We start from the raw sequence: 288358 nt of genomic DNA on the forward strand, positions 1-288358 counted from the left end.
TTCCAGAGAATTGCAAGGAGAGACAAGAAGGTCTTGTCAGGTTATCTGAAGGCCTGGTTATCTGAAGGATTGCCCCTTCCCATATGTGCCTGCTCGGACCTTAAGATCATCGTCAGTGGCCCTTCTCCATGAGCCCCTGCCAAAGGAAGTGAGGCAGGTGGCTACTAGGAGGAGGGCTTTTTCTGCTGTGGCACCCCGGCTCTAGAATGAGCTCCCTGGTGAGGTTCGTCTGGCACTTACATTGTATTCCTTTCGGCGCCAGGTGAAGACCTTTTTATTTTCCCAGGCATTTTAGCATTTTAGCTTTCTAAACTTTTAGCTTTGCTGTTTTAAATTTGTATTTTAAACTCCTGCACTGCTGCTAGGTTTTAGTGTGGTTTTATTGTTATATTGTGGTTTTAATGTTCTATATATTTTAAATTCTTTTATTGTATCCTGTTTGGTTTTAATTTTTGTGAACCGCCCAGAAAGCTTGGGCTATTGGGTGGTATAGAAATGAAATAAATAAATAAAGGCCTTCTTAAATGAACAATGCAAAGAAATCGAAGGAAACAATAGAATGGGAAAGACTAGAGATCTTTTCAAGAAAATCAGAGATATCAAGGGAACGTTTTGTGCAAAGATGGACATGATAAAGGACAAAGAAGGCAGGGACCTAATAGAAGCAGATGAGATTAAGAAGAGGTGGAAAGAATACACAGAAGAACTATACAGGAAAGATCTTAATGTCCCTGATAGCCATGATAGTGCGGCCACTGAACTTGAGCCGGACATCCTAGAGAGTGAAGTCAAGTGGGCCTTAGGAAGCATTACTAACAACAAAGCTAGCAGATATGACAGTATTCCAGCTGAGCTATTTAAAATCCTAAAAGATGATGCTGTTAAAGTGCTGCATTCAATATGCCAACAAATTTGGAACACTCAACAATGGCCACAAGACTGGAAAAGGTCAGTTTATATTCCAATTCCAAAGAAGGGCAATGCCAAAGAGTGCTCAAACTACCGTACAATTGCGCTCATTTCACATGCCAGCAAGGTGATGCTCAAAGTCCTACAAGCTAGGCTTCAGCAGTATGTCAACCGAGAACTACCGGAAGTACAAGCTGGGTTTCGACGAGGCAGAGGAACTAGAGATCAAATCGCCAACATTCGCTGGATCACGGAGAAAGCAAGAGAATTCCAGAAAAACGTCTATTTCTGCTTCACTGACTATGCTAAAGCCTTTGATTGTGTGGATCACAACAAACTGTGGCAAATTCTTAAAGAGATAGGAATACCAGACCACCTTACCTGTCTCCTGAGAAACCTGTACGAGGGTCAAGAAGCAACAGTAAGAACCGGACATGGAACAACTGATTGGTTCAAAATTGGGAAAGGAGTACAACAAGGCTGCATATTGTTGCCCTGCTTATTTAATTTATATGCAGAGTACATCATGAGAAACGCCAGGTTGGATGAATCACAGGTTGGAATTAAGATTGCCAGGAGAATTATCAACAACCTCAGATCGCAGATGATACCACCCTAATGGCAGAATGCAAAGACGATCTAAAGAGCCTCTTGTTGAGGGTGAAAGTGGAGAGTGCAAAAGCTGGTTTGAAAGTCAACATTAAAAAAAATAAAATCATGGCATCTGGCCCCATCACTTCCTGGCATATAGAAGGGGAAGAACTGGAAGCAGTGACAGATTTTACATTCTTGGGCTCCAAGATCACCGCAGACGGTGACTGTAGCCATGAAATTAAAAGACGCTTGCTCCTTGGGAGAAAAGCTACGGCAAACCTAGACAGCATAATAAGAAGCAGAGACATCACCTTGCTGACAAAGGTCCATATAATCAAAGCTATGGTTTTCCCAGTAGCAACGTATGGCTGTGAGAGCTGGACTACAAGGAAGGCTGAGCGCCAAAGAATCGATGCTTTCGAACTGTGGTGCTGGAGAAGACTCTTATGAGTCCCCTGGACTGCAAGGAGGTCAAATCAGTCCATCCTAAAGGAAATCAACCCTGACTGCTCATTGGAAGGACAGATCCTGAAGCTGAAGCTCAAATATTTTGGCCACCTAATGCCAAGAGAAAACTCCCTGGAAAAGACCCTGATGCTGGGAAAGATTGAAGGCAAAAGGAGAAGGGGACAGCAGAGGATGAGATGGCTAGATAGCATCACTGATGCAATGAATATGGACTTGAGCACACTCCGGGAGAGAGCGCAGGACAGGAAGGCCTGGCATGCTATGGTCCATGGGGTCACGAAGAGTCAGACACGACTGAACAACAACAAATGTTTTTATGAGCTAGAGCTCACTTCATTAGATGTAAATATTTGTGCAGAAATATTTTCTTACAATACTAGTGTGACCTCCTTGCAATGCAAACATGTCACAAATCAATATAAATCAATTTCTTGGGGGGGGGGAATTAATTAAATGCTAAACATGTCACCAAAATGGTGGTACAAATAAAATCTCCAGAAACATTTAAAAAACTAACAAGTCACTTACAGCTTAATCACATTCATATTTATTTGGAAGTGATTTTAGTGAAGCTTGTCCCCAAGTAAATGCATGGAGGATTACCATCTTAGCTTTTAAAGTCAATTGCTAAATTAAGAATTCAGACTTTGACTGAATTTTAAATGTTCACATGCAAATTGAAAATAAGCATTTTAAGCAAAAATTGTACATGCAAAATTTAAAAAGTTGTACATGTGAAATTTAAAAAGTGATTTTCTCTCCTCCAAATTAATTTCAACTCATCTAAGAAGAAATATCAATGCTATATTTATTTCAAGGGATTAATAACTTACGTTTGCATGAAAACTGTGATCACTGTAAAAGAAAAAATTACAATGTGTCGTTTCTATAAAAATAAACATCTTCCTAAGTATTATTGAACAATTTAAATCAACTATTACTCTTGCAAACCTACAGCCTAGTGGAAGTTGCTTCCAAGTAAAAAATACTTACATCGCAATTCTATACATGTCTATTCAGAAATAAGTTCCACTGAGTTCAATGGAACTTACTCCCAGGTAAAAGTGTATAAGATTGCAGCCTCTGAATCACAGCCCTAGATCTCTTACCATAGTGTTAAACTACTAGGAAAAATTCTCCAATATTTCTTCCAACAAGGGAATCAGATCTCACTGCAGTTTATTTGGGTTTTTTTAATCATCACTGACAAATTGATGGCATAGATACTTCCCTTGAAAAACATCTGCCAGAAATGCTACAGTCTGTTGGTAGGCTGCTCTAGGAATTTCTTAAGGCAGGAACTGAACTAGACAATGCTGTTGCAGCTATCTACACCAAATACCGATAATTATTTTTATGCAATAATTTAAGCTGACTCTTATAGTTAAAATAAAAATTGAGACTATGGAGTGACCAAGGATTTCCAGAAATTAGCATTTTGTTCTGTCACACATAGTCTAAAGCATTTAGACTGCAATCATAAATACACTTACTGGAAATAAGGAACAACGAGACTTATTTCTGAGTACGTATGTATAGGATTGCACTATCAATCATTTAGAACTCTTGGGTTATGCACATATTTCCAAGCCCACACAACACATGTATCTAACACAATATCAACTATACAGCATGAGTAAGGTTTGCAAGGATCCTGTCAACATCACACAGTACCATCATTGTACTGCCTATTTAGGCAAGTAAGATAGGTGGGCCTGCAATACAGTTCAGAGACAACATCAAACAGTAACATTAGAATTTTTCAATATGAAAAAAAAAATTACCAGCCCAGTGAAAGTAATGAAATATTGTTATGTCATATTATGATATGTCCACTAAAAAGGTTTAGTTTACTTCCTGTCATCACCTTAGCATAAAAGAGATTATTGGCACATGCGCTCTCTCTCTCTCTCATTTTTACAAATTTCAGAAATCATTTGCCCTAGGAATCTTAACAGGTCTTCATTAATAAACCTTTCAGAAATTTTAAACTGGTCAGTGTTCTTCAATCTTAACTGAAAAAGCTGCAATTTGTAAGAGCCAATATTAAATACTCCTAAAATAAAACTACATAAGATCTCAGAAGTTAAGCTCACTACTATAAAATGATCCTCACAGAAGTCAAGGAAAGTGACAGAAATAAAAGTACTGGAAACTCCTAAACACTGATTCCAGGAATTACTGGAATTGCTCTGCATTCATCACAAGTTCGTCAAAACCAGAGCCATATTTGTGGAAAAATATAAAACATACAAGAGAAAATCAGGGGCATGTAAATCATTACCTGTATCTCTCTATGAAATAATATTTTTTTAAAGGCACGTAAATACATACAAGTGTACTGGGACCAATATAGGAATGAAAAACTTTAAAAGTCATGGACTGAGAATGACCATTTTGTATAAAAGGAGACTTTTCACTGTAATGTTAAACCATGCTTTAGTGTTACAAGCTGCAGCAAACTCATAGGGGCTGATCACATAATCAAAGGTTGTGAGTGTGATGTGTGAACCCAAATCAATGGGTTGTTTAGGGGCTAGCCAACCTAGCAGTTAACCTGACAATAAACCATGGGTTAACTGCTGGGTTGCTTAGCCCCTAAACAACCCATTGGTGCGGGTTCACATGTCACACTCACAATCTCTTATGGAGCTATTTTCAGAAACTGGGGCCCCATTTACATGACCCATTTACTCCGTGGCAGCTGTGATTTGTGGTTATTCAGGACGCAGTTGCCACTTCACAGCCAAACCGTGGTTTTCACCCGGAAAATGCAGATTTTCAAAGAGTTTTGCTACAATGTTTTTGGTTTGCTGTGGGGTTCCCGCAGTTGCGAGCTGTCTGTCCCTTCCCTGAATCAACTTAACATTTTGTGGTGGGCATGTGGTAGGCATGCCTAGTGCTTGTGTCACTCTGTGATGCCACTTCACTCCCCCCCATTCTTTCTCGGCTGTGCAGTTACAGAGACACGGAGAAGCGTGCTCATTTCTTCAACCACACCTTCACAGCTTTGTATCTTCGCAATGGCTGCTTTGGAGTCAGTGGCCAAGGGCCAGAGGGATGTCAGGGAAGCAGAAGGTCCAGGACCAACTTCGCTCCAGCCACCAATTCGGAACGATAGGTAGGCATGTACTATACTTTTCATGGGCACAAGCCTTGGCATGTGCAAACCAATGCAAGAGTCTCAGGCTGGAGAACTGCCAAACAGTTGGCATGGTAACGAAGGAGCAGACCACCCACATTTTACCTAATGAGGAATGGACAGGCACAAAAGAACCCCTAAAATACAAAACAGCCACTAAAGCACAAAGTGTCGCACCCCTACCCTCACATGCCTGCAAAGCTGCACATTTAAATACAATGGTTAAAAAAGAAGAGCAGCACAACTGCCGCAGTTTACTTTGCTTCAACGGCTATCTGTCAGGACACAGTGGATTTTCCCACTGGAGAAGTCTGCAGTAAACTGCGCGTGTACCACAGCAAAAGCTTTTTTTACAGCCTCAATGCTACGCAGTTACAACGGAGTGAAGGCTGAAAGCAGTGCTGTGTAGATGGCCCCCAGAAGTGTCTTGCAGGCAGCACGTGCGCCCACAACTTGTGGGTTAAATAGCCCACAATTTGCTGCATATGACGTGAGTACCAGGCCATACACTCCTCTCCTCCTTTGGCCCAGCCACAAGAAGATCAGGAGCTTCTGTTTCAATTTTAGATTAACCATAGTTTCAAGTTACGTCCAAATCCTAAACTGTTGTTAATCTTAACTTTAATTTGTTGAAACAAGTCAGCTTCTTAAACTTTGGTTTGACTTGGGCTTACTTCAATAAGCCATAGTTAAGATTAACCACAGTAACCGAGTCTGGACAATCATGAGGGGAAAAGAAGCCACCATGGCTTCTTCCCAAGCCCCCACGTGCCACACGTCGCCCCCATCAGCATAATTACCCACAATGTCGCACAGGTTGCTGTGTCATCCAAACTTGGTGCAGTGCACAGCAGGTGTGCTCTCTTACCCACCCTACTACCCATGGCTTGTAGTAGGAGTTTAGGGTGGGTAAGAAGCCACTCCCATCATGTACTGTGCCGGATTCGGACAACACAGCAATCCGAGTGGTATCACAGGTCATACGCAAAGCGTGTGTGAGGCAGGGAAAAGAAGCCATAGTGGCTTATTTTCCCCCTCTGGTTGTCCTAATGTGGCCAGTGTGCCAAGTTTAGAAGAATGGCAAGCTGCGGTTAATCTAAAATAGAAGTGAAAGCTTCAAAACTCCTCCTAGTGGAGGAGGGGGATGGGGAATGTGCCATCCTGAGGCTCAACCTTGTAAAGCGAAACTATGGTTTGAGCTTGTGTTTGAACCAGCCTAGTGGGTGCTTGAGACAAGTTACAACTATCATAAGCCAAAGTGCAGCTGGAAGTATTACTTACTGTAACATCTGTTATACCTGCATTTTGTCTCTCCTCAAAGGCATTTTAGCTCTCTGAAAGTGGTTAGGCTGCATGATAGTGACACCATCCAGAGAAATGGCTGAACAAGGATTTGAGCCTATGTTTTCCAAATCCAACTCTTTAGGCATTGTATCACACTGGCTCTGGTGTGCTGGCTCTGGGGATCTGGGTGGTCAAGTGTGTTAATCACTGTTAATTCACGAGTGTTTTGGGGGGGGAGGGTGCATAAAATATGTTTCCTCTTATATTGTGCTGAAACCCAATTCTTCATTCCTACACTGACATAATTAGACATTTTATATGTAAAATGAATACTGGAGACTTCATTAATAAAAGATGATGGATTACTAGTACTTAGTGAGATTTTAAATGGCTCTACAATCTTTATAGTGTTTACACTCACAACAGCACTGTGAGGAAGGTGACAATGGCTGCTACAATCCTAAACGTGTTTACTTGGAAATCACTCCCACCAAATTCAGTGGATCTTATTTCAAGGTATCCACATTTAGAATCAGGCTATATTCTTTTAAGAAGAAGAATTAAGAATGCCTGACTTGCTCAAGGCCACACAATGGCCCAGGACAGAGGAGAGACAGACATCACCACTCTGGGAAATTTTATTTGAAAAGCAGTAGCAGCAGAATGTCTCCAAGGTCCAAGTCGAGATTTTTTGGAAGTCAGTATAGTGTAGTGGCTAGACAAGCCTTCCCCAATCTGGTGCCCTCCGGCCATGGGGGTGATGAGAGTTGTAGTTCAGCACATCTGAAGGGCATCAAGCTGGGGGAGACTGGACCAGAGGGTGTGACTATGGCTTTCTTCACACAGAGCTTTTATCCTGCTATTGAGATGGCTCTCTCTCAGAAGTCTGTGGGCTCTTTAGATGACACCACAACCCTCCAGGGCATCTCTTGCACTAAATGTCCTTTGTTCGGTTTTTAAATGGATGGCAGATAATGAGCTATTAAATTACCCTGTTGTGTTCAGCTTGAGTTCTCTCCAAGAAAAGAGGAAAAGCAGCGAGATCAATGAAAGATATGGCAGACTCAGATAAGGTGGAGAAGGAGGGGGAAAGGGGAGGGGGGGAAAGAAGCATATGAAAAGGGAGTCATTGTGATCCTGCATTTATAATGGAAGCAGAAAGCCCTGTTTTAAATGCAGGGTTTTAGGCTGGTGTAGAGATGCTCCATGGTGTAGAGACTACAGGAAAAACTTTAAATCCCGCCTAAGCCATGGAGCTCACTTGGATCACCAATTCTCTTAGTCTAACCCACTTCATACAGTTGCCGAGAGAATATTGGGGGGGGGGGCACCACACCATCCTAAGCTCCTTGAAGAATAACAATGTAATAAATAAATACATGTCTCTACATGCTGGGTAACTTTTGCAAAAACAAAAAATCCAGAAAAAGCTATTGTAAGAGTGCAATCCTTAACACACTTATGAGGGTGGAAGCCTCATTGAACACAGTGGGATTTTAGGGCCAGAGTCAACACCTGCTGTCCTTGGGCAGCTGCCCGGGCCGTGCATCTCAAAAGGGTTCAGCACTGATCCCAGTCTTGCCTGCCCCCTTAAAATATTTTAAACCTATGTGCATCAAAATGTTTAAGGGTGCAATCCTATGCATGTGTAGACAGAAAAAAGCCCTACAGCTCCCAGCATGCCCTGACCCTACCATGCTGGCTGGGGCATGCCAGGAGTTGTAGGGCTTTTTTCTGTCTACACATGCATAGGATGCAATCCTTAAACTATATTCTGGGGATTTAGTGCTATTTTGAGTGTAAGCACAAGAACACCTGAGAAACAGAAACACCACAAAGCAGTAATAATTAGTAACAGTGCTTCCAAACATATCACAAAAAATGAAACATTCATACCCCTAAAATCATTTTTTCCAGTACACGAATGTGTAATATATTGTTGTTTTGTTCTTCAGTCAGTCATTTCATGATGTTGATAATCAAAATTCATGTAAGAGGACACAGATCTTTTCAAACATCAAAAGATGGTTTTATTTATTTAAAATTATTTTTAGGCCACCTTTAAGGATAAAACACACTCTGTATAACATTATCATTATATACTTCCTGAGTTCTTGCTCCATTGTATAGCTATTTAAATATCTCTTTTATAAATAGAATTTTATTTTCCTTTTTTCTCATAACTTGTATGTTTTAATCATATTTTAGAATTCTGATGGAGTCCTCATCTTTAAGGTTTTTATATTATGTTTCAGCATTACAGGGGCAGGCACATTTGTTTTCAATAAAAAAAAATATAAGCCAACTGGTTGGTGAAACTTGAGATATATACATCCTGTAGCTTTCTTTATTTATAGAACCATACATATGGATGTTTAGAAGTGTATTTATGAAATTTGTTGAATATCAAAACAACTGCATTTCCATTGTAAAGAGTCATTTCTAGGCATTCTACAGACTTTTTTTTCTCTTTTAAAGCAACAGCAGCTATTTCCATAGTTACAAGATTCAGACTTATTCATCCTAGAAGTTTGCTTTGTGGAAATACATATCCCTCAAGCACAAAACCCAGAAAACCCACACCTTGCTATAACTAAGTCCTGAAAAAACCCAGTCATTTGAATCAAAAGGGAAACAGGCAATACTACCCCAGTTTTAAAATCTGGATACACCTCATATGCACCTGTAGTCAAATTCTAGGCAAGCTACCTTGGAAGGATGTCCCATTTTGTTCATTAGGACTTCCTTCCCAAAAAGCATGCATATTGCAGCCTCATTTCTTGGGGTGGGAATAGACTACAATTAATCTACTTCTGGTATTCAAACAAATCTGCACTGAAATCGCACAGCCCCTTCAGAACGCAGCGCTTGTGATCATACCCCCAAATGTTAGGCGCCAAGCTCTTCCGCCTGTTTGGTACCCATCTCCTACTGTGACACCTCAGAGAAGCTTTTAATTACCCAGTGCATCTTCACAAGTATATAATTTAGAATTAGTACGCTCCTAACAGTGGCTCAGAATTTATTTATTTATTTATTTATTTTTGTCAGCTATGGAGCTTTCCAAGAATAAATCCAGATGCCTTGTTTAAAAATAATGGTGTGATGATAGCCCAGCTCAGGTAATACAGGGAAGGGGGGATAAGAGAGAGGTGGAGTGAGACCCGGCAAAAATGCATCCTACTACCTCCCCGCCCTTAAGCAGAACTGTCAGCATTCAGAAGCAACGCAAAACTAGTTGAACTGCTCCTCTCTCCCAGCAGCAGCATCCTAAGCGAGGCGGAAGAGCCCTGGGCGTGACGCCGGGAGACTGACCGAGGGCCGGACTTCTGCGAGCCCCAGCCCGGGCAAGGCTCGCAGAGAGACCGGCCGCGCTCGGCAGGAGTTGGGAAGGAGCGCGCGCGTCCTTCCCGCTGCTGGAGCGAAAAGGCAGCGCCGCTGAGCCGTGCCCACGTCCAGCCTCCTCGGGGAGGTGGCTCTGCGGCCCCCACCCGCCTCGCAGGGCAACAGGGGAAGAGTTGGGGCGGCCGGGCGCGGGGAGTGGCCGGGGTCGGTCGCCGGTGCCGCGCTCACCTTCGCAGAGGCCGCGGCTGTCTGCCTGCTTTATCTCTTCTTCGCTCCGGGGCTGTGACTCGCAGCCCTGCCCCGAACTGCCATCTTCCGAAGGAGCGCCGAAGGACGGGGAGGCGGGGAAGGGGCGGAAAAGTTGCCTCGGCGGCGGCGGCGGCGGCCCCTGTCGTTGTGGATGGGGCTTACATGAGCGTTGCCCCGGCAGGCGGCAGCGCGAGCGTTGGACGGGGACGAGCGAGCCCCGGAGGACGAGGCGGAGATGCGGAGGGAGGAACCCAGGGAAGAAGGCGCCGCCGCCGCCGCGAGGAGCTGCGCGTTGCGCTCGCAGCCCGCCGTGGCGACTCGAGGAGGATTTACTAAAAATAGCAGTCAATGGAGCGGGGGTGGGAGGGGAGAGGGGAGAGGACGCCGGCGCAGCCAACCCGGCCGCCGCCGCCCAGAGGCGAGAGCGCGGAGGAGGGCGGAGGGAAGCCCCGCGAGAGGGCAGGTGCGGCGGGGAGGCCAGGCTGCCTGCTCGCACGCAGCCGAAACGGAAGGGGGCCAGCAACCTTTATTTCCCTCGTTTGCATGCGCGCGCATTTGAAACGCGAACATGGGAAATATCGGGGTGTCCCCCTAATATATATATATATATTGCCATGAGGCAACTTTTAGAGGTGTGCGTATAGGCCTGTTGGCTGGCTTGCTGAAGTGATCCCCCCCCCCAGTTTAGGATGGTGTGCCCTTCTGGATGCCAGCAGCCTGCTGCTGGCCTCTGTTATCTGTGCCAGTCGTCCCCATCCTAGCGTTCTGCAGCTGTGTTGGACTACAGCTCCCATAATCCCCCAGCCAGCTGCTGAATGGGGGGTTATGAGAGTTTTAGCCCAACACATCTGGAGGGCACCAGGCTGGGGAAGGCTGATTTATGACTCAACAACAACAAACAGCCAGGTTATACTACTGTAATGCCTTGCAGGTGGGGCTGCCTTTGAAGACTGTTCGGAAATTTCTGTTGCTCGCAAATACCACCACTAGGTCTGACTTGGACAGGGCTCGGGGAACATATGCAGCCAGTGTTTAACCTGCACTGGATCCGAGTCTGTTTCCTGGCACGGGTTAAAGTGTTGGTGCTTGCCTTTCAAGCCCTAAATGGTTTGGGGCCTGGGTGCCTGGAGTTTAACCTTCTCCAACTTGAGTCTGCCCATAACCTAATCAGGGACCTAATAGCAGTGTCCCAATCCCTGGGTAACAGCTATCACAGAGAATGGAGGTCTCAGAAGGAGGGCGTCATGCTGAGGAAGACGGAAATGATCCCTTAGAAGGGACCCATTCCTTGGAAGGCCAACAAATATCCTCTCATGCTGAGGATGTTCTTTGGGGGGGCAGGGGGGTACAGTAGTGGGAGATTTGATCATTAGACACATAGTCAGCTGGGTTTGTGATGGGCTTGTAGACCACATAGTAAATTACCTGCTTGGTGTGAAGATATCATGCACTATCTACATTGCTTTGTAGATGGTTCTGGGGTGGAGTCTGTGGTCGTGGTCCATGTTAGTACCGGCAGTGTAGTCATGAGGTCCTGGAAGCCAAATTTAGGTTGCTAGGTAGGAGGTTGAAATCCAGGACCATGAAGGTGGCTTTTGCTAGATGCACCTATTTCACACGCAGGGCTGGCTAGACAGGCAAAGCTGAGGAGTCTAAATGTGTGGATTAGACAGTGGTGTAGGGAGGAGGGATTCAGATTTGTTAAACACTGGGGAACATCTTGGGACAAACCAGGCCTATACAAGAAGGCCAGTCTCCACTTGAACCAGAATGGAACCAGACTGCTAGCACTTAACTTAAATAAGGTGGCAGAGCAAAGGGCTAGATATGCCCGATCTCGTCTGATCTCAGAAGCTAAGCAGGGTCAGCCCTGGTTAATACTTGGATGGGAGACCGCCTGGGAATCAGGCTTCCTGCATTGTGCAGGGGGTTGGACTCGATGGCCTTGTAGGCCCCTTCCAGCTCTATGTTTCTATGTCTAGAGCAGCTTTTAAACTAAACCCTGGGGGAAAGCTGACAGGAGCTGGGAAGCATCTGGTTCAGGCTGAATCATCCCCAGGGGATAAAGGTGAAAATGTGTCCGATTTCCCAAATGGGGACAAGGAGGGAATAGGCCATGAGCATATGGTGAAATATGTGGCCAGTCAAAGAGGTCTAGGGGTCGTAGCAAAAGACACACACACCAGAGAAATCTGGGGAGGGATACCATGTATAGGTCATTCTAGTCTAATGCTAGAAGCCGCTGCACCAACATGGGAAAGTTGGAGTGCCTGGTTTTAAAAGAGAACTTGGATATAGTGGGCATAACAGAAACCTGGTGGAACAGAGATTGCCAGTGGGGTACAATCATCCCTGAATATAAACTCTGTAGGAAGGACAGGGAAGGGTGTACTGGAGGTGTCACTCTGTATATCAAAGAGGGCATAGTGTCAAGAGGTACCCTAACTGGCAGAAGAACTCTCAGAACCGCTGTCTATTCTGTTTGAGAAATCATGGAGGATGGGTGAAGTGCCTTCTCAATGGGACCTTCTCAAACTGGGGAGAGGTAACAAGTGGGGTACCGCAGGGCTCAGTCCTGGGCCCAGTGCTCTTAAACATTTTTATTAATGACTTGGAGGAGGAGATGCACGGAATGCTGATCAGATTTGCAGATGACACAAAATTGGGCAGGATAGCTAATACTTTGGAAGACAGAAACAACATTCAAAGTGATCTTGATAGACTGGAGTGCTGGGCAGAAAACAACAGAATGACATTTAATAGGGATAAATGCCAAGTTCTGCACTGAGGAAAAAGAAACCAAATGCACAGTTACAAGATGGGGGATATGTGGCTCAACAACACTAACAAGTGAGAAGGATCTTGGAATTGTTGTAGATCACAAGCTGCCAACAATGTGATGTGGCTGCAAAAAAAGGCAAATGCTCTTTTGGGCTGCATTAATAGAAGCATAGCTTCCAAATCCTGGGAAGTATTAGTTCCCCTCTATTCAGCACTGGATAGGCCTCATTGGGAGTACTGTGTCCAGTTCTGGGCACCTCACTTTAAGAAGGATGCAGACAAACTGGAGAGGGTTCAGAGGAGGGCAACAAAGATGATCAGGGGACTGGAAACAAAGCCCTATGAGGAGAGACTGAAAGAACTGGGTGTGTTTAGCCTTGAGAAGAGGGGAGATATGATAGCGCTCTTCAAGTACTTGAAAGGTTGACCCAGAGAGGAAGGCCAGGATCTCTTCTCAATCATCCCAGAGTGCAGGACACGGAATAATGGGCTCAAGTTACAGGAAGCCAGATTCCAGCTGAACATCAGGAGAAACGTCCTGACTGTTAGAGCAATATGACAATGGAACCAATTACCTAGGGAGGTGGTGGGCTCTCCCACACTGGAGGCGTTCAAGACGAGGCTGGACAGCCATCTGTTGGGAATGCTCTGACTTGGATTCCTGCATTGAGCAGGGGGTTGGACTCGATGGCCTTGTAGGCCCCTTCCAACCCTACTATTCTATGAGGCTAGAAATTCTTAAAGGGGACATACTGCAGCTACGTAGCACACACACACAAAAACCCTGAATTTGGGGGGTGGCAGGGGTGTGTATTGTCCAACCCTGATTTAAATGGAGATGCCAGAGATGCAAAGCATGTAGTCTACCATTAAACTATGGCCCATCTATTTAAGTGCCATGAGGAGTAGGCCAACACTAGTGGGTGGCATCTGTACCCCATCTCATTTTAGTAGACCAATTCCTGTTATTTGTGAAGATAATGCAATAAATATTATTTTGTTTTATGAACTCTAGCATTTGTCTGTGGCATGGAATAATACTTCTGAAATACATCAACACCAGTGCTGACATTTCAATAAGGATATGTAAATATTAGGATAAGGAGAAAAGGTTTTAAACAATTAATTGGTATGACCTTTTATGAGGGACACATTGAAATGGAAAAGCTTTGTAAAAGGTTATGTAGAATAAACATGACATGTGGGTTGACCTTACCTCCTGAAGACTTTTTTTGTCTTAGAAAGGCTGGAGTAATCCTATTGAAGATCATGAAAATAAACAAAATACCATCATTTTTCTTTATGTTATGTAGCAACTTCTTTTTAAAAAAAATCACAAGAGGACAAGATTAAATTCTCTTGTTACTTCATCATTAACAAGACTGTGTGTTTAAGACTGCAATCCTGAGCACACTTACTATGGAGTAAGTCCCATTGGACACAACAGAACTTAATTCTGAATGTACTGTAGGCTGCAATCCTGTGCACATCTACTTTAGGGTAAACCCCAGGGCACTTGGCAAGAATAGAGAGTTGATGTAGTGTAGCAGCTGACAGTGCAAAGCTATGCAAGTTTGCTCAAATGTAAGCCACATTCAGTTCAATGAGATTTACTCCTTAGCAAATCACCTTCATGCATTACTCATATGAAGATGGTCCACATGTAGAAAGGGAACGCAGGGCCACACTGCTGGCCCCAGCCCTGATATATGGCTTCTCCCAGTCTCACCCCTGACATACACATATTAGGCATGAGTTTCAGCTCCTTAACTCGGACAACCACACCTAACACGAGATAAGGGTAACCTTTATTTTTGTAAACTACCTTAAGAATATAATTGAAGGACGATGTAAAAAATACTTATAATACCTGGTTGGGGGAAACTGGGGGTGGGGGTGGGGGTGGGGGTGGGGGTGGGGGTGGAGACATGACACCACTGTCTCTTTTTCACACCACAACTGACTTCATATAAGTAATGTGAAGGGGGCTTGAGTGCACATAGGATTACAGTCTCACACAAACCCTTTTCACAATTTCCACTCCAGGGATTTCTGAACTGATGGCACCTGCTAGTCCCATCCCATCCCCAAGATTGTTGTCTCCCACTTCTATACCTTCAGTGGAAGGTCTGAAGGGGGAGCCTCGTACACGCTTTGGGTCATCTACCCAATCAGGAGAGGCGGGCTGTAGATCAGTGGTATTGCTCCTGCTTTGCATTCAGAAGGTCCCAGGTTTGATTCCTGGCACCTCCAGTTAGGGCTGGAAAACACCTGCCTAAAACCCTGAAGAGCTGCTGCCACTCAGTATTGACTATACTGGGTTAGATGGACCAATGGTCTGAGTCAGTATAAGGCACATATGTTCCTCTGTCACTCAGGTCTTCTGATTGCATGGGTGAGGCAGTGGCAATGCTGGGAACAGGGCCAAGGATCAATTCAGACAGTCATCTGTATCGCACAATATAACAACAACAACAAAAAAGGTTTGCTTCATAAAACATGGAACAACTGTCTGTTTATAGTTCAGAAACAGTGTAATGCCACCTGTGTACTTAGAGTGGAGGTGCAGAAATGTATATGGGTCATCTGGGCCTTCTGCAAGCTGGATGACATCAATGGGCATAATATGTCTCCCCGATCCCTAGACGTTGCCTTGCCCTGAAAGAACTGTTAGTCATATGTCAATATGTCATTGGTGTTTTGCAATGACTGCCAACAGATGTTATCTTTTGTTTTACAAAAAATATATATTTAGAGCTAATATTACAGCATACATATGTTCTCACTGTGTAAGTGTAATAGTTTAGCTTTCATATAGAGAGACTTGAAATTCACATTACTTGGCACTTCTCAAAAGACTGTGTTTGCAAAATATAAGGTCAACATTGTCTAAGGCACTTAACATCCATAAGACCCCAGTCAAATGAGAATTAAAGGGTTACTGCATTAAAACCTCAGATTTTAAAATGGCAGTTTGCTAGGAGCATACCAAATACCAATTTTTCCATTTGTAGAATTGCTTTTAAAGCATCTGCTGTTCCTTACCAGCATTCCCTTTGCTGCATTAATTTTTAATAGACAAAAATTGATCAGCTGAGAAAAACTCCTGTTAACCTGTAAACTGAGAGATAGAGGAAGTTAGTTACGCATCCACCATGTGCTGAATTCAAATAGGGACACTGTATTTAATTGACATAGTCTTTCATGGCAATCAGATCCACAGTATAGTGGTACTTACTTTGGAGTAAGCATGATGCAGAGGATCAGGCTGCATGTTTGACAGAATCAGAACTAGCATTACAAGAAAGAACCTGACAATAACTGACTTTAAAAAAAAAAAACCTTTAAAGAACATTCTGTAATTGGCACATGGTAGGAGGCCAAACAACAAATATTTTCACAAAAAGATCTACCTTAAAACCACGGACGGGGAACCTCTGGCCCACAAGCCACTTATAGCCTTCAGGGGTTCCCCCATCTGGCTGAGCAGTTGCTTCCCCAGGCCCCATCCCCTCTCCCACCTCAGAAATGTTCTTAACAGCAGCTGATTGGGGGAGAGGGGACAGGGAGGAAGCTGCAGAGTGGTTTAGTTCTGCTTTCTTCTGAAGCTTGTCCTGATTACTTATGAGTAGACACATTGTGCATGCTTTCTTCTGAGTAGACATGTATAGGCTGTCCTGCTTACTTGTAAGTAGACATGCTCATGTTTCTGAGGAAACATGCAAAGGCTTGGTTCTTGGGATGTTACTTCGAAGTACTGCTGTGTGATTCACTCCTGCTAACTTCTGAGCAGACATGCAGAAGCCTTGTCTTTCTTACTTCTAAATAGGCTTACATTGGTAATAATCACATTTTGGCCCTGCCCACCCTGTCTTTGACTCCACCCACAGATAGAATGCAGGTTTTCCACCCCACCCCCAGACCTTTCCCAAAGTGGAATTCAGCCCTCAGGCGGAAAATGCTCCTCTACTCTTTTACCAGTTGAAAGTCATGGTCTGGTGTCCATGGGAAAGGTTTGGATTCTTGGGCTGTGGTCTATGCTTCTGTGATGAAGGACATCTGGTGGGATATGGGTCGCCCCTCATGCTTGAGAGGAGAACATGCTTCAGGGTCATCTTGAACATTTCCATCAGGAAGGCTTTAAACTAGATCCTGTGGAGTAGAATGATGAAATCCCAGAAGACAGTGTGATACAAAGTCCTGGGGATAGGAGAAACTGGGATGGTGGTGCAGTAAGAGGGTGGGTTTTCACCATGTCTGTACGATGCAAAGAGTAATGGAAATAGGATGAACTTGAAATCTTGATACAGGAAGGCAAATATGATTTAATAGACATCACCGAAATCTGCTGGGATGAGACTTGTGATTTGTAGGGATTCAGAAGATATGTTCTGCAGAGCTGCTCTAGAGGCCAAATGACTGGTCCTGCAAGCCTAGAGGGAAAGCAGAATGAAGGCAAAGGACATGAAAAATAAATGTGACCAAACACAATTGCATATACTTAGTTTTTTAGTATGTGTAAAGACTACGGAGTTAAAGGTCGGGTTATGAAAGAGAGGGGGTAGCGCCATGTTCTGAGAGGGAGCTCCAGTGATAGGGCAGCAAGAGAGAAAGGGCAGAGTCATTTAAGAGAGGAGAAGACCATTGGGAACCTGAGGGTGGGAGTTAGAGGAGTAAAGGTTGTGGGCAGGGCTATAGAGGGATATGAGGTGAGGCCAGGGAAAAATGCAAAAGAAAGAACATGAAGATTGTGCTGAGGGGAGAAGGGCGGGGGGAAGCCAGCATAGAGATTCAAGTCAGTTTGTTATGTAATGTTATGTAATTATTAGTTGGCAGGCATTATTTAAAGCAGGTTTGGGGAACCTTTTTCAGCCCAAGGGCCATTTAGTTTTGGAACAGCTCCAGGGGACTGCATTAGAGTGGTTGCAGGGGCGATAGCAAAAGTGGGCATTTCAAATATGAAGCCTCTGAGTGTCTCCTCAGAAGTAATTACGTGCAGCATGTCTACTCACAAGCCTCTGCAGGACAAGGCTGAGAAGGAAGCAGGACTGAATGACTCAGCAGCTTCCTCCTCTGCCCTGCAAGTAAAAGCTCTTATCTTTGATCAGCAGCTGGTTGGAGATAAGAGCTAAGCACTGAGAAATGGAGCCTTTTCCAGTGCTAAGCAAGGGAAAACTCTCATCTCCTGTCAGCTGGTGATGAAACATAAGAGCTTTTCCCTCCCTGGCACTGGATGTGGGGCCAGGGGAAGAAGGTACCAGGCAGATGGGGAACCCCCCAAGAATCTTATTTGGCCTGTGGGCCAGAACTTCCCCAACCCTGACATGCAGCATGAATCTTTCCTTCTAGCAGAGGCAGAATAAAACAACTGGTAACTCAGATTTGAAAATATAAAGGGTGAGAACCCAAGGTCTCCTTAAAATGTACCTTTGTTTAAAAGGCCAGGCTGAGTAAGGAGGAATTCATCTGGTGCTGAAAAGACCATAAAGAAGGTGCCAGGGGAGCCTTTCTGGGGAGGCTACTCCATAGATGGGGTCCCACCACGAAGAAGGTCCTCACCTTAGTAGCTACCTGCCCCACTTCAGTTGGCAGGGGGCAAAGAATGGGCTTCTGAAGAAGATTTTAAGGTTCAGATAAGTATATATGGGAGAAAGTAAGCTTTCAGGTAATCTGGTTCCAAGCCATTAAGGGCTTTATAAGTTAATGCCAGCATTTTCAGTTGTGCCCAGAAATGGACTGGGAGGCAGTGTAGCTGGAAAATCACAACGTATAAAATACAGAGATCCACTTTGCAAATCTGTTCCATCAGGCCTCATTCCAGTTTTTGCCCTATCTTGGCCATTGCAAATGCAAATGGCGCTACCGGTCCTGTCACATTAGGGTTCTTAACCTTATATATTATTTTTTTCTAAGCTATAGGCAGCTGTGAGATGAGAGCCAGGGGTCAGAACCAGGGAATAATTTGACAGTCAGAATCAGAACACATCAAGAGTCCGCGCCAGGAAAGACTCATTGCCTTAAGGGGAAATAGCTTTATAACACTTCCCCTGGAGGAAGTGCCAACCAACAGTCTTGGTTGGCAGAACCACTCCAGTACCTGGGAACCCTTCACTACCCAGGGAGATGCTCCAGCTTGTAGGCCTGATGGTTCACCACACAGGCATCTGTGCCCAGAGGTGTGGATCCTCAGTTCCAGCCTTGCTACCTCCAAGCAATTATCCTGGTGGATAGTAAGATAGATAGGAAATGTAACATACTACAATGCTGCCAGTTGTGATCTCTTTTGTACTGGGTCAGCAGCTAGTCTTTTTATTTCATTTCTCTCTGAGCAGAACACGTGAAGTGACTTTTATAGGTAACTCAGAATAAATTATATCTTCTATCTGAGGTTGTTTTTCAGTTCATTGAATGTTCCAAGTCAAGGAGTTCCCATTCTGCTGTTAGTGATACGTAGCATATTCTTCTTCAGTAGCATGAATGGAGATGTTACATATACGTTTGAGTTAAGTGCCTACAGTTTGTACAAGATTTTCATTATTTTCTTTCTATGCTGCAGATAAAATGTATGCTGTATGCATCTGAATCAAAAATCCTCATTTTGATTGCTTATTTTATAGGCAGTAAAATTCTTTCATAATGTGTGTCAACCATGGGGTCAATATTACGCTACACCCTGAAGGTTAAGAAAACATCATATTATTTCATATAACTGTGTATTGGCTGCAATGCAACTTCACCAACTACCAGATCTAGGAAAAGGAAAAAAAACAACAGAGATTGGGGGGGGGGGAGAATACAGTCTCAGTCATAGTTTCTGAACCTTGAAAACCCATCAGGCTTTAAACTGTTTCCATTCCATTCAACTGCAATAGTAAAAATGTAAGAAAATATGAAACTGTTACTAGGTGAATTATTTTTGCAGTTAGTCATTCTCCTTCTAAGTCAGCCTGTTGCCTATTCTGGAGTAAATGGGATGTGAAATGCAATCAGATTCTGAAGGTTTTCAAAACAGTTTTAGGAAGAAAAGTGGCTCTCTTCTTCAGCCAATTCAGAACCCCTGTGGTAAAAGCAGGTTTTGTTTCTAGTGCTGCTATGATCATACTTTCCCACTATTTAAGTCTATGAAGCAGATCCCTCCTCCTCTTCATATCTGCACCAACCTCATAGCCAGTACACATAAGTTTACAACTATATTTCCCTGAAGCTCTGGCGTGGGCTGGTCCATGAAGTCACGAAGAGTCGGAAGCGACTGAACGAATACACCGCAACATGGTGTGACTACACTTGGAATACTGTGCACAGTTCTGGGCTGTGTTTCCACCAGCGATTTACTCCAACCTGGCTGCGCAGTGAAGTCTCTGTGTTTCCATGACGTCATGGCCATTCAGTACCAGCCCTGCATTTTAACACGGAAGAACCACTTCTTCCAAGACTGGTTATAGTCTGATTTTTCCAGCTTACTTCGGCTCCGTTACTGACCTGTTTCCACAACTGCACTGGGTTCGGTATCATAGTCCTGCCCATGGGGTGTGTAGCCCAGCCTTTGTGGGTGTATCGCTCTGACCTCAGTGACCCAACCCTTTCCCTCCCTGTTTTCCAGAAGTTTCATTGCTGTTTTGGAGTAAGATGCTGAGGGACCAACTTTTAAAACATAATTGAAAATAAGCACTAAAACACAACCCATGACCCTAGTCAAGGGGTGTTTTCTCCCATTGTGCTGAATGAAGCTTACTCTCTCACTGACCACAGAAATAACAGAGAAGCTCTTCAATTGACACAGCACATATCAAAGCTCTCAATTCCTTAAATGTGATTAAGCATCTCCAGGCTGTGGTCCATTGCTTTAGGATGTAACTCCTTCACAGCTTCCATATAGAGATCCTGTGGGTTAAAATGGAGGCTGTTTTCGGTTTCTTTCCCACAACAAACCCATTAGTGTCTCCTTGGAAATAACTCCCATTGTGGTCAATGAAGCTTGCCTTTGAATGCTCACATCACATAGAGATTCCTTCTCAATTGAAATGGCGCACTTTAAAGCCCAATTCCTTAAGTGTGATTAAGTGACCAAGCAGGATCTCGCAGCTCCAATGAATTGCCTTAGGAAGAAAGTACTTCACAGCTTCATTACAGAGATCCTGCCAGTTACAATGGGGGCTGGTTTCTGTCTTTGTGTTTACTGCCCTCTTTCCCACAACAAACCCATTACTGTCTCATCAGAAGTAACTCCCACTGTGGTCAATGAGGATCCCTGGGTTAAAGTGGGGGCTGGTTTCCCTCTTTGTGTTCCCCCCCTTTCCCAGCACAAGCATATGTGTGTCGACTCAGAAGTAACTCCCATTGTGCTCAGTGAGGCTTGCTCCTGAAATGCAGGTGCATCTGGACTTTCAGGGGAAAGGGGAGGGGGGGGGAAGCCTCTCTTCACAGCAAAGCTGATTCCTTTTAAAAATCCCATACTCCTCCATTAGCATTTCCTTCTGTTGTCCTGAAAACATCACTGAGGAGGCGGGAACACTGATGAGGTAATCAGACCCAACCCAGACTCCACCCAGCCACCAAGAAAATAATTCGATTAGAGTTCAGTGGAAACAGCACAGAGCCCCAGGCTACAATGATGATAAGCTGGGTCTTTAAGGGCTGTGGAAACAGGAAAAGGAGAAGATGAGATTGGGGAAACATCTCAACAAAGTTGCAAACAAAGTAAAGCCGATAGCATGGAAACATTCCCCCGGTCACCACATCTAAAAAAGGATATTGTAGAGCTGGAAAAGGTACAGAAAAAGACAACTCCTGGAGCATAAGGCTATCAGTGGCTACTAGTGATGATGATTATATGCTAGGGATGTTAGAGAATTCTGCCACGGATCCCAGGGGGGCCGAATTCCAGTGAATTCAGCCCCCCGGAATCTGTGGCGGAACAGAGCCCCCTGCCCCACCACCCCACGAAAGCCCCATGAAACGGAGCCTACCTGGCTGCGGCTCTGGCAGCGGCGGCAGCAGCAGCGGTGGCTCTGGCCGCTGCCAGGCTGCTGCAGCCACAAATGGTGACCGTCACAGTGGCCGTCATTTGCGTCCCTACGCCGGCCCATGATAGGCTATGTATATATTTACATAGCCTACACAGCTAAAGCAGGGATGCAAATGGCCTACGCCAGCCCATGATAGGCTACGTAAATATTTACGTAGCCTATCACGGCTAAAGCGGGAACACAAATGGCGTAGGGATGCAAATGGGGTCCCCTACACAGGACGCCATTTGCGTCCGCAGCAGCCCAGAAGCAGCTGGAGGCCCCACTATGGGTTGGCCCGGTCGGCGGCTCCGTGGCCTGGCAGGATTCGGGGGGGGAGGAACGGATCGCCTCCCCCCACCTGCACAACCCAGCGGAGCCAGGTAAGCGGGGTTTCGTACACCCCTATTATATGCTAGTTCCAGTATCAGTGGCAGTATGCCTTTCTATACCAGTTGTTGAGGAACATGAATGGGAGGCTATTATATCCTGCTTCTGGGTTCCCACCAGCAGCTGGTTAGCCACTACATGAACAGAATGCTGTACTAGATAGGCCAATTTTCTCCAATGCAGATGCCTATCAAGCTCTCCGCTACCTGCCCCTTCAAAAAAACGTTTTTAATAAAAACCTTGGGAAATGTTTTCTTTCTCTCCCTTTTTAGCCTCACTATTTCTACCCCCACACACACACCTCTCTTTAGCTCAGTTCCCCCCCAGCCTTTATCCTTGCTCTTCCTTTACCCTTTTGCCTTGCTATTTCTTCCTCCCTCCTAGGCTCTAGCTTTGCTATTTCTCTCTTTCCCCACCCCCCTTAGCTCACTTTTGACTAGCTAGGCCTCCATGGCAGCCAATATGTGACTAGCCACATCCTCTGTGGGAGCCATTCTGTGGTAGTGCCCATAGCAGTTTCTCAAATTCCTAAATGTGCCCACGGGTCCAAAAAGGTTGGGGGGCCCTGAGATAAGCCTTTGGTCTGATTTAACATGGCTCTCATGGGCATCAGCAGGAAGAGGCAAGGGGTGCAGCTTTCCCCTGTGGATGAGCCATAACCTCCAGATTCCCAGTTTTCAATTAAAAAAAAAAAGCAAGTCTCCAGCCCTTGTAGAACCCAAGATATGAGGCAAAACATACAGGCACTATTCTGCCCACTTGTTTTGTGAGAAACTAGCCTGCTCTCACCTTTCAGTGTTTTTAGCCAGTTAATGAGGTCATAACCATGGTTAACACTCACCTTATCTGGATGTGTTAACCCTTCTGGGTCTGTTAAGCCTTTGGGGGTCTTCCCTGTTAGGAAGTAATTCCAGGTTCATAAAAAGCTATTTAGAAACCCAGGAGTTTAGTGTTGCTGAGTTTGGACAATAGCTTGTCTACCAAAAAAAAAAAAAAAAAAAGGTAGCAGCAAAAACAGGAGTTTATTATTTTTCTAACTTAGGTATTGTTCATTTTTTTTCCTGAGTTTATAAACATTTAAAAATTATCCTGATAATCTGTGCAACATTCATCATTATTATACCCATATTGCAGGAGACAGGACAGTGGCTGAGAAAGGGGGTTAGAGTCATGTGAAGACAACTCCGCAGAGTAGTCCACTGTTGTTATCTAGTCTCTCCAGTGTTTTGTTGTTTTGTTGTTGTTTTAGAAATATAGATGGGGCTGTGAAGTTGATTGTAGGAACAGTGTAATTTAAGGGCTAATCTCTGTGTATATAGTTTTGAGAGAACCTGCCATTTTTAGCTTTTGCAGGAGGCCCAAGTGGAGCCATCTCTCTCTTAGTGCAGCCCTTGAAGCTGAGACAGTGTGCCACACAGCTCAGACGATAAGTGTTTTCTCATTTATTATTTTACTAAATAACCCTGTTGCGAAGGTTCCTGAATTTATTGCATGTTGCCTACAGAGCAGAGTCTAAGAGTGGACTGCAAACTGAGCAGGTCACCTCCCTGCTCCCCACCACCCAGTATGAACCACACCCTTCACCCCTGTAATGGTTGTTTGCTCAAGGGACATTACAGGGGTGAAAGGAGTCAGGGAAAGAATTAAGGGTTTCAGTTGCAGGTGAAAATACATTGTTTAGACACTAGGTATACTCATTGAGAAACAACAGACAAGTAGACCTGGTTTACACATTTTTCAGAGGACAGGTCTACTTGTCTTGGTAGACACGGTGCCCAGGCCTTGTCACTGCTCAGTCACCAGATCTACCAGAAATGGTGGACCTGTTCTCTGATGCTACCTGGGATTTTAAACAAATGTGCAACCATAACAAAATGTGCAATTCCAGGGGGGAAAATTCAATTCCAAAAGAACATTGCTGAAGTTCAGAATTCAAGCCATGCAAAAGTTGTATTGTTTGCTGGTGTTAAAAAGTGGCTGATAACAATATGAAAAGTAAAGTGAGTAGTCCAGGCTCTTCTAGAACCCTAAACCCTGATCAAGCATTCCCATTTCTCCTCCCACTGCTAAAGACTCTCCCCACAAACTCAACTGCTACTCCCTAGAGCTGCCTTCCCCAACCTGATACCCTCCAGATGTTTTGGACTTCAACTTCCATCATCCCCAGCTAGCATGGCTGATGGTCAGTAATGGTGGGGGTTGTAGTCCAAAACATATGGAAGGCACCAAGTGGGGGAAGACAGCTCTAGAAAGTGTTCACCAATGTTTCCAAGGTGAAGGAAATCATTCCAGGCAAGTTATGTGAAGTAGTCAATGTTATGATAAAGGTAGTGATGCCGTTAACTATCCAATGTGATATTCTTAAGACAGCTGTACTGCATTTGTGCATTTGAGTTTTTGTTGTTGTTGTTGTTGCTACATGTGTGTTTTTATCCCTCACTCCAAATACAGTTCTGTGGAGTTCATGATGCTTCTTGAATATAACACTCTTCTGCATTAGTGCTGTTCAGCTCCCAGGATCTTCTCCTACTCTGTGTAGGTTTCTAAATGTCATGTGATGCTAAGTAACAAAGCGCACACAGAAGGAAAGTGCACAGGTGTGTTGTAGTGGTGTGCACGAACCACAAACTGCTGTTCAGTTTTCCACCCTCACCCCCAGCTATGGAAAAATTCCTTCAGATGCCTATGATGGCTCTTCTTACATGTTTATACTTACAGACCATTTGGCTATGTCTGCAGATGTCTGCCTGGGTTGTCTATTTAGAAGCTCAGACAGGGTGTCTTCCCACCCAGAATTCACCCAGTATCTGAGGCTACTGTGCGTACACAAGAAATGGCCCCGGCTGGGCAGGGAGGGGCAGTTTGGTTATCCCTGGTGCCCATTTTCTCACAAGGCGTAACTAATTCTTCAGCCTACTGAGGTAGCACCTGGAGGGTCTGTCTGGGAGTCACTGCATGGAAGAGGCTCACAGAGGGACCTATTCAGTCCCTCTGTGTTTTGCCTTCACAGAGGTGGCTCACAGAGAGACTGGCTAATGCTGCAAGTCAGCTTGGCCCTGGGAAGTTTCTACTTTTTATTGATTTGGGACAGTGGCAGCAGTAAGTGCTGGGGACCTCTGTGAGTAGGGTGGCCACTTACACACTGCCAAAAAAAGAGAAAATGCATAACCAAGGGAGCACACTGATTTGCATAAAATGTGCATATATTAATTTATCTGTATAGGTGCAAATTCAGAAATTATTAGAATTTAAATAGAAATACAACAGCTTACCATAGTGGGATAGATTGTAACTAAGGGTACTGCCAGATGAGGCTTTTATCGCGCTATTGCCCTGCCTGATTTATTGAATTTTATGGTGACAGTGTCTTCCTCTTATAGACCTCCTGTGTTTTCCAACCGTTTCTTCTTTTTTACTTACTGTGGAAAATCCATTAAGGGGAAAAAGCTGGGATAGCTGCACGGTGCGTTCTAATTGTTAGTGCTAAGAGCCCGCCGCCTGTAATCACCCCAACTGAACTGTGTTCCTTCCTGCTCAGGCTACTGTCCAGGTGCAAAGGTGATGTTGATGGGCAACTTTAAGGCCCCTCGCACTCCCTTCTTGTGGCTCTTTATCTTGAAACTGAACTTCACTGGACAGCCTTCAAATAGAGGACCGTGCTCTGATAGCTCTTCAAATAAAAGACAGTCCTTTATTTGAAGGCCTGTCTAGCCCAAGTCCTCGTTTTCTGTAAAACAGGACAAATGGCCACCCTATCTTTGAGTCTTGTCTATGCAGGCTACTTACAGGAGGTTCTGCTGGGGAGACAGGTAGAAAGGATAGGAGCAAAGATGAGAATGGTGAGTATGTCTATGTCTATCCCATCACCCACCTGAAATTAACACAGATCCCCACTTTGCATTTTCTCATCTGGCTTTGCATTTTCCATACAAGTTCATTGGCCATCGTTCCCTCTTCTCCTTTACTCTTGCATATATGCATTTTGCTGTTTATCTCTTGTTCTGTACTGCCTGCTAGGGGTTACCTGCCAAAACCATACTCATACTTTTGCAGCAATGTTATAGTGTTGTTTGCAGGAGTTACTTGATACATTGGGCTGTACATCCCATGAGGAACTATGTGGAGATTTCTTTTTTGCTTCTAAACCTTAAATTTTTATTTGTGCAAATGAATAGGCAGTAGGGGATGGGGCCTATGTATTCCCATTCTCAGTGTTTTCATAGATATCACATCAAAGCAGGAAAATATCTAAGCAGAGTATTTAGCAGTGCTGGGCAACTTGTAGGAGTTGAATGGCCTCATTGCCCCATCCCCCATGGAACCCACTGGGTGTCTGCACCCCACCCCTGCCGAAATTGCTGTTGCCTCCCCTGCTGAAATTGTCACAGTGGCAAAGAAGCAACAATTTTGCAAGCAGACATGGGGCTGGAGTGTGAGCACCTTGTTGGCAAGCAGAATTCACTCCCGGGAGGCTTCCTGGAACATGATTCTACTTGTAAACAAGGTATGTACTCCATGCACTGCTTCTTTGCTTGAAAAATTGCTGCTTTTTGCCACCACCACAGCAAATTTAGCAGGGACACTGGGGGCAGGAGGCTGCAAAAACAGCCATGGGGCCACGTGTTATACCAGAGATGTTGCCCATCTGGTATAAGTAACCAATTAAAGTTTATGGTTTCCCAAATAACACAATAAATATGAACACCTCAACACATCGAAGGAGGATGTTTGTTTTCTCCATCTGTGAACTGGTCAAAAATGTTTTGCATATCTGTAGATTTTTTATTTATTTTTTAAATAACAACACCTTCCCTCAAAATGCAACGACTTGACAGGACTGAGGCAGAACTCAAAAATATTTCATGATCTCGTGAGCTCAGGGGAAATGCATCCCCTTGCTTGTTATATAACATGTTCAGTGCCAGGAAATTTAAAAATAACAAAAACTGTGTTCACTGTGCCGTACAATTCTAATTCATGTATTTGATTTTACCAAATGCTAAGTATTTTGCACCCAATATAGAAAGGAATTTAACTTTTGTCATGCCTTTGAACCATCAGACTGGTGGAAGGGATCTCATGTGACATCTAGTCCAACTTCCTACAAAGGCAACATCCCTAAGATGAAGGGCCAAACTAAAATATACATTAAAGCAGTGGAGGCTGGTGGCTCTGATGTCAGTGGGGCGGTGAATCCATTCTGGGTTTCAGTCAGAACCTGTCGGAACTCTAAAAGAGCATCCGCACCTTGGACAGCTCCTTTAGGGCTTTGACTGAAACCTGGAGCAGATTCACCACCTCACTGACTTCGGACATCCAAGCCTCCACTGCATGAAAGCATAGAATCGTGGAATTGGAGGGGGCCTTATAGGCCATGATACCAAACGCCCGTTCCATGCAGGGAATCCAGAGTTAGAACATGTCCAACAGAAAGTTGTCCAGCCTTTGCCAGAAGAGCACATTTTTTCCAATGGTGCATCTTATTTTCCAGGGCAAATAATAGCCTAGAGGGTGATATTTGTTAGTACTGTGGTGCAGAGGAAAGCTTAACCCCTGCAGTTCCAGTCCTGGTTCTCCACCCCTACCCACAGCAGCGATTTAAAAAACAAAAACAGGCATATTGAATGCATTCACATAGTTAGCTTATCATCTAGTTTGGCCCTTTAAATCTCCCTGATTTATATCATTTATCCTCCACCCTTTTCTTATCCAGACTCAAACTATTTCTTGATTGCCAAGATTACTAAACACCCACCCTACCCCCTGGCACCATTTCCCTAGTTTTTGTGTGCAAAATGTCCTCTATACAGGTCAGTAACTTTATGTATATTCTATATTTAGCTATGTTCTTAGCTCCACAAACATCTGGGTAGTTATATCCCAGGCTCCTGTGTTTATGAGCTTTGGATGTCCTTGGTACCTCCTTGAAGAATGCTTTGTCTACCTTTTCCCTCCTGGTAAGAAAGTCTAACAGAAATTCTCCACCTTTATTATTTTTTCCCATTGATTTTGGGCATACTGTACAGTTATCTGAAGACACTAATGGAGGAATTTTATTTATTATTAAGTATTTGTATCTCTCTCTTCTACCAACAAATATCCACAGCAGCTTACAAAAAAATAATTTAAAATAATGTTATATAAAGCAGGGGTATGGTCCTTACAGCCCCCCGCCATTGCTACACCACTGACATTTGAGGTGGCACCCCCCCCCCGCAGATTTGCCACTGAAAATTGGCAACAAACCAATTTTCAGGGGTGAACCTTACTGTGGACACATTTAGCTTGTTTTCAAAGGTGACAGGGACAGCAGGAGCTGTTAGAACTTGGAGAGCAGACTGAGCAGGAATAACATAGGTCACCTGGATACACTCTTCCCCACTATGATGAGAGGTATTGTATTGAATTTATAGTGATTATTTAGACATTTGCATCACTACATATATATATTAGCATATGCAAATTTTATGGAAATCAATGTCCCCTGTTGTCCTTTTTTGTGGGGGGTGAAGCATTTTCTTAGCAAACAGGATGACGTGGGAGCAGATGTTTTCTCATATATATCTAGGTCTTATGCCATATAGGGCTTTAAAAGAGAAACACCAGCCCTTTGAATTCTGTTCCAGGAACAGACAGGAAGTCAGTGGAGCTCTTTAAGCTCTAGTAAAAGGTATTCCCAACATCCACTCCCATGTAGTAGCCTAGCAACTGTGTTTTGAACTAACTTCAGCTTCCAGGCAGTCTTCAAAGGCAGCCCCACATACAATGCATTGCAGTAGTCTAACCTGGAGGTTACTGGAGTATGGATAACTGTAGCCAGGCTATGGCTATCCAGGAAGGATTATAGCTGCCACACCAGCTTTAGCTGGTGAAAGGGATTGCTTGCCAAGTGAAGCTGCTTGGGTCTCTAGTGACAGAGCTTAATCAGTTAGCACCCCGCGTTTGCAAATCTGATCCTTTTAGAGGGAGTCCAACTCCATTCAGAAATGGATGATCACCACCTCCCTATGAACTACCCACCAAGAGTACCTCTGTCTTCTTGAGATGGAGATTTAGTTTATGTGGCCTCATAAGCCCACTTTCCACACACCACACACCCAATCACATTATGAACATTTTGTGTAGGAAGCTGTCTTATACTGAGTCATACCCTTAGACCATCTAGCCCAGTATTGTCAACACTGATTGGCATTGGCTCGCTAGGTTTTCAGCCATAATTCTTTCCTAGCCCTACCTGGAAAAGCTGGGGATTGAACCTGGGATGTAAAGCATGCACTCTACCACAGTCCTTTCATTGAATGCAAAGAGAGTATTTAGAACTTCTGACTCTGACTGTTCACTTCCAGATATGTAAGAAAAAATATTTGGTGAAATGTACTAAGATTTCATTAGTTACTATTTTAATGTTTATTATTAAGTATAATTAGGGGTCTTAAACCATCTACAAGGCATAGTCTCATACCAGCTTTCAGATTCATCACAAAGCTTCTTCCCCTCTTTCACTGTAATGTCAAATACATGCATTTGCCTTCTTCTGATGTAACCATCCATATATAATTGGGCACATTAAAATAAATAAATAAATCTAAATATTTGAAAAAGGAAGAAAACATCCTGGAGTTTTAAGACTTTCACACATCCTAAGCTCACTGAATCAGGTTTAATGGAAATGTCAAATGTTAAAAATGTGATGCAGCAAATGTATGATTCAATTCGCATAAAGAAAACACTCTCATAATAAATAAGCAAAGATCTATCAGAAGGGAAGTTTTTCCCTGCACTTGAAATTTAACAGCCAGCCGTCTGCATCCTACACATAACTGTCATGAAGAACCCCTAAATCTGTCCTTGTTTATGGCATGTGTTATGACAAGATTTGACAGTTTCTGAAAGAGCTATAATTGCCACCTAAACATCCAGCATTTTGTCAACTGCAATCGTGTTTAAGGAAAGCATTACTTTTTTTTTTTCTTCCTGAAGGAGTTGACAGAACTTTTCTTTGCTCATTAGTGTTTGTAACTCATTTTTTTCCTTAGTTGTATTTTTCCAGCCAGGGACATAGGAACCTTTAAGGGTGAGACACGAATGCATAATGAAAGCAATATTAATTCAGTTACCGTAACACCAGTGTGTTTATATATTGATTATTGCAGGCAGTTCTCATTACCCAGGCTGTAAAATATGACCTCTGGATAGTATTTAATTTTTAATTATTTATTTTTTTACTATGCTGTCATGGGAGAACATGTAAGAATCAAGAAAATAACCCAGCAATAGTTGTTTCAATACACTGCACCTAGGTTTTTGCACTGAAACAATTATCCACACTCTGGTAACTGTCCCCTCACCGCAGAAGTCATTTGGGCCTCTAATGACAATCATGAATCAAGGAGCACCCCCAAACTACATAACTGTTCTTTCTGAGGGAGTGTAACCCCTTCTAGAACAGACAAACTCCCCAGTTTCCATTCCCAGAAACCACCCACCTATAGAGTATCTTTCTTGTCAGGATTCAGTCTCAGTTTGTTGGCCCTCATCACAGCACCCAGGCACTGGTTCAGAACATGCACGGCCTCTCCTGATTAGATGTCACAGAGAAATACAGCTGTATGTTAGCAAACTGATGACCCCATGCCCCAAATCTCCTAATTACTGCCCCTAGTAGACCAGATGGTTCCTTGTGGCACCCCACAGCATGATTGCCAGGGAGCTGAGCCACTGTCATTCAATGCTACTTTCTGGAATCATCCCAAGTAGGAGCAGAACTACTGTAGAACAGTGCCTCCCATTTCTTGCTTCGTTGCCCTCAGCTCAGATGTATACCAAGGAATTGCCTGGTCTCTTCTGAGAAGGTGAGGGCACTTGGGAGTGCTAGCTCCAGGTTTCTGAGGGCCCTTAGGCAATGGGCCCCCTCCCTCAGTGCGTCTATCTTCTCACTGCCATTGTCACCAGCTGCTACTGCTTCTCATCCTGTTTCTCATCACTGAGAACTTGTGTGCTTGACAAGCTGAGATCCAGTGAGCAAGTGGCAGTGGCATCTATTGCTCCTCCTTCTCACCACCACTGTTGTCTAGGTCAGAATGAGAGGCAGGTAGCATGTTGCCATGGTGAAGAGGAGGAGCAAGTCCAGGAGGCTATTGTCAGTAGGCCCCTGTTGGGGCACGGACCCTCAGCAGGTGCCTGACCATGCCTACCATCGATGCTGACCCCAGCACTTGGGCATGATGGTGTCAACTGCACGAATCAACTCTGCATTCCACAAAGTGATCAGTGCTTTGACAGGAACACCAGTCATACCAGCAGAAAAATGCCCCAGAATCCTCCAGAATCCACCAGAGCCTATTAGCCTCAAAGGGTGGGCCATTTTAATAGGTCCATGCAGAGGAGAAAGGCTACCAAGAAACTAAACCTCATTCATGGTTTAAATGTGATTGTGAGGACTGACCTGCTATGTATTACTGAGACCTGGGTGGGTAACTGGGAGAGGTTAGTCTCTCCGAGCTATGCCCTCCTGGTACAGCACCAAAATAGACTTGAGGGTTGGGGATTGGTGTGGTCTACAGGAATTCTATCTCCCTCTCTAGGCTTCTTGTCCATTTGAGTGCCAGTCTAGAGTGTTTGTATCATGTGTTGGGTATCTGAAACATATTAAGGATTCTGCTGTTGCACTGCCCAACCTACTGCCCATCACTCTCCCTACCTGAGCTGATGGAGGTGGTCTTGGATTTGGTGTTGAGGACCCCTAGGATGATGGTTCTAGGGGATCTCAACTTCCATGCCACTGGATGTGGGGCAGCTGCTGGTTCCAGGCAGCTCAGGACTGCATGACAACCATGGGGCTGTCCCAACATGTTACTGACCCAACACATGTAGGAGAACATGAGCTTGATTTGGTTTTCTTGACTGGATAGGAAGATAGTGATCTGAAAGTGGGAAAATGAACATCTATCCCCTTGTCATGCTAAGATAATTTCCTATTGAGGTTTTGAACCACCCTAGCCTACCTCTCACATTCCCAACAATGCACCTGAGCAGCTGGGAGAGGCAGGTCTTCAGCAGGAAGGGTTGGGCCTTCCCCCTTCATTGGTGTTTGGTCCTCTTCTCTCTCTGGGGCAGCAGGAATCAAGCTGCAGGCACAGAGTGACTTTAAGGCAGTTGGACTTGAACCTGTCATTTCCTCCCAATTGTAGTAAAGCAAGGAGAGAAGGCAAAGGGGAAATTCAGTCAAAGAAATAGAAAGAGATGGACATATTTTACAAAACTAGAAGTGGGTCCCATGTTACAGGTTGAGATTTAAGTTGGGTGGATCCCAAGACTGGAAAGCTGGAAGGCTATTGATTTAATATGTACTTCCATTCCCTAGGAAGATAAAAATACATTCTTTTTAAAAGGTTGGCCAGCAGCCAACGGATCCCACTCTTCTCCTTAAATTTCATTACACAAGCAAGTGTACTTTGGGGACAGAAAGCAAAACAGAGCTCACAGCTCACTTGTCAAACCATCTCCTTTTTAAAAAAAAATTGAGCCTGCAATTCACAGATGCTGCTTTTTGTCATCAGCAGGTGAGTAACTGAAATGCCATGTTGTATTGGCCCCAGGCCTGGAGTTTTAGAGGAGCTTAGAGATCCATAATACTCTCTGACTTTAGTTCATCAGCTGCAGTTTTCCTGCTAGTAGGCCTCTTGATTGGTAAGATGAGTCAAAGGTCGATAGCGTGGCCTCAGCACATTCCATGCTAACGAAGGCTAGTATCTTATCAGGGCCTAGGATGTGCCTGAGAAGTGAGGCTGTGTTTATGCCGAGCTACAGGTGCTGGGAAGGTTCTGATTGTTTTCTTTCTGACCAAGCAACTGTTTAGCCTATGCTGGGAATGAACACTAATTAACTCTTGCTGTTGTCATGCTGCCTCACTGCTAACATGTATGGTGTAAAACCGATTTTATCCCATGGCTCTGGTTTCAGAGAAGCTGTCTGATCCAACCACTGGGTACACCTGTGTGCAGTAAGCACTCAATAAAGTCTCCTTGTAAGCAAACCTGGATCTGGCTTATCATTATCTTGGCACCTCCAAACCTTAGCAGCCCACGGCCAGGGCATACACATGTGACTATTGCCAACCATCCCTATTTGCCAGGAACAATAATTTCTATGTTCTGGTGGTATTCCAGTAAATCACTCCCCATATTTTTTTAGTGTTTTGGAGATGCCTAGTTAAATGTCTTTTAGCATGAGAGGTCTTTCCTCAAAGTTCCCCCACCTCTCTCTCTCTCTCTCTCTCTCTCAGTCTCTCTCTCCAGGATCTCTAGAAGTCAAATCTTTGAATAGGTGGTGGTGATGATGGTGGATATGTCTTGTCTCTAATGCACACGCACATGCATGAACATGAAGGCGCTATGAGGCGCATAACTTGTTATGCCATCACAGGACGGTGAGGTTTATTTTCGAACTGTTCAAACCAGATGATTTGAACAAACAACTTCTTGGCTTTTTCAACACTGCAAGACAGACTACTGCAAAATAATTGAATACAGTTCAGCTGGGGAAGAGTAGTAGGGATGGGTGGATTCCCTACCTGTTGGTCCGGCTGGGAATCTGCCCTTGGCGGGAGGTGATCCATTCCTCCCCCCAGAATCCTCTTCGGCCAGCTCCACTCCGTGGCGATTCCATGGAGCCGCTGGCTGGCTCCGAAGCGCCAGCGATACAGCTGCCATGGCCATATTGCTGGCTGAGGGGGATTGACTGCGAACGCAAATGGCATCCAGGACGCCATTTGCGGCCGTAAAGGTCTTAGTTTAAGGTAAATGCAGCTGTAAATGGCTGCATTTTCCTTAAACTAAGACCTTTTCGGCTGCAAATGGCATCCTGGATGCCATTTGCATCCGCAGTCAATCCCCCTCAGCCAGCAACTAAAGGTCTTAGTTTAAGGTAAATGCAGCTGTAAATGGCTGCATTTTCCTTAAACTAAGACCTTTTCGGCTGCAAATGGCATCCTGGATGCCATTTGCATCCGCAGTCAATCCCCCTCAGCCAGCAATAAGGCATGGCGGCCGTATCACTGGTGCTCCGGAGCCAGACGATCCGCCTGAAGAGGATTCCGCAGGGAGGCGGAGGTAAGTGTTCCATTCCGCCATGGACTCCGGGGGATTCTTTAGAATCTGGGCTCATTGGGGTCCGTGGCGGAATTCTGTGCCATCCCTACACAGTAGAGGCTCGGGCAGTGATCCTTTCTAAGCAATTAGGGGCATTACAGGCATGTCCCTGTTTTCATATGTGCAGTGCTTGAAGTGTCAAGGGCTCCTTGGAGGGCTCTCAGTCTAATCCAGTAGCCAAGTCCAGACACAGACAAAGGGATTCTTTTCAAAGCTTTATTCTTCTTTTACAATTTAACAGCTCTACAGGTAGCAACTAGATCTGAGCAGCAGCATCCCTATGCCCTAAGTTAGAACAGTTGGTCCCCGTTTGAAAAGCAATTACTGGCAGACCCCTGAATATAAGGACTAGGGAGAATCCCTCCCCTTTTCCCCTGGATCCTCTGGGCGCAACTGTTCTTTGAGCGTCAACCGGGCGCTACGCCTCCTTTCCGCGCTCTCCATTTGGTGCCGCTCTCTGCGTCTGTGCCGCGCATCCAACCAGTCTGCTATCGGTGCTGGGTCACTCCCTGGACTGCTTTCTAATCTAGGAATGTGGGTGGGAGGAAACTCTGTCAGCTGCGGGCCCTGGGAAAAAGGGGCGCGCTCCTCTCCCAGGAGCGACTGCTCTTCCTCCGAATCAGAACTACTCTGGGATTCTATGGGCTCAGTGTCCACCCTGACATGAAGTGAGATGCAGTGCCATCCTGCGTCTTTTCAACGGATGTCATTGACTTGGTCGTGGCTTCTTTAACAGGGTGAAGGGGTCAGCGCCCCTCCCCCTCCTCAGTGAAAGCAATGCTCCTCATCTTTCTCTGGCTCTCTGAAGGTTGGCATGGCTGCACAATTGCACCCACTACTACCACACTCTGTGTGCTGGCTGCCAGGACATGTTCCATCCCCAGAAGACTCACTTGCCCAATTGCACATGTTCCCAGTATCATGCATGTGCAGCACATCCCCTCCCCAGAAAAGGCTGGAAAGCCTTTTCCAGAAGGGCAACTGAGGGAAGTTACTCCCCCAAAAGTTGTTTTGATGACCCGGCTATGCAAGCCACAAGCCAAAGGAAAGAAGGACTCCACCCCATCCTTTCATGGCCAAGAGGGGTGAGACCTGCCACTGTTCTGAGCAACTGCAGTAATGGCAGAGCAGCTGGCACAGACTCAGTTGCGACCGCTAGTGAAGAAGGAAGCAGCAGGTCCGAGCATCTGCCAGCTTTCTTTGAGAATTTGCTTGCAATGTTTTCCAAAAGAAGGGATGCGCAGAGAGAGAGAGAGAGAGTGAGCCAGTCAGCCAGTCAGCCCAACAGTTGCTACAGTCTTGAGCCAGCAATCTGATAGAACAGGTATGTTGGCATTTTTCTTATTTGTGGGGTGCCAAATTAATTTTTAAAAAATGAAAACCCATGTTTCTCTGTGGCCATCCAAATTCATTTGGGGGGGGGGAACCCCCAGTGGCCAAATGGATTTTTAAAGGATACTTTTATCACAGTGGCCACAAGAATTAATTAATTATTTAAAAGCATTTACTTGTGTGTACTTTTAAAAAAGCATTTCTGTGTGTCTTAGGGCACAATCCTATTCAGATAGGTGGCAGCCTCCGAACTCAGAGGCAACCACCTATCCAATGCAGGGCAGGAGAAGCATGGAGGGGATTGTTCCCTCCGCGCTTGTCCTGCCCTGCTTTTTCAGCTAGACAGCAGATTGCGGCTGTCTAGCTGCGGGAGGGCTGAGTGGGGGAGGAGGCTACTGGATGACACATTGGATGTGTTGTACAGGCATTTCCACCCTCACTGCCCAGGAACGCCCCCAGCCATGCCCCTTTTCGGCCGCTCTGCAGTCCTCTTGCGAGTGCGGAGAATGGGACTGCAGCACGGAAGTGGGGGGAGGTTGGTTCCTAGAAAACCAGATATCCTATGGCTGTCTAGCCACTGTCTAATGGCCATAGGATTGCTCCCTCTGTGTGTTGGGCAGCCATTCACATTAATTTATCTTTATTGTTTTATTGCCCTCTCTGTTGGGCAGCCACATTACTAACATCTTAAAAACAACTTTTGTGTCTTTTTCTGGACTGCATTAGTCTTTAAAAAAAAATTGTGTCTCTCTATCTGGACCACATTAATTTATCTTTTAAAAGGATTTGTGATTAATTTATGATCTGTCTTTTAAAAACCATTTTGGTCTCTATTTATGGCTGTGGTTTTCCAAATGCCATGTCTGTAAAAAAAACTGTAAAAAATCATTGTTGACTGTGTGTGTATGCACAAATGTTGTGTGTGACTTCAGTATTGGGGGCAGAGTATAGAGCCCAAAGTATGGAGATGGCTAGCCCAGGGCCCATCATAGCCTTGATCCAGGCCTGGCTGCGTGGTCTGAAGATATCATCACAGAACAGTGTTCCTCAAACTGTGTTCTAAGGAACCCTGGAGTTCCACACAATGTGAATAGGGGTTCTGTGAGAAAAAAATTAGATGTTGCAATATTTTTTCCTCTAAAATATGAAATATGAAATTATGTATGTATCAAAAATACTTAGTTGAGTAGTATTTAGATGGTAAAGGTTGCTATTGTGACATGGCATCATGAAGCCTAATTGGGTTCTGCAAGCTGGAGCCAGTGAAGAAGACAGAGCAACCTCCACCCCTTCTTTGGCCATTATGGGCAACCTTGAAAATGCATGGCCATATCAGAGCACAGCATCTGCATCACATGGCTGGTGTATGCAGCTACAGCCAGGTCTCAGGATATAGACTCACAGAGAGCAGAGTATGGAGCCAGGGCCAGCCCTCCTATGGGGGCGGGGGTGAAGCTTCCACCTCAGGTGGTGGAGTAGGAGGAGTGTCAAATTGTGCTGTTCCCCACACTGCCACCACCAGGTACTCTGGAGATCCCTGCCAGCCATTCTTTGATTGTGGCATTTGCCTCAATGGGAGAGTGGGGCTGACGGAGCTCTCTGGAGCAGTCACCTGCTCAGTGATGCTAGAGGGTGCTCTAGGGGGCCCTGCTGGTCCCACTGTAACAGACGACACAGTGAGAGAGCAGCTGGCAGGGCTCTCCAGAACAGCTGCTTGCCCACTGTTTTGCTCTGAATGAAACAGTGGACACACAGCTGCTCTAAGCCATCCGCCCTCTGGCTCACTCTGAGAATCTCTCAGTATGAGCTAGAGGGCAGTCAGGCGGGCTCCCTGGAGAGCTGCACTGGAGCTGTGCTGATTGTTTCCTCCAGCCATGTGGCTCTTCAGAGAGCAGATGTGGTGGCAGTGGTAAAGGGAGGGGGGCATAATGCAGGAAGGGGAAGGGTGTAGGGGTGCAATGCAGCAAAGGGAAGGAGAAAGGTTGGGGGCATAACACAGCAGCTGTAAGAGGAAGGAATGAGGGGAGACATGGCAGCACCAGCATGTGTGCTCTCCTGTTTCAGGTAGCAGGAGAGCTTTTGCTGGGCTTGTCTGGAGCCTAGCATTGGTCTATTCCACAAGTAGCAACAGACCCTAATTTTCCCCACAAACTCTCCCATATACCAGAGGGAGAGAAAATTTAAATTTACCTCCCTATACTGCACTGTACCACTCAGGGTGTGGACTAGATGAGCTCTTTCACACAAACCGAGACCCAAACTTCAGCAATAAGTTATTGGTCTTCAATTGGTGGGTTGGGATCTACAATGGGGTCATAGCCTAACCTAAGGTGGGTCTTAGAGCAGCATTGCCACCATACAAATATATGGCAGAATATGAATGTGGGCCTCCAATGCATGTTTAGGCTAAAGAAGTGTCCCAGGTCCCAAAAGGTTGAAGACTGCTTCTGTAGGCAACTGGACTGTATTAAAGTGCTGAGATTTAAGGTAGGTGCATATTAACCTACTAGTGTAGCCTCAGAGCTCAACAGCCTTATGTCGTTGCATCAGGGAAAAATCTGGACATTGTTTAACCTAGGTTACCCCCAAATTAGTAACCTAGCTTTCTTCAGCAAAATATTTTATGCAAGGAACATAAACAATACAAAACGGACTTCCTTATATCCTTTCCCATTCTGATGATGAATTAATTCTTTTATCTCCTAGAAAGATAGTGAATGACACACAATGGAGGGCAATGAAGGTGATATCTATCTAAATCCAATGTAGGAAAAAAGTGAAGGACTCCCATTGACAAGGCACCTAGGCCAGCTTGCTGCTGTTCCACACTTGGATAGTTTAGCAAACTTTCACTTACATGTGTGGACAATGCTTTTTCAAAAAGTTATGAACACATAATTTAGGACACTAATTAGTCATGCAATGCAGCACTGACCTTCAACAATTTATTTCCACCAGTATTATTAATCATAGCATAGCAGATGTCTTAGGGACAAGCCAAGGTTAAAGCAAATGATACAAAATAATGAACTAGTGCACAAGATGATAACCTGGATTGCTCCTTGTCTTGTGGGAGAATGTATAATGGACTGCTGCCTCATCTTCCTGCAAGCCTTTTTCATTTTTGCTACTACTTACTCATCATGGTGATATGTTCTTAGCAGTATCATTACCACTCATTAATAATGCAATATTGTTAATTTTGCACTATCAAGAAAGACAAGGAAGCATGAATACAAAAATAAACTAAAGTGTTTGTGTCACCAGGCTTTTACTGTACTGATTCGATGATGAACAGAGAATATGCAAGTTTATCTAGGGCAGCCTTTCCCAACCTCATGCCCTCCAAATGTTTTGCACTACGATTCCTAGCATTCCCATCAATTGGCCATGCTGGCTGGAGCTGATAGGAGTTGCAGTCCAAAACATCTGCAGGACACAAGGCTGGGGAAGAGTAATCAAAGGGAAAGGGTACTCAAGAGTAACAAAAAAAAATTGGCTGTGCCAGATGTTTAGGATGAGCACCGTGCTTTTAGGGTAGCCCTTGTTTTTACATCTTGTCTGTGGTGGTGCTGTTCACCACTGTCCAAGTTCACTATTTCCCAAGGCTGTTAATTCAGTACCATTATTTCCCCAATAAACCGAGTATGTTGATGTCACTAAGCCAAGCCAAATTATGACCAGAAATGGGCCAGAGGCCTGTGTGGTCCCAGCCCCTGATCCCGGTTAACAACTATCAGCACTTTCAGAACAGTCTTCAAAGGCAGCCCCACATACAATGCATTGGAATACTCTAATCTGGAGGTTACTAAAGCATGGAAAATAGTGGACAAACTATCTCTGTCCTGGAAGGCTCACAGCTGGCACACCAGCCTCCCTTGGGAATATGCATTCTAACAGACACTATTTCCAGTGGAGGCTGGTGGCTCCTATGTCGGTGGGGCAGTAAATCTGCTCTCGGCTTCAGTTAGAACTCTAAAGGAGCTACCCAAGCTGCTGAACCTATTTTGGAGATAGGGTTCAGCACTTTGGATAGCTCCTTTAGAGTTCTGGCTAGTTCTGACTAAAAAAAAAGAGCAGGTGTACTGCCCCACTGACATAGGAGCCACCAGCCTGCACTGGCTATTTCTGAGAGCATCTCCAAACTGTGGAACTGCTTCTTTATGGGAAATGCAACCCCATCAAGAACAGGCAGAACAGCCCCTCCCTGGGAAGACAAACCACCCTGGGTAGACAAACAATAATTCTGGGTTATTGATCCCAGATTCCAGTTCAACAGTTGCACTGATTCACCTGAACCAGATGCAAAGGAGAGATCGAACTAGAGTGATGTACTAATGTTGCATCTTTCCTACCATGCTTCCATTGTTATATGTGTGTTTGCTCATGTTTTCTTACAAAATGAATAACGTTTTTCACCTTTTCAGTACAAACATTATCGTCCTTGTGCTTCGGGAGCAGCCCCTTCCCTTGTGGACTGTGTGATGGAACAGTCTCTCTTTGCTCCTGGTTCTTGCTGCCTCTCACTGTCTTTGCTTCTCAGTGCCCTTCCCTCAACACCCTGCCATAAATAGCTGTCTGATTCAAGAGCGGGTGCGGATGAGGATTGTGCTGCAGTCGCTCTGCTTCTTGGAGGCCCAGAGCTTTTAGCTGAACAGCTTGGCCCATTTTTACAAAGCTCCCTGAAAAATCACCAAAACGGGACTGACTTTTCACACCCGATAAAAATATTCATGAAACTCACCCTCCCTTTGGCTTGATCCTTAAAAAGAACATACCAGAAGCCTAGGACATTGCCTAGTAATTTAAAGTGGAGTTTCCACAAGCTACATGATCTCTGCCTTGATTAGATTTCACATCCGTGACTGGTGACCAGGTGGGAACACCAGAAGATGAGCGTTGAACTCTTCAAGCCTTTTGCCAAGAATAACTGCAAGTAATTATCCATTGAGTGGAGAAGCACTTGCAGACAGAAAAACACTTGTAGGTGAGGAGCCTGTACAGCCCCTCAAAAATAAACAACAGCTGGATCACAGCATATATGTACATTTGTTTTAATTATACATAGCATTATTTCTTGCATGTTTATATTGTGACTGAGAAGCTCAGCCGTGACGACTTTTACATGTGTATTTTATTGGCATCACCCTAGTGCTATGTCTAATATGTCAGTTGTTCTGAAAGGCTTCATGGGCAAGATACTCATAGAAGCTAGGAGCAAAAGGATCCTGATGATAGCATGCTATCTACCCGCCTTTATTGTAATTAAAGTTCATGACCTCTACTGTAACCAAATCGAGAGGAGGCAGGAGAAGAAAAACAATGGGACTCCCAGATAAAGACAAATGCTTTCCTGACCTTAAAGTCACCACCTAGTCAAGCTGCCTAAATGAGGGTAGCCAATCTAAAGCCTTGGCAGGAAATGTGGTTCAAACCTGAAGGGTTCTCCTTTCCAGTTAGATCAGCAAGTTAAGGCACCACCAGGTGATCCCCCATGGCCTCTTCCCAGAACAATCTCTACCTCTTTGTCCCATGAAAGTCTTACTTTTGTCATGCTTAGTCAGCCACCCAATAATTAATCAAGAGGTCAGGAACTTGTAGAATACTCCATTCCCTAAAGCCAAGCTACTGAGTCCTTTGATTAACCCCATCCTGAGTATGCCTGAAGTTGTTTCCACCTTAGGATTCATCACCTGAATCTTAAAACTGCCCCTGAATCTAATTGCTTTCTGGGATATTTTTTTTTTTCTTCCACAGAATCCCACACACTCAGATACTCTGTTGTGTAAGATCCTCTTGGGGTTTGTCTGGCATGCTACCCATTCCTCATGATTCACTCCTTCCTCTCTCTCTCTCTCCCTCCCTCCCCCTCCCTCCTTCTGGGGCTGAACACACATATCCAGGCCCAAACTTTCATCCTCGCTTGGTCTACCTTGCTGTCTTGTATATCACCCCCCTGCTGCATTTAGATAGCATCCATATCAGTGGCATTGCCCTACCACAATGGGAGCTTGAATAATTGCTTGGATAACTCAAGGGACCTCCACATCGGGTGTGTAGCCACAAGGTTGGGACTGCAGACCTTTTGTGTGTCTCACAGAATTCAGGGAGCCAGTGCTTTGCAGTGGGAGTAAGGGCCCTAGAGTAAGCATAGGGGCTCTGATCTAGATCAGGACCCTAATATGGGGTGATGGGATGGTGGTTAAGATCTTGACTGGGGGCCCTGTGTCTACTCTAGAATAAAAATGAAAGAACATTGCTGCTAGACACACATTTAAAGTCATGTCTGTTTTGGTCCTATGCAGTGTGGCTATTAAAGATTCTTGGCTTTAAGCCTGCTTGCCTCCCTCCTCTAGTTCCTTTGCCTCTTTCCATGTTTGTTATTTTACTCAGGCTAGTTCAGGTTCAAGGAAAGGTACTGCTTCATGTCCTGAGCACACAGTTGGAGTTCAATGTGGTAGAGTTCTGCACTGGTAGGATGGATAATACCACTCCAGACTGCAAGTGTTGGCTCATGTTTTTGAATGCTCCCCAGAATAAACAAGTACTACTATCTCAGCAAGTAGAAAGTTAGAACAGCCAGCAGTGGGCTGGGCTTCAACCTTTCTCCTTGGCATGCAGAAGGTCTTTCTTTTTTTTACATGCAGGGAGGTTCTACGTAGGGGAGCATTCAAACATGGCAACCCCTCTCTTCAGCCTCAAGTGCTACAGTCCACTCTACCACCAGGCCTCAGAAGGACAAATATTTAATTGGTTGACAGCACTATTTTCTCCAGCTGTTGTCCTGCCCAGATGGTGGCTGGATTCTATCAGTTAAGTTGCAGGTAAACAAAGGTTTCATGGCTTCCCATATATAATGCATGAGCAACCTGTGGCCCTCCAGATGTTTTGGCTTGCAATTCCCATCATCCCTAGCCAGCATAGCCTATGGTGAGGGATGATAGGAACTGTAGGCCAAAACATCTGGAGAGCCACAAGTTGCCCACCCCTGCCCTGCACAGACTGCTCTAGATGAAGGATTTCTAGCTGATCCCCCAGGTTGGCAAGTAAAACAAAGGCCCAAGGGTGGGACAGCTGCTGATGACACCCAGCTCAATTTCTCCTTTTCCTCTGATCTGGGTATGGCAGTGGATTCAATGCCTGTACTCAGTAATGACCCGGATGAGGGTGAATATTTTTAGGCTTACTTTAGACAAGCTATTGATGGTATGTGGGGCAGTCAAGCTGGGACTGCTAGTTCTGGAGAACACACTCCTGAAGGTGCAGCTTCACAGCTTCTGAATTCAGCATTACATCTGGATGTCAATAAGGCATCCGCCTTCTCTTGACCCTGGGAGCCCATGGAATATGGAGGGTGGCTTTGGTTTGAGTTGCAGGACTTGGATAGCTCCAAGCAGACAATGTGCTCCACAAGGTCTGGTGCTCAACTGAGGCCTTGATCCCTTTTAGGTCACATTGCCTCCAGATCCACCTCCTTCCTGAGGAGCCTTACAGGAGTAGCCCTCCAACCTGGAGCCTGGCACTCAGTTGCCTCTTAGTCAGCTCCTGCCTTGTATGTTGGCTGTGCTGACATGCAGGCACCAGAGAGCAAGGGAGGCCCTTGGTATAGAAGGAGCCATGCCCTCAGGAGAATCTGTTTCAGGAGGTCTCCGAGAGTCCCTGTTCGAAGGTGTCTGGGTCAAGGGGCTCCTGGATGACAGGCTCCAAATCCCATTCAGTGTCAGGGCCTGGGTTCAGCACATCTGTGGTTTGTGCCACTGGTCTGCTTGATCCAACTGGCCCCTACTCCTTTGAGTCAGAATCCTGGCTGCTACTCAGGGTTGGGTCATGCCAGCATCTGTGGCCAGGGCTGCATTTTATCAGCTTCAGCTGATCTGCAAGCTGCATCCTTTCCTGGGGAAAGACAATCTGACAATTTAAGTGCATCATTAGCTGCCTTTTATTTAACGGCCCAAGGATGATCAGGGATGTCAGGACCTTTCTGTCAGATTCACAAGTAGAAAAGTGTGCATGTGGGAGTAGTTGGGGTGGTGGTGTGTTACTTCACATGGGTACTACCCAACAGATAGAGGATGGACTGGTTATACATGCTCCAGTATATTTGCATTTGGACTACTGTAACACACTCTTCATAGGGCTGCCCTTGGAGAAAGCTGCAGCTGCTACAAAATGTGGTAGCCTAGCTGTTGGGCAGGACCAGCAACTTGGAACTTATCACACCTGTATTAAAAGGACTTCATTGATTTGGTAGTTTGGGTGCAATTCAAGGTGGGTGCTGATGCTTACCTTTGATGTAATCATTGCTTCCAGTTGGTAGTAAACATGCACTGAATCAGGCTGCACAGTTCTTTTCCTTCAAAACTTGTTCAAGAAGTGTGTGTACAAGTTCCTTGAAGGTTTCAAGCCCCAGGGCTGTTGCTTTTGGTTAGTTCCTGCAATTAAGTTTAACCAGTTAATGGTTAAGCCATAGCATATACCTGTAGGAAAAATAGGTTATTTCTTGTGGACAAGAAAAAGGTCCCATGGTTATGGACTGAATAAATAGATTGGGCAAATCTATTGACTTTATAATGGACATTTGACTGTGGATTTAGCAATCTCTTAACTGGAAAACACCTTATGTCCTGCATGTGCTTTCGGGAAAGAACTGTGTGAATACTCCATCCAGATCCATAGGAAGTTTTATAATACTCCAGAGAAAAGAGGAAATACTAGCTGAATGACATGGGAATTGTGAAATAAATGTAGCTTTTTATAGGCGGCCTTCGTGTAAAGTTCCAGTGTGTCACATCCACTTCCTGTTATGCTTGTAAGCTTTGCCTCGCTTTTTCCTTGAGGTCTTTATCCTGTTTGTCCACCCTTTCTATGTTTGTCCCCAATGTTTAAGCTTATTGCACCATAGATGGTTTATTTTGAATTTGAACACTACTGAGGGGCTACTAATAAATAACGATGAAACCAGAGTAATATTAATGTTGCAATGACAAGTTCCAGGGACAGCACTACTCAAGCTTAGTTTATTTTGAATGAGAGGCCCCTGGATATGAATGGCATTTTTGTAACATTTGCTTTATGTACACATTGTATTTATTTAAGAGATATTTAGGCTGACTTTCAGCCAAAGGTTCCAAGGTGGTTAACAAAAGGATAAGAAAACAATTCAGAACAAATTAAAACAAAACATTACAATAAAGCAATTTATAATAGCAGCACTACAAATAGGAAAACAAAACAGCAAAGAGAGAAAGAGAGTGAGAGAGGAGAAATAAAACAATCCCTTAAAGGCCTGGGAAAATAAAAAAAATATCTTCACCTAATGCCCCAAAGGTAACAGTATTGGTACCAGCTGAGCATTCCTGGGGAGACTGTTTCATAACCAGGGCACCACCACTGCAGAGGCTCTACCACTGGGCACCACCAATCTCACTTCTGTAGGTGGTGGCACCCAGAGCAAGACCTCTGATACAGGTTCATATGGCAGTAGGTGGCCCTTCAGACACCTTGATCCTAAGTCCTATAGGACTGCAGGTCAGCTTTATCCAACTTGGTGCACTCCATATGATTTGGACCACAGCTCCCAGAATTCCTGATCACTGGCCATGCTGGTGGGGCTGGAGGGAGTTGAAGTTCAAAACATCTGGAAGGACACCAGGCTGAGGAAGGCTGCTTTGGTTCAACACCTTAAATTGTAACAGGAAACAAACTGGAAGCCAGTGAATATCTTTTAACATATAGAAGTAAGCCCTATGGAGTTCAATCTCAAGAAACGCCTCCAGCAACACCAGATAGGCTGCTCAACAAGATCAGCCTCAGATGGCCTTCTCTCTGTCCCATCAGCCAGGACAGCTAGGCTGGTGAGGATGAGGGAGAGGGCCTTCTCTGTGGTGGCCCCCACTCTGTGGAACTCCCTCCCTAGGGAACTCTGCCATGCCCCCTCTTTAATGAGTTTCCGCCACGCATTAAAAACATGGTTGTTCAGGCAGGCATTTGGGGTGGGCTAGGGTAATTTTAGAAATGTGATGTTTTTAATGTTGAATTTTATTGTATGAACTGTTTTATTGTTGTACATTGCCCAGAGTGGCTGGGTAACCAGCCAGAGGGGCGATTAAATGAATGAATGAATGAATGAATGAATGGGCTAACTCCCAAGAGACTTCACCCTTAGGGGCTAACAAGAGCCAGCCCAATCCACAATGAGGTAAGCTGGAGAATTCTGATTTCACATTGAATCCCACATAAGATAACTGGGTGACTTCCACTGTATTATCAGTAGTAATGGATCTTCACAACCCCCACTGAATACAGTGAGAAAAGGAGCAAGCTTTCCATTAGTGAAATCATAATCCTTTGTTTTTGGCATTCCAGCTGGGAGCAGTGGAAAAAGATTAAGATATTTGAAAAGCAAGGATTATGACCTCAAATGGGGAATAAGCACTAGCAACTAATGCCCTGAGCCTCATTCATAGGGCAGCAGAGAGCCAAGAGAAGGGAAAAGTTTGTTTTCGCAAAGTACTTCTACGAGGTATTTCAACATTATAGCTACTGTGTTCAGAAAAGCTGAAACTGAAGAATTGGAAAGGGAACTCTTGTAAATGCACATACTTCTATAAGCTTCTATCTGTCTGTTCGGCCTGCAAACAAGTAGATACAAGTGAGGACCCACTAATGCGTGTTGCAACATCCATACCTTACTACAGCTTGTCTCCCTTCTTCTCCTTCTCAGCCCTTGCCACATGATTTGCCCTCCTTTTTTCACCTCCACCTCCTCCTTCTCATCCTCTTCTCCTCCTCATCCAGTGAAGGCTGGTGGCTCTAGTTTTGGAGAGGTGGTGATTCCATTCTGGGTTTTAATTAGAATCAACCAGAGCTCTAAAAGTGCTATCCATGGTGCTGAACCCATTCTGGGGTTAGGGTGCAGCACCTTGGATAGCACCATTACAGTTCTGTCTGGTTCTAACTAAAACCCATAATGGAATCACCACCCCTCTGAAACTGGAGCCACCAGCCTCCACTGTGATCATCCTCTTTTTGGTTGCATCCCCCAATTTACCCCCCACCCTTTACCTCCCTGCCTGCCCTCTCTGCCTTATCCTCCTGATCCATCTCCTGCTTGCCCATCTGCTCTCCTTGCTCTTTTTCTGCTGCAGTCCATATCTTGGCCTCTTGGGAAGGCCTGGAGGAGAAAAGTGTTACAGTCCAATCTACCACCAGGCCTCAGAAGGAGAAATATCAAATTAGTTGACAGTGCCATTTTCTCCAGCTGTTGTTCTGCTCAAATGGTGACTGGATTCTATCAGTTCAGTTAAGCAGGTAGAAAAAGGTTTCATGGCTTCCCATATATAATGTCTGGGCAACCTGTGGCCCTCCAGATGTTTTGGCTTGCAATTCTCATCATCCCTAGCCAGAATAGCCTATGGTGAGGGATGATGGGAAATGTAGGCCAAAACATCTGGAGAGCCACAAGTTGCCCACCCCTGCCCTGCACAGACTGCTCCAGATGAAGGATTTCTAGCTGACCTCCCCCAGTTGGCAAGTAAAACAAAGGCCCAAGGGTGGGACAGCTGCTGATGACACCCAGCTCAATTTTCCTTTTCCTCTGATCTGGGTGTGGCAGTGGACTCTGTGATTCAATCCTGAGTAGTTAATGGTCCTGAAGAAGGTGAATATGTATAAGCTTAATCCAGACAAGCTGTTGATAGTTTCTGAGACAGTCTAGCGGGGAGTGCTAGTCCTGGAGGGGAACACACTCCAGAATAGCATTATAGAAAATCCAGGTGGCACCGTTTTAGGGTACTTTTCTCTCCTCCGCTCCCTTCTATCCAGAAGCTAGATTAAAGGGGATGGGGAGATGCTGACCCGATCACCTGTGATCCTTTTAGGACTCAATAGGCTTCAGAGGAAATAACTAATCAGTTTCACCCTCACTATTTTTCTTGAGTTTTGACTATTGGTGGAGGCCCTTTCCTGCACTACCCAGCCCCCAATTTGCATGTTCAGTCATCTGTACTGCAGACCAAGTCAGCAAGTAGTATTGTTGTGAGTTTAGGATATTTGGGCAGGAGAGGGTTAAATGGGCCACAAGCCCTAGCATGCTAGGCACATCTATTCTATCACACTGCAGCAGAGGGAGGGAAGGGCACAGGGGCTATTACTGTTTCCACCCCAGCTAGTTGTTACAGGAAGGCAGCCTTCCCTGACCTGGTGTGCTCCAGATTTTTGGGACACCACTCCCAGAATTTCTGACCATTGGCCATGCTGGCTGAGGCTGATGGGAGTTCAAAACACCTGGAGGGTACTAGGTTAGGGAAGGCTAACAAGTTATTGTTTGAATGATGTAACTTCTGGTCCCTTTCCCTAGATGAAAGGTGTAAACAATATTAGGTGCACAGAAAATATTTGTGGCAACAGATATTGCTGCTGTTCCTATTTTCACTAAAGCAGTGCTTGTTGTGATTTATTTCACCCATAATGTGTACAAATCAAAGTGATCTTTGTATGCCAATCTACTGCACAATTATCCATAGACTTAGTGCTAATAACAAGCACAAACTGAGAGTTTAAAATGCTTTCATTTTAGAAAAATGATGGAATAAGCTGCCACCTAGAGTTGAAAACCAGGTTGATATCTACGGCTATATTTTATGTGTTCCTCTGAGGTAGTGTTTCTTATTAAACAGCATCATCTTAAAGCACTGCTTTAGGAAGGACAACATCAATACTAATTACAAATAAGTCTGAGGACATACTATCCTGGTAAACTGTGTCCTATATGATGAGATTTTCTAGAGTCATATTGTGTATCATTGCAACAACTGCAATCATTGTGTATCATTGCATTACGTGCAATAACAAGGATTGCTTTCAGTAGGCCTGCAGCTTGTTTATGCATTCATCAGAACTGGACAAGTAATGGTGTGCGTGTGTGTGTGCACGTGCATGCGTGCGTGCGTGCGTGCAGTGCCAGCTCCAGGTTTCTGAGGGCAAGATATCCTCAATGGGCCCACTCCCTCAGTGAGTCTACTTTCTCACTCCCACTGTCACCAGTTGCTATTTCTTCTCCTCCTCTTTCTCATCATTGCTACCACTTGCTTGCTTGGCAGGCAGAATGCCAGTGAGCAAATAGGCGGTGGCATCTGCTGCGCCCCCTTCTCACCACTACCATTGTCTGGGCCAGAGTGAGGGGCAGGTGAACAAGAAAGTTGCAACGATGAAGAGGAACGACTCCAGGGGGCCCCTACTGGAGTGAGGGCCCTCGGCATGTGCCTGACCATACCTACCTTTGGTGCTGGTCCTGTGTATGTGTATCTCCCGTCTAAAAGGTTTGCTGCATATACAACCCTAGCGTATCATTGGGCATGCCTGACCATTGGGAAAGATTCAGCCTAGGCTTTTTTCTGGCATATGGACTTCTATATGCAGTTCCCTCCCTCTGAACGAAACATTCAAATGTGCTCACACTCCTACAGTCTGAAGTGGTACAGTCCAAGAAAAATGTTACTACTTGATTTATGTATGTATGTATGTATGTATGTATTAAATTTATTAATCGCCCATCTGGCTGGTCACCCAGCCACTCTGGGCGATGCACAAAGTATATAATAAAACAGTTTAAAACAATAAAATTCTACAGTAAAAACATTTTCTAAAATACCCTAACTCACCCCAAATGCCTCCCTGAACAGCTCATTAAAGAGGGGGCATGGCAGAGTTCCCTAGGGAGGGAGTTCCACAGAGTGGGGGCCACCACAGAAAAGGCCCTCTCCCTCGTCCCCACCAGTCTAGCTGTCCTGGCTGATGGGACAGAGAGAAGGCCATCCGAGGCTGATCTTGTTGAGCAACCTGTCTGGTGTTGCTGGAGGCGCTCCTTAAGATAGGATGGGCCGGAACCATATAGGGTTTTAAAGGTCAAAACCAACACCTTGAATTTGGCCCAGAAAACAACTGGTAACCAGTGCAGCTCCTTCAGCACTGGAGTGATGTGATCTCGCCGGCGGCTGCCATTAATCAGGTGAGCCGCCGCATTCTGTACCAGCTGCAGCTTCTGAACCATCTTCAAGGGTAACCCCACATAGAGCGCATTAAAAGGTAAAGGTGTCCCCAACCAGTTGTGTCTGACTCTAGGGTGTGGTGCTCATCTCCATTTCTAAGCCGAAGAGCCAGCGCTGTCCGAAGATGCTTCCGTGGTCATGTGGCCAGCATGACTGAACACCAAGGTGCACGGAACGCTGTTACCTTTCCCGCTGAAGCGGTACCTATTTATCTACTTGCCATTTCTTGCTTTCGAACTGCTAGGTTGGCAGGAGCTGGGACTGAAGACAGGAGCTCACTCCGTCATGCAGCACTCGGGTCTTGAACTGCTGTCCTGCGGACCTTCCGGTCTGCAGTTCAGCATCTTAACCACTAAGCCACCATGGCCCCATTACAGTAGTGCACTACAGTAATCTAAACAAGAGGAGACAAGGGCATGTACTACCGATGGGAGCAGATGGGAAGAAAGGGGCACAGTCGCTGTATCAGATGGAGTTGGTACAGCGCTGTCCGGCTCACAGCTGACACCTGAGCCTCCATGGACTGCTGGGAGTCCAAAATGACCACCAGGTTGTGGACCTGGTCTTTCAAGGGTAGCCGTACCCCATTCAACACCAGGTCAACATCCCCCAGCCTCCTCTTGTCTCCCACCAAAAGTACCTCGGTCTTGTCAGGGTTCAGCTTCAGCTTATTCCTCCCCATTCAGCCACTCACCATCTCCAGACATTTAGACAGGGATTCTACAGCCAACCTTGGTGAAGATCTGAACGAGAGGTAGAGCTGCGTGTCATCTGCATATTGATGACACCGCACCCCAAACCTCCTGATGATAGCCCCCAGCATTTCACATAGATGTTAAATAGCATCGGGAAAGAGGATGGAACCCTGTGGCACCCCACAAGTGAGCAACCATGGGTCCAAAACCTCCTCTCCCAGTGCTACCCTCTGGTACCTGCTGGAGAGGAAGGACCAGAACCACTGCAATATGCTGTCTCCAATGCCCAACCCCTCCAGGCAGTCCAGGAGGATACCGTGGTCAATGATATCAAAAGCTGCGGAGAGATCAAGGAGAACAAGGAAGGAGCATTCACCCCTATCCAGAGCCCTCCTCCTATCATCCACCAAGGTGACCAAGGCTGTTTCTGTCCCATAACCAGGCCTGAAGCCTGACTGAAATGGGTCTAGATAATTGGCTTCTTCCAAGTGTGCCCTCAACTTCATCGCCACCACCCGCTCAATCACCTTGCCCCAAAATGGCAGATTCGAGACTGGGCGAAAGTTGTTCAGAACTTGAGGATCCAAGGAGGGCTTCTTTAAGAGTGGTCTTATCACTGCCTCCTTGAGGGCTGATGGGATCACTCCCTCCTCAAGGGAGGCGTTCACCACCACCCCTCACCCAGTCTCTCTCTGCAGCCCATAATGAGCCAAGATGGGCAAGGATCAAGTAAAGGCGGTTGGCTTTACAGATGAAAGCACCTTGTTCACTTCATCAGAAGGAAGAAGCTGGAACCGATCCCACAAAACCGGTGCGCCACAGGCCGCCTCTTGCTCACTAACTGTATCCACAGCACATGGAATAACACTCCTAATCTGATCAATTTTATCTGCAAAGTGCCTTGCCAAGGCCTCACAGGAGGCCTTAGAATGCACCAGTGGTTCCAGAGCCACTGCACTGACCAGGCTCCAGACCACTTGGAACAAGAATCTGATGAATGTACACCAAGTGGCCCATAATGACTTTTTAAGAAATGTGTTGATTGGTTATTTCTGTTCTAGTTGCTTTCTACTTGTTCATATTATTTAAAGAGATGTGTGGGACTTAGTCATCTAGTCCCAAACACAATGTGTTTTATCCAGACTAAATTAATTGCAAATGCGGCTTAAGTTAAGTGAATGACTAGCTGTTCATGTGGGACCTAAGCATAACTGACTTCATCTGGATCAGCCCAACTATTCCATTGACTTCAAGGGGACTGTCAGCGGCGCTGGACCATGGGCAGCAGTCTCAGGTGAGCCAGGAACTAGGAGTTGTGGGACAAGCCAGTAGTCAGGCCTGAAACATAAGTCAGGACCGAAGGACAAATCAGGAGGCAGCATCAAGAAGCAAGACAGAAATCAGGACCAAAGAAAAGCCAAGGATACAGGAATACATTAGAACTCAGGATGGCCTTGTTGTTTAAGCAAGGCTCAACTAGAACAGGAAGTCCTTTTATACTCCTTCCTGTCCAGGAGGATACCTCCAAGGCTGTAGGTACTTCCTTGAGAAGTTGTCACCTACAATTCAGTGGTTCACCACATGGGGCAGAAGCACACACATCTCTTGGCATCTGCAGGGCTCTCTGCCTCTCCTGAATTTTTTTTAAAAGATTTTTTAAAAATAATTAAACTGGGAGGCTGGCATACTGCAAAATGAAGTGCTGCCCTCCAGCATCATCTTTATTTGGATTCAAAGGAATTTTGTGTTTTGGAGCTCAAACCTCACCTCTGCCTTTTATTTAGGTCCTTGGACAAGTTACTTTTCTTTTAGCCTTGTCAGTTTGCCTTCTGGGAAACGCATGTTTTGTGACCAGCCATTTTATGAATGGGCAAACCTCCCCATGGTGGCCATTTTGTGACAGCACCCATCACACTCTCTCAAAATTCCAAATGTACCCACTGACCCAAAAAAGGTTGGGGACCCTTGGTCAAAGGGAAAAGAAAATCTCTACTGGATCAGGCCAAAAGTCCACCAGATCCAACACTGTTTCCTACAGTAGCCAGTCAGATGCCTTTGAGAAGCCCACAAGCAGGGCATGAAGGAAATAGCTCTCTCCCTGTGTTGCTCCCCAGTAACTGGTATTCAGAGATATAGTGCCTCTGAACCTGGAAGTTCCATATGGCCATCATGATGAACAGCCAGTGATAGATCCATTCTCCATGAATTCTTCTAGTCCCCTTGCCAAGCTATCTATGCTAGGGGTCATCATTACATATAGTGGCAGCAAATTCCATAAATTAATTATGCGTTGTGTGGAGAAGGACACTCTGTTGAAGAAGGTGTACATAAGAACTGATATTTCTCAAGTATTTTAATCTTCATGGGATAGTGTCTACCTGACATTCCAAAAAGAGAATGCCATTGGACTTTAAAACAGGAGATCAGTCTGAGTTTTCAACCCTGTAAGTTGAAACTCGACAAGTGTGCATGTACAAACATCTTCAACAAGCAGCATCAGCATCTTTATTTAGTGGGAAATTGCAACATAAATGATTGAAATGCAAATCCAAATCAGGCATTCCCAGGTGTTCCCTATTTCGTTACAGAACACCTCTTTGTTATAGCATAGCCTCAGAAGCAATCTTTGGAGCAGTGGGTAGGATCCAACCCACTGCCGCTGACAGTGAACACCACTGGTTCCTGAAGTACGTGCAGCCAGCTTCAGCAGCGGCATGCGCAGCCCCTACCATTGGTAATGGTGATTTAGTGCTTGCCCAGGGGCAAGCCCCCAAACAACGGGAAATTCAAGTTTCAGGAAGGTGCAATCTGCCACTTCCAGAAATGTGCGTTTCTGGTCATTTGGGGACTTGCCCCCGGAAGTGCTACAATGCTGCCACCAGTGGTAGGGCACCAACGGATCCTACCCAATGCGTGCCCCCACTTGAAGTGGGAGAAGAGACTTAGGTGTTGTGCCATTCATTTTGGTTCCCTCTGCTGTGACTATGAAATGTTTTGATCGCTGCTCTTTATTGTAGCTGTAAGTAGCTTTGGCTTTCTCTGCCATGATTTGTAAGTTTTATGTCCTGCTTGTTCCTGTTTGTTAATATATGTTACTGTTTTATTCATTCTATTGCTGACTGCCTTGCACATATTTAGTGGAAAGAGAGGACGAAAGTGTTCATAATAAAAAAAGGATATATTATTATACAAGGAGGAGAAGAATTAGAATCACCATGCAGGATGGAAGGAATAGTTCATCTAACTAATCAGTGACCATCCGAGTGACCTAGGAAAGTTCACAACCAGGGCATGTCCATCTCCTTACCAACTAGGACAGCTTTCCCCAATGTGGCACCCTCTAGCTGTGATGAACTACAACTCCCACCATCCCCAAGCAGTGCTAGCTGAAGATGATGGGAGTTGTAATCCATCACATCTGGTGGGCGTCACATTGGAGAAAGCTGTTCTAGATGGTAAGGAGATGGACATCTGAAAGGCACCATGCTTGATCTAGGATAAAGGGATCCTATCTCTTTTCATAGATGTTACATCTCTGTGGCTAAAATAAACAAACAAAAGCTGTGAATGTAAGGAATGTTTTTCAAACGCTACTAATAGTAATGCATATGACCATAATACCTTGTGACTGCAAATTCAATAGCTTAACTTCGTGTTGTGTGCATGTTTTCTTTCCTTTTGACTTAAACCTCCTGCTGTATATTATACTGACATATGTAATACAATAAGCTAACCAGCAGGGGGCTTACAGGCTGTTAAAACGTCACTCAAGGGCTTTAAGTGAAACTTGAACACTAGTATTCCGTTTCACCCAAATTGCTTGTTTGAGAAGATTTATGTATTTATTTAACTAACTTGTATTCCATCTTTCCAATAAAAATGGTGCTCAAATATAGTGCTCAAAGCAGCTGTAGTAACTGATCATCACTAGGTAACATCAGGACCAAGAGCTAGGAATACTATTTAAGTTTTTTGAAAGAAAATACATTCTACATACCTCTGCTTTTTTAACATTTATTTTTATTTTTTGAAATATTCATCATCCACCTTTGTGGACCAAGCCTGCCCAAGGCAGCAAGCAAAATAGAAGTATAACAATACAATAATATTGTATTACATTACAACTTTTTTTTAAATCCCCTTCAGGACACCACACAATTTTAATTCACATTCCCTCTCCTTTTCTGTATGTTGTATTTATCTATTGCATTAATATCCCACCTTTCTTCCAAAGAGCTCAAGGTGGTGGATATGGTTCTTCCCCACTTTTTAACCTTCACAATAACTTTGCAAGGTCGGTCAGGTGGAGAGAGAATGACTGGCCTAGAGTCACTCATGATTTGAACCTGGGGCTGCTCAAGCGTAGTCCAACATGCTACATCACCCTGGCACTAGTATTTCTCAGAGCATCATAGGGGAAATCAGATCCTACATCAGAATAGGTACCATATGAATCCTCCCTGTTAAGATACCATGAGGCGTCCTTGCTTCAGCATCAGTGCATAAGGCAGGGATGGGAAAGCTCTTGCCCGTGAAGGAGATTCCACATCCAGCCCACAGAGGCTTGGACTCCCTCTGTGGGCCCCTCCTCCTCCCCCAGCTCCATCCTTAGGAAGCTACCAGGAGCTTGGAGAGGAGGCGGGAAGAGGAATCTCTCCTATTGTGGCCAATCAGTGCCTCTCAGAATGCTCCACCTCCCCCAACCAGGAGGGCAAGTAGAGCATAGGGGAAGACAAGTGGCACACAGGAGAATCCCTGCTGTTACTGCTGATGACAGGTCTTTCCTAGCCCTACCTGGAATGCCTGCCTGGTTAGAGGAGAGAAATAAGGTGTCATCTCTTCTGACCATCATCTAAGCTTCTTGTCTCCCATGGAGACACATCAATACACTTCTGCCATGTCTAAGACACTGGCCGGGTATGCCTCTGGGCAACCCATGCTGATGGCCTGCTCAAGGAAATCTGATAGTCCTACTCACCAGATACACTGTAAAAATGGCAGCTTATGTATTGTTTTTGGAGTCTCCTACTCTTCACAGGGCTTTCTCTTTAGCCAGATGGCGAGTACTCCCCTCAGTGGTGCTGGAGGGGAGATATACTAAGTGTCAGGAGCGCCCTAGCTGCCTCTTGCAGTCCCCACCAATAGCCAACTCAGGACACAGACGACGAGGAATTCTTTCCAAGACTTTATTCCGTTATGACTCTTACAGATACTAATCACTAGCGACTAAGCAAGGAACTGCACTGGGGTAGACAGCAGAGTAGCCTAAGCTCCAGGTAAGGCAGTTGGTCCCCATTTGAAGGAGAACCACGGGAAGACTCTGAACTTATGGGCTATGGAGAGATCCTCCCTCTTTCCCTTGGGTCCTCGGGATGTGACCTTGCTTGTGCGCCAAACGAGCGCTATGCCTCCTTTCAGCGCCCTCCATCTGTCGTCGCTCCCTGCGTCTGTGCTGAGCATCCAGCAAGCCCCCCTCCAGCGCTCTCTCACTGCCAGGGTCACTATCTATCCCAGGAATGCTGGCAGGAGGAATCTCTGCCAGCTGCTGTGCTTGTGAGAGATGAGCAAGCTCCTCTCCCACAGATTGCTGTTCCTCCTCAGAATCAGAACTGCTCTGGGGCTCTATGGGCTCAGTTTCCACCCTGACAGTAAGACTCCAATGGCAGAGAGGATTTGCCCTTGCAGTGCTGGAGTGGTTGAAACAATTGAACATGTTATTTTTTCTTGTCGTTTCTATCAAGAAATTTGTGTAAAGTTTATTTCTCCTCTGCTTAGAAGGTTTCCAGGCAGATCTGATGTTGAGGTTGCCAGGAAGCTTCTTTTAGGTGCTAATGTGCAGTTAACAGATCCTTGTGCAAGGTTTTTTGTAGCCGCCTGTAAGATTCGTGGGGATATTGTACATAATGTTTTAAAATCCTAATAATATTAATTTTAATCTGTAATAGGTAATTTTAAATAATGTTTTATTGTTTATTGCTTATATTGTTCATTTATCTATTGTTTGGGAATATTTTAGTTTATTGTGACATTTCTAGATTGTTTATACATATGAGCTGGTCGTAGACTCTACTAATAAATTTATTAAATGCAGCCACCACTCTGAACGTTCCCAAATTCTGTGCTGCAGCATGCAAAAATCACCAAGAACTGACCTCAGAGATTCTGTAACCCTCCTTGGGAGATTGAAATATGATCACAAACTTTATATTATCCTATTCCTCTCCCCATTTTCTGTCACCTTATGTTTTTATCTTATTTTATCTTATGTATTCTATGTGTAATTTTATGTGTTTTATGTGTTTTAATTTACTATGCTGGTCATTGACTGTAACAATAAATGAATGAGATAGTCCTACTCACAGAAAACTCAGAACATAACTTGATGTCCTAATTTGGTTTGCAAATAGTATTGTTAAGAAGGGAACACATGGAACTGACAGACGCCAAAAGGATAAACAAATTCTGGGATACCTGTGTATCTTTTCTAGAGCAAAAATAAATAGTTTCTAAATTATTAATTTGAACACTGTTTTCTATAGACTTATGTTCTCATTTTTATTAAATAAATCCATGAACAAAAAGTTCATCAAGGATTTCCACACACCCCACAGACCCAGGGGCATATTGAAAGTGGAACCAGAGGAGAAACACCCCATCTGGGAATTGGATGGGGGTAGCTGCCTGTCCCAGTTCAGTTAAAAATAATGTCCTAAAGTCCAGACTTTTGATCTGCAGAGCACCAGCTCTAAAGAATGGAACCACCACTGATAGGCCAGGATATGTGATCTGCCAGGGAATAAGAGGCTTCTGTAGTTATGTAAGACTGCCAGAAGTAGGGTCTGTCTGTGGTAGAAAGCAAAAAGTTCCTCCCGGACCTTGTTTCTTTTTAAAAAAGGCATAGGACAGATTAGGCCTGCAGAGCCTCCTTGGGTTCTTCTAGGCAATTTGGTCTGTCCACCCAAAAACACTTCTGCTCCCCTGCTGTAGTGACTGTACATTTGGTGTCAGTGTGAAAAGGGTCTATGCATATACAGATGTATATGCATAGGGGTCCTCCACACAAACAGGAACCCTGATTGGCTAGGCTTCCCATTCACACATACAAATTGGAATACACCTAGGCTCCCTTCACACCGATGCTGAACTTGCAGCCACCAGTGGAACATGGCCAGCATTGGCATCAAGAGACCGCACTTGATCCTGCTAGTCCCTTCATATGTTCAGTGTGTGTGTGTGTGTGTGTTTTCTGAACAATCTTACAGTGAAATGTCATTGGGGCAAACCAGGATAATGAATATAAGGGACAGAACCTTTTCCGTGCTTGCCCCATATTTATGAAACTCCCTCCTTCCTATTTTATTTTAGGTGTTTTTAATGCAGTCTGCTTTTAATAAGGAGGGAACTTTGATGGTTCTGCTGCTGTATATTGTTATACTGACTGTATATAAGGGTTTTAAAATCTTATGACAGGTTGACGGGCTCGAAATGAAATGGTTTTATATCTCAGTCTGTAATGTTACATTTGATTTTTGTTTTAATATGATTTTTGTATGCTGCTTTGGAAAAATATATTTTGAAAGGGAGCTTAGAAATCTCTAATTAATTAGTTGCTCTTTACATTTTCTCAGCCATCTCTCACCCACCCCACCCCACCCCACCCCATTTTACATAGTGGCTCTGTTAATGTAATCCCTGGTTGGGTCCTTGTGAACTCTCTTCTCCCTCTCCTTTTTCATGGGTGGGTTCCCTACTCACCTTCCTGTTGTTACTGTGTTTTGCCAACCATCATTTGCAGTGATGCTCTAACAGACAATACAGTTAGTGCCTTATTTCCAAAACATTGTCTGAAAAGACATTTTGAAGTGGTTGGTAAACCGTGGTTTGGAGGTTAGAGCTAACCATATTTTTCCAGTTTGGACCTCTTGGAAAGCTATGGTTAATGCGAACAGGGAAATAGAACATGGAACTCATAATGGAGGAAAGAATATGTGAGCCTACAGGGATGCTCCCAATTGCCAAACCATGATTTGGTGTTATGTCTCAACTGAACTAGTACAGTAAAATTCAGTCCATTTGTGCCACACAACTTAGATTCAAATCAGAGAAAATAATGACTGAAGAAATCTAGTCTTAAATTATATAGTAATTGTGTTATTTAGTCATTGTTGTCTGTTTTGACAAGTGGTAACTCTGTTTGGTATGGGGTTTGCTGCCTTGAAATAGTTTTAGAAATGCATTAGCCTACAACTAGATTCCTCATTTGATTGTGCAGGGTTTTTATTTTTAATGTGTAGTCACTTTTTAAACTAAACAGTGAAGGTAGGACTATAGCTCTGGAGGAAATAATACACCAAATTAGGTCTCCAAGCACTTACATGGAAAAACAAAAAGGGATAATGTGATTAATAAAGGAAATTCAGACAGATTACTGTACAAACTACAACCTCACCCTCTAAAAACATCTGGTGCTAAAACACGGAAAAAACAAAAAGGAACTACTTCACATCTGCAGTTGTAGTCTTTTATGGCGAAAATGGACCAATGCTGATTCTATATTACAAAGCCACAGGAGCATATCTGTCATTACGGCATGCTGCATTCTCTGTTAAAACTTTGAAAATTCTATTCTTTGTATGACTGAGATGAGTTGTCCAATCAACTTTGGTATGCCCCTTCAGTGAGGGGTACAAGCTGCCCATATTTCAGAGACTGGAGGTTAAAAATGGCTCAGGAGTTTAAGGGTGCAATCCTATGAATGCTCAGACGGAAAAAAGTCATACACCTCCAAGGATCCTCCAGCCAGCCATGCTGGTAGCAGGATGCTGGGAGTTGTAAGACTTTTTTTTCTGTTGAAACATGCTGTGAAGAAATGCCATGTATATAACTGTTGTTGTTCTGTAATGTTTAATTCGTAAGGCCTCTAAGAGGCTATAATGTATTTGAGTAGGCCTGAGGCTTTGCTTTGTTACTGTCAAAAGCCTGTGTATTAGATGCTCGGTGACATTCTGAAGGGGGAGAGAGAATTGCTTTGATATTTGTATATGGGGCCTGGATCAGGTAAATTAAATTTTGATTGGCTGGGGATTCTAGCTAAGAGAAAAAGTGCAGTTAGGAGTTGATGATTTAAAGGGATTCAAGAAGTCAGTCTCTGGGTAGTTAGAGAGGGAGAAGGTCTGCTGGTTGGTGGAAGGTGGTATAGAAGGACTAGGAGAAAGCTGTGGAGAAAGTGAATAGCTAACACCTGAATATTAAGCCATTCCTTCTCTGTGGGGTAACCTTACATGGCTGGTAAAGATCAGCAGTAGGGAGCAGGTGGTTTTGTTATGCCAGGAGGTTGCCCTAAGTTGTTGCCAGAAGAAGATTACATAAGCAGGCATTAAAACCCAGATAAATGGTCCAAGCAGCCAGAAATACAACAGGAGGAGCTTTGGGAGTCTGTAACCAAGAGCTTGAGAGTGTGGAGGTTTAGGGAATTTGGCTTGAGGTAAAATAAGTCGTTAAGGGCATAATTCTATGGCCGCTAGTCAGCAGCTAGACATTCATAGGATAGGTTGGTTCCCTGAGAACTGACCTCCACTCCCACCTGCACTGTTCTGAAGGCAGCACGGATTGGCTCTGCACCCTGAGCTTGTAAGAGGAGTGTGGAGTGACAAAAATGGGGCATTCCTGGGGGCGGGGAGGTTGGAAGGGCTGTTGTGTCGTCCGGCATCTGCCCACCCACCCCACTCCGAAATTGGCTGTCTATCTGCAAATGCAGGGTGGCTGAAGCACGGAGGGGATGATCCCCTCCGTGCTGCTCCTGCCTTCCATTGGATAGGCGGTCACCTCCAAGTTCGGAGGCGGCCCCCTATCCTGACAAGATTGTGCCCTAATAAGGCTTGTAGTAGTAAGAAGTGATAGCAAACAGTCTTTTGAAAACCCCAACGTAAATATTAATATTCCTTTATGTATAAAATATCCCTGTAATAAATTAACCTTTAATAGTTCATTTTGTCTGTAGTGGTAGTGCCCATCTTATGCCTAAACCTCTTATACTGAGCTTCTAAGAGTTTTTAAAGTATTCTAACAGAATTGGTGGCAGCGGAAAAGTGTCAGCTTGTCGAACTCTCAATTACAGCGGCAGAGAGTTCCTCAGGCTCTGAAATATAAGCATTTGCTAAAAATAAGAAACCCCATAGGTGGGATTGCCTAGTGAAGGAGCAGTTTCCCCTTAGGTGGTAGAAGTGCTGAAGAGAAATCCCCCATACGTGCATAGGACTGAATCCTAAAACACATAGGCAGAAGGTGTCCACAGCCCCCACCCCAGGTGTTTCCAACCAGGTTGATGTCAGAAAAGGCTAGGCCAAGTCTCATCTTTCTCTTTTATGAAAAGAGCTGTTACATAAAAAAAACTCGCATTTTTCTCTCATAGCTTTTACCAGGTATTGCAGCTAAGGGCCAAACTACACATCATCCACCTTGGAAATTTTAAAATGAAGGATGGTGCAGACATGTTTTAAATAAAGAAACAAATACATTAGGAGCATGTTTAAAGAATGTGCGTAGGATTGAGCATGCCTCTTTCTTAACAAAAAGCAGCCACAGGGCCTTTCCCCTGCAGTGCTGGGGGAAACCTTTCCCACAAATGCTGTTTTCACACCAAAAATCACCCCAAAATATTCTATTTTCCCCTGCCCCCAAAGTGCTATTTGCAACTCTGGTAACACTTCCCATTCCATTTCTGAGTTTGTGACAACTGTCACTGAGGAAACTGGTATGACTTCAAATTCACTTATCCAACTTGTGGTTTTTTTCCCTCATTTTATATCAGCTGGTACTAAATCTCAGGCTTGAAAATAAATGCAGGGTATAAGCGTGAGGAATTTTGAATCTCGATTCTGCCCAAGCTAAGTACGTGGCTATTTCTTTAATCTGTGCTGCTTCAGAATAAGATATCAACATTGTTTAGTAATGCTACTTTGATGTAGCTTCAATTCCCCTGATAATGTGAGCACACTAAATAATTGAGGATAGTGCTGAAGAACAGTTAGAGATATGAAAATACATTAAGGAATGCTGTAGATCCAATATTTTGACTTAATTTTGCCAGACAAATTCCCTTAGTCTGAATAAGCAATAAACTAGGGAGAAAAAACAAAGGCTAGCCCTATTTATCTATTCTGAACAAAACAAAACAATTATCCATTTTGGGCCTGCTGCTGCTGGGCCTGCTGCCGCTGCCACCACCACCAGGCCTTCCCTGGAGACTTCTGCCTGGCTCACCACCAGTCCCTGCAGGACCAGGCCCCCAGGTACCGAGCCAGCTGTGCTGCTCCACCTGCCCTCCCTGGAGGGGCTACATAAGCTGGCTGGCTGAGGTGGCCTGGGAGAGCCAGGGCCTGCAGGAGTGGCCACCACCATCACCGGGGAAGAGGCGCGCCTGCTGCTGCTGGGCCTGCGGCGGCGGCAGCTGCTGCCGCCACCACCACCACCTGGCCTTCCCTGTGGACTCCGGCCTGGCATTATTTTTAAGGGGATTTTTAATTGTTGTGTGTGTGTGTGTGTTCTTTTTTCTGGGGGATTTTGTTGTGGTTTTAGGGGTGGGTAGCCTGCCTGATAGGCGGGAGCGAGGGGGCATGTGTCCACCTGATGGAGGCAGTGGGGGGAGTGTTGGGGGCCAGAACATGCCGAGGCTGGGCGGCAGGCGTTGGCGGAGCACTAGGGGCAGGCCATGCCTGGTAAGGGGAACAAGGGAGAGATGTGTAGTATCTGTCCCCTGCTCCGGGCCTGTCCAGAGCCAAAGGATGGCTGGGGGAGGCGTGACCCCATCTTCTGGCCTTCGTCTGCTGCTCTGCAATGCCAGGTCTGTTACCCAGAAAACCTCCCTCATCCATGACATGATCCTGGATGAGGGTGCAGACCTGGCATGTATTACGGAGACCTGGCTGGCCGAGGCTGCTGCTCCAACCCTTGCAGCCATGTGTCCAGCTGGATTTTCGTATGCACAGCAGCCGAGGGCTGGGGATCGGGGAGGGGGAGTGGCTGTTATCTACCGAGAGTCCTTGGTCTTCACCAGACCCCCTCTCCGGGAGACCAAGGTTGCTGAGTGCATGTACTGGAGGTTGGGCCCGAAGGGCAGTCTGGGGATTCTGCTCGTGTACCGTCCACCCCGCTGCACAACTGAGTCCCTGGCCGAGGTGCTTGAGGTGGTCTCTGATGTGCGTGTACAGTCCCCTAACTTACTGGTGTTGGGGGACTTCAACGTACATTCAGAGGCCATCCTCACAGGAGCACCTCGGGACTTCATGGAGACCATGGCCTCCTGGGAGCTGCACCATATTCTAACTGGGCCCACCCATGTAGCCGGTCATGCACTAGACCTTGTGTTTGTTTCTGGAGAAGTGGGGAGTGATCTGGAAGTCGGGGGTATATCCACCACCCCCTTGTCATGGTCAGATCACTATCTGGTGATGTTGGACTTCTCGGTTCCACAACCCCTCTGCAGGGGTGGAGGACCCATTAAAATGGTCCGCCCCAGGTGTCTTATGGATCCAAATGGATTCCTGAACGCGCTTGGGGATTCTCTGGGGCATGCCAACGGCCACTCGGTCGAGACCCTGGTGGGTGGCTGGAATGCTGCAATCACTGGGGCATTAGATCAGGTGGCTCCGAAATGCCCTCTCCCCCTGAACAGGGCTCGGACTGCACCATGGTTCAATCCGCGGTTACGAGCTCTGAAACAGGAGGTGAGAGGGCTAGAGCGCCGGTGGCGGAAGTCTCGCTCCAAAGACGATCAGACACGGGCTAGAGCTGTATCTTCAGCCTATCACGTGGTGGTGAAGGCAGCAAAAAAGGAATATTATGCTGCCTCCGTCGCGTCTGTAGAGTGCTGTCCCAGGAGGCTGTTCCAAGTGGTCCGGAGCCTGGTCGGTCCTGTGGCTCCGGAACCACTGGAGCATTCTAAGGCCTCCTGTGAGGCCTTGGCAAGGCACTTTGCAGATAAAATTGATCAGATTAGGTGTGTTACTCTGCACGCTGTGGATACAGTTAGTGAGCAAGAGGCGACCTGTGGCAAACCGGGTTTGTGGGATCGGTTCCAGCTTCTTCCTCCTGATGAAGTGGACAAGGTGCTTTCATCTGTAAGGCCGACCACCTGCTTACTTGATCCTTGTCCATCTTGGCTCATTATGAGCTGCAGAGAGAGACTGGGTGAGGGGATCAAGGCGGTGGTGAACGCCTCCCTTGAGGAGGGAGTGATGCCATCAGCCCTCAAGAAGGCAGTGATAAGACCGCTCTTAAAGAAGCCCTCCTTGGATCCTCAAGTTTTGAACAACTTTCGCCCAGTCTCAAATCTGCCATTTTTGGGCAAGGTGATTGAGCGGGTGGTGGCGGTGCAGTTGAAGGCACACTTGGAAGAAACTGATTATCTAGACCCATTTCAGTTGGGCTTCAGGCCTGGGCATGGGACAGAAACGGCCTTGGTCACCTTGGTAGATGATATGAGGAGGGCTCTGGATAGGGGTGAATGCTCCTTCCTTGTTCTTCTCGACCTCTCAGCGGCTTTTGCTACTGTTGACCACGGTATCCTCCTGGACCGCCTGGAGGGGTTGGGCATTGGGGACACTGTATTGCGGTGGTTCTGGTCCTTCCTCTCCAGCAGGTACCAGAGGGTAGCACTGGGAGAGGAGGTTTTGGACCCTTGGCCACTTACTTGTGGGGTGCCACAGGGTTCCATCCTCTCCCCGATGCTATTTAACATCTATGTGAAGCCGCTGGGGGCTATCATCAGGAGGTTTGGGGTGCAGTGTCATCAATATGCGGATGACATGCAGCTCTACCTCTCGTTTAAATCTTCACCAAGGCTGGCCGTAGAATCCCTGTCCAAATGTCTGGAGACAGTGAGTGGCTGGATGGGGAGGAATAGGCTGAAGCTGAACCCTGACAAGACCGAGGTACTTTTGGTGGGAGACAAGAGGAGGCTGGGGGATGTTGACCTGGTGTTGAATGGGGTACAGCTACCCTTGAAAGACCAGGTCTGCAGCCTGGGGGTCATTTTGGACTCCCAGCTGTCCATGGAGGCTCAGGTGTCAGCTGTGAGCCGGACAGCGCTGTATCAACTCCATCTGATACAGCGGCTGCGCCCCTTCCTTCCCGACCATCTGCTCCCATCGGTAGTACATGCCCTGGTCTCCTCTCGTTTAGACTACTGTAATGCGCTCTATGTGGGGTTACCCTTGAAGATGGTGCGGAAGCTGCAGCTGGTACAGAACACGGCGGCTCACCTGATTAAAGGCAGCTGCCGGCGAGATCACATCACTCCAGTGCTGAAGGAGTTGCACTGGTTACCAGTTGTTTTCCGGGCCAAATTCAAGGTGTTGGTTTTGACCTTTAAAACCCTATATGGTTCCAGCCCAGCCTATCTTAAGGAGCGCCTCCAGCAGCACCAGACAGGCGGCTTAACAAGATCAGCCTCGGATGGCCTTCTCTCTGTCCCATCAGCCAGGACAGCTAGACTGGTGGGGATGAGGGAGAGGGCCTTTTCTGTGGTGGCCTCCACTCTGTGGAACTCCCTCCCTAGGGAACTCTGCCATGCCCCCTCTTTAATGAGCTTCCGTCGTGCATTAAAAACGTTGTTCAGGCAGGCATTTGGGGTGGGTTAGGGTATTTTAGAAAATGTTTTTATTGTAGAATTTTATTGTTTTAAACTGTTTTTATTGTATGTTGTATATCACCCAGAGTGGCTGGGTGACCAGCCAGATGGGCGATTAATAAATTTAATAATAAATAAAAAAATATAGAATATGACATTCATTTCTAAATATTTTATACTTTTAATATTTAATACTTGTTTTTCAGCAGTTATGCTGACTACATGTCACTTTATTTAACCCATTTCTGTCCCACCCTTCAGTCAAAAACTCCTAGAGCAGTTTACAAGAACCAATCATCAAATAATTATCAAAGTGCTATTTCTTATTAACAGCCATATGCCAAAAGGGAGGTTCTGTGGTCTAGTATGTGGGTATTTTGACTGAATCCTGAAATTACTAAGGCACACCTACTTCAGTGGAGGGCAGAGGAGAGAAACACTATTCTACCGTGGTTCTGGTCCTTCCTGGAGGGCAGATCCCAGAAGGTGGTGCTGGGAAACTGTGGCCATTGGCTGGTTACATTTTTAATAACTCAGCTGAGCTCCATCACTATGTTAACCCCAGAAATGCATTTTGCCTACGATGTAGTGTTTTCTTGCCAGCTCGTTCTCTGTTAATCTCAATTTCCTCTTTGTATTACCTAGCACTATCTATCATTTCTCCCTGCAACACCACAGATCTTTCTGGAATCCCAAAGGAGAGAGATTTCCCCCAATGTGTAGTTATTTAACTCAAAATGAAAGGGCATAATGAAAGCATGGGACTGGACCACTGGGAAATTGAGGCAATGGGGACTGGAGAGTAAAGTAACTTACGGTTATTTGAATAGTATAGACCATGCTATGAGAATGTATGGATTGGGTCTAGCATCTCCAAAAAAACAAGTTCTATAAGTACTCATATTTCCATGTATCCTTGCTCATCTAAAACAGCACGGTCATCACAGTGAACTTATATTCATATTTCCATATATCCTTGTTCATCTAAAATCAGCATGAGAATCACAGTGAACTTATATTTATCTTGCAGCAATTATTCTCATCAGAGCTTTTTAACACCTGCATGAAACCTCTCAGTGAGGTCATCTAGAGACATGAGCTAAGATGCCTTCAGTATGTCTATTATTTTGTCAGATCCTAGGGGGAAGTGCTGAACTGGTGTATGAAGCTGAAGGACTGTCTACACCAATATCAGCCTGCCTGCTCTTTAAGATCAGCAAGAGAGGCCCTCCTCTTTTGTCACCTGCTAGAGCAGTTAGATGGGTGTCCACACAAGAGAGGGCATTTTCTGCAGCGGCCCCACACCTCTGGAATAAGTTGCCATCAGTGGTCCGCCAGGCCCCAGCATTGCAGGCTATTAAGAAGGTCCCGAAAACATATTATTTTACTTTGGCCTTCCTTCAATATGTTTGCTGTTGTTGCTGTTTTTATTGTGCTTTTGCCATTTGTCATGGCATTTTAAGCATATCGATTTTTATTATGAGTTTTATTATTGCACACCAGCTTGGGAGGGCTTTTGCTCTGAAAGGTGGCCAAGAAATATTTTAAATTAATAAATACAGATAGTGATGGGCTGTGAAGAAACTGAGATTTAACATAAAACTGGAATTCTATTGGTTGGACATTTGGCTGAACTGGGTTTAAGGTTATGGATAGGGCTGCACCCTTTTATTTAATTTATTGAGAGTGCAAAAGCTGGTTTGAAACTCAAGATTAAAAAAACTAAGATCATGGCATCTGGCCCCATCACTTCCTGGCATATAGAAGAGGAAGAGATGGAAGCAGTGACAGATTTTATTTTCTTGGGCTCCAAGATCACTGCAGACGGTGACTGTAGCCATGAAATTAAAAGACGCTTGCTCCTTGGGAGGAAAGCTATGGCCAACCTAGACAGCATAGTAAGAAGCAGAGATATCACCTTGCAGACAAAGGTCCGTCTAATCAAAGCTATGGTTTTCCAAGTAGTAATGTATGGCTGTGAGAGTTGGACTATAAGGAAGGCTGAGCGCCAAAGAATTGAAGCTTTCGAACTGTGGTGCTGGAGAAGACTCTTACGCGTCCCCTGGACTGCAAGGAGGTCAAATCAGTCCATCCTAAAGGAAATCAACCCTGAGTGCTCATTGGAAGGACAGATACTGAAGCTGAAGCTCAAATATTTCGGCCACCTAATGCGAAGAGAAAACTCCCTGGAAAAGACCCTGATGCTGGGAAAGATTGAAGGCAAAAGGAGAAGGGGACGGCAGAGGATGAGATGGCTGGATAGCATCACCGATGCAATGAATATGAACTTGAGCACACTCCGGGAGAGAGCAGAGGCCAGCGAGGCCTGGCGTGCTATGGTCCATGGGGTCACGAAGAGTTGGACATGACTTAACGACTGAACAACAACAACTCTGCCTTTAAACCCACAAATGGGCCCTCAAGGCAGCTTACATAACCAGTTAAAAAAAAACATATAATATAATCAAAACACTACAATGAACAATATCTAGAAATCCATAGGAATCATGTTTGTAGTTTGTGGGTGCACCCAGATCCAGCACTCCTTCTGGAGTGGCAATGGCTCAGGGTGCTTTTTACCAGCTGCATCTGTTCCTGAACAAGATGGACATGGCCACTGTAACTCATGCCCTTGTAAGTGGTAACATCCACTTTAGCCTTGTATAATCCACTCTACCTGGAGCTGCACTGTTCAGAAACTTTGCTTGGTCAAAAATGTGTCTGCCAGAATGTTAACTGGAGCTTGTCATGTCCCCTCTGGAAGACTCCTCTTTAGATGATCTGGAGCCCCACCCGTCTACTAAGTCAAGCATCATAGAGGAGCTGCCTGTGTGGTGGATCAGGGAGATCCTGGGCCTGTGGAGGAGACAGATGTCAACCCTAGCCCTCAAGATATAGTAGGTCCCCTCTCAGACTTGGAAACAGATACTGAGTGGCCATCTAGTCCCAGGGAGCACAGGCATCTAAAGGTCAAGTCTCAGCCAGCTGCCAGATGCAGAAGTGCCCACCTGAGGAATAGGGACAGAAAAACCTGTGAGCAAAGCCCTGCTCACAAGTAGACTTTTCCTCAAGAGGCACTATTTGCTGGCAGCTGTGCTCTGTGGGTCTCTGAAGGCTCAGACTCAAAAGTTCGAGATAGAAGGTGCTGGATTTTAGGGTGTGGGTGAAACTATAGATCTTCTCTGGGACTGTCTGTTAAATAGTACAGAATGGTTCTTTCTTATTCATGAGCTCCAGAGGTTGCGGGTTTGAAGACTTTTCTTTGGAGTCTGTTCTCCAACTTACGAATCTGAGAAGCATGGTCCTCAAAACCCTATGGACAGTCATTAAAATTACACACATTTATGCTTGCGTATAAGAATTAGGGCGCAATCCTATGCATGTTTGGACAGAAGTTGTAGGACTTTCCTCTGTCTAAACATACATAGGATTGCACCCTTTTTTTCTGGTTTCCAGTAGGTGACAGTTATGGGGCCCTTTTGGCTTTGATCTGCCCTTAAGTCCTAGGAGGAGGAGGATATATCAAAGTACACACTGCCTAAGTACCAGCTCCTTGTCTTTCTCTACTATTCTAGTGCTTCTTTGGATTTACTTGGGATTGCTTACTGACCTTGCTTAGCTGCTCTGTCTGGATCTATGGACCTCTGTCCTAGCACCCCTGTAAGCAGAGCGGAGCTCTTCATATGGAGCATATAACTTTTAAAGCCAAATGGTCTGGTACCAGGATACTTTAAGGACTACCCCTTCCATATATACTTACTCAAACACTCATGTAAATATCAAATGCCTGCTCTACATCTCCTCTGGTAAGTACATGAGACAGGACCTTTTCAGTTGTGGTCCCTTGATTATGGAATACACTCTCAAGGGAGGGCTGGGTAGTTCTAAGTCAGCAGTGAAAACTTGGCTACTTCAGAAGACTTTGGGGAGGATAGCACAATTGACTGTATTTGCTGTTATGGCTTCTTTCTAGCTCTATAGGCTACTTGGTTTTGACGGATCTTTTTGTTTTATTTTGCATTTAATTATTTTGTGTTTGTATGAACTTTGTTAACTGCCTTGGGAGATGTTTTGTTTGACAGACAAGTGTGATAAAATTAATATAAATAAACTGCATGTGTGAAAAGGTAAGCAATGAGTCACCACAGGCCACTGTATCTCACCACCACAGCGAAATACACTCATCTCCCAATGGTAGCCAAGCTAGAAAGTGATAAGAGCTACAGATCTCTGGAGATGTCATGCCAATCTGAATACATAAATTAGTGCTCAGTTTAGTAATAAAAATGTTATCCAAAACACAGTGCTTGTGTTGATGCTTCAATACCTTGTGTAGCCTTGCATTCTCCCAAAATATTTTTCATTGCTAAGGTCTCAAAAGAGCTGCTTATTCCTTAAATAACTGTGTTGGTTTAACATCTATTATTACTTTAACCCAGGTACTAATGATAGGAATAATGCAGCAGAAATAATCAGGTACTACAGTGGGAATCCTGAAAATCTCAGGGGAGATCACAGGAACAGGCTAATGAAAGGAGCAATTCATCTTAAACTGTACAAAGGCAATGCAGGGATAATCCTTTCCTCCAAATAAAGGGGGCAAACAGGAAAGGAAAGGAAGAGGCAACTAACAAAATACCAAAATCTGTGGATTAGGGAAATGCTGATTTACCAGGAACAGCAGGTGCTGTTTCAGAAACAATGTACAACCCTATTTATCCATGAAGACATTTTGCTAGCCCTCACTGTTTAATAAGAATACAGTTTCCCCATCTGGTGCCCCAGGTAGACTACTCAGCAGTGGAGTCATCTTAGCATACAGTATAGCATTGGAAACAAGAGTGCAAGTGGTTATCACCGAGTACAAAGGTAATATGACATTGAGGAGGCATCAAATGCCTCATACCCCCTTCTTATCCTCCACTGAAGATGTTGCACACACTGTTCACTTACCAACATTTTCTCAATACTTTATTCAAATATTTTGTTACTAAGCATGACCACCATCGATGTTCACACTTCTATGTTTTGTTTTAGTTCAGAAACGGTGTTGACCAAGCAAACGTGAAGCTTTTGATTTAACAAGCAGACAGGTTGCTGATCCATTCAGCATCCTGCCTGCTTGTAATACAATAGTTCCCTTGAAAACTGAGATACCAGAGTGAAATTTAGTACACTTGTTTCGGACAATTCCACATTTTAGATTCAAATACCAGCTCTGCCTCTTCCCCCATTTTCAAAAGGAGGCAGAATAAAGTAAAATACATTGTAATGTAATATCTGCTTGTAAGGTTCAGATATTAGAATGAAAGCTGGCGTTTACCTACAGGCAGTGGTGTAGTAGATCAGGGGCTCACAGGGTCAAAGCCTCAAAACTTCTTGATTAGCAGAGATAACGTTATTTTTTATTTAAAACATTTGTATCCTGCCCTATATCATTAAGATCTCAGGGCAGCGTACTTTAAAATGTCATCTGCTGCCACCACCAACTTCCCTGTCCTGTCTGAGCTTAGCTGCAATCCTCACAGTAGCTGAAGGGAAGGCTGATTTCCCAGTAACAATATATTGTGGCGAGCCTTCCCTGTTATCCTTTGGGGTGGGGTGGTTATGAATGGGCAATTAAGACCCATTAGCATCACAAAAGACTTGCTCTTGAAGATGAAAACTGCTAGAAACTCCTGGAAAATTTTGAGCTGGTGGTCTTACTGTTTTGGACAACTTTTCCTTTCTCACACAATCTCATGTCTCTCCAGCCAAAGTCTAACATGCTAACCACTATACCCTTTGCCAACTCACTATCTTATGACTGTGAGCTGATCCCAATGAATTGGGTATTATGCTGTGTATTACTGGTCTTTAGGGGCGGGAGGTGCATCTGGCTTTGTATAGATACAGACATAACACACAAACACAGCTATGTGCATTTTTGGACTCTCCTTGGGGGCATGGCTATGGGGATTGTCACGATGAACACCTGCATCTCAAAATTTACCACTGTCTTCAGGACACCATTCTACGTTTAAGTTCAAATCCTAGCTTGTCTCTCTACACTACAATGTGATATCTTCTTTGAAGACTGAGTTTTTGGAATTAAATTTAGTAGAGTTTTTTTTTTAAGTTCTCTGTTTGAAGTTAGAACACCTTTTCCACCTCCACATTCATTTTCAAGAAGAAGTGAAAGATGGAAAATAGATTGCAATGCGATATCTGACGTGAACACTGGTCTTTACAAGTTCTGCTTTCTTAAATATTGCAAGCTACTTTGAGCTTTGGCTATGGGGCAGTATAGAAATAAATACATAAAATACAAATAAATAACAATACTGTGTCAGAAGAAACTGCAGTTTCAGCAAAGAGGCAAGTGTTCACATGAATATATGTCACCCATCTACAAATATTCATGCTATCTTATACTGTATAAGCAAGCTCATATGCACATGAAATGTAGTTCAAGAAGGGCTACGGCTCACTGGTGGACCTCCTGCTTTGCATGCAAACTGTCTCAAGCTCAATTCCTGGCATCTCCAGGCAGGGCTGGAGAAGACCCCTGTCTCAAACCCCAGAGAGCTGCTGTCAGTAGACTATACCAAACTGGATGGACTAGCGGTCCGACAGGGAATAAGGTAGTTTCCCATGTTTCTACACATGCAAGCACATACTAAATTAACAACAGATAATGGAACTTGTAATGGACACACACACACTATGCTAGAGTCTTGCAACAAATATGTGGCATATCCCCCATTTTTAAAATTAAGGGACATATAGTTTATTCCAGTCCATAACCTACAAATCCATACTAGATATTATTATTATATTGCCATGTCACCCACTCCAGCTGCTATCACACCAGTTTGTCTAGGCTGGAGATGTGGAAGTGGGAGGAGAGGGAACATGTTTTTCAGATTTTCCATCTGAAAAGTTGGAATTTGGGGAGAACTGGGGGAAGGCACAATTTTAATATATTGTTTTAGGGAGCAATCCTTTGGCCGCTAGACAGTGGCTAGATGACCACAGGATATGTTGTTTTCTGGGAACCGACCTGCCCACATTTCTGCGCCGCCTCAGAGGCAGCACAGAACAGCCCCATCCTCCACGCTCACAAGAGGAGCACGGAGTGGTTGGAAAAGGGCACGGGTTGGGGCGTTCTGGGGCAGGGACAGCGTCACTGCCTGTACGTCACATGTGTTGTACAGCAGCCTCCTTCCCCACTCTGTCCTCCCACGGCTAGACAGCCACAATCGGCTCTATAGCAGAAAATGCAGGGCAGAAGGAGCACGGAGGGAACAATCCCCTCCGTGCTTCTCCTGCCCTGTTTTGGATAGGTGGTCGCCTCTGAGTTCGGAGGCGGCTGCCTATCCAGATAGGATTGCTCCCTAAGTTGTCCTTTATTTCCCCAAAATGCTTTTGATAACTATGTAAGACAATTTACTATATTAGACAATTACAATTCTTATATATACGCAGACAACTGTCATCTTCTTGCTTCAGATTGCTCCATCTGCTGCAGGATGTGAAAGAAATTATGTTTGGAAATAAATCCAAGCAAAACCTCAGTTTCCTGAAGTTCATGGAGATAAAAATGAACATTTGGAATTAGAAATCACTGAACTTTCAGAAACTAATTCTGATTACAGAAACTTAAAACGGCAATATCTTGACGGATATGTTATTTATTGTTTAAATAATATTAGTTTCACATGGCAAATTTTATCCAGTTACTATGTCACTTTCATAGAATAGTAGGGTTGGAAGGGGCCTACAAGGCCATCAAGTCCAACTTTTGTGATGATGATACACTTTCAAAGTTATAGAGTTTAACTCAATATCCAGATGTATTTATTTATTTTAAGGATTTTATGTAACCCTTCAGCCATGTGTCCAGGGTGGACAGTCCTGATATTAAGGGCACAATCCTATGCATGTTTAGACAGAAAAAAGTCCTACAATTCCCAGCATGCTGGGATGCTTGGAGTCTAAACTCCAGACTAAGTCTGTCTAAACATGCATAGGATTGTGCCTTAAATGACAGTAATCCTATATATGTCTATTCATAAGTCCCACTGATTTCTTAATACTGTGATCTGTTAGGCTGGAAGCAGACACTAATGTTTTGTTTGTTTTTCTTCAGAGAATCGGAAGTAGTCTGAATGCAGGTTTTTGAATAGTTTCTTCTGTTTCTGGATAATACTGCAAGTAACGAAAGAAAACTATTTCTAAGTTCAGATATTAAAAACTTTTAAAATTATTATAATATTGGTTTCTATTGTCAACTCTTATTTTATTTTTCCCATTTTCCCCATGGTTACAAACTAAGTCATGCTGAGCTCCCTTTGAGTGCAGCAGCTTGCTGCTCCATCTTGAATACTAGGTATGTCTGTAAATATTGTTTGAATGAAACTGGGGCTACAATCCTATATACGCTTCCCTGGGAGGGATGGCCTTAGGCAGCAGATTTATTGGTTATTAATTTGTTATTATTGTTTTTACTGCCAGGGTGGGGCGAGGTGCTTGTTGGTTTTTCTGCCTCATGTGCCAAAATAACTTGGCTGGCTTTGGGCACGATGAACCTTGACTTGGGTGGGTCAGGGCACAATTTGCTGGTCTGCAGAAAAATGTCTTGGGCTGGCCCTGCCTGGGAGTAAGCCTCAAAGAACACAGTGAGATTTACTTCTGAGTAAACTTGCATCAGAATGGACTGTCTGACAATTGTACATTTAAGTGGTACAAATATATATCATAAGTTATGCATTTATGTTCTTAAAGGAGCAAAGGAAGTTAGATAAGAACATAACTATTGGATATGCTAATTGCAAGGTCAGTTCAAGTATGGATCCAAAATGGCACCATCTGTGTGCAAGAGGGAGGTGTTTTGTACTTTTGCAGAAGGACAAAAACTTTTTTTTGGGGGGGACCCTAATTTGTGTGTGTGTGTGTGTGTGTGTGTGTGGGGAATCCAAAACATTCAGTGGACACAGAGTGCTGACTGATTTTAGAGGGGAGAAACGTGTGTGGGGAGAGGGGATGGAATGGAGTATTCTGGAAGAGGGCATGGCTGGCTGGCATGCCAAGCAGGAACACTCCAAACTGCAACTTTTTCTTATAGTCCCCCTTGTTTCATATATAACTATTGGCCAGATAAATTATTGGCCAACAGTTGTTTTCTAGGCAAGGTCTTAAGAGTGAGCGAAGGTGACTCAACTCTAGGTTTTCTGGGATGAGGCTGATTATTTGGATCCTTTCCAATCAGTGTTCAGGCCTGGTTTGGGGACTGAAACAGCCTTGGCGGATTACCTATGCTGGAAATGAATCCTCTTAGTTCTTCTGGACCTCTCAGCAGCATTTGATACCATCAACCATGGTATCCTTCTGGGGCGTTTGGCCAGGTATGGGACTTGGAGGCACTTTGTTGCAGTAGTTCAGATCTTACCTGGCTGAGCGCTCTCAGAAGCTGGTGCTGGGAGATTACTGTTGAGACCCATGGTCTCTTTTATCCCCTGTCTGTTTAACATCTGCATGAAGCTGCTGAGAGAGGTCATCAGGATGTTGGGGGTTAGGTATCATTACTATGCTGATGATTCTCAGCTCTATCTCTCTTTGTCAACTGATACCAAGGAGGCTGTGAAAGTCCTGAATCATTGCCTGGATGCAGTGATGGATTGTATGAGGGTTAACAAAGTCATTCCAGACAAGACAGAGATACTTTTGGTCAGCAGAAAAGCTAATCTAGGACTGGAGGTGCAGCCTGTTCTGGATGGGGTGGCATCCCCTCTGAAAGATCAGTTTCACGGGTGGGGGTGCTTCTGGACCCAGCATTGCTCCTGGAGGGTCAAGTAGCTGCTGGAGCCAGGAGCGTCTTTGCCCAGCTTCAACTGGTATGCTAGTTACATCATTTCCTGGACAAAGCAGATCTGGCCACATTGATCCATGACTTAATTGCTTCCCATTTAGATTATTGTAACAAGTTCTACATGGGCTGCCCTTAAAGTGTTCAGAAACTGCAGCTAGCGCAAAATGCAACTGCCAAATTGCTTTCTGGTGCAAGCTTTGTTGACCATATCACACCCATCTTGTATCAAGTACACTACCTGCCAATCAGTTTCCAGGCATAATCTAAGTGCTTACCTATAAAGCCCTAAATCGCTTGGGGTCAGGCTATCTGAAAAACTACCTCTTCCCATATGAACCTGCCCATGGCTTAAGATCTTTTTCAGATGTCCTTTGTGTCCAGCCGCCAAGAAAAGCTAGGTTGGTGAGAACATGAGATAAAGCAGGGGTCCCCAAACTTTTTGGACCGATGGGCACATTTGGGAATTTGAGATACTACTGTGGCACCACCACAAAATCCCTAATCAGTGGATCGCCACTTTGGCATCTACCTTTCACATCTATGGGTCTTAGGCTGTGTCTGATTCACCAAAAACATTTGTTTCATGTTTATTGGACACCGCAACGTCTCTTTAAAAAGGGATTGTCTAATTCAGCTAATTGCAACACAGCTAATGCTTTTGGTTTGGCATATGTTTGGCAATGTCCAGTAGCTGCTTCTTTTTGTGGGGAGGTTATTATACAGAAAATGTTCGTACTGGAACAGTCTTTAATATTCATTGATGTACACACTCTTTTAAATTATTTACCTGCTTCATGGAAATTAACAAATGGTCAGCATAAATGGATTCTCTGCACCCTTTTGACAGCTAAAAGACTGATACTGCAACACCGGAAGGATAAACACTCACCTCCTATAATGCACTTCTGGAGGTCAGGCAGGCACCAACACTGGGTTGTTTTCAGCGCCTCCTGAAAACAGCTCTTTTCCAGGAAGCCTTCCTTGGTTTTATTGGCACTCTGTTTTTTAAGGAATAATTTTAATACCATGTTTCATTCTTTTTATCTTTTGCTCATTTTATCTCTTGTTGAGCACAGCTCTAGAATCTGTTTAGATGTGGAGTGTTATTCAAATGTTGTAAATAAAAAAAAAATCCACTTTTGTTGAAGCCCATGTATAATTGCTAGAAAGTTGTATGCATTTCATACACATCATGTATTTTTTAAATGAGAAAATGGAAAATAATAAAAAATGGGGTGTCTGCAGGTGCCACATTGGGGATCCCAAGGATAGGGTCTTCTCTGTGGCAGCACCCCAGATGTGAAACTCTATCCCAAAGGAAATTAGGCTGGCCCCAACCTTGTTCTTTTTTAGGTGGGCTGTTAAAACATTTTTGTTCCATGGCTTTTTAATATTTTAAATCTCTTTGCTCTGTACTCTGTTTTTAAGATTCTCTCCTGCTCTCACTTTCTGCTGTTGATGGTGTTTTTAAATGGTTTAACACGTTTTCAAATTGTTTAAACATTTTTTAAAAAGTGTTGCAGGTTTTAACTGTAAGTCACCTTGGGGTCCCTATTTGGGCTAAAAGGCAGGACTCATATATTTATAAATAAATAACGTAAATACTTAAGTTTCCCCCAAACTTCAGTTACCCCCCTTAAAGGGGGGCATCCACCCCTGCCCCCCATAGCTTCAACATATTTGGAAATTGTACATTTCTAATCTATATGCCATCAAGCCATTTCACATGTCAAGTATAGTGACTGAACTCTCGCATTCTTCTGTGAGCACTGTTATCCTATTATGAATCAGTTTGACTCTTCTGTTCAATGGTAATTTTAGTCCAGACATGTCTAGTTTGATCATTGCCTTTGTTACCCATAGTTACTTGTTTCCAATGCTAATTTGACCCCATTATCTCTTACAGTTACCCACAACCTTCATTCCTGACAAGCTGCTGCTCGCAAACACTGATCTCCTAAACTGGAATGCTCAAACCTGCTTCCTTTGCTACTCCAGTCCTCTCACCTCTGGTTCGTGCGCTGCCCTCCCACCTCCTCTCAACTCGTTTTTTCTGGTTCAAAAAGTCTGCTACTCTGCTATGCCATCCTTGCCCCACCCCAAACATAAAACGTGCCACACGGGTTGATTAATTTGGTAGAATTACCAGTTCCTCGTTCTAAACACAGTCAGTGAAGTGGATTAAAACACACCCTGGATGACATCATAAAAAAAGTGCTGAAAGGGCGTGCCGAGCTCTTTTGGTGGGTGTGACAATGTGGTTAAGGAACAGCTGAAATGCTTCACGTGAGCAGCAGCATCCTAAGCAGAAGTCCCATTATATTCTGTGGGACTCACTCCCTACCAGGTGTATTTAGGACCGCGCCCTAAGCGAGTAGGCGTGTGCCTCCCGCTCGTCCCACTGCCGTTCACTTCGTTCCCCTTTGATTAAGCAGCCTGACCCCGCTCTCCCACATTCAGGAGCCGAAGAACTCCTGCCTCCTTATTACCCTCCTTCATCCTCACGACAGCCTTGGGAAGTAGGTTAGGCAGAGAGTTGTGGCCGAGCGGGATTTTGAACCTGGATCTTTACTGTTGTTCTCCCATACTTCTTCCCACCTTCGCACGGGTTACACAGCCAGAGCCCTATACGCGGGAAGAAGGGCGGCCGGGCGGGCGGGCCCGTGTGAACTGCAGGAAGCTATGTAGGTGGGACCAAGCGGAGGGCAGGGGACGCAACAGGCGAAGAGCCGCGGCGGGAGAACGGCCGGGCCAGGAAGGCCTGCCCCGCGTCTCACCGCCCCAATGGGCGGCCGCGCCGGGGAGAGCAGGAGCGGCGGCGGCGGCGTCTCACGTAGCCTTTTCAAGATGGCCGCCTCTCCTGAGCGACCTGCGGAGGCGGCGGCGACGGCTGTTATGGGGCTGGCGGTACGGAGGGGCCGCTGAGGAGGCTGACAGCCGGCTGGCGCCGTTTCTCTTGCGGAGGGAGGCGAGAGCAGACGTTGCGGGCTGCAGCGGAGAACGAACGCACCATGCGGCGGGGCTAGCGCCGGAGGCTTCCACCGCGAGTAATGATGTTAGCTGAGGTAAGAGGCCGCCGGCGGAGGCGAAAACGGCCGGAAAGGGACCGGGGCGGGGGGCTTTGCCGTTCGTTTCTACGGGGCCCTCCCGCGGCCTTGCCTCCTGTGTGAGGCAGTGGCCAGCCGCCCTGGGCCCCCTTTCCCTGGTCCCAATCAAGGCTGTGGGTGCGGAGCCGCTCCAGCTGCGGTCGGTTGGCCCCTAGGCAGCCTGATCTTCAGGTGTGGTTGGTGTGGTGCTCTTGTGTTACTTCAGTGGCGAAACTGGTGAGGGCCCCCCCCGCCCTTTAGCTCGCTAGCCAGCCGGCCGGCCGGCGGCCGGCCGAGGATTGCTTTGCCTTTCGTCAAGACGCCAGTATGATTAGGCTAATGCCTGCTCAAGATTCCTATTCTCCACTACTAGGCCTCTTTTAGGAAGGAGTTTGCTTCAAAACGTAGGTCCTTCAGCTCTCTTTATACGTGCATTTCATGCTCCCTTGGAATAACATGGGTCATCGTCGTCCCCCCTCGCACCTCCTAACTGAGTATTGAAATAGCTTTGTTGTCATGAGCTGAGGCTGAGAGACGGGCACTCCTGGCTCTAGTTCCCAATGTTTCATTGTATGTCATTCAGCACTTTCCTTATCTGCCTCAGTTTCTCTCATGTGACTGTGCAGCTTATTTTAGAGAGGAAGGGCTGAGTTGTTGTTGTTTTACAGAGCTCTGTCAGTGCAAAAGGGAAATTATTTGGGGGAAGGGGATGTGCAACTGAACAAAAAAAAGAAAAAGTGAGCACAGTGTTGGCACTCTTGTTTTCTCAGGAGTCTGGTACTTTCTCTAAATGACTTTGATTTCATAGGCTTTGTTTTCTGTTTTCTTGGTTGAATGCCAATGATGTTTTTTTATTTTGGTAGGAAGAATGATTGCTGTGTTCCAATTTAAGAGGTGAACGTCCTTTTGTGGTATGTTTGCTGCAGAAGTGTTTGCAAGTTTTAAGGTACACAGAAATGTTTGTGAGGCAGCTAATTATTTGCTGTTGTATGTTTTGGCTCATTGAAGTAGTCTAACTGTTGGTTAGGATTATATGTACTGTTGTATAACACGTTGAATACATTGTGATTAGGCTGTTGTCCCCTGAAGTCAATCACTAGTGCCTTGGTGCTAAAGGAATATAGTAAACATCTGAAGCTGGCATATACCATTGCTGCTGCCTAGTCAGAGGTAGCAGCTTTGTGGAGTCCTGGGCAGGCATAGTCTTTCTCAGCCGAGCTACCTGAAATTATTTTAACTGGAGATGGTGGTGAGTGAACCTGGGACTTCCTGGTTGCAAAGCGTGTGATGAACTCTTGTAATTAAACATATGGTCCCTGCCCTAAGTAAGAGCTGATTCATAAGTTACCTTGCTGATGCTTCTATGTTCTTGTACCAGTAACGTGTGAATCTGGAAACTAGATGTGGAAAGCAAATTATATTGTTACTTCCTGCTAGCATGGGAAAATTCAGTGTAATTTGGAAGTTGTATGCTTTTTCATCAGCAAAACTGAAACAAATGAATTCTTTATAGCAGTGTAGAAGCAGCTGTGTAGCAATGTAGAAAAAGCTAGGAATAAATAATAATAAATAGTGTTTCTATAGCACTTTTGAGTGTTCAAAGCATTTCACTTACAGCATATTGACAATCCCTTAAAACAACCCTGTAAGGGAATTCAGTGTTACTAACTTCACATTGCAGGTGGGGTGGGGCTGAGAGATAAGACCACACCTGGTGAGTTTGTGGCAGAAACGTGTTCATAACCCACACTATAATTGTTAGTGTAACAGTGTACAGTATAACAAAGGGTTTCAATGTACGCTGTTATAAATTACTTAAAAGTTCACTTGCCCCAAGGGAAATTGGAGAATTTAGCAGTGTATTATGACAATTAATAAAATACTGTTTTGAGAAGTTATTTTTCTTTCAGTATATATGTACTTTTCAGATACCTGAAGAATCTGCTTTTATTGGTATATGAAGAGGTCAAATAGGCATTTTTTATGCCGATCTGCCCTTTTGGTCCTGTTCAGATATGAACATTTCGGAATGGGTGTGGCAGTGGTACTGGTGGATTTCTTTTCAACTAACATAAAAGTTGGAGACTAAGGGCGCAGTCCTATTCAGATAGGTGTCTGCCTCCGAACTCAGAGGCTACCGCCTATCCAATGCAGGGCAGGAGAAGCATGGAGGGGATCATTCCCTCCCCGCCTCTCCTGCCCTGCATTTTTGGCTAGACAGCTGATTGCAGCTGTGTAGCTGCAGGAGGGCTGAGCGGGGGAGGCAGCAGAGGTGGCTGTATGACACATTGGATGTGTCGTACAGGCATTTCCGCCCTTCCCACCCCAGAATGCCCCCTGGAATGCCCCTTTTCGGCTACTCCGCACTTCTCTTGCGATCGTGGAGGACGGTGCTGTTCAGTGCTGCCTCCAAGGCAGCGTGGAAGTGGGGGGAGGTTGGTTCTCCACTGGACAACCAGATATCCTATGGCCGTCTAGCCGCTGTCTAGCGGCCATACAATTGCTCCCTCTGATGCCTTGCACAGTGAGGACTTGGTTAATATTTGTGTATTGATATCTATGAGAAGAAAATGAGAAGAACTTAAAAGCAGCAGTCGTATACTGCCTCTGCATTAGCCTTGTAATTTATTACCTGGCATTTTGATTGAAAGTTGTAATCTAATTTTGTGTTAATTCGAAATATGCAAGTATGGGTATTTTTTCTTTGGTGGTGGACTATCATATATGTCGCCTTACAGTCTCTTATAGTGTGATTCTACACATGCTTATTTGGAAGTAAGTAGTACTGTGTTCAGTTAAGTTTACTCCCTAGTAAGTGTTTTAGTTTTAGTTTAACTTATATGCCAGTTTTTTCCAAGGTGGACCATGCCCAAAGCAGCTCACAATAAATATCAAAATACATCATAAAAAGTTCATTATAAAACATTTCAAACAGATTCAAATAGAATAGAATCAGCAAGTCACATTCAATATTACAATGAAATAATACAATCAGATACAGAAGTAAGGTTGAAATTAATAGCAAAATATAAATAGCTAATAAGAACATAAGAGCCATTCTGGATCAGACCAAGAGTCCAGCTAGTCCAGCATCTGTTCACACAGTGGCCAACCAGCTGTTGCCCAGTAACTCATAAGCAGGACACAAGTGCAACAGCACCCTACCACCCATGTTCCCTAGCATCTGGTGTATATAAGCATACTGCCTCTGATACTGGAGGTAGCACATAGCCATCAGGACTAGTAATTGAATCCCCAGTGCTAGTACTGGTCTTGATGAATTCTTAGTATTTCAGCTGGGCTGCTGTAACCCTATCAAGATCTTGGGGATGACTCATCACACTAGAAGGTTTGCAGCTGGTTCCCTCATCTGTGCTCCAAGGAGGCACTGGCAGCAGAAAAGTGAAATGCTGGAGAGTGGCTTTTCCCCAGCCTCCCTCGTGTTCTGGCTGCTAGTGTTTAGGTTTGTAGCCATGTAGTTTAACAATATCTTCTCAGTAGCTGGACGTGATTGCTACAGCCCAGAGATTTAGAAGTGCAGTAGCAGCTTGTGTATACAAACTTTTATACACCTTTGCCCCTCCCTAATTACTCTTGTCTATTTTATTATATTGTAAATGTACTAGAGGGTTTTAGTTAGAAGACAGGACATAAATACTAAAAAAAAAATATTGTACCATAGTTTTTACTGTTGCCTTTAAGTGATGGTAGTGTATGTGTGATTTTGAACTTACCTCATCAGTTTTAGGTTTCCTTCCTGATATTTTCAGTACAAAAAAACTATCAATAAAAGCATAACATTATCCTACCAAACTTTGCTTTAAAGTAGAATAATAGAGTTGGGAAGAATGCTTATGTTCTTCCACTTGTTTTTGAATACTGCCATTTCTGGTGTCAGATTTGTGTCCATTTATTCTTTTCTGTAGAAACTGGCCTGCTTGTCTTATATAGAATGCAGAGGGATGTTGCTGACAGAAAATGCATATATCACATTGGAAGATGAGCAAATGACTAACCTCTAATGTTGTGGGTGACATTACTAGGTCCTGTAATAGTGTTTCCAGAGTAGATATGGGGACAAGTGGCATCTGGTTTGTTGCAGGGTTTGTTCCTGTGTTTGTATCCTTGTTACTTGGCCCATTAAGTAGCTGTTTTAGGTTGTGGGTTTGTCTATAAGCAAGTAGAATCCTACTACACAAGGCCTATGAGAGGGAAGTCTCATTGTCCAGGTGAGACTCTAGCATACAGCGCATTCAGTGTTGGTGATTGAAACCTGGCTATTCAGAGTTCTCAGAGCACAGTGAATACCTGTCTGTTGGTTTCTGTCTTTGTTTTTTGTTTTTGCTTGTAGCTCGGTTAACAAAAAAGCAAAGCTTTTAAAATTGAATTATGTTTGTGTGAAGTGCATTAATAAAATACGAACTTATTGGCTAATATAGCAATTGAGGTTAAATGTGATTTTCTTCAGTGACCTGGTTACGTTTTTATAATGTTGCATATCTTGCTTTCTTGTTTCTGAAATCTACATCTAATAACTTCAAAGATTGCCAATTATTAATAACTAAAATGTTATTTTTGTTTGCCATTTGTGGTGTATAGAAATACCCATCTTTGTGTTGGGGCATATTGAGTAATGGATGCCATAATGTTTTTGTTGTTCTCAATGAGCAATTCATTTTATAATATTTTTGGTACTGGACAAAGGATGAACAACATTCTTGAGAGTATGATGCTACTTCAAGGTTTCTTTTTATAGATGCTACTTTGAAAACATACTTTGATCTGTGTTCCACTTTTTCCTTTTTTAATCAGATGGCATACTCTTAGTGAACAGAGAAGCGGTTTTATACAAATATAATGAGCTGGTGGGCTTGCTGATAATCATGTAGCATGAGCTGTTTTAGCTTTGGTGCCTCCCTTTAGTGTTCCAAGTCAACCAGAACTTCACTGGCACAATAGCATAATTGTGGCTGTTTGGTTGGAAAAAAATATCACTGCCAAATCATGCAAACAAGGTGATTATGACTCAACTGTGGGTCCCCTATAAGGCTTTGGCTCCTAGAGGTCACTGGTCCTGATTTTAACCAGGACTCCCCAAAACACCAGCTGCCACCACCTACTGATTTAGAGAGAGTGGTAGGTCCTCTTCAACATCCAGAACAAACAATAACTGATTATTAATATTAATAATAATAGTTCTAAAACACCACGTCTCTGCTTTCAGTAGCTTCTCATTCACAACCTGCCTCTGATTTTGCTCACTGACTAACTTAACTAACTCTGGTTCCTAATTCCTTTAACTATCTCCCTCCTAACTCCACTCCCTCCTTCCCTTACTTCTCACTAACTGTCCCTGTCCTCCTCCTAACTGACTTTCTCCAACTGCCACTGGCTCCACTCAACATTCCATTCTGGTCTCAGCTATCATTCTTTTCACTCTTGTCTGTTACAGTGAGAGAGAAACTCACTAATACATAGCAGATTCCTTACTGTCTCACATTTCACTTCCCAAAATATACATATATGTCATTAATGTTGTCTAAAATGTTCATTTATGTGGACCAAAATATCTGCTCTGTTCAGTTTCAATTACTTTGGTCACGTTACCATTGCTTCCCTGTTTTGTGTGTCTTTTAATCTCGTTAATGGTAGCAAGGGGGCCTAGCGAAGGGGCCACAGATTTGGGTTGGATCCAGACTGAGTCATGCTTGGAGTAGACCCATTAAAGTCAGTGAGACAAATAAGTCTTGACTAATTTCAGTGTGTCTGCTATAAGCACAATTAACATAATTGACGAAGTACCAGTTTTCTTTTTGTGTAAATGGAGATTTACTATGGCACACAGCTTGTAACAGCTCATGTGGTAACGATTCTCACATAAACTTTACTGGAATAAAGTTGTGGTGGAGTCTATTCTAGATTAATGGTTCTCTGAGTATTCCAAGATAAAACATTATTTAACCTTACTAATTGAAGACTACAGGGGGAACTTGGAGAACTACAAAGATCAAGGGAAGAGGGATATCAGGATCAAATTGTCCCATGATTCGGTCTAGATTTCTGAGCAGATAGAAAAAGGAAGTAAAAACCCATTGTCCAAGATAATCTGCTTTATACATTTTATGATTTGATTCATAACAGAGCTGTATATTCACAAAAAATTGGATGATTAGGGAAGCGTCACAGAGAGACACTCTGCACCTCTTTACTGGGCTCAATGTGAAAATAAGCTATAAACAGTTACCTGTATTATAGCAGGTTTGATAGTACTATAACCCTTTTGCTATCACGCTCATCATATTTTGGATTTAAATACCAGTTATGATAACTATGACATCTCCACTAGAATTTGTGTGAAGAATGCATGTTTGCAGTCTAGACAACGTGATCAGAGACAGACAAGTTGCATTGTCAAAATAACTCAAAGCTATTACCAGCATACACTTCTGACTATATAAGTAATAACATTAGCTAGGCAGAAATCACCATGTTATAAAATGTTACTATGTCTTTTCTTCCCTGTAGTCAGTAATGCTTTCCCCCAACTGCTTCGTGAGACCTGTCTCATAGTCCATGCAACACAGAATAGAATCTTTACCTTGGTAATTTAAACAGCTTTACACTTTCAACAGAAACAACTAGTAGTTTCCTCCGCATAATGCCATGATTTTATTGATACATTTGTTGCATGAACATAGTTAAATCTAAGTTCTGGTTCTTATGTAGTCATTTTATAATCACCCTTATGGTTTCATTTGGGCAAACATTGAAATTGTCTGACATTCTTGGATTTGCAGCTCTTGTGAACTGCTAGATCATGTAAACTGAGATGACTCATTTTATACTAAGAAGTATAACATTTTACTTGAATAACATTTGGTCAAGAATCTAGAAATTAGCACAGCTGAGTTCATGACAGAGCATGAAATGTGGTTGTATCTTAATAGCTGTAGTAAGAATCTTGCAGATCAGACTTGCCTAATCTTTCTAAGTTTCATGGTTGTGAACTAAAATATGTGTGCTTTTTTTTTTTTAACATTTGGACATTTATAGCACTCTGGGTAGGGCTTCTAGTAGTCATATCATTTCCATTTGATGCATATGATTTTCTAGTGTCTTCCAATACCTTGCCTCTGTGTATGGCTACCAATTTAATTAGGAGTCCCAGCCATCCTTCCCAATCATGTGAAAAATCAGATCCTCAAAATCAGTTACGCTCACTAAAACTGTGCTGAATTAAAGTGGTCGAATGTATTTAAATAGCACAATTTCTAGTGAAGAACATGGGATTTTCTCAGAATTTTAGGACCATCAGCATAGCCTGTTGTCATAAAATTTTGTTTCATCCTATCTAGTACAACTAGTCCAACATAGCAGTCATTTTTGCTATACCAGGCACTTCGCCTAAATAGTAATTGTGATGTTTATATATCCCAGATATTCTTTAAATGTACAGAGATAGACAACTGCACGTGACTCTGATTTTTTAATTAAAACAATTACAGTTACACAGACTTAAGGAATTGTCAGTGTTTAGAAGGTATATCTGAAAGTGGAGGAATTAACATCTGTTCCTTTGTCATGGTCAGATCACTTCCTACTGATGTTCAGACTCCTGGCAGCCTTTCCCCTCTGCAAGGGTGGGGGACCTATTAAAATGGTCCGCCCCTGGAGATTAATGGATTCCGATGGATTCCAGAGGGCTCTGGGGGATTTTCCTGCTGGTATGGCTGGTGCTCCTGTCGAAGCCCAGGTCGCTCTGTGGAATGCAGAGATGACTCGGGCGGTTGACACGATCACGCCCAAGCGCCCTCTTCCTCTGAGCAGAGCCTGGCCAGCTCCTTGGTATACACCTGAGCTGAGGGCAATGAAGCAAGAGGGGAAAGGGCTAGAATGCAGGTGGAGGAAAACTCGTGCTGAGTCTGACCAAACACAGGTAAGAGCCCACTATCGAGCCTACTCTGTGGCGGTGAGGGTGGCAAAGAGACAGTTCTTTTCCACCAGCATTGCATCTTCTCAGTGTCGTCCAGCAGAGCTTTTCCGAGTGGTTCGCGGCCTGTTACATTCTGGGCCAGGGAGAGAGATGGTGGAACCCTCGGTAGCACGCTGTGACGAGTTTGCACGGCACTTTGAGGATAAAGTCGCTCAGATTCGTCATGAATTGGACACCACGATTAATGCAGTTCCATTGGTAGAGGCGTTCAGAGCACCGTCTGGTCCAATTTTATTGGATGAGTTTCAGTTACTGAGGCCTGAGGATGCGGAGAAGGTGCTTGGCCAAGTCCGATCGACCACTTGTGTGCTTGACCCTTGCCCTTCATGGCTTATTAAATCAAACAAGGAGGGGTTGTCCGACTGGGTCCAGGAGGTTGTAAATTCCTCCTTGAGAGAGGGAGTGGTGCCTGCCGCTTTAAAAGAGGCAGTAATTAGACCACTCCTGAAAAAGCCTAACCTGGACCCAGAGGATGTTAACAATTATAGGCCAGTGGCCAACATCCCCTTCCTGGGCAAGGTGCTTGAGCAAGTGGTTGTAGGACAGCTCCAGGCACTGTTGAATGAAACGGATTATCTAGATCCATTTCAATCCGGCTTCAGGCCTGGTTTTGGAGCGGAAACTGCCTTGGTCGCCCTGTGGGATGACCTCTGACGGGAGAGGGACAGGGGGAGTGCGACCCCGTTGATTCTCCTGGACCTCTCAGCGGCTTTTGATACCATCGACCATGGTATCCTTCTGGATAGGTTGTCTGGGTTGGGAGTAGGAGGCACTGCACTACAGTGGTTCCGCTCCTACTTGGATGGCCGATTCCAGAAGGTGGTGCTGGGGGATTACTGCTCTGTGCCATGGCAATTGTGTCATGGGGTTCCACAGGGCTCTGTGTTATCCCCCATGCTGTTTAACATCTACATGAAACCGCTGGGGGAGGTTATCCGGAGGTGTGGGCTGAGGTGCCATCAATATGCAGATGACACCCAGCTCCACCTCTCTTTTACATCAAAACCAGGTGAGGCAGTGGCTGTTCTGAATCAGTGCCTGGGCACAGTAATGGACTGGATGAGGGCCAATAAACTGAAACTCAAACCAGACAAGATGGAGGTACTGTTAGTGGGTGGTTTGTCTGCCCGGCTAGGTGATATTCAACCTGTTCTGGAGGGGGTTGCACTCCCCCTAAAGGATCAGGTTCGTAGTTTGGGGGTGCTCTTGGATCCAGAACTGTCACTTAAGGCACAGGTGAACTCAGTGGCACGGAGCACTTTTTATCAGCTTAGGCTGGTATACGAACTACACCCTTATCTGGACAGAGATAGCATTGCTACAGTTATCCATGCTCTGATAACTTCTCGTCTGGATTACTGCAATGTGTTATACGTGGGGCTGCCTTTGAAAACGGTCCAGAAACTTCAGCTGGTCCAAAATAGGGCAGCAAGATTGTTAACAGGGACTGGCCTGCGAGCTCATATTACGCCAGTACTTTTCCAGCTGCACTGGCTGCCAGTCCATTTCTGGGCCCGATTCAAAGTGCTGGTGTTAACATCCAAAGCCCTTAACGGCTTGGGGCCAGGTTACCTGAAGGATCGCCTCCTCCCATATGTGCCTGCCCGGACCTTAAGATCATCATCAGCGGCCCTTCTCCGTGAGCCCCTGCCAAAGGAAGTGAGGCGGGTGGCTACTAGGAGGAGGGCTTTTTCTGTTGTGGCACCCCGGCTCTGGAATGAGCTCCCTAGTGAGGTTCGCCTGGCGCCTACATTGTATTCCTTTTGGCGCCAGGTGAAGACCTTTTTATTTTCCCAGGCATTTTAGCATTTTAGCTTTCTAAATTTTTATCTTTGCTGTTTTAAATCTGTATTTTAAACTCCTGCACTGCTGCTAGGTTTTTATTGTGGTTGTATTGTTATATTGTGGTTTTAATGTTCTATATATTTTAAATTGTTTTATTGTGTGTTGTTTGGTTTTAATTTTTGTGAACCGCCCAGAGAGCTTCGGCTATTGGGCAGTATAGAAATGAAATAAATAAATAAATAAATAAATAAATGTGCATATGATTTGAAAAGCTTCCTTTCTAAAGTTATACAGAAAATACTCAGCAGCCTATAAGAAGTAAACCAAACATCCACCCTGACAAATCCTAATTTGTTAATGATAGCATGATGCAGCTCATTGACTACATCTTGTAGTACATCTTGAGAGAACTGAAGTTCTCTCTTCAGTTTTCTTACGGAAGGAGGGAATGTAGGGCTGATGTAGCAGCACCACAGCTGGTCAACTCAGTTTAAAATTTCTCATGTCTTGTATTTAAGAATGTGTGCATGTCTAAACCTCTGCTGTTTTATTATCATACATTTTGTATTGTACAAGACTGAAATTATCAACTTGTGAAGTACGGAGCACAAATTTCACCTAACAACAGGTAAACAGAATCTCTTGAATTCAGTGAAAATGCAAGAGGCTTCTTTTCTAATCATGCCGAATCCTATATACTAATAGCAAACTCAGTTTCTTAGCATTGATCCTTACACAGCAAAACAGTACGGTGCACACTAGAGGGAGGGAGTTTGGGTAAGAAGTACAAAAAATACTTGGGGTGGGGGGAGACTCCAAAACATCCCTGTGAGGACTAAGCATACTCTGTGGACATCGAATGCTGACTATTGACGGGTAGGGGGTGAGAATGAGAACTGGAGTGGGGGGGGGGAGGGGAATGGAAATGGAATATCCTGGAAGGAGGCATGGCTAGTACCCTGAACAGAAGTACTCCACAGGAGCATTTGGTTGCAGGTGCCACTTGTAAATCTTAACAGTGTTTTCAGAACATAAGATTGTTCAGCATTTTCATGCATTACCTTGAATATGATGGCATCTGCCAATGTGGTCTTAAAAGATGATCTTGTAGAGTAGTGGTAGGCATAAACTTGAAAGTTAATTGCAAAGCCATATATTTTGAGCAATTGAGGCATAATGCTTGTTGCCGTTGTGTGAATGTGATGTTCACAATATTTACTACACTGTAGGAAGTTGTACATTCTGAAACCTCATTCAGTTGTTGTTGTTCAGTCGTGTCCGACTCTTTGTGAACCCATGGACCATAGCACGCCAGGCCTTTCTGTCCTGCGCTCTCTCCCGGAGCGTGCTCAAGTTCATATTCATTGCATCTGTGATGCTATCTAGCCATCTCATGCTCTGCCGTCCCCTTCTCCTTTTGCCTTCAGTCTTTCCCAGCATCAGGGTCTTTTCCAGGGAGTTTTCTCTTCGCATTAGGTGGCCAAAATATTTGAGCTTCAGCTTCAGTATCTGTCCTTCCAATGAGCACTCAGGGTTGATTTCCTTTAGGATGGACTGATTTGACCTCCATGCAGTCCAGGGGACTTGTAAGAGTCTTCTCCAGCACCACAGTTCGAAAGCATCGATTCTTCGGCGCTCAGCCTTCCTTATAGTCCAGCTCTCACAGCCATACATCACTACTGGGAAAACCATAGCTTTGATTAGACGGACCTTTGTCGGCAAGAGGATGTCTCTGCTTCTTACTATGCTGTCTAGGTTTGCCATAGCTTTCCTCCCAAGGAGCAAGCGTCTTTTAATTTCATGGCTACAGTCACCATCTGCAGTGATCTTGGAGCCCAAGAAAGTAAAATCTGTCACTGCTTCCATTTCTTCCCCTTCTATATGCCAGGAAGTGATGGGGCCAGATGCCATGATCTTAGTTTTTTTAATGTTGAGTTTCAAACCAGCTTTTGCACTCTCCTCTTTCACCCTCAACAAGAGGCTCTTGAGATCCTCTTCGCTTTCTGCCATTAGGGTGGTATCGTCTGCATATCGGAGGTTGTTGATAATTCTCCCGGCAATCTTAATTCCGACCTGTGATTCATCCAACCCGGCGTTTCTCATGATGTACTCTGCATATAAGTTAAATAAGCAGGGTGACAATATGCAGCCTTGTCGTACTCCTTTCCCAATTTTGAACCACTCGGTTGTTCCATGTCTGGTTCTTACTGTTGCTTCTTGACCCTCGTACAGGTTTCTCAGGAGACAGGTAAGGTGGTCTGGTACTCCCATCACTTTAAGAATTTGCCACAGTTTGTTGTGATCCACACAATCAAAGGCTTTAGCGTAGTCAATGAAGCAGAAAGACGTTTTTCTGGAATTCTCTTGCTTTCTCCATGATCCAGCGAATGTTGGAGATTTGATCTCTAGTTCCTCTGCCTCTTCGAAACCCAGCTTGTACTTCCGGTAGTTCTCGGTTCGCATACTGCTGAAGCCTAGCTTGTAGGATTTTGAGCATCACCTTGCTGGCATGTGAAATGAGCGCAATTGTGCGGTAGTTTGAACACTCTTTGGCGTTGCCCTTCTTTGGAATTGGAATATAAACTGACCTTTTCCAGTCTTGCGGCCATTGTTGAGTGTTCCAAATTTGTTGGCATATTGAATCTAGCACTTTAACAGCATCATCTTTTAGGATTTTAAATAGCTCAGCTGGAATACTGTCATCTCCACTAGCTTTGTTGTTAGTAATGCTTCCTAAGGCCCACTTGACTTCACTCTCGAGGATGTCCGGCTCAAGTTAAATGGCCGCACTATCATGGCTATCAGGGACATTCAGATCTTTCCTGTATAGTTCTTCTGTGTATTCTTGCCACCTCTTCTTAATCTCAGCTGCTTCTGTTAGGTCCCTGCCTTCTTTGTCCTTTATCATGCCTGTCTTTGCACAAAACGTTCCCTTGAGATCTCCAATTTTCTTGAAGAGATCTCTAGTCTTTCCCATTCTGTTTTCCTCGATTTCTTTGCATTGTTAATTTAAGAAGGCCTTCTTGTCTCTCCTTGCTATTCCCTGGAACTCTGCATTCAGTTGGATATATCTTCCCCTTTCTCCCTTGCTTTTCGCTTCCCTTCTTTTCCTCAGCTACTTGTAAAGCCTCATCAGACAGCCACTTTGCTTTCTTGCATTTCTTTTTCTTTGGGATGGATTGAGTTGCTGCCTCCTGAACAATGTTACGGACCTCCGTCCATAGTTCCTCAGGCACTCTGTCTATCAGGTCTAATCCCTTAAATCTATTCCTTACCTCCACTGTATATTCATAAGGGGTATGATTTAGGTCATACCTGAATGGTTTAGTGGTTTTCCCTACGTTCTTCAATTTAAGCCGAAATTTTGCAACAAGAAGCTCATGATCTGAGCCACAGTCAGCTCCAGGTCTTGTTTTGACTGACTGTATAGAGCTTCTCCATCTTTGGCTGCAGAGGACATAATCAATCTGATTTCGATATTGACCATGTGGTGATGTCCATGTGTAGAGTCGCCTCTTGTGCTGTTGGAAGAGAGTGTTTGCTATGATCAGCGTGTTCTCCTGGCAAAACTCTATTAGCCTTTGTCCTGCTTCATTTTGTGCACCAAGGCCATGCCTGCCTGTTATCCCGGTGATTTATTGACTTCCTACTTTAGCATTCCAATCCCCTATGATGAAGAGGACATCTTTTTTTGGTGTTAGTTCTAGAAGGTGTTGTAAGTCTTCATAGAACCGATCAACCTCAGCTTCTTCGGCCTCAGTGGTTGGGGCATAGACTTGAATTACTGTGATGTTGAATGGTTTGCCTTGGATTCGTACTGAGATCATTCTATCGTTTTTGAGATTGTACCCCAGTACTGCTTTTCCCATCCTTTTGTTGACTATGAGTGCTACTCCATTTCTTCTAAGGGATTCTTGCCCACAGTAGTAGATATGATTGTCACCTGAATTAAATTCGCCCATGCCTGTCCATTTTAGTTCGCTGATTCCCAAGATGTCGATGTTCAATCTTGTCATCTCATGTTTGACCACCTCTAGCTTACCTTGATTCATTGATCTGACATTCCAGGTTCCTAAACAATATTGTTCTTTACAGCATCGGACTTCCTTTCACCACCAGACACATCCACAGCTGAGTGTCCTTTCGGCTTTGGCCCAGCCGCTTCACTCTTTCTGGCGCTACTTGGAAATACCCTCCGCTCTTCCCCAGTAGTATATTGGACACCTTCCGACCTGAGGGGCTCATCTTCCGGTGTCATCTCTTTTAGCCTTGTGATACGTTCCATGGGTTTTCTTGGGAAGAATCCTGGAGTGGGTTGCCATTTCCTTCTCCAGTGGACCACATTTTGTCAGAACTCTCTGCCATGACCTGTCCATCTTGGGTGGCCCTGCACGGCATAGCTTATGGCTTCACTGAGTTACGCAAGCCCCTTCGCCACAACAAGGCAGTGATCCATGAAGGGTACCTCATTCAGAGTTGGCATCAAATATATTGTGTCACCTTGTGCTGGGCTTATGCAGGCCACAAACAGATAAGTTTGGGAAACGGAACAATTCTAATATGTTTGTTTTGTTCTCATAGTCTTTGATAAGGATAAATGTTCAAGTGATAAAATGGTGCCTTATAGTTCAAGTAGTTCTAGGGGTTTTAAACATATAGTCATTTTACAGCAATATTGCATTTCCAAGCTCAAAAAAATAATTACTATTTTTTTTAATCTTTAGGTTCAGGCTGGTACATTTTGATGTTGCTGATCAGCAGAAAAACAGCTGTCACCCTCCAGTTGTTGGACTCGGGCTCCCAGCAGCCCCAGCCAGCATGGCCATAACCAGGGATGGTGGGAGTTGTAATATTAAAAGATTTGCAGTGTCACAGGTTCCCCACTGCTGTCATAAATCTTCTTTGGTGTCTTAGCAAACAGCATTTTTAAAAAAGATTTAAAATCTTAACGAAATAGGAGTGAGGCAGTAATGATCTTGTTGATACAAAACAGAAAGGTTGCTGCATATGTTAGTATTGAAAAATGTGTTCCTGATCTAAATAGTCAACTTCATTTTTGGAAAATATATTGCATAGGTGCTAATGTTTCTTCTGATGTTTTTGATTTTGTTGGATCTCACACTTCATACAGATTAAGCAGGATAGTTCAGAGACTGCTTTGTTTCACAAAGTAAACTTTAAAACTTGTTTTCTGACAGCCTGCATGAGCCATGCTGGTTGTGGATGATGATAGTTACAGTCCAGCACATCTGGAGGGCCCAGGTTGGGGAAGGTTGGCCTAGGTGGTCACTGTGGCTCAATTTAGATGTAAGACCAGCCCATCTTGGGAGGTTGGGAATGCTCCCATGGACACCTATCCTCCCCTTCTCTCTCTTACCGCTCAGGTTCACTCCCTGTTTCCCAGTCTTCACTAACAATAGTTTTCCATGATGTCAGGACTAGCACACCATGGTTAGTGTTTCATTTCTAAACAAAATAACTTCAAACTATGGTTTCATATTGTGTTTTGGAGCAATCATGAAGATAGGATGGATATTTTATACTAAGAGTTCATTTTGGACTCTGGCAACTATAGATTTCAAGTCCAATTTTGTCTGTGGTTTAAATGTTGTTCCCAATGAACTTGAAGAGGCTGCAGTATAAATCTGCCATAAGCAGAATTTTGCAGCTAGTATAAACTTATTAAGTAGTTTAGCATTTTTTGTAAAGATAATTATTTTTGGATTTCAATTTTAAAGGTCCAGTACATGTGCAACATTGCTGTTTATTTAAAAATGGAGGAAATTAGTTTGTTTTTCCTGCTAATATGTTTCCCATAAATAAGGATAATCTGCAGTGGACGAATGCACTGTTCACTGGGATTTAGTCAGAATATTAGGAGACCACCTTTCTGTATAGGTGGACCTTGAGCAACTTTACACGTCAGTTGAATTCTAGTTTTGTAGATTTCAAAATGGTTTGTACTTGTAATTTCATTGTTATCCGTCTTGTTAATTGTATTATACATTGCTATGTTTGTAGTTCATGTTTTGTAGTTCAAATTATGTCGTGTCAGTATAATGTGAATGTTTTTTTCCTTGTTTCCTAGCATGTTATTTTGGGAACACTGCAAATGTATTTCATGGGCAATTAAAAACAAAAAAAACCACTTTCAGACATTATTAGGAACATTGAAGTTTGCAAGATGACAGATCCTTATCTGTTTTGCCTTTGATCTCCTCCTGTCCCTTCTTGTTAACTTGAGTTACATTGTTGTTACATGATGAGCCCAGTTTGGGAATTAGGAATCTTGCAGCATTGCTAATTTGTATGCTGTACTCTACTAGGAGAGCCAAAATATGAGACACAGAAGGCTGAGTAGCCATTCCATTGCATTTATCACTATATTGTAGTGCAGAGCTTTCCAAACTGTGTGCCGCAACACATTAGTGGGTTGGCGGCAGTGTGTAGGTGTGTCGCGCGAAATGCGGAAATTGTGCAGAAGGGCACCGCGGAGCTCCCTCACTTGCGTTTGCTTCCCTTGGCCCCTCCCCCGCAACTTTGTAAAGCAGCTAATGTTAAAGCAGCTAAGGCTTAGCTGCTTTAACATTAGCTGCTTTAGGATCATGTGGCGTCTTGACGTAGGACGCATGTGATTGGCAGTGTTGGAGCAGTACGGCGAGGTAGAGGCGTGGGGTGAAGAGAGGGGAGGGGCCGCCCTGCGAGCAGAGCTTGGCCGATGCCGGTGCGGAGAAGTGGCAGTGGCCACCAGCCCTGCAAGATTTCAAGCGTGCCCTTCGCAGACTTCTGCACCGCGCTCCTGTGCGGCCAGGCCAGAGTATCGTGCGGGTGGAAACGCCACCTGAGACTGCACCAAGCGGGCCGTCCACCATCTTGGCCAGTCAGAACGGAGCTCAATGGAGGCCAGAAGCCTCAGAATCAGCGTGCTTCCAATCACCTGGGTGAGCGCAGCTGCAGGCTGTCACCCAGTCAACCCACCTGCTGCTGGCTGAAGGGAGGCCACCCTCCCAAACCCAAACCCAATGTGGCAAACAGCAATCCACCCACCACGTGGCTCTTATAATTTGATTTCTGCCATTTATTTTTATTTTTACTGTGCTGTTATTGTGGATTAAACACCCACCGGCAGTGTACCACCGGAGAGTGCTGGAACTGGACTCTGGACATAGGCATTGCAAATATTTACAGCAATATAGCCTAGTAGTGAGACATATATATTTACACCATTTTTGTTAGACTTTCGCTTCTATACTTCATGTGTTTTTGCAGCTGAGCTCCTACCTGGGCCTATGTGTCCTAATATCTATTGTAAATACTTTAGTTAATTTTGTTTTATTTTTCACATTTTCTTGCACATATTTACATACTGTTACTCATAAATGACAACAATGTATGTTATCTTACAAATCATATATTTTTAAAAATATAAATGAAAGGTTTTCATGAGACATGTTCTATCCCCATACATTTTGTTATTACAATTTATGTATGTGTCCGTATCTCTTATAACAGGTTAGTTTAACCTCCGGTTTGCTAGTAAAACTGAATTATCGTGTCACGAAATGACGCATGTCTAAAAAGTGTGTCACCAACATGAAAAGTTTGGAAAGCTCTGTTGTAGTGCCATGCAGTCTCAAAGGGAATGTGGATGGTTTTTTTTACTCTTCTTATGCCTGTTACTCACGTTGTGACAAGCACTTAGGCCTGATTCAGACAACACAGCATTTGTGAGGATGAGTAAGTGTGAGCCAGAGTTTAAGTGTTCTGTTTGAACTTACTAGTTTCCTGTTACATCAGAATTTGGGCAACTGGCTTGTTCAATCATGGTATTAGAACCATAGTTTGATTAAATTAACTGTGGTTTGAGCAAACTGCATATTAGGACACTTTAATTTTTTCTTCAAAAACACAAACAGAAGCATTAAGCTTTGTTCCCTTATATGTGAAGAAAGAGGAAAGGGAGGACTGAATGCACTAGCCAGTGGCTCACACCTGCTCATATTCATAACGCTAAGCCATAGTTGACTGTTTTGTCTGAATCAGGCCTAAGACTGGATCTTGCATTTTTGTATATTAACTTGGAGGGCCTTTTCAGCAGTGGCACCCCAGATAGGTTAACGTGGTGTACCCTCGTGGTCTTTCCTGTGCTAGTTGAAAATGTTTCCGGTGGCCCAAGCCTTTTAAATCCATGTAGTCTGGGCCTTTCCAGTTTTGTTTTATGTTTTATTTTGTAATTAAATTTCTTTTATGGTTTTTGTAAGCTGCCCAGAGAACTATATGGGGTGACATGCAAATGTTGTAAATAAATAAATACGTTTGAACTGTGAAATATACTGTAAATGACATTGCAACCAATACCATACCCCCTTTGAGGTTTTTCTGTTTGTTGTGGGAAGCATATTTGTAGAGTGTGCCTTATGTTGTTGTATGATCCATAGAAGTTGTGGGTAAACCAGACGAAAGTGTTTTGTAGAGGTGAGTACATATAGAGCTCTGCATTGGATTCTTATCAGTGGCTCTAGAATCTCAAAAGTCAGACTGTAATATGTACTGCAATCATTTGGGGTTTGTCTAGGTCAGGTACACAAATTGTCATTATCTGTAAATGCAGTTTTCAGCAGACATAATACTTCAGTTCTTGGTACATCAAGGAATGTTAAAAATCATACTTAAAAATGCATCTGGTAATCTAAAGACCCTAACCAAAGGCCCATAGGCTTTGAATGCTACTTGCCATCCATGTATGGCCCAACATTAAATTAGGCTGTAACCAGGCTATTTTTGTGTTAGAAGAGGCTTTTATTTACAACAGGTTGTGATCTTAGTCTTCATGCATCTGCTATTTAGGATTTATATAACATTTCTTGTTGAATAACTTGGGGGCGGGCGGGCAAACAATCTACCCTGATCCCCTTGCCAGTTATAATTTTTGTTACAATCATTGAGTTAACAATGAATGTCTTCCTTCTCTCTGTGTCACTACGAAAGCACCAATTTTGCTTTCCATTGCCTCTCTGCCTTGTCACCTTCAGCAAAGGAGGCTGTTGAGTTTTTTGGCCTTTGGGAGAGGAGGAAGCAGGAAGGGCATCACTAGGTACTTGAATGGTTGTATACAGAAGCAAGGCAGGGGTGCCCCATCTTGATCCTGCTCACATGAATTGATTCAAGAGTGTTTACATAGTGAAGCATTACAGTTTTGAATACCTGCCCCATCCCTAGTGAAAGACACTGCTGCTATTCTACTAGCAAAGTCTCAAGAGGACATCAGAGGGGGAAAAAGCAGTTTCAAGAGATGTTGAGTTATGCTGACAAACAGGAAGTAGAAACAGACCAAAACAAATTATGATTGATGGGAAAAGAAGTAGGATGGAATGACACAGTTCATAGTGGAAGTAGTTGAGAGCAAAACCATAGAAATGTGCAACCATGTCAAAAGGATCCATGTTAAATATGTACACATCATTTATTAACCATGGTGTTCAGGAACGTCTATTGTGTCTCTAATATACATAACATCAGGTTGTAAGTCTAAAGGACATTAGGTTGGGTCCAGAATAATTGTTGCGCCAACAGAAGGTTACCAGTGGCAGAATGGGACTTTTGCATCCTCTTCCCCCTCCCCACTGCAGCCCACCATTCACTCTCCAAATCTGCTTTGGAGAGTCCCCCAACCCCCCCGGAGTAAATTTGTAGGGCATGTAGGGGGCTGTAGGGAGGAGAGAATGCAAAAGTCCCATTCCATCAGCAGTATCCTTCCTGGCAATTCTGGATTCAAGCCCATTGTACTTGGCTTTTTCACAAAAATACCAGAACTGGTGCAATTTCTACTAATCATTAAAATAATTTTTGTTTGAATTATTTTTTTAACATTGTAAATGTTGTATTCAAAATTCAGTACTGCAGTTCAGCCATTAACAGAAAATAATTGACTAAATAACTGAGCAGTTCAACTTATATTTGAAAATTATATTTAATCAGAATGACATAGATTTTTAAATCAAGTAATTATTACGTTAAGGAAGTTGGAATTTAAAGAAATAAAACAAGACTTTTATATATAATTATAGCATGTGAAGTTAACCAGTAATTAAAACCAAGACATAATAGTTGTAAAAATAGATTACATCGCTGTCTCACAGGCTGGAACATGGTATATGGCAAGCTTTTGTGAAAAAAATCCACAATAAAATATATTCCATCCTGCATCTCCCAAGTCCATGCCCAATACTCAGTGATGCTGATTCTTCTGATATGTGTTTCACCCTGGTTCTAAACATCCTACTTGGAAACATATTCAGCTGAGGTCATTTTGAATTTATTCATTGAAACTGTAATTAGGATTGTGGCTTTCTTTAGATTCTCTCACCGTGCGCCACAGAGGGAATTCACAAGTAGACATAGGATTGCACTAGAAATGTCTGTTTATGAACCTCTCCAGGAGAACAAAGGACTGGAGAAACATCTGGGGGTATGCGCAAATGTGATGGTTTTGTACAGTAATCAGATCTAAGAGTTCTCACTTTTTGAGGAGCAGGAATGGGCAATGAGGCACTTTGTTGCAGTCTAGCATGCTCCTCTTCCAACCTACAAACACATTTCACTTTCATTTTAGTTTGTGGAAGGAGGGGAGGAGGAGTTTCTCCTGTTTCTTCTTCTCTTCTCCAAACAGCAGCGCAAAGATTCTATCAGACTGCTGAAAGGCTTTGTTGGAGGCACAGGGACACTCTTCTTGGCAAGTTGCATTGTGAATGCCAGGTTATATGCTACAGTATCTGAAGCAACATGGCTTGAGTTACTTGCCATAGCAATATTCTTACTACTAAAACACATGCACGCACCACTTTCAAATTGAGGTTTAGGCAGGCAAGATTTTCTGAAAGTAGTTTGGCCACCACTACCTAAAGTGTGCAGCATCTGGGAGTGCTAGGTATGTCCTTGTGAAGGTGCATTGAAACCTAGCAAGTTCTCTACATAAGCTGAAGATGCCCCAGGATCCTTTGCATGGCTGGCTGGGACATGCTAGGAGTTGTAGGACTTCTTTCTGTCTAAATGTTCATAGGATTGTGCCCTTACAGTATGTCTTATTGAAATTAATAGGGGTTATAAGTGCCTAACTTTCACTGGATCATGTCCTTGGTTTGTAATGCCTTGTTTTATTTGGGCGGCTGGTGATGTTAGGAAGAAGAGAGTAAGATGGGTGTTGAACTATGTTCATCTCACTTATCTCCACCTTTTCTCCATATTTTCACAGGGCTTTCTTCAATGGTCAAAGATGATCCTTAAAACATGCAGGTATCCCCTCCATGCGTGTGTCTAATATAGTATCAGTTTGTTAAAAAATTTTCATACTTCTAGATCATCACTTGGGGATAATATAGTTCCATGTACATTGTTTTGGCCATGTTACAGTCAATTTAAGGAGATAGATTTGTAATGTCACATTTTAAAATATATTCTGATATTTTCCCCATGACAGCAGCAAAGACATGCAACCCAAAATTCAAGTTGTTAAAATTAATCACCTTTGTGGATTTTTGTCAAGGGTAGATTTGTAAATAGAATGCTAGATTGCTGTTTTAGAGCTCTCACTCCTGTGAAAAAATCTATGAAAATGATCAAACCTAATGAAAGGTTTTTACATGAATTGCTTCTGTGAAAATAATTTAGAATCATTCCTGTATAGAATGCTGCATTGTATGAAACCCTCTTCAAACATCTTATCTGGAATTCAGTAATTTTTGAGGTGGAGAGAGGATAAAATGAAAACTTTTTCTGATAAAATGTTTAATTGGAAGCAGATTGTTTGTGAAGTGTCAAGGTTGTTACCATAGTATTGTGTATAAGCAGTTTGTGTTCTGTGCCCATAAGCTTAAAAAAACCTTCTGGTACTTGCTTCAGACAACTGGTGGAAGGTCATATATGTGTGGCCATCTGGTACCTGTAGGTGAAACACCTGGGAGGTGGGAATAATCTATCATGGAACAAAATATTTTTTTCTCCAGGGGCTCTGCAACCATTTTTCTCAAACATGCTTCTACCTTCTACCTTCTGTTGTTCAGTGTTGACACATTTGCAGTCTAACTACAAATCCCCCTTCCCTCATGTGGAAGTAATCAATCTTAGGACAAACCATATTTGATTCTAATCTATTCACTTGTTGCCTTTCTTTTCTTTTGGGCTAAGGGTTGAGATTTTTCCATCGGAAAACAAGGAGGAAGATTTTCAAATCTTTGTAAGATACACTAATTGCTTATTATGAAACTTTGTTTTAGGCCTTTGTCAAAATTAAAATTTTACTGTGAATGTTTGTGATACCGCCATTGTTTTTCTACATGGTATTGGAGGTGCTTGTAGCTTAGGTGAGGACATCTGGGCAGATGTGGATCAATGTACAGATATGTTGCGATTGGGACTGTGGAACTGAGCTTTTTCTGTTTCCAAATATTCTAGATTCCTCAATTCAATTGAGGAATTGTGTCCTCCACCTCTGGCCAGGCATACTGGTAGGTAATGCAGTGAATATTATCCAAATATTGAGAGGAGCAGCTTGATTGCCACCATTTAGTTTTCATATATGTGTACTCCAAGTACCTGCCTAGTTAGAATCTGATTTTATTGGAGGATGTGTTAGCATAAGGAATGAGAAATAGAGAACCCCCCCTCTCACAAGTGGACTGCTAGCAAGTGCCATTGTTAAATCTGCCATTCTCAGAAGACTGTTTTGCCTCTGGTCTGGGGTTAAGGGGCTAGCTGATGGTCAGAGGTATAGAGTAGTTCTGATCCCTACTGTGGACTGTTGGTAAATATTGCCTCCACAAGAGAATAAGTAATGCAAGATTTAGAACCACATTACTTAAGTTCCTGTGTTATTTAATAGCAGTGTTTTCTCCAAATAATACTGTATTTTCTGAAGGAAAATCGTAACTCTCCATTAGTAAATGTTTTGTGTCCCATTTAAGTACCAGTTCTAGTTTATTTCTACACTGTCTTTCAGTGAAAAGGCCCCAATGTGGTGCAAAAAAGTGTGAGTGAATTGTGCTAATAATCTAGTAAAATACTCCAAGCATAATTTAGAATAGTCTCTCTAACTTCAGGATGTGTAGCAGTGACTATTGAGACTTTAGTGACAGTTACAGTTTTTGTGTGATTACTTTAAGCAGGTAAGAAAAGGCTGATATGATATGGTTTTCAAATTTCTGTGAAATGGTATAGGTAAGGGCCCCGTAGTGAAAAATGGGTCGTTGAATTCATTCTGTTGCATAAGGTATTTATAGCATTAAAAGGAAGGAAAGAGTGGTGCAAGAAAATATTGCGTGATTAACAAATAATACAAATTTTAAATGAACAGAATCAATAGGTTTAAAGGTTTAGTTGCCACTGAAGCTATCCAAAGTGTGAAGCTTTGGATATTGGCTACACTATGCTTGTTTGGAAAATATATACACAATCCTGCTAAGTATAAGCACTTTGCAATCAAAGAATAAACTTGGTGGAGTCAATCTCTGTCACCTATGTCCACTTGGATATTCTCTTCAGCACTGGTATAGGCTTGAGGGCCTGGGAGGTGGTGGTGCCATGATCTGTAAGAATTCCCTTTCCCTCTTCAGGCTTCCTGTCTGACTGGGATTCAGTTTCCGGTGTTTCTATTTTGTGCTGGGTAATTGGGACACATTAGATGTAGCAGGGTGTACATCTACCCTGCTAGCTGACAGTCTCTTTGCCTGAGCTGACAGGATGCTCTTGAATTTGGTGTTGAGGACCCCTGGGATATTATTCTTGCAGGACCTCAACATTTATGCTGAGATTGCCTTGACAAGGCAGCTCAGGACTTTATAGCCATCATTTATTTATTTATTTATTTATTTTAATTTATTAATTGCCCATCTGGCCATCCATCCATCATGAAAACCATGGGGCTGTCCCAGCATGTCATTGGCTCAAAACACACTCTCGACTTTGTTTTCTTAACTCATGGTCTAGGAGTGGGGGATTTTACTCATAAATCCCTTGTCATGGTTGTATCACTTCCTGTTGAGGCTTACACTAACAGCAGCTGTTCCCCTCTGAAAAGGTGGGAGACCAATTGAGATGGGCTGCCCCAGGAGGCTTATGGAAATCACAGGATTCTAGAGAGCCTTCGGGGAGTTCCTGGATGGCACAGTTGGTGTATTTATCAGTGCACTGGTCACTCCGTGGAATGTGGAGATGGTCCTGACAGTTGACACATTCCCTCCTAAGCACCTTCTTTTTCTGAGTAGGTTCCAGTCGGCTCTTTGGTTTTCTGGGAAGCAGAGGGAAATAAAGCAAGTAGGAAAGTGGCTAGAGCACAAGTAATGGAAGACTTGCAGAGAAGGCTCATTATTGAGCCTACTGGGTGCTGTGGTGTCGGCAAAGAAACTTTTTTTTTTTTTAGGACCATTGCATTCTCACGGTGTCATCCAAAAGAGCTTCACCAAGTGGTTTGGGGGTTTCTGCATGTGGTACTGAGGAACCTCTTGTGACATATTTAAAAAGCACTTTGAGGCCCTTCACAGTTAAGACCAGGGTACTTGAAGGATCACCTTTTCCTATCTGTACATTAAGTTCTTCATTGGAAGGACTTCTCAGTGGTGGTGTCCTAGTTGAGAAGCTCTCCTCAGAGAGGTTCACCTATTACTACTTAATTGTTCTTTCAGGGTTAGGCAAAGACTGTTTAATTTTCCTGAGTTTTTCGGATGCAGTTTTAATCCTGCTAACTGTTTTATGCTGCTTTTTATTATCTTCCAGGAGGGTAGCTACATTAACCTGTTGCAGCAAAAACAACCAAGAGCCTTGTGGCACCTTAAAGACTAACACATTTATTCTGGTATAACTTTCATGGATGCTGTCCACTTCATCAGAGTCATCTGATGAAGTGGACAGTATTCATGAAAGCTTATGCCAGAATAAATGTGTTAGTCTTTAAGGTGCCACAAGACCCTTTGTTGAAGTTTTATTATCTTGTGACTTTTATTTCATTTCATTTTATTTGAGTTGACATTTAAATGTGTTCTTTTTGTGAACTGCCCAGGGAATATGAATATTGTATAGAAATATTTAAATAAAAATAGAGAAGTAAATATAAATATTTAAGAGCATGTTCAAGTCTCCCGTTGAAATCAGTGGGACGTTAAAAATGTTTAACTTTAGCTACATCATACCCTATGTTTTGAGAACCCACTTTCAGTAGTATAAAGCTATTAGAACTCAAAATAGACGTATTCTGCTTATCCAATAAACTGTACCTGAATCTTTATCTCTTGGTTTGATTTCAGCCTGGAAATGAAAAGGATTTGTCTAAGTTCCTACTCTTGTGTGGTCCAGCATTCTGTGGTGGTCTGAACGCCACATGGGCTATGTTTACGTAGTCTTTCATTCAGAAACTTTATGGTTCCTTTTTTGTTGTTGTTCCTGTTTGATTTATGATTAGGTGACAAGAACTGGTATAGTAGGGCCAATGGATGCTGGTGTGATTGTGCCAGGCACTTACTCATTCTAGCCATCAGACCACTAGGATTGCCCCAGTAACAGAGGCTAATGTGTACATACTGATAGTGGAGGTACGTATTAGGAGATTGATGCAGTAGGTGTGTCACTGTATCATTTCAGACAGAGCTGGGTGCTTGACTGCTTGAATGTTCCACCATATACAAAAGGGGCTGCTTTTATTTTTTTTTTAATCCTTTCTTCTTTGCAGGCAATAGCCATTTCAGGGTTCATTTGGGCAGCCATCTTTTTCCATACAATGTCTCTAGGGGGAATGACAAATCACTGCAGAAACATAGGAAGTTGCCTTATACTGAGTCAGACCCTTGGACCATCTAGTCCAGTACTGTCGACACTGAGGGCATTTCTACATGAAGCTTTTGTTGTGCCCTTGTGATTGGTCAGTCATGTCTTTTTGCGGGTCTTTTATACCACATCAACCTCCAGGGCACCTCTCATGCTTTCTTGCCATTATAGTAGCATAATTATCAATGGGGATAACGCAATAAAAGATTTTACCATGCTTTGAAGTGCGATAAATTTCTGGTGAATTTCCAGAATCCCGTTTTATTGCAGCGCCATCTAGTGGCTGTATAAGGAAACATATAGCACTTGCCCAGAAAGAAAAAACCTGGAGCCACGTGCAAAGGAGGCGATCTTAATCCCGCAAGGAATCCGGAAGCAGAAGCCCCAGTAAGGGTGCGGGATTTTCACCCCGTGTAGAGAAGCTCTGACTGGCAGCAGCTGTCTGGGGTTTCAGGCAAGATTCTTTCCTAGCCCTACCTGGAGATTCTGGGGATTGAGCCTGGGACCTTCTTCATGCAGAGCAGGTGCTCTACCACTGAGCTATGGCTTCTTCCCTGTGTTCTGCCTGTCTCTCTCAGGGGCATTTGTGGCTCCATTTTGAATGTGTGTGTAGCAACTGCAGCAGCAGCCAGGCTATTTCTCAAACTACCTCATAACACTAGGTTTTAAGGACATCCGAACCCCATGCATTTCTAAACACTGTGAATGGGATTGCAAAGTTCAGAGAAGCACGAAATCCAAAGGATAACTGTTATAATCCACACATTAGGCTGGCAGATGTGGATCAGGTCAGTTTGCTTTGGAATACATAGGACTGAATTGCTAAACTACACAATACATTAAGTGTGTAGTCTGCAGCTTAGCCTCTCTTCTTCGTCTTTCTTTTTTTTACTTACAAGGAAATGTGTGAGCTCCTCATGTGGACTACTGTGCATGGATATGGGAGGTTTAACCCTTCCACTCCCAGACATTTGTTTTCTTTAATTCATACACTTACTTAATTCATACACATACATGGGGGCTAAAGAAAGAAAAAAAGCTAGCACTAGTACCAATAGAGGCCTTTTTTCTTTAGGTGGTTGGATGGATTTAGGAAAGCAAGTGGCTAGGAGGGGAAGGTTTAAACCTCCAATATGTGCCCACAATGGTCTCAATGCAGATTGAGGCCTCACACACTTACTTAAAAGCAAACAAGAAGAGGCTAAGTTGCATGCTACATTTTAAATTTTTTTTATTAGAAATTTCAAAGCAAGTTATAAGAAAATAATAATACAACACAAAGGGCGAGTTCAGTGATCAGCAGGGGAAACAACACACAGCATCAGTTGTTTCTTTCCCCCCTGTGTGCTGGTCGTGTGACTGGGATTACCCTAATTAACTGTGCCATGTTGCAAATTGCTGTGTCATCTGAACCCAATGTGCAGGCATAGTTCATTTTCACTATTCTACAACCTATACTGCAAAGCGTGGGTTGTAGGGTGGGTGAAGATGAACTATACCCATGCCATACGCTGGGTTTGGACAATACGGCAACCTGCGATGTGGCATGGGTAATTGGGGTAATCCCAGTTGTGCAACCAGTGCACATGGGGGTGGGAGAAACAACCGACACTGCGTTGTTTTCCCTGCTGATTGTCTGAACATGGTTAAAGAAGGAAAAGACACAGCCAAACAAACATTGAAGCAGGTTTCAGCAAGAACATATTTTAGAAAGTACATTCTAGGAGAAGGCTGAATCGGCCTGGTCTTAAGATGTGGCCGTTCAAGTCAGATCATGGTTGTGTAATCCTGAAAGTATCCACTGATTTCTATGTGTGGTAGGTGGTATCCTGTCAACTTCTGGACTTTTAACACAGTCAATAAAGCAGAACCAAATAGCTAAGAAGTTCTTCATGTTCTCTGTGCATCACACATATGGGCTCTGCTCCTGCACGAAGCCTCTATTTGGGAAACGTCTATAGCTGAGGAAGGCTGTTTTTGGCAGGAACCCTCCCCCACCATCCCACTGTGCATGTCTGAGTGGGTTCCTGCCCATCTCCTCAATTCCTTTGCCTCCTCGGGAACTTTGTCTGTTTCGTTAGGACTTTAGCGCTGAGGTTTTCCTCTTCATACTTCGTCTTTTAGTCTTTTTTCTCGTTGTTCTTTTGTTATCTTAAAAAAAAAAGTAGGTTAGAATAATTAGGGCTTTTTTTTGGTCTTATTGGCATATAGCACTGAAGGCCTCCTTCAGAAAGTGTCCACTGTGGCAGCAAATTGCCACCTTTGGATGGCCATTCTTTATGTCTTGGGGAGGCTCACGTCATGGAGACTTGCCTTCATTGTCAATCTTTCTCCAAGCAAGTTTGTAAAAATTGTTCCAACAGATTGAAGGTGATTCTGTGGCAAAAAGCTCTTCAAGTGGTAGACACCCAGAAGCCCGAATCTCATTTGGGGGCCTCAGGAGCTAAGAAGATGCCAAGATCTGAATTAGCTGCTCCTCCTTGATCCTCACCGGAGGTGGACAGAGTAGACCCACCTACTCCTGGGTAAGAAAATCTCCAAAAAGGCCAAGTGTGCTAAGCCAGTGATGGAGGCGGTGCCTAAGAAAAAGAGGAAAAAGGAGGTTAAAAAGACTCCTCCAAGATCACTGGAGTTGGGGTTCCCTCCTCTCCCACTTTTAAACTCACTGATCCCAACATTGCCTTCGGTATCAACTGCCACTGTACCGTTGGATCCTCTGTCTATGATCTCAGAGGGGGAGATTAGAGATCTTTTTCCCCATTCAGCATCAACCTGATCTCAGCCCTTGGGATCTTCTCAAACTGGGGAGAGGTAACGAGCGGGGTACTGCAGGGCTCAGTCCTGGGCTCAGTGCTCTTCAACATTTTTATTAATGACTTGGAGGAGAAGGTCCAGGGAATGCTGATTAAATTTGCAGATGACACGAAATTGAATGGGATAGCTAAGTCTTTGGAAGACAGAAACAAAATTCAAGTGATCTTGATAGACTGGAGCGCTGGACAGAAAACAACAGAATCACATTTAATAGGGATACATGCCAAGTTCTGCACCTAGGAAAAAGAAACCAAATGCACAGCTACAAGATGGGGGATACATGGCTCAACAACACTACAAGCGAGAAGGAATTGTTGTTGATCACAAGCTGAATATGAGCCAACAATGTGATGTGGCTGCAAAAAAGGCCAATGCTCTTTTGGGCTGCATTAACAGAAGCATAGCTTCCAAATCCTGGGAAGTACTAGTTCCCCTCTACTCGGCACTGGATAGGCCTCATCTGGAGTACTGTGTCCAGTTCTGGGCACTGCACTTTAAGAAGGGTGCAGACAAGTGGGAGAGGGTTCAGAGGAAGGCAACAAAGATGATCAGGGGACTGGAAACAAAGCCCTATGAAGAGAGACTGAAAGAACTGGGCATGTTTAGCCTTGAGAAGAGAAGACTGAGGGGAGAGATGATAGCGCTCTTTAAGTACTTGAAAGGTTGTCCCAGAGAGGAAGGCCAGGATCTCTTCTTGATCATCCCAGAATGGAATAATGGGCTCAAGGTACAAGAAGCCAGATTCCAGCTGAACATCAGGAGAAACGTCCTGACTGTTAGAGCAATACGACAATGGAACCAATTCCCTAGGGAGGTAGTGGGCTCTCCCACACTGGAGGCCTTCAAGACGAGGCTGGACAGCCATCTGTCTGGGATGCTCTGACTTGGATTCCTGCCTTGAGCACGAGGTTGGACTCGATGGTCTGGTAGGCCCCTTCCAACCCTACTATTCTATGATGCTCTCAGTCTCCAGGATCACAGTACTGTGATTGTGGATTGCAGTCCTCTCAGTACAGAAGACCACCACCTTCCACAGTTCATGGGGATCCTGCCTGGTTACTTAGAAGAGCTTATGATTTGTACTATTTATTTATATTTATTATTAAATTTATTAATCGCCCATCTGGCTGGTCACCCAGCCACTCTGGGCGATGTACAACATACAATAAAACAGTTTAAAACAATAAAATTCTACAATAAAAACATTTTCTAAAATACCCTAACCCACCCCAAATGCCTGCCTGAACAACCACGTTTTTAATGCACAACGGAAGCTCATTAAAGAGGGGGCATGACGGAGTTCCCTAGGGAGGGAGTTCCACAGAGTGGGGGCCACCACAGAAAAGGCCCTACTACGATCATGTGAGATATTTAGAAGCAGCTTCTCCTTGATCTAGATTGCAGCCATCAGCTTCAGTTTCGCACCCACCAGATACTGATGTTTTTTAGCAGCCACCTCCATTGCCTCCACACACTCGACTTCTTTGCAGTTGGTTAGAGACAGCATGGATCGGGCCCCTCCAAATAGCCCTTTGCCAACTCCACCTGTACAGGGGTAGAGTGAGCAAGTAAAGATTGCCAATCATACTGAACTATCAGTCAGATTCTTCATCTTACTCCTCCATCCTGCTGTCTATTTCATCTCTTGATGATGTGGTAGGTGCCTGAGATAGGGCTTCCCCTTCGGAGGATATGAGCCATTTTTCGGAACAAGTTTTACGAATGGCACAGTTATTAGGAATAGAGGTGCAACAGCCAACAGAAAAGGTCCAGGACCCAGTCTTTGATGTGGTGTACTCCGATTCTTTGGTACCGATAGCGATCCTGTTCCTGCCGGCTTCCCTTTGAACAGTGAAGCAAACATGGTCTGCCCCATCTTCTATGGCTCCCACGTCAAAGAGATTGGAGTCTATGTATAAAGTAAAAGAGAAGGATGCCGCATTCCTTTTCTAACACCCATGGCCCAACTCAATAATAATCGAATCAGCTCAGGGTTGGTCTCAACGATCTCATGAGTCTCTGGTGGATAAAGAAGGCTGTAGACTTGATCTCATGGGATGAAGTTTTTATTAATCGGTGATGTTGGGACTCTGTGTTGCGAACTACCAAGCCATGGTCTTACAGGCCCCTTCCAACCCTACTACTCTATGATTCTACTATTCTATTCTGTGATGTCCTGTTATCAATTATTTTTGTGGGAGAAGATGGATTCCTTGTGCACTTACCTACTGGACGATCAGAGAGAATTGGCCAGAGTGTTCCAGTCTGAAGTGGTTCGGCTTTCACATCAGCAAATCAATTCTGCACATCATCAGGCAGATTGCAGTGCAAAGTAAATGGTGGGCTCAGTTGCATTAAGGCATCATGCGTGGCTGCGGTCTGCAGGATTAACACCTGACACTCATTCTAGAATTGAAGACTTACCATTTGACAGAGAAGGTCTATTTAAATCTAAGATGGATGACCAAAGGGATTCCTTACAGAAGGCCAGAACAGCTAAAAAGATGGAAATTGGGCACCCTCAACAGCAACAATCATATCGACCTTATCGCTGGTTTAGACATCAACCTTCATACTTTCAGAAACAAGCTGCAGATTGTATCTCTTGGTACCAGCCACAACAGCAAAGGAAGCAAAACTCCACTGCTAGATTTCGTACCAGCAGTACTAAGCCGGACAACTCCTCCATGTAGCATCTTTAATTCTGCCCCAGCTCAAGTCAGGCATCATCTCCCTGTCCTGCAGTTTTCTTCCTCCCTACTTGGTGTGTGATAACATCGGATCAATGGGTGTTGGCTATTGTTTGTTGTGGATACCAGGTCAAATTCAACACTCTCCCTCCAGTGGGAACCGTACGAGTGACCCCGCCTTTGGTAGCACTAGAAATGGAGTTTCTCCTTCGGAAGGGAGCCATCCAGCATGTTGAACTGTGTCCCATTTTGGATCTACAGAAATTAAACAAGTTTATCACACCCAAGACTTTCAGGGTGACTACACTTTCCACAATTCTCCCCTTCTTTCAGAAAGTTGTCTGGTTTGCAGTGGTGGATCTCAAGGATGCTTATTTCCACATAGCAGTTGAAGAGCGATTTCGGAGGTTCCTTTGCTTTGCTGTAGGACCAGATATGTTCCAGTTCCAGGTGCTACCTTTCAGCCTTGCAAAAGCACCGAGAGTATTTACGAAATGTGTAGTTTGCACATATCTCTGGCTCAAGGGCATCGAAGTTTACTCATATTTAGATGACTGGCTCCTGATCAACACATCCAGAGAAGCCATGGGTCGTTCTATCATGTTTGTTCAGAATCTTCTCAATGCTCTGGGACTTTGTCTCAACAAGGAGAAATCGAGCTTACTCCCTTCTCAAATGATAAAGTTCATAGGGGCACTCTTGGACTCCACGACGGGCCATGCTTATCTTCCTTAGGACCATGCAGTTCAATTGATAAAATGGGGAGCACCCTGTACCAGGACAGATATGTTTCCATTTACGACATCCAGTGCCTGTTGGGACATATGGTGGTAACAGTGTCTGTAGTGGAGTGGGCAGTGATTGAGAATGTGACACATGCAAAACTGGTTCATCTGGGTTTTCCACAATGAGACCAATGCTCATCGAACCCGATTCACGATCCTGGACCAGATTGCTCAGTGTCTGGTGGATGGACCTCAACAATCTCAGTCACAGCATTCCCTTTCTACACCCTTTGCCATCTCGAGTCCTCACCACCGATGCCTCCCTAGATGAGTGGGGAGCTCATTGTGGGCCTCTACATATCCAAGGTTGATGGTCGTCAGTGGAGCGTTACATATATTTTTGGGAGCTCGTGGCAGTGTGGAAGGCTCTACAGGCCTTTGCGACTTAACTCAATAGCATACACATTCAAATTCTAATGGACAGCACTTCCATTCTTTGGCACCTGAACAAGCAAGGAGGCACTCACTTATGCAGGCTGGTGGGGCTCACCTTCAAAATTTATGATTGGATTGCCCCCAGGGGCATACTCATTACAGGCCTTCACTTCGCAGAGAAAGACAACATTTTGGCAGATTCACTTATTCATACCTTCCAAACATATCCTGAGTGAGAACTGTCTCCAGTCATCCTACGCAGGATCTTTCGAAGGTGGGGGGCACCCATCAGTAGACTTGTTCACAAACCCCTCGAATGCTGTGTGCAAGATGTTCTGTTCAAGAGTGGGGGTGGGCCGTTGGTCTTTGGGAGATGCTTTCCTCCGTCACTGGAGCGGAGCCCTCTTCTATGTCTTTCCTCTGTTTCCGAGAGTGATAGCAAAGATCAAGGAGGAGGGGACTAATTGTTTGTTGATCGCTCCATGGTGGCCAAGACAACCCTGGGTCACAATTCTCTCAGGCGTAACCAAGGCCAATTTCATTCGTTTTCCACTCCTAAGGAGTCTGATCTCCTGGGATTGGGGGAGGATCTGGCACCTGGACATACATATGGTGAAGCTGATGGTGTGGAGGATCCTTTCATGGGACTGAGGAGATCGGCCCCTTCTCCAGTTCAAGAAGTATTGGACGCTGCAAGAAAACCAGCTACCTATCGCTCTTATAATAGTAAAAGGCCAACTTTCCAGACGTTTGTGGAATCTTAATGGTTTCTTTTGTCATGTTCAATTTCAGATGTCATTCTTTTACCACTTGTTTCAAAAGGGGCTTAAATATTCATCCATTAGAATTTATGCGATGGCAGCATCAGTGATGAGCGGTCGGATACAAACATCTTTGGTGTTTACACATCTACTCACCAAACAATTCTTGCGCGGACTAAGAAATTTGGTTCTCCCTGTTAGAAGGATGGCACCAGAATGGGATCTTTCTGTGGTGCTACGGGCTTTGATGTTGAAGCTGTTTGAGTCAATGGCTACTATTGACATTAGTTTACTTTCTTGGAAAGTAGCTTTCTTGGTAGCCATCACTTCAGCTAGGAGGGCATGTGAGCTGTGTGCTTTCCATATCGACATGCCTTTCACAGTGTTTCATAAGGACAAGGTTGTCCTTTGTCTGGACATCTCTTTCCTACCAAAGGTGGTGTTGGATTTTCATGTTAACCAACCCGTGGTCCTTCCAGCCTTCTTCTTGTCCCCTTACTCAGATTTGAAGAGACGTCTGCACAACCTCGATGTTTGCAGAGCGCTGACTTTTTACAAAGCCCAAACTGAATCTTTTCGTAAATCTCAAGAGATTATTTGTTTGCTATGGAGGACCCAATAAAGGCTTACCTATGTCATCCCAAAGGCTGGCTGCTTGGATAATCCAGACTATAGAATTGGCTTACCAGTTGGCTGGTCAAAACACTTTGCCTGGAATCCGAGTGCACTCAGTGAGAGCCATGTCAGTGTCTACAGCATTCGGTAGAGGGGTGCCTTTACAAGATCTGTGTAAAGCTCCTATGTGGGTTACCCCATCTACTTTTGTGAGGCATTACAAGTTAGGTGTGCACGCAAGGTCGGATTGCACATTTGGAAAAGCAGTATTGTTGGTAGTATTATGATGATACACCTACCCACCACTGGTAAGTTGGCTTGTTAATCGCCCATATGTGTGATGCACAGAGACCACGAAGAAGAAAGGCAGGTTGCTTACCTGTAACTGTAGTTCTTCGAGTGGTCATCTGTGTATTCACACAACCAACCCACTGTCCCCTCTTTGGTGTCAGTGTCTTGTTGATATTGATACCGAGGGTTTTTCCTTGGATCCGAGACTCTGTATGTGGTCTTAAGGAACTGAGGAGATCGGTGGGAACCTACTTGGACATGTGCAGTGGGACTATAGGAGAGGGTCCCCGCCAAAAAAGCATTCCTCAGCTATAAGAGGCTCCGCACAGGCACAGAGCCCATATGTGTGAATGCACAGATGACTTCTCGAAGAACTACAGTTACAGGTAAGCAACCAGCCTTTATCAAATAGCTAAGAAGTTTCTAAGTTCTGTCATTTGCCCATATATTAGCTGTATGTTTTTCAGCTAGTATAAAGCTGCGTGCTACATATTTAAAATGTTGTGTAGTTTAGCCCTGAGAAACCATGGAGAGACTGGGAAGGTGGGATCATCAGTTTTTTGGCAAGCACTTACATAATGAAACCATTTATATAACTGCTATGACTACTGCTGCTTTTCAGTTTGTTAGACACACTATAGACCAGAGGTGGGGAACCAATTTGAAGTGGGGGCTGAATTGCCCCTACTGGGCCCTCGATTGTGGCTATGCCTGCTGATATCATTGCCCCACCCATTTTGCCTTTATGCATTGTACTCATGGGAGTGCCACAAGAAAGAAATTGGCCAGAACTGGGAAGAGTAGCTGCTCCTCCCAATGCTAGCAGATACCTCTGCTTTGTCTGCTCTGTGCCTTCCCTCACTGGGGATGACATGGGGTGGGCAAAGCTTCCTGCCCAAAGTGCCAGCTGGAGCTTCTCTAGCCATTTTGGCTGGAGACAGGCTTTGCCTGCTCCACACCTTCCCCTATTGGGGATGATGCAGGGAAAGCAAAGCACTTAGTATATCACTAATTGAGGGGAATCCCCTTATCTCCAGTATGTGATCAGAGATAACAAGGGGATTCCCCTGCATGCTGCTGCTCACCCTCTCAGTTGTAGAGACTAGAGGAATCTCTGTGTAATCACTTTTCCCCTTAGAAGCCTTTATCTGAGGGAGGAATCCAGCTAACCTTTGGAATTTAAGTCAATCATGATGATTCCAGCAGTGGTAGCTTTTTCCATTTGTACTAGTTACTAAAATTATTATGGGAGAATATTTTCCTTTTGCATTCTGTTGGCAATGTGTTTTACATCCAGCAGTAGCATAATTAAGCTTTCTGGTTTCTGCTTGTGTTTTGCATGAAATTATTTATAGATTCACATAAACACCTGCTCTATTTTTAGTAAACTAGTTCTACTTACAGTAAGCCCTTTCACTCATCTGTGAGTTATCCGTCTTGTAGGAAAAAACCCTGCTTGCCTTAGCTTTATAGCATCCAGTGACTTTCCTGGGACTGGAAGCAAGGTGATACTGCTGTTGTTCCAGGGGAAGTTAGAGCAATAGCCCCTTTGAACACTTAATGATATGGCTTACGCAGACTGTCTGGGAAAGTCTGTACAGAGGTTCCAGTAACAGTTGTTTCTACTTTATTAACTCTTTTACCTCTTTGCTAGATTGGGTCACCACCTAAATATATCTGATATTCTTGATCAGAACCTGATGAAGTGGTGCTAGGACAGGAATTGAGGTAGAACTTTCCATGCTGCCTGCAACCCCCATGCAGTGACAGTAGTTTTGATGTCTACTGGTAAATGTCATTGATTTAATCAGTAAGCATAACTATTCCTTGAAGTATATGGGGGTTACACGGATAGGGACTATATCATATCACAGATGATGATGGCTGACAGCTCAAATTACCCCTGACCACTGGCCATGCTGGCTGGGGCTGATGGGAGTCCAACAACATCTGGAGGGCTTTGAGTTTCCCCCACTTCTACTCTAGGTACTCATATTCCCATTAAAAAAGAGATGTGCCATGTATACATACTGTCCTGAGGAATATGTCTGTTTTGTATATGGTGTCAAGGCATGTTGGCACAAATGATCTTTACAAACCTATTATAAACTTATTATAGAATATCAGATAAGGTTAAGTAATCATATTCATAGAATAGTAGGGTTGGAAGGGGCCTACAAGGCCATCGACAGGATAACATCTTGGAATAAAGGTTGTGCTGCTCTCAACATTCTAACCATTAAGTAGACAAACATCTGTGATGCTTCAGAGGCTTGCAGTTCAACATTCATTCCACACACACACCACTTTCCTTAGGTATGGCATTTGAAAGAGGAAGATAACTTTGTGCAGCAGCTATAACACCATATTTGAATGACTGTATGACTGGAATACAGCAATTGAAGGTTATAACTTGTTCAAAAAGAACAGGAGGAACAGAAAGGGGGTGGGATTGCACTGTATGTGAAAAATACATATCTCTGCACAGAAATTCAGGAGGAGGAGCTTGGTAGCCCCATCGAGAGCATCTGGATCAAAATAAATGGAGCAAAGAATAAAAGGGACCTGGTGGTCGGAGTCTACTACCGGCCACCAAATCAAAGAGAAGACGAGGATGAAACTTTTGAAAAGCAAATAGCCAGTGTTTTAAGGAAGCATGATGTAGTAGTAATGGGGGACTTCAATTTCCCCGATATTTGTTGGGAGACAAATTCTGCAAAACATGGCCCCTCCAGGAAGTTCCTGACTTGTGTGGCGGATAACTTCCTCCTACAGAAAGTAGAGGAAGGAACTAGAGGATTGGCTATCCTTGACTTGATCCTAACCAACAGAGATGACTTAGTGGATAAAGTAGCGGTTACAGGAACTCTGGGGGAAAGCGGCCATGTTGTACTTGAGTTCTTGGTTCTAAGGGAAACAAAAGCCGAGTGTAGTCAAACGCGTACCCTGGATTTTAGGAAACCTGATTTTAATAAACTCAGAATAATGATCAGTAAGGTCCCATGGCAAGTGACTCTAACGAGAAAAGGCGTCCAAGATGGGTGGGAGTTTTAAAAAAAGGAAATTCTCAAGGCACAATCACAAGCAATATCAACAAGAAGAAAAGATGGAAGACAACAGAAGAAGCCAATGTGGCTTCAGAAAAAGCTTAGGGATGACCTGAAAACAAAAAAGGACACATATAGGAAGTGGAAAGAAGGCCAAGTAACAAAGGAAGAGTACAGGCAGGTAGCACAGAATTGCAGGGATGGCATCAGGAAGGCTAAAGCTGAGAATGAGCTGAGGTTAGCGAGGGATGCTAAAAACAACAAAAAGGCTTTCTTCAGCTACGTGCATAGTAAAAGGCAGAGGAAAGAAATGGTGGTTCAGCTATTCAATAAGGATGGCAAAACGATAACAGATGACAAAGAAAAGGCAGAGGTGCTCAATTCCTACTTTGGCTCAGTCTTCTCCCAAAAGAGGGTCTATGACCCCCCTGGCAAAGGTGAAGTACAGGCTGAAGGGGCAGGATTGCAGCTTGAGATCGATAGGCATATGGTCAAGGAACACCTCATTACTTTGAATGAGTTCAGATCTCCAGGGCCAGATGAACTGCATCCTAGAGTCATAAAGGAACTGGCAGAAGAACTCTCCGAACCGCTGTCTATTCTCTTTGAGAAATCATGGAGGACGGGGGAAGTGCCAGATGACTGGAGGAGGGCTAACGTTGTCCCTATCTTCAAAAAGGGTAAAAAGGAGGAACCTGGGAACTACAGACCAGTCAGTCTGACATCAATCCCTGGGAAAATTCTGGAGCAGATGATAAAGCAATCTATCTGGAAGCACCTTGAAAACAATGCAGTGATTACTCGAAGCCAGCATGGATTTGTCAAAAACAAGTCCTGCCAGACGAATCTGATCTCATTTTTTGATCAAGTAACCTCCCTTGTGGACCGTGGGAATGCTGTAGACATCATATACCTCGACTTGAGCAAAGCTTTCGACAAAGTGCCCCATGATATCCTGATGAGCAAACTAGCTCAAAGTGGGCTAGATGAAACAATGATCTGGTGGATCCTCAGTTAGCTACAGAATCGGACTCAAAGAGTGCTTATTAATGGGACCTTCTCAGACTGGGGAGAGGTAACGAGTGGGGTACCGCAGGGCTCAGACCTGAGCCCAGTGGTCTTCAATATTTTTATTAATGACTTGGAGGAGGAGGTGCAGGGAATGCTGATCAAATTTGCAGATGACACGAAATTGGCGGGATAGCTAATACTTTGGAAGACAGAAACATTCAAAGTGATCTGGATAGACTGGCGCGCTGGGCAGAAAACAACAGAATGACATTTAATAGGGATAAATGCCAAGTTCTGCACCGAGGAAAAAGAAACCAAATGCATAGTTACAAGATGGGGGATACATGGCTCATCAACACTACAAGCAAGAAGGATCTTGAAATTGTTGTAGATCACAAGCTGAATATGAGCCAACAATGTGATGTGGCTGCAAAAAAGGCCAATGCTCTTTTGGGCTGCATTCATAGAAGCATAGCTTCCAAATCCCGGGAAGTACTAGTTCCCCTCTACTCAGCACTGGTTAGGCCTCATCTGGAGTACTGTGTCCAGTTCTGGGCACACCACACTTCAAGAAGGATGCAGACAAACTGGAGAGGGTTCAGAGGAGGGCAACAAAGGTGATCAGGGGACTGGAAACAAAGCCCTATGAAGAGAGACTGAAAGAGCTGGGCATGTTTAGCCTTGAGAAGAGAAGACTGAGGGGAGAGATGGTGGCGCTGTTTAAGTACTTGAAAGGTTGTCCCAGAGAGGAAGGCCAGGATCTCTTCTTGATCATCCCAGAGTGCAGGACATGGAATAATGGGCTCAAGTGACAGGAAGCCAGATTCTAGCTGAACATCAGGAGAAACGTCCTGACTGTTAGAGCAATACAACAATGGAACCAATTCTCTAGGGAGGTAGTGGGCTCTCCCACACTGGAGGTGTTCAAGACGAGGCTGGATAGCCATCTGTCTGGGATGCTCTGGCTTGGATTCCTGCATTGAGCAGGGGGTTGGACTCGATGGCCTTGTAGGCCCCTTCCAACCCTACTATTCTATGATTCTGTGATTCTATGATTTTGAATTATAGTATTTAAGTAAGTATTGAGGTCATGATACAGCCAAATTTAAGCACCTTTGAGGCTAGTTATTTCAGTGGAAGAATTAATTGAAATTTAATGGCACTGTAGGGTTGGAATCCTACACACTCTTACCTGGGAGTAAGTCTCATTGAACGGAATGGAGCTTACATCTGAGTAGACCTGTATGAGATTGCACTGTAAGGTACATAATTATAGCTAAATTGTGCCTTATGTATTTTATGCCAGTTCTAAGTGTTGATGCTAAGCTTCATGTTAATTGGCTCTGTGGCTTTCAGAGTGTATTACTTTGACCCAAAATCTATTTCTAGACTCATCTCTTCCCCACCCATTGTCTATTTCTCTGTGTCTTCCTCTGTTTCCCCAAATACTTTAATTTGTTGTGGGTGCTTCCTTCAGTCCTGTCTTGAAGCCTGTTACCTATCTGTGCTTGCTTAGTGCTTTTTGCGAACTATCTTTCCCTGAGTCTATCTGAGAGGTACAGAATATCATGTTGATTTCAGAGGAGAAAATCAAATCTGCCTATCGAGAGGGTTTTGTTTTTGTTTATTTGAATATTACTGTGGGTAAAGGTTTGCCTTGCTTTTAACCCATGTGGAAAACATTTTCATAGGTTTGTCACTAGTCATTGAAAACACTTGCATACTGGCAACAGTTTATCCAATGGCAACTATAAATGTGGTCTGACATAGAGCAACCTTTAGCACAGGGGTGGGCAACTTGTGGCCAGATGTTTTGGCCTAAAACTCCTATCATACCTCACAATTGGCTATGCTTGTTAGGGTTGATGGGATTTGTAGGCCAAAACATCTGAAGGCCTACAAGCTCACCCCTGCTTTAGCAAGTACTACTTTGTGTTCACAACTGGCCAGTTATATTACAGTTGCATTTTGTTTGTTTTTTTGTACTGGAAGTGCCATCTCTGTAGATATTCGTTCCTTCAACAGTAGACAACTTAATTTTGTATATATTTAGAAACTTTGGTGCTAGAATACTTCAGAACAAGACCCTAGTCCCCATATGAGGGCTAAACTAGACTTTATGTTAATTGTGTGAATGCAATTAATGTGCCCATTTTTGTTATCTAACAACAAAGATAGCAGGCCATGGGAGTGGGTGGCGAGAGGGAGTTTAACTCTTACCCCTGCAATTGTCCTAAAGCTGCTCAGGCTTCCCCACAGCTGCTGTTTACATAACAAAGATGTGCACATTGATTGCATTCACGCAATTAATGTTATGCCTAGTTTGGCCCTAAGCTGAAGTACATGTAACTGAAGTAATCACATTCTTCTCCTGTTTTTCTCCTGCATCTGTTTCCCTTCACTTCCTCTGTTTACGTTGTGTCTATTTTTAGGTTGTATCCCGTTAGGGTAGGGGCCTGTCAAACCTGTATTTGGAAAGCACCATGTACATAGATGGTGCCATAATAAATAATGAGGATGCTCAAAAATATAATGTGGATTAATACTGCATAGGGCAGTACCTCCCAGACTCAAGAAGATGGCTGTTTGTTAAGAGAACAAAGAGATTGTTCAGATCATTTAGGTTCATACAAAAAATCTGGCACCTCCTGGATAGTTAGCCACTGAGGAAAAGACTGTCTCCAGCATGGCTCCATCACCCCAGTAACCAATGTATTTCCCCTATCCTGGCCTTGGTGATAAATTGTTGCAGGTCGTCCCTGGATGTGTGCCAGGGCAACATCTAGCATCTGATCCTGCCTGTCTCTGTCCCTAATCTGTCTGCCTGCTTTTGCCTGTGTGTTCACCCATGCACCCTCTGGCTTGCCTCCCTGCTTGCCTTTTGCCATCTGGTCCCCCCTAGTCCTTACAGTCTGACAGATCTCCACTGACCTGATGTTTACCTTGACTTTGGATGACCCTTTCTTTGCCTTTCTGGTTGTGTGGATGTGGACCTGTGGTGAGCCATTGAATTGCAGGTGTTAGCTTCTCAAAGAAGTATCTGCAGACTCAGACTGACCATTGGATTATTTTGGCAGGAAGGAGTAGAGTGTCCTGTTTCAGCCGAACTTTGTTTGACCAACAACATTTTCCTGAATTCTGGTGTATTCCTGTATCCTTAGTTATTCTTTGGCCCTGCTTGCTCCTCAATCCTGCCTCCTGGTTTTTCTTCCAGTTCTGACTTGCTTTTTAGTCCTTATGGGCTTGTCCTACAGTTCTTGGCTCACCTCAGTCTGCTGCCCACAACCCAGCTCTGCCAGTAGACAGGATATAGGCTCTGCCTATATCGAGCTTGGGCTATCCAGAGAGATCTTGCCTAATGCTTCCTGGAGATGGTTGTCCCAGTCCTCCCTGAACATTCACCCAGTGTTGATGGTTACTAACCTAAGCTGAAGTTGTTGTGCTGTGCATAAAGTTACTCAGCCCTAATTTTAGTACAGTGTGAGACACTTTTTGTGATAGATCCTTAAAATTTCAGTATATGATAAAATGAAGAAATGTGTTTGCAATAGAACTCCAGAGGATTAGTTTCTATTTTATAAAAATGTAGCAGAATTTGGGTCAACTTCTTTGTTAAAAACAGGGCATTATGATTCAGTCTGATAGAACAGTTGGACATTAGTCTTAGCATTTTATAACTTAATTTAAAAAATAAAGCTGAGATCCCCCTTCCCTGTTCAATAAATGTGTTTAAGCATATAATGCTACAACCGCCCCCCAGCTCAATTTATTTTCAGATTTTCAGATTTCAGATAAATAAGGATTTTTTTCCATTTAAAGTATACATAATATGCAAGTTACATAGAGATAAAAGCCAGTGAGAGCCAGTGTGGTGTAGTGGCAAGAGTGTTGGACTGGGAGCCGGGAGATCCGGGTTCTAGCCCCCACTCGGCCATGGAAGCTCACTGGGTGACTTTGGGCCAGTCACAGACTCTCAGCCCAACCCACCTCACAGGGTTGTTGTTGTGAGGATAAAACGGAGAGGAGGAGGATTATGTATGCCGTCTTGGGTTCCTTGAGGAGGAAAAAAGGCGGGATATAAATGCAATAAATAAATAAATAAATAAGATAAAAACAACATAATTACTGGAAAAACATGTTGAATAAAAATTTAAAAATAAAAGCCAGTTGAGTCTTTGTAGTACTTCTGTATTTTATTTACTGAGTATCTAAAATACATCAACAGAGTATAGTACAAATAATTAATATTTATTTAGGAGGCAAAATAAATCCCAGACTGCATCTTGAGAAGATTTAATAGTAGAGCAGTCCATTTTTCTCTTAATTGCTCATTTAAAGAATAAAGCAATGGCAATAGTTTACTATTTATTTATTGCATTTCTATATCGCGCCATAGCTAAGCTGTCTGGGCAATTGGGTGTACAGAGCTCAAGTGAGACCAAAACTCTTCATCTAAAAGTATAAGAAGGTCATTTCAGTTTATGCACAAACAGTAATTTCAGTTGCATGACTAGTAGGGAATTATATAGTAATGTATTGAACCTCTTTGTTTCCCAGGCACGTCTTGTAAAGTTATTGTATAGTTTTTCTTTTAGGACAGGAAATCAGAGGAGTAGTGGTCATGTGTTTATGAACTGGGGAAAACATGAATTGCTGGATGAAAAAACTGAATAGGTAATTGCTTTCTGGATAGATGAAAACAAACAATATTTCCATTCTGCCATACCCATTATCTTTTGCAACCAACGGGGAATCTTCATGACAATGGAATGAGAAGTGTATTAGAGTATTATCTGGCTTTTCATGGAATCAGCTTTGGTCCATCAGACTCATGAAGCTGGAAAAGCTAAGTGTACTGTACCTTTAAAATCCGGTTTTCACGGATCACACAGCACTTGAAAGGAACATACTTCTGGGTTTGGTGGGAGGAATAGAACGGAACATCATCATACTCGTTTCCTGCCCCTGTCCAGGCTCCCCCCTGCTACTACATTATTATGAATGGAGAGTAACGGATTCACAATTCCATTCCAGCAAAATGTCACAAAGTTAGAGCTCCCCCCCCCCATTTCCCCAGTGTGTGCACTTTTACCTGAAGAAGCCAAAATCCCCAATTCGCTGGTGCAGCATCTGAAAACTCCCCCTGAGAACAGCCCACCCCTAGTTTTGCCCCATTCCAGCAAACTGTTGCGGAGTTATTCGTAGAATCACAGAATTATAGAATAGTAGGGTTGGAAGGGGCCTACAAGACCACCGAATCCAACCCCCTGCTCAATGCAGGAACCCAAGTCAAAGCATCCCTGACAAGTGGCTGTCCAGCTTCATCTTGAATGCCTCCAGTGTGGGAGAGCCCACTACCATTACTAGGTAATTGGTTCCATTGTTGTATTGCTCTATTCCTCCCCTCCTTTTCCCCAATCTGTGCACTTCTGCCTGAAGAAGCAAAAAACCTCAGTTCTCCAGTGCAGCATCTGAAGGCTCCCCCTGAGAGCATCCCATCCCCTCAATTTCGCCTGCATTCCAGCAAATTGTAGCAAGAGTTATAGCTTCCACCACCACCCTTTCTCCTTCTGTGGATGTTTTCGCTCTGCTCACAATGAAAGGCTTCTCTGCCCTGTGATCCTGATACCTTGACAGATCACTACTGTGATAAAGCTCTAATGTGCATTTGTTTAATGCAAAAGGAAAGAGTATAAGCTCACTTTTCCAAGAAGAATCCAAATCTCCTATTATCTGAAGGCTCTCCCTGAGAGCACCCCACCACCCCAGTCTTGCTCCATTCCAGCAAACTGTCAGAGTTGTAGCTTCCAAGCCGTTTTTACTGCAAGTATCAGGGAAGTGAAGCAACACAAAGAGAAGCAGGGAAGCAAAGGAACATGCAAGGATCAGGCAAGCCCCGAAATAAAGCAGGCATCAAGGAAGTGAAGTAAGGCAAACATCAGAGAAGCAGCTAAGTAATGCAAGGACCAGACAAGCGCCCAGAGAAGTGAAGTAATGCAACATTGGAGAGGCGAATTAACACAGCTTTGGCATTAAACATCAGAGAAGCACATAATGGCAGTTCTCAATGGGGAAAGGGAGGCTAGTTACTCCCACTGGCAAAAAGGAAGTACAGTACAATTCTGAAGGCTTGACAGAGTGCAGTAGTGCTTTGGTGAGTTGGAAAGGCAGGCTAGCTACTGTAGTTATTCTGATTATTTTCCCTGGGGAATATTAGTGCCAGTGGAAAAATAAGTGAACGGAGGCTGTGAGCTCACCAGGTGCTTCTGAGAGCTCCAACTGAATTGGAGGGGTGTGGCCTGAGTACTCCCAGCAGCTGACTGGGAGGGAAGCTTCAGTCTGTTTCCCGCCTCCCAGCTGAGCAGAGCAGAGCAAGCTGCTCCAGCTGGTCCAGGGACTACAGAAGCAGGCAAGCTCCCAGAGAGCGAGCGACCAGAGTGAGCGAACAGGGGGAGCAAACAGGAGTTGGCCAGGGAAGTTCGGCAGGGGAGGTCAAGGGGGAGGCCCCTAACATTTTTTAAAATTATTTTTATTTTTTATTTTAACTAACTTTGTTCCATTTATTTGTCTTGTAACACATACTTTCACACCAGTGGGACTCTGCTTTTAACCTCTACTGAGTAGAGGAGCAGGCACAGGCTAGTCTAGAACAATCACAAAGCTAGACACAAAAAGGGAAAAGAGGCTATGGAAGGACAAGACTCTCCAGTGGTGGTGACCTGCAAGGTGTGTGCAATGTTTGTTTTCTTGCCTGAGAACAACATGGCCTACACCTGCAACAAGTGCAAGTTGATCACGCTGCTGGAGGAAAAAGTAAGTGGACTGGAGCGGCGACTGTCGACCCTCCGGGGAATAAGAGAACATGAAGAGTTCTTGGACAGAATGGGGGAACTACAGCAGCAAAGGGCAGACCAGAAGCTTGAAGAGCAACAGCAAGATGAGGCAGTGGGAAACGCTGAGGTGAAGAAAAATGGAATAGAGGATACTCCTTGGAAAAGGGTGACAGTTAGGAGAAGAAGAACTAGACGCCACTCTGCACCAGTGGAAGCAGTGGAGCTGTGGAACCGATTCCAGGTACTTGCGGATGAGACTGGAGGACAGCCTGCAGAGGAAGAATCACAGGGGAACCTGCATGAGAGTGAGCAAGAGGCTAAAGGTCAGTCAAACAGAGGCGATGAAACCCAGGCCTACAAGAAGAAGAAGAAAAGAGTGGTAGTAGTGGGAGACTCCTTGCTGCATGGGACCGAGACCCAAGTATGTCGCGAAGACCCATGGACTCGCCAGGTATGTTGTCTCCCGGGAGGACAGATTAGAGACGTGACTGAAAGGTTGCCTGCACTCAGAAAGCCCACTGACAGGTATCCCTTTCTTCTCATCCATGTGGGAACAAATGATACCGCCAAGCGGAGCTACGAAGAGATCACGTCAGACTTTGAAGCTTTGGGAAGGAAACTCAAGGACTTTGGGGCCCAGATAGTTTTCTCATCCATCCTTCCAGTAGTTAGAAGAGGGATAGAAAGGGAATGAAAAATACTCCGGGTGAATGACTGGCTACGAAGGTGGTGCCGACGAGAGAGATTTGGATTCTGGGACCACGGGCTATACTTCCTGGAAGATGGGCTGTTGGCTAGGGATGGGTTGCACCTCACAAAGGCTGGGAAGACTGTGTTTGGCCACAGCATGAAGAACTTCATCAGGAGGGCTTTAAACTGAATCCTACGGGGAAGGGAGATGTAATGTTGGGGGTAACAGTGGACATAGGCGCATGCACTGTAATGGAGAGAACAGCTCTGATAGTGCCCAATAATAGTCTTCAGACACATGTAGGAAGAAAGGCAGACTATGAAGCACATGGTCTTCGATGTCTATATACTAATGCCCAGAGTATGGGAAACAAACAGAACAAACTTGAACTCTTAATACAAGAGGGAAATTATGACCTGACAGGTATAACTGAGACTTGGTGGGATGACTCTCATGACTGGAATACAGCAATTGAAGGATATAACTTGTTCAAAAAGAACAGGAGGAACAGAAAGGGAGGTGGGGTTGCACTGTATGTGAAAAATACATATCTCTGCACAGAAATACAGGAGGATGAGCTTGGTAGCCCCATCGAGAGCATCTGGGTTGAAATAAATGGAGCAAAGAATAAAAGGAACCTGGTGGTCGGAGTCTACTACTGGCCACCCAATCAAGGAGAAGACAAGGACTTCAATTTCCCCGATATTTGTTGGGAGACAAATTCTGCAAAACATGGCCCCTCCAGGAAGTTCCTGACTTGTGTGGCGGATAACTTCCTCCTACAGAAAGTAGAGGAAGGAACTAGAGGATCGGCTATCCTTGACTTGATCCTAACCAACAGAGATGACTTAGTGGATAAAGTGGCAGTTACAGGAACTCTGGGGGAAAGCGACCATGTTGTACTTGAGTTCTTGGTTCTAAGGGAAGCAAAAGCCGAGTGTAATCAAACGCGTACCCTGGATTTTAGGAAAGCTGATTTTCATAAACTCAGAAAAATGATCAGTAAGGTCCCATGGCAAGCGATGCTAGCGAGAAAAGGAGTCCAAGATGGGTGGGAGCTTTTAAAAAAGGAAATTCTCAAGGCACAATCACAAGCAATTCCAACAAGAAGAAAAGGTGAAAGACAACAGAAGAAGCCAATGTGGCTTCACAAAAAGCTTAGGGATGACCTGAAAACAAAAAACGACACATATAGGAAGTGGTGAAGGCCAAGTAACAAAGGAAGAGTACAGGCAGATAGCACAGAATTGCAGGGATGGTGTCAGGAAGGCTAAAGCTGAGAATGAGCTGAGGTTAGCAAGGGATGTTAAAAACAACAAAAAGGCTTTCTTCAGCTACGTGCATAGTAAAAGGCAGAGGAAAGAAATGGTGGTTCAGCTATTCAATAAGGATGGCAAAACGATAACAGATGACAAAGAAAAGGCAGAGGTGCCCAATTCCTACTTTGGCTCAGTCTTCTCCCAAAAGAGGGTCTATGAGCCCCCTGGCAAAGGCGAAGTACAGGCTGAAGGGGCAGGATTGCAGCTTGAGATTGACAGGCATATGGTCAAGGAACAACTCATTACTTTGAATGAGATCAAATCTCCAGGGCCAGATGAACTGCATCCTAGAGTCATAAAGGAACTGGCAGAAGAACTCTCCGAACCGCTGTCTATTCTCTTTGAGAAATCATGGAGGACGGGGGAAGTGCCAGATGACTGGAGGAGGGCTAACGTTGTCCCTATCTTCAAAAAGGGTAAAAAGGAGGAACCTGGGAACTACAGACCAGTCAGTCTGACATCAGTCCCTGGGAAAATTCTGGAGCAGATCATATAGCAATCCATCTGGAAGCACCTTGACAACAATGCCGTGATTACTCGAAGCCAACATGGATTTGTCAAAAACAAGTCATGCCAGACAAATCTGATCTCATTTTTTGATCAAGTAACCTCCCTTGTAGACCATGGGAATGCTGTAGACATCATATACCTCGACTTCAGCAAAGCTTTCGACAAAGTGCCCCATGATATCCTGATGAGCAAACTAGCTCAAAGTGGGCTAGATGAAACAACTCTCGGGTGGATCCACAGTTGGCTACAGAATCGGACTCAAAGAGTGCTTATCAGTGGGACCTTCTCAAACTGGGGAGAGGTAACGAGTGGGGTACCGCAGGGCTCAGTCCTGGGCCCAGTGCTCTTCCACATTTTTATTAATGACTTGGAGGAGGAGGTGCAGGGAATGCTGATCAAATTTGCAGATGACACCAAATTGGGAGGGATAGCTAATACTTTGGAAGACAGAAACAAAATTCAAAGTGATCTGGATAGACTGGAGCGCTGGGCAGAAAACAACAGAATGACATTTAATAGGGACAAATGCCAAGTTCTGCACCTAGGAAAAAGAAACCAAATGCACAGCTACAAGATGGGGGATACGTGGCTCAACCACACTACAAGCGAGAAGGATCTTGGAATTGTTTTCGATCACAAGCTGAATATGAGCCAACAATGTGATGTGGCTGCAAAAAAGGCCAATGCTCTTTTGGGCTGCATTCATAGAAGCATCGCTTCCAAATCCCGGGAAGTACTAGTTCCCCTCTACTCAGCACTTGTTAGGCCTCATCTGGAGTACTGTGTCCAGTTCTGGGCACCACACTTCAAGAAGGATGCAGACAAACTGGAGAGGGTTCAGAGGAAGGCAACAAAGATGATCTGGGGACTGGAAACAAAGCCCTATGAAGAGAGACTGAAAGAACTGGGCATGTTTAGCCTTGAGAAGAGAAGACTGATGGGAGAGATGATAGCACTCTTCAAGTACTTGAAAGGTTGTCACAGAGAAGAAGGCCAGGATCTCTTCTTGATCATCCCAGAGTGCAGGACACGGAATAATGGGCTCAAGTGACAGGAAGCCAGATTCCGACTGAACATCAGGAAAAACTTCCTGACTGTAAAAGCAATACGACAATGGAACCAATTCCCTAGGGAGGTGGTGGGCTCTCCCACACTGGAGGCCTTCAAGACGAGGCTCTACAGCTATTTGTCAGGGATGCTCTGACTTAGATTCCTGCATTGAGCAGGGGGTTGGACTCGATGGCCTTGTTGGCCCCTTCCAACCCTAATATTCTATGATTCTGTGATTCTATGAGGGGGTCAACAGTCCCTTGACCACATCACTGCCAGTTCACAGCCACGTCACAAAGGCACGCCCAGGAGTTAATGTGGAAGAATGCGGCACGTGGAACCACGTGGGAGGCACTTTAACTGCAAAAAAAAAAAATGGAGTAAAAGGACTTTCAGATAGTGCAGCTTTTCAAGACGGAAGCTGCTTGTTGGCAGCACGCTGGCCACAATGTCATGTGCTCTGAACAACCTCAGAATGCTCCCAATCCATAGGAAAATCCCCATGAAGACAGCCCACAAGATTGGTTACTGTAAAAGCCATTTCCATGGTGCCGTAGCTGTAGGGTGCAATCCTAGAGGGATAGTTGGCCATCTCCAAACTTGGAGGCAGCTGACTATCCAATACAGGGTGGGCAGAGCACAGAGAGCATCTCCTCCTCTGTGGTCCAGCCACCCTGTATCTGCAGCTAGACAGCCAATTTTGGCTGTCTAGTTGGGACATGTCGGAGCGGGGTGGGAGGTGTCAGGAGGCCATAGCCGGCCTCTTTCAGTCTACTCCAGTAGCCAACTCCAGACACAAACAGAGGATTCTTTTCAAAGCTTTATTCCTTTTACAACTTAATAACTCTATCACCAGCAACTAAGCTATGAACAGCAGAGTAATCTATGCCTCTGGTGAGAAACAGTTGGTCCCCGTTTGAACGAGAATCACTTGCAGACCCTGAACTTATGGGGTAGGGAGAGTCCCTCCCCTTTTCCCTTGGGTCCTCTGGACGCGACCGTTGCTTGCGCGCCAAACGGGCACTGCGCCTCCTTTCTGCGCCCTCCGTAGCTCATCGTTGTCTGCGTCAGCGTCGAGCATCCAGCCAGTCCTCCTCCCATGCTCTTTCACTCTCAGGACTGCTATCTATGTCTGGAATGCCGGCAGGAGGAATCTCTGCCAGCTGCAAGGCCTGGGAGGGAAGAGTGCGCTCCTCTCCCACGGATGGCTCTTCCTCCTCAGAACTGCTCTGAGGTTCTATGGGCTCAGTGTCCACCCTGACAGGAGGCCAGACAGCACAGAGGAAGCATTGTAACAGTGCTTCCACTGTCTCCTCCCTTCTCTGCCCCTAGGAACTCCCCCTTCTTCATCCACTCTGCGCTGCAGTTACGAACACTGAGACAGGGACAAACCGCACTGCTTACAAGTCAGTGGGGGTGGGGGCAGGGAGTGAGGTTTCTGGGAACTGAAAATCCTGTGGCTGTCTAGACACTGTTTAGCTGCCATAGGATTGCTCCCTCCAGCTGTTTTTACACTTTGTACCTATTTTTATGCTGTATTTATACTTGTTCAGTTTAAAATAATTTTACTTCATATTATGAACTGCTCTGAGAACTATGTTTATAAGGCAGTCTATAAATAAATAGTGTATTTGTTGTTGTTCAGTCGTGTCCGACTCTTTGTGACCCCATGGACCATAGCACGCCAGGCCTTCCTATCCTGCGCTCTCTCCCGAAGCGTGCTCAAGTTCATATTCATTGCATCGGTGATGCTATCTAGCCATCTCATCCTCTGTCATCCCCTTCTCCTTTTGCCTTCAGTCTTTCCCAGCATCAGGGTCTTTTCCAGAGAGTTTTCTCTTCGCATTAGGTGGCCAAAATATTTGAGCTTCAGCTTCAGTATCTGTCCTTCCAATGAGCAGTCAGGGTTGATTTCCTTTAGGATGGACTGATTTGACCTCCTTGCAGTCCAGGGGACTCGTAAGAGTCTTCTCCAGCACCACAGTTCGAAAGCATCAATTGTTTGGCGCTCAGCCTTCCTTATAGTCCAGCTCTCACAGCCATACATTACTACTGGGAAAACCATAGCTTTGATTAGACGGACCTTTGTCGGCAAGGTGATGTCTCTGCTTCTTACTATGCTGTCTAGGTGTGCCATAGCTTTCCTCCCAAGGAGCAAGCGTCTTTTAATTTCATGGCTACAGTCACCGTCTGCGGTGATCTTGGAGCCCAAGAATGTAAAATCTGTCACTGCTTCCATTTCTTCCCCTTCTATATGCCAGGAAGTGATGTAAGGAATTATAAGTCATGGCTTCTCCCTGCACTTGTTTTCATACTATGATAAGCACTTAAGTCCACCAGCACTAAGCAGAAGATTACGAAGATAAGTTATCACCTTGCCTATCCTGCATTTTGCTGTTCACTTGGAACAAAAGAGCAACCATATCTCTACTAAATGAGCTTCAGCTATTGAGTGATATAGAAATGTAATTGTAAATTACAGAAAAGAACTGTAAACATTTGCAGTAGCTTTCATTGGTATTATGGAGGGTTCCCATGTGTCAAAACCTATATATGTGTACAGGATATGTCCAACTTCAGGTCTCAAAACTCTGCCTCAAAAGAGTCCTTCCCCCCCGCTCTCATTGCTATAGACATCGTTAGCTTTGGGCATCTTAGACTGACCTTTACCTTTAGGATGGAAATACGAATCTATGGCATTAAAAGATTTAATGTCTTAAGCTGATTAGAAACTATATTTTTATTTTGTGTTTGATGCTACTTTGCTAAATCTTTTTTCTGATCCTAAATAAGCCTTCCTTAATTTGAATTGGGTTTTGACTGCTAGATTTTTTTTAAAGCTCAATGACCTTTTCCTCAAATGCTCTTTCATGTTGCATCCTTTGACCAAGAGCAAGGAATGGGAGGATGGGCTAGATTTACCTTGTAGTGCTGAGAGGATTTCAGCTGGCTGTTGCTCCGACCCTAGGTCAAAAGTTAACTTGGATCGTCTGGGGCACCTCCTGCCTAAGGAGCTATTGTTGAAAGAAACTGATGGCAGTAGATGTACTGAGGAAGTTGGCAACCTCAGATGGAACTGACCCACAGTTAGGCTCCCAACAGAAGTCTTATTTCCTTATATGGCAGATATCACCTTTGGATTCCAAAATACTTTTACTGGAAACTGACTTAATTTTAAAGAACTGTGATTAAGTTGTTGATCACTTGTTGTTAAGTTTACAACTTAAGAGTTATTAAGTTGTAAAAGGAATAAAGCCATAATTTTGACTTTCGTGTGAGTAATTTCCTGTCAAGATACTGTCAGAACTAAGATTCTCCTATTAGCTCTTTTTACAAATGGCTGTAGAAGTTCTGTGCATATCCGTTTATCCCTTTAATCACTGGTAGTTGTAGTCTTGCATACTCTGTTGCAGTGGAGTCATCTGGCTGGACCGAATAGCCTTGGGGCTGCAAGCTAGCCATACATCCTTTGTTAAAGCTAAGCTCTCTAACCCTAATTGGCTACAACAGGAATAGGAAGCAGTTAGCCACAGATACATACTTAGGGGTAGTTTGTGAGGAAGCCACATTTTATGAGCATAAGAGGAACCCTGCTGGATCAGACTAAAAGATCCATGTTATCCAGCATCCTGTTTCCCACAGTGGCCAAATGGACTCTGGTAAGTCCACAAGTAGGACATGAAGGCATTAGCCTTCCCCTGTTGCTCCCTAGCAACTGCTTGGCATACTACTTCTGAACCTGGAGATTCCATATATAGCCATCATAACTAAAAGCTCTTAATAGCTTATTTCTGCTGGTATGAGAGAGGCCCCATGACAGTTTCAAGAAAAAAGCTAAGGAGTCAGGGGAGTTAGACCCCTGACAAGTTCATGAATAGGATAAGAAAGTCAGGAAAGGAAATCCCCTTCCTCCACAGTGGGGATACCCTTTGTTTTTCTCTCACTCTTGCATGCATGACTGGGTCTGTTGGGCATAAGTTCGTGTGTGTGTGTGTGTGTGTGTGTGTGTGTGCGCGCGCGCATATACATGGCTCAGTGAGCTCCAGGCTCTTCGGGAACAGGTTTATCTCTTGAGGATTTTTTAAAAATACGGTTCTGTTGGTTTTATTTTTATTCTGGTTTATGTGTACTTTCAACCCCATATTTTTGTAAGATGCATTGATACGTTTTAACTGATTTAAATAAGGGGCTGACCTGGAGAAGCAGAGAGTGTTTTAGGTGAGACTTTCAGGGACTGCTGAAAGGTCCCACATCCATGCTGATGCTTGTCTGCTATTACAGAGAATGAAAGTCTTTTGGCAGGAGGAAGAATACAATCTATTAGAAGGGACTTGGTTCTTGTATGATGGAACTGATTATCTTCTTGCACAGTGGGGGACCTGATACTGGAGTATTGAACAATTAGGAACATCAAGGTGGGCTTGATGATCTCTTGACTGCATGGTAACTGGTTTGTGTAGTGCAAACAAGGGTTGGCCTCAGTGGAACCAGACTACTGGCGCTTCACACACACACAAAAAGCCGCAGAGCATATTTTAAATTGATTTTTGGGAAAAGCTTACAGGAGGTGAGGAGCTTCTGGTAACATGATGGAACAGTAAACAGAATCAGTGGGATATAGTTGTCCCTGGATAAGCACTATAAAAATGGAAGGAGATGGCGGTGGTGGGGGCAGGGGGGTTCCCTTTGTATGTCAGAGGGCTTGGAGTCCAATAAAGTATGATGCTTAATAGGAACAAACTCCTTCACAGTATCACCTAGAAGAAACAAGCCCCCAAAGTAGTGTAGTACTGGGATATACTATCACTCTGCCCCAAGCAAAAATCTGAAGGTGAACATGAGATGGAGAAAACCAGGCAGCTAGCCAAAAGATAAAGTGTTGTTGATAAAGGATAGTTATAACTACCCCGCACACTGACTGGATAAATATATGTACAAGTCAAGACGTAGAAAAACTTGATAGATAGAGTGAAGCACTGTGCTTTTTTGTTTTTTTAAATAAGCTCACAGTGTTAGCCTAATATAACTTTCATGGTAGTGTTTAACAAATAAAATCACCTCACATAAGAAATAAATCTTGATGACTATACTCATATGGCCATGTTAAAGTGTTGGACATTCATCCTTGTGAGGCTTACCTGTTTCGACTAGTCTTCTGGAATTCAGGCTTGGTATGTTTAGGGAGATCACAGGAGCATCCTATGGTCTCATACACTTATTCTCTTTTCACCCTTTCTGTCCTGCAGTAGCATTCCCATTTCCCTTTATTTTGAATTTAACAGTGCTTATTATTTAGGTCTCCATTAGCATTCTTGGTAACCATAATTAACCTCAACAATAGTTTGCAAGCACAGTTCTAACCATGGTTGCAAACGTTGGTACTAGCTTTGATTTACAAAGATTAAAGATTAAACTTAAACATTAGCTCTGAAACAGAAATGGAGGGTAGTTGTTACATAAAGAAAAGGAGGAGCATGTGAGCTCACCTGGGCCAGTATCCAATGGAGCACTCCAATCAGAACTTGGAGGTTGACAGGCATCCTATGCAGAGCTTCTCCCGCTCTGTGTTTTTGCTAGATGGGCATTTTTGCCCATCTAGCTAGGGCTTTCCTGAAGGGGAGGGAAGGAGTCCCTGATCCCATCCTGAACTGTCCTTTTTCCGTCCTCTCGAAGGTTGCTTTTGCGAACTCGGAAAGGAAGCTGGCACAGTTCTCTCCGCACCAGCTGTGAGGGAGAGGGGTCAGGAGCTCAGACTCCTGGGTCCAAGGTCAGACCACTGTCTCTGACCTCAGATCCAGGAATCCGAACTATCATATGGCCCCCAGAGACAATGACTAGGGGCCAAAGGATTGCTCTTCCCACCATGTTTAAGAGATTAGGCAGTGACATGTCAGCTCCAAGCATGAATTGGGAAAGGGTGGAGAAGCTTCAGTGAATTTGCAGGAACTGTATTCCTTTTTGCTGAGTGTTTTTTTAATTGCATTATTATCTGTTACCAAAACAACAACAACCCTGAAACAAAAAGTTTTCACACTCTCATTGAAATGAACTCTGATGAAATTGTACCTATGCTTATCCATTTGACTTAATTTCCTACCTGGTAAATCAACTTATTTTTATAGTGCATCTGATAAAGTTTTGGTGTATGAAAATTTAAGCCACAATAAATTTTGTTACTATTTATGGAGCTGCCAAATTGTGGAATTTCCAGGGAGTTGTTGCAACTACTTCATCCTGTGTCAGCCAAGTAGTAAACTGTGGCTCTGGGGTAAGGCAGTTTTATACAGACTGCCAGCACTGACATGGGGGGAGTGGGAAGTCTAGCTATTTTTGGATTACTGCACAATTAAATACTATTATCTGAAAACGATTCTCAAGTCAATTAGGTCTTCTGGTAATCTTGTATTCCACTACTTTCTTGAAGAAATTGAAATTATTTCTTCAATTCCTTAATTGGTTAGGAAAGGGTAAATTTCTCCAGTAAAATAGCTTTAAAATAATCCCAACAGTACTTTTTAAATAATATTATCACTCTTATTTGTGTTTTTTGCCTTACAATTTTGTTTCTGGAGTTCCTGAGAAATGGTATTTAAGTACTGTAGTTATTAAAATAAAAATGGATTGTCAAGAATATTTTGCACCTTGTTCATAAAAGATTGATTGGCAGTAAGTGAGATTTAACTTTCAAGTCGCATGTTTGTTTGGGGATGTTCTAAATTGTAAATTAGAAGAGGCCTGGAAACAAAATGCTCCTGTTCTGTCTCTATCTGACCCAGTTTAACAGTAACAAAAACCAGGTTTTAGGGATTGTGAGGAAGCCACAGGATCATACAGCTCTTGCCTTGGGTACTTATGTTTGGTGTAGTGTGTGACAACTGCTAAACCTAGTTAAAATAAACCTAGATATTCTAAGTTCAGTCCCTTTGGATTCTAAACATAGGAGCTATTAGAAAGGAATTAAATTTTGTCTATTAAGTTACAAAAATGTAAGAAGACTTGACAAATTATTGTTTCAGATATAAAACATAAACCTTACTTGTTTTTGTGTCTTATTTTATTCCAGACAAGTCTTTCCATATGGGGATGGGGAAGCCTTGGCGTTGTGCTTTTTCTAATAACATTTGGACCATTTGCTATATTTTATTTTGCATTTTATATCCTCTGCTTTGTGGGTGGGTAAGTATATCACTTTTATGTGTTTGATCTATGTAAAGAAGGCATTAGAATTAAGAATGATGCACTGCAATCAGAAGTAACCTTGTTGTGTGTGTGTGTGTGTGTGTAAAATTGCCCTGATTAAAAAGGAGCAAACTCAACAGGAAGAGGTTGTATTTAACACAACACATGAAATAGATATCCATCCTCTTGGTCTGTGCAAAGACTGCTACAAAAAAAATTCTCACCACAATTGCTGTATCTGCTTGGTAATATTATTAACCCTTTCTGGTTCTTCTGTTCTTCAGTGTCAGGTATATTTTAGTAAATGAGGTTAGTGTAACTGGGCCTTGTTGATAGAGCATTGTTATCCATTACATGCAAAATATTCAACTGAAGCTGTTTGTGCTGAGGCATGAGCTTTAGAGTTCAGATGGAAGACACACATTTTTTTAAGAATCAAGGAAATGTAGAACTTGTATTCCCTGAGAATTAGTCCAATACATTTACATGTAAGTGAACAATCCTACTAGTGTGAGTGCTGTGCGGGTGGAGGGACATCCTCCTCTGTCCTCCTGGCTTGTGTAGGCCAGGTGAGGCACCCCTCCCCCCTGAGAGAATTAACTTCACCTGCTCTTGGTAGTTTCCAGCTCTCTTTGGGGGCGTATTGAGGTAAAGAGGGAACCTAGGTAATTGCTGACCCTCAGCCACCCCTGATACCGCCCATGGCCCTATTATCAGTTCTACTGGTAGTGCTCCAGCCACAGTGGTGGAAAGCTCTACTGCAATCCAGGGAGGACATCCGTCAGCAGAGGTCACTAGAATTTTAACAGTCCCTTAGCCTGGGGGTCCCCAGCCTTTTTGGATCCATGGGCACATTTGGGAATTTGAGAAACTGCTGTGGGCACCACCACAAAATGGGTCCTATGGAGGGTGTGGCTAGTCACATAATGGCTGCTGTGGGGGGCTTGGCTAGTCAAAAGACAAGTAATTCACCCAAGAAATTGAGTGTAAGCAGGGAACGGGTCTGAACTCCAGAGCTGATCCACATATTTGACCTCACAAATGCACAACAAAATATCCATTTAAGGTTGCAATCCTCTGCATGCTTACATGGCACTCAATGAGAAGAACTTCTAAGTAGACCTATATATAATTGCTCTACTCATCCTATCCACATTCACACACCTTTCCCAGACTCAAAAGAAAGGAAAATGCCCCCAATCCCAACAGGAAAGGAAACCTTTTCCCTACCTTGACCCCAGGTTCAGCAACTTCTTTCCCTATTGCTACCTCCTCCTCTGCCACCACAGCCCCCGCCCAGGAAGGTGCTGTGTGTGTGTTCATGTGAAGAACAAGAGAAGGAGCTAGGAAGAAACAGAGAAAGGGCTAGGAGGAAGAAGAAATAGGGAGATAAAGGGGTGAGAGAGAGAGAGAAAGATCAAGGCTAGGGACTGGGAAGGAGGGGGAAATAGCAAAGTAAAGAGGTGGGGGGAGAGACAGCAAGGCTAGAGGCTGGGATTGAGGGGGAAATAGCAAGGTAAATGGGTACAGGGGAGATAAATTCTGAGGAAAAGGATTGTGGGGAGAGAAGTAGCAATGCTAGAGGCTGGGAATGGAAAAAAAGAGAGCAAAGGGGAAAGGTCTGTGTGGACGGAAGAAGATTGGGCGGGGTCAGGAAGAAACTCTTTTCCTTCTCTTCCTGTCTGCCAAACAGCTAATCAGTGGCAGGTTCAGGAACAGGAAGCAGAACCCGGTGCCTTAACGATTTTCAATTTTTCTTTTGTTAACAATGCATTTTTGAAGGGGGCAAGGAGTGGAGAGCTTCACAGGTGCCACTGGAGGTCCCCGCGGGTGCCATGTTGGGGACCCCTGCCTTAACCTGCATAGGATTGCCCCATAAATCACTTTAAATGTATGAACATTTTTGGCTTGTATCTTTATTCCTATAAACTTGATTTCATGTTATGAATACTGCTACTCTACCTAATTGCCTCTTTACATCTGTATTGTATTAAATTTTGCTTTGGACATTATTGTGAATTCACAGTGAATAATTTTTCTACTCACAATGGAGGAATGAAGCTAATTTAAAGGCATTAATGAGCAAGATTTGGCTTCACAGAAATGCGCTTATTTAACAGGGTTTTTTGAGTACAGCAAAAACATTATTTTAGCATCGAATGGGAAAAGGTATACAGATGACTAGAGTAGCCTGTTTGGCTATTGGGTTTTATTTACAATATGAGTCAAGAAATTGTCTCAGTCTTTAAAATTTACAATATAATTGCATTATTCTAGGGGCTTTGTGGTAACACTCTTGTTTGGAAAAACCAATTCAGAAAAGTACCTCGAACAGTGTGAACACTCCTTTCTTCCTCCAACATCATTTGGAATTACTAAGGTAAGCAATATGAAAAAAATGTACAGGCATTTTTTCTTGATTCATTTCCCTCAAAATAAACTCACCCGTGTTCTTACCATCTGCTGCATTTCCTTTCCCAGTTAACAAAATATTTTTTTAATGGGAAAACAAAAGTTTTCAAAAACTCAGCTATTAAATGTATTCTGCTGTTAGTCAACATATTCATTTCTCTTACAAAGAAAATGAAATAATACAGCATAAGTATGAACAAGTGAAGCTCTGCAACAAAATGATGCAGTGTGGAGTGCTTCTACTCAGGTTTCCAGCTACTCCATTCCCTGTCTGCTTCCCCCATTCGGCAATTTTGGTGTATGTTGGGGTGAATGTGTGTGGGCACACTGAGGCCCAGTACCAACTACATTAAAATGCTGGATTTCTTCATTGATTTCTATGGGCAGCTCTCATTTTTATCCCTGGGGACATTTAAAAAACAATTTCACACTGTGAGCCAGGAAATGTCCTATCTAGACAAGAAGATGGTTCTCTCTACCCTTACTGTATGGATGAGCCTTTTCTGCAGTTTTCCTTTTCCCACCATTCTATTCCCCCTCTTTCCTGGTCTTATGAGAGATTTTCCTCTTTAGCAGTTAATCAATCAGAATTCTGAGGCCACTGAGCATCCCCACCCAGGGTTTTTTGCTGAACTTCTTTGTAGTTTTGGTAACTTCAGGGTTTCCCAGTGCCCGCTGATACCTCCCTATTATGTGTGGGTGGTGCTGTTTTGACTATGTAAGATAAGACCCAGATAATTTAACTGGAAATAAAATATATAGTTGTAAAGTGGTTTATACATTTTGCAGCGTTGTAATAAATTCTGACTTGTATGAAATGCTAAGTAACTCTTCTTATGAGCAGTTTCTCCATTTCAAACAAGAAAATACATGGGATGTGTGATTGCATTTCTCATGTCGATTTTTAAAAAAACAGCCAGCTGTTGAGAAGATTAAGATTGTACTGTAGCACATGGGGGGGGGGGGTTTAACCCTTTCCCCAGGCCATGATGCTGACACAAATTGCTCCAAGCTGCTATTTGCCCTAGGAGGGGAGTGCTGTGTTAGCTTCCCTCCGTGGGTAGTAAATACTTGAAATGCAGTCATGCATTTCAAATATTGTCTCATTTGGCCTTTAGTCTCTTTCTAATGTAGTGTTTTATGTATGTATTCTGAAAATTAGCTCAGAGGGTCTTCTTGTTCACCATTCATCATGTTCAGGATCACCATTCTGGACCTTTCACTTTCGAGTTCTGCTTCTTCAGTTTGAGTTATTTGGATCTCTCTAATCTTAACTTGGGAAAACACTATGCTTCAAATACATGATAGACTGCAAAGATAGACAAAGTGTGAGCAACATGGAACTCTTCCTAGTGAAGCTACTTTTCTAAATCCTAATCTTGAATATTGGATCTTCATTCATAAACTAAATTAAAAAGTGTCTGCCTGTTTCTATGAAAATGTACACTTTGTATTTGTGCATTGTTAGATAGTGGACAGCTAGCTGTCCGTAGTGGGATTTGGATCACTTCTGTACCTAACAGCAGCCTCCATCCCTTTGCCATATCATGAGATGTGTTTTTTAAATATGGGGATCTTCTAAAGTGGCTGCTGCTAAGGGAGGAGAAAAATATGAAAAGTCCACTGGGTGTGTGTGTGCAAGAGAGTCATAGTTGGTGTATTTTTCACTGAATCATTTTTCACATTGTAAGGCATAGCTATGGGTCCACATTTTATTTTCTGTGAATTATAGTGTGAACTAAACCTGTGAACTAATCAAGTACAATCTCTTCCACCGAAGTGCATAGAAGAAATGAAACAGGAAAGCAGGCCTATTAAGATTGATAGAAGGCTAACCGGTGCCTACATAATTGACGAACCTCTGCAGCAAGTGAGTTCAAAAATGTATTGATTTTTAAATAGATTGTAGCAATGATATTCTGTGACCTTCATTACTAAAGTATTACGCTGTTTTGTCGGAGAGTAATCTAGATGCTGAAATGGCAAAATGTTTAGGCTGGTATATCTCAGTCCCACACATACTCCCAATGCCTCACATAATGGGACTCAAATAATGAATGAATTATGTGGCTATACCACATTTATTTGGGTGTGATATCTTTGACATTTTCACGTTCTTTCTGGGAACAGGTCAGGTGGTCAGGTAGAGACCATGTGCAAATAAATATGGTGTAGCTCCCGCCCCTTTGAACATCTCTGGCCTTTATTCCAAAGAATTTAAGTGACTCCAGTGGCACACTTAGTATTTTCATTAGGTCACTCCTATCTCATATAGTCACCAACATACGTGTTTCAGTTGTTGATAATTAGCAGAAACATTTCCCTGTACATATTCTTTCCAGAACGTTTCTTAGTTCCTTACTGTAGGACCACTCCCTGCAGGACTATACATTCATGGAGGATAAGACTATCAGTGGGTACTAGTAATGAAGGCTGTATGCTGCCTCCGGTATCAAACATAGTATGCTTTTCTATACCACTTGCTGGGTAACATGAGCAGAAGGGTGCCCTTGCACTCACGTCCTATTTGTGAGTTTCCCACAGGCAGCTAGGTGAACACAGTGCTGGACAAGATGGGCCCTTGGTGATCCAGCATGCTCTTCTTATGTTCTCAAAGGCCTTAGACTCAATGTCCATACCTTGACTAGCAATACTGGGGTCTCTCTGTCTCTCTCTCTCTATTGGCCCCAGGAGTGTAGCCAAATCATTTGTAGTGTTAGAGGGGCCTAGAGATCCATAATGCTTGCTTAAGTTCATTATTGTTGCAATTCCCTTGCTAGTAAACCTCTGAGCATGTGAAGATGATTCAAAGGGCTGATAGCGTGGCCTAGCACATTCCATACTAATGAGTGAGAGTGTTATCAAGCACTCTGCTTGGGAAGTCAAGTTTGTTTACAGGTGGCTGTGCTGAGAACCAAATGCTGTTAGTTTATGCTGGGAATGAACGCTAGGGGGTGCTTGCTGCTGTTACACTGCTAACGTGTATTGTATAAAACCCATTTGACCCAATGGCTCGTGGTTCAGAGAAGCTGTCTGATCCAACCGTTGGGTACGCCTGTGTGCTGTAAGTTACCCAATAAAGTCTCCTTGTAAGTAAACCTTTGAATCTGATTTATCACTATCTTAGCACCTCTAACCTAAGAGTTCAACGCCCACAGCCAGGGCAACTCTCTCTCTCTCTCACCCACAGACACACAGACACACTCACACACACCCCTTCCTCTCCAATCTTACCCTCTCTGTTGGACATTGTGGTACTTCATTTCTTCACAGATAACTACCTAGCTATTATCTGCTAAGTTAAGACATACATATTCAGCAACTTTCCCAGATAAAACTGTGCTCTGAACTATCTTCAGCTCTTGGCAAGGCTTTGGTGCTGGTGGTTTAAGGGGAAAGGGCAGACCATGATTACTCTTTGTCTTACAGTCTTGGCCACAGGCATGGTTGATGCAAATAACCGGAAACAGATGGCACAGACTAGCAAGCAAAGCATAGAATAAATTGCTGTTTCCTCAATTTAGGTACATATGCCATTACTTCTGCCTGTTGCCCTTACGCTGGCTCTTGGAACTTGAGAAATTGAAGTCTTGCTGACGCTGTGGTCACCACAGGGTAGATTCAATGTATAGCCATATTTTGAAAGGACAAAAAGACAAATTTCCCTGAGGAAATGTACCCTTAGCTGCTAAGGCTTAGTAGAACAACAAACTCTGCGGGTGTTACAAATGGCCTCCACCCCACCCCTCCCCAAGAAGCAAATGCCCTATAGTTTTTGAGCAAAGCTCTTTGTTAACTATTCTTGTAATTACATGATAAAGCAGTGATATTGCCAAAATCTGCAATGTAGTATCTGTTCCTTTTGTCTTCTGTTGGTATGTCTTGTGTGCCACAGGGGCTGCTTTTGCTTGTGTGGAACTTCACTGTAGACCATAAGATGATGATGGTTTGCAATTACAAGCATGAGCAGACATGAACCTTGGGCTAGTGTTCCCACTCCTCTACTTCCCGTTTTCTTAGCATGGGTGGAGCAGAGATTAGAACTTTGCATTCCTGGTTTGCAGCAAACTGTAGCTTACCCTTTCCTCTGAACTCAACAGGCTATGGTTGGAGTAAAACAAGTGCCCAAACCATGTTTCAGACTAAACATGTTTCATTTCTGGTTTGCTGCAAACCAGAAATGAAAGCTTCCAATACCCTTCCCTTGTGTTCTTAAGAAGGGAGAAGAGGGGAGGAGGCAGCATGTGAACCTGAGGCTTGTGCTGCCTCTTACTTGTAGTTGTAAATCTTGCTTTGCTGTTATGTCTGATTCTTTAAAAATTTACAAGCTGCATAAGTACTAAAGGAAACGTACTTCTGTTTTGTTATTACTATTTTTTTTTTTACTTGTTAGCTTAGCTCAGGGAAAACGGCACTGTAATATGTGCGGTGGGTGAATTTTCCTTAGGGTGCAAGGTGGGATTTCATGACCTGGTCCTTTAGATTCCTTGATATAATTCCCAGACAAATACTGAGATTATTTTAGAAATCTGAGATTTAAATGTTATTTACTGTTTTGTCTTAGAGTCTTTTTCTTATGCTATTCTCTGTTGTTGTGGAATATAAAAGGTTGTTGTTGTTAATGAAAGCTTAAGCCCTTACATAATAGCTTAATTGTAGGATTTGTGAAATTAAGATCAGAAGTGGTCTCATGATGATAAACCATAAGACTTGGAAATGCATAAGTGTGTCGCAGCTATGCTGCGTGTTCACTGTCTGGTAACATAAACTTGTGGAACAGGATCAGAAGATATACCACATTTATAAATCCATTGGCTCCTCTTCAACTTCTGAAACTTCTATTACAGTGGCAAATGCACTTCTTTGACAGAAAAAAAAGCTTTTTAAAGCGATGTGATGCAGATGTACAATGAACCAGAGTTTTAGGGAGTGTGCTTGTGGGGTCATTCAAGTCCATTCAGTCCCTTACTATGCATGTGAATCCCCTCTCCCCAGACCTATTCTACCATGGTTTAATGTTATGTGTGGCTTTCACCAACCTAATTGGTTAGAAATTATTTCTGTGAAGACTTTTTTCTAAACATTATCTGTGAAAAGAATTACTTGTTTCATTAATCTTTTAATATTTATAAATTTTGATATAATTCTAGGTTATCCAGTTCTCTTTGCGTGATTATGTCCAGTATTGGTATTACACACTAAGTGATGATGAGTCTTTTCTTCTTGAAATAAGGCAGGCTCTCCAAAATGCACTAATTCAGTTTTCTTCTAGGTAAGTTATTTATATTGAAGAGATATTTGTATTAAAAATTGTCCATACCTGTTATCTGCAAAATAAAAAGGTGCATGCATGAAAACATGCCATGTCACAAAAGCGTACACAAGTATCTCATATTTTCTGAGTTTGTGTTGCAGCCCCTGCCAGTCAAGGTCAACGTGGCTTTTTGAAACAAGGCAATATATCCTAGGGAATTCAAAACCATTTGAAGATGTATATAAGTGATTGCCTTTTCTCATCTTATTTGTTTCAATTCCCTTGATCTAGGGAAATCACTTGGGGGGGCGGCTTGCTCATCACGAGAAATTATTTAAGTGGCCATGGGTGGGGCAGAAAGTAATCACATGTGGTAAGCATACATAATTTTGAAAAGCCAAACACTACCCTCTTATTACTGTGAAATAATGTCCTACATTTCCAAGAAGTTATTGTGTTATTCACTTCTACTCATGTGAAGTAGCTTCACTGTTTGTTTTCACAAGTAGGAAGAAACTGAAGAACCTTTTTTTTTTTTTTAAAGCACTATTTTAAGCCAGCTGCACTTTGTTCCCATTGAAATCAGTGGGACTTACAATTAAATTGTCACATTAATTTCAATGGGAACTAAGTGCAGTTAACTTAATCTTCATCCAACCCCCTTTTTCGGGATGCTAATTAGCCACTTATGATTTATCATTACCTCTTTTTAGGCACAAGTACAAGTTTCATTAGGATTGAGACACTTTTTACACCCACAATATTTTTAGATGTTTTATTCTACAGAACTGCACACACAATTGTGTGGGACACAACTCTCTTAACATCATAACATTCACTTGTAGGTTGGTTAGATTGTTCACCAGATGACACAGACACTTCATAAGAAATAATGCCAAAAGATTTGGGTTGGTGTTTGGTTTGGGTTTTGTATTTTCTCTTAGAATCTAAGGTATCAGAGGCAGTCTGCCTGTGTACACCAGTTGCTGGGGAACATGAGCAGGAGGATGCTATTACACTCATGCACTATTTGTGGGTTTCCCACAGGCAGGTATTTGGCCACTGTGTGATCAAATGCTGGACTAGATGGACCTTTGGTTTGACCCAGCATGGCTCTTATGTTCTTATGAGCTGAATCAACATTTTATGCAAGGTTGCCACCTAGTGTTCAGTTTTACTGTGTGCTGCTTAAGTGCTGGAAGCTAATGTTGCTGCAACTGAATCCATCATTTGTAACCACATGCTAATAGTATTAATCACGATTCCTCTCTGCTATACCAGTTTACTGCAGAATTTAAGCTGCAGTCTTAAACTTACTAGGGAGTAAGACCAGTTGAATTCAATAGGTTTTACTTCTGAGGAAACATCACTAGTCGCAATGGCTATACATTATCTCCAGTATCAGAGGCTGTAGCCCTTGAATACCAGTTGCTAAGGCACATGAGCAGAAGAGTACCTTTGCACTGATGTCCTGCTGTGGGATTCCCATAGGCATCTTGCTGGCCCCTGTGGGAACAGAAAGCTGGATTAGATGAGCCTTTGGTCTTATCCAGCATGGGTCTTCTTCTGTTCCTGTGTGTAAGGTTGCACCTCAAGTCTGCTTTGTAAGATTTTGTTAACGTAATATCTCTTTATCTTAAAAGGTCAAAAGAAATAGATTGGCAGCCTTATTTTACAACCCGACTTGTGGATGATTTTGCCACTCATCTTAGAGTATTCAGAAAAGCTCAGCAAAGGATAACTGAAAAAGATGATCCAAGTAAAGGTAAGATCTTCATTTTAAAATATGTCCTATTGATTTTTGTAATAAACCGAATGATGGCTTTGGCTCTCTTACAGCTGTTTTTCAGTGAAATCTGTTTTTCAGTAAAAGCTATCTTTTTTAAAAAAACAAAAACAAACCAGAGCTTCAGCTTCTTACAGCTGGTTACCACTGGGAGTACCTTAGTTTAACACAATATCTGTATCTACTAGTGGTAATTAAATACTATGCTTAAAAACCATGTGAGTTGCATTACTTGACACAAGAATACATCTTTCCCTCCAGTTCCCCACACTATGCCCTAGGCCTTTCTTTGGAGTCCCCTGCTCTTCAGAAAAGTTTTTTGGAGGTTTACAGGAGGCTGCAGTGGGGAGTGAAGTAGGGAATTTCCCCTGTATAAGCACAGCATTGGATGTCACCCATTGTCTGCATGAACAGAAGTCACTGGCTAGAGAGAGATGCTCCTTCTCTGGAAAGTTCTGTTATTTTATCTCAAGTACCAGTTAGAATGCTTATATCTGCAGCTTGATTAGGTAGGTCAGGTAAATCACTGCAATAGGTTTGACCTTTTCATAATTCATTGTAGAAATAAACAAATAACTTAAACTGGTTCTTCTGCCATTTCCATCTCTCGGTTTTGACCTGGAAGCTTCTGTATAATTGTAGTGGAAGTTTGCACAACATACTTATCAAGCTGAAAATAGTTTTTTTCTTGTGAAGTGCATACCTTGGCACACATGGGGAAAAAGAGAATTAAATTGCTAAGCCAGAGGTAAGTGTGAATTATATGGCAGTATTATAATAATAAGCATAGATGTTAATGTGGAAGAGGAATCTTAGTGCAGCTCTTGTAACTTACTAGGGATAACAGCAGACCAGAGTACTTCAGTGTTCACTTCTATATCCATTTAAGTTTTTCAATTTCTGTTTAGATGGAGCAGAAGATCTTGTAGATACGTTTTTTGAAGTTGAAGTTGAAATGGAGGAGGAAGTGTGTCGTGATCTAGTCTGCACATCTCCCAAAGATGAAGAAGGTTTCCCCTCTTTACTTTCTTGAGATATGTTGTGAATAAATTATGCCAGCAACCAGTCTGCTGGAAATAATCTGAAATTTTTAGATGGACAATTATTAGCCCTTGGTGTTCAATAAGTATTTTTTACTTCATAGGTTTAGCACTGAATTCTGTCATTAATCTGTAGGAAGAATATATTTGTAATAGTAAAATAATTTATTTTTCTGTTGGTTTAGAAATGGGACTTACGAGACTGTACAGTATATACTACAAGTTAATATTGTAATTTTGAGTGTGAATGTATTTTTAGAAAGTTATTTCCAACAATTGGTCTGTTGGATTTTCTCATACCCCCCAAATGGTGGTGGTATTAGTTGCAATGTATAAAGGTTTCTGTTACTTTTTGAAAGATAAGGAACAAGTAAGTTTAATAGTATATTAGATTTTCTTATACAATGTTTTCTTTATATCTTGTGCCTTTAGGATTCCTAAGGGATCTGTGTGAAGTTTTACTGTATTTATTGCTACCTCCTGGAGACTTCCAGAACAAGATCATGAGATATTTTGTCAGGGTAAATTTAGTTTCATATCCTATCATGCAACATTCCTTAGCCTAAGAGCTGCATATTGTTTGTATAATCAGGAATGATATATTCTAGGCCTGTCCAATAATTAAAGTTCTCTACATTTCCTTGTTCAGTTGTTCCAGTCAATTGTGCTATCTGTTTTTAAACGATTAATCATTTCATAATTACATATAAATATATATTGTAAAATATTTAAACAAAATGACCATGATGCAGTCCACCACTGAGTGCCTATGCATGAAGGATTCTCATAGCTTGCTAAAGCCCAGTTCCCCACGCCTTGTATCTATGCATGGATGTAGGCAATATGATGGTCCGTTATGGAGTGGGCTCTGCATTGAGGTGATGAAGGGCTGGATGGGAATATGGGAGGTGTGCACAGATCTTCCATTCCTCCTAAATGCTTGTTGTGTTGCCTGCATGTATGTGTCTGAGGGAATGGCACTCTATCAAGTATATGGGGTTTCTCTGGCTGCAGCTGCTGTGCCTGTAGTGAACTGGATCATGCCTGTTACATAAAAGCACTTCTGAACTTTTTCTGAAAGAATAGGCCATTTTAAATTGTATATAATATACATAGTCACTAATTATAATCATGTTCTGTTTTGAATATGATCTGTGATTAGCGACTATGTATATTATATACAATATGCATTATGAATATTTTTCTGTTGTTTGAATTATAGTTTTGGTGTTTCATTGCCCACAAGCATTGAGCAATTTCCTTTTTTTTTAGTTAAAGTTCCTTATATTGTTCAATAGCATTTTGAGGTTTGCTTCGTTTTGCTCTTTTGTATTTGTGTTGCCCTCTTTTTCCACTCGGGTTTGACTACAGACCAGAAGGAAAAGCCATCTTTAACTCCTATGTTAGTCATATTTTGCACTAGAAAGGTGGTTCTGGAATACCAGCATTGTGGCAAGCCCTTAAGTGTCCCAAGTCCTAGAGCTCTTGCTTGTCAGCCCCACCAGTAAATTGTGGGAGGGGAGAATTTGTTTTTGTGACTGAAGTTTTAGTTGCTTGATTACGCTGATGAATAAATGGTAAAGATGATAGCTTTACAAATATCAGTTTATTTGAGAACCTGCTCCCCAACCCCCCAAATGGTAGAGCTAGGAGGGGTCTTGGAGAATTTTTAGTGGCTGCAGAAGCAACTTCTATTACTTCACATTTAAGTACAATAGCAGATGCTATTAATAAAGCTAGGAGTATCAAGCCCTGCTTTAGTAATTCAATCTTTCCCTTTTGTTTTGTGTGATTGAACCACAACTGCCATTTTTCTTCCTTCCCTTTTCTGATTCTTACCAACTGCTTTGCCATGTTCATGTTCTACTGAAACTGCTGCTATCTTGATGCTATATTGTCTTCCTTCCTCCACTTCCCCACTAGCTTCCAGCTTAGTTCTCAACCTTAACTGTTCTTACCATATACAAGCCACTCATTCAACTCTGGCAGACCACAGGTTCTTCACATAGAAGCTTCTTAAGTGGTGTTTTGAATTCTGTTTTGATAAACCTCTGGCTGAGCTACGGTTTGATTATCCCTGTCATACACTAAAATTGTCTTTTATAAACCCAAGTTATTGGTATGCATGTTTACTAGGAAGTATGTTCCACTGAGTTGAGTGGGACTTAATTCTTTTTCAATATGGATAGGAACGCAGCCTTAATGTTTTTATATATAAAATTGAATATCACCAATAAAGTTAATCAAAATTATTAACATGAAATGAATGTTTTAAAATAGTATAATTGCAGCCTTCATTGTTTGAAAATAAATAGATTAACTATGGAGTTGTAACTGTTAGAAATATGCCACACCTATCTGTACTTATTTTTATGAAACATTGTGAAAGCTAATATTCATTTACCTCTTTGTCTTAGGCCATAAGTGTATACAAACCTACCTGGGACAAAGTTCCACTCTACTTGGTGAGAGTTAGGAATGTAGAAAGCTGCCTTATACTGAATCAGACCATTGGCCCATCTAGCCCAGGATTGTTGACACTGATTGGCAGCAGCTCTTCAGGCTCCTGCAGATTGAACCTAGGAGCTTCTGCATTTAAAGCATGTGCTCTATCACTGAGCTGTGGCCCCATGGGGATAGAACCTGGGAGCTTCTGCATGTAAAGCATGTGCTCTACCTCTTGAGCTACGCTCCATGTATAGGATGGTGCTGGTAAACTGGTTTATTCTGGAGCCCTTTTCACAGTTATCCTCCACATAATTGTAATCACATGGAAGGAAAGAATGGGGCTGTGCCTGCTACCCTTACCATTGCCTTTGCATTCCCTGCAGTCCACATGTTGGGGAAATGTCCTTATCGAGGAAGCCTGTTGGACGCATGTAGGTGCTCTCTGTGATCTGGAGCGGTGTTCACAGTGTTAAAGGCCAGGGGGAGAACCTACACATACTTAGCAGGCTTCCCTCTTGCAGACATTCCCCCAACATGTGGACAGGGGGTGGGGTGCAGGGCTGCCAGTGGATGCAGTGCCAGTGAGCACAGCCATGCTATCTCCTTCGGCTTGATTATGTTCACATGGAGGGTAACCAGTGTAAAAAGATTTGTTCTAGTTAACATTCTTTGACTCTTAGGAAGAATCACTTGCTATATTTTGGTATGTTTATTTTGGGGGCAGCTTGACTATGGATAGAAATGTAGATTTATGGAACTGTCATTCACAATGTTGATAAAGCTTCAGAAAGTGATTTTATGGGATATTTTTCAAGAAAGATGAAAGATTAAATTCTTTTTATCTGGTTTGTTCTCATATTTTTTGTTTTAGTTTGCGATCTGGTGTAATTTAATTTTCAATTATTTTTCAGGAAATCCTTGCTCGAGGAATTCTTCTTCCATTAATAAATCAGCTCAGTGATCCTGATTATATTAATCAGTATTTCATATGGATGGTAAGCTTTTTAGATAGACATGGACAGTGTCTTCAGAATACTTGTCTGTGCACACAGTGTTCCCACCTTTTCCCAGTATTCTTCAATAACAACCAATATAGCAAAATGTAATAGGGATGTTAATCCCTTCATCATAGCACTTTACTAGGGGTGTGCATTGGATTTGACCAAAGCCAGAGCTGGATTGGGACCCTTTGGTCCATTTCTGGTGTTTCCTGAGGTGAGGTGTGCTTCCCTCTGAAGTGACCAGAACTGAAACTGGACCCTCATGAGGCTTCATTCACTATTTTTGGTTTGGATACAGAGACATTCTGTCTCCTCCGCAGATAGCATCTTGTGATTCTGTTTATCTGGACATGCTGATGAGGGGGGACTGGGGAGGGAAGGAGGGCAGTTGAGTACCTGACAGGTCCACCTTCTAATCATAGGACACATTTTACCAGGGGCTCCCCAATAACTGTGCTTTCAGGGAGGGCAAAGATGGGACCATGAGAGGGACATTCTGCAAATGCTACCAAGCTTCACTATGAAAAAAGCCTTAAACTGGTTTTAAAACATCATAACTTCCTAGTCCATGCACCTATCCTTCTGAAACTTTGCAGGTTTCATGCCTGGGAACACATCTGTGACGTGCAGTTTTCATATAAATTGACCAAAAACTCTTGGGGGGAGTGAAGGGATAAAATCAATAGCCCACCCCCAGTTGAGGACTCATCTTCAAGATGAACTGCTGCACCTATCGTCCTGAAACCTTGCAGGTTTCTTACTTAGGAACACTTCTAGGCTCTCTGTCATTTTCTGAAAAATGGTCCACAAACCATAAGCCAGTTCCGCACAAAATGTCAAGGCGCTTGCACGCACGCGCACACGCACCCCCCCCGGAGCTCTGCCTCCAGAGCTATTGTTGTGAAATTTGGCATGTTTTATATCAGAAAAGGCAACTGTCCCTGCAATTTTTGCCCAATTTTGTACAGAAATAAAAAGTTGTTTGTAGTTCACTTTTTTTTTTTAAAAAAGTCAAAATATAAAGATGCATAGCACAAATCCCCTTTACCTATTTTTCTGACATTTGATAGGCGTAATCCACTCCTGAGGGGCTACTGTGCCTATAAACATTATCCAATTTTGACAATGAGAAAAAAAAGTTATAGCCATTTTTAAAATTTCCCGTGATCGTCAATGAGAGGCACGAAGCCTTGGATTTCCAAATCTTGACTCAGGTTCAGTACCCAAGTCAAAGCAGATGGACTCCTAATCATTCTGAGCTGAACTGGGCCATTTTATAAAGTATACACCTATACTATTAACAATTCCAAAACTGCATTTTCTGAAGCTAAAATATCCTTAATTTATGTTAGCAATATTCAACATTAGTTTGAGTGAAAAGTATATCAGTTGCTTTTTACCATAGTTAAAATAAAGGAATTTATTTTGTGACTTTAAAAAAAGGACTAGTAGTATTTCATATAGTAATAACCAGAATGGAGAATGCTTTTTTACCTGTGTTCTATGTTATAGTTTACCAGGCTGCTTGTTTCATGAGACCGCACTTTATGAAACTATAACAACCACTGGCTGCATACTGTTAGAGCAGTGCTGGGATCAAAAGAGCTTTGATCTCAGCACTGCTCTCTGTGTGTGTCTGTATGTTCATTCCATTAATTTTGTTGACTTGGAATCCAATGTTGAGGCTATACACCTCTGTTAATTTTCCTTGGAAATGAATAAATATGATCATATATGTTCCTTCAGCGATAAGCTGTAAAGATTTTTACTGTCTTCACCTTCAGGGAGTGATGCATGCTGATAACAGGAAGAAAATGAAGGTTGCATTGTGAAGTTTGCACCTTAAGAAAGTGCAAAGACATTACAAATACCATAAAAATAGAAGTATAGAAATATGAAGACATTAAAAACACCAGTTTGGCAAAACAAATAAGATAAAATTGAACTGTAGTGCATTGAAAGCCATTATGTATTTCTCTATCAAAATTGTGCCTGTTTGGAAAACATAGGTTAATTTTTTAGTAACATGTGTTATCTTTTCCCACATAATTTAGATTCGTGATTCAATTTGCAACTATGAGGCCTTTATGAACATTGTTAAAGTAAGTGACAAAGTAGGGGAGTTGGAAGCAGTAAGGGATAAAGCAGCAGAAGAACTGCAGTATCTTCGATCTTTGGATACAGCTGGAGATGGTTGGTATTTTAATGCTTTTCATTGTCAACTTAAAGCCATTATCATAACGTGTTATTCATTTTCCCTTCATATAGCAGCCTCCAAACTAAGAATTTTCAGTAAGGTGCTTTCATATTTAACCAATCTTTGCAAATATGTGTTGGTAAAATATACAGTTTCTTTTTCTTTCTTTTTTTTGGATAATGGACACTGAAGTAATAGGATCAGATTTTTGATAACATTTCTTTTAAGCATCATACTTGATTGGGAGGCACAGACAAGGGATACAAAAGCATATTTCTTGTCTAGAGTCATTCTCATACTAAAAATGATATACTGCTCTCTCTTGATGGCATTTATTTACCTAAAATCTTTAGTGTGTTTTCTATGCAACACCCTATGAACTAGGCCACTAGTATTTCATGGAGTAACTGAGGCTACTGTTTACATCATGGGAGGGCAACACATTGCCTGTGGGCCACATGTGGCCTCCACCTCTCCCCAGAGCCGTCCCTGCTGTACCCTGCCCCCCTAAAAAATCAGTTAAAAGGGAGGAGGAAATAGTGGTTTGCCACCAGAATTTGGTGGCAAACTGCTATGAAGGCTTACAAAAGACAAATTTAGCCCTTTTATTTAGTATTCATCTGTTTGGTTTGTGTCCAGCCTTTCTACCAAGAAAAATGGCACTCAAGGTGGCCTACAGTCATAAATAAAACTTGACTAAAACAACAATAAAACAAATGTATTAAACACAATTAAAAAGACAACAATAACAGAATAAAAATAGCACCCAATTCAACAGATCTGCTTACACACCAAAGGCCTGCTTGAATAAAAAGGTCTTGGCCAGCTGGTGGGAGGAGAATAGAGAAGGAGTGAACCTAGGCTCTCTCAGCAGGGAGCAACCACCGAGAATACATATCTGCCACCAAACATATCTCTGAAGGTGGTGGTCTTGAAAGAAGGGTCTCTCCTGAAGATCTTAAGACCAGGGCAGGCTTGTTTGGGAGAAGGCGGTCTTTCAGGTAGCCTCATTTCTAGGCTAAATTTGTCTTAGAAAGCCTCCGTTGTGGTTTGCCACCAAATTGGAGGGGGGGGGGGAGCCACTGCTGCTCTACCACCAAGTACTGCTGTACCACAGTGTGTGTGTGTGTGTGTGTGTGTGTGTGTGTTTGGGGGGGGGGGTTGGCCCCTGAAGTTGCCCACCCCTGGCATAGATGCAAAAAAACACCCAGTGAGTTCATAGCTAGCAGGTTTTTGTACCTCAGCAGTTGAGGTCTAGGACAAAACTGAATCATGGAGAATAATGGCTTTCATAATTTAGGGTAAAAGAGTTGGTTTGAAGGGTGGGGTGTATAACATCACTTTTCCCCAGAGTTCCCGTAACTTCTACTTTATCCACTAAGTCATCTCTGTTGGTTAGGATCAAGTCAAGGATAGCTGATCCTCTAGTTCCTTCCTCCACTTTCTGTAGGAGGAAATTATCAGCGACAGAAGTCAGGAATTTCCTGGAGGGGTCATGTTTTCCAGAATTTGTCTCCCAACAAATATTGGGGAAATTGAAGTTCCCCCATTACTACTACATCATGCTTCCTTGAAACATTGGCTGTTTGCTTTTCAAAAGTTTCATCCTTGTCTTCTCCTTGATTGGGTGGCCGGTAGTAGACTCCGACCACCAGGTTCCTTATTCTTTGCTCCATGTATTTTAACCCAGATGCTCTTGATGGGGCTACCAAGCTCATCCTTCTGTATTTCTATGCAGAGAGATGTATTTTTAACATACAGTGCAACTCCACCTCCCTTTCTCTTCCTTCTGTTCTTTCTGAACAAGTTATATCCTTCAGTTGCTGTATTCCTGTCATGGGAGTCATCCCACCAAGTTTCAGTTACGCCTATCAAGTCATAATTTCCTTCTTGTATTAAGAGTTCAAGTTTGTTCTGTTTGTTTCCCATACTCTGGGCATTAGTATATAGACATCGAAGACCATGTGCTTCATAGTCTGGCTTTCTTCCTACATGTGTCTGAAGACTATTATTGGGCGCTATTAGAACTGTTGTTGTGTCTGTTGTGGTGCATGAGCTTTCGTCCATTGTTACCCCCAACTTTACGTCTCACTCCCCCATAGGATTCAGTTTAAAGACCTCCTGATGAAGTTCTTCATGCTGTGGCCAAACACATTCTTCCCAGCTCTTGTGAGGTGCAACCCGTCCCTTGCCAACAGTCCATCTTCCAGGAAGTATAGCCTATGGTCCCAAAATCCAAATCTCTCACATTGGCACCACCTTCGTAGCCAACCCAGAGTATTTTTCTTTCCCTTTCTTTAACTCCTTTCTAGTTGCCATGCCTTGTCATGATTTTATTATTCTAAAAATATTCATTCTAAAAGCTCTCAAATTCATCCAAAGACAAAAGTGGTTGGATGTTGTATCCATCCGCTTCTATTGTCACTAGTTATTTAAATAAGTAAAAGCACTAACAATTTCCTGTGCTTAAGAATAATAATCATTATTGCCTCCCATTTTGGAACAGTACTATTTCTTGTTCAATATCTCTTGGTTTTCTCTTCCTTATAAACAGCTTTAAGCAATACTTCATAGTACTCCAGAAATCTATTTGAATGTCTCCAGTCCTTTGAGTCTTACTTCTTAGTCCGTTTATTTTCAGATATCAACACTATAAAAAATCAAATAAATAGCTTATTATTTGTGAAGAAAGTATGTGATTCAAGAATACTGAGGCTGCAGTCAGGAAAAGTAAGTATGTTTTCTCTGCTAGAATCTGTGTGACACTTACAAATATATACTTGGACTAATGTATATCAAGACATTTTACAAATTTAATAATGGGAAACAATATTTTGGAGCTTAGTGTTCTTACGCACTTTACACAAAACCTATTGATGTATGGTTATCCATATATTTATATAACAGCAGTTTGCCAACTTAGATTCAGTCTCCTCACACATCAGTCTAATAACACTGCTAGTTTTATTGTATATTCGTTTGCTATTGGAGTCAGTCCTGAGTCATTCCTGGCCCGGTTTCTAGCAAGCATCATATTGGAATAACTTCCCCAGCTCAATGAATCCATTGCTAATAATGTTATCACAGAACAAAATGTTAAGGTGTATATGAGGTTACACAATGTGCAGTTTTGTTTCCCAGTTTTCCTTACCTGAAGATCCTGTGGACAGTGGGCATTCCTGATAGCTTGGCTTAGTGATACAGAGAACGACCTGTACCTACTTCTGAAAATGTTGCTATGTAGAAAGTGCAAGGTCTTTCTTGGGAAGATTGCTACTAAAATGGTCTTGATGTTGTGATTATATTGATTTTAGGAACCTATTAATACACTTTGGTCTTTATCCAGGAAATAGATACTGTGAAACTGGCTGCAAACTTTGGAAAACTTTGCACAGTCCCTCTGGACAACATTCTAGTAAACAATGTTGCACTACAATTTTTTATGGGTAAGAGAACAGTAATTTAAAGATATTGTTTTATTTGCTTGTGTGAAATAACTTCATAAGATGCTATGAATGAAAAATGTACAAGAATATAGATACAAGAATGAAAAAGAGAAGGAGAAATGACACTTCAGCATAGGTCTTTCCTTCCCATGTTATGTAACACTGACTTCATGGTATATCATGAAGAAATGGCATTGTTCATTCTTGGGCTTACGAACTGCACAGACCATTGCTACCTTAGAATGCTATAACTTACCATCAACTCAGCCATTTTAGTCCCATTTTACAAGTAGCAGTTTTCCTTCCCTTTTCCCAAGAGCAGCTGGAAAACAACAGATTGGAGTAGTGACATGTACACACTGAAGTCTCAAAGCAACTCAAAGCAACTCACTGATAAATATGCTGAACAAGACCTGGTGAATATGGTGGCACGACATTTGGAAAGTAAGCTGGACCCAGCAGAAAGTCCTTTGCCATAAAATAAAAAGTTCACGAGAACGCACATGTCTGCAGAAGAGTACCTTCTTCAGGCTTTCAGAAACAGAATGCATGGAGGGAGTTGGGGATGTGCACTCCAACTACCTTTCTACCCCAACCTCCCTGTGTTGATGGGGAAGGTCTGAGCAGTGACTGTAACTGCATTCGGCTGAATGTGGTTAGTTTCCATGGAATTGGGAATCCTGCTTAATCAGGGTGTCTGATCCTGTGGAGACCATCCTCATTCAGCTGAAGGGGATACAGCCTCTGCTTGGACATTCCCTATCAACACAGGGAGGTTGGAATGGAAGGGGTGGAGCTGGAGCACGCATCCCCGTCTACATGTCTATTTCTAAATGCTTGAATTACACTCTTTTAGCTTGAGAAGGACACTGAGGTAGTTCTTCAGTGGTCTTTGATGCAGTTTTGCTTTCTTCAACAAAATGATGTCATACAGAGTTTCTGCCAAGTCCAGGGGAGTAAGGGCTTAGGAATCAGGTAAGGCAGTTGTGGTGAGGCCAAGGTATGATAGCAGCAAATGGAAGATTCACAAGGCCAAGTAGCAACAGAATCTTCTGGTTGCTCAGACCACTGAGTAAGCCTGATCTGGAAGCTTTTCTGTAAGAATCAGGTCTTGTATTCCCTGGAGTGTTGTCAGATAAACTGCTTGCTGATTTATATGCTTGTGGTATAGCTCCCTGCTTTTGGTATGAGCTTGGTGGTGGCAGACAGAATGAATTCCCCACCTGTCAGCCTCGGGTTCTGGGTTTAGGATACACTGCTGCCTTGCCGTCGCAGCCAGTTAATCATTTCCCTCTCATTTGTGCTGCAAGGCATGGAGAATATTTTTCAAATCACAGTACATATGTAACATACTTAACCACTTATTTTGAGTTAGACAGGGTGTTTTATTTAATGCACAGCGAGGCCACAATGAAACAGCGTAACCATGACCATTCCATTCAGACAACCACAGAAGGGTTGACAACAGAACCTACCATTCCACAGCTCTCCCTCTACACATATGCCTGGAAATGTTGCAAGTCCCTATCAAGCTTACTTTACTTGCATCCTTGAAAAATCAAGTCTTCTCACCAGCTTAAATTGAATGTTATCTCACCCATATTAGTTTGTCATTTATGAATAGACCCTTGGAGTTCTGTTCCCTTAGCTGCTATTCAAGATTGTCTCAATAAGGAATCTAAGTGATGCACCTGTATTCACCTATGATGCTGTCAAAGTTAATATATTATGTTCATAACTAATTTATATGATTGTGTTTGTAATGATTCTGATCCAAAATCAGGATCAGCATCATTTTGCTAATTTAATGTTCTTTATTTACCGCAGTAGTTTCTAGGATAGTTTTTTATCCTAATACTATAATTGGATTTTGATGATAATGATGATTTTGTAGATTACATGCAGCAGATGGGAGGCCAAGCGCATCTCTTTTTCTGGATGACAGTAGAAGGATACAGGGTTACAGCACAGAAACAGCTGGAAGTGTTACTGAGCCTTCAGAAAGATGGAATGCATCAAACTACACAAACCAAAGGCCTATTAAGAACAGCTGCAGTTGGAATTTATGATCAGTATTTGTCAGAGAAGGTAAGAATGTGTTTTAAAAGAAAATGAATCAATATATGACTTGCAGTATATTTGAGGAAGTAAATTAAAAAAAACTTTAAACTAAAATAATCACTGAGTCAGCACTTTGGGCATATAAAGTTATTACTTTGTGTAACCTACCAAAACAAACAAACTACAAAACAGGTAAGATACTAGCACCAGCTCAAGATGATTTAGTAAAAGAGATCTTGCCTATTTTATGTCGGTTGAATTGATGGTAAATATTTCCAGTGTTACTCTGGAGTAAAGTTGCTTAGTGTTTGTCTCCTGGAGAAGCACCTGATAGTCCTATTCTAAAAACTTTTTTCTTGCACAGGAATCTTATGATCAGGCTGCTGACTAGCAGGCTGATGTTTGAGCATGAAATGGCCCTGGTGAACTTAATAAAAACAAAACTATAAAGGATCTATTTTAAGTTATTTTATTTATTTGTTGTATTTCTGTACCATCTTTCTGGGACCAACCAAGGCAGTTTACAAAAAGTTCAAAACATAAAAAATAGTGAAACATTAAAAACAACACTAAAAACCATTACAATGATTTAAAAAGCCAAGTATCTATCTTTATTTTTTTTTTTACTTCAGAGCACCACATATGCTTGAAATTGGGTGTTCAACTGAATTTGAATTTGGGAATTCTAACCATGTGACAAAGTCCTTGGTTATTTGACTTTGCTTTTTAAATTTCTTCTGAAGGGTCAAGGTAATTACATGGGGACTCCGTAAATTAATTAAACTTACTTTCCACCCTTAAATAGTAATTTGCTTTCTAATGCTGAAAACAAAACCAGGAGCAGTGATAAGTATGCTTTGAACTACTTCAGTGCCCTCATGTTACTGTTCTACATCTAAAGGCAATGGTAGTTCTAAGGGATGCTCTTTGGTTTGATTAAAATAACAGCTGCTATCTCTAGCTTTATTTTCTCTGCAATAATAATGGCTGAGTTTTTAATTTTTCCATATGGATGGCATTAAAATAAGGTCAAACAGTGCACAAGTTTATTTAGCTCTCTATGGCAGGCATCTCCAAGAGTTAATATTGGTGATACCTTGGTAGCAAAGCTGGCAGAAAAACTGAATAACGAGGACCCAACTCCTGAAATCTTTGATGACATTCAAAAAAAGGTATAGCACTTTCATCCTCTGTTTCATATGTATTGGTGAAAGTTGTCTGCTTAGGATTGATTTTCCTGATTTCAGATTGAAATTCAAAATTTTTGTTGTTGTTCAGTCGTTCAGTCGTGTCCGACTCTTCGTGACCCCATGGACCATAGCACGCCAGGCCTTCCTGTCCTGCGCTTTCTCCCGGAGCGTGCTCAAGTTCATATTCATTGCATCCGTGATGCTATCTAACCATCTCATCCTCTGCCGTCCCCTTCTCCTTTGGCCTTCAGTCTTTCCCAGCATCAGGGAGTTTTCTCTTCGCATTAGGTGGCCAAAATATTGGAGCTTCAGCTTCATTATCTGTCCTTCCAATGAGCACTCAGGGTTGATTTCCTTTAGGATGGACTGATTTGACCTCCTTGCAGTCCAGGGGACTCGTAAGAGTCTTCTCCAGCACCACAGTTCGAAAGCAAATTCAAAATTACCTTGGAAATAATATATCATGATTTCCATTATATGCAGCTCTCACAGCTTGCTTTCTATGGCTTGATGCAAATCAAAACTTACCAATCTCCTAATAATGATGTGTTTTCCTACTGATTAACAGTATGGCAAAGAGATTCCCTGAATGGTTCAAATATTGGTCTGATTCAGACATACATGAATTTAGTTGGCGAACTGTGGGTTAGAGAAACCGTAGTTAATTAACTGTGGACAAAGTGAGAAGCTGAGCTTCATTACAAATTATGAATGGAAGTTTTAAATCAAGAAGGGGGGAGGAAAAGGGGTGAAGAGTTCGTAGGCCTGTGGATCACTTTGGCTCATGAATGTAATGACAAGCCATGTTCTGAATTGAGACGCTGAAGTTCAGAATTGGGAGTGCATAGCTATTCAACACAGTAAGGCCTGTCATGTGTCCTTAAATAGCATAGGTGCCCTGCCACAATTTTAGGAGATATTTTATAATCTAATCTGATTATGTAGTTTGGGTAATACTGAACTTTTATTCCATAAGGTATATGAGCTGATGCTACGGGATGAAAGATTTTATCCTTCATTCAAACAGCATGGTCTGTATGTGCGAATGCTTGCTGAACTAGATATGCTAAAGGATCCTAGTTTCAGAGGATCAGATGATGGTGAAGGAGGTAAGTTCATGTCAAACTTTAATTATGTTTTATGTTTATTTGTGATGTCCTTATCTTATATCAAATAAGATCTAATTAGTGACTGGGCTTACACGACAAGATAAGCCATGGTGGCTTGCGAGCCATATTTGTTTCAAAGTAGCTTGTCATGTTGTCAAAACCCAGCAGCTTGGTTTGTTAACCACGCACAAGCCACTCTGGCCAGGTTCAGAGAACACAACAGCCACTCTGAAGCAAACAGAGGCCACAACCCACCATGGCTTATCATGTTGGGTGAACCCAGTCACTGTGTGACTTTTGGATCTATTTAAATGTTTACTCTGCCTCATCCTCATTGAGCCTGCCTCAACGCAGGCTCAGGATTTGTAACATTTTAAGAACAAAAATATGTGGATGGAGTCCAGTAAAATGAGACTAAAGAATATGTTCAAACCCCCACTTCCTTACTCTCTTAGCTCTAGTTTCTACAACCCAGCCCAAATAAAATGCTTTAAACAGATGCCAGCCACTGATAAGGAGAAGGAAGTTTCACCATTGTAAAATTGTGTACAATATCCATATGTCTTTTAATAGACATATTAAAATATTGACATATTGGACATATTGGAGAGCCAGTGTAGTGTAGTGGTGAGAGTGACGGACTGGGAGCCGGGAGATCCGGGTTCTAGTCCCCACTTGGCCATGGAAGCTCACTGGGTGACTTTGGGCCAGTCACAGATTATCAGCCCAACCTACGTCACAGGGTGGTTGTTGTGAGGATACAACGGAGAGGAGGAGGATAATGTAAGCCGCCTTGGGTTCCTTGCAAGAGGAAAAAAGGCGGGATATAAATGCAATAATAAATATAAATAAATATTAACTCGTTTGTTTACTGCAGAATGTAAACCTAATGTTTGGACTTAAACTCAAAACTAAAATCAACATTTGGTTGTATTAACTATATGTTTACATAATGAAAGCTAAATACACATCACAAACGTATAACAGTTACATAAATTTATTTAGTTTTCCTTCTGATAATTCTGACATTTTACAAAATACATCTAAGTAAAATGAATGTCAGAATGTTCTCCAAGCCTTTTCACAAATCAGTCTGTAGGAAGTGGTCATGTAATATCAAACTGCATCCAAGTGTGAATTAACATTATTTGTCTCCATTTGTGCTTTGTCAAATAGCATATTAAGCTGAATTCCATTGTATGAAAAATTATGTGTACATGCTCAGGTAAAATGCATTGTTGTAGTTTACCACTTCATAATCAATGTGATACACAAATACAGTTTATAGTGAAAATCACATCTAAGTATGAAAACCTTTTTCAAAGAAGGGCAAATATTCACATAGATAATCACCTATGACCATTGCAGCCACCTTTGTTTTGCTGTATGTATGTCCAATATACATTCTGGGAAACCACAACTGATGCAGCAAAATAGATATGTGTGATAATTGCATGCAACAATCTATGTGGTTTACTTGAGTTTCCTACACTGACCTGCTCTTTGAACAGGAACTTACCATGTTTTGAAATAACCCTAACACATTTTATTTTGTAACAAAAATATCTGCTGGCATTGATGTTGGATCGTGTGAAGTACTTTTTTGCCTATGAAAGCTCTTAACATAAAAATGGGTTTGTTTCTAAGAAGCTATGCCACTTTTGCAGTGAGCCATGACTCTTGGCTGGTCTTGCTAGCAAAGCCGAAAACTGTAGTTGCCAGGTGCTCCACCCACTTCATGGGTTGGTGGCAGGTGCCCCTGGGCAAGAGTAAAGGCATCCACACTAACCTTGCCTGTGGGAAAGGTAGGTGGGAACAGTCCTGATTCACCTACTGTTCGGTGAAGGGAATCTTTCCTGTGGGAAAGCGAGATGGGGGAAGGGTATGGGTTTTAGCCACTGTTTGATGCTGGTGCTCTGAGCTCCAGTGCCCATTGTAAAGGCTGAAAGCCTTTCCCCCACCTCTCTCTCTCCTGTGGGAAAGAGAAGTAGGGTTGAGGTTTCAGCCAATGCCTCAATACTGAGCACTGGGTGAAAACTTTCCCCTAACTGACCCTTTCTACTGCATGAAAGAAATGTAGGGGAAATGTGGTTGCAGCCGATGCTGGGTATTTGGACTCTGAGCCTCAATGCCAGCTGAAATTCTTGCCACTTGTCATGCTTGCCAGCGGGTGTGTCATGCTCACTCTAGCAAGTGAAATTGTTGAAGCCTGCACTTTTCCCTTTCACTGCTTTAGACAAACATGGCCAGTCTTCTAAGAGCTGGGAGTATTTCTTTCCCCTTATTTTGTATGGTTAGATTGCTATTACGATATTTATAAATGATCTAATTTTGCTTTTCCATAGCCATTGCTAATTTCATCAGTATCAAATATGGTGCTGTTATTACATACATAGCAATGGGCAAATATATAACAGGTGTGCTTTGCTGCCTTCTAGTGGTATGTGTTGGTAATAGCTTTGAGTTTCTGTTAAATTTTAAAAGACTTCAGGGCTAGGATACCGGCTAATTAATAGTTACCTTACATTTACCATGCTGTTGATTCTAATCTGATTTGAAATAGTGTGGTGGATGCAGCTTCCAGTATTTTCTTCTTTGATACTATTTTGACCACAAAGTTTCATGCTTCTGTTTCTTTTTGTTATTCAAACCATTTGTGTAATGGTTATTCTTTTTGCCAACTGTGTATACTTACTGATTTTAAATGCTTCATGAATATAATTAAAATACTTTAATTCTGAATAGATCTAGTTGTCTGGGGAATTTGGCTAAAAAGAGACTCAAGTATAATGGTGCCCTAATCTGGACTTTAGCAGCACCCTGTATTTATTACCTAAACAAGTAAATGTTTTTTCTCTATTGTTCACTAACACCATCTCTGCTTGTCCTAGGTTCATGTATTCGGTGTTATAGTTAGTTCCCCTCAGCACATGCGACATGCCCAGTTTAAAGTCCTTCATACTCTTCCTCAGCCATGTGGCCATTCATGGAATTTTGAGGGGGTCTGAGCAAAATGTTTGTGCACCTCTCTTTGCAAGCAGTATCAGTCAATTTAATCCTCTTGCAGGATTAAGTCTAGTGTCCCCTGAATTCAGAATCCTGCTTAACCTTACTGCCTAAGTTCTGAAGAAGAGCATGTTTGTTGCTGTCACTTGCACTAATGGGACAGTCTGCTTGTTAAGTGTCTTGGTGGATATGTTGGGAAGCATCGCTTAGAATGTACTGTAATAATACAGATTGTCCTATTTCATTTGGGGGGTAGGGTAGGGTTTTTTTGCCTGAAATATACTGAATTTGTAAAAAGAAAAAAAAATGTTTAGATTAAACTATGAGTAACACATTGCATCTAGTTATAGATCTTAATTTAGGTTTTCTAGTCATGGAGAAGTCATGGTAGGTAATACAGATTCCTTGTTTACTTAATGCTTTACATGTTAACCTGCTTAAATATTTACAATTTTATGTACAAGTCCCTTTCTCTCTTGGCAGAATCATTTAATGGTTCTCCTACGGGCAGCATTAACTTGGTAAGTGCTGTTTCAACATTATAGAAGTCATAAAATTGTGGTGTTAATCTACTTAGCTGTAGGGTAGCTGTGTTAGTCTGTTGCAGCAAAAACGACAAAAGCTGTTGTGGCACCTTAAAAACTAATGCCTTTGGTAGTCTTTAAAATGCCACACTACTTTGTTTCTATTTACGTGGGGTATAAGAACTATATCTGTGTAGTTTGGCCCAAACTCTTCCATCACCGAACAAAAAGAAATGTGAAGTTAAACAGTTTGGTCTTACCAATTTTTTCTTAAGTTAATTTTTTGTCTTGCATGAAACCAGGCCAGTTTTGATTAAAGCAGTATCTACTTTCACTTTCACTAATACCTATGTAAAATGTTATGAACTTTCTTAAATATGATCAGCTGTGTTCAGTAATTCCCAATAGGATTAATATGGAGAAATTTGAAGTTGCTTATTAACTTCAAAGAAGGACAACTCTACATGTGCATCCCCATATGGTTTTGGAACATGCTAATATTCAGTTATCACTTACTATGGCTTTTAAAGAAGTTTGGAGAGCTGTAGTGGTTAGAATGTTGGACTTATGGCCACATTAGATGTGATACATGAATAAGATCACCCATGTGCATTCTTTAAAAAAAACGGGGGGGGGGTAGAATAGCAGTTACATGGACTGGGGGTAATTTGGATCAGAAATCAGAAATTAATGAATTAAACAAGTGATGTTTTCTTTCAGCTTCTCTCCTTGCCAGGAAAACTTTTATCCACCTAAATTGCTGTGTCAGGGTAGTATCCAATAAGGGTCATGAGCATGCAGCCAGCCCCAGTCCACACATGCAGCCCCACTAGCCCAGGAACACATGTTTTCGCACATGTTGGGACTTGCCCCGGAAGCACAATATTGCAGCCACGTGTGGAACTGGGCTGGGAGGGCTGCGCACGCGTGGTCCCTATTGGATACTACCTCAAGTCTGCTACTGAAGGCACAAGAGCAGTGCCAGAAAAATGTAGCAGTCCTAGTTGCATTGCTCTTGGGGCAATGTGTTTCCATTGGAACTTCAAGCTTTAACCTGTTTAATTGGAAGATTAATCAACTAAAGCTTAACTAATGAATAAGAGCCAAGTTTTATTAGTGATGGCAGGTCATAGTTGGTGGAGTTGAGAGTTAAGGACACGCTTGATTTTTGAGGCTCTTCCAATGCTGATCTATTTTGAATTAGTAGTTTATTACTATAATGAGGAATGCAAAAACATGCACAGAAATGCACATCAGAGGGAGAGATATACTAAAACTTTGTCTGACATGCAGGTTTACTGTATGAAGGGAGTTCTTTTTTCATTTGGGAACATCCAGTGAAAATTCATGGTCCATTGAATGGTTCTAGACATGTAATCTCCATGTTCAGGGGCAGTATACCCCTGAGTACTGGATGGGGATTAGTCATTACCTTCATGTGCTGCTTGGGAACTTGTAGAGGCATCCAGCTAGAGGCTTTCAGAAATGGAATGTTGGTTAAGATTGACTTGTGGTCTGATAAAGCAATACTTTGTTCTTGCTAATGACCGAGTACATATTTCTGTAACAGAAGTTGTAAATGTGGCTGGCTGTTTTTCCTCTAGTCATTGGATGACCTTTCAAATGTGTCTGCTGATGAGTCCATACAACTACATGCGTATATTTCAGATACAGGTGAGTTTAGTAGTGACACTTCTTCTCACATTTGGGAATATCATCCATATATATATATATATATATATATATATATATAGTGACTTTTCTTCAGAAACCTTAATTAACAATAATTTATCTCTTAAACCTAAGTCTTTTCTTTTATCTTACCCTTTCTCCCTCATGATCTACCTTTCATTGCTTGCTGCAATGAATTAGAATTCACAAACTCCAGAAACAAAGAGCTGCTTAGGCTCATGAAAAGGCTGGTTCTAGCCCAATAGTTTTTGACTTCTGTTTTGTTTTTTTAACAGGTGAGTCCTATGCCATATTACTTCCCTTAGTTTCAAAAGCAGCATGGGTGAGCTGCTGCTTCAGTAAAGCAATTCTATAGGCTCCCTGGGCTAATGGGACAGTACTTTGGATCCTAGTCATTGCAATTTTAGATTTTCCTGCATTATTAAAATGTGATTTAGTTGTATGTAAATTCCCTGAACTCATTACATTGTTTAAGATTAGACTTTGTTTGTCTCATTTTTATTTAACACATGGTAGTATCACCATGAAATTGCATGTTTTAAATCAGAATTTAATTTGTTCACATCTAACATTCGTCTTCCAGTAAAGATTTGTGTTTTAACATATTCTGATATGTTTTGGTAAACAACAGAGAGTTAGGTTTCAAATCTGTGGTATGGAAAATGATTATTTCATTTAAAGCACACATACTAGGATCCCTTTTCATTTCTGTTTTGGAAAGATTTTTAAAGAGCTGAATCCATAAAAGAGGTGATAGAACTGAATCTTATGCCCATACATATTGCAGAGGGCCTCCATGTGGATAGTCAAAATGGCTGCCAGGCCATTCAAAGTGATGGTGACCACTGGCAGGGGAGTGCAGAAGATGCCATCCTACATGCTGTGCTGGCCAGGGAGCTCCACCTGGCCCCAAACCCAGTGCTACTTTCACCCAGCAATCATGTTGAGCCATGCCCCCATCACGGGGGAAAAAGTGGGCAGCTTGCCAGTGTGTGGACTCCCTACTCGCACAGTCTACATGGTATGCACAGTCCTACACACACACGGCAACTCACCTTGTTTGAAGCACCCAGTAGCAGAAAAGAACTTGGGCCAGAGGCTTTTGCAGGCAAAGCTCCATAGTGATTTCCGTCTTTTTGACTTAAAATTGCTTTAATGTTTGGCTCCATATTCAGCTTAGTGGCTTTTGCTAAGTGGCATCAGCTTCATCCTCTTTCAGTGAGCTTTTTTTCTGGGGCCAATCCAGACAAAGCTACATGCGCCTCAGGCTCATGTGCTTCCTCCCTTCCCTCTCGTCCTCTGCTGTGGCCAGGAGGAAGACTTCAGAAGCTTTAAGTTTCACTTTTGACTAACCATAGATTAGTGTTCTATCCAAACCCAAATTATCCAAACTAAACTGTGGTTAGTCTCAACTATGGCTAGTTGAAACAAGTCAACTTCAAATAATGGGCTATGAAGCTGACTTGTTTCAACTAACCATAGTTAATATTAACAACTGTTTATGGTTTGAACATAACATTAAAGTGTAGTTAATTGAAAGGAAAAGTGAAAGCTTCTGATCTCCTCCTGGCAGTGTCCGAGGAGGATGAGGGGGAAGCTCACCTAGGCTCGTTTGTGTAACAATAAACAAGTGGTTATTGAAAACAGTTAAAACAACCTATGAGTAGTGCTGTTTTTATACTTTCTTGCATGAGGCATGCTGGGAGTTGTAGGATTTTTTCCTGTCTAAGCATGCATAGGATAACATCCTTAAGCACTCATGTGAAGATGTTTACGTAGTTATTATCCAGCATAAAACAAAGAGGTTTGTCCACATATACTTCATTACTACTAAACTTATTCAGTGGAATCAGATTGAGTACCTTATCAATGAATATATAGACCCACACAAAAAGTTGTTGCAGCTGACATACCATATTGTAGTTGGGAGAGAAGGAAGAGGTAATCAATATCAGAATTCCTTTATTATAGTTAATTCTAAGTGAAGGAAGCTTAATCCTAGCTGCTAAAAGCTAGTTTACATATAACATTCTTGCAAGACACTTCTGGGGAAGAGTTTGACAGCTGTGGGGTGTCTGTCAAGGAGATTTCTACAAGCCATTGTCCAAACATGGTATGCACGAAACACAAGAAATAACTCACCATTGATTTTGGAGTGTGATGGGGCAAAAGACAATATGTTGAGATCAAGCTGTTAAAAGCCTTTATAGGCCAAAAGCAGAATATTGAATTATGCCTAGAAAAGAACATAGAGGCAGTGCAATGCTGGAAAATATTTTTTTGATGACGTACATACCTTTAGTAGGTTGAATGACTACGTTTTACACCAGCTGATGTTTCTAAGCAACCATCAGGAGCAGCTCTACATACTGTGTATGGGAGTGATCAAGTCATAAGGTTTCAAAGATATGATCGATGGTTCTAACATCTGAAACTGACAGACAGGATCACAGGCCCTCTTATTAAGTGCAGCATGTGAAGAGCTTTTTTTGTGAATTCATAATTATTTTAAAACTCTTAGTATTAGCAAGCTTTGGAAGTTGAACTCTTTCAATTACAATAGTCACACACTCACTTTCTGACCAAATTGAATTTCATTTGTTGTCCACTTTAGTTTGTGCTACTTCAGTGGTGCTACTTCAATTAGTTTGATTCATCTAGTCCCTATTCAAGTCCAGAAAGTGATTACAACAATAGTGCAATAGTGTCATCTTCCTGTCAGTACTGCATTCCAAATATCTGCCCAGTTTCAGTGGCATCATAGTTAACACATACAGAATGGTCTTGGACTGGACTACCAGAGCCCACAGAGTAGATCCTCTGTGACCTCAGTTCCAGAAATAAATAGAATGATTTACATATGGTTCCATTCTACTCTGCCATAATTCAGTCTGATTTGAATTGGCCTACAGTGTCAGGTTGGGCAAATAGGTTTTGTATATGCTGAGATTCCAAGCACACCCATCAGTTACTGCTCTGTATCTGTTTGTAGAACTATTGATAGGCTGGTTATCTGTCTAGGTATTTCAAACATATTGAGTCCCATTGTACTAATTCAAATAAGGCTGTCAAACTTGGTTGAGTTGGAAGCATCTCCTGCCTCTACCCATTCCCCAGACTTGTTAATTGGCTGTAAGGTGTGTTTTTGATCACAGTGGTAGTTCTTGAGCTAAGTGCTTCTGCTGAAGCATCATTTTACTATAAGATGTTACTTCAGAAGAACTGCACACACAGAATGGTGGTTTGCATGTCCATTTTGTCTCGGCTTCTTTCATTTCCAACATCTTTTCATTTCACGTTTCTTCTGCCCTTTCGTCTTCCTCTTTTTTTTGTCTCTCCTTTCTCCATTTTGTTCATTTCTTTTAAATTGCTAGTCTGTGCTGATTATAACCCATATACTGTGGCAGGAGTTTGTAATGACCATGGCAAGACATATGCGCTATATGCTATCACCGTTCGTCGTCGATCTCCAAATGGTGATGAAGTATGGAAAACATATCGTCGGTACAGTGACTTCCATGACTTCCACATGAGGATCACTGAACAGGTAATGTTTGCAGTTAATGTTTGTGTGTGGAAGGAGTGAATTGGCTTCTTGCTTTAATTTAAATTAGTGATGGATAAAATTCCATGGGCTCACTTAAAACAAGCTAATTTGGGTTCAATTTAAGCTCTGGCCAGTTCTGTGTTCCTGACATGCTGGAACTGGGCTGAATTAATTATAAGCTGACCCTAAACTTGTTCTTGGCTAGTAACTAGCTCAGACATTCAGAACAGGGTAAATTCATAGTCCTGACTCCCAAAGTCCAAACTTTAGATACATTGCTAATTTTAAATGACCTTTTGATCAGAGCCCTACATCTGACAGGTATTGACGGCCTCTTTCTACAAACAGGGGAAGATGTGAAATGCTTTTTGACCTTGCTACCTCAGAATTGAACATGTAGGTTCCTCCATACAGAAGTTTCCTGAACATGGAAAAAGAACATATTGGAGAGAGCGCTGGGCTGTATGGAGGAACACTCAGTTTCTTGAGCTCACACCTTCTGCCTGGAGTGGTCCAGTACAGAAACAGGTTGTTTGAAAGTCCAGTTAAAGCTAACAGTTAATGCCCGCAATCCTATAGCCACTTACCTGGGAGTAAGACCTTTTGGACTCAGTGGGCTTATCTCTGAGTAGACATGTATAGTATTTCAGCCTTAGCCATAGTTAAGAGATTGGCAGTATTACATCTGCACTGGGTCTGAAATGTACTTGTTAAATGAATAAATGGCAATTCATTGTGGCTGTAAATATTGAATAGTGATTTTTAAAACAAAAATGTTATGGCTAATGCCTTTTTCCAGATTGAAGATCTAGCAAACGTATTGAGGCTTCCTGGTAAAAAAACATTCAATAACATGGACAGAGAATTTTTAGAAAAAAGGAAGAAGGATTTAAATTCATACTTGCAGGTATGTTTTCATACTCGGTTTGCCATTAAGGATGCATGTATGATTTATTCATCTCCCCGCCCCCAGTCCCATTTGATCTCTTGAAAATTGCTATGAGTTTCAGTGGGCTTTATTACTGAACTTCGGTAGTAAAGTTTCAGTATGCCAAAATTGTTTAGATATTACTAAAGCATAACTGGGAGTTATAAAGATTCCTGGTCTTTAACTATTAATAGTAGTTGTGGTAATAGTGATTATGTTTCTACTATCACTTAAATATTTTGCACGCTTGACTTGGCTTCTAAAAATTTGTTGGAAGTAAGCACAGAACATACTGGCCGGTTCACGCATCATGCTACGCCACTCTGGAGAATAAGCCACCTTGGGTTGGTTGTTTGTTCACCAACCCGCGTTACTCCCAGATGATTGGGCATGCAGCAGCTTGGCTTGGCTTTTTTCCCCCTCAGTCCTCCAGGCCACTCCCTGCATGTATCCCAATGACCTTTGCCTGGCAAACCATCTCATATCCTCGTCACTATGGCAGAAAACTTTCCTGCTCCAATCGCTACCCATTTTTGGAGAACTTACTCTGTTCGTCACCTTAGGAAAAAAAAAATCATTGCTTTGGAAGTATGCAAATGAGATTGTGATTTTTTTTTAATTGCCCTGCTCTATCACAGCTGCGCAAGAGTGCAGATTTGCCTGTCCATTGTGTGTAGTCTTGCCTTATCAATTTCCTTGTATGTTACAGCTGTCAAGGAAAGCATTGAAGTACAGTAGGTAATGCACTAGGAAATTGATACGGCAAGACTGAACATAGGCTCATCTGTGCACACTTTTCAAGGTCTGGGGAAAAAGTAAGAGCAAGTATGAACCCATTTGTGCAATTCAGAAGCACGAAAAAAAGCGAGAGAAGTAACTGCCCACTTGGCAATGTTACCCTCTCACTATTATGCCTTGAACAGACGCTTGTCAGTGTCCTCCCCTCTTTCGACACTTTCCCAAGTCCTGATGAAGTCTACAGGTGGGAGTTATTGGTTCCCCTCCCCCATCACAGTTTGTAGCCACTTGGGATAAGCTACGGCGCAGGATTTGGATGTTATGTTATGACAAGCCACCCTCACCAACCCTACTACAAGCCATGGGTTCTTAGGGTGGCTTCTTCACGGTTACCAAACCACACTGAATTGCCTGGGCCGGGTTCACATGTCATGGTAAGCCATGGTGACACTAACAAGGCTCACAACTCACTGTGGCTTATCATGTTGTGTGAACCCTTCACTATAATATGACGTACTGGACCTGGCCTTGCTGTTGGATGTTCAGAAAGCATCCATGATCAGGGACCTTTGCTCAGCTTAGGCTGATATGCCAACAAGACCATTTCTGGGGACTGTGACAACTCCTCGGTTGTATTGATATTGGACTATTGTAATGCACTGTATGGGCTGGATCATAAGCCTTGATAAGCCACCCTGAAAATAAGCCACGGTTTGCTTGCTAACCCACGTTACTCCCAACAGACAATTGGGTGCTCTGTGGCTTGCCATGGCTTGTTTCCCCCTTAGTCCTGCTACTCGTTCCTGCCATGTATCCCATGGGCCTTTGCAGCACAACCACTCTCATATCCTCATTCCTGTGAAGGGACCTTTTCAGTCTTCCTATCCTGCTGCGATAGATACTCTTTTTCTGTGCCACTTTCCCCCTCCCCATGCTTCGGAAGTATGCAAATGGGTTCATTTTTTTCTTTCTGTTGTTCACAAGTGCACACTCGCTAATGACAGATTTTTTTTTAAAACAAACCCATTTTTGCAGTTAGTGCACTCATACTCCTCAAATAATTACACCCATCCATCTCAATAGCTCCGTCCCATTCAGCTGCTGCTTTCGGAGTTCAGGATCAAGGGAAGTGCCAAAGTGAGGGAGGAAACCCACAAGATAAAGTTCAAGATAAAGAATCTGCAACTATTTGTGCTTTTTGAAAGCTATGGTTGTTGTGGTGGTCGTGGTTGTTTTAGCAGTAAAAGAAACATGCAGTTAGCATGGTGTTGGCACTTTAGAGAGGGACTAGAAATAATACTAGTGTGGTGTAGTGCCAGTGTGGTGTAGTGGCAAGAGTGTTGGACTAGGAGCTGGGAGATCCGGGTTCTAGTCCCCACTCGGCCATGGAAGCTCACTGGGTGACTTTGGGCCAGTCACAGACTCTCAGCCCAGCCCACCTTACAGGGTTGTTGTTGTGAGGATAAAATGGAGACAAGGAGGATAATGTAAGCCGCCTTGGGTTCCTTGCAAGAGGAAAAAAGGTGGGGTATAAATGCAATAAAATAAATAAATAAATAAATAAATAATACTTGGGGTAGAGCAGCAAGGGAAATGGTTTAACAATGTCTTACATAATGTTGTTTGCACTGTGTTGTAAAGTGGATCAAGTTCAAACCAAAATATTCATCTTCTTAAATGTTAGGTGAAATTACTTGCATCTTTTCCTTTGTAGCTTTTGCTTGCTCCTGAAGTGATGAAAGCATATCCAGCTATAACACACTATGTGTGTGACTTCTTGGAAAATAAGGCATACAGTAAAGGGAAGGGAGATTTTGCTCGGAAGGTAAGAGTGGTATCTGTTGTCTAGCAGCCTTAATGATGGATGTGATACTACAATTTTGTGCACAGTAAATCACCATAATCTGTTTTTAATTTGAACTGTATGCACATAGTTGTTTAACTTGTATTACATCATTAATATACAAACGGTCACTTGGTATAAAAATTGATTGATTGATGTAAAGCCAATATTCAAATAAGAACTTATTGAAATAGAAGCATGTATGTGTTGTCAAAGAAGTCAAACTTCCAGAATAGGCTCCTTGCAATATAAAAAGTTCTTAAATTGTTTAGAAGCTGCTTTGAATCCTAAAATGTATCCAGTGGTTTGAAAGATGTTAATATTCCTTCCCTTTTATCTACCCTAAAATCCTCTGCCCATTTCAGGCACCACATGCTTCATGACTTCCATCCACCTGCTGAAAAGAGAGAATGCATGTCTCCCTCTAAGACTGCTTTTTGAGGTTGTTTCACAACCAAAGGAGCTATGCACAGAATTTTCAGATACCGCCCTTTATCAAAGCTGATCATTCAGCAGTTGTGCTTGAAACAGATCTCTTTGCAGATTTTATATGCACAGTTGTCCCTTTTGTCTTGACCATCCCTTTTTATAAATGAGGCACAGATTGCTATATTTAAATTTTTAAAAAATTAACTAGAGATTGAACTGAAATGCACAAGCCTAAGATTATTCAGACTTCCATAACTTGGGTTGTTCTTAAACTCTTAAATATAGTAATCAAATTCACATATAGTCTTATTGTACCATCGTGTATGTATATTTCCCCCCTGCTCATTCCCATGCCACTCCACAGTTTGTGGTTATCTTGTTTGGTGAACAAGAGGCCACATTTCCACATAAACCCTTGAGGGTAAAGTAAGGACCATACCTTTTCCTCAAATTACTGTCTTTCTGAGGTTAGAGGTGGCAGGCTTTAAATCCAAATGCATAATTTTATCTGAAAGAAATTTCTGTAATATACATGACCCTTCATTGCAAATCCACTGTATATTCCTCATATGGTCAGTCAGACAATGATTCAGCAAATGTATTCAGTTTATTTATTCACAATGATAAATTGAGGTAGTTAACAATATAAGAACATAAACACATCAATTTGTTATGTTTATCACAACAAAATGTAACAAATGAAAACAGCAAATTCTGTTCAGTACAACGGCGAGCATTGAACCTCATTAAAAGCTAAGGAAAAGGGCAGTGTTTTGATTGTCTTCTGGCAGATAGGCAAAGGGAGGGTGTTCCAGAGGTGACGTGCCATGACCTGAACAGTCACTCTCTTTTGTCACTACCCATATTGCCTCAGAAAAGTAAAAGCATTTGGAGCAAGGCCTCTGAATAAGATCTTAATAGCTAGGAGGTTTGTATGGGAGCAGATTGTCCTTCTCCAATAGCAGGCTGCTTAACGCTTTGTATATCAAAACTAGCACTTAGAATTGTGTCTGGAAACCAATATATAACAAGCGTAGTTCTTTAAGTACTAGAGAGACATGTTCTTTAGTATTAGAACTGATTGACAGTCCATCAGCTGTATTTTGTACTGATTCTTGTTCTGAAACAGTCTTCAAAGGCAGCCCCAAATAGAGCTCAGTAATGCAATCACAGTGTTATTAGGGCATGGATGACCATGGGCAGGTCTCATTGTTCCAGGAAAAGCTACAGCTGGCAAATCAGCCAAAGCTGATAAAAGATGGTACAAGCTCCAGAGAATATTTTAGCATTCAACAGTAATTGGTTGTTTCTAGATGTGTGAATAAGCTTGATGCTACATTTTTCTAGGCTGCTGTGCATCTGACCTATAAACTATACTTTCTCACTTGGAAGCACTCACATACAGACACATACTTCCCTTTCATCTACTGCATCCTGTCTTGTCCCCTGAATAAGTCAGTTTAAAAACTGTTCCTATTGTCTAGGCTGCCACTATCATAAATTGCTTTAAGCTGAAAAGCTGGCCGTTGCTTCCTAAGTCTTGGACAAGGCAGAGGAGCCCCTGTATTCTGAGTTGCAATGGATTTTAAAGGAGTGAATTGCAGGCAACAGAAATAGGTACACGGTACTCATTAAGAAACTGCTAAATGACTATACCAGGGCAGGGATATCAGTTTGGTAGGAGATATACTGTGAAATTTAACACAGTTCTTCATAAATCGGAAACTGCAAATTTGAAGCAAAACATGAAGATCAAGAGAAGGAGTGTGTTGTGTTCTAGGAGTGGAAATAGAGTTCAGAATAGTTACATAGGTTACAGTATGTAGGTAAATCAGTAATGTGATATTACGCATTATGTGTTAAACATCAAACTTTCACCCCAAACTGCAGGCCTATATTGAATCCTTTCCCTTTGTAATGTGTAGTAGAACTTACTTATGTTCTGATGTCATAACACAATGTGTTAGCCTCTCTCCTCTCCACATTATTGGGTGGTGGGGCATGCAGCTGCAAATGTCAGGACACAGGTTAGTTCTACTACATAATACCTATGTGTATGGTGGGGGAGGCTTTATATAGGGCTGCTGTCTTCAGGACATTGGAACATGCAGTTTTGCCCTTACTTAAACACATAATAGTTTTCTACTAACTACACATCATCTTGCCCATTCAAAATAACATAATATGCACAAAGAATAACATTTGCCTGCATTAAGATCTTCATTATCCCCAGTATTTGGTGTACAAGCTTTAATGGGCCAGCAGATATTTAGCGTTTGCCATGTCCCCATTTTTTATTTTCCCACTTCCTCCTTCTCATTGCAGCACCTTATACCTTAAAAAATAAAATAAATCTACTCCTGAAGTTCAGGAGACCTTCTAGAATGGTGAGGGCTGTAGTGTGGGGAACTGCAGCTGGAGGGAGGAATCTGAGACCTCACCTTATGCAAGTGGAGGTGTTTCTGCTCATGCAAGGCGCTCTCTGTTACATTGCACACTAACATAAGTAAAGGACATGGCCTTGCCCTGCGAGATTTTCTGGCCGACTTTAGATCATGGGCGGGTTGAGGGATCAGTCTCTGGGTGACATTCCTCTCAGTTCCAACTGTTAGGGTGTTTTAACCAAAATTTGCTTTATGGATGCTTGAAATTTACAAAGTTAAAAAATTGTAGTAATGGTTTTGTATTACTGCTCTCCAAAACGGTGTGATATTTTCAACACACATTATTGGATGACTGTAGTCATATCCTCATAGACTTATGCAATCGTGGTAAATGTTTTCCTCTTCAGATGGACACATTTGTAAACCCACTGCGTAACTCTATGAGAAATGTTTCAAATGCTGTCAAGTCCTTCCCTGACAGCTTCACAGAGGGGATGACTAAAATGTCAGACAACATGGGCAAAATATCAGAAAGATTGGGACAAGACATAAAGCAATCATTTTTCAAGGTAAGAACGCATTGAAGTAACACACAACAGATTCAGTTCCATTTTGGGCCACCTCATTCAAACAGGAACGGAACTGGCACAGTGTTGGGTAACCAATACATTAATGGTGTTGCCTTATTTTATTTTGAAGGCTAAAAGTAAAGCAAATTATCTGAGAAAGTAGTAGCATTGTGGATCAGAAGTTCTTTAGAATTTATTCTAAAATGTAAGACACAGCTGTCTGCTTTACCGAATTTATTCTAAAATGTAAGATATAGCTGTCTGCTTTAATATGCTTGAAGCAGCTGTGGGAAATCTGTTATAAGTTAAGGAATAACTTGCTGATAGTATTTTTCATCGTATGGAGATCTATCATATGCACTTAGCACTCTCTCCTGGCCTCATAACCTTTGGGTTGCCTGATAATTCTATATGGTATATGACTTCATATATCAGTGGATGGACCAAGGAACAGAGGAGGTATACTGGTGGTCTGATTTTGGTGGGGAAACACAAATGGAGCAATTACTGGCTATATCCTGTCCACATTTTTTATCAGTAGTTTATTGAAACTTTCCATTATTTTTAACAATAAAAAGAGGAACATAAAAAAAAACCCAGCAACTTTGAAATTCAGAAATTTATCCTTTTGGGTGGTACAAAATTAACTGGAAGGGGAAAAAAACCCTATTAAATTATGTCCTCATTAGCTACTTGATCTCTCTGAATTCGTCTTCATCCAGGTAAGCAAGAAGGAACAAAATTAGAAAAAAGGCGGAGAGGTTGAAATGGGAGGAGGATGGGATGAGAGAAGTTGCATGCCAGCTGGGCAGGCAGCCACATGTGATATTAGGTCATAATTGCTGTTATGTAAATAAAATAAATAACAGTTCTTGCTTTGGGGCAATTTACTTGTCATTAAACTCTCCAGTAAGGTGTACCACATGCCATTTATATATAATATAATATATAGGTTTAAAGTATTTCTTTATATAAATGTCACAAACTCCCAGGATTCCATCTCTCCCAGGATTCCATCTCTAGGAGTTTTGCTATCCAGTAACAGTATCTGGTAGAGAGTTGGAATATTTCCAAGCTAGATTCAGGTTTGCCCTGGCTATTGCTCTTTCAGAACTTGACACAATCAATCCCTTTTTGCATTTAACCCACTAATAGGACTTGCACTTGGGATTTTCTTGACACACAAAGTATTAACAGGGAGTGCTGTTGTGCTATAGAGAGGCTCTCGTGTGTCATGAGCAACACAATGTGACACTGTGTGGGAAAGCCCTATGGGATTTGTTTTGGTATGTTAGATTAATATAGCTGCTACATTGGAAAGCTTGCTTGCTATCATAAGTCACTACTCATTCTCTAAACCGGTGTGTTTAGCAATCTTGGCCTATCTTCTCCATGGATGGCGCACACATGCATATTCTTTCCCTTTGATTTTACAAAACTAGATGTACTCAAAGTCATAGAAAGCTCCCTGATGTTGATCTAAAATGTTATTTTAGGACTGGATGTTACTGAAAATGCATATTCTGCCATGTTGGGCTTCTTATCCCTTATTTCAGAACTTGAGAATAATGCACAGAGCCTGTGCTCTGTTATCAAATATTATCAACTTTGCAACCCTAAATTACCCAAAGACCTAGGATTATTTCAACACGGTTTGCCTCTCTGCCTCCCCTTTCATATTTCCAAATACTGGCTGCAACCCAGAGCTTTGCAGGGCTTCAGTGCACACATTCTCTGCCAAAGCAGAGCTGCCCTATTCACTTCCATGTTAAAAAATGTACTGTGTTCAGTGTCTGAGGTGTTCACTTCAACACAGATATAAATGGAACAGCTTTCGCTTTCATCAAGTTCCATGTGTGTGCTAGAGATACTGGATGGGGGCAAATGTCTGAAGCAATTTTTTAACCCGTTCTTGCCAGTGAGCTTGCTTTCATCAATCCCACTACCTGTCCTTGAATAAAATATACTTATTCCATTTAGCCCTGTCATTGCTAACCCAACTTCTGCTCTGTCACGCATGAATGCATCTTCCTTAAAATAGAATATTTCAAGTTAAAATAAAACTAAGCAAGATGCATACTAATCACAAACCAAATGTAATCTTCTGTTTTTCCTCTTCCCTTTTTCCTTTCTGTCCTTGTTTGTATTGCATAAAGATTGTAAGCTCACCAATGCAGGGCCTTCTTAATTTTAACAAAGCACGCCATTATAGCAAGAGACATGACAGCATAAGTACAAAGGAACCCTTCCTTTTAAAACTAGACTAAAATGAAATCTGAAGTAGTCTTTTATGATCTTGGATAAACTCAATAGTAAGAACATTTTAGAAATATAAAATATTTCTGCCTTACATGTTTTATGATATTAAGTAGAAGCAAGTCTTGTTCTACCATCACATTTGATAATTATAGCTCTCTTGGGATTTTTCACATGCCACTAAGTATTAATCAATGTTAGAAATTAGAATACAGTGCTTGTAAGTCTTTTTGTTATCTGACTGTTTATAATATTCATAATGCATCTTGATTTGTGACATTGGCTAAATCCAGCATTACATGAACAGGTTTAAGCTCACACAACAAGGGTTTCCCTCCCCCCCGCTTTTCCCTGTAGCCACCCACACATCCCTCAAATCTGCTCTGGAGCAGATTTGGGGGAGGTGACGTGGGGAGGGGAAATTCACTCTGTCAGCGGTGTCCATTCCGCTGGTGGAAGGATAGCATTGGATATGACCCACTATTTGTTTTAATTTTGTTTTAAAATATTTCAGTAGTAGTAAGTATGTGTATTAAAAATATTTTAATCACGTGTAAAATTTGTTATTAAATGTAATTTTGAATTAAGTTCTAGAACCCAGGCTTTGTGAATGATGTTTCCATCACTACTTTCCCCTACAAATAATATGTCTTTGGAATTTAGGAGCCTCCTTTAATGCAGAAGACATATGTTGATCCTAAACACTGCCGTGTTGCAGCACACCTTGATGACAATGTGAGTGTACTGTTTTGTTTTAAGCTGAAATCAATATTGATTGCAAACTAATTTAGACTGAAATCCGTATTGATTGTAAACTAGTTTATTGCATTGTCCTTGTAAATGAAGTGGATGCACACACACAACCAGAGTTTAATCTTGATGGTATTGTAAGTTGTGTTGAAAGATGTCAAGTCCTATAGCTGGGGCCTAAAGAAGTATTATAGGCATGCTCAAAGGCATTGTAGATGTCCAGTGAGATTTTTTCTTCAAAAAGCTAACCCCCTTGCTTATGTCAAACTGTTTTGAAACTCCTTCAGTTTCAAAAGCTGTTTGCCATGTGGCATGGGGGACTCCTGATTGAGAAACAAAAGCCCCAAGCCCCTCTGGGCATGCAGAACTAGCTGAGCAGTTCTTTGGATCCCAAACTGTATAACTTGACACATAACATAAAACTTGACACATAAAAACTTGACACATAACATTTTTATATTCTAATCACATTCAAATAATCTGATTAATTCTGTGTCAGTTGCATAAAGAAATGATTACTTCATCTAATAAGATTTCTAGGTCTGTGATGCGCACGCACACACACAAGTTTTGGCCATAGTCCTGGATAAAACTTTTATTAGATCTAAAACTCTGAAGGATGTTTATGTGTGCAGAAATATGGTGAAGTTTAAAAGGCTAAGCCTCTGGTGTTTGCATAAACCGGACAATTCCTAAGTGTTTTGATTGAAACACTGATCAAATATGTGAAAATCAGTTGAAAAGATCTTTTATCTTTAATGAGGACAAAATGACCATACGATTACCAGTGATTATATGCAGATTTGTCATGCTCATATATCTGCACCTGTTCTACACATTTTTACTTGCCACATCAAAGCATTCCAATTTGTATTTCTCTATGCTGACTGCTACTGTGACTTTGGAAAAATGTTCTTTCTCCTCCTCTGCCCCCAGGAACATGACATGTTTCATGTTTTGCATTTTTAAAAAATCATCACAGAAATTGCCTAACTACATATTTGTTGGTGTGTGAGAGATACTATACATGCACATACAGGAAAAATGCATTTTCCAAAATGCACAATTTATTGGGTACTAATTACATTGGGTTTGTATTAAAGCATCTCAGTTAAATTGTGTGTGTTAATGTCTCATAAAAAGTTTTTTATAGATTTAAGTTCTAAACTACTTCTAGAAATTGGTATATAATGGTGTGTCAGTGTTCCCCCCATTTTTTTTTTTTTTTAATTCCAAGGGTCCATGCAATTTAGTTGGTTCCATGCAGTCAGGGGCACTTCAAACTTGTTTCTGCTATTCTGACTTGTAAAAGGCATTTGAAACTGATATGAACTGAAAATTCAATTTGGAACATGGCATAGGGATATGCTGTTTAAGGGGGGGGGGGACAATCAAAAATTCCAGGGGCTGAGTGCAAGCCCATGGGATATTCAGAGCAGCTGTTCAGATCTTTGGACAGAATCCAATGGAGCGCTTACACCCCTGCCAATTCTCTTGTACCCCACCAATTCCCATCTGCAAGTGGCACCCTCTACTTGTGGAACAAAGATTTAGCACTTCCTAAACCTTGGGACAACAAGAAATAAGTGAAAATCCTGTTTCTGGAACAGGTCAGGTCACTGGAGCTCACATAATGGAGTTTCCCTGAGCTGTCCTTATTCAGAAATGAGTGTTTCTGCTTGTTTCAGGGCTTCCTCTGGGAAGCATTGAATCTCTTTTGCACAACAGAAACAACAGGACCCACTGCTGGCACAACAGAACCTGCGGGGTGCAAGAGAATCAGCATGGGCGTAAGCACCCTTTTGGATTCTGTCCCCTGTCATTTTCTTTCCAGAGAATCTTATTTTTAGTTTTCTTTTATTCTTTTTGCCCTTCAGAGAACAAAATTGTGAGGGCGTAGAATAGTTGAAGTGTTACTAAATTAATATGATTTAATAATATAAAAGCTTTCAAAAGCAGGACCATGTGATGAAATCATACTAGCTAAATGTTCATACTTGTACACAGTGACCTGGTTCGCACGTAATGCCAATTTATGGGTTAATTGTGTGAGTATGCTGCCTCCTGCCCACTTGCCGCTTTCACTTTGCGTCCGCATTCTGAAGCAGCCCATGAATGCTGTTCTTCGGTTCTTAGTCGTGACGTCCAAACCTGGCACTCTGGGTTGTTGAGGATTAAACAACCCAGAGTTTTAACCCAACAACAAACCATGGCTGTGAGCATGCAGGGGGCAGCCAGCTTGCTCACTCTTGGCCCAGACAACCCATGGGTTAAACAACCTACAGTTTGTTGTTACGTGCGAACCAAGTGATGTGCTTCTAAAAAATGCTGATAGTCTTGTGGCAAATGGTTCAGTGCTGCAGTGCAGATGGAGGTAGCTTTAGTGTAATTTACTATTATTAACTAATAGCTAACTATTAGTAAGTAGTTAACTTTCATGTTTACTGTATTATGAACAAGTTACAGTGGTTTGGATCCAGAGACCCTTTCCTACTGCAGCCCCTTGTGTCCCCACAAAATCGGTTCCATGGGGTTAAAGAACCCTTTGAAACAGTATGGGATATAGTGTAGGGGGCTGCACAAAGAAGAGAGAATCTGTAAAATTACCCCTTCTCTTGTGGAAGCATCTACTGTATTGAAACCCCTTCTATGAGCGGAGGGACTCCTTCCAGTTGCAGACTGAATCTAACCCAATGCTTGTGTGGAAGCATTACAGTATTATTATACTTTTGAACAAAGCAAGTGCTTCATAGTTTTGCTGGTTGTTGTAAGCATTACTGAAGTTGTCTGAGGAAGATTATCTCTTTTCCTTTAAATAATAATAATAATATTTCCAACCCAATTTACTAGGTGGATGACAATGTTCCTCTTAAAATAATGCTGCTACTCATGGATGAAATCTTTGATCTGAAGGAGAGAAATCAGTGGTTACGACGAAATATCAAAAACTTGCTTCAGCAGCTTATTAGAGCCATGCATGGATATACAATAAATAAGTACTGCCTTCCATTTTTCTAATTCTTAAGAGTCTATGTATTATGTGAAGTGCATATGAAAATCTATCCTCTCTCCTTTTTAAGCACTAAAAACTTGATGTAATTTTAATTAATCGCAATATGAATATAATAAGCTGTTTTTGTCATACTGCAGTGCCTGCATAGAAAGGCTAGCGCAGGGGTGGGGGAAATCTCTGGACCGCAGAGGACTAGGCATCTTCCATTCCTCGCCCCCAGCCTGATGTAACTGGAGGCTTGCGGAGGAGGTGGGGAAAGTAATCCCTTTGTTATCTCTGATCTGCAATCAATGGGAGATAACAAAGGGATTCCGCTGCACGCCATTCCCCTTCCCAATGGTGGCTGAGTGGCGGTTGGGGAAACCACTTTGTTAGATCAGAGATAACAAGGGGATTCCCTCCTTCACACTGCCCTTGCAGAAGCTGGGCCTGCAAGTGCCCACCAAGTCCCTTTCCTTCACATGTCATTCTCACCCTAATTGGGGTAGCACATGAAGGAGGCGCCCAACTTGGCTGGTGCTTGCAGGAGTCCCTTCCCTTTGTGCATCACTTGTGCCTCAGTTGGGATGCAAGCTGCATACAAAGAAGACAGTTGCCTGGCTCCTGCAAGTGCCTGCTGTGTCCCTTTCCTTCCTGTGCTATGCACCCCAACTGGGGCATGAGTGGAACACAAAGGAAGTGCCCAACTCAGCTGTTGCTTGTAGGAGCTGGTCCTGCAAGTGCTGACCAAATCCCTTTCTCTTTGCAGAGAGAGATGGAAACTAGGTGGGGGATGACATCATGGGAGCGGGTGGCCTTTGGACATCATCTAGTCCCACTCCCTTGATGTCATCCAGCCCACCGGCTTGTTCTGGAAGTGGGGGAATGTGCCCTCCGGACAGATATAGGTACCCTGTCCCTGGACTAGCTGGTGCTCCCTCATCTCAGTCAGTGGGGATATGATGAGAGACTGAAGGGTAGGTAGACTTACCTGTCTGACTGGGCAGCTGGTCCCTTCATAGTTGCCTATTAGAATCATTCCCATACAGCTCCTTGCATCACATAGTCATTTAAGATACCCTATTTTTCTTGTTGGGGTGCAAACAGTAGTTCCCACATTATTATTTCTCCAGTTTCTGATCTCTGTCTTCTCTTCTTTAACCAGCTAGCTTATGAAACTGTCCAGTCTCCATTAAGTGCAGTCTTCCCCAACCTGGTGCCCTCCAGATGTGTTGAACTTCAACACGCATCAGCCCCAGCCAGCATGGCCAGTGGTCAGGAATTCTGGGTGTTGTTGTCCACAACATCTGGTAAACATGACATTGGAGAAGGCTGATCTAGTGAAAGCAGAGCAGCAACTCCTCTGGTATCTTCGTGAGTCATTGTGGTGTCGTGGGCAATGGCTGCCTGAAATCCTGGCAAGCCACTGCTAGTCAATGCTTATAATACTGGGATAGATGGACCAAAGGTCTGACTCAGTATGGCAGCTTCCTATGTTCCTGTGATCCTCTCTCCTGCAAAGCTGAGCTTGGTGTAACCGTCTTCTCTTGAATGCATAGAAGCATGCCCTAGCAGCTGCAATAGCAGTAGGCTTGTTTTTTAGAGAGGCAGTGCATTTCCCCCCCACCCCCCACTCTGTTCTCCTCTTTTGGCTACCGCTGTATCAAGAATTCTTGAGCAAGAGTTTTCCTTTTATTTGTTGCATTGGTTTTGAAGAATACAATGGATTGGATCCAGACTAAGTTAGTTAAACTTAGTGCCCTTTGAAGTCAATGACACTCAAGTCTTGACAAGTTTGTCCCATTGATTTTAGAGGGACCTAAGTTCAATTACCTTAATCTGGATCCAAACCAATATGTTAAACATATGCTTGATTTAAAACCACTCAACCAATATTTTTCTTCACTTCAGAAAAATAGTTGATCATGTTGATTGGATGACATCTCCTGAACAAGTAGCAGACGCAGTTAAACGGTTTAGGTATGTGCTTTTTATGTATGCTAAGTTCAAAGCAATATATATTTCTGCTTTCATTAGAATCGTTTACTCACTTGGGCTTTTAGAGATGATTAGCCTTGTCCAGCTAGTCTTCCTTTGTAGAAAGACTGATGTGTAAATATGTTCTGTCATTTGAAAAGCATGCACATCTACCTAATAATGAATACACCGTTACCAGCATCCTCTGTTTCTCAGGTGTTGCGGAAAATGAAAGCAACTTTGAAAGAGAGGATGTTAAGACTGTCTCCTCCAGCTTTGCTTAATTGTGTAATTTTTACTTTAAATAGTTCAGTAGCAAGATTGAACTGACACCGTTACTATTTTCTGCTTTCCTCTCCTTTGCACTAATGATTCAAAGCTATAGTCCAGAGATGGCAGTGGGGAACCTCTGGCCCATGCAAGTTCCCATATGGCCTGCCAGCTTCCTCCCCGCCTCCCCCCCCCCCTTTCTGGCAGGGAAAATCTCTTGTCAGATAAGCTATTGATAGGAGATAAGAGCATTTCCCTGCAGGGGAGAAGGGGTGGGGCCTAGGGAGGAAGCTACTTATTTTATCTTTATAAATGAAATAAACAATACCAAAAATACCAACAACCTGATCAATACTACAATTTCCCAGCAATACAATATTCTGATGAGGACACCACAATAACAAAAATAAAAGGGAAAAGAAAAAGAAAAAAGGAAAAGAGAGGAAGAAAGGAAGTAAAGAAGTAAAGAAAAAGAAAAGATTCTTTCCCCTCCCTCCCCTCTCCCTCTCCCTCCCCTATAAAGAATTAAGTTTAAACTCCAATACCCCCAGCCTCCAGTGCCATTCTGTTTTAAAAACTATATCTATAACCTTAACATTCTTACAGTTTAATAAACAACCTTACATTTCAATATCATATCATCAATGTTATATCAAAGAAACAGGTCTACGGTTCATTCTCAGTTGCCTATATTAATAATAATAATAATAACAACAACAACAATAATAGAAATATAGTGTTATATAATAATAAAACTTAAAATAAACCTTCAACAATCTGTAATATATTTTATATATAAATGCATGTGCACAATTACCCTCAAACAATAAATTTAAATACAGCATACCATATCTGTTTTGAAATAAAAAATATAAAGAAAAGCAAGAAAAAAAAGATGAAAGAGAATAAACTAATATATGTATAATCATTTATCTTCTGACCTAGCCTGGATCATGTAGACTAAACACAAGCAGTTGACAAAGCTTGTTTAAAGATTCCAGTTCATGGGGTTGTGACAGAAATCTCACGCATTTTTACATTCAGTCATGCCTCCGCCATTTCATGATTTAGAAACTTCTTCATCTGACCTTCAGACACAATACAAAGTGTAGCAGGATATTTTAAATAATATTGTAAGTTCATTTGTTTTTCCATATTTTTTACTTTGATACATTGCCTTCTTTTATTCGCCACCTCTTTGATGTAATCTGGAAATAACATAACTTTAACTTGTTTCCAGGAAAGGCTTCCACCTTCTCTTGCCAAACGCGGGATATAATTCTTTGTGGAGACTTTTGCAAATTGGACTATGATCGTATAGTCAGTCTCTTTAGCATTTGGCACACAAAATGCCTGCTCAATATCAAGTAAATAATCAGGTGGGATAGGGAGTATCTCATGCAAAATTTTATCCACAAAATTAGGCAATTTTATATCATTAGACAGATTTTTAATCCCAATAATACGTACATTGGATCTTCGCATGAAGGCCACCAGTTGAGAAATTCTGTTATAGACATTTTTAAAACATACTTGTGTCATAGTTTCATTCCCTGCCATTCGGTCTTCTAGCTTATTAATTTTTGTCTCCATTATTTTGCCATGACACATTAATTAGATCCACAGCTCCTTGCAAGGCGGTGATGGAATTTTGGATTAAATCCAATCTTTTGGCTTGCTCCGTAAATTGCGAAGATAAAGTCTGTATCAGAGTAAATAATTCCCCTATATCTTCTGTTTTCGAAACTTTTGACACAGGAGGTACGGGGGGAGTTGGCGATGATTCCACTCCTCTGTGTAGTCATGTTTCTCTCAAACAGATCTTGCAGGTCCTCAGATGTTCTCAGATATTGTTACTATTTCTTAAATCATCCCTCAGGAGTTGTTGATATTTCTTAAAGCGTATATTATTATGGAACACGCTAGCCCTGTTTTCTCCTATGAAATAGGGGTTTCAGAACAGCTTTTTGCGTTGGTAAAGCTCTGGGGAGATAATCCTGGAATCCAGCCCCCTGCCCACTATCTTGTGGGGGGTACTTTTCTCCAAGATGTTATCCAGAGCTGCCTTGCCCCCCCTTTTAAATCCAGGGGGGAGATGAAAAGGTTTTTCAACCTTTCAAAAAGCTGTTTGAGAAAGCTCCCACGGAGAGCCCATGGGATGCTACCAGAGTGACATTGGTTCCAACCGGAAGTCCGTAGGGAGGAAGCTACTGAGTGATTCGGTCCTGCTTCCTTCTGAGGCTTGTTTTGCAGAGGCTTTCTCTGCTTATTGGTGAGTCGACATGCTGCTCATGCTTACCTCTGAGCAGACATGCAGAAGCTTGGTAATTGGGATGCTATTTGAAATTGCTGCTGAGTGATTCAATCCTGCTTACTTCTCAGTAGACATATAGAAGCCGAGTCCTGTTTGCTTCTCAGTAGGCGTAAAATCGGTAATAATCTCAATTTTGCCACACCCGCTATACCTTTGGCCATGCCTATAGATGGAAAGTGGCTCCTGAGATCTTTGCCAGATTGGAATTTGGTCCTTGGGATGACGAAAAATTCCCCACCCCTGCTCTATTCCCTTGGTTTGCTGAGATGGCTTTAGCTACCTTTGCATTTGTTCATCCAGTACTTAGCGATGCTCCAGCATAGGGCTAGTCCTCCAGCTTCATTCTGTTCTGATCAAATTACTAAGCCCCTATACAGTCTATGGGGGACAGCTGCTTGTATAAGCTGTATGGAGCCAACCATTCTTGAACAGCCAGGCTCTGGAAATGTATGCAAAGTGATCAAGAGAAGTCACCTGAATCTTGAGGTTTAAACATAGCACCTCATCTTTGCATGTGCAAGATTGCTACACAGTAACACATTTTCAGAGGATAACTATAACATGATTTTCATTTTACCAGTAAACTTGTCTGCTTACAGAGATGCCTTTTGGCCGAATGGCATTTTAGCTGAAACTGTTCCCCACAGAGACAATGCCATCAGAATGCGAACAAGAATTGCTGGGAAAACAAAATTACTGGGGATAATGCCAGGTATGTGAAATGTATTAAACAAATTGCTTCTTGAATTGAAGTAGGAAATGCCCTCAGCTTTAACAGTTAACTTTTAAAGAAGCAGAGCCTTGTTTGCCTGCATCTGAATGGTATATTTGCAATCAGACTGAGGAACTGTACTTATCTGAACAAATATTCTTCTTTGTTTTTAGTGCTGAGACTTTCTAAGCTATGAGACTCATTTTCTTGAACATCCTTTTTTTAGAATCTGTAATCTTGATTGGGAATTTTACAGTAAATATACATGCAAATGTAGATAAAACTGTTACTGAACTACCATATTTTGTGATTTTTCTAGATGAGTTGAAGCATATCTTAGGTGCTGAGACAACAAGGAAAGGCATTCTCCGAGTCTTTGAAATGTTTCAGCATACTCAACTAAATAAGAGGATGGTGTATGTCTTTCTGGAAGGCTTCTTGGAAACCTTATTTCCAGCAAATGGCTTCCCTGATCTCTTCAAAAAACTGCATTCACGCTCAAAGCAGATGGAGCGATATAAGCATAGACTACTATCTACGCAAGCGCCTTTTTTACAGAAAAGGTGACACTCTAAACTATTACATTGGTGTCCATTTGCCCAGGACTTGGGCAGATCCTCTGGGGCTTAAAACTCTCATGCTGTTATTTCTGCACCAGTCTTTTAGTGTCACATATTAGATTATAAGTGCATCCATAAGAGATGTGATTCTTCTCATCCTTCGTCTCTAATGCAACCACTACCGTGGACTGGGTTCATGTGTCTTAAATGATTTGGTGCATCTTCATGCAACATTGAGAAAAATACTTGCCCACTCTGTAAGAACGTCTGTTCCTTCCACTCCTGACAGAATCTATGATTGCTAGCAATGAAAAGTGCTAGACCATGTCCACTGAGAGATAAGTAAAGCACAACTGTGGTGATAGCAACGAAGGACTTGGCTGCTTTGCTTGGAACTGGGAGATTGTGCAATGTGAGAATCAGGTGCGATTTGATTTGCATTTATGACTGTTGTGGCCTTGTAGGTCTTGGTCAGCAGCTCTGAAAAGATTGAGCTAGTATGAAGAGAAGTCTTCTGGAACACGTGATTCTGAGAAATGTTATAATTTCCTCAAAACTACATTTGCTAACTAAAGGCTGAGGAAATATGTGCAAAAGCCACATTAACTTCACCTTCCTGAATTAAAAAAAAACATTAAATTATTTTGGCTGGGTTTATTTTCAGTGGGATAGGGCAGAAGTACAGAAAAACAGACACTAGTTTGCATTAGCTTGTTTAGGGGTCTTGTTTTGCTCTTAAATTATAATCCTTGTAGTCTGCATATAACTTTTAAAGAAGACTCATAATAGCACACAGCAAAGGGAAGGGCAGATGTTTAAAAGAAGGGATTACCATATTTATCAGGAGTCTGAGGGGCTGGGGAAGGGAAGCAAATTAAAATACATTGCTCTTGGGATTACGAACCTATTTTAAAAGAATTGTACTATATGCCATTAAAAGTCACACTAAGATATATTTAAGTATGTTCACCTCAAGTGGTAAATTGCTAAAATAACTTGGTTTCTTACTGACATGAAAGTCTTAATGACTTCATTGAACAGTCATATGCAAACAATTGCAAATTCCTGAATGCACCATAGTGTATATATGAAAATAAGAGACACAAGTACAATATTTTTTTAATAACAATCTTTTTTATTTTTTGCATAATATAAAATTTTAATAAATAAACCTCTTCTACACAAAAGCCCCCGTCTACCCTCTTTACTTCCAAACAAAATGTCTAACTGAGAATGGAGTAATAATTGACTGTGCTTGTTGAGCCTTAATTTATCTTGGACAACACCTCCTTTTCTGACTCTCCTTGATGAACGCCTTCCATCACCAAGGAATTAGAACCCATTGTTTATAAACCTCTGAATATTCTGCTACATAGTCTGTTAAAAAAGATTAAAAACAGAAAACATCCAAGGTATAAATACATATTTAATATTCTGATATTAAACACACATTTTTGAAAGGAAGTTTGGTTTTAATCACTGGGCAATATATTAAAGGTTTGGGTATAATGCAGTACCTACAGATCTTGCAACTAAGGTCCTCCATTTATTAACTTACATTCAGGAGAAAATAGTTGACAGCTTGGAGGAAAGGGGAAGGTCCAAAGGAGAGTAGCCAAGAAGGGCATCTGTTTAAGGCCTGTGGTCTGGTTCCTCCTACCCCTCTTACTTCAGTTCCATAAAGCCTGCTCAATATTGCTATAAAGTCTGCTCAGTATTGGCCATGCTATAATAAATTTGTATGTCTTCATTACAGTAAGCATGTGTTCAAGTGCAATTGTTTTGTTCTGTCTCTACAGATCTACATACTATATATGTAATCCCTTTTACCAGTATCAGGACAGCTTAAGATAACATGCATGAAGTATCAATTCCCTGTCCCATTGTCCATGTTTTTAAGTAAACATGACAACTGACATGAAACTCCCACACATGTGCTTTTAAACATTTCTATAGATCTGATCTTTAGTCTATGGCCTAATTCTCACTGAAGTGGTAAACCTGTCTGGGTGATACCACTTTCGATTGCTGGTGGGGACTTGATTAATGATCATCCATGCATTTTTTTTAAAATCCCTGCACATAGCATGTCGGGAAAAATGTTCTAGCTGAGCTTTCCCCCAACATGCTAATTTTCTATGCAGGGATTTTGAATCATATGGGCCCCCTCCTGCAATTTGAAGTCGTAGGATCTACACAGGTTTACTATTCAATGAAACGTACGTCTATATCACCTCTTAATGTTCATATGTTCCAGCCCATTTGACTTGTAAAGTAGTTGAGCACCATAATCTACATGGAACATTGGATACAGGAAAACTGGCAGGCCTAAATGCAAGTCATAATAGAGCACTAATATATGACTTGAGTTTGAAATTAATACATCTAGATTACTCAGTTTAATTTATTGTATGTCAAAGTAGGGATGATGAGCAGTCAATAAACTGTGTAGTATCTCTTACCTTTCAGCATCTACATTGGGCTTTAAGATTATGCCCAAATGTTGAATTCTTTAATTGACAGTATATCCATAAAATCTTTGCATAAATGAAACATAATGTGTAATTTCTTCTAACACAGTTATTGCACATAGAGTTTTGTCATCTGTATTTAATTTCAGAGTGTGCCTGCAGACAGGAGCCATCAATTTTATGTTTCTTCTTGATGAATTATTCTGTATAGTTCACATGTTGTCTATCTACATTATATCAACTGTGGCCCCTGCATCATTTACACCCTTCAAAGCACCCCCAAAATTGATTGTGTAAATGCAGCACACACTTAGCCAGACACGTTCTGGCCTGAGAAAGCTGTGACTAGCCTCTGAAAATAAATGTGCCATCGTCCAACAAAATGCACTTACTTAGCCTTAATTAAGAGAGAATGAACATTAAGGTGGAATACTTCATATGGTTCATCCTCAAGCTTCTGCCTCTGGTGTTTGCTATAAATGAACAATTAATTTTAAATGCTACCAGAATGTGTAACAATTTTTAAGTGAAGTATAAATTCCACAATCTCAATTTTAATTTTAGTGCAATATTTTCATGTAATGCATGTGTATTTGAATAACTGTACAAAAAGGAAGAGAGGAAGTTTTTAAGGTTTTGAGATCAAGGGTAAACTGTCTTAACCAACAATGTATATTTTGTTATTGCTGCTGTGTTGGCTTATCTAAGGACTTGTTTTAAAAGTCTGGTTTGTCACTCCTTGTAAATCCATATTCCCTGTGCTCAAATGAGCATGGTTCTTACATTACAAGGAGCAAAATCTAAAGAGCACATCTTAATATAGCTGTTAAATAAACGACTTGTGCATATCATTGTACAGTATGTGTCAACTGTGTGCCTAATAGTTCTATCAATATTTCCCCTTTTTCTTTAACAAAGAATGAAAACAAATTTGGAATGCCATAGTCTCTCTCTGAACAGCTACAAACTCTTTTTATTTGGAGTTTGTATTATGTTTGTCCAACAGAAAAGCTTGGAAAAGTACACTAATAAAGTATTAACAAGGAAGCTTTGAGTTTGTCTTATTTACTGGCTCTACATAGTTGCTGATTATCATATATGATATGATAGCAGAAGACCTGCTGTAGTGGGAGTCAAGTGGAAATATTACATTTAGGGGTTTTGTTCTTGCTAAAATAACCAGCTAAAATGCAGTTTGAAATTTAAAATGATGAGGTTTGAAAATATTTATTGGAGTAAATGTAATAGGAAGCAATTTAGAATAAGTGCATCACAAGCAAACTTAATCTCAAACTTCTGTGCACCTGCAAAGCAACCACATTAGCTATAAATAATAGCACACCTTCTTCAAAGTATGGTATATCTTTAGTGCAAAGAAGTTCTTTAGGTTTATCCTTAGGTTTTATTTGCAAAACAGCTGGGTCTGCATGCCAGAACTATTGTTCTTGAAATATATAAGAATTCCAGCTGTTTCACATTCATCTTGAACAACTTGATATTGTAGAGCTGCTAAGATGCCACTTGTTTATCCCTCTGGAAAATGTTTATTGAATCTCTTTTCTACCCAGGTACCAGTGAAATTGGTCTCTAGAGAGAAATGAGTTCATAGGAACAAATTCTGTATATTTCAATTACTGATGTCACATCAAACATAATGATGATAACAGATCATAAAAGCATATGTAAGAGATTAGTGATATATGTGCAATGAGGAGAATGTTATGAGTGCAGGCTAATGGATATGAGTGATGAGAAGTTCTCCATCATGAACAAAATGATATATTTGCTAATATCTGCACTTCAGCATAACTCTGAAAATTCACAAGTTTCTTGTGCAAGATAATCAGTTTTTCAAATAACACTATAGTAAGCTATGGAGTGACTCCATAGATGTGAATTTCATGTTGCTATTTATTCTGAAAAGCATATCACTATTACCAAGCTGGTTCAACAGTAGTTGGGGATTTTACTGTTTGAGCTTTTTGGAAAAGCATCTACCTGCAGGTGTTTTTCCTTTTTCTTTACGGATACTCATGGAGGTCACAGAAGCATGAAATCTGCCCTAATTCGGCTTAGCTGCTAATCACACAGTGAGAAAAGAAAGTGTGACTGAATATGGAGTAAATGTCAGTTGGCACCTGTTTTTGCCATCTCAATTTGTTTTTCTTCTCATGGCATTTTACACCTCTTAATTTAATTTGTGACTGGCCTTTTCTCCTTCCAGCTGTCCTGGGTTATACAGCAGACATTCCAGCTGGTGTTATCAAGAGCTTAACAGGCCTCAGCCACTGAGCCAAGCAAATTAACAGTCACAGAACCTGCAGTCTCACTGCTTTTTCCTTATCTTATCTTGCTACATGAGCGTAGCTCAATTCCCAGCTCTGAAGTAGGGCAGGCATATTGTAAATGTGCCTCAGAAACGTTTTCCATCCTAACCACACAAATTATTTAAAGAAAAAGGGTGCCAAGTAGAATATTTAGTGGTTTTGCAGATTACTGCAAAGCTAATAAATTACTCGAAATTATGCATGTTTACTCAGAAACCTCTGTGTATAACTGGACCTATTCCCTGTTAGGGAATAAGACTGTACCCTAATTGTGATGGTTTCCAGTGGCAGTTATAGAGTAATCCATAAAAGAACATATTGCTAGAGTACATAGTATAGAATAATTTACTTCAACTGAGGATCAATTAAAACTTTAAATTTAGCTCTTCATGGGATTTTGATCAGGGATGCTGTTTATAACACATTGTTAAAGTAGTTTAAACATAGCAAACTGCCTTATACTGAGTCAGACTATTGCCTAGTGAAGTATTGTCTAATATTTGAGTAATTCTTGAATAACAGTGAGGAAAGGATGCTTATATCTTTGGGGCTAACAAAGCAACTCACACTGGTTCAGGAATAGGAGTGCCATCCCCAAGATTTGTTTTAGGAAGGTTGTTTCATGGATGTTTCAACCTATAAATTAGTAAAAGAACCATGTAATCAATTTTGTTTAAGACCTGATTATTTGAAATCAATGTATTTCTGGCTTTGTTTAAACAGGTTCCTCATGAGACTGGAGCCCTATTTGGGCATTTCCCCTCACATGATTACAGTTGTGTGAGGGGAGAGAGGGGGACCATGCTTGCTGGCTGCCCCTGCCCCCTTCATTGCATAGAAGGTCTGCAGCAGAGAGCATGTGGCATTCATCTAGGCTCCCTGCATGACTTAAAAACTGCATGAATACAACAAGCTCTCCACTGCAAACTTTCACACTCTTGACACATTGAAACCAGTGAAGCAAGGCAATAGGGATGCAGCAGAAGGGGAGAAGGGTGAGTCACAACTTCTCCACACTCACAATTCTAATCATGTGAGGGCTTTAACACATGGGCTAAAACTACTCTTGTGGTGTTGATTTCATTTTCCTTCCCACCCTCCATGAACAGCATTGCGATACTGCCACTGCTCTCCCACTCAATCTGTTGTGCAAGCAGAACCTACTGCTAACACACCTGGGAGCTAGCAGTTCAAAGCCCAACTGGATTGGGACAGGTCAGCAGAGCTTCCTTCTGCAAGCTCCACTGTCCTTTCCTGTTGCATAACTGAGTATTTCCATACTTTTCAAGTTGCTTTTAGAACCACTAGCTCCCTGTTTTAACAGTGGGTCCCCCTGCCTGCCCCATAACTCCACTCTTCCATTTGTTTTGACTTTTTGAAATACCATGTTTGTAGAATTGTGGCCAACTGCAAGGTTTTTCATGGCATCTTGCATTTCCCTTTGTACTACTTCGCACTGATAATAAGATGCAATTTCTATTTTGAGATGCTTGCAAGGGGGCACCACCTTTTAGAGCATGGGTGGAGAATCTCTGGCTTGTGGAGCCTCTCCATCCAGCCCATGGCCCCCTTCCTCATCCCCCACCCCATGCAATTAGCCTCAGGAAAAAGTGTGTGTGTGTGTGTGTGTGTAAACGAATGGTAGGTGCTCACCTCTGTCATGCAGTCCCTGGAATATGGAATATGGCTCTAAGGCCAACTCCCCCCCCAAACAACAACAAGGTTCCCGTGATCCATTTTAGATCTGTGAGCTTTCAGATTCCTAATCAGTCCCTGGAGGATCAGGAGATAACCATGCTACTTTGTCCTGCAGAAAACACCTTTTAAGATGCGGGAAATGAACATAAGAGCCACGCTGGATCAGACTAAGGGTCTATCTAGTCCAGCATTCTGTTCACAAAGTGGCCAACCTGCTGCTCATGGGAAGCCCACAAGTAGGACATGAGTGCAATAGCACCATCCCACTTGTGTTCCCCAGCAACTAGTATAGGTAGGCATAGTACTTTTGATACTGGATGCGGTATATAACCATCATGACTAGTAGCAATTGCTAGCCTTATCCTCCATGAATTTATCCAAATCCCCTTTAAAGCCATCCAAATTGGTGTCCACCACTACATATTGTGGCAATGAATTCCTTAGTTTAACTATATGCTGTGTGAAGAAGTACTTCCTTTTATCTGTCCTGAATCTCCCACCAATCAGCTTCATGGGATACACTCGGGTTGTAGTATTACGGGTGTGTGTGTCTCTTTATCTACTTTCTCCACACCATGCATAATTTTGTATAGCTCTATCATATCTCCCTTTACCCTTTTTCTATGTCAAACAGCTCCAGATATAGCCTTTTCTCATAGGGGAGTTGCTCCAGCCCCTTGAACATCTTGGTAGCCCCTTTCTGCATTTTAATGGTCTCATTAATGACTCCTTTAATTCTTTTCCTTCTGTCCTAATTAAAATGTCTTTGTAGAAGGTGTGGAAAACAATGGAAGCTGAGTTCTGGGCTATGTAATGCCCTGTCCAAGATGATGCATTTGGCTCCCTTTCTATTTTCTGGCCCAAACTGGAGACTTTTGTTCCATTTGGCATCTGGCCTGTGGGGTGTTTGTTGAGGCCTTGCCTGACCCTTTAGTGTTATTTGCTTTTATTACCTGCTGTCACCTATGACTCTCAATTATATACATCCCACTGACATACAGTCAGGGCCAGAAGTATTGGAACAAGGATAACTGTTTTGGCAGTTGGCCTCTGTACACCACCACATTGAAGTTAAAAGGAAACACAACCAGGTGGGAGCGAAGTCAGGACTTCCAGCTGCAATTCAAGGAGGTTGGCAAAAGTGGGGCACTAACCATTCAGGAAGTACAGCCAGTGGCATACACACACACACCCATCGTTGGTGGCTCATAAGTAATGGAACAAACCAACATCATTTCAAACTTAAGGATCGCCTTTAATACCTGGATGAAAATCCTTTGCCGTCAATGACTGCTTGAAGTCTGGAACCCATGGACATGACCAAATGCTGAGTTTCCTCCCTCGAGATGCTTTGCCAGGCCTTCACTGCAGCTGCCTTCAGCTACTGCTTGTTTGTGGGTCTTTCTGCCTTCAGTCTTGTCTTCAGTAAGTGAAAAGCATGCTCTATTGGGTTGAGATCAGGTGACTGACTTGGCCATTGAAGAACATCCCACTTCTTTGCCTTGAGAAACTCTTGGGTAGCTTTTGCTGTATGTTTTGGGTCATTGTCCATCTGCAATATGAAGCGGCATCCTGTCAGTTTGGCAGCATTCGGCTGAATCTGAGCAGAAAGTATAGCCCTATACATGTCAGAATTCATCCTGCTGCTTTTATCAGCAGTCAGGTCATCAATAAACACCAGTGACCCAGTTCCATTGGCAGCCATACATGCCCATGCCATAACACTGCCTCCACCATGTTTGACAGATGATGTGGTATGCTTTGGATCATAAGCTGTTCCTTTCCTTCTCCATACTTTTCTCTTCCCATCATTCTGGTACAAGTTAATCTTGGTTTCATCAGTCCAAAGAATCTTATTCCAGAACTGGGCAGGCTTTTTAAGGTGTTTGCTGGCAAAGACTAATCTGGCCTTTCGGTTCTTGAGCATTACCAGTGGTTTGCACCTTGTTGTGAAGCTTCTGTATTTACATTCATAAAGCGGTCTCTTGACTGTAGATGTTGACAATAACATGCCTACCTCCTCAAGAGCGTTCTTGATCTGGCTAGATGTTGTGAAAGGGTTCCTCTTCACCCTGAGCAGAATTTTGCGGTCATCCACTTGAGTTGTCTTCCATGGACTTCCAGGCCTTTTGCTGTTGCTGAGCTTGCCAGTTAATTCCTTCTTTTTCAGGATGTTCCAAACTGTTGTGCTGGCCACTCCCACTGTTTTTGCTATCTCTCTGATGGGTTTATTTTGTTTCCTCAGCCTAATGATGGCCTCCTTCACTTGCATGGACACCTCTTTGGACCTCATGTTGGGAGTTCCAGTGAACAGCTATCAGATGCAAATGTAACACTCAGAACCACCTCCAGGCCTTTTATCTGCTTGATTGGTCATGGGGTACCCAGGAAACAGGTCACACCTGGCTATGCAGCTGCTTGTCAGCCATTCGTTCCATTACTTATGAGCCCCCAATGATGCGGAGGGTGTATGCCACTGGCTGCACTTCCTGAATGGTTAGTGCCCCACTTTTGTCAAACCCCTTGAATTACAGCTGAAAGTCCTGACTTCGCTGCCATCTGGGTGTGTTTCCTTTCAACTTCAATGTGGTGGTGTACAGAGGCCAACTGCCAAAACCTATCCTTGTTCCAATACTTCTGGCCCTGACTCTACATACTTTATTTGATCTTGTGAGCTGCCTTGAGTGACTTGCATTGAGGCAGAAAGGCGGCATAAATATATATTTATTAAATCACACTCATGTGTGCTGGAGTAAAAGTGAAGCACATAGTTTCATCAGTGTGATTCTTCGCCATGTGCATATAATCTGCCTGGTCAGAGGTTTTAATTTTTTCAATCAGTACACTGCATGTTTCTAGTATTCCCTTGTCATTCCAATTTGATGCACTTTCAAAATACCCTCTGACATTTTCCTTTCCTACCTAGACTCTGGAATAACTTATTGCATGGATCATGAGTGATGACTTAAGTCATGAAGCTAGAGCCAGTTCTGCACAATGTGGAGGGGTTCCAAAGCTGGTGTCAAGACATGTAAGAACACATAAACACACTGCAAGATGACAATTGGGTTTAAGTGAGCCTTAACCTATTTTACAGGACAATCTATTATAAATGTTTGGAGATGGAAGATACTGAATCGCTATATGAAAGGCTGGGTAGGTAGAATGGCAGTGGGCACACTTCAGGCTTTCAGGTTGTATTTCATTTTTGTTGTTTAGTCGTTAAGTCGTGTCCGACTCTTCGTGACCCCGTGGACCATAGCACGCCAGGCCTTCCTGTCCTGCGCTCTCTCCCGGAGTGTGCTCAAGTCCATATTCATTGCATCGGTGATGCTATCCAGCCATCTCATCCTCTGCTGTCCCCTTCCCCTTTTGCCTTCAATCTTTCCCAGCATCAGGGTCTTTTCCAGTGAGTTTTCTCTTCGCATTTGGTGGCCAAAATATTTGAGCTTCAGCTTCAGTATCTGTCCTTCCAATGAGCAGTCAAGGTTGATTTCCTTTAGGATTGACTGATTTGACCTCCTTGCAGTCCAGGGGATGCCTAAGAGTCTTCTCCAGTTCCACAGTTCGAAAGCATCAATTCTAGAACCCAAAGATCCACCAAATGGAGCCAAGGGCAAAATAGTAGGTGGACATTATAGTTAGAATTAAGTACAAGGTGCCTTTGAACACATGCTGAGCCCAGGAATTTATTTTCAGTACCAAAATTTTCAGTACTGTTGTTTTACATAAAATTCAATTTGTGGTTTCCCTTAAACTATCTTCATTTCAGCATCTAATTTAAGAATTGTGTGGGAAGCCCCTTTGTTCTTGTTAAGTAACAAGCCATTGCGCTGTTATGTACCAGCTGATTCCAATTTGCTTGCTGCTTGCCCCTGGGCTAGAGGGCCCTCAAATGGCTTCTAGGCCTACAACTGGCAACTTAAAAAAAATTACTGGTAGAGCTGCTGTGGTCTGAATAGCTGTGAGGCAACCAAAAATTCACTGGGTTAAGCTTTTCCCATCACTGCAGCTACTGTCTATGTTTTAATTTTCTCCTTGCTACACCATTGTTAAAGGCACAGGAGACCTGCCAGGAAAAAAAGCTGGCAATAAAATTCAACCCTAGGAGTCTCTAGTACACACATGGTGAGATTGCAATCTATATGGGAGAAGATCAGAGAAAAGATTCTCCCTGCACTCCCAATCACTTCCCTTCTGTGCAGTTATTTTCTATTCTATAGGCACATTAACTTCCGTACTAGGCAATTCCCTAAGATACTAATCCCTTAATAGTAAAAGGACATTGAGGGGAGGTGAAAACTCCAATTATTATTTGCAGAGCTGAGCAAAAAATGGCCTCCTGAAATTCTCTACTCTATTTGCAGGTGTTAGATAAAAAGTTCTTGCTCCTGGTTGAAAGAAAGGATGCCAGGCAGGCAGCAGTGGATCCAACACTATTTTATTAGTCGTTTTGCAAAACGGGTGCAGAGCAGTCTGGACCCTGAGATACATGTACAAAAGCCTTTTATACTTTATCACTTCCATTGTTCTTGCCAGTAACCAATAAACAGTCAGCACATTAGCTTACCAAGCCAGTAACCAATAAACACTCAGCATATTAGCTTACCAAGCCGTTAGTCATAATGTGGTTCTTTTCTGCTCCGCCTACATTTTTCCCGCCACTTGGGCTCTACATGACTGAGGCGCCAACCAGTTATGGAGTCTCTTTTTCTAACACAGGCAATGAAATGGGAGATACTATTTTGCCAAATATTCTCCAGGGGGAGGATAATTTCTCCAACCATTTCTTGAGGACTGGACTGCCCAGCAGCAGCGACACTGGTTTCTTTTTTCCTAAGAGACTTATTTTCCCCTTCTGCTGCTGCTATGTCAACAGCCTAGCCTCCATTTTAAATCCCCCCAAATGCCTTAGAATTACCTATCATTGTTTGGGGGAATTGTATGTGTGTGGGGTGGTGGTGATGGAGAGGAATGGCAGAGAATATTTTGCCAAATGGTTTCTTTGGATAGGGGGAGTGGAAAAGACAGTTCTTACAATTTTCTCAGAAAAAAAAATCTTCTGAGAATGTTCAGCTCTCACATGCTCTGTTCTGGCAACCCCAACGTTGCTGGTAAGGGTAGAATGAACAAGTGTAATAATTATGCTACTGTTATTAATTAGTGGAGGCTAGTAGCTATAATATCTGCTAGTGCTGTCAAGCTCAGATATGAACTAATAGGAGATTTGGACCAGAAAGACCTGGGTTCAATAATTTCTTACTTATGAACATCTGGATTACCTTGGCCAACTTTCTGTCAGCCTCTGTTCAATATACGTTAAATGAAAACTCTACATCTGTGTTTTCATGCCGATGAAAAAGTTAAAAATAGTAATGCAAATTGTACAATAAAAGTGTTTCATGCATTATTAACTTCCTGTTGTTTTGCTCTCATTTTATCTGATTCAAGAGAATACATGAATACAGATCATTTACCTATAAAACTCCCTTAAAAAAAAAAAAGCACAAGAAATATTCATTTATATGTGAGGTTTTCTGTCTAAATGTTTTCTTCTCCATGGTGATTCTTTGTCAAGTTTGTCCCATATGCACTATGTGTGTGTGTGTGTGTGTGTGTGTGAGAGAGAGAGAGAGAGAGAGAGAGTGCTACCTAGGTTTCCATTTCATAGGTGTGTCACAAATAATAATCCAATTATAAGACAGAACAGATTGAGGTGTGACCTGAAATTTTTGCTTTGATCATCCAATACACCAACTAATGGGAAGAGCAGCTCCAAATGTGAATTCCTGCAGCTGACTGTGCTGGTTGCACCTTGCCCTGGAGAGCACCTGCTAAGGGGTCGAGCGACTCTTTTGAAGTGAAGTTTTATGTTGTCAGATGAGAGCTGCCTTTACTACATAAGAAGGTAAGTGAGAAGCCGCACTAAGATTGATCTGTAACAGCATTCAGGTCACTAGCAATGGGCCATGACATCTCAGCATCAGTTAGCTGAGAGAGGAGCAATGCTTTAGCCATTGACCAAGATGCCCTTTACATGTCATAGGCAGACTTACTCGGGAGTGAAAATTATAACATTGATTTGAAATGGGCATTTCCTGGCAGGCTGGTGGAGGTGGTGGTTGGATGTAATGATACGAGATACATTTTCCCTACTGTGTCCCACAGCAAAGGATGAGTGGAGTCAACAGGACTGGCGGCAGGAGAAACAGTGGCTCTGGCCTTGCTCAGTGCTTCAGAGCATTTACACTGTCATGGGGCAAAAAGCTAGCAGACCTGGCTTCCCAAAAGGAATGGTGGACATCATGTTTTGGGAAAGGGGTGTGCTAATTACTTGCTGTTACAGAACTCTAACTCTGTTCATTGAACTATAGTTTCCAGAGAGTTCATTGTGGGGAAGCCATGATTATCAAAGGTGCTTAAGTTCACAGTGTAGATAAAGGGTAAGCGATGTGCTGCTCTCCACTGCAATCCCTGCCACAACCCCAAATTTAAAACAATTACAAACAAAATGGGGCTCCATAGTGGCTACAGAGCTATAAAAAGGGTCAAATTTAGCCTGCAACCAAGCTAAATTAATCCCTTTTAGTGCTACTGAGCACTACAAGAGTTAAAAATATATATATTTTTAACAGTGCAGCCCACGTGTGTGTGTGTGTGTATGGTTTGGGGGGCAAAAATGGCCCCCAGACCTCCCGCAGTTGCCCATTCCTGGTGTAGATGATGATGATGTTATATACTGTGCTTCGTCCCACAGGAGCTCAGGGCAGTGCCGGGCATAATTAAAACTACATAATTTATACGTAATTAAAGACATCAACTATAAAATTAAATTAAGAACATAGCACAATGCTTTATTTATTTATTTATTTATTTGGCACCATTCTCAGAAAAGACCCAAGACATCTTTCAATAAAAATCAAAGCATACAAAAATGCAAACAATTTTAAACAGCTAAAAACAATTAACCACAAATACAAGAACCCGATAAAAATTAAGAAGCCCATTATATGTCATCAAATGCCTGGGAGTAGAGGAATCTCTTAACCTGGCACTAAAAAGATGACCATGTTGGCGCCAGGCAGATCTCACTGGGGAGAGATGGTACAATTAGGGGCCATCACCACAAAGGTCCTCTCCCTGGTGGCCTAGACATGGCCTAGATCTAGAAAGTTACAGGTGTGGAATGGCGGCACCACCTTTTGGAAGTGTTTTGAAAAAGTATGTATTGAAGTAAATAGCGAGGCATAAATATGTATGCAAGCAGTAGAACAGGATTCTTGTGGGAAAAGTGTTTTTGTTGTTTGTTTGTTTGTTGTTTGTAAAAAGAGTTGAATTCTGCATTTCCCTGGGGGTCAAAAATGAAGGGATCACTATTGTTGAGAGCACATTTCAATAGTTTAAAATATAAAACTACCTACAACCAAATTAACGTCTGAGGAAAAGGCATACTTGTAGTACTTTTCTATCTCTCTCCCAGGAGCAGTTTTATTGCTGGATTGATTCTGCTGCTTTCTCACTTAATTGTACCTTTAGCGTATTCTCATCATAATGATCTCAGTGTTTACTCCTGTATTCTTATTTTTGAAAGCAATGGACTAATGACTGCTATGCAAATAAAGAATTAAAGAGGAGAAAACACTCTAGCTCTGCCCTGTGTCCATAAAGGGAGAAGAAAGAAGTTTTTGTTATCTGCTGTAGCCTGTGCTACAGGTGCGAGCAGGGGAGGCAGGGGGCTCTGATTTCAGTGGGGCTGTGAATCCATTCTGGTTTTCATTCACAACCAGCCAGATCTCTATAGGAGCTATCCAAGGTGCTGGACCCACTTTGGGGCTAGGGTTCAGTACCTTAGACAGCTCCCTTAGCGTTCTGGCTGGTTCTGACTGAAACCCAGAATCGGTTCACAGCCCCACCGAAATCAGAGCCCCCTGCCTCCACTGGGCATGAGTCTTCGACCAGACCAACTAGAGCAGTCTTTCCCAACCTGGTGTCTCCAGATGTGTTGGACTGCAACTCCCATCACTCCCAGCCAGCAAGGCCTAGAGAATGCAGATGGTAACCAGGTTTAACTGAATGTTAGTCAAAGCATAGTTTTCATTTAAGCATCTGGTCCTAAAAATATGCCCTTAAAAAATAATGCCTGGGTTTTCATTACAAACTTTTCAAATCTGTGTGCTTGAAAGATGATTGACAACCATTTAGAAACAATGGATATATGATGTCTCTGAACCTATAGCAAGTTGTGTTCCACACAATCCAAGATTACTTGTATCCTGCTGACTATCTGTTATAGGACACACCCATATAGCATAGTTGAATGTGCATGGAAACTCTGCCAGAAAGTGAAGGACTATTTGTTTAATTACTTAACAGAATGTGCATGCATGCATGTGCCCACACGTTTGTACACACACACCGCAGATATGTACGGAGCATGCTCCCTTCTGGTTGCCATGGCCTCCAGGGGAAGGCAAAATGATACTCACCTGGATGAATAACAAAGTGTCCTTGGCCAAGTGGATAAATGGCAAATTGCATCTGCTCAGCAGCAGTCACCACCACAGTGTTCCTTCCTCACAGAAGTCATACTCACAAGATGGTAGCCATTTGCTGTTTGAGGCAGTTGCTAATCAGAACAGTAATAAGAGGTATTCTTTTCCAAACTATTTCTTCTTTTTCTTTCTTAATGAATGGTTGGCTGTGGTTGGCTTGCCCACCCTTGAGGGCAGTTACATGGGCATGTACATGTGAGGTACTTTTTCACAGTGGCCCCACCTATTGAGCAGGTTGCCATTAGGGAGGCTGTCAGGACCCATCTTTGTAGGCTTTTAGGAAGGCCCTGAAGACTAACTTATTCTCTCTCAACGTTTCCTGATCATCTTTTATTGGACTGTTAGGGGTTTTGCTGCAATTGTGTTTTTAGATTTTTATTGCTATCTAGGCTAGGTGTTTTATTGCTGGTGTATGCTAATTTTTATTACATTTTGCTGGTTTTACTGTATGGAACCTTAACGTGTAAAGGAGCAATCCTATGGCCCCTAGACAGTGTCTGAGGGGCCATAGGATTGTTTGGAGTCCTCCCTATGGAGACAGCACTCCGACCTCGGAAGGGGGAGTCGGAGATCTGCCCCCTTCCCCTTGCAGCTGGCACAGAATGAACTTTGCCAGCTGGCCTCTGAGGTTGGGAACTCAACCTTAGAGAGGGGGAAAAGGGAGGAAGGGCAGGGAGGGGAGGGGAGGGGACCGGAGAGGCCAGGATAGGAGCTATCTTGAGCCTCTGCCAGCCTTGTTCCCTCCCCCTCTGAAATGCCTTCGCTAGATGGCCAAAAGAGCCTGTCCAGAGGAAAATGCAGGGCAGGAGGACAGGGAGGTGAAGATCACTCTGCATAGGTAGACCCTGCTCTGGATGGGATGGTCATCAGCCTCTGAGTTCAGGGGCTTATGATCATCAAGGGCGCAGTTCATAGGACTGTGCCCTAAACTGCCTTGGGAGGGCTGTTGCCCTGAAAGGCAACCTAGAAATATATTAAAGATGCAATCCTATGCAAGTTTAGACAGGAAAAAGGCCTACAGCTCCCAGCACGCCCCAGCCAGCTTAGCCCAAGCTATGCCCAAGCTTGGGCTATGCTGGCTGGGGCGTGCTGGGAGTTGTAGGCCTTTTTTTCTGTCTAAACTTGCATAGGATTGCGACCTAAATAAATACATTAAAAAAAAAGAGGATCTAACTAAAAGAGTCTCCAGCAAGTCCGATTGAATGGAATAGTCATGTACAGGATTGTGCAATCAGTCTGGTAGGGCTGAACTCAGGTCCCTTTCAAATATCATCTCAAAAACTGTGCTAATTATTCATGTCCCAGATTTTGGGCTTATGCTGCCATCTAGTGAGGCCCAAACAAATCAGCAAGCTTGTGACTTGCTTTGACAAACTTGCAAGTGTGGTTATACAGTCCTGTCCCTGTTACAGACTTCTGTAGGAAAGGAATTACTAATGGAAATTTCCACTTTGATGACATAGGAGACACCGTTTGGAATGGAATGGGGGCAGGGAGGGAAAAGGTAGACATGAGCAAGCTGGCATATTTTCCAAAACAGCCATCAACCATCCTTCTGCATTTACTGTTGCATGGACCATGGCACGTACATCCAGAAGATGTACGTCCAGCTATAGGCTTTTCAGTGTCACAAAGCCAGTGGTAACACCCTTGAAGATCTATGATTGAACATTTGGAAGACATACAGCAAGATACCAAAATAAATATATTTTTTATAATTTAAGGTTGGAAAAAATGTAACTGGAAATTGTTTATTAACCAAAACAACAACAACTTCAAACACACCACACAATCAAAATGCAGACAACAGTACATTGTTAGTAGTGAAACAAGATTAAAAACAATGAACATGTAAATCAGGGGTTGGCCACTTGTGGCCCTCCAGATATTTTGGCCTGCAACTCCCATCAGCCCCAGCCAGCATAGCCAATAGTGAGGGATGATGGGGATAGTAGGCGAAAAAATATGGAAGGTCAGAAATGGCCCACCCCTGATGGAAATACATGGATTACAATGAATGCTGTTTGCAATTGTCACATTAGCAAAATATAGTGCAACAGACATCTATTCTATGACAGGTGCTTCTTTTGTGAATTGTTTTAGACAACCACAAACTACAAGCAGTTCAGCTGGGTGGGGGTGTGGGTTGGTCAGCAATAGTATGCCATCAGATTCATGGAAGATTTTTTTCCAGCAGATTTGTACGTTGTCCTAAAATCAACCAGTGTGGTGTAGTGGCTAGAGTGCTGGACTGGGAGTCGGGAGATCCGGGTTCTAGTCCCCACTCGGCCATGGAAGCTCACTGGGTGACTTTGGGCCAGTCACAGACTCTCAGCCCAACCCACCTCACAGGGTTGTTGTTGTGAGGATAAAATGGAGAGGAGGAGGAGTATGTACACCGCCTTGAGTTCCTTGGAGGAAAAAAGGCGGGATATAAATGTAATAAATAAATAAATAAATAAATAAATAAATCAACAATAATGCATGCTGGAAGTGGAGATGTGCTTGTAAATGAGTAGTTCAAGATCTCTAATGTTTACTTCAGTTCTGATAACAGAACAGCAGATGGTTGTTGTGAAGCCATCTCAGTCAAATAAAGACTTAGTTGGCAATAGATCAGACTTCAGAATCTCTGCAAGTGATTTGTCTTGTGGTGTTGCAGTGTCAGTTATTGCAATGTTAATTATTTTCTGAGCATTTCAGATATTTTTCAAATCTGTTGTGCTTCAAGTTTTCTTAGCAAGCTCATTGAGTGATGAAATTTAGGAAGTGAAAGTGGGCAACTTCCCTTTCTTGACTGGGTCAGTGATTTCTTTTTCTTTTGCTGTCCACCCTGTCATTTCAGAATTCAATGCAATCTGCAATGCCATTTTCCATGAAATACAAGAGTCTCAAAGCTGAATCTAAAACAACTTGATGTTCATTGACAAAATTGTGCAATTTGGCTACAGTGTGAGGAATGTAAGGATTCCCTCTTTGTACCATGTACTGATGGACCTTGACTACACTTGCATGCAACTCCTGGTTTGTATTCCCAGCTATCTCATCGTGTACTACTGTTTCGCCATGGCCTTTCCCCAACTTGTGACTTAGTGAAACGTGTTGCTAATAACCAATACTTAGTGCTAGACCATTTCCCATTGAGAAACAAGCTTAGCCTGTTTGTTTGTCCAATTGTTTGGCCTGTTTTAGGGTTGCTTAACCCTTGCATAGCCCACAGTCCCCAGGTTCAGATGACACAAGCTGCAGATGCAGCTTGAACATTCAGAGTGGCCACCAGCATGTGCTGCAACTGTAAAGCACCTTGTAGGAACTCTGTATTATTTGCTCCACCTTCATGCTAGGAATGACTGCACTGAAAAGGCTTCAGTGCTGCTTCCCAATAAAACAGCCTACCTGTAAATATCGGGATGATCCATTTCAAGTTGCTGCATTTTCTCAAAGTATATGCCATAGGAAATTAATGCTGTCATTTTCACAGAACAGTGGAAGAATTGTTCACATTGTCTGAAGGTAACCTTCCTAATTATCATCTCTGTCTGAAGCAATGAAGGTCTTCAGAAGTTCAACAAGATCAAGAAATTGATCCCAGTAAGAGATATTTGCGATTTCTCCTGACAGGCCTTTGAGAAGTCTTGGAAATCTTGTTTTAGGTCACTGGTTATGGAAAGACCCACATAAAAACTGTGCCTGGCATTGTGCAGAATTGCTTTCCTTAAATAGCACTCTCAAATGCTAAACTGCATGAAGAACATCCAAATATTTACTACTGTCACCATCCAAAATGCATCCCATTTCATACATTGACTGAGTTCTCATGATCACTGTGGCTTGTTATGGCTTATTTAGGCCACGATCAGCTGTAGCACCTGCAGACACCATCCTGAATATCGAAACCACAACTGCAGCTTGTCATGTCATCTGAACCCGGAGACTGTGGGTTATGCAAGGGTTAAACAACCCTCGCAGAACCCACGGTCCCTAGGTTCAGATGACATGGCAAGCTGCAGTAGCAACTTGAATATTTAGAATGGCCACCAGCATGCTCTGCAACCCACTGTGGCTTAAATAAACCATGGTGGGCTGTTTGATCATGTGAACCAGCCCATTGTATTGCTTCAGCTAGGATTAGCATTCCAGGTAGAGATCTCACATAATGTGTACTATTCATTACTGACTCCATCACATTGATGCCAATTGTTGTGAACCACTCAGAGAGCTTCAGCTATTGGGCTGTATAGAAATGTAATAAATAAACAAATAAATAAAATTACCCCCATTTCCACAAGCCATCAGTAACTTCACTTCCATGGATGTACTTGCCTTTATAATGCTGCAACCTTGGTCCATGAAAAATACCTTTGGTGTGCACTTTGATTCAAGGCAGGGGCTTGGCAGGGCGGGGGGAGGCATTTGTGGCTCTGCCTCAGACAGCAAAATGTTTGGGGCTGGCTCTGCTTTCCAGTCATACTGTCTTTTAATAGGAACAGTGTTAACAGAATCAATAACAGAAGGCATCTTATTACCTTCTTGTATTTCTGTACAAAACCATATCCCATTTTAGTGGGAAATTTATTCTTCTGACCTGCTGGCATCATATCTTAAACAAGATAATAAACTTAACCATTAGTTGTGATGTTAACAGATTTATAAGCATAGCAATATCACATTTTGCAAGGATTTTTCCTTTAATCCCCTCCCCCCTGCACACACACTGAATATTCTTAGACAAAGCTTCCCAAGTTTTCATTATATGCCCTCTTATTATGGAGTCAGCTCCACCCAAACTCAGTTAGACTTGCTTCAAGACAGCTTCCAGAGGGTAGCTGTGTTAAGTCTTTTGCATCAAAAAACAACAATGAGCTTTGTGGCACCTTAAAGATTAATAAATGTATTATCATATAAGCTTTTGTGGACTACTGTCCACTTCATCAGTGGGCTGTAGTCCATGAAAGCTTATACCACAATAAATTCATTAGTCTTTAAGGTGCTTCAAAATCCTTTGTTGTTTTTACTTCTGAATTAACATGCAGAGGATTGAGTTGTGTTCACAGGGCTGTTCTAATATAGCAGAATGAGCCAAAGAGAACAATATGCAACTGTTAACATGAAAGAAAACTCTGTAGGCTGCTGACTGTACTACTGTTGGAATCTCAAGTTTCTTTGCTGTCTGTTCTAAGATGCACTAAGGGTGTACAGTTACTTGGAAGTACATGCAACTGAACCAACTAGGACATTTCCAGGTAACCATGCAAAGAACCAGGTTGTGTGAGTGTCAACAACTGTTATGAAGTGTTGAGTATTTTGCATTCAGTGGATTAAAAATTAAACAGCTGGTATTTTGATGCAGTTAAATATATATAAATAAACAAGTATAACAGTTTCTCTTGGGAGCACTGATGGCCAGTTCATAAAAAGACTCCCCACCCACACAAGTGTGTTGATTTCTTTTGGTTATGTTAGTTTGACGCAGGCAAATTCAGTCAGCCATGTAAATACGTTTTCCCTACATCCAAGTGTTAAACACATATAACACACACACACACACACACACACACACACATACTTTGTTACTGCTGTTATTGCTGTTGTCGTTGTTGCTGGTTTTGCTGTTGGCTTTTGTTTTATTGCTATTTTATTATGTTTATATTTTTATTGCTTTTAATATTTTAACTGTATATATTTTATTGCTGTAAGATGCCTTGGGAGGGCTTCTGCCCTGAAAGGTGGCCAAGAAATGTTTTAAATAAAATAAAGAATTTGCCTCCACTGCTCTTGAAGGGTAGGCCCTTCTGAACTTCAGCAGGGAGAGCCAGGTTCATGCTGACTGTCCCTGGTGCGAACCAAGCTTTCAAAGGGACCTCTGCCCACAGGAAGAGGAGAGTGAAGCCTCCCCAGCCCTGCACAGTGAGTGGTGTGGTGTACATGTGTGTGCCTGGGCCTGCGCTGCTGCCCGTGTTTTCATTTTTGTGCCCACATGTGCATGGGAGTGTCTCTGTGTCTTTTTGCGTGTTTGTGTAGGCATGTCTGTATGTGGGGAAATGGTGTGTGCAGTTGAGAATGGCAGGGAAGGCTGTGCATCCATGTGCACGTGCACCCCCTAACCATGCACCCCACTCCATCGCCACATGTGTGGCAAAAGGTTTCCCATCCCTGTTCTACAGCCTGCGTGTGATGTGATTCAAAGTGGGTTGATGGAAAAAACAAGTCTTATCTTGGATTGCAGTGATCCTCCCAAAGATCATACAAATTGGCTCTGGCTAGCAGAAAAATCATCTTTAATTTATTGACTGAATCAAGTAACACAGAGACAATTTACAGCGCTCCGCGCTTTCAGGCCAGATCTCCACTTAAAATCACCTCTATTTATGTACTGAGGTTTTCAGCCTGAGGGTGTATGCTATTTTTCCTATGATGCAGCAGAATTCCTGAAACACTTGGGTGTGGGAATACGCTTTAAATGTTAAAAAGGGAATTATTTCAAGGTAAAATCACAGCATCTGTCATTCATCACATTGACCTTGTTCAGTCTGGATGATGCTGTAATCCAAAAATGCAAGTGGATGCCAGCAACCTTTCAGATGTGATCTTTTATAGATAAACGTTGAGAGATGACGACTTTCTCAGTAAAAGTCATAATCTTTGCAACGTGCAAATCTAAAAAAGTGCAAGTGTCAGAAAAAAAATAGGCTGATCTTTACGCAGTGGGATTTGAAATCTAGGTAGATGTGAAAATACTGTTAAGTTTTGTGGTTTGGACAGGGGAATGATTACTAGTCATGACAGCTATATACTAGGGGCAGGCAGAAGCTAGATCTGGATCTTTGGGTGATTGGCAAAGATTTTTGACTCCCAATTATTTAAGTATAGCAGCAACAAAAAGTCTCCTTCTCCCTGCACCTGCAACAGTCCTAAATTATACTGCTGAGATTAAGAATGCTTGGGGTAACTAGGAGTGGATATTTGTACGGATGGATTATACATTCCATTCAGTTCTGGTACTGAGAACAAATTCCTAGGCTCAGAATTCTTTAATCCAAGTGTGCATGTCTTTTCTTTGCACCAGGCTTTGGTTGCTGGATCTCAGAATTCTAGTGAAAAACCAAGTATATCCTGCAAGTCCGACGTCTGCTATATCATGCCCCCAGGATCAGAGGCAACATGCCTCTCCAGACCAGTGTCAAAGGTAGGCATGGCTGGGTGTTTTCCAAGGGCCCACATCCCAGCAGAAGTGCACTGTCAAGAGCTCCTCTGGAGTTGCTCTTCCTTATCACCATTGCAACCTGCTTCTTCACTTGCCTCTCACTCTGGCCCAGGCAATGGTGGTGAAGAGAAGGAGGAGCAGTAGATGCCATGGCCTACTTTCTCAGGGGCTGTCTGCCTGCCAAGCAAGAAGGTGGTAGCAATGAGGAGGAGGAGGAGGAGGGAGGACCAACAGGAGCTGGTGATAAGGGAAGTGAGAAGGGAGAGTCGCAGAGGGAGAAGGGTCACTGAGGATGACTTTCCCAGGGGCCCTCAAAAATGTGATGACCCTGAATACCAGTTGCAGGGGAACAACTGCAAGACAGAGCTAGTACCTTCATGCCTTGCTTGTGGGATTCCTTCCCATAGCCACTTGGCTGGCCACTGTAAGAAACAGGATGCTGCTGGACTAGACAAGCCTTTGATCGGACCAGCAGAGCTTTTCTTATGTTCTTATGCCAAACACATCTCTTTTGTTAGGGAAAATACAGGTGATGTGTTCCCATTGGAACTAATTGTTAGGAAATACCTGAAATAGCACCCTCCCCTCCTGGAGTCTGCATATAAATCTAGGTGTCTGTGTATAAAAAAAACAGACTGAGTCAGTCTGGATGCTTCCAGACAGAGGGCTCCTAGCACTACCAATCTGAAGGCATTGTGCAACTATTCAGTCTTTTCCTCCTTAATGGATTTTCTGCAGTAAGAAAAAGACAGAAGAAGTAGTGGGAAAACACAAGAGGGTTATGAGTGGAAGACAATGACATCTGGATTCCCCCCCCCCCAAATTACATTTATTTATGTATTTTTGTGTTTATGTATTACATTTCTATACTTTCCAATAGCCGAAGCTCTCTGGGTGGTTCAGAAAAACTAAAACCACAAGTACAGCATAAAGAAAATATAAAATATAAAAGCATTACAACAGTATAAAAGTACAATCAGCATAAAACCTAGCAGCAATGCAGAGATTTAAAATACAGTAACAAATTTAAAACAGCAGAGCTAAAAGACTACAATGCTAAAATTCCTAGGAAAATAAAAGGGTCTTCACCTGGTGCCCCAATTAGTACAACATAGGTGAGCGCCAGGCAAACCTCTCTAGGGAGCTCGTTCCACAACCAGAGTGCCACAGCAGAAAAGGCCCTCTGCCTGGTAGCCACCTGCCTCACTTCCTTTGGCAGGGGCTCCTGGAGAAGGACCCCAAAGATGATCTTAGGGTCTGGGTGGGTACATATGGGAGGAGATGATCCTTCTGGTAACCTGGCCCCAAGCTGTTTAGGGCTTTAAATGTTAATACCAGCACTTTGAATCGGGCCTGGACATGGACTGGCAGCCAGTGCAGCTGGAAAAGTACATGAATGAAACAGGTTGATGGTGCCATAAAAGCCTCATCTGGAAGCACCAGAGACCAAGGAGAGACAGAGAGCTGCATTTTGGGATCTATAAGCTAACAGCATGTGGGGGGAGGGTGCATGCTGTCCCTGTCTAAAGGCATGATGTGGGCGCATTGGACTTTGCCTGTCTGTTGGAGGGTTTCAGCTGTGTGCCTCCACCTATGCTCAGTAGCATAGTGGCAAATTCAGGAGTGCAGGGTCTCTTCGTGATGGCCACAGCACGCCCCCTTCTAAGTTTGTACAATGTTGTGAGATATACAGCCTTCAACTGGGACCCAAAAACAGTGCAGCTGAGAGCAAGGCAGTGGTATTTCCATTGGACATCTGAGAAAAAAATGTAGGGGTGTTAAAATCTTTTTCGCTCGCTCAAACACAAACATTTAAGGTTTTCAAAATAAGAGACTCTGTGGAAGCTTCACTCGCTCAACTCAGCCCTCATGGACAGATCCCTTCTCATTTAAACAGCCCCCTTGCACACTCCCTTAGCGCCCTAACATTACCCATTAGCCTTCCCTAAGCGCCTTCATTATATCTCCCCCTTCCCCCTCCAACAGAAACACATCCAGCTGGATTGAACTACACACACACACACACACACACACAGTGGTGTAGTGGCAAATTTGGAAATGCAGGCGCTCATTGTGACAGTCTCCAAGGGCAGTCCAAACATTTCAGGCAGCTGTGTCGATCCAAATCAACAAACCAGCTCTAGGAGTTTTCCTCTCCACCAGGAGCACATCTTTGGTAACGCGAATAGGTCTTAATTGCCCATTCCAGCCCAAGTCATCCCAAATACTTTGCATTCTAACATGGAACAATATATTGTTGCTTGGAAAATTCATTCTCCCCACAGCTACGGTGAGGATTGCAGCTAAGCTCAGAGGGCACAGGGAATTCTGAGGGGGATGGCAGATGGCATCAGAGTCCCTGCTAATGAAAAGGTGCTGGGGCTGCATCCCTTCGAGCCCTGCCTCCACTACACCACTGCCTATGCTCCACCTGTATATTGATAAATCAACTTAAATACTACAAAACACAATAAACCTCCACAGTGACCTCCTTCCAAGGGAAACTAAACCTGGGTAAACACTGCAGCCCTGGAACTTTTCACTGCTCAAAGTGGCGCACGTATAACACAGGGGCCTGGTTCAAATGATCAAAACAGCCCACCGTGGGCTGCTTAAGCCAAGATGGACTGCAGCATGTGCTGGGTGGGATTTGGAAACTCAATGTCAAGCTGCAGCTTGTCATGTCATGCAAACCCAGGGTCCATGGATTCTGTGAGGGTTAAACAAACCTCGCATACACCAACCACAGACCATGGGCACTGAATATTCAAAATGGCCACAGGTACACATCGCAGCTTAAATAAGCCATGGTGGGTTGTTTGATCATGCGAACTGGCCCTATATGTACACTACTAGAAACAAACCCCAAATGTACCTTTTAAAATCTCTTAAGGCATTTGAATCAACATATAGTAGATGAAAGGTAGGATCCTGTATTTTGTGTAGGATCAGCTCCACACACTGCCACTATGCACCTTGTCACTGCGTTACACTTGGGCGACTGGTACAACACTGCAAGACATGTATAAATGTGCAGCTGCTCGCAGTTTGGGCGTACTCTTGGACCCGGCCCTGAACCTGGATGACCTGGTCTTGGCAGTGGCCAGGAGTGCATTTGCACAGCTGAGGCTAATGCGCCAACTGAGCCCATTCCTAGAGAGGTCTGATCTGGCCAGGGTCATGCATACTTTCATTACATCTTGTTCGGACTACTCTAATGTGCTCTACGTGTGGCTGCCTTCAAAAACTGCTCAGAAACTTCAGCTGGTCCTGAATGCTGCAGCCAGACTGTTGACCAGGGCTGGTGTCAGGGTTGGATCGGAGCCCAGAGAGCCCCAAAGCAGTTCTGATTCTGAGGAAGAGTTAGAAACAGCGGGAGAGGAACCCGCGTGCGCTTCAGAGGAGCAGCCAGGGGGAGAGCCCCTCCTGGTACACATTCCTGAGAGTGATAGTGAGCCTGGCAGGGAGAGGGCGGCGCAACAGCAGTTTCTGGACGCTAGGTGCTGGCGAACCCTCAAGTGCGAGATGGCAGGCGCTGAGAGGCAGCGCTCAGCCTGCTTGGTGCGATGGCAGCGGCGACGCCCCAATGCCCCACAGGAAAGGGGTGGACTCTCTCCTCCTAGCTCATACGTACAGCGGTTTCCCACGTTCCCCTCCAAACGGAGATCAACTGATTCCTAAGGTTAGAACCCCCAAGTAGGCAACTCTCTTAGGTCTCACTCATAGGATCAAGCAATTAGCATCTGTAAACGTCATTAGGTTGAATGGGAATAAAGCCTTGGAAAAGAGCCCTATTGTCTGCGTGTTGATTCTGGCTACCTGAGAATTTCAGAAGGCAGCAGGGGCGACCTCCTGACAGCCAGTTAGAGGGAGCACATGACTCCCTTTTTATAATGGCTTCACTGGCTACCAGTCTGTTTCTGGGCAGAATTCAAAGTGCTGGTTCTGATCTATAAAGCTCTCTACAGCTTGGGAGCAGGCTGCCTGAAAGACAGCTTTCTCTCATACAAGCCTGCCCGGTCCTTAAGATCTTCTGGAGAGGCCCTCCTTTTGAGACCGGTGCCATCAGAGGCACATTTGGTGGCAACGTGAGAGAGGGCCTTTTTGGTGGCTGCTCTGAGACTGTGGAACTCCCTGATGAGGGAGGCTAGGTTTGCTACTTCTCTGCTGTCCTTCTGCTGGCAAGCAAAGACTGCTTTACTCATGATACCCAGCCTGTGGGTTTGGATGCTGTTTTTATTCTCTAATAGTTGTTTTTATTGCATTTTGATATTTTATTATTTTAATCTTTCTACAATAGTTTTTGTAAGCTGTCTTGAGTGCCATTTTGTTTAGAATCATAGAATAGTAGGGTTGAAAGGGGCCTACAAGGCCATCGAGTCCAACCCCCTGCTCAGTGCAGGAATCCAAGTCAGAGCATCCCTGACAAACGGCTGTCCAGCCTCATCTTGAAGGCCTCCAGTGTGGGAGAGCCCACCACCTCCCCAGGTAATTGGTTTCATTGTCGTATTGCTCTTACAGTCAGGAAGTTTTTCCTGATGTTCAGCCGGAATCTGGCTTCCTGTAACTTGAGCCCATTATTCCGTGTCCTGCACTCTGGGATGATCAAGAAGAGATCCTGGCCTTCTTCTCTGGGACAACCTTTCAAGTACTTGAAGAGCGCTATCATATCTCCCCTCAGTCTTCTCTTTTCAAGGCTAAACATGTCCAGTTCTTTCAGTGTCTCTTCATAGGGCTTTGTTTCCAGTCCCCTGGTCATCTTTGTTGCCCTCCTCTGAACCCTCTCCAGTTTGTCTGCATCCTTCTTAAAGTGTGGTGCCCAGAACTGGACACAGTACTCCCAATGAGGCCTAACCAGTGCTGAGTAGAGGGGAACTAGTACTTCCCAGGATTTGGAAGCTATGCTTCTGTTAATGCAGCCCAAAAGAGCATTGGCCCTTTTTGCAGCCACATCACATTGTCGGCTCATATTCAGCTTGTGATCGACAACAATTCCAAGATCCTTCTCGCTTGTAGTGTGGTTGAGCCACGTATCCCCCATCTTGTAGCTGTGCATTTGGTTTCTTTTTCCTAGAACTTGGCATTTATCCCTATTAAATGTCATTCTGTTGTTTTCTGCCCAGTGCTCCAGTCTGTCAAGATCACTTTGAATTTTGTTTCTGTCTTCCAAAGTATTAGCTATCCCACCCAATTTTGTGTCATCTCCAAATCTGATCAGCATTCCCTGCACCTCCTCCTCCAAGTCATTAATAGAAATGTTGAAGAGCACTGGGCCCAGGACTGAGCCCTGCGGTACCCCACTCATTACCTCTCCCCAGTTTGAGAAGGTCCCATTGATAAGCACTCTTTGAGTCCGATTCTGTAGCCAACTGTGGATCCACCTGAGAGTTGTTTCATCTAGCCCACTTTGAGCTAGTTTGCTCATCAGGAGATCATGGGGCACTTTGTCGAAAGCTTTGCTGAAGTCGAGGTATATGATGTCTACAGCATTCCCATGGTCCACAAGGGAGGTTACTTGATCAAAAAATGAGATCAGATTTGTCTGGCAGGACTTGTTTTTGACAAATCCATGTTGGCTTCGAGTAATCACGGCATTGTTGTCAAGGTGCTTCCAGATGGATTGCTTTATCATCTGCTCCAGAATTTTCCCAGGGATTGATGTCAGACTGACTGGTCTGTAGTTCCCAGGTTCCTCCTTTTTACCCTTTTTGAAGATTAGCCCTCCTCCAGTCATCTGGCACTTCCCCTGTCCTCCATGATTTCTCAAAGAGAATAGACAGCGGTTCTGAGAGTTCTTCTGCCAGTTCCTTTTTTACTCTAGGATGCAGTTCAACCGGCCCTGGAGTTTTGAACTCATTCAAAGTAATTAGGTGTTCCTTGGCCATATGCCTATCGATCTCAAGCTGCAATCCTGCCCCTTCAGCCTGTACTTCACCTTTGCCAGGGGGGTCATAGACCCTCTTTTGGGAGAAGACTGAGCCAAAGTAGGAACTGAGCACCTCTGCCTTTTCTTTGTCATCTGTTATCATTTTGCCATCCTTATTTAATAGCTGAACCACCATTTCTTTCCTCTGCCTTTTACTACGCACGTAGCTGAAGAAAGCCTTTTTGTAGTTTTTAGCATCCCTTGCTAACCTCAGCTCATTCTCAGCTTTAGCCTTCCTGATGCCATCCCTGCAATTCTGTGCTACCTGCCTGTACCCTTCCTTTGTTACTTGGCCTTCTTTCCACTTCCTATATGTGTCCTTTTTTGTTTTCAGGTCATCCCTAAGCTTTTTGTGAAGCCACATTGGCTTCTTCTATTGTCTTCCACCTTTTCTTCTTGTTGGAATTGTTTGTGATTGTGCCTTGAATATTTCCTTTTTTAAAAGCTCCCACCCATCTTGGACTCCTTTTCTCATTAGAGTCACTTGCCATGGGACCTTACTGATCATTGTTCTGAGTTTATTAAAATCAGCTTTCCTAAAATCCAGGGTACGCGTTTGACTACACTCAGCTTTTGCTTCCCTTAGAACCAAGAACTCAAGTACAACATGGTCACTTTCCCCCAGAGTTCCTGTAACTGCTACTTTATCCACTAAGTCATCTCTGTTGGTTAGGATCAAGTCAAGGATAGCCGATCCTCTAGTTCCTTCCTCTACTTTCTGTAGGAGGAAGTTATCCGCCACACAAGTCAGGAACTTCCTGGAGGGGCCATGTTTCGCAGAATTTGTCTCCCAACAAATATTGGGGAAATTGAAGTCCTTGTCTTCTCCTTGATTGGGTGGCCAGTAGTAGACTCCGACCACCAGGTTCCTTTTATTCTTTGCTCCATTTATTTCAACCCAGATGCTCTCGATGGGGCTACCAAGCTCATCCTCCTGTATTTCTGTGCAGAGATATGTATTTTTCACATACAGTGCAACCCCACCTCCCTTTCTGTTCCTCCTGTTCTTTTTGAACAAGTTATATCCTTCAATTGCTGTATTCCAGTCATGAGAGTCATCCCACCAAGTCTCAGTTATACCTGTCAGGTCATAATTTTCCTCTTGTATTAAGAGTTCAAGTTCGTTCTGTTTGTTTCCCATACTCTGGGCATTAGTATGTAGACATCAAAGACCATGTGCTTCATAGTCTGGCTTTCTTCCTACATGTGTCTGAAGACTATTATTGGGTGCTATCAGAGCTGTTCTCTCGGTTGCAGTGCATGCGCCTACGTCCATTGTTACCTCCAACATTACATCTCCCTTCCCTGTAGGATTCAGTTTAAAGCCCTCCTGATGGGGTATAAATCAAATAAACAGACAAACAAACAAACTGCACATTGCTAGGTGGAAATTGGATAGGGAAGGGGAGGGACAGAGAAGTAGCCAGCTGAATGTACATCCTAACCCAGATTCCAGGATCAAGACTAGGATGGCCATGTGTCCTCTTTTACAGAAGACAGTCCTCTATTTGAAGGGCTGCCAGAGGACTGTCCTCCATTGGCAAGGCTGTCCTGTTCCATTCCAGTTTAAAGATAAAAACCTGTAAGAACTGTTGCTCATCAGCAATTAGCACCTGAACAGCAGACAGAACAGGTAGGCACACAGCTCACCTGGTCATAGTCCTTTGCCCTGTGGTGAGATGTACTGTATTTCTATTTAAATTATAATAAATATTTCTGAATTTGCTTCTGTGCATATTAATTCATGCATATCATGATCCTGTTTTTTGGTGATGCATGTTCTCTTTTTGCGTAATTCAAAAGTCCCCCCCTCGCCGCCGCCGCCACCAAAATCAGGGTATCTTTTGTGTCTCATGCAGGAAACATCCGTGATAAGAAAAACACACCACTAAACCCAGTGGGGGCAAATATCGGTGCAATCCCAAGGCAACCAAGAAACCATTTTGTTAAATTCCTGTAGTTTTTCTCTCAGTTAAAGTCCCTATTAGTTGTGTCACTTTAAATAACTGCTTTCAACAGGCCTAGCCTGCAAGGAGTTAAATATATTGTTTTTATACAATGTGTGCTCCACTGATGGATTTTATGGCCCAGCATCAAAGAGACACACCACAATGAACCAAATATTTGGAAATCTCGTTATCCTCTGGGAGGCAGACATTTACAAAATAAAAAATAAAAAAAAACCCAAGCTTGAAAATGTCAAGTGTTACTCATCCTTGCCAGAGCTGAGTTGTTCTGAAGAAAGTTTTTGAATTCCCCCTGGCAGCACAGGCAGTTATCGCTTGCTATTTGAAACTCAGTGCCGGAGCACACAAAAGGATGACTAATAGCATTTACTGGAATTTTACTGTTTCCATCAAGGCCACAGTTTCCATTTCAAGCTTTATGGTAAAAGCAAAACAACAACTGCAATTGGATTCCCTCTTGTTGTAGCTTGTATGGAAATAATTTTGGGACAAAAGAGAGATTTTTGATGGCTGCTTCTAAAGCCAATGGAAACTTTAGAAACTGTGTGTGTGGCTTTCAATCTTTTTATCAAGGAGACCAGCCAATGATATATTGCTGCTAGAGCGGCCACCTTTTTAACTAGCCCCTGCTTCTGTGTCTTTAACAGCAGCTTGAGCATGCAACACCTGCTGAAATTCCCTGTTCTACACAACTATTAAAGGTGCAGGAGCCTTGTCTTCTTTTGCTTCTGGCCATCCTTGGCTACAGGTAGGAGCTACACAATCCTTGATTCACATCTCGCCTCAGACAGCCACAACTCACCAGGTGACCTTAAGTAAGTCACTGTTTTCTCACCCCAGCTCCCTATTGGGCCCATAGGTATCAAGATTTTGGCTTAGAAGTATTCCTTCTTCTGTTTAATTCTTGATGTTCCCAGGTTGTGGCCTGAATGCAAGTGGTGCAGTCATATACCTGACGGTAAAGAGGTATAGTTTGGGTCTACCCTTGGATGGGAGACCATCTGGCTGGCCCATGTATGCTGCCTCGGATTCCACAGCAGAAATTCTGGATAGAAAAGCAACAAATTAGAAAGGAGCAGAAATCTCTTATGCTACCCTCCCTACAAGCCACAGCTGAATTTGTCTATTAATCCCTCCCTTTCTAAAAATACACACAATTAGAAATTGTTTAGTAAAAACAACAGATAATATCTAACCCGAAATATAATACATGGGCATTCATGCCCAGTGTTTTTCTTGTTGTCAATGGGAACCACATGCCCAATAACTTTGCATCAAAGGCTTGCTTGTTTGCTCTCATGGAAAGAAGAGCGAACGTCTAAGCAAATACTAGGGTGGCTTTGGTCCTGCAGGAAGCCTTTCCATTGTAGTTTTTCATGTTCAAATTGTACTTTGGACTGGCGTGTCATTTTTTGCAAAGAGTAAAAGAAGAAGGGAGAGGAGGGGTTGAGGACAGGCCTGTGCAACATGGGACCTCGTGCAGCTCCCCAGGTGAGATGGCTCCTTGTTTTTGTGGTCTCAGGCAAACTATTATTTATTTATTTATTTATTTATTTATTTATTACATTTATATCCCGCCTTTTTTCCTCCAAGAAACTCAAGGCGGTGTACATACTCCTCCTCCTCTCCATTTTATCCTCACAACAACAACCCTGTGAGGTAGGTTGGGCTGAGAGGCAGTGACTGGCCCAAAGTCACCCAGTGAGCTTCCATGGCCGAGTGGGGACTAGAACCTGGATCTCCCAACTCCCAGTCCAGCACTCTAGCCACTACACCACACTGGCTCTCACTACAACTAATGGTTGTATCCAATCCAACAGAGTTGGTAGCAGCACCCAGTATTGCTGGGCAGCTGTCCAGAGTCCAAGTGCCCCAGCACCAGCAGGACCAACTGGTTCACTCCACCGACCCCAAAAGATGAAAGGCATCACCAAAACAGAGAACACCCGTTTGCGTAAAATTGCATATGCTAATTTATATGTATAGATGCAAGTTTTGAAATAATTGTTATAATTCAAATAGAAATGCAGTACATCTCACCATACTGCAGAAGACTGTGACCAGGTGCCCTGTGTGCTTTCCAGGCGCTAACTGGCGATGGGCAACAGTTCTTACAGTTCTTTCTTGTTAAACTGGGATTGGACAGGACAAATAGAGGATGCCTTCAAATAGAGGACAGGCCTCTGTAAAAGAGGACTCATGGCCACCCCTTGCCCTGTTGCCACGGGCTCATTGGCACCTGACTTTTCAACTTTCACATAATGCCCTGGAGTTCCCAAAGTCACTCTAGAGCATTGCAGGAAAATACATTTGGCTTCCTAGACCTACCCAGTGCTGCCGAGTATGTCCACAGCTGGGTGACTGGGTGAGCAGGTGGGAGGGGCACTGACATAGGATGAGGCCCATCAAAGGGTACTTTGTCCGGGAAAGTGGGGAGGGATCTAACCCTGGTTACTGTGCAATTTGAACATGAAGGATTTTTCTCTCAGTTATTTTCTTTATATCTCCATTCCCCATTTCCAGCTTTCCTTTTCACTAACTTGACCCTTCCTACTTGTTCTACTTGTTGAACCAAAATTGTGCACTAGAGGCCCAAATCCCAAAATATGGCTGGGTATTTGAAATAAATAGGTCAAATCCAGGTCCTCTTTCTTCGGGCCTTCTGCTCCCCATCCCAATCATATTTTCAGTCCATAAATGTTGACAGCAGGAATAAGGACTGGCATACACAACAATTTTAATTTGCAGAGTGACTTGACAGTTTATACATCAGTTTCAAGCCTTCCTCTGCTGTCACAGCTCCATTTGACCTTAGGGTCTGTGCATAAATTACATGTTCATTATTGTTGACTACTGCCCCATATGAGGAAGTGTTTCCAAATCATAAACTTTTATCACACGCACCCTCCCTGATTTACTGCCCCATGTCTGGTCTTCTTCCTCACCAATGGTACAGAGTCACCCTTATTTCTAATTTGTACAGCAAAGGGCTGGATGTGCCTGATCTCGTCTGATCTTGGAGGCTAAGCAGGGTCAGCCCTGGTTAGTATTTGGATGGGAGACTGCCTGTGAATCAGGCTTCCTGCATTGAACAGGGGGTTAGACCTGATGGTCTTGTAGGCCCCTTCCAACCCTATGATTCTATGGCTTCATTTTTCTTATGTGCAAATTTCTCATTTGTTAGTGGTTTCCTCAAACTCCTACCTCCTACCTACTGTTGGCAATACTGTCCTTTCATTCCTCAGTCACTCTGTTTCCTGGATGTCCTGCCCTTTAACTCTGCTTCCTCTGGAGAACAGAGAGCTTCGGCTATTGGGTGGTATAGAAATAAATAAATAAATAAATAAATAACTCTTCCAATTCAGCATTCTTGGATCTTATTCAACCCTGCACCTCCTGAAAAGCAACCCTATTTCTATTTCCCCTCTTCCAGCAAATACCACAGAGATATTACTGTCTGCAGGCCCTATTAAGATTCTGATCTAGCCAAAATTAACCCTTTGCTGCACTCAAAAAAGTTACATCATGTGCTAGTATTTTCTGGTCCTTAGCAGTTAAAATGTTTGTGGTCATTCTGTGGCAATGCAAGAACTTAGCATCAATTCTTCGTCACTCAGCCATTGGGTCTAAACTGCTTCAAGAGAAGTTTCAGTTAAGAAACAGGGCATACGTTTTAGAAATAAACTGATTCCAACTAACTGTCATTGCTTAACCCAAGGAGTCATAGCAGGTAGCTTTGCAAGGATACTAGCTGATACTACAAACTGGAAGCCCTAAATATGATGGCTCATATTTTAGTATTTTCTTTGGGAGTGGGGGGAAACACTTTTATAGACAGACCACCAGGTTAACTTTTGTTTAGTTCAATATCTTACATTACAGGCAAAAATTAGCTTTTTAACCCATTGCCTGTGAACTCTTATAGCAATAGGCTTTCAAACTGTGGTGCTGGAGAAGACTCTTACGAGTCCCCTGGACTGCAAGGAGGTCAAATCAGTCAATCCTAAAGGAAATCAACCCTGAGTGCTCATTGGAAGGACAGATACTGAAGCTGAAGCTGAAATATTTTGGCCACCTAATGCAAAGAGAAAACTCCCTGGAAAAGACCCTGATGCTGGGAAAGATTGAAGGCAAAAGGAGAAGGGGACGGCAGAGGATGAGATGGCTAGACAGCATCACCGATGCAATGAATATGAACTTGAGCACACTCCAGGAGAGAGCGCAGGACAGGAAGGCCTGGCGTGCTATGGTCCATGGGGTCACGAAGAGTCGGACATGACTTAACGACTGAACAACAACATAAAATCACAAGTTATACAAACATCTTTGATTTAGGATATTTTTATCCCAGTGCTCCCAAGCTTGAGGTGTCTCTAGCCATTAACCAGGCTCAACCATCTCCTGATGATTAAAAAACAACCCTTTAGGCTTACAGTGTAGAATTATTTTATTTGGTGGGGTCATTGTGGTTTTTCTCTTTAATCCCACCTTCTACCACCAAGTGTCACTGTAAGGCCATGGAAGTCTTAAAATTGAAGGACTGGAGCATGCACTTGAGATTATGACCCCCCCCCCCCAACCTTTGCTTGTAGTGGCTATAATCTAATTCTAAATAAAAGAGAATTAAAAAGAAAAAATACTGGTAAAGGGGGGGGGGAACATATTGGAGCACCAGCATTTCTCCATATCTTGCATTTATGGGCTGCCTGAGAACATTGTGTTGAAAGGACCTGTGAGAATCCAGCTTCTAATCTTCTATCAGATTAATAGGCATGTACATAAAAACTTGAAATGGCTGAACCATTTTACCACCTACTTTTCAAATACATACATTCTGCTGGTGCCTCTGTGACCTTTGCTGTGCATATGACCATGCAGCATAAATGATGCACAAATGAAATATGTCTTGGCCAAAAAATAGCTCTTGTGTATAATAACATTGAAGAATGGTCACATGGGATTTGATTAGTTTTCTAATTATGTTCATATTTGATGAATAAACCATCTAAGTCTACTCTTACATCTTGTAAGTAGAAAGTCACTGGCATGAATTGGAAAATGCATCTTTCTATCATCTATGTGTCTGTCTGTCTGTCTGTCCGTCCATCCGTCCGTCCGTCCATCCATCCATCCATCTATCCATCCATCCAAACCAAAAACCTCTTTCTGCTACTAGAAAAGGGTTTAAAATTTCCTCCAGGCATCAGGAATCTTTTGTGTACAGTCAAATGTAATAATACTTACACTGCTATGACTGATTTGATCATAAAATGAAACTCAGTGTTTACAAGTTGGGCTAAAGATCAGTAAGGATAATTTTAGTGGGAAGCAAAGTCATGAACTTTCATCCATTCACATGGAAATGTTGTTTGGGAAGAGAAACCACCATTTATATGAGAAATGTGCTTCCATGAGTATAGAAATGACACACACTGGTTTACCAAGGTTTTCCCATACCTTCCTATAAATGGGTTAAATCACATGATTTCACCCATTTAGATCATTTGGCAGCTCACATGTATAATCTATGGCTCTAAACACAGTCCAGAAGCAAAAATGGTTAGCTGTTCAGATTATTGGACTACAGCCCCCATCAGTCCCAACCAGAATGGTCAGTGGTCAGGGATCATGGGAGTTTGAGTCCAAAAAAATCTGGAGGGCACCAGATTGTGAAAGGCTGGATGAGAAAGCTAGACGGACACAAGATGTCCCCAAACATTATAAGACTAGTAGCTCAAGATTCTCCATGTTCTTCTTTGCCCGGAATTAAGAGAAAACATTTCTTCCCCTCCAAGTCAACAAACCAGTAGCTTTTTTCAGCTCCACAAAAATCAGGTCTTTTGTAAATCTAATGGCCCTTCCCAGACCAAGCCATCCTAAAACACTTTGCATTACAATAGGCCTGGCTCACAACAATATACTGTTGCTGGGAAAATATGCCCCCTTCCCCACCAACCACTGCGAGGATTGCAGCTGTAGACTCAGAGAGAATAGGGAAATTCAAGGGTCAGCAGATGATGTATCATCCATGCTTCAAAATAGGTCCCACTTTTTCAACCCTGCATATACCCCCTCCACTACACCACTGCTCCTGGATGGTCTAGTCTGTCCAGGTCTGGCTCCAGGTATTGGGGCCCCTTGGGCAAGATGGCTTCAGTGCAAGGCAGACCCAAGACATTTTGCTGCCTGAGGCCAAAGACAAGATGATGCCTCCCCCATTCCATATACAGAAGCCATCTGAACTGACAGCTGAATCTTACTTCAATACTGGCAACAGGTACAGGATCATCTCCTGCCCCTGATGGCTAGCGTAAGGGACACACAGCTCTGTGCACTCCTCAGCCCTCGCTATATGCTGCCTGAGGTAGCCATCTGACTCTGCCTAATGGTAGGGCTGGCGCTACCTGAATCAGTAGACCCACCTCCTTTTTGCTGGTATTGTTACTGCCTGCCCAGCTGCTGGCCTTCAGTCTCTCAGCACAGCCACCCAAAGGGAGAGCGTGAGGTGAGTGGAGGCTCCTCCTCCTCCATGCTCTGGTCACTGCTAGCTCACTCAGAGAAGAAGTGAAGACACAGCATCAATCAGGGGCTCCAGAGTTGGGAAGCGGACCCCCTGCTTGGCTGCGAGGTTTGACAATTGCCCAGCCAAGCTGAACAATGACTCCAGCCCAGAATCTATCGAGCAGGCTGACACCTACTTAGCACTGCGGCTGTGAGAGAAGTGTTTGTTCTCAGACCATTCTCTGAGCTGTTCGCGTTGATCTTCTGCTTCATGAAGGGCACAGATGTCATTGTCATCCAGAGTTTGCTGAGCTGAGCTTAGGGTGACCAGTTATGAATTGCCAAAGAAGAAGAAATGCATCGCCAAAAAATAAGGGCAGCAATTAGCATAAAATGTGCGTGTGCTAATTTATATGCATAGATGCAAATTTAGAAATAATTACTATGATTTAAATAGAAATCCAGCACATCTCACCCAATTGTGGAAGACCAGGTAACCTGTGTGCCTACCTTCTGCCTGCTTGTTCAGCCTGCTGTCCAGATGCTAACTGTTACTGGGCAGCCATTCTTATGGTTCTATATCTTTAAATTGGACTTCAGCGGGACAGCCCTCCAAAGAGAGGATGCCTTCGAATAGAGGACTCTCATCTGTAAAAGCTGAGCTCCAACACTTCTGGTTGAACTAAAGCAGACACCTACCTTTTCTTCCCCTTTCATGACCCTCATCATGACCAAGATGAACATGACTTGTTTGGACCATGATGAGGCTGCTGGTGATTTCTTTCTGGCTACATGGTATGTTTTATCTCATAGCCAGGGATGAGAGCCTCCAAGTGATATCTGTGAATATGTCTGCTGGAATGTGGTAAGTAAGGCACTTTATTGTCATCTTGTCCTTGATGAAAGAAACCCAGTGTAGACCCTCCTCATAAGCACAACATGATCCTCTGTGGGCTTCTTCGCACCGAGCTTTTATCTTGCTACTGAGATTGCTCATTCATGGAAGCTTGCTGGTCCTTTTCATGGCGCTGTCAACCTCCAGGGCGTTTCCTGGTTATTCCATGTTTAAAAGATCTGGAAAAAATGTGGTATCAAAAAACTCAGATTGTTACACTATTAAAACAGCCACTAGATGGCACTGTTTCATTTAGTTATATAGAAACTTGAAATTTAAAAGCTTCCCCTCTCAGCAATCACATGGTTGCTGTCTGAGAGCCTGCTGTAACCGTGGAAAGGCTCCACAACAGTAGGACTGCCAATTTTTTCTTTAATGTAAAGGCTGCCACATTTACTAGTTTGTATATGAACAAGAAGACAGGTGAACTTTTGCCCCATCACACTGAGTGTATTCCTGGCTCCCCTGACCCATTGTTTTTTAATGATGTTAACTAGCACAGCTCGTATTTTCAAGGACAAGTAGTTAAAGTTAGGCATCTACATAAAGTAGGGGTATCAGGGAGGGTGCTGTTGCACTCATGTCCTGCTTGTGGGTTTCCCATGGGCAACTGGTTGGCCACTGTGTGAACAGAATGCTGGACTAGATGGACCCTTGGTCTGATCCCGCATAGCTCTTCTTACGTTCTTATCTCATGCTTGCTTACAGAGAGGACATTGCTAATAAAATCCTTCACTGTTAAGAAGATCTGTCAACCTCTGCTGTTGGACAGAGATATATTTTCTTATTTAAAGCTAATGACTTTTTTAAAAGATGAAATCCTTATTTTGCTCTTTTTAAAAAAGAAAAAAAATCCCTGCTGTTCTAATGGCCTCTGCTTTTAAATCCTTCTGAGTGTTTAACTTCCTTACAACCATCTGGCTCACTAAACAATATTCACTAACTGGAAATTAAATAAAACGAGCACTTACAGTCCACTTTCTCCTGATAGCTATTTATTAATGTACACAATTGGATTACAAGACTGAAAATAGAACTGGCTTGACTAAAATGAGACTGACCTACCTCTGGAATCCTCCAGTAAAATGGATTTCTTTCTGTCCTTTTTAGCATATTGTTTTGTATTGTAATACAACCTTTTGCTCTTGGAATGCTTCAGTCCACCTGTACAGTTTTATATCATAATAGCCATGTGGGGACATCACTGTCAACTAGGGATGTATCGACTGTGTAATATCCACTCTGTCTGTCTTTCACAGATTATTTCACCTTTTGTTCCATCGTCCGCTCACTGACAGATGTGCATTTTTTACATCATGCAGAAAAATATGCAAATAATTACATAAAAGGTTTCATAACAAAGTTTTCATAAACTTTGTTAGGAAAGTTTCATAACCTTTCATAACAAAAGGTTTCATAATTTTACCTTTAATTAAATCAAGGTAACATAATTTACCTTAGCACATAACATTTATCATATTGTCCCCCATTCCATTCAACTTTTCCTCAGCAGAAATGGCATGGCATATACAGTGCATGTCCCTTGAGTTTCCCCTTGTGTTTACAAATTAGCATCTTTATTTTGAAAGCTATTGCATTCCCTGAGTGACATTGGGTGGATGTCTTAAAAACACATATGTTGTGGGGGAAGCTGATCTCAGTTCGAGATTCTCCTAACCTTGCTCTCCTGTGCTGGGCAGGGCCAACCATTAGTGGAGGCATGGCTGGGCCCTTGCCAAGGGGCATTCCTCAGTAGGAGTCCCACTGCTGACAGCTAGAGCTCCCTTGGTCCCATTGTTGCTCTTCTTGATGCTGCCACTGTCAGGAATGAATCTGAGCATGTGGAGATGTCTGGCAGCTCAGATTCAGAATCAGAATGAGAACAGCAAGAACAGGCACCCTAGTGAGCCCAGATATGGTGAGACTTTCTTCCCAAGACCTTGACACACAGATGGCCCAGCCTGAACTGCTCCCCCATTCCTCCATCATGAGAACTCATGTTTCAGTGGAGGAGGGTGAGGGGTGTGACTTGAGGGATGCTAGGGTGTGACGCAGAGCAAAGCAGGAAAAGTTTGGGGCAGGGCTCAGACGCTCCACCAAGTTGGCGGCTCATGGAAGCCAACGTAGGAGGGAGCTGCCCTAAGGGAGGGGCATCCCTGCGAAGCTACTCTGGCCGTGAAGGTCATGCCCAGACTACTGGCAACTTCTCTAACTTCCACTTCATATCCTCTATTGATATTCGTAGATGTGTGGATTAGCTGGTTCTGTGCAGTCAGAGAGTTTCCTAGAATCTGCATTTGTAAAGAAGCTAGTCATTTACTAATAAAGTAGTGTTGGCCTGAAGCTTTGTTTCTTAGAGTGTGTTGATTGCAAAGGGAGAGGATGAAGGAACATGACAGCCTACTCACCCACTCTGTGATCTGGTTCGCACCGTCACCGCAACCCACCATAGCTAATTTAAGTCACAATGGGTTGCAGCATGTGCCTGTGGCCATTTTGAAAATTTAAAATGCAGCATGCGTGCGTTGTGGCTTATCATGTCATCAGAACCCAGTGAGGGTGGGTTGCTGGCACGGTTCACAAACCACCCAGAACTGTTTTAAGGTTGCAGGTGGTTTGGTAACCATGCCAACACCCCACCCTTGCCAGGTTTGGATGACATGATAAGCCACAGCGCCTGCCTGCTTGAATAATCAAAGTGGCCACCGGCCACTTACTGCAGTATGTGGCACCTAGTGACCTCTATGGCAAATTAAAGAGTCTTCAAGTAGCAACAAAATGAAACCAAGACAATGGCAAAGAAGTGCTAACGTCCTCTTGGTATTGTAACAGGAGAACCAAGTAATCCTTTTCAGTATTGGTTGGGCTGGGGCCATTGTTAATGTTCCAATAACTCTGAAGATCGGGTTGGAACATTTGACTTTACAATCTCTAGAAACCTACTTTAAAAGAATAGCTTAGCAGCTATGGTCTTGACAATCTTTTAGTGCATGGTCCTTAATATCAGAAGAACACATTCTTTTACAATAGTAAGGAAATTAGTCTTGGCATTCAAATTGCTACCACCTATTCCATACTGTCTGAATCTCTTCAAATGATTAGTTCAACTAATTCTCTTGTAATTTAAGTAAATGACTCCATATCTTTTAATCCTGTTAAAAAGAGAATGGTGATTATTTTGTTAAAGAGCTCTTTGGAAAAACGATCTAAAGCTCACACTGAATCATTAAACAAAGCTCATAATTGAATTATGCAATAGTTGGAAGGAATGCTTATTTGCCAGGTCTAAGGGCTCAGCAATTTCTGTTCGGTTCAGAGCTGTGACGTTTGGCCATGTGCATCAGAACTGTTGCTTTCAAAGAAGTTTGTTACTGCTAGAAAGTTGTGTAGGCTGGTGTTTCATAAACCCTGTGAAGTGGATCGATTGTGGCTCATTCCTAGAACCCTCAAAGAGCAGCAGTTGAACCAGCCATGCAACTTGCAGCAGCAACATCTAAAGCACGGATGCAGAAGTTCAGTCCCAGGGGTCAAATCTGGCACTCTGGAGGATCCCAGAAGACCATGCCCCCTTCCCCAACCACCTTTCCCTCAACTACTGATCATTGGTTGTTTTCTGGGTTTTGTGCAGTTTTTCCCCCATTCTAAAAGGTCTCCTAAGGCTTCATTTCTGGCAGTAAGAGCTTTACAATAGAATGGGTTGGTATTTTTGGCCTGGCACCTTTTGCCTTTAGTTCAGTCCCCTTTTTGCAATCAGCTCCATGAGCCACTGGAATGCAGCCCCCAAGAGCTTCTCTGAAATGGAATTCTGCTCATGGGATGAAAGAGGTCTCCCAATCCTGATCTAAGTTTGGACGAGTAGACATTTTCTAACATTGTGCTCCACTCTTATGAAGTGTTCTGATATAGTCATTCTCATTTATTGAAAGCCCCCTTGCAGGCCTGTTGTCAGGAAGAATATAAATATTTAAAATAAAATAAATAACGATAATTGTGTTGTGTGCCACCCTACTTAAACTAGACATTAATCTGGGGATGGGGTTTTGTACACTTCCAAAGGGCTTGGTATTGGATATTCCCCACTGTTACTGGAAATCTTTTCTTTATTTCATAAGGAGCAATTCCTGTCCATTAATTCACCATAATTTCCCATACAAAACTTAGAATACATCCCATCCTAGTTCCCCACATTATCAGAAGTAAAGTGGAGATGAGTTCAGCTCCCCACACCCATGATATTAGGGATATTTATTTCCCCACACCCCTTTTGATATTAAAATTAGATCCTCACCTGTCACTGTTTATATGAATGGGACAGATAAGTGAATTAAATAAGGGCACAATCCTATGCATCTTTAGACAGCAAAAGGTCCTACAATTCCTAGGATTCTCCAGCCAGCCATGCTGGCTGGTGAATGCTGGGAGCTGTAGGATTTTTTTTCCTGTCTAAACAAGCAGTGCTGCTGTCACATCTAGACTGGTGCTTAGAGTAGCCAAAAAAAAAAATTGGGAGGAAGAACCTATACATCCCCTGATGCCTATGGATTTCACCCAATGTGAAATGTGAAATAAATTTTGAGGCCTCTGCTGAGGTGAAACATATGAGCAATTTTGAGGCACACCAAAAAATTCTTGCTAAGACTAGCAGACTTTGGTGGTGGTTTTATATGTCCTTACCTGCATCAAGGAGACACACACAACAGTTGAACTCCATGTGCTACCAGTTATGTTGGCATCACCCCAAATATCAGGTTGGATCCCGGATCTGCCTTCTGCTGGAGGAAGGGCTCCACTTGTGGAAGGTCCCTCTGCCTAATTTTCGTAATTACATCCATAATACATACCAATAGCAGAGTAATATCTACATATTTAGCTAGTAATTTAAAAATAATTACTTTTTAGATTGGCATCCTTTTTTTTTTTGGTGGTGTGAAGTCATGCAACATCGTGTAAACCAATCCACAAATGTTTCTTGACAATGCTTGTCCATACTTTTTCACAGATCACTCTACATTAGTCACGTGCGAAGTTATTTTAAAATAAGTTATATTGCCAGAGAGGTGTAATGTTTTTACTTCACTCCACATCTGGATTGACAAGCAAAAAGGTGAGATATTTTGTCTCCCTTTGGGGCTATTCTACCATAAAACTGATGAGATGGAATTGTGACTGGTTGATTAATACTGGTGAGAGATGAGAGGATGATCGGAACCATTATGCCAAATTCCACAGTTTCCCAGTAATAAGTTTGCAACTTCAACACAGCAATGTCAGATTCAATCTGTCTACTGGACTGCTATGAGTGCATCCAGCCAGCAGACTTCCAGAGCTACTGCAATGTATACTTAGTTTCTGGAGTTTGTTTTCTTTTGGAATTTGGATTGCTTTTCAATCCAATTTGACATAAGCTATTTAGTTTTGATGAAAGCTTTGATCACTCAGGGAAGAAAAGAAAAATGCTTTTAATGATCAAATTAGAGATTTACAGGATGACTTGGCAATAAAGTGTGTGTGTGTGTGTGTGTGTGTGTGAGAGAGAGAGAGAGAGAGAGAGAGAGAGAGAGAGCGCTAGTTCACACATGCCAGAGAGTGACAGTGGTAATTCCTGGTATCATTCTCTCGACATTCTTAAGTCTTGGAAGAGGAATTACTACTAATAATGCCATTTATGAAGTAAAATAAATCTCAAACATTTATTTCAATTATCCATTACTATTAATACAAATCTAGCAGCAGGATATTTTTTCTCTCTTCCAAAGTGATTTTTTAAAAAAGTAATGATGCATTGTGAGTTCATGCTCAGTAGGGCTCTGATCAGAGCTAAAGTGGAGTTGCAGAAGCACCATGTGATGTATCTGCTGCCGGGCTATGCTGGACTTTTACAACCGAACAACATAAGAAGTACCACACTGAATCTGACCAAAGGCCTCCCTTCACACTATCTTCACACAGTGGCCAACCAGCTACCTGTGGGAAGCCCACAGATAGGTCATGAGGGCAATAGCACCCTCCCATTCATGTTCCCCAGCATACTGGCTCTGATACTGGAGGTATTATGTAGCCATCATGTCTAGTAGCCATTGATAGACTTATCTTCCATGATAGCCTTATCTTCCACATTCACAAATGTGGAAATGGGATGGAACAAAATTGGGCTTGAACAAATGTGAACTTTATAGAAAGCCAAACAGACAGATTCATTACCATGTATTAGCATAGATTACTCACTGGATTGTCCCAAAATCAATTGGGGCGTTCAGGTGTTCGGTTTGACTTGAGCAGCCCCAATTCAAGGTGGGCACAGCTCCCTTCCAGCTTGCGGGACTCAGACAGGGGTCCCAATCCAACATCATCATTTGCAACTACAGATTGCAGGGCATGCAAGCCCCATGATCTCCACTTGGATGTGACAGCCAGCTCTGTGGAGCTTCTCCTGGGCTGCTTGGAGGTCCAATTTGCCACTGGAGATCCTGAGGCTTGCAAACTCCTGGCTGCAAAGGGTGTGGAGGCTAGCTGTGCAATTTGTGTTGGGGCAAATGGAAAGGGGGCTGTGTCCACCTTGATTTGGGAACACTTTAGTTTGAGTAAGGTTGCTTGTGTTATTTTTCGAGCACTCGTGCCACGAACAATCATCCCATGTCTAACCGGGGGCAAGTATGTAGCCTGCCTTGAATGGTCTTGCACTACTTTTTAAGATGTAGGTTTACATTCCACTGAGTGCAGCTTGAGCAAATAATGGAGCTGGAACATGTAAGGCTAGGTTTTGGTCAATGTTAATAGGTATTTATATATCACTTTCCCCCTAATTGTTCAAAATCCTCAACATACATTCTCTAAGTAGGCATTACAACAGCCCGGTAAGGTAGGCCAATATTGTTCCCATATTACAAGAGGGGTGGCTATTAAGGCCACCCCATGGATTCATAGCTCAGTTGAGAGTTGAACGGAGAGCTAGCAGCTCGTACTACATGCTCAAGCTGCCTTGAGCTTCCAGGAGAAAAGGTGAGGTATAATGTTTTCTAATAAAGAAAAATTAATTAATTAATCACTACACTACCCCAGCTCTCTTCCACTGATCTTCCATAAAAAAAAACCTTGCCCAAATTACTCCACCACTGGAACCAGTAAAATACCAGTTCTAACCCAGCTCCAAAATTGAGAGAGATTGGGCAATGTCTCTGGATAAGACAGGTACCCTTTCCCCATTGGCTCCTCTGGTTATGAAACAGTCCTTGTCAACCATGGGTTGGAGCCCAATTTAGTCATACTTAGAGCAGAGCCACTGAAATCAGTGGGACTTAAGTTAGTCATGATTTACATAAGTTCCATTGATCTCAATGGGTATGCTCTGACTAAATCTGGATCCAACCCATTGACTGTATGAGCTTGAAAATTAATTAAAGCTTAGAATGGGCACAGCGATAACTGCAATAAGCTTTAATTAATTTTCAAGCTCATACAACCAATGTGTTGAATCCAAGTTTAATCATACTTAGAGTAGACCTATTGGAATAAATAGGACTGAAGTCAGGCATTACTACCTTAAGTCCCATGGATTTCAATAGGTCTACTCCAAGTATGACTAAATTGGGATCTAGTCCATTGTTAATTGGTGGGAAACTAGTGGAAAGCCTAGTGTACATGTATTCTGGAAACTGGACCATCTCCTATTACTAACTTTGTAGACATGCCCTGTCAGTTTTTTTCAATGTCTGAAGCATGAGCCCCCATGAGCTCAATGTAAGCAACTACTATGAAGTCATTACACCGTTTTTCTTCATGCTTCATGGCTGTGTCTTGCAAACACATTGAACAATGAAAGCAAAAATAAAATTCTAATACAATGTTAATATAAACCCCTAATCTCTAAAGTCTAGCATGCTAACAATAGTCCATTTGCAAATGTCTGATGTGAAGGAAACTGGCATGCATAAAGGATTATATAATTTCAGGAGTATAGGGGAAAGAATAACAAAATAAAAGATTCAGAGATAAGGAGGAACCACAGTTCCTAATCTGATTATATGCACAGTCCCAAGTGTTTAAGATCAGTCCATAAGCACACAGTGTGGGTAAAAGACGAAATTTCAGGGTTAATTCTAAATTTGTGTTCCTTGTGTATTATAGAAATCTAACCAGACCCTTAACATTATTTCCATAACATTTCAAGTTGTTCAAGTATGTCCTGTACCAAACAGAGTGAGGTCTGGAGTTAGGCGTATGGACATTCTCCTTAGTTTCTTATATCTTATATTGCACTTGTCAACAGGATGTGGGATAGCTCTGTCTTGCCAAGATGCATTTACATATAATAAATCCAAGGGTTCCTCTTTCATTCCCCATCCTTTGAGAAATGTTTCTCCTAGTGTTTGTCTTGATCATTGGTTGTCAGTAAATAGAGGGCATTGTGACAAAGTTTTCTCTTTTCCTGCCCAGTCGTCTGTCTACACATTTTAGATGTGTTTGCTTTGGAGTTCATTATTAGCTTGCAGCCAATGAACAGCAGTTAATTTATCCCTTGAAATACACTGTTTAGTCAAACGCTGCAAAGTTGGAAAGATTTGCCCTTTGCGTAAAGTAGATGGCTATGCTCTCTCCTGGTACTAAATGGAAAGGAAGTAATGCATGCTGTTTAAGCTAAGCTTCATTATCAAAAGCGAAGGCAAACCCAATTTCACTACAATGCAGGACTGGCATCAAGGGTAGGCATGGTTGGGCACCTGTCGAGGGCCCACTCCCCAGCAGGGGCCCAATGATAAGAGCCTTCTGGAGTTGCTCCTCTTCTCTACAATGGCAACCTGCTTGTTCACCTGTCTCTTGCTCTGGCCCAGAAAACGGTGGAGGTGAGAAGGAGGAACAGTAGATGCCACCTCTCACTTGCTCACTAGCTCTCTGTCAAGCAAGCGATAGCAATTATGAGGAAGAGGATGAGGAGCAATGGCAGCTGGTGATAATGGCAGTGAGAAGATAGAGGAGGGTGCCTTGCCCAAGGGCCCTCCGAAACCTGGAGCCAGCACTGCTACAAATGTATAAGTCAATGTCCCAAGGGGTAGGAAACAGCTGAGCCTTAGGGCAGTGCCTCCTGATGGAGTAGGGTTCCCTTGCCTTTCCTGAGGGGTGGGGCTTCAGGGAGGGGGAGACTCAGTTGGGGCCTTGGTGGGCTGGATGGGGAGAACTGGAGATCACTCATTGCAGAGTTAAGCTATCGTACAAACACCACATGGGGTGGCAGTTGCTTTATTGGGGCAGCAGTTGCTTAGGGGCTGCTCTTCCTCCCATAATAATCCCAGCGATGTCAAGGACGATGTGGCAGATCTTGGTTCCACATATATTTTTGTTGGGCTACATTTGGATTATACTTTCCTTGAATCACAGGATGTAAGAGTAGGACCAGCAACATCAGGGTCCAAAGCTGTGTTTGAGGGTAGGCCTAGTAGAGGCTCCTAATGCCCATGCTTGATAGGCTGGCAATAAGAAGCCTCTGGATTGGCCAAGCCAGGTATAAATATCAGAAGCCTGACCTGGAGCATGTGTCTAGTCAATAGAGCAGAATTCCTATTGCTGTTCTAAAGCTCCTGCCCTGTCTACTCAAAAGATACTAACCCTCCTGTTCCATTGCCCTGCCTGCTCTCTTGCAGTTCCTCGCCTTGACAATCCTGCTAACTGGATGATTAGATACTGGTTGCTACCCCAGCACAGGTAGTACTTCTATATATATATTTCAATCATTGGGTTAGATCCAGTGGAAGGATACCACTTGTGGAATGGGACTTCCATGCCCTCTCCTCCCTTTGCAACCGCCCCCCCATGCACCCCTCAAATTTGCTCCAGAGGGTTGGGGGACTTTCCGGAGCAGTTTTGGATCAGTCCATAAGCACACAGTGTGGGTAAAAGATGAAATTTCAGTGTTAATTCTAAATTTGCTTTCCTTGTGTATTATAGAACTCTAACCAGACTCTTAAAATTATTTCCATAACATTTCAAGTTGTTCAAGTATGTCCTGTACCAAACAGAGCGAGGTCTGGGGTTAGGCGAACGGCCATTCTCCTTAGTTTCTTATATATCTTATATTACACTTGTCAACAGGATGTGGGATAGCTCTGTGTTGCCAAGATGCATTTACATATATGCATACATATTCTTCCACTGGTGAAATGATGGATCTGGATCCAACCCAAGCTAGCAACCAGTATCCACTCACCCAGTTAGCAAAATTGTCAAGGCAAGGACCCACAAAATAACAGGCAGGGATCCAATCCAGCAAAATTCTGATACATTGTGCTCATGGGTTGAGGAGGGTGGATTAGCTCCACATCATAGGGCTTTATCAAAGGATGAGACTGATCCAGGTGTTCAAGGTCACCATCTTTATTAAACAAGGTAACAGTAATCAGAATAGTGGTTACTTCACCCTGTGGCCCTGAGTGGGCATTCAGCTATTCGAGTCTGTATATCCTGGGTTAGTGACTCAGATCTGAGTTTCCTGCCGGTGCCAAAATTTCTTTGGAAAAAGAAGAGACCTCCACCTCTGGCTGTGAGCCCTTGCTGGGCAGGCATTACCACAAGTAGAAAAGGGGTACAATCATGCAAGAGAGATGCAAGGACGGTGTCCATTGTGTTCCGTCAAAACATATGTGTCCACCTGCCTTTTCCGAGCCCAAACAGGAGCTGAGTTTTGCCACCATTTTCACACCTCCCCCAAAGGGCCTGCTTGCCCCCCCCCCCAAATGAGGTGTGTGGGAGAGGGCAAAATGCATCCCTGTTGCCAAGGCTGAGGCTGCCTGTCTTGCCATGCTGGTTCCAACAGGGATAAGACCATAAGAACATAAGAAGAGCCATGGTGGATCAGAGCAAGGGTCTATCTAGTCCAGCATTCTGTCCACACAGTGGCCAATCAGCTGCCCACGGGAGACCCACAACGAGGATATGAGTGCAACAGCACCTTCCTCCCGATGTTCCCCAGCAACTGGTGCACATAGGCATGCTGCCTCTGATACTGGAGGTAGCACAGAGCCATCAGGATAGCAGCCATTGATAGCCTTATCCTCCAGGAATTTGTCTATCCCCCTTTTAAAGCCATCCAAATTGGGGACCATCACTATATCTCATGGAAATGAATTCCATAGTTTAACTATGCACTGTGTGAAGAAGTACTTCCTTTTAGCTGTCCTGAATCTTCCACCAATCTGCTTCATGGGATGACCCTGGGTTCTGTATCATGAGAGAGGAAGAAAGATATCTCCCTACGCACTTTCTCCATGCCAGGCATAATTCTTTACACTTCTATCGTGTCTCCACTTACTCCCCCCCTCCCCCATTTAAAAGCTGAACAGTCCCAGATGTTGTGATCTTCCATCATGGGGAAGTTGCTCCAGCCCCTTGATCATTTTAGTTGCCAAGGCAGTGCATTTAATTCAGCAATGGGGACATTCTCTCTATAACATATATTTAAATGTAGGGCAAAGGATTGTTTTCATTTGCACACTGCAATATCAGCATATAGCCAAATTTGAATGGCTACATAGCACCAGGATATTATCATGCACAGTTATGTGATTCCGGATTGGCTAGGATCATTTGGAGGAGAAGGAGAAAGAGAGGAAATGGTGTCAAAAAGAACACCATGGGGGGCAACAAATGGGTGAGAAAAACATGTACAAGGTACAAAAGTTGCGGGGAGTTGGGAAGGGATATTTGCATCCCTTGAAAGCTCACTTTTTGGCTTAACTGTTTCAGTGCAAACACAGTAGCAGAAGCTACCAAAAGGGAAAAGGAACAACAACAAACCCTTTGCTGTTTAAAAAATCCAAAAGGAATTCTGAAGTAGCTCTGCTTGTCATCATGTACATGGTGTAGCCAAATCTGATTGGCTGTGTAATGATGTCACTGTTACTAAGCAGAGGAAAGATGAGAAGAGCTATTTTTCAAACAAACAATCACACTGTCTGTGCCTGCAGCTGTGACCAGCAGCAAACCAGTGTACAAAGGGCAAGCTTTTGGAGGTCTTTCAGGAAACATTCCAGGCCTCCTGAAACCTTTTTTTTTTATTTGGACTGAAAATATCCTCTGGAGAATATTTGGCTCAGTTCCTTCTTCACAAGGCTATGTTACCCTTAAAAATAAGTCAGATCTTTTGTTCTGAAAAAAATCAACAACCCACAAACCAAATACAAGCACATTCCAAAATACCCCCTAGGGTATGCAACCCACAATAAACAAATATGACCCACAAAATGATTTCTGGATGTCTGTACACTTTTCCATTTTTCTTCAAAATGACAGCTCAAGATCTTTTCCAAATGTGTGGGTGCATTCAATATCCTGTGGAACAGAGAACGTGGTGAGTACCTTATCCAGAAAAAAATGACACTAACCGAAATGCATAATGCTCATTGACAAGCTGACACAGAAATGCTCTGAACCCGACACTGGGAGTATGGTATAGTTACCGTGTCACAATTCATATAAAATTCTGCGCTTTCAAGACAATTTGAGAACAGTCCTATGGCTAGGGATGGCGGAGAAATCTGCCACGGACTCCAATGAGGCTGGATTCTTTAGAATCCACCCCCCCCCCGGAGTCCATGGTGGAATGGACTGCTCCCCCCTGCCACCCTGAGAAGCCCGGTCGGAATGGACCCTACCTGGTGCCGGCCGGTCCAGGTCCGTCCTCCTCATTCCGCAGGCAGCCACTGCCAGGCTGCGGCCGCAAATGGCATCCGGCGTAGCAGATGCCATTTGCATCCCTGCCCTTTGCTGTGATTGGCTATGTAAATATTTACGTAGCCAATCACTGCAAAGGGCAGGGATGCGAAGGGCGGGGATGCAAATGGCGTTCTCTATGCCGGACGCCATTTGCGGCCATAGCCTGGCAGTGGACAGAAATCCAGCTGCAGGTGGCTCAGGCTGGCGGCTCCACAGACTTGCCACGGAGTGGAACCAGCTGGGGAGGATTCCAGGGGGAGGGATGGATCACCTCCCCCCCCAGCGGCCCCCGGAGCAGAATGGTAAGTGGGATTCGTACCCCTACCTATGACCACTAGACATTGGGCTGGTTCTCAGGAAGTGAGGGTGGTTATTAACCCACGGTGGCTTGTTAACCACCCCTGTGCCACCTGATGTCTTTAATTGCCCTTGCCAGATGCAGCTTGTCAGGACATTCAAATCCGGTGAGTGTGGGCTGGCTGGGTTGGTTAACAAAACACCCAGCAACCTTAGAACATACCACAGGTTCTAGGTGGTTTGCTGACCACCCCAGCCACCCACCCCCACTGGTTTGGACATCATGACAAGCCACGCCCAGCAAGGGTGATAAAGCAAATCAGGTGGCATGCGACCAGCACACATGGGGGTGTTTAAAAAGCCACCAAGGCTTATTAACCACACTCATGTCATGCAAACCTGGTTATTGTCTGAGGCGCCATAGGGTGCTGAGGCTTTCTCCCTCTGAGACCATAGACAGAGCCACGACCTTGGAGGGGAGGGAGGTGGAAACCCCTTCTTGGATTTCCCATCCCCCCTCTTGTCCCAACCACCACAGAAAACTCTGCAGTAGCTTCTTCTCCTGAGATTTGTTTTTGTTGTTGTTGTTGTGACCTCAGGACAGGAAGAAATTGATATTTTGTGTGTGAGACTGTGGATAGGGAGGAGAGAAGATGTGGATCTACTGGTTTCACAAACCTCTCAGTTCCTGTCATGTCCCTGCTAGAGTGATCCTCTCCAGAGGAGGTGCTAGAGCTCCCAGAGACAAATGGCGTAAAAAGCAACCCATGCCAGAAGACCAAGAGGAGCCTGGGTCCTAGGGGAAGATAGTTGTGGGTTCATCTCCATGAAAGGAGGAGAATACTGTTTCTGAGAATAGAGACTGAGCGACCAACTAGCCTCTGAGAGCATTGGTATCTCAAGAGGCAGGCCAGAACAACCCCTGCAAGGAGAAGTGCTCATTTGCAAAGGAAGGCTCCTCATGAGTAAAGCGATCTGTTGTGGGATTTTGGATGGTAAGCATGATGTCTGCCTTAGCCTGATGTCCCTCTTCCCTTCACAGGTCACAAACCCAAGAACCCATCTGTATCTTCAGCAGGCCTGCATCTGAAGGAAGAAAAAAAAAAAGATTCAGCAGTGATTCTTACCACCTTGCTTCTTCTTGGGTCCCATCCTCCTCCTCCTTCCCTTTCCACCTGCTGGAGAAGGAGAACTCTTGTTTTCTGCCCCACAGGAGGTAGAGAAGATGAATGTGTAATGTGACTGAGGAAGATGTGGGACAGAAGAAACCATGGCTCTCCGAGTGTGAGGAGCCCCAGTGACAAAGTGTCTCAGCCCCAGTGGCAAAGCGTCAACAAACAAGCAAGTTCAGCAACTGTGAGAGTTTAGCAACAGGGCGAGGAAGACAGGGCGGTGAACTCTCCCCTCTTTACTCCATACTCACAGTAAGTAACTGTAAATAAGTAACTATAATTTCCCCGCCTTCTCATAGTAAACAACTAAGTTTTCCAGGGACCCCTCCCCCAATTTATGAAGGTAGAAAGCCAGCCGTGGGGACGGGGCTATCCAATGTATTGCACTGAGTGCCACATGTACAACTATCTACCTGCTAGATGGAAGATGTGGGTGTATGCTCAGTGTAATGAGCTCCGTTCAAGTACATTCCCTTGAGGCCAAGGTTGCTGACCTGGAGAAGCTAAGACAGGCAGAGAGGTTGATGGGTGAGACCTTCAGGTAACCATTAGCTGTGTCCCACTCCCAGGGTGACAGCTCTTCTGCTGTCATGGAGAAGGAGGGGTCTCAGGGAAGGAAGGCGTCATTCTGAGGAAGAGAGAAATGACCCCTTAGAAGGGACCCATTCCTCAGAAGACAAACAAATATCCTCTCGTGCTGAGGATGTGCCTCCGGGAGGGAGCAGGGCTTGTGGTAGTGGGAGATTCAATCATTAGACACATAGACTGCTGGGTTTATGATGGGCGTGTAGACCAAATGGTGAATTGCCTGCCTGGTGTGAAGGTTGCGGATATCACGCGCTGTCTAGATAGCCTAGTAGATAGTGCTGGGATGGGGTCAGTGGTCGTGGTCCATGTTGGTACCAACAATGTGAGGAAATGTAGTCGTGAGGTCCTGGAAGCCAAATTTAGGTTGCTAGGTAGGAGGTGGAAATCCAGGACCACCAAGGTGGCTGTCTCTGAAATGCTCCCTGTTCCATGCATAGGGCCAGCTACTCAGGTGAAGCTGAGGAGTCTCAATGCATGGATGGGACGGTGGTGCTGGGAGGAGGGGTTCAGATTTGTTAGGCACTGGGGAACATTTTGGGATGAGCTGAGCCTGTACAAGAGGGATGGGCTCCACTTGAACCAAAATGGAACCAGACTGCTGGCACTAGACATAAAAAGGGTGGCAGAGCAGCCTTTAAACTAAACTGGGGGAAAGCTGACAGGAGCTGGGAAAAATCCAGTTTGGGTTAAATCATCCCAAAGGGATGAAGATGAAAATGTTTTCAATTGCCCAAATGTAGAAGGGGAGGAAATAGGCCAGGAGCACATGGTAGAACATAATAGCCAATCAAAGGGGCCAACATCCCATAGCAAAAGATGTACACACCAGAGGCATCTGGGGAAGGATACAGTGTATAGGTGCTTCTATGCAAATGCTAGAAGCCTCCGTGCCAAAATGAGAGAGTTGGAGAGCTTGATTTTAAAGAAAAACCTGGATATAGTGGGCATTACAGAAACCTGGTGGAGTGGAGAGAACCAGTGGGATACGGGCATCTCTGGATATAAACTCTGTAGGAAGGACAGGGAAGGGCGTACTGGGGGAGGTGTTGCCCTGTACATCAAGGAGGACATAGTACCGAGTGGACTAGAACACCTAAAAGGGATAGGCTCTTCCACAGAAGCTCTGTGGGTGACAATACCAGGCTCCGAAACTAATTTAGTGCTAGGAACGTGCTATCATCCCCCAGACCAGAATGCTCAGAGTGACATTGAGTTGGAAAAAGAAATCAGGGAGGCCTCCAGACTAGGAAGTGTTGTAATAATGGGTGACTTCAGTTACCCTGACATTGATTGGATAAATGCATGTTCCAACCACAAGAAAGAGGTTAAATTTCTAAATGCCCAAAATGATTGCGCCCTAGAACAGTTGGTCATGGAACCGACCAGAGGGGAGGCAACCTTAAATTTAATCCTAAGTGGTGTCACCCAGGACCTAGTATGAGATGTAAATATTGTTGAACCACTTGGAAACAGTGATCACAGTGCTATCAGATTTAATATATATTTAAGGGGAAAATTGCACAGGAGGTCCAACACAGTCACATCTGACTTCAGAAGAGGAGACTTCTCCAAAATGAGGGAACTGGTGAAACGGAAGCTAAAAGGGGGAGTCAAAAGGATTAAATCTCCTCAAAAGGGGATTACTCAAAACTACAATAATAGAAGCCCAGCTAAAATGTATACCACAGGTTAGGAAAGGTAGCACCTAGTCCAAGAGGTCACCAGCATGGTTAATGAGCAGTGTTAAGGAGCTATTAGAGAAAAGAAAGCTTCTTTCAGAAAATGGAAGTCTTGCCCAAGTGAGGAAAACAAAAGGGAGTACAAGCTTGCACAAAGACAATGCAAGCAGACAATAAGAGATGCAAAAAAGCATTTTGAAGAGTATATCGCTAACAACATCAAGGCCAACAATAAAGAATTCTTTAAATACATCAAAAGCAGAAAACCAGCTAGGGAGGCAGTTGGACCATTGGATGAAAATGGAGTTAAAGGAGTACTGAAGGAGGACAAGGAGATTGCAGAGAAGGATGAATTTTCTTTTCATCCATCTTCACTGCAGAAGATACAAGACAGATACCTGTACCTGAACTGATGTTTTCAGGAAGGGAGTCTGAGGAACTGAGGCAAATAGTGGTGCCAAAAGATGAAGTTCGCATCCTTATTGATAAATTGAAAGCAAATAAATCACCGGGCCCAGATGGTATCCATCCTAGAGTTCTCAAATAACTCAAATATGAAATTGCTGATCTTCTAACCAAAATATGCAACATGTCCCTAAGATCAGCCTGGAAGGACTAGAAGATGGCCAATATAACACCAATTTTCAGAAAGGGATCCAGGGGGGATCTGGGAAATTACAGGCCGGTTAGCTTAACATCTGGTCTGGGTAAATTGGTTGAAGGCATTATTAAAGATAAAATTAGGAAGCATATAGAAGGACATATGCTGAAAAAGAATCAACATGGCTTCCGCAAAGGTAAGTCCTGTCTCACTAAACTTTTAGAGTTCTTTGAGAGTGTCAGTAAACATGTAGACAGGGGTGATCCAGTAGACATTGTTTACTTGTACTTCCAAAAGGCTTTTGACAAAGTCCCTCACCAAAGACTCCTGAGCAAACTTAGCAGTCATGGAATAAGAGGACATATCCTCTTATGGATCAGTAACTGGTTAAAGAACAGAAAGCAGAGAGTAGGAACCAAAGGTAAATTCTCCCAATGGAGGGAAGTAAATTGTGGGGTCCCCCAGGGATCTGTATTAGGACCAATGCTTTTCAATCTGTTAATAAATGATCTGGAATTAGGAGTGAACAGTGAAGTAGCAAAGTTTGCAGATGACACCAAATTATTTAGGGTGGTTAAAACAAAAAGGGATTGTGAAGAGCTCCAAAAGAATCTCTCCAAACTGTGAGAATGAGAATCTAAATGGCAAATGTGGTTCAATGTAAGCAAGTGTAAAGTGATGCATGTTGGGGCAAAAAAATCCCAACTTCAAGTATAGCCTGATGGAGACTGAGCTAGTGGTGACTGACCAAGAAAGAGATCTTGGGGTTGTGGTGGACAGCTCAACTAAGATGTCAATCCAGTGTGCAGCCATTGTAAAAAAGGCAAACTCCATGTTAGGCATAATTAGAAAAGGGATTGAGAATAAAACTGCCAACATCATACTGCCGCTATACAAATCTATGGTACGACCATACTTGGAATACTGTGTACAGTCCTGGTCACCACACCTAAAAAAGATATTGTAGAGCTGGAAAAGGTGCGGAAAAGGGCAACTAAAATTATCAAGGGGCTGGAGCATCTCCCCTGTGAGAGAAGGTTACAACAGCTGGGATTGTTTAGCTTGGAAAAAAGGAGGGTAAGGGGAGGCATGATAGAGGTGTACAAAATTATCCATGGTGTGGAGAATGTGGATAGGGAGACATTTTTCTCCCTATCTCAAAATACTAGAACCCGGGGTCATCCTATGAAGCTGATTGGTGGGAGATTCAGGACAGATAAAAGGAAGTACTTCTTCACACAGTGCATAGTTAAACTATGGAATTTGCTACCACAGGAAGTAGTGATGCCACCAGTTTGGATGGCTTTAAAAGGGGGTTAGACAAATTCCTGAAGGAAAAGGCTATCAATGGCTACTAGTCTTGACGGCTCTGTGCTGCCTCCAGTACCACAGGCAGTGAGCCTGTGTGCACCAGTTGCTGGGGAACATGGGTGGGAGGGTGCTGTTGTGCTCATGCCCTGCTTGTGGGTCCCTGGTCAACAGCTGGTTGGCCACTGTGTGAACAGAATGCTGGACTAGATAGAGCCTTGGTCTGATCCAGCATGGCTCTTCTTATGTTCTTATGCTCTTATGGCTGAAGTCATTTGTTGCTGCAGGACTGTTAAATAAAAGCATTCTCCAGGTGGTAATCTAGTGGCATCCCTCATTACACATTAGTGCAAGTGTAGCAACCTATGCCCTGCCGCTGTTTTGGACCACAGCTCCCATCATCCCCAGCCAGCATGGCTAATGGTGAGGGATAATGGAAGCTATAGTCCAAAACATTGGGAGGTCACCTTGGGGGGATTTCCACTGTGATGGGTTTAGTTCACTCTCCACTTTGCTGTGGATTCTACTGGAGTCGAATCTGCTCTGCCTGCGGGCACATGGGACCTGAAAGCCTGGATTATCCCAAGCTAGCCCAGGGCTCTTGGCAGGTCACATGGCAGTTTACTGTGAATTTTTTGGGTGGCTACCAGGTGGAGTCTCATCCACATCATCAGCTAGAGAGCCTGTTCCCTCCCTCCCACTCTCACCTTGTTCTGCCCTTTCTACTTTCTCTGGCCAGTGTGCCTCTGCAACCTATGTCTGATTCCCCCCCCCCATTTTTTTCATTACTGTCCCTGTAAAACTGCAGTAGAACAATAGCAGGTATAGCTGCTCCCGTTCAAATGAGCCATTTCGTGATAGTGCTATAGTGCTATGGGGGTATACCTACTCCCACTCAAATGCACTATGTCACGATAGTGCTGTAGTTCTATAGTGCTAGGGTATAGCTACTCCCGTTCAGTGTGCAAAATGGTGGAATCATTGGGGAAACATAGGTGGGGAAAACACTGGGGAAACACCCCTTGACCAGGGTCAGTGAGGTCACGGCCAGGTGAAAGACTCACCCCTGGGCAGGGTCATCATGCAGGAGTAAATGCAGAGGGTTGGTGCACACCGCAACAGAAGCGCAGACAAGCTGAATTAAGGAAAACAATCGGACTAAAAATAGTCTCACAGAAAACCCCACAGTTTTTTGCTGCAAAACTGGAGTGGCTGTGGGATGGCCATGACATCATGTACCCTGAACAACCTCCAAATGCAGCAAACTCACAGCAAATTATTTGTGGAGACACCCCCCCCCCCACAGCTTGCTTACCACTGCTCTAGTGGCAGTCTCTGAAGTTGACGTAGTTACATGTTCTAAACCAGAGATGGGCAACTTGTGGCCCACCAGATGTTTTGGTCTACAATTCTCATCAGCCCTAGCCTGCATAGCCAATGGTGAGGGATGATGGAGAGCCACCACTTGCCGAAGCCTGTTTCAAACAAAGGCAGCCTGTGCTCAAGGTATTGGGGAGGGGGGAGCCCTTAGTGACTCACTAGCCACATTCCCTGCTTACCTTCACATTTTAGCCAAATATTAGCCCTACTGAGGCTTTCTAAAAATAGTTGTCAGAAAAGGTAAAGAGCCTGGGCCCTCTCTGCCCATCCTGTAATTTGAGCACTGATCACAGAGCTATTTCATTATCAGTGTGTTCAGAACCACAGGTTTACAAAACTACAACCATGAAGCTTTCTCTCAAGAATCAAATAACACATTTGTGTAACTACCAGACTTTCCATGTTTACCCGCTACTGAATACCTGCAGCCAAAATGTTAAGGTCTCTATGTCTTGAATCATAGAGTCCAGGGATGAACTTTCTGCAGAGGACAAACATCTGCATATTTTTAACAGAAGGTTTGCAAATCCATTGCAGCTTTTCTGAAGTGAGGCAAAGACCAAAATTGGGCGGGATAGCCAATACTTTGGAAGACAGAAACAAAATTCAAAGTGATCTTGATAGACTGGAGCGCTGGGCAGAAAACAACAGAAAGAAATTTAATAGGGATAAATGCCAAGTTCTGCACCTAGGAAAAAGAAACCAAATGCACAGTTACAAGATGGGGATACATGGCTCAACAACACTACAAGCGAGAGGGATCTTGGAATTGTTGTCGATCACAAGCTGAAGATGAGCCAACAATGTGATGTGCCTGCAAAAAAGGCCAATGCTCTTTTGGGCTGCATTAATAGAAGCATAGCTTCCAAATCCCGGGAAGTACTAGTTCCCCTCTACTCAGCACTGGTTAGGCCTCATCGGGAGTACTGTGTCCAGTTCTGGGCACCTCACTTTAAGAAGGATGCAGACAAGCTGGAGAGGGTTCAGAGGAGGGCAACAAAGATGATCAGGGGACTGGAAACAAAGCCCTATGAGGAGAGACTGAAGGAACTGGACATGTTTAGCCTTGAGAAGAGACAACTGAGGGGAGATAGGATAGCGCTCTTCAAGTACTTGAAAGGTTGTCACAGAGAGGAAGGCCAGCATCTCTTCTTGATCATCCAAGAATGCAGGACATGGAATAATGCGCTCAAGTTACAGGAAGCCAGATTCCAGCTGAACATCAGGAAAAACTTCCTGACTGTTAGAGCAATACGACAATAGAACCAATTCCCTAGGAAGGTGGTGGGCTCTCCCACACTGGAGGCATTCAAGATGAAGCTGGACAGCCACCTGCCAGGGATGCTCTGACTTGGATTCCTGCACTGAGCAGGGGGTTGGACTCGGTCTTGTAGGCCCTTTCCAACCCTACTATTCTTTGATTCTATGATTCTATGGCCTCTCCCCAGCCACACATAGGAGGACATTTCTTTCATTTCTGGGGACACACAAACTCTAACATTGTCAAGTGGTTCAGTTATTATTTGCCAATAAGTGCCCATTTGTGTAGAACAAGATTGTATGAGGGAAATTATCTCTCTAGTTGTCCATAAATACCCTGCTAATCCTAGTAAGTTACATGGATATTGAACATGTTACAACATATCCCTCAAAGGTTTAGGGCCTTTTCTGGACATTTTTAATGCCTTTCAAATTATAAACATACCACTTTTTCTTATTTTGTGACTCTTCTTGGAGGCAGCTGGGCACCTTTTAAAAGGAATGGGATGCAGTCAGACCCCCTTCCCCAGTCAGACATGTTGTTATTCTTCAGGAGTACTTCTGTCTCTGACCAGGGCTCCATCTACATGAACCTTTTACTCCAGGGCAGCTGTGAGTCGAGTTCCCTCAGGCCAGATGACGTAGTCACCACTACACAAGCCATCTGTGGTTTTCTCCCTGAAACTGCGGATTTCTGAGGTGGCATTTTGCTGCAATTTTGGGGGTGTGCTGTGGGTTTCCCCACGGTTGCAGGCCATCTGTCCCTTCACCGAACTGACTTTGCATTTTGTGGTGGGCATGGTGTAGGCATGCGTAGTGCTTGCATCGCTCTGTGACGCCCCTTTATTCCCCCCATCCCTTCGCAGCTGCGCAGTTACAGAGGCACAGAGGGGCATTTTCATCTATTTAATCACACTTTCGCACATTTTTGCAGCTTCGTATCTTTGCAACAGTTGCTTTTGGACTCAGTGCCTGAGGGACGGGGGGGGTGGTGGTCTTGGGGGAGGACCATCTTCACTCCAGCCACCATTTTGGAGTGATGGGTAGGCACATACCTCTCACACTTGTGAGTGTGAAACTTTGCAAGAGTCTCAGGCTGGGGAACAGATGGTGTGGAAATGAAGGAGCACAGAACAACCAATTTTTAACTAACAAGGGAGGGAAAGACACAACAGAACCCTTTAAATATAAAACAACCAATGAAGGGTTGCACCCCCACACTCATCGGACTGCACAGCTGCGCATTTAAGTATAATGGCAAAAAAAGGTCACTACAAGTCTGTTAGGGAAGCCTGCAGTAAATCATGAGTGTATTGCAGGGGATGCTATTTCGAAGCTGCATTGCTGCATAGTTGCGATGGGGTGGGGGGTAAAAGTGGTGCCATGTAGATGGCGCCCAGCTTATTGCTTTTACTCGCTTGCCTGTATAATGGTACGCACAAGCACAGCAGATAGGGCTGTGAGCCAATGTGGTGTAGTTTCTAGAACAGGGGAGACCTACATTTCAATCCATACTCAGCCATTAAGCTTACATGATGACCTTGGTCCAATCGGTAACTTGACATTTACCTCATAGCTACCTCATAAGGTTGTCTGGAGCATAAAATGGAGGTGTTGAAGTGGAAGATTCACATATGTCTCCCAGAGCAACTTGGAGAAAGGGTGGGATAAATGTAATAAAATAATAATAATATTTTAGTCCACCTAATAACAAAAAGATCTCTGGAAAGATTACATGATAAAAGAATTAAAAGGTACACAATAAAAACAACAATAATCAGCATAGGAAATATGATAGATATATATCTAACAGCATTCATTCCAGCACTCCACAGGCAAATGTAAACTCTATAGTCTAAAATCTATAATACCTGAGAGAAAAGGAATCTCTTTTCACCTGGCACCAAAAGGATAACAGTGTGAGCACCAGGCAAGCCTCCCTGGAGATGACATTCTATAAGTGGTGCCACAACTGAGAAGTCCTTCTCTTTTGTAGCCATCCACCTAACTTCATTTAGCAGGGGCATTTGGAGGACGGCCTCTGATCATCATCATCATCACCCAGATTGGATAGTCAGCGACAGTGCTGATAAGCTGCATAGGGTAATAGTGGAGACTAAATCCAGACTCACTTTCCCCCTTCCACATAGCTGACTGGTGCTATTACCTGTGTGTTTTCATTAGAACTAGGTCTGTGTGACCATGGCAGCTGGATCAGGAGAAGAACTGTGTATCCAGCACCTGGTTGCATTCAAGGTTGTTCATCCACTTAGGAAATCCAAGTGAAAGCCTGCTTCAACACACATCTGTCCCGGAGCTGGATCAAAGTGAACATCTATTGTTATAAACTATTAAAATAGCTGATGCCAAAGACACAAATCCCTTTTCTGCAAGCGAAAGGAAAAAGTGATGATTTGGCCTGATTTGATAGCATCATTACAGGGATTATGATGTGTGAAAAAAGATACCAATGTAGGGTGCAGTCCTATGCATGTTTAGACAGAATAAAGGCCTACAATTCCCAGCATAGCTGGCTGGGGAATGCTGGGAGTTGTAGGATGTTTTTCATTCTAAACATGCAGAGGATTGTGCTCTTATTTTTTTTTTTTTCAATGTAACCTGGCATGGGTTCAAACCAAAATACGCCTTTGGGCCTTGCTGAAGGTATCCAAAGTGGGCCTTTTGGCCACACCCCCATCCCACGGATATCTGAAATGGCACCATTGCAAGATATATTTAACTGCCAGAGAGCGCCATACTCCCAACAGTAATGCAGCATGAATTCCAGAATCTCTGCAAACAGGATTTTCTTGGCACTCACAGCAATGAAGTAAGAGGATAAATGAATTCATGGACACACATAATCAGACCGTCATAGGAGATTTAAGAAGGAATCTGGGTCCATTTTATTTAGGACAGTCCTTCAAGAGCACATATGGAGGAAAACAAACATCTCAAAGGATATTATATCACATGAATCTAAAATGTGGAAGTTAATGTGAGGCCATAAAAACAGTTTCTTTCCTTATTCAAAATTTTATGCCACTCCTCAGTCAGATATGGCTCTGCTTGGGTGGCTCACATGTAAGAGTAACAAAATACAAGAAGTAATGAAGAATAAGTAATAAAAAATGCAATACTAAAGGTTAAAACTGTGAAGACATATTAATGGCAGCCTTGTATTTAAGCACTACCCCTGGGATGGCGACCAGGAATTGAATACAGGACAGTGCATGAAATGATATGCAGGCAAGTGAGCTCCTTCTCTCCTCTGCACCCAGCGTAGAAACGAAGAGGGCTACTGGAGGAGGGAAGCCTCGTCCTCGGTCCTGAGTACAAAAATGTAGCCCCCCTCTTCCAATAGACTAGTAAATTTTGGGGAAGCTACCAGTAATTTAAAAAAAAAGTTGTGCTAGTTTTCCTTTTAATGATATGTTTAAAGCTGCATTTTAAAACCTTCCCTTTCCATGTTTTCACTGCTTTGATATTTATCTCTCTTTTAAAAACCATCGTTGCTGCTTCTAAATGCTTTTGAATTCTTTAATGTGCTTTCTCATTAGCTTTATTGTATCTGTTTTTATTATGTATTTCACCCTGATAGCTTCAGCTATAGGGCAACTCATAAATTAAAAGAATAATAACTTCTGTGGGCTGAGCTTATTTACAATAAAATTGCAATAATTTGCAATATTTGCAGTAATAATAAGAATAATAGTAATTATTGTGGGCTGTGCTTACTTGCAAGGCTGTATAACAGGTACTGAACTTCAGGCCCACTGCCCCCAATCCAGCCTTCCTGGGTTCCCCAGATGGCCATGCCCTATTCCCTTGGCGTGGGAATAATTAATAAATAAATAAATATAACAAACTAATAAAATCTCATAAAGCAACAGAACAGGAAGTTTAAAATCAGCTCTTTCCCCTGACCACCAGTCATTTGGTGGTTTCCTGGCTTTTGCAGTTTTCTTCCCATTCAAAAAGGTTGAACTGCCTCTCCTCAGGCCTTGTTACTTGCAGTCAGCTAAAATAAGCTGGTATTTTGGGCTATTTTCCTCCGCCTCTCCGCCTTTGCCCACCCACTTCTGCCTTCAGCTCCACCCACCACTGGCATGTGAGCTTTTCCAAAACTGAATTTGGCCCTCGAGCTGAGAGATTCGACACTCCTTCTGTATAACCTGCCCAGTCACTGAGGTCATCAACGGATATGCCCCTGTGGTTCCACATGGACCTGTGGTCCAACTGGAGTCCACCAGGAGAAGAGCCTTCAGTGTGGCGGCCCCCTTTCTTTGGAATTCCCTGCCCCTGGAAGTCAGGCAGGCACCAACACTGTGTTGTTTCCAGCGCCTATTGAAAACAACGCTGTTCCAGGAGGCATTCCTTAATTGACTAGTCACAGTTTTTATTGGTATTCTGTTTTTAAAAATAGCATAATTTTAATCTGGTGTTTTAATCATTTTAATCTTTTTATCCTTTTACTGTTTTATCTCTTGTGTTCACCGCTCCGAAATCTGTTCTAGACACGGAGCAGCATATAAATATTGTAAATAAATAAATAAATAAATAAATAAATATAACAAACTAATAAAATCTCATAAAGCAACAGAACAGGAAGTTTAAAATCAACTACAAAATATGCTAGAAAGGCTAGACAGTTAAAGAGAGTTGTTACCTTGCACAGGAAAGACATGAAACTTGGTACCAGATGAGCATCCCTGTGGGGGGCATTTCAAAGCCAGGGTGCCACAGGGTGTGTCAGCCATCCATGTGTATTATCTGGTGCCACGATTTTTGTTCAATCAGCTAGCTGAGAATGAACCAGTAAAGGGGCATAGAAGCTCTGTTAAGATATGAAGACATTGGGAAGCTAAGGCTGCAGTCCTATGCACTTACTTGAGAGTAAGTCCCATCAAACTCAATGGAACTTTCTTCTGAGCAGATACGTATTGGATTGTGCTGAAAGTAGGGCAGATCAACCCAAATTCTGAATGGATGGAAGTATTTTGCAACCATCTGTTGTGTCCCAAGATGTGGCATTTGTCAAAATAACCAGCTCTCATACATTGTTGAAAAATGTGAATGCAACCATCGCCATCATCAATCATCTCATTGCATAATCTCTCAGAAATTAGAGAGGATGACGACGACAATTAATTTCATTTCTATACCACCCCATAGCTGAACCTCTTTGGGCAGTTCAGAGCAATTCAGAAAAATAATACATAAATTACAATATTATAAACGTAATACGACATTATAATAAAACGTGGTCTAAAAAATTTTAAGATACAAAATTTGAAACAAATAGCTAAAGACAATTTCAGTTCACAATTTCAATAACAGACCTGTTCAAGACAGCCAATATAAGTACCCCATCATATGCTATTAAATGCCATTATATCCCTGGGTGTACATAGCAGTCTTAACATTGTGCTGAAAAGATGACAGTGTTGGTACCAGGCAGGTCTCAGTGGAGAGCTCATTCCACAGTCGGGGAGCCACCACTGAGAAGGTCCTTGTTGCCACCTTCCAAGCTTCCCTTGGAGGAGGCACTCAGAAGGCCCCAGACGTTGATTGTAGTGTCCAGGTAGGTTCATGTTGGGAGAGGCATTCCATGAGGTATTGCGGTCCCAAGCGGTGTATTATGCAATTAGAAATTATTTTTCCGTGCCTGCTGAAGACATTTCTATTTAAACAACCCATTCCTGATTTAGCCAGCCACAGTTTTATTGGCACAATTTGATTTTAAAGGTTTTAATTCTGTATTTTGATTATGATTACTTTTTTCCCTTTTCACCACTAAGAAATTTTATTGAATGTAGAGCGGTAAGTAATAAATAAAATGAATACATGTAGAAGAGCTTAATTACATACCACCAAGGAGAATGTGTCAAACTGGAATCCCGAGGCAGTGTCATTATAAAATTATTCTTCCTGTGCGACTCTCCTGAATTCTGGAACCCGCCTGGCAGAAAAGTCGAGCAATGCTGCCAGCTTTTGCTTATCTAATATTTGGCTTTTCCTTTGAAATTCATCCCAAGCCCCGGGCAAGGGGATAAGGCATTTAAGTTGGAAACGTGGTTTTGTTTCTTTCAGTTGTCCCTGGAAGATACATTGTTGAGCACAAAATGGAATGTTCTTCTTCAAGTTAACATTTAATTGCTTCCTTATACATTTGGGGCCTGTGTGTGATCTATGGTTAAACATTTAAAATATGCATTGGCTATTGAGGAGGAGCTTCCTGCTGACACTTCATTTAATTTTAGATTTAATGGCAACAGTCGAGACAACTGATGGCTGTAATAAACATGGAGATGGTGAATAAAATGAAAGAGCTCGGACCAGGTTCTGTTCCCAATTTTTCTAGAAGTAAGTCCTCACTCATTTGGTAGTCCCACTGATACAGCTCAATGCACTATCTAGTCAAGTCAATATAAATATACTCAGCTTTAAGCAGGTTTGTTCTCACTGAAATCAATGGAAGTATATTTGGCTGGGATTCAAAGAACCATGAAATTTGTTTCAGGAGCCCCAGTGGGGCTTTAGATCTGTTTTTCTCAAAACATGGTGTGTGTATGTGTGTGTGTGTGTGTATGTGGTGATGACGAGTTTCAAATGGAGCTTGTGACATATCACAAGCATAAGAAGGGGGGAGTGAAGGGAAATAGACTGTTCAAAGAACAAAAGTAAAGGGGAAAATCCCACTGGACTAGCATAAGCCCTTTGTGTGAGGCGAAACAGCTCTTTGGATCCAAGCCACCAAGTGTATTCCAAGTAATTTGGTTTAACAGTTCTGGGCTGAGCTTTAAGACTGCTTAAAATGCCATGATCCGTACTTGGAAGCATGTTCCATGAAAATCTGTGCAGGTTCCATCCAAGGAAATGTGTTTAAGATAAGAGTGCCAAGAGGAAAATAAAGCAATCCAGAGAAAGGTGAAGTGTGGTTAAATCCCACTGAAATCAATGGAATCTAAGTGCTTAAGGCTACAATCCTATGCACAGTTACCTGTGAGTACGTGCCTCTGAATATAGCAGAACTTACTTCCAAGTAAACATGCACTGGATTATGCTGTAACCTAAGCAATTTGGGTTTTATTTTTTTTAAAAATGGCATGATGTCAGATATTGCTTTTTCTTATGGAGGCCAAGTGTATCATGTTCGTTTACAGGCATCAGTATCAAAGCATACATTTTTCCAATTTTAATCATGGAATCAAACCAAACCTGAACCTGAACAGAAAGCCAGAACCAAGTTTTATTTTCCCATGAATTGGAACAGAACCAAAACCATTGTATGACAACCCAAAGCAAAAGATGAACCCAAAGACAAGCATGTTGGCTGGAGAATACTGGGAATTGTAGGACTTTTGTTCTGTCTTAAACATGCATAGGATTGTGCCCTATGTGAGCTATTAAAATATTTGGATTTTTCCAGACTTCTCTACTCTGCCCTCTTCAAGGTCTAAGAAGCAAAGAGGGAAGAGGTAACACGCCTGCTACTTCCAAATGCTGAGAATCTAAACCAGTCTTCCCCAATCCTGTGCCCTCCAGAATGTGTTTCCATCATTCCAAATCCCATTAGAATGATGGAAACTGGAGTCCAACACTTCTGGAGGGTACCAGGTTGGGAAGACTGATCTCAGGGCATTAGCTCTCTCTACTAGGGGGTCAGTAGCTCATAGTCATGAATAGGTTAACATAAAAGGTAAACAAACAAACAAACAAATGGGATTTGCAACAGAATGTTGCAGCATGGACTGTTCCTGTTCATTGTTCCAGCCAGCCATGTCTTCTTTCAGGATACTCCATTCCATTCCTTCTCTCAAGTTTGTTTTCCCCCCCAGCAGTCATTCAGCATTTCATGCCCCACTGAGCCTGCTCAATGCTTGTTATGTTCTCCCCACCTTAGATAGACAGATAGATAGATAGATAGATAGATAGACAGAGTACTTTTCTAAACCTTGTGTCCTTTCTAAGGATCCACACTTGGAGAATTGAGTTCACTACTGAGTGCCATTTTTCATAGAAAGGTGGAGCACAAGTAACATAAATAAATATTAGTATCTGACGTGTAATCCTGTGGAGAAAATCTCCCCACCCCTAAAGAGGTGGGAATTCCAATCTGACTGGGACAGAAGGCTCTACTTCAGAAGCAACCATGGGTGAGAGGGTGCTGCTATACAGGACTGCTTTGAGCTGCAGTCTTCAGTAGCACACTATGGAGATAAACAGTGTGGAGTCTCTCTCTTTAGTGGTCAACTGGACTTCATTAGTGGAGTGGAGTGGAAGGGGGAAAGGGTTTGCTTTTTTCCATTCATTTTCCATTTGTTGGAACTGCAATTGTTTCATTCTTCATTTATTATTAGTTAATAATAAATTGTTATTAGTTCATTCAGTGGAGATTCACCCAGTCTTCTGCTGCCTATAATTTTTGGCTTTGGCAATCCAAATGCATGGAAATTGTAGGCCTTCCATTTCCCCCCACCAGCACTAGATCCGACAAATTTCACTCCATTTGATGAAATGGACTGTAGTCCACAAAAGCTTATGCTATAATAAATGCATCAGTCTTTAAGGAGCCACAAGACTTTTTGTTGTTTTTGCTGCAACAGGCTAACAAGGCAACCCCTCTGGCATTTTTTTGTAATTGTCTGGCTTACAAGGTTCACATTAAAATTAGAATTGGAGACATTTGGCAAACTTGTATAATCTCTCCCCCGAAAGAAAGAAAGAAAGAAAGAAAGAAAGAAAGAAAGAAAGAAAGGTCATTAGAAACACTTTAGTGGATACTATACAATCTCATAATAAGAGAGTCTATATTGAAATACTTACTATAATGGAGAATTTGGCAGTCTGCTTTTGTTTCCAGCAGGCTATGGATTATATGAAAGTAAAATCCACTGAACCTTTCCCAAACTGTTGCCCTGTTTTGCTCATTATGGATTGTGGCCAATTATCCGAATACATTATATGTATATAAAAAAACTAAACAAATGCTTCAAGCAAATATTTGTATTTGTTCCATGGGCTCCAATAACGGTTGCCCTTTCCAGTTTTTTTAGCTGCTATAGCAAGAAAACAAAAGACACACGGCTGCAACCTAAGACACAACTAAGCTGCATAAATCCCATTGAAGTCAATGGGATTTAAGCAACCTCAACCTCCAAGTGACCAGGATACACATTTAAAACCAGAGCAAATTTGCATAATGGTTCAACAAAAAGCAGCAGAGCTGGAGGCGCGACAAACGTCACTGTATTCATTTCCAGCTGCTTCATTTGCACATGGAAGATCAGAATCTCAGGGTATATCTTATCCCCACCATTGCCATTTTCAGTTCAAAGTTGACTTGGAGCCATTTTTACTAGACTGGCGGTCTTGGGTTTATTAAGTTAATTACAAACATTCTTTAAGGGCGCAATCCTATTTAGATAGGTGACCACCTCTGAATGTGGAGGTGACCGCCTATCCAGTGCAGGGCAGGAGAAGCATGGAGGGGATTGTTCCCTCCATGCTTCTCCTGCCCTGCATTTGTGACTAGACAGCCGATTGCAGCTGCCTAGCTGTGGGAGGGCTGAGCGGGGGAGGAGGCACATACATTGGATGTGTCATACCAGCATTTCCGCCCTCCCCATCCAGAACGCCCCCCAGAATGCCCCTTTTCAGCCGCTCCGCGCTCCTCTTGCGAGCGCGGAGCACAGGGCTGTTCTGCACTGCCTCAGAGGCAGCGCAGAAGTGCAGGGAGGTCAGTTCTCCAGGAAATGACCTCAGAGTGCAGGCTCCAAGGTTGGTTCCCAGAAAACCAGATATCCTATGGCCATCTAGCCACTGTCTAGCAGCCATAGGATTGCTCCCTCCAGAACCTTGTAGGAAGATGGCAATACTGGCTTTTGTTTAAAGAGCTTTTGGTTTCAGCAGTGCAGGGTTAACAGTGCAGGTTTATGGTTCAGAATGTCCTCTACCAAAACACAGACACAGAAAGCATTCTTGATGGCTGATGGCTCATGCAAGCTAGAAAAATGCTGAAAAATATGGGGACTAGTAGATGGCTAATTATATTGCTGAAATGCCTTTAAAAATGGTCTAGTATGTCTAATCCAGGGTGTCCAAACTTTTTGGACTGGTGGGCATATTTGAAATTTTGATAGCATTGTGGGCACTCTCCCCAAATAGCTGCCATTGAGGGTGGCTTGCCTATTCATAAAATGGCTGCCATGGTGGGCATGGCCAGGCACAAAACACTCACTTCCCATAAAACAAACTGGTGAGACTAAAAGTAAAGTAACTTGCCCAAGAACCTAATACAAGGAAGAGGTGGGATCTGAGCTCGAAAACACAATACTACCCTTTTGAATCCAAATAAAGATGGCACTGGAGGGCGACACTTCACTTTGCAGCATGCCAGCTTCCCAGTTAAAAAAACAAAAAGCAATTAAAATTCTTAAGAAATAAAATTAAAAAGAGAGACTCCAAGAGAGCTTTCTGTGGGCACATGGGTGTCCATGGGCACCACATTGGAGACCTCAACTCCAATGCAGCCTGTTTGTAGTGAAATTCAGTGTTTAATATTCATTTTTTAAAATAAAGTAATCCATAGGCCAAGAATTAGAAAGAAAAAGTTTCAACAATAACTTTGACAGCTATACAGCATAGGGGTGTGCATTCATTACAAAATGTGAAAAACAAAACAAGCTCCATTAATTTTCATTTGTTTTTATAATGAAAACAAATGGGAAACAAAAATGAATAGTTGCACTATGGAATTCACTACCACAGGAAGTAGTGATGGCCACCTTTTTGGATGGCTTTAAAAGGGGGTTACACAAATTCCTGGAGGAGAAGGCTATCAATGGCTACTAGTCTTGATGGCTATGTGCTACCTCCAGTACAAGAGGCAGTGAGCCTATGTAAATCCAGTTGCTGGGGAACATGGGTGGGAGGGTGCTGTTGCACTCATGTCCGGCTTGTGAGTTCCTGGTCGGCAGCTGGTTGGCCACTGTGTGAACAGAATGCTGGACTAGATGGACCCTTGGTCTGATCCAGCATGGCTCTTCTTATGTTCTTATGAATGGAAAAGAAATAACATCCCAGTAATTTTTCCATTAGTTTCCATTAATTAATAATTGGCACTTTGCATTGGTGGCACTGTTTTGCATTGGGTACATATGGTTGGTTCCAGAGGTAGCCATACTTAGAGTAGACCCACTGAAATCAATGGGACCTAAGTTAGCTTTGACTACCATACGTCCCACTGATTTCAATGGTCTTTTCTAAATATGACTAAATCTAGAACTAATCTATAGTCTAGAGCACAGAGTACAGTACACAGAAAGGTTATAGGGAAGGGGGAAGTGAGATCAGTGAAATCAGCTGATTGGAAAACTCCACTTAGATAGCAGTTAGGCCTATCTGTATGCCTTTCAAAATTGCCTATAAAATGGCGACCCTTTGTCCTAAACATCTGAAGTTTAGAAGGGAATGTCTTTGAAAGGTAGAATAATCCTTGAAAATAGAATGCTAAGAGACTGTTACAAACAGAAGAAGAGCCATTGGGTTGGAAAGCTTATAGAATATGTGGCTTTTAAAAAATTGTCTCTAAAATGAAGACTTAGGCTAGATGTACACTAGTGCTTTTTGTCAGTATTGAAGCACACTGATAACTGTTGGGGCACATGACACATTCTGTATGCTGCTTTTCTAGTGTTATTTCTTGCTTTTTATTCTGTTTTATCCAAAATATCACAACTGATGTCACTGTGTGTAGCACAAGGGGGAGAGTTCCATGATGGAAGGAAGGTGGGATATAAATGTACAAAATAATAGATTAATAGAAATCTGTTCTAAGCTTATGGCACCTAACTAGAGCCATGATAGGCATCAAAAACTCCAACATTGTGAGGGTGGGGCTGCTATCCTGGCAGTAACAAAAGAGCCTCCATCAGAACTGGCATAGCAGCATTGGTTCCCCTCTTCTAACATGGGAGATCTTCATACATAGCAGCTGCATATCTAAATACATATTTAGGTATGCCATTTAGATTGAAAACGCCAGAAGGTTATATTCCTGGGGTTAGATCTGGGATCTGTCTCCTCTGGTTGGAAGAGCTCTGCTTACAGAAGGTGCCTCCACCTGATTTTTGGGAATCCGCCCTATCCCCTCATTCCCCACACCACTGCTCATCCCATCCCGCAGGGTCCCCAAACCCCTTTGTAGCATTTTCAGGGTACTAAAAGTACTCCCATAGTAAGGGAGGCTGGGGAAGTCCACTTCCTCTCACCCAGTTGCACGTGATGTACCTAAATCTGGATCCAGCCCTTATATCATCACAAATAAAAGACAAGATGGCCACAGGTGTGATTTCATTGAAAAGTGCTGCTTTAGGATCCCTTTCCCCTGGTTAAATAGGAATTAATGATCACAGTGCTTTTTGCATTTTACTCATCTGCAAACACACCAGATAGGCACATATTCAGGGAATGCAGTACAACAGCAAGCAAACTTTTCGAGAAACATTGGCATGATCTCTGTTCCCTCCTTCCACCTCAGAATCCATTAGCTTCAAGTATAGACAAAATACTTTGCAACCTTGAGTTAGAAGGAAAAGTTAGTCGTGACTAACTGAAGTGCCATTGATTTTAATTGGTCTAAATATGAGTAAATCTGGATCCAACCCACTCTGTATTCTATCCGTGCAACCTGAAACAGCTGGTTAAGTGAATAGCCTCTGTTAATGACCCTGTAATCACCTCTGGTTATCTTGCACTGTGTGGTCAGAGAAGTCTAAGAAGACAACATGGTCTGAGGGCACATGATACAGCCATTCTTGCTGAAGCTAAGCAGGTCTGGGTCAGGTCAGTGCCTGGATGGGAAACTGCCTTGGAACCCACGTATACTCCCTTGAGTAGAGTTCCATGATGGAAGGAAGGTGGGATATAAATGTACAAAATAATAGATTAATAGAAATCTGTTCTAAGCTTATGGCACCTAACTAGAGCCATGATAGGCATCAAAAACTCCAACATTGTGAGGGTGGGGCTGCTATCCTGGCAGTAACAAAAGAGCCTCCATCAGAACTGGCATAGCAGCATTGGTTCCCCTCTTCTAACATGGGAGATCTTCATACATAGCAGCTGCATATCTAAATACATATTTAGGTCATCATGTTCCTCTGCACCCCATTGAATTGGCTGGATGCATCTTTTTATGAGCAAGGGGATGCACATCCTCATCCAGAGCCACTTTTTATGCATGTTGACCACAACTTGAACTGGTTTGGGGCTTCTGCATGGATCAGAACTGGGTAAAAGAGGGAAATGGGCAGGAATGAGTTTGGGATGTTTTGCCTACGTGGCATTTTGACTAGCCCTAAGCCAGCTGTGTTGGTGCTTCTTCTTTTTTTTACACGTCTAAATGTTTGTAACTTTTTATAATGGATTGCAAACAAGTTGAGAGTCAGCACAGGGGCATGGAATTCCCCACTTGGCAGAATTCTGCTCTATATTATCAGCACAAGCTGTTGTATGTGCAGCTATATTCTTGCTTGCCAAGAAGATCAGGGTGCTCAGGAATGAACGTCCATAAAAGCCTTGTAACATGGTATTGGCAAACAAAACATAAGTCTTTTAGAATGCATCCCCATCTTTTATCCATATGCCATTTTAATTACGGCTTTGTCACTGAGGAATAAATGGATCATTTCAAAGAAGAGAAATATATAACTACAGATGGATAAACTCAGACATGAGAATCCAGGTTTGCTAACTGACAAAAGTAAGGAGACAGACAGACACGGACATTTGGGGGAAGTTGGAAGATCCTGACTACAGCCTCAGCAATACAGATGTCAACTTCCTGTTGTAAAGCCACATCCCATTTACCTTCCCCACCCTCATCAGCAGGTCGAAAGATGGAACAGAGTGCTCCATTGACCACAAAAATCAATACTACATGCTCAAATTCCTGAATGTTGGAGAAGTCATCTTACTCTTTCTCCCCCACCTTTTAGTCATCAAAAATAAACAGTCACACCAATTAACAGGCCAGTGGGGGCTGCCATCTTTCTTCTTCCAACAATGCTATATCATAATTTATTTCTTACTTGCCTTTAGTTATAACAGAATCCCAAAGCAAGGTACAAGCTATAAAACACAATGAAATAATACAACAGTAGTGAAAAACATAATCAAACAAAGGAGAACAGTAACAATGGAGTGGAACATGGCAGCCCTGCTGAGTTACCAAAAGGGAAGCCACTCTTGTTGTCTGCAGCAATAGCCAAATGAAGTTTAAAAGGGGGGAGAAGTTGCTGCCATCATCAGTCATCCCAGTAAGACCTCTGCCCCCTGAAATCTTTAGAATGTCTTCCCATCCCCCCCTCCCACTGTCCAGATTTATTTAGCCATTTTGCTCCATCCCCTGGGAGGATACAGGATCAGCCATTCTTTGCCCAATTTGGGGGCATTCCCCTCCCTCCACACCACAGGTCACCCCATTCAGCAGGGTCTCCTGACTCTCTGTGTAGCATTTTGAGGGGGCTGGAAGAGCGGCCATGGTAAGGATCAATGGGGCGAGGAAATTAACTTCTAACACTGCCATTGATCCAGTGTAAATCTGGATCCAACCCCCATTTTCAAGGAAAATGTTCCAAAAGGAACTTTTGGCTCAGCTCTAGTACCCTAGGCTTGTTTCCAAGCTGTTTTCAGAATCAGAATGCAGCCCCATGTTCATGCATTATTCTTGTCTGAAGAATACCTGAGCATGGTAGGCTGTCATTGTCCAGGAAGGGCAACAGCTGGTGGGTCACCTTCAGTGGGTGAAAGGTGCTGTGTGCAACAGAGACCACTTGGGTCTCCAGCAGCAAAGATCCTTCAGCACCCCAAGACTGAATTTGATCTTCCAGGGGAAGGGCAACCCCATCCAGCATAGGCTGATCATCACCTCCCTAAGCAAGTCATCCACAAACACTACCGTCACCTTATCTAGATTGAGTTTAATTTATTGACCATTACCCAGTCCATTCTTCTCTGCAAATCCCACCCTCAGTGGCTGTTTCCCCATAACTCATTGGTTTCTAGTCTTGAAGGCCAGCTTTGGGGGCAGAGGTAGGCTGAAAACGATCTGAGAGGGGCATTTGCAAAAGATGTTAAGGGGACGAGGTTAAGGCCAAAATCAGGTTCTCCCCTTGAAATGCTTCCTCCTATCCCTATGTCCCATTATGAAACAATCAGGAAGTTGATAAGGACTTGTGTGTATGGTGAAGAGCTTCCACAGGAATTAAGGCTAGATCTACAGCGGTATTGAAGTGCACTGATAACTGTTGGGGCACATCACACATTCGATAGACCGGTATCATAGTGCTATTTCCTGCTCTTTATTCCACATTATCCAAAATACCGCAGCAACGGCCACTGTGTATCCTACGAGGTATAAATGTGCAAGAGGGATATAGCGTTACCACAATGGGGTTGTAATGATATGACACAAGGCGTAGATCTGGCTCAGGTCTTTGCACACCCTCCCTGGCAGAATATCTTTATGCATAGTTTTCCTTGTACTTCAGCCTTCATTGAGCAAATGTCATCTGAGGTGATTGCAAGGCCAGGAGCATAAATGGCTGCAGCAGTCTTTTAAGGACATCCATTTTATATCCACTTTCCCAAAGGAGAGAGTTTGCAACAACAGAGCTAAGCGAATCGTGCTTGGGTCGCATTGCAACATTGGTGCTCTTACGTGCATGCGCCAGGCAGGCATCGCCTCTTTCTCATATAAAGGAAGCGGAATTACATTATTTCTTTTCACAGCCAAGCTGTGCTGTTAGGCAGGACAGTTTTCCTCTATGTACCACTCCTAAGCCTAGTGGGACTTTATTCTCTAGCTTGGAATCATGCTTTGTTTTGACCCGCTGACCTGCTGCTGGGAATCTTTGCACCAGGTGGCTCAGAGACATTCCATCTGACCTTCGGAGACTTCTGGGATGTGACTCCCAAACACCTCTGTCGAAGTGGCTTAATGGCAAACTCTGTAAGTACAGCACTTAAAAGTAAAATAAAAATAAAAGTGATGTAATTATCCAGTAAGCTTAGGGTGGCCGCTTGTGAATCACCAAAGAAGAGGGCAAAAAGTCTGCATAAAATTTGCATATGCTAATTTACATTATAGATGAAAATTTAGAAATAATTATTATAATTTAAACAGGAATGCAGTATATCTCACCGTGGCGTGGAAGACTGCGGCCAGGTGACCTGCCTTGCTCGGTGAGCAGGTGCCGTGGATGGGCAGCTACAAGGCCCAGTTCTCCATTCTGGTGGTTCTTTGTCCTTATTTTGGACTTGGACTGGGCAGCTCTTCAAACAGAGGACATCTTTAAAACAGAAGACAGTGTTCTGTAAAAGAGGACACATGTCCACCCTATGGGCATATACATATGTGCACGAGAGAGCTCTAAATTGGAGGATATGTGGGCCTCCCTAGGTCACAGAAGCTGCAGTGGCATCAGCCATTTCCTACTGCAATGGCAGATGTAAGGATTTCCTCACAAGAAGAATAGAGCCGAATGACTCTCCCCCTATAGCCCAGAGCAGTATTTGTTCATCTAAAGTATCCCAAGCCAGCATTTTCTCCTGGTTAACTAAAGGCCCATTTTTCCCCTCATGAACCTGCCTGGCTATTAAGGTCCTCTTCAGAGGTCCTTCTTCTAGTTCTGGTATGCTCTCCCCAGAGAGGTTCACCTAGTGCAAATTCAATGTGTTTGTAACACCAGGTTTTTCTGCTTTTTATGAACTTGGGCCTTACAGATTCAGGATCGGATCCAGGATCTGCTTTTTGTGGATGGAAGGGCTCTGCTCTGCCCAGTTTTTGGGACTCTCACTTCTCCCCCTGCATTACAATTCACCCCATTCAGCAGGATCCCCCAACACTCTGTACAGCATTTTCAGAGGGCTGGAGGGTTTTCCAAGGGGAGGAAGGGGTAAGGAGGTTTGTTCCTGCCAGCCCAGCTGCACATGCCTAAGTCTTGATCCAACCCATTGTATTTTATGCAGTGTTTTAAGGTGCAATCCTATGCATGTTTAGATGGAAAAAAGGCCTACAACTCCCAGCATGCCCCACCCAGGACAATGAAACATGGTGAAAGCTGCTGTTGTGAAGCATATTCCCCTCATAGAGTTGCACCGAGGAGCCATATAAATATTCTGGGGCATGCTGGGAGTTGTAGGCCTTTTTTCCATCTAAACATGCATAGGATTGTGCTCTTAATCTTGCTGCTACTCTTTTATAGAACTATTGTGGTTTTAACGTTTTGACCATGTTAGCCACTCTTAGAGGTTATCACCTAAAGAGCGGTAAATCAGTTCCTTAAATAAAGAAATATAAAGCTGATCTTTAAGTTTGGACTGCTTAAAAATGAGTTGAGGTACACCTTCAGAAAGTTAGCAAAAAGAAATCTCACAATTTAAACCAAAATAATGTTTTGTAAAACAAAAACAAAAACAAACAAACCAAAACAGAATACCAAAGATATTTCTGGTGGTCTGGAAATTTACACAGTTGAACAGTTTTTGACAGAGAAAATAATTAGAGTTTAGGTTGGTCTTTGGCAGTACTACAGCATGTCAGCTACTTAGTGTAATCCAGTAACTGTTTTCCCCCTCTCCCAAGCTAATTGCTTTACCATAATATTTTTTCCCATGGAAATGATAGTTTTGTTCTTTGGATAGATCCGAGTTAGTTACAGGATTTTGGGGTGTATTTTGTTGTGATATAATTGTAATTATAGAAGTACCATTTTGCTGCACATGTCTCAACTACGTGCATAGTGAAATAGGCTCTGAGTAGCACTGTTTACAACACAGGGCCGCCCGTCGGGTTAAATGCTCTTGCGTTAAAACGTGATTATCCACACTCACCCATTTTCCCTGTTGCGATGCTTCTTCGAATTCGCGAGCTCAGTTCACACTCGAGCGCTGTGCTGTTTTCCTGCTCTTAAAGACAGAGGCTCTCATTGGAGGATCAGAAACTCTTCCTGTTTCTGCTGATTCCACGCCCACCATGCTCACAGCTCTCAGCAGCCCGATGTCGTCTTCCGGATACTGATCGCATAGCTTCCTCAGCACTAAATGTTCCCTCAGCAACAAGCAAAGGGCTGGATGTGTGTGTGCTTGTCTGATCTCAGAAGCTAAGCAGGGTCAGCCCCGGTCAGTAGTGGGATGGGTGACCGCCTGGGAGTCAGGCTTCCTGCCAAGTTTTACCCCCTTCTATCTCCTGCTCCGGATTTTTTTAAAAATTAAGACGTTATCTTCGAAGAATCATAGCTTCTCCATGATGTTTTTTTTCCTAGCTCAGGCATGATCTTCAAAAAATTGAAGAATCGTGGCTTCTCCGCAATGTTTTTTTTTTTTCTAATTCAGGCATGATCTTCAAAGATTTGAAGCTGTGAAGCTTCACATCTTTAAATCTTCGAAGATCATGCCTGAATTAGGAAAAAAAACCATCACGGAGAAACCACGATTCTTCGAAGATAACGCCTTAATTTTAAAAAAAAATCTGGAGCGGGGGATGGGGGGGTAAAACTTAGTTTCATTGGAAGGGATAGAACAACCCCCTGCTCAGTGCAGGAAATCTGATTCCCAGGAGGTCACCCATCCAACTACTGACCGGGGCCGCCCCTGCTTAGCTTCTGAAATCAGACAAGCGTGCACACATCCAGCCCTTTGCTTGTTGCTGAGGAAACACTGAGTGCTGAGGAAGCTATGCGATCAGTAGCCAGAAGACGACATGGGACCGTCGAGAGCTGTGATTGGATAGGAGGGAAATACAAACACCGCCATATATGGACCGGCAGGGGAGGGGACTACGACCAGATATAGTAGTGAAGGCAGAAAATCAGAGCACATTAAGGGGAAATACCGGGATATCAGGGTATTGAAAGCGGGAGCAGGGAAGTGAGAAATTCTGGTTCCAATTCGAGGCGTCTACTGCACAGTATGAAAGACGGGTGGTGAAACCTCATTGGAAGCGAAAACACCCATAAGTGTAGATTGGCCCACAGTCTTGTGCATGTCTACTCAGAAGTAAGCTCCATTGAGTTCAATAGTACTTATGTCAAGTTAAATTTGTATAAGATTGCAGGCTTACAGTGAGATCCTATACATGTCTACTCAGAAGAAAGTCTCATTGAATTCAATGGGGCTTAACCAGGGTAAGTAGGTATAGAATTGTGGTCTGAATGTCAGTGTTGTGACCTGTGGAAGGGCAGAAAGATGGCTAGCAGCCACATTATTCACTAGGAATTAACCCACTACTGCCCCCTTTGCCAAAGACAGGGAAAATACTTTAGCTGTTAGCTGCACTTATTCTGCACCTCTTCCCAATTGAAAAAAAGACAGCTACCCAAACCTCTTGTTCTAGATTTCAACCCGGCATCTGGTTGAGTGTGTGTGTGAGAGAGAGATACTCTGCTCCTACCATCATCCCAGCCCCACAGCTCTGCCCCTTTTAGGATCTGTTTGTATCACCACAGATACTGCTTACCTTACACATATATAATGATATGGACCTGTCTCACATCTCCAGTGAGATGCACTGGCCCTTTAAACATTTTATTTATTTATTTATTTATTTATTTATTTATTGCATTTATATCTTGCCTTTTTTCCTCTTGCAAGGAACCCAAGGTGGCGTACATGAACCTCTTCCACTCCATTCTATCCTCACAACAACAACCCTGTGAGGTAGGTTGGGCTGAGAGTCTGTGACTGGCCCAAACATTGGGTTGGATCCAGATTTAGTCATACTTAGAGTAGACCCATTGAGATCAATGGGACTTAAGAATGACACACTGTTGTCATTCAAACCCCAGTGAAAGACATATTTATTTTTATAAACTTTGGGGTAATAGGCAAGTGTTTTAACTGTTTTCTGGTGTTCTAGTGTTGATTTTATTGTATTTATTGTGTCTTCATAATTTTACAATTATTTTAATGGTGTTCATCTGTCGTATTGTTTTTATATGGATTGTTACCCACCCTGGGCTTCTTGCGAGGAAGGACAGGATATAAGTAAACAATAGTCACAACTAATTCAATTCCCATTGATTTCAATGGGCCTGCTCTAAGTATGACAAAATTTGGATCCAACCCAGTATCTGTGATTATCTCTAACAGAGCTGGGATAATGCTTAGATGTCCCAACAACACGAATTGGACTAATTGTGTGGCGGATAACTTCCTCCTACAGAAAGTAGAGGAAGAAGCTAGAGGATCGGTTATCCTTGACTTGATCCTAACCAACAGAGATGGCTTAGTGGATAAAGTAGCAGTTACAAGAACTCTGGGGGAAAGTGAGCATGTTGTACTTGTGTTCTTGGTCTAAGGGAAGCAAAAGCCAAGTGTAGTCAAATGCGTACCCTGGATTTTAGGAAAGCTGATTTTAATAAACTCAGAACAATGATCAGTAAGGTCCCATGGCAAACGACACTAACGAGAAAAGGAGTCCAAAATGGGTGGGAGCTTTTAAAAAAGGAAATTCTCAAGGCACAATTACAAACAATTCCAACAAGAAGAAAAGGTGGAAGACAACAGAAGAAGCCAGTGTGGCTTCACAAAAAGCTTAGAGATGACCTGAAAACAAAAAAGGACACATATAGGAAGTGGAAAGAAGGCCAAGTAACAAAGGAAGAGTACAGGCAGGTAGCACAGAATTGCAGGGATGGCATCAGGAAGGCTAAAGCTGAGAACGAGCTGAGGTTAGCGAGGGATGCTAAAAACAACAAAAAGGCTTTCTTCAGCTATGTGCATAGTAAAAGGCAGAGGAAAGAAATGGTGGTTCAGCTATTAAATAAGGATGGCAAAATGATAACAGATGACAAAGAAAAGGCAGAGGTGCTCAATTCCTACTTTGGCTCAGTCTTCTCCCAAAAGAGGGTCTATGAGCCCCCTGGCAAAGGTGAAGTACAGGCTGAAGGGGCAGGATTGCAGCTTGAGATGGATAGGCATATGGTCAAGGAACACCTAATTACTTTGAATGAGTTCAAATCTCCAGGGCCAGATGAACTGCATCCTAGAGTAATAAAGGAACTGGCAGAAGAACTCTCAGAACCGCTGTCTATTCTCTTTGAGAAATCATGGAGGATGGGTGAAGTGCCAGATGACTGGAGGAGGGCTAATGTTGTCCCTACCTTCAAAAAGGGTAAAAAGGAGGAACCTGGGAACTACAGACCAGTCAGTCTGACCTCAATCCCTGGGAAAATTCTGGAGCAGATGATAAAGCAATCCATCTGGAAGCACCTTGACAACAATGCCGTGATTACTCGAAGCCAGCATGGATTTGTCAAAAACAAGTCCTGCCAGATGAATCTGATCTCATTTTTTGATCAAGTATCCTCCCTTGTGGACCGTGGGAATGCTGTGGACATAATATATCTCAGCTTCAGCAAAGCTTTTGACAAAGTGCCCCATGATCTCCTGATGAGCAAACTAGGTCAAAGTGGGCTAGATGAAGCAATGATCTGGTGGATCCACAGTTGGCTACAGAATCAGACTCAAAGAGTGCTTATCAATGGGACCTTGTCAAACTGGGGAGAGGTAACGAGTGGGGTAACGCAGGGCTCAGTCCTGGGCCCAGTGCTCTTCCACATTTTTATTAATGACTTGGAGGAGGAGGTGCAGGGGATGCTGATCAGATTTGTAGATGACACAAAATTGGGTGGGATAGCTAATACTTTGGAAGGCAGAAACAAAATTCAAAGTGATCTTGATAGACTGGAGTGCTGGGCAGAAAACAACAGAATGACATTTAATAGGGAGAAATGCCAAGTTCTGCACCTAGGAAAAAGAAACCAAATGCACAGTTTCAAGATGGGGGATACGTGGCTCAACAACACTACAAGCGAGAAGGATCTTGGAATTGTTGTCGATCACAAGCTGAATATGAGCCAACAATGTGATGTGGCTGCAAAAAAGGCCAATGCTCTTTTGGGCTGCATTCATAGAAGCATAGCTTCCAAATCCCGGGAAATACTAGTTCCCTTCTACTCAGCACTGGTTAGGCCTCATCTGGAGTACTGTCCAGTTCTGGGCACACCACACTTTAAGAAGGATGCAGACAAACTGGAGAGGGTTCAGAGGAGGGCAACAAAGATGATCTGGGGACTGGAAACAAAGCCCTATGAAGAGAGACTGAAAGAACTGGGCATGTTTAGCCTTGAGAAGAGAAGACTGAGGGGAGAGATGATAGCGCTCTTTAAGTACTTGAAAGGTTGTCCCAGAGAGGAAGGCCAGGATCTCTTCTTGATCATCCCAGAGTGCAGGACACGGAATAATGGGCTCAAGTTACAGGAAGCCAGATTCCAGCTGAACATCAGGAGAAACTTCCTGACTGTTAGAGCAATACGACAATGGAACCAATTACCTAGGGAGGTGGTGGGCTCTCCCACACTGGAGGCGTTCAAGATGAGGCTGGACAGCATCTGTCAGGGATGCTCTGACTTGGATTCCTGCACTGAGCAGGGGGTTGGACTCGATGGCCTTGTAGGCCCCGTCCAACCCTACTATTCTATGATTCTATGATTGCATGGAATTTGACCATGGAATTCATACACTACTGGGAAAGGGGGTTGTTGATACCTTGGGAAAGATGCATGCGATTGATTCTATCCCATGTGGTAATATTATTTAAGTTTTACCCCAGCTGCATGGAAGCTGATCTCAGAAATCCTACAGAGCTAGAATATTTATATGGCTCCTCGGTGCAACTCTATGAGGGGAATATGCTTTGCAAGTGCAGCTTTCACCATGTTTTGTTGTCTGTTTGTAACAAAAATTGACATTGGGCTAGTGCAAACAATCCTGAAGAAGAAGCTCAGATTATGTAAGAATAAGAAAAGAGCAAAGAAAGCTGCTCTTAATTCTTTGAAAGGGTATGGTCTGCTTTTATTAAATTTGCTGGATATTAAAAACAGAAGGTAAATGTGCAGAATCACTTCATGCATTCTGTAAAAATCTATTCTACATGTATATGTTTCAATGTTATTGTTTGTTGATTGAAATAAATGTTGAATACAATAAAATCTAAAGAAAGGGTAGCCTGACAGAGAATTCTGGTTTGCTTCAAAATTGCATCCTTTGTTCTGCATACAAAATGTTGAGAGAGAGCTAAATGCATCTAGTGCATTTAAATGCTGCCAAATTTCATAATAGTTGGTTCGTTGATCAAAACTCATCCATTTGCAATGCTCACCTTTGTTGCATTTCTGGATCAATGTATTATGAACTTGCTATTAAGTTAAGTTCAGAATTGATTGCGAACTTCAGGGCATGCACAGTAAAGTCATACACAGAGCCCTCCCCTAAATTTTTAGTCGTCCTACCAGCTAGCCCCCCACCCCAAACTTACTTGAAGCAGTCTCCTTAGCTACTTCCTTTGTCTGTCATCATCGCTACCACTGCTATGAGGAGGAGGACTCTGCAGACAACTGGCAATGGTGAGTAAAATATCACATGACATCATCACACAGGCAGGCCACGTGAAAACAACTAGTCACAAAGGGGGCACATAATGTGGTGATGCATAATATCATGCCACACTCTGCGATTCCAAGCTACAGCTCCCAAGATGCATCTTGATATTGCACATGTGCAAAAATTCCTATGCATGGAACAAGATTTCATATTAAAGGAAAACTCACTCCTGAGCTCACATGGATGAGTTCATTACTTTCTAGGTAAATAATGAATTAACTTGGCCTACGTTCATTTATCACTAAATGGATCTGGGAAGGGTACCCAATAGCTGTGTGCATGAGGGGTCTTCACACAATCACCCCATGAATTCAGTGAACATATGAGGAAGGATCAAGACCATGCCACTGCCATGCCCCCATGTCAACATGGCCACTATGTCAACATGCCCCCGTGTCAACATGGCCACTGCACACACCCATGAAGCGGTTACACATTTGGCATTAGTGATAAAGATGCTGTTTGCATAAAGCTCATCTACCTAATTGGGAACCCTGACTAGGAACTGTACATATGTAGGCCCCTGAACACATGGCTACCAAGGCATGTAGCTGGCAGGTATGATCCTCCTCCCCACTTGGGCCACTCACAGAACCCCATGAACTTTCAGATGTGATCTGTGTTGCTGCACAAAGAGCTGTATGGTTGTTGTTTTTTTTAAACAAAACAAAACTGGGACAGCCTCAATATATATCCAGAAACATTTGTGCATGTCTATATCCTATATCCTATATCCTATATCCGCGGTGGCTTAGTGGTTAAGACACTGAACTGCAGACTGGAAGGTCGGCAGGACAGCAGTTCGAGACCCGAGTGCTGTGTGACGGAGTGAGCTCCCGTCTTCAGTCCCAGCTTCTGCCAACCTAGCAGTTCGAAAGTAAGAAATTGCAAGTACCGCCCCAGGCATCTTATGGTCTGCCCCAGGCGTCTTATGGATCCAAATGGATTCCTGAACACGCTTGGGGATTCTCTGGGGCATGCCAACGGCCACTCGGACGAGACCCTGGTGGGTGGCTGGAATGCCGCAATCACTGGGGCATTAGATCAGGTGGCTCCGAAACGCCCTCTCCCCCTGAACAGGGCTCAGACTGCACCATGGTTCAATCCGTGGTTACGAGCTCTGAAACAGGAGGTGAGACGGCTAGAGCGCCGGTGGCGGAAGTCTCGCTCCAAAGACGATCAGACACGGGCTAGAGCTGTATCTTCAGCCTATCACGTGGCAGTGAAGGCAGCAAAAAAGGAATATTATGCTGCCTCCATCGCGTCTGCAGAGTGCTGTCCCAGGAGGCTGTTCCAAGTGGTCTGGAGCCTGGTCAGTCCTGTGGCTCCGGAACCACTGGAGCATTCTAAGGCCTCCTGTGAGGCCTTGGCAAGGCACTTTGCAGATAAAATTGATCAGATTAGGTGTGTTACTCTGCACGCTGTGGATACAGTTAGTGAGCAAGAGGCGGCCTGTGGCAAACCGGTTTTGTGGGATCGGTTCCAGCTTCTTCCTCCTGATGAAGTGGACAAGGTGCTTTCATCGGTACGGCCGACCACCTGCTTACTTGATCCTTGCCCATCTTGGCTCATTATGAGCTGCAGAGAGAGACTGGGTGAGGGGATCAAGGCGGTGGTGAATGCCTCCCTTGAGGAGGGAGTGATGCCATCAGCCCTCAAGGAGGCAGTGATAAGACCGCTCTTAAAGAAGCCCTCCTTGGATCCTCAAGTTTTGAACAACTTTTGCCCAGTCTCAAATCTGCCATTTTTGGGCAAGGTGATTGAGCGGGTGGTGGCGGTGCAGTTGAAGGCACACTTGGAAGAAACTGATTATCTAGACCCATTTCAGTTGGGCTTCAGGCCTGGGCGTGGGACAGAAACGGCCTTGGTCGCCTTGGTAGGTGATATGAGGAGGGCTCTGGATAGGGGTGAATGCTCCTTCCTTGTTCTCCTTGACCTCTCAGCGGCTTTCGATACCATTAACCACGGTATCCTCCTGGACCGCCTGGAGGGGTTGGGCATTGGGGACACTGTATTGCGGTGGTTCCGGTCCTTCCTCTCCGGCAGGTACCAGAGGGTAGCACTGGGAGAGGAGGTTTCGGACCCGTGGCCACTTACTTGTAGGGTGCCACAGGGTTCCATCCTCTCCCCGATGCTATTTAACATCTATGTGAAGCCGCTGGGGGCTATCATCAGGAGGTTTGGGGTGCAGTGTCATCAATATGCGGATGACACGCAGCTCTACCTCTCGTTTAAATCTTCACCAAGGTTGGCCGTAGAATCCCTGTCCAAATGTCTGGAGACGGTGAGTGGCTGGATGGGGAGGAATAGGCTGAAGCTGAACCCTGATAAGACCGAGGTACTTTTGATGGGAGACAAGAGGAGGCTGGGGGATGTTGACCTGGTGTTGAATGGGGTACAGCTACCCTTGAAAGACCAGGTCTGCAGCCTGGGGGTCATTTTGGACTCCCAGCTGTCCATGGAGGCTCAGGTGTCAGCTGTGAGCCAGACAGCACTGTATCAACTCCATCTGATACGGCAGCTGCGCCCCTTCCTTCCCGACCATCTGCTCCCATCGGTAGTACATGCCCTGGTCTCCTCTCGTTTAGACTACTGTAATGCGCTCTACGTGGGGTTACCCTTGAAGACGGTTCGGAAACTGCAGCTGGTACAGAACGCGGCGGCTCGCCTGATTAAAGGCAGCCGCCGGCGAGATCACATCACTCCAGTGCTGAAAGAGTTGCACTGGTTACCAGTTGTTTTCTGGGCCAAATTCAAGGTGTTGGTTTTGACCTTTAAAACCCTATATGGTTCTGGCCCAGCCTATCTTAAGGAGCGCCTCCAGCAGCACCAGACAGGCCGCTTAACAAGATCAGCCTCGGATGGCCTTCTCTCTGTCCCATCAGCCAGGACAGCTAGACTGGTGGGGACGAGGGAGAGGGCCTTTTCTGTGGTGGCCTCCACTCTGTGGAACTCCCTCCCTAGGGAACTCCGTCATGCCCCCTCTTTAATTAGCTTCCGTCGTGCATTAAAAACGTTGTTGTTCAGGCAGGCATTTGGGGTGGGTTAGGGTATTTTAGAAAATGTTTTTATTGTAGAATTTTATTGTTTTAAACTGTTTTTATTGTATGTTGTACATCGCCCAGAGTGGTTGGGTGACCAGCCAGATGGCTGATTAATAAATTTAATAATAAATAAATAAAATAAATAAATAAGTAGATAAATAGGTATCGCCTCAGCGGGAAAGGTAACAGCGTTCCGTGCACCTCGGTGTTCAGTCATGCCGGCCGCATGACCACGGAAGCGTCTTCGGACAGCGCTGGCTCTTCGGCTTAGAAACGGGGATGAGCACCGCACCCTAGAGTCGGACACGACTGGTTGGGGACACCTTTACTTTTACCTTTATATCCTATATAGACGTATATCCTATACAGACATATACTATGCAGACTACTCAGAAATAAGTCCCATTGAATTCAATGGGGCTTACTCTCAGGTAAGTGGGTATAAGATTGCCACCTCAGAGACTCTTTGGATCCCAACCCAGAGGTGTTTTTAAATGAATGAATGAAGCAATTACATCACTGAGAAACTAGACTGTAGTTTCATATTTTAAAACCACGGTTCTAAATATATGTGATTGGCATGTGACAAGCTATAAAAATGAACTGGAACATAAGCACATGGAATAAACTTCACCTTGACCTGATTTCCACTTCACTAAATTTGTTCTAGCAAACTGGTGACACATAGTGGATAAAGAGGAACACATGTCTGCGTTCGCAAACGGAGAACAGATGGTAAACCTACTGATAGAGGAACTGTTATACAAGAGCACTATGTATAATTCGGAATGGTGAAATCCTTTGAAAAGTAACCATGCTGGATAAGAGAAAGGAATTTTACAGTAATGTGGACAGAATTCAAAACTAGTAACTAGTTTTGCCTCCTTGGGGCTACATAGCTCCACCAGTTGAGAGAGAGAGAGAGAGAGAGAGAGAGAGAGAGAGAGAGAGGACTGATGCAATGTTATATATGTGTTCTTGTCAGTGTTGGGTATCCAGTGAATTGAGGATGCTGTCAAGGTGATGCATGCCATATGCCAGCAAATTTGGAAAACGCAAGAATGGCCAACAGATTGGAAAAAATCAACTTACATCCCCATACCAAAAAAGGGAAGCACCAAAGAATGTTCAGACTATTGAACAGTGGCACTTATTTCACATGCCAGTAAGGTAATGCTCAAGATCTTGCAAGGTAGACTCCAGCAATTCATGGAATGAGAATTGCCAGATGTTCAAGATGGGTTTCGAACAGGCAGAGGAACTAGAGACCAAATTGCCAATATCCGCTGGATAATGGAGAAAGCCAGGGAGTTTCAGAAAAACATCTCTTTCTGTTTTATTGACTATTCTAAAGCCTTTGACTGTGTCGATCATAACAAATTGTGGTAAGTTCTTGGAGGTATGGGGATACCAAGTCATCTTGTCTGCCTCCTGAGGAATCTGTATAACGACTAGGGTTGGCGGAGAATTTCTCCCCGAAACTTCGGGGGGCCAAGCGCCAACGTGTTCGGCCCCCCGAACAAGTTTCGGGGAGAAATCCTCCGAACCCCCCCGCCCCCCGCACACCCCCCCGGGACGGGACTTACCTTCGCCGAATGTCCCTCCCGGCGGCGGGTCCGGCCGGCGGTTCGGCGGGTGTTCGAGCGGGGCGGGAGCGGCAGCCGGCCTTTCGACCGGCTGCCGCCGCCGCCATTGCAATCAAAGAAAAAAAACAAAAAACGCCCCCTGATAGGCTACGTGACAATTCACGTAGCCTATCACGGCTAGATTTGCAAAGTCAGCCGTGATAGGCTACGTCAATCGTCACGTAGCCTATCACGGGTGACTTTAAAAAAAAAAAAAAGCGCGTACGCTAATGGCGGCCCCCATAGGGAGCCGCCATTCGCGTTCCTTATTTAGTCACTGTAGTCTACGTAAATGTTTACGCAGACTACGGCGAAAATAAGGGCAACGCAAATAGCGTTGCCCTTATTTTCACCGTAGTCTACGTAAATCTTTACGTAGACTACAGCGACTAAATAAGGAACGCGAATGGCGGCTCCCTATGGGGGCCGCCATTAGCGTACGCACTTTTTTTTTTTTTTTTAAGTCACCCGTGATAGGCTACGTGACGATTGACGTAGCCTTTCACGGCTGACTTTGCACATCTAGCCGTGATAGGCTACGTGAATCGTCACATAGCCTATCAGGGGGCGTTTTTGTTTTTTTTTTTTAACGTTCGCATTCGCGGCTGGGCGAGGCGGGAAGCCTCCTCCCCGGCCTGAATTTCGGCCGGGCCGAGGCGGGAAGCCTCCCCCCCGGCCTGAATTTCGGCCGGGCTGAGGCGGGAAGCCTCCCCCGCCCGGCCGGAACTTCGCGGGGGGACCAGCGAAGCGCCTCCCCCCCACCGCGAACGTCCTTCGAGGACAGGTAAGGGACTTTCATCCACCCCTAATAACAACCAAGTAGCAACGGTAAGAACAGACCACGGAACAACAGACTGGTTTAAGATTGGGAAAGGAGTATGGCAGGGTTGTATACTCTCACCCTACCTATTCAACCTGTACGCAGAACACATCATGCGATGTGCTGGGCTTGATGAAGCCAAGACTGGAGTTAAAATCGCTGGAAGAAACATTAACAATCTCAGATATGCAGATGATACCAGTTTGATGGCTGAAAGCGAGGAGGAGCTGAGGAACCTTCTGACAAAGGTGAAAGAAGAAAGTGCAGAAGCTGGGTTGCTTTTAAACCTCAGAAAAACCAAGATTATAGCAACCAGCTTGATTGAGAACTGACAAATAGAGGGAGAAAACATGGAGGCAGTGACAGACTTTGTCTTTCTAGGCGCAAAGATTACTGCAGACACTGACTGCAGCCAGGAAATCAGAAGATGTTTACTGCTTGGGAGGACAGCAATGACAAATCTTGATAAAATAGTGAAGAGCAGAGACATCACACTGACAACAAAGGTCCGCATAGTGAAAGCAATGGTATTCCCGGTAGTAACCCTAACCTATGGCTGCGAGAGCTAGACCATAAGGAAGGCTGAGCGAAGGAAGAGAGATGCTTTTGAACTGTGGTGCTGGAGGAAAATTCTGAGAGTGCCTTGGACTGCAAGAAGATCAAACCAGTCCATAGTCCAGGAAATAAAGCCAGACTGCTCACTTGAGGGAATGATATTAAAGGCAAAACTGAAGTACTTTGGCCACATAATGAGAAGACAGGATACCCTGGAGAAGATGCTGATGCTAGGGGAAGTGGAAAGCAAAAGGAAGAGGGGCCGAGCAAGGGCAAGGTGGATGGATGATATTCTGGAGGTGACGGACTCGACCTTGGGGGAGCTGGGGGTGGCGACAGCCGACAGGAAGCTCCGGCGTGGGCTGGTCCATGAAGTCACGAAGAGTTGGAAGCGACTGACCAAATAAACAACAAATTGACAATAAACTTTCAAAATCATCTAAAATCTATTTCTATTTCCTTCCTGTGTATATGAGTTGCCAGTGCATACTCAATGTGAACCTAATAATGGAACCTACCATTCATAACTACTGATACAACAAGCAGGTTAGCATAGTTCTTATTAGATCTAACCGCTTTGCTGAGATAAAGTAAAATTAGGAAAATAGTATTTGACAGCCTGATTTGTATCATATTTCAACACTAATGGTACCTGAATGTAGAAATATCAGTTTTTTAGAACTTGCAGTACAATCGATCCAGCCAAAACTAAGCATGTTTTAGATTGGTTTCAATGGCAAAATTAAGTACAGCTCTCTAATGTGGGGTCACCAATGTGGTGCTCATGTGCACAAATGTGCCCACAGACATCTTCCTTGGTGCCTGTCAAGCTCCCTGGCCCTCCTGTTTGTGTTTTTTAGTGTGTGTGTTTTAACAATATTTGTTTAACTGTAGGCTGGCATGCTGCAAAGTAAAGCACTGTCTCCAGCATCATCTTTATTTCCCAGAACGCCTCTGGGTCCCACATGAGCCCCAGGGGCATTATTCAAAAACAGAAATAGTCAGTGGCTGCAATCCAGTGCTTTATTTTGAAGTGTGCCCAGCCGCCCCCACCCTCCAGGGAAAAAAGGTAAGTCAGAGAGTGGGAAGGAGCATCTTGGGAGCTAGATGGGTTGGCGGTAAGGGGACAAATGTGCCAAGTGGATATTTTGCCTTTTCAGTGGTGGTGTTTCGTTTAACTTGGTTGTGTTTGTTTCAGCATAGTGTGCATTTTGCCTGGCTGGGTCTGAATGTATATGTGTGCTTGCCTAGGTTTGGTGGCATGTGTTTGGTCTGGATTGTGTGTGTGTGCAGTGTGTGCATGTGTATTTTCGCTGGGTATGTGTGGCTGTATGGAATGGGTGGATGTCTTGTCTCTGTGTCTGAGCTCAGCCCCCACCTCTGCCTTGTACTTAGGTTCTTGGGCAAGCTACTTTTCTTTTAGCTTCACCAGTTTGCCTTCTGAGAAATAGATGTTTTGTGACTGGCCACATTTACCAGTGCAGCCATTTCATGAATTGGCAAGCCCACCCCCATGGCAGCCATTTTGTAAGAGTGCCCATGATAGTCTCAAAATTCCACATGTGCTCACTGGCCCCCAAAGGCTGAGGACTCCTGATCTAGTTGATATCAACAGAACTTCAACACTTTGCTTTACTTTGGCCAGTTCATGTACTTGATTTAGGAATTATTTAAATTGATATTTTGGATGAATTATTGCAACACTACATAAAAGCCTAAAACTTATGTCTGCAGGAAATTAGCTATGCATTCCAAAAGACAGTTAAAATGGAAATCTGGAATCTGCTTTTTTCTGGTCTGCCTATTAAAAATATATTGTCCAATGAAACAGGAAATGGACACTTTCTGATCCACCTTCCACATACGCAACACCTCAGACTCTTGATAAGATGTTTCTTAAGTTTAAACTTCATCATTGGTAAATATATTATTGGTGACTGTGGCAAAGCTTTAACAGGTAATCCTACTAAGCTTTAGGTTTTGGCATGGCTCTACTAGAGAACTGCAGGTGACTGTAAGGATATTGTAGAATTTATAATAATTCGCTCCTACACCGTGAGGTTTTACAACAGCCAGGAAACCAGTGGATGTCTTCCCATTGACTGAAGCAGGGAAATATGGCTTATTGTAGAAGAGTGCTCCCATATTAGGTTTTTCTTATCATCTGTCCTGCCCCCCCCCCCGCCCCCACAGCTTACCCCAGTCAGCAGGGTCCCTCGACACTCTGTGTAGCATTTTCATGGTACTGGAGAGGCTGTACATAAGAACAAAAGAAGAGCCATGCTAGATCAGACCGAAGGTACATCTAGTCCAGCATTCTGTTCACACAGTGACCAGCTAGATGCCCATGGGAAGCCCACAAGCAGGACATGAGTGCAACAGCACCCTCCTGCCTATGTTCACCAGCAACTGGTGCACATAGGCATACTGCCTCTGATATTGGAGGTGGCACATAGCCATCAGGACTAGCAGCCATTAATAGCCTTCTCCTCCAGGAATTTGTCTAACCCCCTTTTAAAGCCATCCAAATTGGTGGCCATCACTACGTCTTGTGGTAGCGAATTCTATAACTGTAGTGGGAGGAGGGGGAAGGGAAGTCTGCTTCTGCCAGTGCAGAATCTGGATGCAACCCAATACATTTGTTAGCCTTTTAGGTGTCACAAGACACTTTTATTTGCACTGGGGAGTTAAATCTTGATGCAAGGTGTAATTTTCACATGGTCTTGCATTACCACAAATAACTTCCCTCATGAAAACTGATTTGATGTGAGAAGATCATACCACTGCAAATACATAATAGCAGAGATTTCATGTTTGTTTCATAATGCTAGTGAATATCTAAACACTTGAAAGTACCCTCCCCCCGCATCCGGCTTGCCTGGCAATGGGAGGGATTTTGCGGGGGACGAGGGGAAGTGGGGATGAGGAGAATGCCATTGGTGTTCTGAGGTGGCATCAGTGGAGAGGGGAGACACTTACAGGCCATGTTAGGCTGTGGAGCTCCTCCCTCCCTCCTCCCCTGTATGCGGTGTCATCCTTTTGGGGGCCGAGTAGGAATTTTTGGCTCATAGTCTGATTGGCCTTGGCTATGTGCCTTTTTGCCTATTTCACACTGTAAGTGGGGTATGGGAGTTCATGTAGGTTATTATGGTCTGATTTAATCACTCAGGTTGATTTGGACACATTGATAAATAGGTGGTTATGTGCAGGCACTTTTAGTGGTGTATAGGGCTGGTGAGCATTCGGAGGCACTGTTTCAGGTGACTGTTAAGGCCTGAGGCTTCCAGCTCAGGGTTATGTGGCCCAAGTTGGAAGATACGGGTTACCTTTGAGGCTGACTCTCCTCACCCATTCGGAGTTTTGTGGCCTGAGGGGGAGTGACAGGGGAAGGCCTCCTGTCCCCCCAAATTGGGCAGTTCTGAGGGGTGACGATCCAGGTCGCCACTCCACAGGCATCAAATGTCTCGCCCAATACAAGGCCAAACTAGTCTGGCATAGAGAAGTGCCCACTTAGGTTTCCCTTTGCAGACTGAACCAATTTTCAAGAAATGTGGCCCAATGTTTTACACCAACTACTTGTGTCTCATCTCTTTATTCCCCCGCCCTTTCACCTGCAACTGGAAATCAACTGAAAGATTAATGAGAACTTTGTAGCTTGCAATGCACCGAGAAGCTCAGGGTGAAATTTGGTGCAATGGTTCCAAAAATTGAAAAGGAGCATGTGGGGTGGGGGTACTGAACCGCAGCTTCCCTCCCTCTGTGCCCTTCTCTGCAGGAGGGTGGCCAAGTGTCCTACTTTACAGAGGACAATCCTCAATTTAAAGGTGTCCTCTCTTTGATGGGGTGTTTGGTCCAAGTCTGGTTTAAAGACAAAGAACCATAAGGAGGGAAAGCAGACCAGGGGCCTTGAACTTGCCCACTTACAATTAGCACCTGGACAGCAGACTGAGTTAGGCTGACCATATTTCCTTGAAACAAAAATGGGATATTGGGATGACAAAAATGGGACGGGGTTTTTATTACAGCGGAGAGTTCCTGACTTACAGCCTGTTGAACTGAAATATGAGTCTAAAAAGTCCAAGTCAACTGAATGTAGGGCAGAAAGAATCTCTATGGGCGGAATGATGGTAGAAATAACAGCAAGACTCACCCTTCTGGCTCCCACATGCTGAATGGGGCTTAGCGACCGCCTCTTGAATTCCCCGCCACTGCAGACAAGCCAGGGGGCGGCGTCTGATTGTCGCTAGCTCAAGAAGCCTGGCCCTGGCTGGGTAAAGTAAATGGAACGTCCTCTTTCATCACACTAGTAGTTTTACTGCACGCATTGATTAGCATAGAGCCTTATGATAAACGTGTTCAGTTTTTTTACAAAAAATTAAAAATGGGACAAAATTGACATTTATATTAAAACGACGGGACGGTCGGGAAATATGAAAAAAAAATGGTACTGTCCCATTTAAAACAGTACGTATGGTCAGCCTAGACTGAGCAGGCACACAGATCTCCTAGTCAGTCTTCTCCACTGTCGTGAGAAGTATCATATTTCTGTTTGAACTATACTCATTATTTCTAAATTTGCATCTTTGCGTATGCGGATTTATCCAGATTTGTGTCCTCTTTTTGGTTTTGCATAAATAGCCGCTCTACTCTGCAGCCGTGCTCTGATAGTGGTGGTGGCCTCGGCTGGCCAAACGGGCTCGGGAAGTATAACTTGCAGGGAGATAAGCTACAGGTGGTGGAATTAGTAGTCATCATCACCTACTTGTACTTCTTGCTGTTAAAAGTAGATTCCCATCAGAGTCAGCCCTACCAAGCAGCAAAGCGAAGCAGGCAGCTCCAAGCCATGGGATTTAGGAAGGCAGGGGATGCAGGAGGAATTGACCTAGGAATTGTGCAGTGTGACTTCTAGAGTGTTGGCCTTCCCATGGTGGGTGGAGGATATTTGACATTCTGCTTGGGCAGCAAAATGTCTTGAGTTGGCCCTGACTCCCATTCCCTCTTTCTACATGATTGGGGCAGTTTCCTATGTTATGTGAACACATCTCTTTATTTATTCAATCCATTTATGAATCACTTCTCTGCCTAATAGGCTCTCGGGGTGACATATAAACCGAATAAAGGAACAATAAAACTCAAAACATAAAAATCACAACAAGAACCCCCACCCCACCCCCACAAAAGCTTTAATGAACCATGTTGCTCACACTTATGCTTAAAATAGGGTGGCCATGTGTCGTCTTTTAAAGAGGACTGTCTTCTATTTTGAAGGTGTCTTCCATTTGAATGGCTGTCCAGTCCAAGTCTGGCTTAAAGACAAAGAACCCACCGGAGGGAGAGCAACGGGGGCCTTGAAGTTGCCCGTCCACAGCACCTGCACAGCAGACTGAGCCAGGCACACAGGCCACCTGGTCACAGTCTTCCACACTATGATGAGATCATGTACTGTATTTCTATGTAAATAAAAATAATGATTTCTAAATTTGCATCTGTACATATAAATCCGCATCTGCAAATGTTATGCAATCAGAGCCCTCTTTTTGCTGATGTGTTTCCTCTTTTTTTGCTGATTCATAAGTGGCCACCCTACTAAACTGAACGTGTGCTACTGAACGTGTGAACAACCCCACTGTTGACAGCACATCTAGTTTGGCTCCCTGGGCTAGCTAATATGTACTTTGGGGAAAGATTTGTTTACTATTATGTATTACTTTGTTTCTTGTTCTTTAGCCCCACAAAATAAAAATTAAAAATAGAACATGTTGCCATAAAGCTCTGTACCACTCACTGTAGAAAAGGCCTCCCAAGCAACTTACTGTTGGCAGTCATAGCTATAGGATGGCTCCAGCTCAGGGGATTCAGGACTGCTCTGATAGCTCTCCGGGTTTCAAGCAGCCAGCCCTGCTGCCTTCCCACTGTAGCCCACTTTGGCAAAGGTCCTTCAAGGACCGGCAAAACTCATGGCAGCACTAACAAGGCCGTGGTCAGGTCGCAGTACCTCCGAACAGGTGGTCTCACTGTACTGTTGTGGGCCATCTGATCCTATCGGGTACCTTCTATACCTAGGGAGGTGGTGGGCTCTCCCACACTGGAGGCATTCAAGACGAGGCTGGACAGCCACCTGTCAGGGATGCTCTGACTTGGATTCCTGCACTGAGCAGGGGGTTGGACTCGATGGTCTTGTAGGCCCCTTCCAACCCTGTTCTATGATTCTATGATACTATACCATTTCAGCAGCTCAGAGCAATGCACATGACAGGGATGTTTAACAGTGCCTCGGGCAACACACAGTACGTAAGGGCCCGATTAGTGGGAGCTGGCATTTTGTGTTCAAACTGAAATGCAGTAATTGTAGCCAAATGTTTCAAAGCCTGTTTTGAAAGCATCCCTGAGCCTGATGCTTTGAGTTGCAGAATACCAATGTTGGCTTCAACAGCAGTTCTCTGTTTCATGTATAAAGTGGCATTCATAGGGTGGGGAACACTTTAAAGGAACCACAATGTTTGCCATAGCCACTTTTACCGCTGCATTCAGCTCAGTTCCCCATTCACATTTCTCACCTCATCCAGTACAATATGAGAACTGTGATTCCAACTTTGGGGCACTTTGGAGCTGAAACTGTGGAGCATCTGGTTTCCAGGACTGCTAAAATGTGACTCCCCCCCTTCACATTCTTCCCCAAATCTGGCAATAAATAACCTATTTCTGGGGGGACGACCCTGAAAGAAATAAGTAATAACAACTGGAAAGAGCTTGGTTAACCACAAGAGCGGCTGATCTGAAAATTGAGAACTCTTCTCAGAAGACATCTTTTGTTCTTAGAACACAATGGCAAAGTAAGGGGTTTCAGTGTGTGCATTGTTACTTTCCACATGCCTGTAGTAGATTGAAAACAGTCTCATACAGTGGTGCAGGGAAGCAACAGCATAGTCTACCACTGTGCAAATCTGGATTCAGTAAAATATGGTGGCAAGCAGTAGACCAAGTTCTCATATGCAGCTGATAAAATGGTGGACCTGCCCTGAAACTGGGCCACTTTGAGTTGTAGGGATGAGCTCACATAACTGAATGGTCCTCTCCATGTGGAAAGGTACACAGTAAACGAAGATGTCAGGGCAAAGAGGTTTACAAAGCTATGCATGGTGCGGAAAAAATAGACATGAGAACATAAGAAGAGCTGTGTTGGATAAGCCTATCTAGCTCAGTGTCCTGTTTCCCACAAGAGCCAACCAGATGCCTATGAGAAGCCCACAAGTAGGAGATGAGTGCAGTAGCACCCTCCAACTCATGTTCTTCAGCAACTGGTACTGAGAAGCATACTGGCTCTGATACTGGAGGTAATATATAGGCCTCATGACTTGTAGCCATTGGTAGAATTTCAATCTGTTTACTGTGGTCCTAGTTGATGGCTTTTCTTTCCTGCCCTCAGTTGATTGCCTGGTCTACACATGTAGCAGAATGAAGTGGTAGAATGGGCTATGCCTTTACAGACTGCAAAGGATAATCATAATGTGTAGAATTAATCCTTCAAATTAATCTCACACTTACTAGTTATTTATGAACATTTTCTAACATCACTTGTAGTCAAAGTATATTGAACAAACTATGTACAAATTCCTTTCTTATGTTGCTGATTTCTGCACATTCTCAGAGGCTCCCTGATGGCCATACTTACTGCATGGGCAATTTACAAAATGTGATCAGATTATGCTGAAATATGCACAGGATCCAGTCTTTTTTTGGTGACTATGCATATTGCCCAGAGAATGTACAAAACACTGTTGAGTTAAGCACAGGCCTCAAAGACTGTTGCAGACTATGCATATTGACCAAAGAATGTGCATATTGCCTGGAGAATGTGGTCGAGATGTGCATATTCTGCCAGGCATGTCGGAGACTGTGCATATTGCTCTGAGACTGTGCAAAATGCAGTCACGGTACATACATTCCCCAAGCTTCTTTGGGATTATTCACAATGGCTGGAGAATGTGCAAAATGTGATCAAGAGATGCACATTCCCAAGGTCTGTTGGAAATTCTGCATAATGGCCAGAGAACATGCACAATTCCCTCTTCAAGAACAGAATATATGCACATTCTCCATAAAGAGTGGTGAATGTGCACAATCCCTAGTTGTTATGCACATTAACCATTCAACTCATATTGCCTCTAACATATACATGGATGCAGGGAGAGATGGGTGCCTTTCTTTCACATTATAGGATAGAAGAGGGTACACACTAGGGATGTTTGAGAAATTCATTCCAGTTCGTTTTTGATCAGGATTTAGCCAGTTCGCAGCTTCTCGACTGAACACAAATTCAGACATGATCTGCAGTCAAAGTCTGTACATTTCCAAACATGCAATGTGATTCATGGACAACAATAACAACAATACTTGTATTCAACAGCATGCATACATTTGAAAAATGCGCATGGAAAAACTCATACTTTTGAAAAATGTGCACACAAATACATTTGAATCAATGAGAGAAGAATGCGTACATTTCAAAGATGCGCACAATTGATGCGTACGTTTGGAAAAATATATGCAAAAATACACATGGATTTTCATGTGAAATGAAAAAAAAAGAGCTCGTGAAGTGATATGGACTTGAGGTGGAACAAGCTTCGAGACAGAATTTGGAGAACTTTGGCAAATCAACTCTATAAAACAGAAAGGACAAGGTCCCCAATGAACAGTTTCAATACAAACACTCCAGGTGTTGAAACCTACAAACTCCACTAGACCAGTTAAATACAAAGTTTATAGTAATTGGTGGTACAATTATGCCAACTGATTTTACAAAACAACCATAACAATTATAAACAGTCAGTCAATATTTCAAAACAACCATATCAGTTATGATTCGTCTGTCTACGGAACCCCGATGTGTTTCTGTTTCGACTCTATGAAGTCTTTGTCAGGTACTGCTGTAGACATAACATGTTCAGTAACAATTTACAGTCACTTATAACATTGAAAAATAATAATTTCACTTCCTGGGTGGACAAATTCTTTCAGTGGTATGCTAGTCAGTAAAGGCAAAGTAGCCTCCTTTGTTTGAGGGTAAAGAGTGAGGGAATCCCTCTGATTTTTCCCTTCCCCAAATGTGTAGATACTCTCAAGACAAGTCACCAAACAGTAGATGCCACTACAGCAGTTGTTTTGTAAAATCAATTGGTGTCAAATTTGCAGATGACACAAAATTGGGGTACCGCAGTGGGGTACCGAGTGGGGTACCGCATGGCTCAGTCCTGGGCCCAGTGCTCGTCAACATTTTTATTAATGACTTGGAAGAGGAGGTGCAGGGGATGCTGATCAGATTTGTAGATGACACAAAATTGGGTGGGATAGCTAATACTTTGGAAGGCAGAAACAAAATTCAAAGTGATCTTGATAGACTGGAGTGCTGGGCAGAAAACAACAGAATGACATTTAATAGGGAGAAATGCCAAGTTCTGCACCTAGGAAAAAGAAACCAAATGCACAGTTACAAGATGGGGGATACGTGGCTCAACAACACTACAAGCGAGAAGGATCTTGGAATTGTTGTCGATCACAAGCTGAATATGAGCCAACAATGTGATGTGGCTGCAAAAAAGGCCAGTGCTCTTGTGGGCTGCATTAATAGAAGCATAGCTTCCAAATCCCGGGAAGTACTAGTTCCCTTCTACTCAGCACTGGTTAGGCCTCATCTGGAGTACTGTCCAGTTCTGGGCACACCACACTTTAAGAAGGATGCAGACAAACTGGAGAGGGTTCAGAAGAGGGCAACAAAGATGATCAGGGGACTGGAAACAAAGCCCTATGAGGAGAGACTGAAAGAACTGGGCCTGTTTAGCCTTGAGAAGAGAAGACTGAGGGGAGAGATGATAGCGCTCTTTAAGTACTTGAAAGGTTGTCCCAGAGAGGAAAGCCAGGATCTCTTCTCGATCATCCCAGAGTGCAGGACAATAATGGGCTGAAATTGCAGGAAGCCAGATTCCAGCTGAACATCAGGAAAAACTTCCTGACTGTTAGAGCAATACGACAATGGAACCAATTCCCTTGGGAGGTGGTGGGCTCTCCCACACTGGAGGCGTTCAAGATGAGGCTGGACAGCATCTGTCAGGGATGCTCTGACTTGGATTCCTGCACTGAGCAGGGGGTTGGACTCGATGGCCTTGTAGGCCCCTTCCAACCCTACTATTCTATGATTCTTATATATTTTGTATTTAAGTGGTGTAGTGCAGTTCTGTAGGTCTCTCACACCTGGAGTGTTTATACTGCAACTCACAAGTAGGATCGGCAACGAAGTGTTGCAGTGTGGAATGCTCATGTTCAGAATTCCAGCCAACCAGATACACCCTCTTCCACGACATTGCATTTTATTCCCCCTCCCAACTGTCGATCAGAATTGTATGCCTACTGAGAATACTCAGTCCGCATTGGACTGTTTTGATGTTTTTTTTCTATAGCAGTTTTGTACTTCTGCAAACCTTTGGTTTGCCCCAACCCTGCCCATATCTCCATCTTGTGCGCAGTTAGTGCCATTTAGGCTTCATAAAGACTGACAGATAACTCAGTTCATTATTAGTATGTAATGATCCTGGATTCTCCAAACTGATGGCATTTATTATCCTGCTAAAATCTCTGCCACTAATCAGTATCTTATCCATGGACTCATACTAATAGTTAAGAAAGATAAAAGAATATTAATTGCAGAAGAAAAGCATCCATAGCAAATTTAGGAAAATATACTTCCCACTATGTAGCAGCCATATCGGGGGTCAGACTAAGTAGCCTCATGTTACTGCCAAGTTATTGTTTAGCAAAACAAAAATGTGGAAATCTCCTGACTTGTCAGCAAGGCTAAGGTTAAGTCAAATTGCATATCATGTTCCTGTTCTTTGCTTATTGTATATTATGTTCTCTTCTGTTCTCTGCTTATCATGGTTACCCTATAACCCATTTCTTGTATTATAAACAATGGTGCTAGGAGAAGAAATGTTGAGGACTGCAACCCCACGTGGGAGGGGGAGGAGGAGTCATTTCCTATGTGTCACAATATCTATAAAAACAATGTGCTGATGTAAATCGGGGCTTCTGGCTCTTTGGAAATGATTCCAGCCTTAAGCCCGTGTGTTAAATAAAGAAACTCTTTTTCCTTCTCTCCGTGGTCTCTCTGACTCTAAGTTCTGCAACAATTGGCTTTTGGAAAAATGATGATTGAGAACATAAGGTTGGATCCAGAGAAGTTTCTGACAATGGAGGAGCTTCTTCTGTTAGTCAAAGTGATTTCCTCCACTGGAGGAACTTTCTCTAGATCCGACACAGATTTTTAATAGAGCTGTGCAGGAACTCCACCGATCAGACTCGGAAGACGCTTTGCAGCTTCTGAGGCAGGCCTGCTGTGGCTTGGGCAGATTCGGGGGGCCCCTGACCTGACTCGGCCCCGAACCCAAACCCTCTTTGGGTCCCCTCTGCTGCCACCTCACAAACCCCCTTACTTTGCCGCCGCCTCTGCTGCGCTACCCTTGCTGCCTCCACCATCGCCTCCTCCTCCGCCTCTGTTGCCGCCGCCATCGCTGTCCTCGTCACTGTCCTTGCCGCTGCCGCCATCCTCACTGCCGCCACCATCCTCACCACCGGCACTGCCCTCGTCGCCATAGCTGTCCTTGCCATTGCTGTCCTCGCCGCCTTCTCTGCTGCCATCCTCACCACTGCCAACTGCAGAGGCCTGGACACATGTGGTGACTCTTACTGCAGGGAGTCGCCACTTTTAAAATGGCAGCCTCCTGGAAGTTCCTGCGCAGTGGCAGCAGAGGAGGTGGCAGAGAAGGTGGCAAGGAGAAGGTGGCAGCGACAGTGGTGGAGAAGGTGGCTCAGGTAAGGACCTAGAGGCACCGGGGGGCTGGGCTGCAGGGAGCGAAGCTCTGAAGGGGCACAAAGTGACCCGAAGCAGCCCACTTTGACTCAGGGTTTGGGCCTCGGGCCGAAGCGGTGCACAGCCCAAACTTTTAATACCGATTTTGACATAGTAAGAATGTCTGGTATTATTTAATGTGATACATTCTGGAGGAAGCTGTTATTTTATTATTATTATATTTGATTCTCTATTACTGGAACTCCATTGAAAACTGTACTATATAATATTCAAAGAGAAAACCTGATAAATTACAATAAACATAGTATTCAACTTCACACTGAAATGAAATATTGATAAGAGACATTACATGGCTAGATATATTGTAGCTGAGAAACAAATTCTACTATCGATGTTTAGACATTCTGGGATGAATTATAATGAAAATATATGAAAAGCATCCTAATCAAATCTCCTGAAGTACTATTTATCCTTGATGAACAGGGTGAGTGATGTTTTGATTTAGAAAGCTAATGGAACAGATCGTGATTTGCAAATCAGTGCGAATGTTCCCCTTGGGCATACAATTGTATGGCCGAGTGACTGGGGCAAAGGTCCAACGAACAGGAGAATCACAGTTTCAGTCTTGGCTATGAATCAGTATTCTTGGGTAAACCACCCAGTTTTTCTGCTAATGGAAAATGCCATTCCCCCAGACTGCAGTTATTTACAAGCTTCAAAGTCATCAGATATTATTCTGTGTGTCACTTGGAGCCTGCTTTAAGATATATTCGCTTGGCCTCATGGTTTTCCAGTCAGCAGAGATTATAAAAATTGATCATGCACGATGTCAATAGAAATTGTCTGAGCTGTCCACATTGGGTCTCTTTGCTTAGGTAAATATTAACTTGGTGCTTCCAGAGCTCCTGATACAGTGAAGGCACTCTTTTTTTTATAATTAAAATAGGATATTGTCACACATGCCAAAATTAAACCTTTGAGTATATGAGTAACTATTCCCTATGCTCAATGGTGCCTACTTCCTATGTTTCTGGAGGAACTGGTGTTCAGGCGTGTTCACTGATGCCCATCTAAGCCATTGGACATGAGCCAAAAATCATATTCATTGCCATGGACATGAATGTGTCCTGCTCCTACAGAGCTCAGAGCAATGAAGCCCCTTCAGGGGCAATCTTGCATTTTAATCAATTATCTTTTCATTTCCTGTTGCTGAGCTGCATTTTAGGTTAATTCTGCTATCCAAATTCCAGTTTGGCTTCAATTGACATTCATATAAAAATCCAGAGTGCAAGAGCTCAGAAGGTCGATTTTGGCAGCCGGGTGGCCAAGTCAGCAAAGCTGATGACTGAATTCCAGTGTATCTTGTTTACCTCGCACCTTAGCGAAACATTATGAAAGTCATCTGGGATGGCTTAAGCTATTTTGTAAGGTGACAATTATGCTATATTTACAGACACACACCACAACTCTAATTGGATGCTGGACAATGCAACACCAGAACAATTAATAATGAAGAGTTGGTCAGGATACTGTTTGGTAATAATTTAAATTTCAGCAACATCAACAATCGGATAGTAAGAGCAGAGAAAAAAAACCTTACCAAAAAAAAAAAGCCGTGTTGAGAAGTCTAGCAACCAACTATCAGGGAATTTCACCACACTAGGAAGAAGATGGTGCTACAGCTGGTTGTACATTTACAGTGAAATAGGTTTTAAGCATATTATCTTGTGTATTCCTTCCTGAGAGCCATTTGGCAAGAAAGCAAGACATTTCCTTGCAATCATCTTTACTGTATACTTTCACTCCACATGGTGGTGGTAGAATAATAAAATGCATATTTTTATATTTACTGGCAAAAGGATAGTCATGCAAGTTATCTGCCTTTATGTAAAGCAGGGGTGCACAACCTTTTTGGCCATGAACACACACACACACACACATTCATATACAACTCACATATGACACTCATCACTCTTTCTCTTACACAGACACAGACACACGCGCATGCACACACACACACACACGATGTACAAGGATTCTGTTGATTTTCGAAAACTGATCCACTCGCAATCCCAAACCCGATCACAATTTTCAGAAAAAAGCTCATGTATTCTCAAGCTTGCGATTGCGTTTTCAAAATGCATCCTTTGGGGGGAAATGTGCACTTTAAAAGGTGCATTTTTTTTTTTTAGAGGATGCACTTTCACACTTTAATCAATAGGCGGAAAGCACGCATTTGGGTGCATGCTTGGAAAAGTGTGTATCTTTCCAGTTTGAAAATGTGCACTTTTCCTGTTTGGGAAACAAACCCTATGCTTGTGTTTGCAAGCAAGAATAAGGTTAAACAACTGATACTAAAAATCAGCAGTTTGTGGGTTTAAAAAAACCCAAAACTTTTGTATTAATTATTATTATTACTATTTATTGCATTTATATCCCACCTTTTTTCCTCTTGCAAGGAACCCAAGGCAGCTTACATTAGCCTCCTCCTCTCCATTTTCACAACAACAACCCTATGAGGTAGGTTGGGCTGAGAGTCTGTGACTGGCCCAAAGTCACCCAGTGAGCTTCCATGTCTGAGTGGGGACTAGAACCTGGATCTCCCAGCTCCCAGTCCAACACTCTCGCTACTACACCATGCTGGCTCTATTAAGATAGTGACAGTAAGGTAACCCCTTATGGGGTTTTTTTAAAGCTAATCTTTATTTCTCCAAATTAAACAGCATGCAACTGAATTCATGTAACTTCACTTTTTTAGTTATTACGAAGTCCTGGAGTATCTGCGAAATGATATCCTTCCTCATATGCTGCTAGCTAGCATTATGTATAATAATTAGGAAGGAGATAGCAGGATCACAACCTATCAACATGTACAATTGGTTTAAGATGTTTTCTTGCAGTACAAATTGGATACAAATCTCCATATCAGGGGATTTCAGCTACTGCAATGTGAAGACCCCCTGCCCTGCCCCACCAACCTTCAAGAATGCTTTCTCGGATCATGAACTTGTTGCTGTTCCATTTTATGGCTTTCTGCCAAGACAGATTTGCTCAAATGGAAACGCAGTTGATTAAACTGCCATTTCTTCCAGCAGCTCCTTGGAAATTGCCATGGAAACCAGCAGAGTGTATGATAGCGTCGAAAGTTAGGTGACTGTATGGTTGTGGATGGAAACCAGGAAACATATTGAATACATATGTGTTGAGCAGTCAACTCACACAGCTGTTATGAACCATTCTCCTCTATGAACCAGACTGAGAACTTGGCTATCCTTCTTTGTGTTCCTTCGCTGTCTGAGGTGTGGTGTGAGGATATGAGACAGAGGGCCTTTTCAGTGGTGCCCAGATTGTAGAACAGCCTCCACAGCATTTTGGCAGGCAATGAAGTCTGCTTGTATTCCCGAGTCCTTTAATTATATACTGTATCTTTCATAATGTTTTTAATTGCTACTATTTTAA

The 288358-nt window shown here is 43.1% G+C and overlaps 2 protein-coding genes across 28 annotated transcripts in view; one reads left to right on the top strand and one right to left on the bottom strand.

Moving 5' to 3' along the window:
- Positions 1–10493, bottom strand: part of LOC146344933 (histone deacetylase 9-like) — a 398626-nt gene extending 388133 nt beyond the window's left edge. For 4 of the 11 annotated variants that reach the window (XR_014792360.1, XR_014792359.1, XM_084858635.1 and 1 more), the window contains exon 1: positions 9971–10465. The gene's annotated coding sequence lies outside the window, so the exon portion shown is untranslated. Of the gene's footprint in view, positions 1–9970 lie in introns of all 11 variants that reach the window. The other 7 variants (XM_084858629.1, XM_084858627.1, XM_084858632.1 and 4 more) reach the window with 3 other exon arrangements.
- Positions 10494–77669: 67176 nt separating this feature from the next.
- SNX13 (sorting nexin 13) lies at positions 77670–188468 on the top strand. Of its 17 annotated transcripts, none has more exons than XM_084858610.1 (29): positions 77846–77935; positions 78820–78867; positions 98986–99026; positions 133400–133512; positions 135793–135895; positions 137708–137797; positions 141078–141199; positions 142825–142946; positions 143876–143977; positions 144440–144528; positions 146425–146472; positions 147367–147450; positions 149511–149649; positions 152295–152383; positions 153000–153099; positions 154994–155187; positions 156228–156332; positions 157327–157459; positions 160949–160986; positions 162594–162663; positions 166056–166228; positions 167028–167135; positions 169609–169719; positions 172958–173119; positions 176039–176110; positions 178976–179121; positions 181029–181097; positions 184278–184390; positions 184710–188468. In XM_084858610.1, exons 3-29 carry the CDS (start codon positions 99021–99023, stop codon positions 184955–184957), a joined length of 2949 nt encoding a protein of 982 aa, XP_084714736.1. In that variant the 5' UTR covers positions 77846–77935; positions 78820–78867; positions 98986–99020; the 3' UTR covers positions 184958–188468. The 17 variants fall into 17 exon arrangements, with proteins under 17 accessions (XP_084714745.1, XP_084714742.1, XP_084714744.1 ...); XM_084858612.1 differs by having other exon boundaries at positions 78820–78850; XM_084858606.1 differs by lacking the exon at positions 98986–99026 and having other exon boundaries at positions 78820–78902.
- Positions 188469–288358: the final 99890 nt, after the last annotated feature.

Source organism: Heloderma suspectum, chromosome 5 (genome assembly GCF_057233095.1).
Source record: "Heloderma suspectum isolate Gila_16-S chromosome 5, 16-S_ref, whole genome shotgun sequence".
Taxonomy (NCBI): Eukaryota; Metazoa; Chordata; class Lepidosauria; order Squamata; family Helodermatidae; genus Heloderma; species Heloderma suspectum.

Bases quoted from the DNA above. Each gene is read 5' to 3' on its own strand.
- SNX13 (XM_084858606.1), top strand. From the start codon at position 78,870: ATGTTTGCTGCAGAAGTGTTTGCAAGTTTTAAG. The intron at 143,978-144,439 runs GTTTCCCCTCTT...TTGTGCCTTTAG, and splicing joins ATCTCCCAAAGATGAAGAAG to GATTCCTAAGGGATCTGTGT. The intron at 160,987-162,593 runs GTAAGTGCTGTT...TTTTTCCTCTAG, and splicing joins CTACGGGCAGCATTAACTTG to TCATTGGATGACCTTTCAAA.